Source organism: Giraffa tippelskirchi, chromosome 13 (genome assembly GCF_054371585.1).
Source record: "Giraffa tippelskirchi isolate mGirTip1 chromosome 13, T2T-mGirTip1v1.2.pri, whole genome shotgun sequence".
In the NCBI taxonomy this organism is placed as follows: domain Eukaryota; kingdom Metazoa; phylum Chordata; class Mammalia; order Artiodactyla; family Giraffidae; genus Giraffa; species Giraffa tippelskirchi.
The window spans coordinates 24,536,569-24,796,860 of record NC_137287.1 but is presented as its reverse complement, the minus strand read 5'-3'; the positions used below and the strand labels follow the sequence as shown (position 1 = coordinate 24,796,860).

At 43.9% G+C, this 260,292-nt stretch overlaps 4 protein-coding genes, 1 long non-coding RNA gene and 1 pseudogene across 22 annotated transcripts; 2 read left to right on the top strand and 4 right to left on the bottom strand.

The window, feature by feature from the left end:
- Nucleotides 1-41,594: 41,594 nt before the first annotated feature.
- ITPRIPL2 (ITPRIP like 2) lies at nt 41,595-48,784 on the bottom strand. The gene has a single exon (XM_081554011.1). The coding sequence runs from the start codon at nt 47,773-47,775 to the stop codon at nt 46,177-46,179; it is 1,599 nt and encodes a 532-aa protein (XP_081410137.1). The 5' UTR covers nt 47,776-48,784; the 3' UTR covers nt 41,595-46,176.
- A 20,598-nt stretch (nt 48,785-69,382) lies between these two features.
- LOC145533436 (uncharacterized) lies at nt 69,383-73,914 on the top strand. The gene is made up of 3 exons (XR_014074060.1): nt 69,383-70,382; nt 71,522-73,361; nt 73,522-73,914. It is a non-coding gene; the product is annotated as an uncharacterized LOC145533436 (long non-coding RNA).
- An 8,676-nt stretch (nt 73,915-82,590) lies between these two features.
- On the bottom strand, nt 82,591-102,046 carry COQ7 (coenzyme Q7, hydroxylase). 10 transcript variants are annotated; one of them, XM_081560835.1, is made up of 8 exons: nt 101,506-102,046; nt 97,920-100,553; nt 96,101-96,287; nt 88,787-88,965; nt 87,542-87,656; nt 86,548-86,687; nt 85,833-85,901; nt 82,591-82,793 (listed from the first exon to the last, which is right to left on the bottom strand). In XM_081560835.1, the coding sequence occupies exons 4-8, from the start codon at nt 88,922-88,924 to the stop codon at nt 82,716-82,718; spliced, it is 540 nt and encodes a 179-aa protein (XP_081416961.1). In that variant the 5' UTR covers nt 88,925-88,965; nt 96,101-96,287; nt 97,920-100,553; nt 101,506-102,046; the 3' UTR covers nt 82,591-82,715. The 10 variants fall into 10 exon arrangements, with proteins under 10 accessions (XP_081416961.1, XP_081416963.1, XP_081416964.1 ...); XM_081560837.1 differs by having other exon boundaries at nt 97,920-101,903; XM_081560838.1 differs by lacking the exon at nt 101,506-102,046 and having other exon boundaries at nt 96,101-96,199.
- Nucleotides 102,047-106,047: 4,001 nt separating this feature from the next.
- TMC7 (transmembrane channel like 7) lies at nt 106,048-161,785 on the bottom strand. 8 transcript variants are annotated; one of them, XM_081560820.1, is made up of 17 exons: nt 161,651-161,785; nt 161,231-161,499; nt 143,317-143,560; nt 142,307-142,455; nt 138,839-139,006; nt 135,088-135,170; nt 128,223-128,368; nt 124,954-125,101; nt 123,537-123,710; nt 122,290-122,447; nt 119,866-119,983; nt 119,466-119,563; nt 117,616-117,802; nt 115,362-115,492; nt 111,935-112,090; nt 108,988-109,066; nt 106,048-108,162 (listed from the first exon to the last, which is right to left on the bottom strand). In XM_081560820.1, exons 2-17 carry the CDS (start codon nt 161,280-161,282, stop codon nt 108,088-108,090), a joined length of 2,166 nt encoding a protein of 721 aa, XP_081416946.1. In that variant the 5' UTR covers nt 161,283-161,499; nt 161,651-161,785; the 3' UTR covers nt 106,048-108,087. The 8 variants fall into 8 exon arrangements, with proteins under 8 accessions (XP_081416946.1, XP_081416948.1, XP_081416953.1 ...); XM_081560822.1 differs by having other exon boundaries at nt 161,434-161,499; XM_081560827.1 differs by lacking the exon at nt 128,223-128,368.
- Nucleotides 160,019-258,262, top strand: TMC5 (transmembrane channel like 5). Of its 2 annotated transcripts, XM_081560817.1 has the most exons (24): nt 160,019-160,126; nt 166,984-167,151; nt 171,934-172,057; nt 198,930-199,154; nt 205,322-206,135; nt 209,550-209,710; nt 213,754-213,843; nt 218,960-219,059; nt 221,648-221,735; nt 222,503-222,751; nt 225,029-225,180; nt 227,031-227,175; nt 228,060-228,215; nt 231,277-231,428; nt 236,530-236,608; nt 237,855-237,952; nt 239,379-239,474; nt 241,383-241,458; nt 241,636-241,769; nt 247,030-247,203; nt 249,338-249,416; nt 255,954-256,058; nt 257,222-257,264; nt 258,031-258,262. In XM_081560817.1, the coding sequence occupies exons 5-24, from the start codon at nt 205,378-205,380 to the stop codon at nt 258,075-258,077; spliced, it is 2,982 nt and encodes a 993-aa protein (XP_081416943.1). In that variant the 5' UTR covers nt 160,019-160,126; nt 166,984-167,151; nt 171,934-172,057; nt 198,930-199,154; nt 205,322-205,377; the 3' UTR covers nt 258,078-258,262. The 2 variants fall into 2 exon arrangements, with proteins under 2 accessions (XP_081416943.1, XP_081416944.1); XM_081560818.1 differs by lacking the exons at nt 160,019-160,126; nt 166,984-167,151; nt 171,934-172,057; ... (2 more) ...; nt 209,550-209,710; nt 213,754-213,843 and adding an exon at nt 216,886-217,215.
- On the bottom strand, nt 223,734-223,832 carry LOC145533577 (U6 spliceosomal RNA; annotated as a pseudogene).
- Nucleotides 258,263-260,292: the final 2,030 nt, after the last annotated feature.

Genomic DNA, 260,292 nt, shown 5'->3' with positions numbered 1-260,292 from the left:
AGAGCTCGCACTGTCTACAGAGCCCTTGTCCTGTGTGAAGACTTGTAGGTGAACATCCAGAGCAGTGCTCTTCATAATTGCGCCAAAGTGGGAACAATCTGAATGTCTCTTAGTACCTGAATGGAGAAGCAAAGTGAGGGTTAGCCATACAATGGCTAACCTTACGGCAATAAAAAGAAAGGGCAAACTACAACATGGGCATTTTACTAACGGAAAGAAGCCAGACAAAAACGACCACGTATTGCCTGACTCCATTTATATGAGATGTCCAGAAAGGCCACACCTCCAGAGACAGGAGGGAGATTAGAGGCTGCCTGGGGCCGGTGGTGGGGATGGAGAATGAATGCAAACGAGGGGGGCGTGCGGGGCAGCAGTGATGGAAATGTCCTCAAACCATATTGTGGTGATAGTTACATGACTCAGTGAATTCCTAGAAATCATTGAATTTATCCTTAAAAATGAATGGATTTGAAAGAGACACATGTACCCCAATGTTCATCGCAGCACTGTTTATAATAGCCAGGACATGGAAGCAATCTAGATGTCCATCAGCAGACTAATGGATAAGGAAGCTGTGATACATATACACAATGGAATATTACTCAGCCATTAAAAAGAATACATTCGAATCAGTTCTAATGAAGTGGATGAAACTGGAGCCTATTATACAGAGTGAAGTTAGCCAGAAAGAAAAACACCAATACAGTATACTAACGCATATATATGGAATTTAGTAAATTGGTAAAGATAACCCTGTATGCGAGACAGCAAAAGAGACACAGATGTACAGAACTGTATTTCAGACTCTATGGGAGAGGGCGAGGGAGGGATGATATGGGAGAATGCCATGAAGCATGAAAATTATCATATGTGAAATGAATCACCAGTCCAGGTTCGATGCATGAGACAGGGTGCTCGTGGCTGGTGCACCAGGATGACCCAGAGGGATGGGATGGGGAGGGAAGTGGGAGGGGGGTTCTGGAAGGGGAACACATGTATACGCGTGGTGGATTCATGTCAATGTATGGCAAAACTAATACAATATTGTAAAGTAAAAAATAGATAAATAAATAAATTTTTTAAAAAAAGGATTTTATGGCATGTCCATCAACAAAGCTTTTTTTTTTTTTTGGCTGAATTGTATCTTCGCTATGGCACATGGTCTTAGCTGCTCCTTGGCATGTGGGATCTTCGTTCCCTGAGTGGGGATGGAACTCAAGTGCCCTGTATTGAAAGGTGGATTCTCAACCACTGGACCACCAGGGAAGTCTCAACAAAGCTATCTTTAAAAAGAAAATAAAATGAAAAGCCCTCAAGAAAAATATTTTTTTGGTTCAATCTCTAAAGGACCTCCTCTCAAATTCTCTTTGAGAATTACACTTCCCTCACTTTTTAGATGATTGTTTCTATGAAAGGTCAGTGAAAATCCCCCACTGGTGTCCTAAGTCATATAAATGAAAATAATAAATAATCAGGCCTTGTTTCTGCCCTAAGGCAATAAAAAGGTCGTAACATTCAGACCCTTTGAAGTGGCTTCATGTTGCAGACCCTTTGTCGGCTGACCCTGTCACTGGGTGAACTGTGCCAGCTCCGGGGATCTGTGCCCATCGACCAACTGAAGAATCACACTCATGTAGGAACAGGAACAGCACAGTAAAGTCTTGCATTGTGATTACAGGAGATTGATGAGAAAGAGTGAAATACTCTGATTAGTCTGTCTCGGTGACCTGCAATTTCCATCTCAATGCAATCAGAGGACAGAGGTACCTTCGACTTTGGCAGCAAGTGTAGATACAAGGGGGATGTAGCCCTAGGTCTGGCCCAGCCTGGGTCCAGTGCCCATGCCTGCCCTGAGGACAGCTCACCATGAATGCAGCCCACTGGAAACACAAGGAAAAATGAAGGACGTTCCCACAAAGGAAATGAAGATGATGAGAAGGTAGAAACGCCACATAGCCATTGTATTCCTCCCATGTGCAGAACAACTGTAATAGAGCAAGATGTCTTCTGGGCAGGGGAAGCCAGTGCTGACTTCAGAGAGCACAGGTCTCACAGCTGCTCACTGGAAAATGCCCTCCTGGTTATGTTCAGATCCACCTTGATCAGGGGCAGCTAGATTCTCCTTTCTTAGAGCCAGCCCCATATGTGTCCAGGTCCTCTCTCTCCATTCAAGGGACTTACAAGTGTTGAGGATTCTGGGATAGCCTGTGGTCCAGAGGCGGTGGTCACTGGATGATGCACACGGGCAGTGTGAAAACAAAAGCCCACATTAAAGCATATATATGGAATCTAGAAAAAACAGAATAGGGTGGGACAAGCTGAGAAAGTAGCCCTGACGTCTATACACTACCATGTGTAAAATAGACAGCTACAGAACACGGGGAGCCCAGCCCTAGTTATGACAGATTCATGATATTGTAAGGCAGAAACCAGCACAACATTGTAAAGCGATTATCCTCCGATTAAAAATTTAAAAAACAAATAGAGGAAACCAGAATTGAAAGAAACGCGTGTACCCCAATGTTCATCGCAGCACTGTTTACAATAGCCAGGACATGGAAGCAACCTAGATGTCCATCAGCAGACAAATGGATAAGGAAGCTGTGGTACATATACACAATGGAATATTACTCAGCCATTAAAAAAAAATACATTTGAATCGGTTCTACTGAGATGGATGAAACTGGAGCCCATTATACAGAGTGAAGTAAGCCAGAAAGAAAAACAACAATACAGTATACTAATGCATATATATGGAATTTGAAAGATGGTAACGATAACCCTATATGTGAGACAGAATAAGAGACACAGATGCATAGAACAATTTTATGGACTCTGAGGGAGAAGGTGAGGGTGGGACGTTCTGGGAGAATAGCATTGAAACATGTATATTATCATATGTGAAACAGAACACCATTCCATGTTCGATGCATGAGACAAGGGCTCAGGACCGGGGCAATGGGATGACCCAGAGGGATGGGATGGGGAGGGAGGTGGGAGGGGGGTCCAGGAAGGGGAACACATGTAAACCCATGGCTGATTCATGTCAATGTATGGCAAAAACTATTACAATATTGTAAAGTAATTAGCCCTCAACTAAAATAAATAAATTTATAAAAAAAATAAAAAAATAAAAGTAGTGATGGAGAGAAAAAAAAAAAAAACAAATAGAATCAAATCGAGAGGCCAGAAGGGGGCGCTCTCATGCCCTGCTGCTCCGTGTCAATTGCCTGCCCCACAGGAAGAAGGCACCTGGCTCCCTGCAACAGGAGACGTCAAGGAAGAATTTCTCCTTGCTCAGCAACAGCCCAGCCAGTGACAAGTGTTGAGGCTCAGCTAATGAAAAGCCGTCGCCTCCCTGAAGTCCTGAAAGTGAAAGTGTTAGTCGTGTCGAACTCTTTGCAACCCCATGGACTATGGCCCGCCAGGCTCCTCTGTCCATGGATTCTCCAGGCAAGAGTACTAGAGTGGGTTGCCAGAACTCCTACTTTTCCTCCAGTGAATTTTACTTAGAACAGCCCCTTCCAACTCCCCCTGGCCCCTTTCCCCTTGTTTTGATTTTTGGGCATGCTTATGGTTTACCGAAGATTGCACATCCCCAATCACAATTCTTTGCTGTTCCTAGATAAAGTCACTTTGCTGGTAAAATAACTTGCTGTTTTAATAATTTAATCTCAAAGATTTTTAAGGTCCACAGCAGGCAGCTTAGTGTCTACTGAGTCCCTTCCACCTTTACAGTTATGTAGGACTGGCTATGCATACTTTCCAGGGCTCAGTGCAAAAGGAAAATGAGGGGTCCTTTGACCAAAAATATTAACAATTTTAAGACAATGACCAGCAGAACATGAACGCAAGCACAGGGTCTTTCTGAGCATGGGATCTGTGCCACTGCCACTAAAGCTGGCCCTGTCCTTAAGGCATAAACGTCTTCTTCTTTGTCCTGCTTAGAAGACTCCAGTACTGCCCCACCCTACCAGTCCCACTCCTCCTAGTCACTTGTGACCCCCCTCCTCCTTTACCCCAGCCTCACTGTTATCTAGTATTGAAAACATATTAAAAAAAACAATAAAAACAAAACCAAAAACCAACCTCCCCAGCAAGTTTAAATCCAAGTATCTCTGATGCTAGAGAGCTCTGCCAAGAGAAAGAGTTTTGCATGTTGAGTACCTCTAAGTGTGTGTGTCTTACAGTATGTTTCTTCATCCTTGCCCAGAAACGGCCCTAGCATTTTTTGTGGGCCTCAGGTTGAAGATGAGTTGCCGCCTGAATGGAATCCCAATCAGCAGGGCCGTCACCACTTGGTGATGTTTAATAACTACTTCTGGGCTTCCCTGGTGGCTCAATGGTAAAGAATCCGCTTGCCAATGCAAGAGACACGGGTTCGATCCCTGATCCAGGAAGATCCCACATGTAGCAGAGCAATTAAGCCCATGCACCACAACTGTACACTGTCAGGGGGCCCACCTTTTGCATTCCTGACCACCAGAGCCACAGACCTCCCTGATGAAATCAGATGCCCCATCACAGTCTCAGAGTGGTTGATGTCTGACACACAAGCCTACGTACCCCTTGTCTGGGGGTATATGATCAGGCCACCCAAGATGGCCACTCTTCTGTTCTCCATACATCCCCTGCTCGATCAGTCCCTGCTTCACCTACGCCCCACTCACACAACTGACTTTCCCTCTTAACCATGGAGCTTAATCAGAAGATGCCAGCATCCTTGCTCTGACCCCAGCTTGTAATTGTTCTGATCTTCAGATGAGAGCTGTCTCCACTATGATAGTTCATCAAAGAGGTGTGCCCCTCTGCTGGTTTCCCTGGCAACTGATGAGCCAAGCTGATTCCAATTCCCTCTATAGTGGTAACCACCTCCCTCCCCTCCACTGCCCCCCACTGTGCACCACACATGGTGGGGTGTCACTCCAGGCCCTTGCTTCAGACCTGTATGATCCCCCATCCATTAAACCACTGAGGTCTCTGTCACTGACTCTGGGCTCTTTCTTCAGTCTTGAGGCTGGGCAAGAACAGTAATGTTTAGTCCGTAACCCTAGGCTTTTCCCTGGATCTGGCAAGAACCAGAGATTGTCCCTGACACTGAGGGCCCCTCCCTCTCCAAAGAAAATGCTGCTGACTGAGTGAGTAATCAAGTAGTTCCTGAGAGGGCTGGTCTGCTTAATCCCAAACCTGCTCTCATACTGTTGGTTCAGCCAGTTTCTCAGAGAGGCGCATTCACCCACCTATCACCCCACCTTGCTCAGGCATGTCTGAGCCTCCCAGCAAACCCCTTACCCAAGTCTTCTGAGAATCAAACGCTTTCTTGGCTCAGACAAATTTTCATTTGTCAAAGCCTTTTTTGCAATTATAAAACATTTTTTTAATTGAAGTGTCGTTGATTTGGGCTTCTCAGCTGGCACTAGTGGTAAAGAACCTGCCTGCCAATGCAGGAGAAGGTAAGAGACTCAGGTTCAATCCCTGGGTCAGGAAAATCTCCTGGAAGAGGGCATGGCAACCCACTCTAGTATTCTTGCCTGGAGAATCCCATGGACAGATGAGGCTGGCGGGCTACAGTCCATACCATCTCAAAGAATTGGACACGACTAAAGCAACTAAGCACGCACGCACGCATAATTGACTTACAATGCTGCAGCTGTGGGACCTCAGTTTAGAAGGGGTCTCACCCCGCCTTGTCTTTGTGTGGGGACTGGGGTTACAGTGAACGCTGACCCTGCACTTGAACTACCCTTGAACTTTGGATGCTAAAGTGCCTCCCTTGCTTGACTCTAGTCTTAGCCCTGCTTTGCTCATCAGCCTCTCTTCTTGCTGCTGTCCGCTGGGGAGTAGCCCATCTACACTGGCCTGGACTGTGTTGTTTCCTAGATTTTGTGCTGGAACCAATGACTGCGAGTTCTGCTTCTGTTTCCATCATCCTGTCCCTGTGATTGCATCTTTACTATCCCAAGCTTTGCCAACCACAGTGACCTTTGTACCCCCAAGGCTGGGGGGCAGGGGAGGGTGTTGTAAACCTTTGGAATAGAGGGAGTTTCTGCAGTGGTCAAGATCCTGGGAGGCCACCCTCAAGTTCACCTTCACCCCAGGTCCTCCTCAATCTTTGTCAATCTACCATTCCCGAGCCACCTTGAATTCGATGCCCCGTGCCAAAGCAGGTTTCTCTTTGGAGACTTATGATCTCTGTAGGCTATGTCATGGAAAGCTGGTTTCTCTCAGATCCCCCACAACCTTTCTGGAGACCTCAACAACTCACTGGCCTTTGCCACTTCCTCCAGGAAGTGAGGAGTGAGGACTCTTTAATCTCTTACCTCACTTCCTCTCTCTCTGTCCCTTCCTCCTCCCAGCCCATTCTACTTCCCCTTTATGTCTGGTAGGAATCTTCTTTCATCATTACCTCATAGTTGTTTTCTTCCTGTGGCCCCAGACCAGCAGCAGCAGCATTTAGGAACTTGTAAAAAACAAACAAACAAAAAAGCAAATGATTAGGACCCGATCCAAACCTTCTGAATCATAAACTCTGAGAGTGGGACCCAGCAATCTATATTTTAATAAGCCCTCCAGGGAATTCTGCTGCATGCTCAAGTCTGAGAACTACTACTTTAGGGTCTAAATCCATAGTTCTCCATCCTGGTTGCATTAGGATCTCTAAGCCCCATCTGCAAGCCAACTAAATCCCAGACCCATAAAAAGACCAGATCAAAATCAGCCCACCCAGGTGTAAATCAACAGAACTGCACAACTGACCCACAAACAACAATAACAGGTGTCAGCATTAATAATGGGTCTTGTTTTAGGCAACAAGGTTTGGGAGTATTTTGTTACGCAGCAATAGCTAACTGACACACAGAACACTGTGAACTTCTGGTGGAAAGGTGATTGATCTCCTTACTTCCCCTAATCCAGCCCTCATTTCTGTTCCACATCTATTTTCCTAGCTGCCCCAGTCACTGGGATGATACCCTATCCTAGACCCCAAGTCAGACCTCCCCACTGACCCTGCGCCAGTCTCAACAAGACAATCAATCAGGACCAGATGGAGGCTCCAAACCAATAAAAATATAACATAAGACACATTTAATTTTATATTTCCTACTAGCCACTTTCCTACTTTTAGTTTTTCTTTTTTTGGCTGTGCTGGGTCTTTGTTGTGGCCTGTGGGCTCTTCATCGTGGTGCACAGGGTTTTTCATTGTGGCACTCAGGCTTAGATGCGAGTGGGATCTCAGTTCCCCAACCAGAAACTGAACCTGTGTCCCTTGGATTGGAAGGCAGATTCTTCCCACTGGACCACCAGGGAAGTCCCTAGCCACATTTTCTAAGATGGTAAAAAGAAACAGTGAAATTAATGTTAATAATGTATCTTGTTACGTATTTTCTTATGTAGTTCCTTTAACCTAGGATATCCAAAATGTTGTCATTTCAACATGTGGCACTAGGCACATTGCAAATGTTGACTAGCCACATACAGCTAGTGTTTTGGACAGAGCAGCTCCATCCTGACCTCTACACATGTCCCTTCCAGAGCAACTGTAACAGCAGGAATGAGTAAGAAGCAGAGGGAGCAGAAAGAGCAGAGCCTCCACCAATCCCACATCACTCTGAATCTTGACCAAAGAACAATTGTGCCCAGCAAGTTACCACGTGTAAGACATCTGCTCATGCTATCCCCCTGCCCTATACTTCTTCCCATTCTGCCCAACAGCTCAAAGGTCCCCATCTCTGTGAAGCCTTCCTTCAATGCCCATAGCTCTAACTTCAGAATTATAAAACAGCTCTTAAAGACATACAAATGGCCAATAGGCCCATGAAAATACATTCAACATTGGTAATTATTAGAGAAATGCAAATCAAAACTACAATAAGGTACAACCTCACACTGGTCAGAATGGTTATCATTAAAAAAGTCTGGAGCTGGAGCAGAGCCCTCCTATACTGTTGGTGGGAATGCAAATTGGTGTAGCCACTATGGAGAACAGTATGGAGGCTCCTCAAAAAACTGAAAATAGAGTTGCCATATGATCCAGCAATCCCATTCCTGAGCATATATCCACTCAAAACTATAATTTAAAAAGATACATGCACCCACTTGTTCATAGTAGCACTATTCACAATAGCCAAGACCTGGAAACAACCTAAACATCCATCAACAGATGAGTAGATAAAGAAGATGTGATACAAATATATAATGGAATATTACTCAGCCATAAAAAAGAATGAAATAATGCTATTTGCAGCAACATGTATGGACCTAGACATTATCATACTAAGTGAAATAAGCCAGACAAAGACAAATACCATACAATGTTACATGTGGAATCTAAAATATGACACAAATTAACTTATCTATGAAACAGAAACAGACTCACAGACATAGAAAACAGACTTGTGGTTGCCAAGGGGAAGAGTGGTAGTAGAGGGATGGATTGGGAGTTTGGGATTAGCAGATGCAAACTGTTATATATAGAATGGATAAACGACAAGATCCTACTGTATAATACAAGGAACTATACTCACTATTCTGTCCTAAACCATAATGAAAAAGATTTATATATATATACATATATATATGTATAACTGAGTCACTTTGCTCTACAGCAGAAATTAATGCAACATAATAAATCAACTATGTTTCAATAAAATGACTTAAAAATTAAGAATTCTACAAAATGCACAGAAAATTAATTAATTAAAAATTCCTAATCGCCTTTCCCAATAACAGCTACAATTTAGCGAGTGCTTTATTGCTGTTGTTCAGTTGCTCAGTCATGTCTGACTCTTTGCGACCCCATAGACTGCAGCATGCCAGGCTTCCCTGTCCTTCACTATCACCCAGAGTTGGCCAAAACTCATGTCCATTGAGTCAATGATGCCATTCAACCATCTCATCCTCTGTCATTCCCTTCTCCTCCAGCCCTCAATCTTCCCCAGCATCAGGGTGTTTTCCAGTGAGTCAGCTCTTTGCATCAGGTGGCCAAAATATTGGAGCTTCAGCATCAGTCTTTCCAATGAATATTCAGGACTGATTTCCTTTAGGATTGACTAGTTTGATCTCCTTGCTGTCCAAGGGACTCTCAAGAGTCTTCTCCAGCACCACAGTTCAAAAGCATCAATTCTTCGCACTCAGCTTTCTTTATGGCCCAACTCTCACATCCATACATACTATTGGAAAAACCATAGCTTTGACTAGATGGGCCTTTGTTGGCAAAGTAATGTCTCTGTTTTGTAATATGCTAAGTTTGTCATAGCTCTTCTTACAAGGAGCAAACGTCATTTAATTTCATGGCTGCAGTCACTGTCCGCAGTGATTTTGGAGCAGTGATTTTGGAATCTGTCACTGTTTCTACTTTTCCCCATCTATTTACCATGAAGTGATGGGATTGGATGCCATGACCTTAATTTTTTGAGTGTTGAGTTTTAAGCCAACTTTTTCACTCTCCTCTTTCACCTTCATCAAAAGGCTCTTTTAGTCCCTCTTTGCTTTCTGTGCTTACTGTGTACTAGGTACTGGGCTGAGCACTTAACCTGAATTATATCATTTGATGCTGACACAACACCCTGAGTAGGAATTATCATCTTCATACAGAAGAGGAAACTGAGGCTCAGAGAGCTAAAACAACTTCCCCAAACTCACTCAGCTGGTAAGTGGAGGAGTCAGGATTTGAATCCATTTGACTCAAGCTCCAGACACCATGCTTCAAGCACCTGGCCCCTTGTTAATCAAAGTGTGGTCTTTAGATTGGCAGCAGCAGTAGCATCACCTGGGAGCATGTGAGAAATGCAGATCTCAGGCTCTTTCCCAAATCTACTTCTCAGAGTCTGCATTTTCTGAAGAACCCAGGTAGTTCAAGTGAATGTTAAATTATGAGAGGTGCTGGCCAAAGCTAGTCAGTATTTTAGTGACTTGTTTTTATGTCTGTTTCATCCCTAGGCCACCAGCCCTGCAAGGACAAATCTGTACCTCTTCCACTGCTCTGTTTGCTGAACACCTGTTACAGAAGTTGGCACAGTAAATCGCTGGGACCACCTACTGGAGCTTCTATCAAGTAGATAGTGCATGCTCAGTCATGTCCAACTCTTTGTGACCCCATGGATTAGCCTGCCAGGCCCCTCTGTCCATGGAATTTTTCAGGCAAGAATACTGGGAGTGGGTTGCCATTTCCTTCTCCAGGAGATCTTTCCCACCCAGGGATTGAACCCATATCTTCTGCCTTACAGGTGGATTCTTTACACTTGAGCCACCTGGGGTGGCTACTTCCTTCTTTTTTTTTTTTTTTTTTTTGCTTTAAATCCTGCCCAGAGAAAAAGAACAAGAATCCACATCACACGGCCAATTTACAACATCTACTTATGTCCTCAACAATAGCCTGTTCCACTTTAAAAAGCAAGACGATGCCCTGGGGTCCCTGGTTGCGGGGCTACCCCACCCCACTCCACACCCCCACCAAAGCTGTTGGAAGGCAAGACTCAGCTGTGTCACTTGGATGTTTGCTTTTGAGGAAAGTAGCTTTTCAGAATGGAGCCCATTCTGCTATTTTCGGAAGTGAAAATCTTTGGAGACTACTCAGCAGAGGTAGCCCCAGAATTTTTATGTAAGGAGAGGAGCTGGGACTCTGGTGGAAAGGAGTTTTGAAGATGAGGATGTTGAATAGCACATCAGATTAAGAAAATGTCAACTGCCCACGTTAGAGGGGCAGACTGGTGGAAACTGAAGGATGGGGAAAACTAAACTCCTCCCAATAAACACACACATGCACACACATATAATGCTGTCCCCTGGGAACCACCAATGGTATTTGGGTCTTAGGAATGGAAACCACAAACCATTGGAAGGATAGCTATTTGGGGTTCAGGGTTGATCTCAAATCAATCTAGTAGAATTTTAGGATCTTAACACATCAGAGCTGGCTGTGACACGGCACAAGATAAGTGTTTCAGAAATATTTTTTATAAGTTCAGCAGTGTTTGTGAAACTCGACCTCTGTTTACCAGTGCTGAATAGTAAGGCGGAGACAGGGTTTTGGATGAAGTAGAAAAGAACAACTTTATTGCTTTGCCAGGCAAAGGGGGCCACAGTGGGCTAATGCCCTCAAAACTGGGTGTCCCCTCCTGGAGGGAATAGTGAAGAGTGTTACAGTGTTCAAGGGGCAGGGTGTGATCAGTTCATGGACATTCTTCTGATTGGGTAGTGGTGAGCTCATCAGCAGTCAGCATTATCAACCTTCTGGTTCCAACCTTTCTGGAGTCTACGTGCTTGTGGGCAACATACAGTTAACTTATTGCATCTGGTGAGGGTTTCAGTATCTACAAAACAGCTCAAAGGACATGGCTCAGGATATTATCTGTTGCTCTTGAGGGAGAACTAAAGGTCCTTGACTTGGTTTAATGCTAAAGTATTATTATTTTGTCTTGCTTGACAGTTTTCCTTTCTTTCTGCATTTTCTCGCTCCTCTGATTAAAGTTTTTCTTTGACTCAAGTTTTCCTACAGACAAAACACAGGCAGTGGACATGGGTGGGGTATATCCTGGGAAGGCTTCATAGGGTCCTACTTGGTCACAGTAAGAATCAGCCTGAGTTGAGGTTTTGCTCATCTTTTAGGCTACAGAGCCCAGGGATCCAGGAAAGCCTAAATCTTCCCCCTGTCAATCTCCTTTCACCACCCCTCTTCTCCTCCCCGTCCCTCTCAAAGTTACTTAGGGAGCCACAGTGAAAGTGTTAGTCGCTCAGTCATGTTTGACTCTGCGACCCCATGAACTGTAGCCCACCAGGCTCCTCTGTCCATGGAATTCTCCAGCCAAGAATACTGGAGCGGGTAGCCATTCCCTTCTCCAGGGGATCTTCCCAACCTAGGGACTGAACCCGGGTCTCCTACATTGCAGGTAGATTCTTTAGTGTTTGAGCCTCCAGGGAAACCCAGCACTTCTTTAATATAAAGAGCCACAAGCACTTCTTTATTAATAGTTGAATGTAGACCTAATAATCATCAATGTAAAATTTCCTTTATATTTGGCACAAATAAACCTATCTACAAAGAGAAACAGACTCACAGACATAGAGAATAGACTTGTGATGGCCAAGGTGGGGAACAGTGGAGAGGAAGAGGGCTGGACTGAGAGTTTGAAGTTGGTAGATGCAAACTATTACATTTCCAATGGATAAGCAACAAAGTCCTACTGTGTAGCATAGGGAATTATATCCAATCACTTGGGATAAACCATAATGCAAAAGAATATTTAAAAGGATGTATATATGTGTATAACACCTTGCTGTACAGCAGAAATTAGCACAATGTTATAAATGAACTATGTACTTCTATTTTTAAAAAAGGAATAAAAAATTTCCTTCTAAAATTTAGATTAGAGCACACCGTTTAAGCTCTAGAATAAAACGAACTTTTTAATAGCCTACCCCCCTTCGTGAATATAAATCTTGGAGCTGGCTCAGCCTCAGGGAGCAGGAGTAGAGCAGAACTGCAGCCAATGCCCCACAGTGACCTCTCCCACCAGTGACACACGGCCCAGGGAGTCCTGGATTCTCGGGGAGCCGACTAGCATCTTCCCCTCATAGAGGGGCTAAAGGGTGATGATGGGCAGTAAGGCCAGGCATGAAGTCTGAAGGCTGCTCTCTGAAATGAAGTGAAGTGAAAGTTGCTCAGTCATGTCCGACTCTTTGCGACCCCGTGGGCTATACAGTCCATGGAATTCTCCAGGCCAGAATACTGGAGTGGGTAGCCTTTCCCTTCTCCAGGGGATTTTCCCAACCCAGGGATCAAACCCAGGGCTCCTTCATTGCAGGCGAATTCTTGACCAGCTGAGCCACAAGGGAAGCTTGTTCTCCGAAGACTTAAATAAATCAATAACCTCTTAGGCACCAACCCCCTTCGCTTTGCATGAGAAAACCGAGATCCCCAAAGGAAAAGTGGCTAGCCCAGGGTCACACAACAGGACCCCTGGCACAGCTGGAGTGAGAACTTGGGTTTCTGATTTCTGATTCAGAGCTTGGCAGATGGATTCTCTTCCCAGCTGGCCCCAGCCTCCGAGACCTATCAAGTCTGTGAAAGAATGAAAGGGGCTCAAGTGTCATCAAATCCCTTGGAAATGAACGCTGCCCTCTCCTCGGCCAAAACAGGATCACACAGATACCCCTGGGTGCAAAGGAGTCTGGGACAGTAGGAAGTAGCATTTCCTGATTGATTTAGTGATCCATAGTCTAAGGTGAGTCCACTCCTACCTGGAACAAACTCAGACTAGGCAAAAAAGTAGAGGGATGGATAACTTGTAGGTAATCTTGTCCATATTACAAATGAATAGCCTAATATTAGAGAAGTATTCATAATGGTGCCTAAGGTCACAGCTAATTAATGGTCAAATTACATTTCTCCCTTGATTCCTGAGTCTAAGCTCTTAGTTGCAATGGGATACTGACTTTCAGAAAGAAAACAAAAATAATGAGACTCTTTAAAAATTTGAGATCCTACTCACCTTTAAATCATGTCAGTTCAAAGATACCTGAAATTCATACATGTTTTTCATTCAAAGCGACAGGAGACCATTTTTTTCCTCACAACGGAAGGATGTAGGATGATGGAACCACACACCTTCAGGAGGCGCTACTCATGGGGCCTGCGTTATTACCACTCTAAGTTGTGCAGTGCACAGCCTGCCCAGCCACAGATAGTAAATGTTGCCGAGTTCAATCTGGGCTCCAATTTCCTCATCTGTAAATTAAGCTGGTCATTCTAGAATGATTCTGAGGCCCCTTGTGAGACCTTACAATACTCTGACAAACCATGTGCGGTCACACGGGAGAACAACAAATAAGCCAATACCGGAAGGGGTCTTATGCTTTCCTGGGAGGCCTTCCTGGTGCTTTGCCAAATGGTAGTGCAGAGATGCTTCTGACTTCCCCATATTGGCCATAATACAGCCCTTTTGGTTGTAAAACCCCCTCATCAACAGCCCAGAACTCTCTGGAGTTTAATTTATCAGAAAAAAAGTCCCTACAGTCACATTAGAGTGATGCCTCTTTCTCGTCAGACCAGCAGTGAGTAGGATGCTGATTCCTGAAGGTACGGTGCCCACTATGAATTGGCATGACCTTTCCCCCTCATTTCTGTCTAGTCCCCGGAGGGACAGGCCCTCTTACTACATTTTCTCAGCCTGGGGTTTAGCTCCACAGGCAACCTCCTGTGATTTGCTTGTCTGATGGGTATTGTTTCTTCTAAAAATCTAGCTGGAATCTTTTTAAAATGTTCAGCCTGGGTGTGAGGGACTCAAGTATGACTCAGAGTGTATGCTTTCCAAAGCCAGGTGAAAAGTTAGATAATCATTCATTTGATTTATTCATATATTTATTCAGTCCACAAGCCCTGACAATGTACCTTTCATTGTGCCAACCTCTGCTGGGAATTCAGGCAAGCGGATAAAAGTGAATAATTTGTCTCCACCTCAGCACTGTTTAGACACGTGTGACAAGTATACTCGGCTTAAAGGAAACTAATTTAAACACATGGCACATAATGACACGGATCCAAGTTGTCTTTTTGTTCCCTCTTCTTGGATGGATAAAGGAAGTTAACATTTCACAGCCTCTCTGCAGCTAAGAGAGGCAATATAATTATTTCTAGCCAAAACACATAATAGAAATGACCAGTGTCTTTAAGAAGCAGGGTGCAACCTTGCCTGGGGACCAAGAATGCAGAGATGGAGGTGTCTGAACATCGGTCAGCCTGAGCCTCTGTGAATGACAGAATGGAGCAGAGCTACAGCCCTGCTTCCTCTACCCTAATTCAGACATGAAGCAGGAGTGAGAAAGAAACATTCATTTTCTTAAGCTACTGAGATTCAGGGATTCACTTATTACCCCTACATAACTTAGCTTCACTTGACTAATTTAAAATCTAAACTTTAAAACCAGTTAAACTGGTGGTGAGGGACTTGGGGAGAACAATGATATACCTCCTTTATTTGGTAAATGTTTACAGATCACAGACTGTATGCCAAATACCGTGTCATGGTTCCAAAAACGAGTAAGGGATTGTCTCTGTCCTCATGGGGCTCGTGATTTGGTCATAATCATAACATCACAGTTGTTCAGTTGCTCAGTCATGTCCGACTCTTTGCGACCCCATGGACTGCAGCACGCCAGGCCTCCCTGTCCTTCACCAACTCCTGGAGCTTGTTCAAACTCATGTCCGTTGAGACAGTGATGCCATCCAACCATCTCATCCTCTGTCCTCCCCTGCTCCTCCTGCCTTCAATCTTTCCCAGCATCAGGGTCTTTTCCAATGAGTCAGTTCTTCACATCAGATGGCCAAAGTATTGAAGCTTCAGCTTCAGCATCAGTCTTCCAATGAATATTCAGATTGATTTCCTTTAGGATTGACTGGTTTGATCTCCTTGCTGTCCAAGGGACACTCAAGAGTCTTCTCCAACACCACAGTTGAAAAGTTTCAACTCTTCAGCACTCAGCCTTCTTAATGGTCCAACTCTCACATCTGTACATGACTACTGGAAAAACCATAGCTTGGACTAGATGGATCTTTGTTAGCATAGTAATGTTTCTGCTTTTTAATATGCTGTCTAGGTTTGCCATAGCTTTTCTTCCAAGGAGCACATAGTAATTGCTCAGTAAATAATATGATTACTATTAATATAATTGAAGCTCAGATATAAAGAGATTCACTCATGCAATGTACTCCCACCAGCATGCCCAGATTGTAACCAAATGAAAATGTATGAGGAAGTAATCTGTGCCTTAGATTATGTTCTTCCTTTAAAGAAAAAAAATATTTATTCATTTGGCTGAGCCAGGTCTTAGCTGCGGCATGCAGAATCTGTAGTTGCGATATGTTGGATCTAGTTTCCTGACCGGGGATCAAACCTGGACCCCAAGCATTGGGAGTGGGGGAGTCTTAGCCACTGGACCACCAGGGAAGTCCCCTATCCTTCTCTTTGCTGTGCTTTTCCTATACACATTTTGTCAGCCTGTGAAAACTTAATCATTTTTTTTAAATCATAGAGAGTTGCTCTTATGTAAGAAAACGTAGATAAACACACTCAACCTCACTTCCAAAAACATGCAACTTTAAAAGAAAATCAGAGTTGTTAAATATGATGTGTCACACTCGATTGGATCCTGGAACAGAAAAGGAACATCAGTGGAAAACTCGGTAAAATCTGAATAAAGTCTGGAGGTTAGTGAATACCACTGTGCCATTGTGAATTTTTCAGTTTTGACAAATGCACTATGGTTTTGGAAAATTTAATACTGGGGAACTAGGTGAAGGGTATACTGGAAATTTCTATGCTGTCTTTGCAGCTTTCCATAAATATAAAATTATTACAAAAGATTTTTTAAAACAAGTGATGTTTCCCCAGATTTGTATTTTACAGGCGATAAAAATGAGGTGAATCTGTGTGTAGGGTAGCCAGGAAAAAAAATGCAGCTAAACTTTAATTTCAGAAAAACACTGATTTTTAGTATAAATACATCCTAAACATTGCATGGGGCAATAAATACATTTTTTAAAGTATTCATTGTTCATCTGAAATTCAAATTCACCTGAATTTTTATTTGCTAAATCTGGCAACTATATCCAGATGTAACATTGATAAAGATGTAGAAATAAACCTTATTATTAAAATGTGCATGCATGCTCAGTTGGGTCTGACTCTTTGCGACCCCTCCATGGACTATAGCCCGCCAGGCTCCTCTGTCCATGGGCTTCTCCAGGCAAGAACACTGGAGTGGGTTACCATTTCCTTCTCTAATTATTTAAAATGATAGCACATAAACTCTAGACTCTAACACATGATTATTAATATGAAAAAGCATTATTCCTTGTTTCATTGTCGGATATTAATTATAACAGTGAGGCATTCTATGTGAATTGGTGATCAAAGGAGTTAGTGAAAGAAAGGCTGGAAGGAGGAAGGAAGGAAAGAGGCAAGAAGGAGACATGAATGGGTGAATAAATAAGTTAAATGAGTGAGTGAGTGGATTGACTAGGTAGTATGTGTCCCCAAATTCCAAAAGAAAAAAGTTTATAGATATAAAAAATACGGTGGGCTTTCTAAAATATTTAATACCTGCAATCCACTTTATAAATTGGGAGATATTGGGATGAATCGGGGGTCACAGTTCTATTTACAATGGCACCAATGTTCCAACAGTTTACTCAAGAAGGAAAAAGAAGGGCTTCCCTGGTGGTCCAGTGGTTTAGAATCCACCTGCCAATGCAGGGGACAAAGTTTCAATTCCTGGTCCAGGAAGATTCCAGAGGTCACAGAACAACTAAGCCCGTGTGCCACAACTACTGAAGCCCCTGCACCCTAGAGTCCATGCTTTGCAAAAAGAGAAGCCACTGCAATGAGAAGACTGCACACCGAAACTAGAGAAAGCCCGCATGCAGCAACCAAGACCCAGCACAGTCAAAAAAAGAGAAATAATTAAAAATACGAAAGGAAAATAAATCAGGAACTTGGTGAAAACATCTCTGAAAATGATACTTCAAGGAACCTGTGTACCCTTCTCCTCAGAAAAGGAGAGAGTGCCTTGCTTATGATTTTTACTCTCCAAAATTTAAAATACAAATTTCTGAACATACCAAGAAGCCTAAAGAATTTTACAGTGATCGCATAAACTCAACCTTTAGTATTTTATTCCATGTGCTTCATCTCGAATCTGTCCATCTCACTTTCCATCTCTTAATCCATCATGAGTGCTGTTGATGCATTTCAGAGGAAGTTGCAGATATCAGTTCACTTCTTCCTAAAGACTTTTCAGCAAGATTATCATTCCCCAGAATTCAGTATTTGTGTAGAATTCCAAATGGTAGTTTGCACAGATCTTAAGTACACCCCTTAATGGGTTTTGACAAAGGCACACAGCTGTGCAGCCCCAACCCCTATTGAGATACAGAACGTCTCTACCGCCCTAGAAAGTCCCTTTATGTGCCTGTTTTCTCATCCACGCTGAACTTCCACCTTTGTAAAAATATCTAAATGGGTCAAATTAAAAGCAAATGCATATAATTCTAGAAGAGCAGCTCAAAGTGCTGCAAACCATAGATGGCAAGCCAGGAGGATAAGGGGTGCAACTTATAGAACATCTTCTGTGAATAAGGCACTGTGAATGCAGCAGTGAACCAAACAGATCAAAAAATTCTCTGCCTTCATTATGTTTATATCTAAGTGTGTAGAGGGCGGATGTGGCAATAGAAACAAACAAATACATGAGTTTCCAGATAGTGGTAAGTGTTGCAGAGAACAATGAGCCAGAAAAGGGAACTGATGGGTGTGAAGCAAAGGGATGTGGAGCTGCAGGTTTAAAGAGGGTAGTCAGGAAACCTCGCTGAATGACAGCTAAGCAGAGATTTGCAAAGGGCAAGGTGTATAGGAAAGTATGATGAGGGAATATGTGAATGCATTACTCTGCTGGGGCCACTACAACAAAATCCCAGAGACTGGGGGACTTAAGCAACAAACGTTTTGTTCTGAAAGTTCCGGAAGTCCAAGATCATAGTGTCAGCAGGTTCCTCCTAAGGCCTCTCTCTTTAGCTTGCAGACGGCCACCTTCCCCCTGTGTCTTTGCGTGGTCCCCCTCCATCCGTGTGGTCCTCCTCTTCTTTCCATGTAAGGACACCAGTCATATTGTATTAGGCCCCCCCGCCCCACATCTGATCTCACTACACCTTCATTCTCTCTTTAAAGGTCCTCTCGCCAAATGGCAGACACATTCTGATGTACTGGGCATTAGGACTTCAACTCAGGAGTTTTGAGGGGAACACAGTTCAGTCATAACACTGAGTGAATGAATGAATGAACCAATGAACCAGTCTACTGTTTTGCTTCTGGGTAGGAGAATGAAGACATATAAAGACTGCAGGAACGGGGGACAAGGAACAAGCATCCACTTTAGGAGGAGAGCTGAGGATTGGACATGTGTTGTTTTTCAAATCCCTCTTGGCCAATTCAAAATGTGCTTTTTTCTGGCTCTGGCTCCTAACTATTTCCAGAAGTGGTTTTTATTAACTGCTGGCCTGCAGCAGGAAGTGGTTGAGGAAACCCCCGACCTTGGAACCAGAAGAACTGGGTTCTATATCCACTCTACTGAGTGACCTTGAAGAAGCCACTTAACCTCTCCTTTACTTCATCTATGCAATGGAGATGAGAACCTGGCCCCTTCACAGAACTGCCAGAGAAGTGAAGTGAGACAGTTGGAGGGCAGATGAGGGCGTGTAGCCGTAACGCTTAGTAAACAGGGAAATGTAATATAAATAAAAGCAGAGGTATTACTGCGAGGCTTGCAGTGAAAACCACTGCAGACAGCTCAGAGCTGGGGCCTCCTAGTCATTTCAAAGGGAGTTTATTAAACTGTAGTGCTTGTCCTGGTTGCTTCCACCTCAGTCCCCAGGGCAATTAGATAGCTGGGGGAGTGCAGGCCAGGGGAAAGGAAGGCTTATAAAGTTGAAAAGAGAGGTTGACCCCCTCTCAGGCCCGGAACTGGCCATTTCTGCCTCACCAAGGATTCTTTATACAGATGTATAAAGCTGTAGACATTTAATGTATACAACGTGATGTGTTTGGAGACAAGTATATACCCGTGAAACCATCATCATTGTCAATCCCATAAATGTATTCATCACCTACAAAAGTTCCTCCTGCCCCCTTTGTTTTTTTCTCTTTTATGGTTAAGAGCATTTAACATAAGATCTATCCTCTCAGTGAATTTTGAAGTCTATAATACAACACTGTTAGTCATCAGCCCTATGTTGTACAGTAGATCTCTGGAACTTTATTTTGCATAACTGAAACCCTTGGCCCACCACACACCCCCCTCCCAGGCCCTGGCAACCACCATTCTACTCTCTGCTTCGACGAATTTGACTACGTCTAAGTCCACTTATGAATGAGATCATGCTGTATTTGACTTTCTGTGGTCTGGCTTATTTCACTCAGCATAATATCCTCAAGTTTCACCCGTGTTGTTATATATGATAACCTTTCCTTGTTTTATATAAGGCTAAATAGTAGTCCATCATATGTGTATACCACATTTTCTTTATCATCAAGGACTCTTGGTATCAAAAGTTGATAATAATGAGCACCCTCCTTGCCACATTTAGTACTAAATCCTCCCCAGGCATCAATTCATGGGATCCGGACAATACCCCCTGAGGCTGGGGCTATTATTTACCCATTTTTTAGATGAAGAAACTGAGGTTCAATGGAGTTAAATAATTGCCCAGATCATGTGGCTATTTTTTAAAAATTTATTTATTTTTGGTTGCGATGGATTTTAGTTGCCACGCTAGGGCCCAGCTGCCCTGCACCATGTGGAATCTCAGATGCCAGACCAGAGATCAAACCCATGTCCCCCAAACGGGAGATGGACTCCCAACAACTGGACCACCAGGGAAGTCCCTTATGATGCTGTTAAGAGGCAGAACCGAACCCAAATCAACTTCCGCCTACATCCCATTACAATTACACAAAAGGTGCAAAAGATATTTAAGGCATCTCAATTCTGCTTGCATTCCAGCTCTGAAACTTCCCAGCCGTGTCACTTTGGACAAGTTATTTACCTTCCAGAGGACACCCTGCCCATGTGTCACGTCCAGGGCTGGCCAAATGCAAGTTGAGGGTTGTTCCTTAGCTTCTTGTAGCTTCAGTTCCTTTAGCTGTAAAATAGGGGCTATAACAGCATATCCCCAGTGAGAAGCACCTAGCCCTGGCAGCGATCATTTTGTAATAGCAACAATGGTGCATCTACACCAAATTGGGAGCAGGAAGAAGAGCAAAGATAGAAACACAAACAGGAAGAATAAATTTAAAATTTTCACATCCAGCCTGTTTAGAACTTAGGATCAAAAAATAATGATCTCAGCTAAAGATGTGTCATTTTCCTTTGATGCAGTTCCGTTCAATCGCTCAGTTGTGACCAACTCTTTGCAACCCCAGGGACTGCAGCACGCCAGGCTTCCCTGTCACCAAATCCCAGAGCTTGCTCAAACTCACCTGCATCTAGTCGGTGATGTCATTCAACCATCTCATCCTCTGTCGTCCCCTTCTCCTCCTGCCTTCAACCTTTCCCAGCATCAGAGTCTTTTCAAATGAGTCAGTTCTTTGCATCAGGTAGCCAACGTATTGTAGTTTCAGCTTCAGCATCAGTCCTTCCAATGAATATTCAGGACTGAATTCCTTTAGGATGGACTGGTTTGATCTCCTTGCAGTCCAAGGGACTCTGAAGAGTCTTCTCCAACACCACAGTTCAAAATCATCAATTCTTCAGAGCTCATCTTTCTTATGGTCCAGCTCTCACATCCATACATGACTACTGGAAAAACCGTAACTGACGAGATAGACCTTTGTTGACAAAGTAATGTCTCTGCTTTTTATTTTGCTGTCTAGGTTTGTCATAGCTTTTCTTCCAAGGAGCAAGTATCTTTTAATTTCATGGCTGCAGTCACCGTCTGCAGTGATTTTGGAGCCCAAGAAAATAAGATCTGTCACTGTTTCCATTGTCTCCCCATCTATTCGCCATGAAGTGATGGGACCAGATGCCATGATCTTAGTTTTTTGAATGTTGAGTTTTAAGCCAGCTTTTTCACTTTCCTCTTTCACTTTCATCAAGAGGCTCTTTAGTTCCTCTTGCTTTCTGCCATTAAGGGTGGTGTCATCTGCAAATCTGAGGTGACATTTCTCCCAGCAATCTTGATTCCAGCTTGTGCTTCATCCAACCTGGCATTTCACATGATATACTCTGCATATAAGTTAAATAAGCAGGGTGACAATATATAGACTTGATATATTCCTTTCTCAATTTAGAACCAGTCCATTGTTCCATGTCTGGTTCTAATTGTTGCTTCTTGACCTGCATACAGATTTCTCAGGAGGCAGGCCAGGTGGTCTGGTATTCCCATCTCTTTCAGAATTTTTCATAGTTTGTTGTGATCCACACAGTCAAAGGCTTTGGCATAGTCAATAAAGCAGAAGTAGATGCTTTTCTGGAACTCTCTTGCTTTTTTGATGATCCAGCGGATGTTGGCAATTTGATCTCTGGTTCCTCTGCTTTTTCTAAATCCAGCTTGAACATCTGGAAGTTCATGGTTCACGTACTGTTGAAGCCTGGCTTGGAGAATTTTGAGCATTACTTTGCTAGCATATAAGATGAGTACAATTGTGCGGTAGTTTGAACATTATTTTGTATTGCCTTTTTTGGGGATTGGAATGCAAACTGACCTTTTCCAGTCCTGGGACCACTGCTGAGTTTTCCAAATTTGTTGGCATATTGAGTGCAGCACTTTCACAGCATCATCTTTTAGGATTTGAAATAGTTCAACTGGAATTCCATCACCTCCACTAGCTTTGTTTGTAGTGATGCTTCCTAAGGGCCACTTGATTTTGCATTACAGGATGTCTGACTCTAGGTGAGTGATCACACCAATATGGTTATCTGGGTCATTAAGATCTTTTTTGTATAGTTCTTCTGTGTATTCTTGCCACCTCTTCTTAATATCTTCTGCTTCTGTTAGGTCCATACCATTTCTTTCCATTATTGCACCCATCTTTGCATGAAATGTTCCCTTGGTATCTCTAATTCTCCTGAAGAGATCTCTAGTCTTTCCCATTCTATTGTGGGTGTGACTAGTGATGGAAGTAAAGTCCAATGCTGTAAAGAGCAACATTGCAGAGGAACCTTGAATGTTAGGTCCATGAATCAAGGTAAATTGGAAGTGGTCAAACAGGAGATGGCAAGAGTGAACATTGACATTTTAGGCATCAGTGAACTAAAATTGACTGGAATGGGTGAATTTAACTCAGATGACCATTATATCTACTACTGTGGGCAAGAATTCCTTAGAAGAAATGGAGTAGACCTCATAGTCAACAAAAGAGTCGAATTACAGTATTTGGGTGCAGTCTCAAAACAACAGAATATCTCTGTTTTTCAAGGCAAACCATTCAGTATCACAGTAATCCAAGTCTATGCTCCAACCACTAATGCCAAAGAAGCTGAAGTTGAACAGTTCTATGATGACCTACAAGACCTTGTAGAATTAGTACCAAAAAAAGATGTCCTTTTCATCATAGGGGACTGGAATGCAAAAGTAGGAAGTCAAGTAGGAAGTCAATACCTGGAGTAACAGGCAAGTTTGGCCTTGGAGTACAAAACGAAGCAGGGCAAAGGCTAACAGAGTTTTGCCAAGAGAACTCACTGGTTATAGCAAACACCCTCTTCCAACAACACAAGAGATGACTCTACACATGGAGATCACCAGATGGTCAATACCAAAATTAGATTGATTATATTCTTTGCAGCCGAAGATGGAGAAGCTCTACACAGTCAGCAAAAACAAGACCGGACTCTGACTATAGCTCAGATCATGAACTCCTTATTGCAAAATTCCCTTGATAAGGAAACAAGAAATTGTGTGATGTGTTTGTTTCCCTTTTTGCTTTGGCTATCAGAAAATTCAGAGCTAAATTCCATTCTTATTAACAGTAAGCAGATAGAATAGAATCTAGGCTTAACTTCCTTTATGCTATATGCATTTAAAAATTTTTGTTCTATTAACTTTATTGTCCTATAACATTTAATGTCAAAAAAATTGTTAATCCAGTTGCTTGAAAAGTAGGTAAAAATAATCAAGACATTTAATATAGTTATTATGAAAATGAAATTCATATTATAAATGAAATCAGTCCAAATATTCATTGAAAGGACTGATGCTGAAGCTGAAACTCCAATACTTTAGCCACCTGATTCGAAGAGCTGACTCATTGGAAAAGACCCTGATGCTGGGAAAGATTGAGGGCAGGAGGAGAAGAGGACGACAGAGGATGAGATGGCTGGATGGCATCACCGACTCGATGGACATGGGTTTGGGTGGACTCCGGGAGTTAGTGATGGACAGGGAGGCCTGGCGGCGTACTGCGGTTCCTGGGGTCGCAAGTAGTCAGACCCGACTGAGCAACTGAACTGAACTGAAAAGATACTGAGAAGCTAGAGATTAATTTAGAAGTGGAATTAGTTCAGATTAAGCATTTATGGGAAAACAATTGGTAAACAATTCCCAGAGTAGGTCAATCCTATTTGCAGGCAGAGAAGAGGGTCAGTTCTCAGTCCCCTGGGCCACCCGGGCTGGCACTCAGCTTTTCCAGGTCCCACTTCTTGGAGGAGCAGAGGCCTGCCCTGGTTCCCACACCATCAGGGGTTTCCTGTTGATCTTTCCAGATCGTGGATCTACTTGCACAAAATGTGGACCCGTGGCAGAAGCCAAGATGACTTTCATTTCTGTGAGTTCAATGTCAAACATGCTGGGAGGAAGGAAATTTATATTTAGATGGGAGGAAGGAAATTTATATTTAAATTAAATTTTGGTTGTGTTCCCATTGTACAGTCTCCAGAAAAAGTAAATATGTGCGTGAGAAATATGTGTGTGAGAAAGAGTGGGTATTTCCATTCAAACATGATGTTCTCTCAAATTGACGAAGGGTTGTCATTTCTGGCGCTGGTGGTATATTGGCCAAAAGATTGGAAACAATGTAAAGTTAATCAGTGGGACCTTGTAAAACGACCTGCCCATGGGATGGAAGAGGAAGATGCATGTTTAATAAAGAATGAAGACACAGCCACTTTGAGACTAGTTTGGCAATGTCCGATTAAGATGAAGTCATAGCAACTCAGGATTTCTTCAACTTCAGTCACTATCAGAATACAATTCAAAGTTCCCAGCCGGGCCTACAACAGGTTTTCTCACTGTGGGCACCATTGGCCCTTTCGGCCAAATATTCTATGTGTGTGGTGGTGGAGGAGCTGTCTGGTGAGTGCTAGGATATTTATGGGCATTCCTGGGCCCCACCCAGAAATGCAGCATCACCCCCCGCCCCAAAAGTCGTGACAACCAAAAATATCTCCAGACACTGCCAAAATATTGCATGGATAAATCACACAAACAAACATACACACACACACACACACACATACAAAGAGTACAATGGGGAATTCCCTGGCGATTCAGTGATTAGGACTTCACGGTTCCATTGCAGGGTCACGAATTTAATCTCTGGTCCGGGATCTAAAATCCTGCATGCTGAGTGGTGGAGCCAAAAAAACAGAGAGAACATATTATTATAAACTATTTTGGTTGGGAGAAGGAAGACACAGGCAAGGGGCTTCTGGGATGAGGCTAAGTCTGTTTTTGGATTGAAGTACTGACTAGTCAGGTGTTTTAAACTCTGAAAAGTCATCATGTTGTGCACGTTTTCATTCTTATAATTCAATAAAAATGGTTTTTAAAACATGAGGCACATCTACATGTCTTGATACGGAAAAATCTCCAATATACATGGCAAATGGGGAAAAAAAGTTGACTGCGAATATTGTAATTCCATTTATAAACTATTTCCAGAAGCACAGGAAAGCACACACACTACTGACGGGAGTGTAAGTTGTTAACCACTTCAGAGCGCCCTCGCTAAAAACGCTGAAGCTGCCCCCACTCCACGACTCAGCACCTCTAGACCTTAGGGTGTGCTCTAGGGAAACTCCTGCGCATTGTCCAAGGAGACTTCAGACAAGGAACGTTCACCGTGTGATGACTGAGCCTCAGACGGTTAAGGAACTTGCTGAAGATCACACTGCTTGTGAATCAGAAAGCCAGGATCTGAGCCCAGGTGGTTGAGGGCCGCTTGGCGCTCCAACTCTCCAGCACTTCTGCTGGTCCTGCGCATGGATGAAGGGTCCTGCCATCCAGCGTCCTCGGGCAGACCTGCAGGTATTCACAGGATGCAGGCTTGGCAGTGAGGAGGTGAGGGCAGCATCACTACGCAGGCTGCCAGCCCATCCCCACCCCTCAGAAGTCTGTTTCCTTCCCAAGATGGGGTTCCACCACAAAATGCCCCCCTTTTATCGCCTCCTTCTTAGGAGTGCCAGCCTCCAGGAAAAGAGGACAGAAAGGAAAAGCCCCTCTCTCCTCCATGCTGTGGGTTAACCTGGAATGGCCTTCCCTCAAGGGGCCTGGCAGCCCTGCCCGCAGCCCCAGCCAACCCTGGAGTGACGGCGGATGGCCCCGGGCTGGCAGACCCCACCGCCTGGTGGCAGGAAGCCAAAGGTGGCTCTTGCCTTTGGGAAGGGAGAAGCTGTGAGCTGACTCAAGAGATCAAAGGTGGCTCCATTCTTTTCAGCTGAAATGAGCTGCTAACATTTTTAAAGAGAGAGCATAAGTAAACATGGGAAAATACCCCTGGGTGGAAAAGTAGTCACATTGGAGAAACTCTTGCTAAAATCTGAGGTATTCTCCTGCTTTCCCTTCTGCTGATATGGGATCATCCATAAAAATAATAGGCTTCCCAGGTGGTGGTGCTGCTGCTGCTGTTAATCTCTTCAGTCGTGTCCGACTCTGTGCGACCCCATAGACGGCAGCCCACCAGGCTCCGCCGTCCCTAGGATTCTCCAGGCAAGAACACTGGAGTGGGTTGCCATTTCCTTCTTCAGTGCATAAAAGTTGGTAAATAATCCACCTCCCAATGCAGGAGACGCAGGAGATGCAGGAGACCTGGGTTTGATCCCTGGGTCGGGAAGATCCTCTGGAGAAGGGACTGGCTACCCACTCCAGTATTCTTGCCTGGAGAATCCCATGGACAGAGGAGCCTGGTGGGCTACAGCTCAAAGGGTCACAAAGAGTCGGGCACAACTGAGTGCACACACAACACCAGAAAGTCAAATTCTTTCCCATACTGATGACGATGAAGATGGTAACTCATGAATGTAAGTGCTTTACATCTAGTGATTCGTCCAGTCCTCCCACTTCCCAAAAGTCTAAGAAGGAGGTTCAGTTGTTAGCTCAGATGTGCCACTGAGGAAACTACGGCCTTGATCAGAGAGGCAAGTCCCGGTTCCAGGCCAAACCATTGCCAACTCAGCTGATGTCAGAATTCTAAGTTGGAAGTCTGCTTCCCGCCATTGTCTCCGACACTTTGACCTCCAGGCAGGAGATGATGTCATGGGAACTGCTGTTTTGGTGGAAAGGGAAAGGCAAGGCTGGGGGAAGGGCCCCCTAGGGCAGCCCTTCACTCCCCTCCTGCTGGCTCATGGGAGTGTTCAAAGATCTTCCTCACATGCTTCTGTGTTATTTGAACTTTTTACAGTGAGCATATATTATTTCTATGATCAAAAGTAAACAAGAATTCTATTTTCATTTTGAAAAAACAACCCAGCGCCAGAGCACTTTTTTAGATCCCCAGGGTCAGTTTCCAACCTGTGTGGGTCACTTGCTCCTTGGCCTGGCTCTCTGTGAAAATAATCTAACAGACTGGGAGCCGCTCTCTGCTTCCTTCAACTGCAGACTGCTCTGAAGTGAGAACACTAGCTGCTTCGGAGACTCGAACGAGTGAGTCACAGACCAAGGACTATCTAGCACAGAGCCAAGTACCTAATGAGCACTCAATAAATGGCCCCTCCATTATTATTCATGAGTCTTAACTATGTTCCATGCCAAATACCTTGCTTGCATACTTGGTTGAGAAACAGGTTCTCATTTCACAGATGAGGAAACAGGTTCAGAGAGACAAAGGGACATTCCCAAAGTACTGAAATAAAAGCACATTGCACCTTCTGCCTGGCATGTCTTTCCGTCAAGTCTGAACTCTACCCAGTGTCACTTCCCTGAGTGGTCCCTCTGTGAGGGACTGATTCTCAATTACATGGCTGAGAGCTCTTTGCCCTTGGCTTCACATTTGAATCATCTGGTAAGCTTTCTAAAAATCCTGTTTCCTAGCTGTTTCTGTATCAATGACATCAGAATCTTCGAGGGTGTAAAAGTAACTTTGGGGGTATAATACTGGAGGCCTGGCAATAATATTTATTGACACCCCCACCCACTCCAGTATTCTGGCCTGGAGAACTCTATGGACTGTATAGTCCATGGGGTCACAAAGAGTCACACATGACTGAGCGACTTTCACTTTCACTTTTAGATGGTTTCAACATACAGATAAAATGACTTCCCTGGTGGCTCAGGTGGTAAAGAATCTGCCTACAATGCAAGAGACCTGGGTTCGATCCCGAGGTCGGGAAGATCCCCTGGAGAAGGGAATGGCAACCCACTCCAGTATTCTGGCCTAGAAAATCCAGGACAGAGGAGCCAACAGGCTACAGTCCATGGGGTCACAGAATTGGACATGACTGAGCAACTAACAAGATTGAGAACAGGCGTTTTAGAGGGATTCATTCACCTGTATTAACTTTCTTGTACAAAGGACCAAAGTAGGTTGAATAACTGTTCTGTTTGCCTGGGACCAAGGATGTTCCAGGGACATGGGACTTTCAGAGCTAAAACTTTGAAAGCCCTGGGCAAACTGAGATGTGTTGATTACTTTGGCCAAAGCCAGGTCCCACTGGTGGTAAAACCAAACGTCTCCAGGTATCAAGCCACCTAAATGCATGAAATTGCCTGTGATGGGCAGTCGGAGATGGTTACTTGAGAGCAGACAAATGAAGAGAGTGTGTCTGGCCCAGACCCTAACACATACCAAGCAATGCTGCACTATCAGACCAGACCCACTTGTTTTAAACTTTCAACAAGCAACCTTCAACTTCTACTCTGGAGCCACCAGAACCATCATGTATCTACAATAGAGTCTGGTGTGATCTCGGGTGGCCTTGGCCCTCAGTGGCTTGAAGCAGGGTTTTGGCTCCTGGCCAAGCATTGAAGTCTAGGCCGCAGTGAGAGTGCTGAATCCTAGCCACTAGACCACCAGGGACAGTGGCCAGTGACAAGGCCCTGGCCTGTCAACTATGTAGAAATGATTTTCCACATAGGGATGGAAAGTAGAAAAGAAAGAAGAAAGTGTTAGTTGCTCAGTTGTGTCTGACTCTTTGCAACCCCATGGACTGTAGCCCACCAGGCTCCTCTGTCCATGGGAATTCCCAGGCAAGAATACAGGAGTGGCTTGCCATTCCCTTCTCCAGGGGACTTTTCCCAACCCAAGGATGGAACCCAAGTCTCCCAAACTGCAGGCAGATTCTTTACCATCTGAGCTACAGGGAAGTTTATTAGAAGGAAAAAGAGTATGTGTGGATAGACACACTGGCAGGCTCAGAGAGAGTCATGCCCTTGTGGTAGTTTGAATCGCTTATATGGGGCATCTCTTCCGGGTTTCCTTTGGCCAATCATCTTGCTTTGCTTGGTTCTGAGTCTGTATTTGGTTTATTTCAGGGTCCTCCCCTGCGTGCACATGAATCTCTTAGCCAAGATGGATTCTAGCAAAGAAGCTTATCGGTAGCTGACATCGCTTACTGTGGGGTGGTGCCCCCTCCCTTTTTCACCTTGAAGGAGCCTTTCTGTGCATGTGTAATTAGGAAGCTCTCCTTGAGTTTTTGAAGAAGGAATATGCAGTCTTTTATCTCTTATCTTGGCAGGACTGAGCTTCCCCTCCCTCCTGTTATTTTGGAGCATCCGTCCACAGGGGCTAAACTCCAGCTGCTCAGCCTGGGGCCCATCTATCTCCTGCCTCAGGTGGGCCTGTAGGTCTCAAGCTTACATTGCACTAACCTGGGGCGGGGTGGGGGGGCTTTAACAAAATCCTGATGCTCAGACACCACCCCAGAATAATTGATTTATAGTCTCAATGGGTGGGACCCAGGCCTTGGTATATTTTTGAATCTCCCCAGGTCACTATAGTGTCTGGCTTGGGCTAAAGATGGATGCAGTGGGGACCGGATGAAGGCAGAAAGTGGAACATTTCTTCTTTACACCTGATGTGTCTCTAAAACATCCTTTGTGTCTGATTTATAAGCTTTGAAGAGCACTTCTATTCTACCTTCTCTGGACAACCACTAATAAAAATCAATTCTGAGGCAACAAAGATGTCCTGCAGTAGGTGAATCAGCTGCAGTACATCCAGGTGAAATATTTTTCCACACTAAAAGGAAATGAGCTATCAAGTCATGAAAAGACTTGGAGGAAACTTAGGTGCATATTATTAATATAATGTGGGAAAAGCCAATCAGAAAAGGCTACATACTGTATGATCCCAACTATATGACATTCTGGAAAAGGCAAAATATGGAGACAGTAAAAAGATCAGGTGTGAGGGAGGGGAGAGTGATGAACAGGTGGACCACAGAGGAACTTCAGGGCAATGGACATACTCTGTATGCGATAGAATGGTGGGGACACATCACTAGGCATTTGTCCAGATCCAAAGAATGTACAACCCAAGAGTGAACCCTGATGTAGACTTTGGGTGATAATGATGTGTCAGGGTAGGTTATGAAATGGAGTATTCTCTGCCATATAGATAAACAAGGATGTCAGCCATCTTTGATTCTGGCCCTCCAAATGTGAATTTCTGAGCCCAGGAAGAACAATAGCTGCTCCCTGGCAGCCATGGAGCTGCCACCACAAGCTGAGCCACTCCCTACGATGAACAAGGAACTAAGGATGTGAATAATCAAACCGCAGATGCTGGCCCCAGGTAGCTGTTCAGTTCAGTTCAGTCGTTCAGTCGTGTCTGACTTTTGCGACCCCATGGACTGCAGCACGCCAGGCCTCCCTGTCCATCACCAACTCCCGGAGTTTACTCAAACTCATGTCCATTGAGTCGGTGATGCCATCCAACCATCTCATCCTCTGTTGTCCTCTTCTCTTCCCACCTTCAATCTTTCCCAGCATCAGCGTCTTTTCAAATGAGTAGCTGAGATGCATATAAAAGGAATGATTTCAGTAAGCCCAGACTCTTGCATCTTCCCATGCACAGAAAAGTGCTAAATTCTTTGAGATATTTGGTTTTCCTTAACAATAATCTTCCGAAGTTCAGACTATCTGTCCCTTGCTGCAACTTCTGCATAACCTGACTCCTCCCCCCACCTCCTCGGAGCATTTCTCTCAGGGTCATTTGAGATGCTGTCTCCCGGGCTTGAAGTCCTGAAAATTCCCACCAAATAAAACATAACTCTCAATCTCTAGGTTGTGACTCTTTTTGAAATTGACAAAGTCCATCAATTGTAACAAATGTACCATCTGGTGAGGGATGTTGATGATGAGGGGGCAGTGGGTACATGGGAATATTTCTATACCATCCAGTCAATTTTGTTGTGTTCTAAAAGAAAAAAGTATTAAAAAAAAAAAAAACATCAACACTGAACAAGTGCTTCCAATGCATTCACTCATCAGGCACCACTGAACCCCAGTGTCTGACCCAGCTGCATGCTGGGAGGTCAGGGTGTGCTGCAGGGGGAAGGGGGTATGGCTTCTGCTGTGTGACCCTGGGCCTTGTACTTTGCTCTTCTGTTTCTCAGTGATTTCCTCTACATCGAACATCAGCTTGAGGCACCTGGGTCTCAAGTCCTATGACCACTGCAAGTGGGGCTGGGGACCAAAGGTCCCAGGCCCATAGGCCTTGCTGTGGTAGAGAGAGATTTTGCACAATGGTGGGAAGGCAGCGGGGCTTTCTGGCATTCGGACAATACCCTGAGCAGAAGCGGGGAGGAAAAAGTCCTCTGAATCACTGAAGGAAGTTGCTATGGTCAGTGGAGAGGGAGGAAACTGTGCGTGTGTGTGTACATGCATGTGGATAGGAGTGATTATGTAAGAGTGGGGGATGGAATCTGTGAGGGGGTGTGTGTGCCAGGAGCGTGTGTATATGAATGTCTGTGTGCAAATATGAATGTGTGTATATATGAATTTGCAGAAGAATTTGGTGTTGAGAATTAGAATGTTTCCTGCCATATCAATAAACATGGATGTCACAGTTGTCACAGTGGAATCAGTGATTCCGGCCCTCTGATGTGAGTTTCCAAATCCTAAGGGCGCTCAGGAAGGGGAAGAACACCTTCGATCCACTCCCTACAGTGAGCCCCAAGGGAGCTCAGGAAGTGAAAAACACAGGATACTGGCCCAGGATAGCTGAGATGCGTATGAAAGGAGTGATTTCCGTGAGCCCAGACTCATACCTCTTTCCATACATAGAAAAGCACTAAATTCCTTAACTTGTGATGTCTGGTTTTCTTAATTAACAATAATCTTTTGATGTTCAGACTACCTGCCCTTTGTTACAAAACTTCCATATAACCTGGCTCCTCCCCTTGCCTCCTCAGAGCAGTTCTCTCAGGGTTACTTGAGATACTGTCTCCCTGGCTTGAAGTTCTAACAATTCCCACCGAATAAAATGTAACTCTCAACTTATAGGTTGTGACTGCTTTTCAAGTCGACAGTGTCTATATGAGGATGTAATTGTGTGCATGTACGTGCATTGTGGATGTATGTGGTGGATATATGTATGATGTGTGACTATGTATGCACCTCCATATTTGTGTGAGTGGGCACGTATGACGGTGTGTTATGAGCTGGGTGTTGGTGGGCAAGTTATTAATCTATCTGTGCTTCAGTTTCCCTATGTCTAAAATGAAGATAAGTAATTACTGTGGTGAATAGAAGGTGGCCACAAACTCTTTACCACCCCTGCCACTGACAGGCGGAGTCCACGTCACTTCCCTTGAACTGGGCTGGACCTGTGGTTTGTTCTGACCAATAGAATCAGGGCTGTACGGGACCTGCCGTTCTGCATTTGCACACACGGAACTCTTCCGCTCGGAGTCCAGTGGCCTGGTCATGAGAAGCTAGAGCCAAACGGTCAAGCCACATGGAAGGAAACTGAGGCATGCCTGTCCAGTGGATGGGCCTGAATGGCCCAGTGGTCCCAGTTGACGTTACAAGGAGCAGAACTGAACCTGAGAAGTGATCTCGATGAGGCAGCAGTGAGCAGTGGCCTGAAGCAAGATCTTAATTCCCTGCCCAGGCATTGAACCTGGGTGGCCTGGATGAAAACCAGGAATCCTAACCTCCAGACCAGCAAGGGCTAGAGGCTTCAGAAGCTAATTTTCCCTGGATCTTTGCCCCTGTGAAAAACGCATCTATCACAGAGGCAGAAACTGTAAGTGCAGGTACAAAGTTTATTGTTAGACATAGTACAATAATGGGAGTACAACAAGTGGGAGAGCACATACAGAAACAGTTTAGTTGAGATAGAAGCAAGGCAGGGATGCACACCCATTGAGAAAAGGTGTAGATGTCCCTCCTAGTGAGGAGGAGTGCAGTAAAGAGGCGGTTAAGTCATTTATATAGGTCAGTCCTTCCCAGTCCTTGTCTCCTTTCAGGCCAATTATCTGGTTTCTTTTTCCACACCTGACCTACCCTAGGACCCTCTCCTAGGGTGTGCACACACCTCTCAGCCAAGATGGATTTCAAAGTGAAGGATTCTGGGAGGAGCAAGACTCATTATGGCCTGGAGCTATCCCCTGACTTGACTCCGAGAAGCCTTTCTGCGCCTGTGTAGTGTCTCCCTTATCCTTTACTCAGACAGGGCTTTTGCCTCTCTTTGTCCTTGCCATGATTATTCTCTTGAGATGGTTATAAGAGACAAAGACTGGCTATTTACCCTGTTTCTGTTACTACTTCCAACAGGGGTCTGGTTGTGAATTCTTCAACTAGAGTCCACCTATCACTTGCCTCAGGAAATGCAAAGAGGAAGCTGACTGATTGTAAATATCCAACCTGGAGCCCAGTCTATCTCCTACCTCAGAAGGACCCTGCGGGGACCTCCTGGGTACAACCCCTTCCACTTCTTGTTTGTAGAAAAAGCTTTAGTCTCTTAGGCTTTCCCTGGGTTCCAAAGAGAGGACTGGAACAGTTAATGATCAGAGAAGGGAGGACGATATGTTCACAGGATTCCTTGTTCCTCCTGAAGGGGTATAGATAACAGTCTGTTGCATACCTTTGACTTGTTTTACAGAAACTAAGATACCTCCCACCAGCCTGAAGGAGGATGGTGACTGCATGCTGACCACAAGCATGCACACCCCATACTGGTTTGAGGCAGAGGGTCCATGTTTGAGATTTCTAAAACACTTCCCTGTTACCTCACTACCAATCAATCAGAAGAAAGTCCACCAGCTGATCACACACCCTGAAAACTTCACTCCTAATGCTGTCTTTAAAAATCATCACCTGAAAGCTGTCGAGGAGCTTTGGTCTTTGAGCACAAACTGCCCATTCTCTTCACTTGATGTCTTGCAATAAACATTGCACTTTCCTTCACCACAGCCTAGTGTGGCTTTGCTGTGCTGTGGACCTGAGTTCAGTTCTGTAACAGAACTGCCAGCAGAGCTCAGTTAACAACAGACTCCTGAGAGATAATAATGCTGGTGGCTATTTTTAAACCAGTTAGTTTTAGGGTGGTTAGTTATGCAGCAGTATATAAATGATACTTCATAAAGTTTTCAAACACTTAGAACATGGGATCAGTAAACTTTTCCTGTGAGGAGCCAGGTAGTAAATATTTTAGATTTGGAGGCCATACAGTCACTGTCAAAACTACTCAGCACTGCTGCTGTGGTGCAAAAGCAACCAAGACAGTGCATTAATGACCAGGGTGGCTGTGTTCTGATAAAACTTTATTTATACAAATAAGCTGGATTTGGCCCACAGGTAATGGTTGGCCTAGACCCAGAAAACTGCCTAGACACAGTATATGATATAAAAGTGTCAGCTATGAGTACATGTGTGTAAGGTCAAGTGTGCATGTCTGTGTGTACATGTGAAGCATGATATAAAAGTATAAGATATAAAGGTATACTTTGTATGTCTGTGTACCCATATGTCTTCATGTGAAGCACGCATCTGGATGAGTGGAAATGTGTGTGGAATCTGTTTAGTCCTTCTGTAAAAACACATCAACAAGCTGTAACAGCCGATGTTTCAACGACTGCTCCCCACCCCTCCTTCCTGCTTCTATTCTGAGGAGAAAGGGGAGCATGGGAGAAAATCAAGAGAACAGAGAGAGCTGGCTGGTCCCATCATTTGCATCTGGGCTGAGTTTGGAGGGAAGCCATGGTGCCTGGGCTATTGTAGGGCGGAGCCCATGGCTTCCTGTTGGCGGAAAGGAAAATGAAGTCAGTCCTCTGGGGGGGCGGGGCGGAGGAGGAGGTGCCGTAAAAACGAAAAAGGAACTCTAGAGCTTTAAGGAGGGGCTTGAGGGTGGCTGTGGGGAGAAAGCTAGCCCCCTCCTGCAGCGGGTGGCTTTTCCAGGCAACTCGTAAACATCTGCCTGCTGGTTTTGTTTTGATCCCCCACTGTGGGATTCCACAGGGGCTGCTTCCTGCTCAGTTTGCCGGTGGCCAGAAATGCATCAAGTGTTAGCTTGGGAGCCAGTAGATGTGGATTCAAATCTCTGTCTGCATTTACTTACTAAGTGGCATCGGGGCATTCAGCCTTCCTTACCTGTATAATGGGGATGCTATTAGCACCACCTCCTAGGACTGTTGCAACAATCAAATGAGGATACTGTGCATCTAGCCTTTGACAAGGAGCTTCCCACACAGTAAACGCTCTGTAAGGTGACACTCTGAGACAGACCCCATGGGTTCCAGTGCTGGGCTCCAAGATTTCCAGTTTGTCTTCCCTAGTCCCCACCAGGGCTGCCTTAAACTCCTGATTTACAGAGTCATAGAAACCTGTTTCTTTCCTTCAAAATTCCTACCTCTATTAGTTATGCAGCACTCACTGGCAGGCTTCTTTGATAAGCGTCTTGTCTCCTCCAGCAGACTGAAAGCTGCAGCCAAATGAGATGGTGTCCGCTTTGCTAGCCACTCTGTCCCGAGGGCCAGTATGGGGCCTGGCACACAGTTGGGACGCGATAATTAGTTACTGAATGAGTGAATGGAGATGGAAAACTTCACAATTTGGAATTATCTGGGGCCTTAGGGAAGAACAGCTCATTTTAAATACACACATGAATTTGAGAGGCTTTCAATGGGGTCTCTTAAAACGGGGTTAGGATAGGACAGCCCCTTGTATTAGTTAAGTCAGGCTGGGCTATGCTACTAAAACAATGAACCCTGATGTTTCCTTTCAGAGGCCCAACATCACAAAGGTGGATTTCTCACTCAAAGCAAGAATCAGGTGTCTGGCAAGAGCAGTTGTTCTCAGTTCCGTCTTGTGCTTGTGCTGCTGGCATCTTCATGTGTGGCCTTCACTGCCTCTGCAGGATCACGACCAGTCCCTTCTGCTCCCTGCCCAATGGTCAGAACCAGCCACTCAGCCCAGTCAACCTGCCGGGGGCATTGGGAGATACTGGGCTGCTCAGGGATGCTCAGCCAGCAGCAGAAGAGTCTCCGCCACACATAGGAAAGGCTCAGAATTCCTGGCCGTTCTCACAGGTCTGGGTTTCCCGTGAGGATGTCTGAATGCATTTTGAAGGCTTGGAAAGTGGAGATTCCTACTGATTAGACTGCTTTTGAAAATCAGGTATTTATCAGAGGAAAAAAGTAACCAGTCATCACAAAGCCTTGGCTTAAAATATGGCGCAGTGCCTTCAGTGCAGTTTCTTGCCGTACAAAACCCTGAAGGCCCCTGTCTGCAAATGTCACAACCATTTTTCTCCATGGTTGAAATAATTTTTAAAAACATTTTCATTGGAGTATAGTTGTTTTACATTGTTGTGTTAATTTCTACTGTACAGCGAAGTGAATCCTCTGTCCGTGTACATATATCCCCTCTTTTTTGGATTCCCTCCCCATTTAGGTCACCACAGAGCACTGAGTACAGTTCCCTGTGCTATACTGAAATACGTTTTAATGGTTTCACTTTGATAAGGATCAACAGCCACCCGTCAGAGGCTTAGCTCTGAATTCGAGGAGACCAATAATTAAATAAACCATAAAGATAAACATCTTTTGATAAGGCCCTTAAAATCTTTTAGTTTGAATCTGGCACACAGTAGGACTCCTAACATATTTTTTTCCCCTCGCTTCATTGGAAGATGATTTGATGGACTGCAGTTTTTCTTAAGTGCTGGCTCAAAGTCCCTGCATCCAAGATGGCAGTGGGGGAGGGGAGACACGGAGACAAAGTACAGGCAAAACCACTGACTATTCAGGAAAAGAGCCAGCATTTTGTGAACACAGGCTGTGTATGATGTATGTTCTCTCCAGGCTAGAAGACAAAGAGGATGCGGGAACTATCCCTTCTATTAAAGAGGCTTTTCTTCGCGAGAAGTTTCAGGGTGACTCTGACGCCTTTTTAAAAAATGTTTCCATATCCCTGGGGTTGTAGATAAAGGGAACTGCTAGTGGCATTAAATCCTGTGCCTGTTTAGTGATATTCTGCCTTGTACACTCCAGCCATAGAGTTCTGTCCTTGGGTTTTATTCCCACACCACCATCTCCACCCTTTCAGCTGCCTATCTCTGTTACAAAGCAAACCTCACAGATACCAGCTGGTGGCTCCACAGTAGCTGGTGGGGAGATCCCAGTTTCTCTACTGAAAGGTTTCAGAGGAGCCATCTGACCTAAGTCAGTGGTTCACAACCCTGGCTGCATTCTAGAATCATCCGCAGAGCTGTATCCATGCCTGGGCTGCACCTGGGGGGTTTCTGACATCACTGGGCCAGGATGAAGTCCTGAGCGTGGATAATTTTACAAAGCCCCTTGTGTAGCCAGGGCCAGACCTGAGAACTACTAGCCAGAGCTTTACACCAGGACTCAAATTTCATTTAAGGAATGAAGTGGGGAGAAGGCTTAGAAGATGACACAATTCAGAAGAAAGAGATATAGGTATGTACGGATCTCTCACGGGATGTCCTTCTTTCTAGGAGCATGTGCAACAAATATTCACAAGTACACTCACTCACAGTCCTGCGTGAGAGGAAGCTTGATGATGGGGAGGCAAGAATTCTACCACCGAACCACCAGCGCAGAAGTTTGAAATTGGGGAGGCTCTGGGCAGATTGCTTCAGGGTGGCCCCCTCCCTTAAGACATGGATTAACCTTCCTGTTGTTCCAAAGATGTTGGGGTACCACTCCTAAGATACAGTAGCTAACACTTGGTAGTGCTTCTCAATCCCACATGCGTTACTCTTTGATTCTTCCAAAAAGCCAATAAAAGGAGGGATTATCAACCTCATTTTGCAAATGAGGAAATTGATGTTCAGACAAGTTGATGGACTTGCCTAAAAGATTATAGTCAGGGGATGGTAGAGCTGGGATTTCTATCCTAATTGGAGAAGGAAATGGCAACCCACTCCAGTATTCTTGCCTGGAGAATTCCATGGACAAAGGAGCCTGGCAGGCTACAGTCCATAAGGTCGCAAAGAGTCAGACACGACTGAGCAACTCGCACGCACTCAGTCAATTCTAATATTGGTGACATTTATTATATGCTAGGCCTCTAGATGGGTATAGATTATATAATTATGGAATTATAAGTTCCCCGACTACTTCTCATTTCATTGACACAATCTTCTGCTATTTGTTTCTAGCATTTCTGTGTCAGAATCTTATTTACTCACTAATACCCATCCTTCTTTCATATTTTGCTCAGGGCTGCTAAATGCCAGGTTCTCTTTCCAGCTTCCGTTGCAGCCAGGAGTGGTCATGTAACACCGTTCTGGCCAATGAGATGTCAGGGAAGTCTACTGCATTCCTTAATCCAGGCTCTCTTCTCCATGGCCGAAGTAGCCATTGTGGCAGCCTGACAGAACAGGAATGAGGATAAAAGTGAAAACATCCAGAATGGCAGAGCAAAGAGATGCCTGGGTCCCTGATTCAGCCCTGAACTCCTGGCTGCCTACCTCCATGCTTCTAGATGATGAGAAAAAATAATTTAAGTCACTATAGGTTAAGTTTTTATAGGTGGTGGCCAAATGTCTTCCTAAGTGATAGTTTCCTGTTTATCACTGTTGCTGTTTTTTCCTTTACAATTGAACATACCACCCAAAAGTTCAAAACCAGCCAGTCTTGAACTGGCTGAAGCTGAAGCTTAATTACGAGGGGACACTGAGTGAATGTCTCAGTTGCATTACTTTTGAGACCTATGGCATGTCGTCATTTTCATTTTCCAGCTTCCATTTGCTTTTACGAGTTGAGGGCAAATGCAGGAACACTAACAACTGTGTAAACATGCCCCCCCAAAAGATGGTAACACTGCCACAACTCAGCCCACCCTCACTGGGCTTCAGCAGATGAGGGAAACCTGGATTCACTGTGGGAAGGTGGTTTCTATCAAAGTCTGGCTGCCTTAAGGTCAAATGCATAGCAGTCAAGGCTGCCTGTTTACTCCACTGGCAGCCCCTCTCCCCCCTTTTTTTGAGCTTCCAAATCATTTAGCTATTGCTAAGCTACAAACTACCACTAACTCAGCAGCTTAAAACAATGTGTTCAGTTTTGCTTGGTGGCTATAGGCCAGCTGGGTGGTCTTGCTGATCTGGGCTGGCCTTGGCTGGGCTCGGCTAGACAAGTGCTTCAGTCATTCTGCTGTCTGCTTGGTTGTGGGGGGTAAGGGAAAGCTCATCTGGAATGGCCTCCGTCACATCTTGAAGGTGGCGGTCACCTCTGGTGACAGGGCCACATGGTCGCTCATTCCCCAGCAGGCCAGTCGTTCACATGTTCCAAGAGAACAATTGGAACCGGACAGGCCTAGGCTGGGAATTAGCAAAATGCCCCTTCTACCACATTCTACTGACTAAAGTCACAAAGCTGTTTCAGTTTCAAGGGGTGGGTGAAAAGGCTTCCTTCTTGATGGCAGAGAATGCAAAGTCACTTCACCAGGGGCAGAGGGATAGGGAGGTTTGGAGAACAGGGGCGACTTTTGTAAGCAGGCTACCGTGGTACCCAGAGTAAGAGCTTTCCCTAGAGAGGAACACCATGGGCATCAAGGAGCGGGAGGAACAAAATCTGGGTAGCAGAAATAAGGTCAGGTGGACCCTGTTGAGGAGGAAGAATGAGCCCAAAGGGAGCAGAGGAAGAGGTTGGAGACAGACTAAATGGAAATTCCATTCAACAATTAGTTCCACACTGACACACACTGGGTGCTGAATATGTGGCGAGTCCTTTACAGACACAATCAAGTTAACCTCACTCACTCCTATGAGGGAGGGTCTATTATTAATCCCATTTTACAGATGAGGGAATTGAGGTTCAGACAGGATTGGGTAACTTGCAGACACACAGATGAGAAGAACAGGATGCAAGACTTGAAGACAGGCCTCTTGAAGATAAAGCCCTGGCCCGAACATGACACTAGTCTGTCTTCAGAGTAACTTGTGTCTCTGTCCCCACCCTTCTGCCCGGTCTGGACCACTGCAGCATCGGATGACTTCCAGCCAGCATTTTTTGTAAGAGGCCAGAGAGTAATTCTTTTCAGTGCTGTGTTGAAATTACTCAACCCTGCTGATGGAAAATGGAAGCAGCCAGAGACAGTATGTACGTGAATGTGCATGGCCGTGTTCCCATAAAGCTTTATTTATAAAAATAGATGAATTGCCACCCCCTTCATTCTCCACCTTGAAATTCAGAGTGGGTCAAACTCAAATGTGACCCTGCCATTTGTTCCTAAGGTGGATTGCCAGTGTCTTGGGGGTCAGTCCAGACTTTCAGCGTGGTTTCCAACCTTGCAATCAAAGTGCAGTGCCTGCATCGGCAGCATAGCCATCATCCGTTAGGAAGGTGGGCTTTCGGGTTGCACCCAGACTTGTGGAATTAAGAACTTACATTCAAACAAGATGCCCAGGTGGTTTGCACACTGCAGTTTGAGAAGCTCAGGCTTCCAGAACCCTTGTGCCCTGGTGCCTTCCTACCTCTCCCACCTCATCCTTTGCCACTGGAGCCCCTTGCTCCCACCACCCTCACTTTCCAGCCATACTGGCTGCTCCCGTCACCTCTGTGTCTGAACCTTTCCGCTCCAGCTCAACTCCCTATAATCAGCGAATTCCTGTCTATCTTTGGATCTCAACTGCAAATCGCTCCTCTCAAGCAGCCCTCCCTGAAACTACTTCTGTGCGTCCAGGCCCTCCTCCCACCTAGTACCCACCAAACCGCATAGAAATGACTTCTTTAACTGACTGCCTCTCACAGCGTCTTGTGAATTCATGAGAGAGACCATATCTATTACCTCTGTGGGTCCTCACGCCCTGGGGTTAGGAGCCACCCAAGAACTAACTGCTGAAAACTAATCAAAACACACCCCTTTCCCTTAGGCAAGTGTTCTACACAACCCCTGTTTAGCTAGCCAACTTCCACCTGGCTCTGAAGCCTTTGAAGCGTTCTAGCAGCCTCTGAGATTCCATCTCTCACGAAGCCTCGTGGTTTTTCTTATTAGCTCATGTTTACCATTTGGAGTGGGCCTGGGGGGGGGCTAAGAAATTTCTGGGCAAAATTCTTAAGCTACAAATTAGCCACAGGCCAAGACTTGAGCTGTGTTTGGTGTGTGAGAGCTGAACTGAGGGTAGAGAGGGGTGGAGATGGGAGGCAGAGAGGAGGGGTAGGGCCAGAAGCTTCTTGCTAAGAAAAGACTTGAAGGTAGGACCCCAGGCTGCCCACAGGGCCATGAACTGGCATCCTTCCCCACCCATGCACAGTGTCAATTCTGTACAATGATCCCAGCTTTGCTGTGTGGAAAAGCATCCCATACATCCACTCGCTGAAAGCAGGTGGCCTGTGTAAGGAATCACAAGCCTGTATAGCCACACGCTGCCCTCTAGGAATATGAGAACTCTCTCGAAATCTGATGTTCAGTCCAGAGGTTTCTATAAGTTCCTTTATTAATAAAGCAAAGTATGAAAGAACAAGGTCCCCAATGACCCATACGATTAAAAGTGCAAATTTACTTCAACCTGAAATAGAAAACAAATGGCCGGCCTCGACTGTTTGGGCCACAAAAATTTGGTGTGATTAAAGCACCTTTTAATCACACAACTGTAGCAGCTGAACCATATTTGATCACCTCTTTGGTCTCTGTTATTGGAACAAAACATATGCTATGACCACAGCCAATAGACAGCATCATAATACACAGTTCAGGGTCAAAATCCACACTAAAAATGACAGTAAAATAAGAGGAATGTTTTAAAGTCAAGTGACTGAATCAAGGCACTTAAAAAAAAAAAAAGTAAACGGTGCTCAAAAATATTCCTGAATATCTGATACTTAAAAAACGAGATTACATGTAATTTAGCTGCACGTTTTCGTCCATTCTCTCTGTACAGATGATCACATGTATCTTCATCCTCTCCCAACGTATACTTGCTTTATTCCCACCAAATCATGTGCTATGAAAGTATTTAAAAAAATAAACTGTACTAAGAAACAGACAAGCAATTTTTTCAAAAAAATTAACAAATGCCACAATGACAACACTGAACTTTTTTCCCTCCCAAGGGATACTGGAAACGTCCATGAGGTTTATTTTTCCCACCACTGGGGAGGGATAATAATAATCTTCCTCCCTGTGTATATGATAATTTAAATCATCAAGGTCAAAAACCACATTTTATAGAAAAAGTGACTTACTTCTTGAGGTTAAAGGAAACACTTTGGAAGGCTATTAGTTTAATTCCTCCAGCTAGGATGTCAGTTTTGGTGGGAGCCATTGAGTCAGAAATGGATAGAAACATCTGATCAGAACAGTGCTCTTAACAGTGGGGCTGGTAACAAGCCTAAGAAGCTTGGCAGGGAGGCCCTGGCATGTTTTTCTGGTGTTCACGGACACCAACTATCATCCCAAAGGCTAGGAAACTACTAAAAAATAAAACTTAATTTAAAAATAAGAATAGCATACAAATAAAGAAGAAACAAGTTATTCTACAATCCTTCCTGATTACTCATCTGCAGACTCTGATAGAGCCAAGGAATTCAGGCCCAGTTCACCAGGAAGGAAATGCTAAGAGCTGGCCCCCAGGGGCCTGATGTCCAGTCTGACTCTTTCGGCTCCAGGATGGGAAATCCTCCTGGGAATTTTAAGTTAAGTGTTACCCGTGGCCATGTTAACTTGGGGGGTTTGTTTCTACAATAAAGCTTAGTTTTCAGAGAGAAAGCAGACTTGAAATGTAACACCCCCAACCACGTATTACAACATCATACCCATAACAATAAATATAATCTTATTCATACTTGAGGGGTTAACTGTGTAAGGCAGAGGTCGCAAACTGGTAGCCCCCAGGCTCATCCAAATGTATTTTTGGCCCACATGTGTTTTGGATATTTTTTAATTATGTTATTTAAAAATCAGAAAGTTTCATTTTTTGAAAAACAATCCTGACTTTTTTGATTTCCAGCCCCACCCTACCCTCTTCCCTGCATGGAACTGAGCAGTGTGCCCCCTGAAGATGGGCAGAGTACGCCCCCCACCCCTCCCCTATTTACCTACCTATCTTGCTTCTGCAGGCTGCTGAGTTTGCGACCCCTGGTTTGAAATAGCACATATCTAAACAACGTGTTTCCTAACCCAAACCTCTCTCACATCCTTATATGATTTCACCCCATGGAGTGAAATCTTCTGCCCAGCTCTTCCTTTCACATCCATCTTAAGTCCTCTTTCCTGAAATCTTCAGATTTCTCTTCGTTCGCTCACATTGTCCCTTCTTTCAGCTTCAGTTTCATTTTGCAAAAAAAAAAAAAACCATCTCTGTCTCTCAGCCCACAAGCATTTAGACATGGCTCCCAAGACTGGTCAGTGGGAGTTGCTGAAGTGTGTCTTACGGCAAAAAGGCTGAGTCATCTCCCCAAAACATTTTCTTCAGACACTGGCTGGACAGTTAATCTTTTTTTTTCAGAGCATGAACAATTTTGAGCCTTCTGGAATGAGAATATTTGCATATATGTATCTCCAGTACCAAGCATACACCAAAAATGTATATATTTAAGATCAAGGACATGATGGAGCCCTAATAAAATACAGAACTGAGCTTAAGTGCCACGGGCAACCATCACACCTGGCTAATATGCCATATTATTTCGTTTGTACACAGTACATGTTTTGGATTACTAAACATTGATCAAAACTGATCGAAATCTCAAAGTTTTTGGTTACCATGTACAGAGAACAATTGCTCAGCATGGCATTTAAATAAAACATTAATAGTTTAAAAATTCACAAACACAATGCCCCATTAATTAAAAAAAAAAATTTAAAAATCTTGAGGATGGATGAGGCTTTGGGTAATTAACCTGAAAAAAAAAATAACAAAGAAACTACAAGAACAGTAAGTATGTTACTAGATTCAAACATCAAAATGCTATTCAAAAAAGGAACCTATCAACTTAACTAGAAATATTTGGAAAATTCACCTTTTAAAGCTTTATAATCCCCCCCAATAGCCTCGCTTTCCCCTATTCCAACTACAGGGGAAATTGTAGCTGAGTATGGAAACATTATAAATATATATTTATATAAAGATCTACTTACTCTTGAAATTTATTTAAAAAGTAATTTAAAAAAAACACTGTGCAGTTTATATCTTTACAGGAAGTTGGTAGACTGATTCCTTTGCTAAATGCAGTACCTTACGACCTAACACTGACCTCAAAAACTAGGAATGACTTTGTGGTATTGAGGGGAAATGTCCCCAGCGCAACCCCAAAGAGACAGCACAACATCTGCAACTGTTTCTCTTGCAGTCCAAGGTTGCAAAGGACTAAGAATGAGGATTCCCTATAAATCACATATTCACAACCATTTCCCCACAGTGGCCAAGTAGGGCCCCTAAAAAGTTTTAAAAGTTCCCTCCAAATAGCTCAGAAATTAAACAATGGCCCAATTCATGTGACTACTTCTGTCTTCCAAGTTTTACCTTTAAAAGTCTCTGTTAAAAAAAAAAAAACAACCTAAAGTGTATCACTGGGACTGGCTGTATTTTCTATTCAGCAGATGATGGCCCATTCTAAACTTCAAGTGAGTTTTATGTTGACTGATGCAATTGAGAGCGATTAGAAAATCGGGAGGACACAGGGATTTCAGAATGGACAAGCTGCAAAATACACTCAGCCTGGTGATGTTTATGCCCAAAGAGAAGAAAGAGCATACAGCTGACAAGGGCTATCTCCCTCCATCTCCCCTTAACTCGCCCTCCTCTGCTGTCTTTCTCCTGTCTACAGACTGGGAAATAACTGATCTTTAAGCACAGAGCCTTGAGATGCTGAACTCTAAGCGAAATGCATCGCAAGACCTGTGCTGAACCAACTGCTTCTCAAACGTGGACTTCAGGCCGCTAAAAGGCTGCTTGGGCAATCAGAGCAAAACGTCCCAACCACGAAGGATCACTGATTGGCCGAGAGCAGGCGTTGCCTCTTCACTATCTCATTAAACTCATAAAGAAAAGGAATTTGCTAAAGACTAAAACAAAATGAACAAACAAAAAGGTTTCTCTCTCTAGCCAGCAGCAAGCCCTGGCGAGACACCTTGCTAGGCAAAGAGTGAGATTCATCTTTTTCGAGACTCAACATGTTTTCTGCCCTCACCAGTGTTGTCTGAAGCATTGTCACTCTGCACTGAGCGTGGCTCACAGCAGGTGCTGATGAGTGCTCAGCCCGGTGCCTGCCTGGAGGGGTGTTGAGCAAGCCTGCTCTTCAAGACTGCACCTCTCTTCCTAACAAATGTAACTGGCCTCCCTTTCAGATGCCACACGTGGCACTAGCAATTACCACAAAATGAAAGAACTGATCAATAAAGTGCTGTTTGCTCTGGAAGTTTCGCTAACCACCTCTTGACTGCAGCTCAACACCTGTGACTTAATTCTTCACAATCCTGTCAAACACCCTTGATGGGACCCTTTAAAAATACATTAATATTTATTTGAACAGTGGAAACTCTGCACCTTAGAACATGAGCCCCTGCAATAGAATTACAGTTCCAGTTGTAGAGAAAGGTTCAGATTTTTAAACAATCAGGAAACCAAGATCTACCAAGTAGTTATGTCAAAAAACATTAGCTTCTTTAAATGGGGCGGGGGGGGAGCAAGAGAGATCTTCTAAACAACTGGCAGAGGGAACTTTTTCTGCAGCTAGTTCTTGCTTTACTGAACCTCCCTAAAAGCTAAATCCTTCTACAGAATCATTCCACACAAACCAACATTTGGACCAACTCTCAGTTGCGGATGGTGGCTGTCTTTCCATAGCTCGTCCAGGACACTCTCGTGGGTGTGAAGATGCCATAATTATCTGGACGGTGGAGCCGGGGTGATGTTTAAGCCGCCAGATGCCACGCTCTGAATATTCCAACCCCTTCTGCAGGTCATCTTCCTTGCCTTAAACAGGCTTCATTGCCATCCCCGCCGCACCTGTGGAGTGAGGCTGCAGGAGCACTGGGCCAGGTGGGGGCTCTAAAAGGGTTTATGGTTCATCTTCAGGGAACACTTGGGCGCGCTGACTCCGGGGTGGGGGACACCTGACAAGGTAGCGGGGACCGCCATAGGCGCGGAGAAGCTGGGGCAGCCTTCGCCACGTGGACAGCAACCGCGCCGCCGCGAGTTCCCGAACCTGCCGGTCGAAAGCCGCCAGGAGGTCAACTGGGGCAGCTTCACGCAGTACCTTGGGTAGCGGGCCTACCTCGGTGGCCGCCCCTCCAGGGCCCAGGACGCAGTGGAAGAGCGTCCGGCGTCGCAGCAGGCAGTCCCTGAGGAACTGCACTAGCTCCTCCAGGCGGTCGCCCAGGTGAGCCTCGTCCCAGCCTGGTGCCGGAGCCCCCTCGCGCTGCAGCACCGCCAGCAGCGCCGACTTGAGCACGTACGAGGAGAGGATGCGTCCCCACTGCGCGGCGGCCGTCGGGTCCAGCCCGCGGGCGCCCAGGTCTCGCAGAGCTTTAAGCAACTGCAGGCACTTGAGGTAGCAGGCACCTGGAGGGGCCCTTTCCTGCAGCCAGCTCAGCAGCTTCTGCTCCTGGCGCGCTGTGTTCACCCCCCACAGGGCATCGGCACGCAGGCCTCCCGGGAGCTCCGACAGGGGCCCGGCAGGTGAGGGCGGCGGTGGTGGCGCCACCAGGAAGACGCTGTCGCCCAAATGGACGGCAGGGATGAGTCGCACGGCCATGGAAAGGCGGCAGCAGCCGTAATCGGTGCGGCAGGGCAAGATGTGTAGGGTGGGCGGCTGCTCCAGACCGCCCGGGGTCAGGCTGACCCGACAACGCCCCTCCAGGCTGTAGCGCACGGTGGCCAGGGAGCGCTGCAGGTGCGCCTGGAACCAGCGCAGTACCAGCGTGGCCGAGAGGAGGCGCCGCCCGCGGACATCCACGCAGAAGCCGTCGGAGAAGGGTTTGCAGTCCCGGAGCCAGTGGCCGCCGGAAGCCCCTGGCGGCGCCTTGAGTGCACACACGAAGCAGCCGTGGAAGGCTGGAGCCAGCTCGGGCTCCGAGCCCAGGCTCCGCGGCTCCAGCGCCAACAGAGGAGGGAGGCGCAGCGGCACAAGCACGTCGAAGCTGTCGGGCCGGCGGATTTTATGCTGCTCGTAGGCGCTCCCTACCTGGATGAAGTCTCCGCGGAAGGCCAAGGCCAGCGCTCCCCCGGGGATGGGGCCTGGGGACCCTCGGGCACGGCCAGCCCGCACCAGCTCGCCCACGATGCGGCTCACGTGTGCCTTGCTGTGGCCCAGCACGTGCGGCGACAGGCGCACCTCGTGCTCGTAGTAACTCTCCAGCAAGATGTCTAGGCTGGGCTCGGGGAAGTGTTTAGACGAGCAGGCAGAGTGGCCCCCCAGGCGGGGAGGCCCGGGCAGAAAGCGCTGCCGGACAGCGTGGCGACAGCGCAGGAGGATGTAGCCGAGGAGGAGGAGGACCGCCACCTTGAGCAGCGGGAAGCCGCCGTCCGCGCCGTCGGGGGGCTCGGTTCGGGCGCCTCCGTTTCCCCGCAGGACATGGTAGAGGCACACGAGGGCGGTGCACAGGCCGGTCACCAGGGGCCAGAAGACGCGCAGATTGAGAGTGTAGTGCACCGACATGCCGGGCGCCGGGGGCAGCGGCGGCGGAGCAGCCCAGGGCGCGAGCCCCGGCGGCGCCCCCGGCCCAGCATGCGCGCAGCGCCGGGGCAGACCCACTGTCCCGGTCTCCTTCGCCTCCGCGGCGGCTCCCCCGTCGCCGGGCCGGGGAAAGCCGCCCTCCAGCTCGGCCTCCTTTCCCAGCTCAAGCGCTCCTTCCAGCAGCGGCCGGCCCCTCCCGCCCCGGCTCCCGGCCGCGCCCTGTGCCGACTGCGCACGGCGTCCGGCCCGGCGGCCCTCCCCGCCCCGCGCCCCGGCACGCCGCCCGCGGCCAGCTTCTGGTCCCGCCGCGCTCGCCGCCTACCCGGGGCTGCCCTCCCGGAGCTGCGGAGCACCCCCCCGGAGGTCCGTCGCCGCTCCCCTCCGCCCCTGTTCCCGTTACACGGCCCCAGGAGTTTCCTCTTCCGAGGGGAGGCGAGACCGCGCCAGCTAGCGGGGAGGAAATGCCGGAGTCTGGAAGCCGCGCGCCCAGCCGGCGGGCGGGGTCGGCCCCCTCCCGGGCCTCCGCCTTCAAGCGACGCGGGGCGGCGGGAGGGACTTCAGGACGCGCTGGCAACTGGCCTCCCCGGTCCTCCCTCCCCGAAGGCAGATAGGAAGGCTCTGATTGCGGGGCGGTGGCCTGTCCAGGGAGCTTTCTGGAGTTGTGTTCACGCGGGGTTGCACTCAGACGTTTAAAGGAAGGAGGGCGAGAGGGCGCGGAGGAGCCCGTCCACCCCTCGCCCTCCCCCCGAAACCGCCCCCCTCACCCCAGCAAGCCGCGGCGGCGGGGTGTTGGTGGCGTGGCAGGTCCTGGAGCGGAAGCGGCCCCTGCCAGTCTGCCGCTGTCCTTTATTCAAACCGATACCTACTGAGCACCTACTGTGTGCCCGGCAGACCAGGGGCTGGTGAAACAGCAGTTGGCGAAATAGACCAGGCTAATGATGCCCTTCCTAAAGCTTAACGGCCTTTTAAAAAGAAGAAAGCAAAAACAAAAAAAAAGGAGGAGTCCCACAGCAGAAAAATGCTCTGAAAAGGAATAAAACTGTGTAAGAGAGTGAGAAGGTGAGGGATGCCCCGCGGAAGTTGGAGGCTCTCTATGGGGGTGACGGTGGGTTCCCGAGACCCGGAATTGAGGAGGAGCCAGCCTTGGAGTGACAATCACAGCCTTTACATAGGTCACACACACTGGCTCCTCACGTCCTCCTATGAAAGGGGCACAATTATTTTCCTCATTTTTCAGATGAGGAAACTAGGGCACAGCCAAGGTTCAGCCCTTGCCCAGGGTCACACAGCTTTTAGCAGAGCTGTGCTTTGAATATCAGCATCTGGTTCCAGGGAAGCAGGACCCGGGAGTCCATCCCTTCCTCAGCGGCTGAGAAGGGTCCTTTGTCAGGGCCTACACTGGGCCCCCAGCCCAGGAATCCTTGTTTTGTTTCATAACAGGGAGCACTCCCTGAAGTTATCAGCATTTATTTAATTATCTGAATTTATAATTTTTAAACAATTAACTTATTTACACTCATTGCACCTTCCTTGTTCCCACCACCAGTAAAGGAGAGCAAGGGTAAATATATTAAAAATGTCAGAACTCAAATGTCATCTGGGAATCAGGACTCAGAGGACAGCTCCTGACTTAAGCTCCAAGATTACTCCCAGGAAAGTCTCTCAGAGCTAAGCAGAACTGTACTCAGATACCTGTCTTCACCTCCTATTAACATTAACCAAGAGATCAAAGTCTGTTAAGTCAGGAGTCTTTGAGTTGCAAGTGACAGACATGCAGCTTTAAAAACATTTATTGTCAAGTTATTGTCGGGTTAATTGAGACATCCTTTAAGATCCTAGAATACTTCAGTATGGCTGGATCTAGGTTTGCTGAAACCATTTCTTAGCTCTGCTTTCTTCTAAGTGGGCTGCACTCTCTGCCAATCTGTCTCGAGAGGCCCCTGGCTGCTCTAGCCTGACCTTTTCCTCAATGCAAAGGAAAAGAAGGTTTTGACTGCCTGAAAGTTGCAGCAAATGTCATGCCTAGGGATAACCCTGAGTCCTATGCTAGAAGTGACCAAGTAAGAGAATGCAGTGGTAAAGAATCCGCCTGCCAAGGAGAGGCCAGAGATGCAGGTTCCATCTCTTGGATGGGAAGATCCCCTGGAGGAGGAAATGGCAACCCACTCCAGTATTCTTGCCTGGAAACTTACATGGACAGAGGAGCCTGGCAGGCTGCAGCCCATGAGGTTGCTTGAGTCAGACACCACCGAGTGACCGCACACACAGGAGAGAATGCAGTGATTAACCTGGACTGGGGTGGGGCCATGCACTGAAATGTGTCCCTCAAAATTCCCATGTTGAAGCCCCTTTTTCCCGAGATTAAGTTCACATTCACCGGTTTCAGGGTTAGGATGTGGACAAGTCTTTTGGGGGAGCCACCCTCAGTAAATGATGTACTGTATTACCGTTGTGTGTGTGTGTGTGTGTTAAGTCGCTTGGTTGTGTCTGACTCCTTGTGACCCTATAGACTGTAGCTCGCCGGGCTCCTCGGTCCATGGAATTTAACTGGCAAGAATACTGGAGTGGGTTGCCATTTCCTCCTCCAGGGGATCTTGCCACATACAGAGAATGTTTCCCTCATCGCCTGCACTGTAGGATATTACCATTACTATCATTTTTTCTGCCTATAATCAGTTTCCATAGCTCATTTCCTCCAGAGAGTTCAAGGTACAGACTGCGGAACTTTGCCCTTGGAAAAATCTACCGTATGTTTCAGATCAAGTACAAATTCATTTTTCCCTTAATTTATTACCCAACATACAATGTGCCAGGCAGAGGGGGATGTGTAGTAAACGAGTAGGGGCTCTCTACTTACGGACTAAAATGCCACATAGTGGGGATGGATTCAGAAAACTGCCACTGTTTCATCGACTTTTGACCGTTATTTCATGAAAAATCTTTAATGTTTAATATTTGACAAAGGCCGCTCTTTGGGTTTTTCTTTAATGCTCAGCAAATATATATATACACAGCCCTCCCAACATTTCTGATTCCCCAGAGGTGTGTGTTGTGAATAAAGAATGGCAGTGACTCACTCCCCAGGGAGGGCCCTGGGAAGGCGCCTGGAGTGGGGAGGAGGGTGACACCTGATCAGCCTTTGGTAGATGGGAAAGGACAGGGTGTTTGATAGTGTGTCTGGTGTTTCTGCTGCAGACATTTTCACTGCATAACTAATTGGCCTTCAGGCAATGTTGCTGTAAAAGATAAAATAATGAAAAGTAAAAAAGGGGCATTAAAAAGGAATAATGAAACATGAGAAATAAATAAGAAAATTAAAAAGACTTTATTGCAAAATACAAACGTATTTGGATGCGTTTCAAATGTGTGTCAATTTATGGCAATACTTCACAGATAATTGATTCTATTTTGTAGATTGTACCTAAAATCTCTGCAGCTGATGGCTGCAGCCATGAAATTAAAAGTCCAACTTTTAAAGTCTTGCTCTTTAGAAGAAAAGTTATGACCAACCTAGACAGCTTATTAAAAAGCAGAGACATTACTTTGCCAACAAAGGTCCATCTAGTCAAAGCTATGGTTTTTCCAGTAGTCATGTATGGATGTGAGAGTTGGACCATAAAGAAAGTTGAGCACCAAAGAATTGATGCTTTTGAATTGTGGTGTTGGAGAAGACTCTTGAGAGTCCCTTGGACTGCAAGGAGATCCAACCAGTCCATCCTAAAGGAGATCAGTCCTGGGTGTTCATTGGAAGGACTGATGTTGAAGCTGAAACTCTAATACTTTGGCTACCTGATGCGAAGAACTGACTCACTGGAAAAGACCTGATGCTGGGAAAGATTGAAGGCAGGAGGAGAAGGGGATGGCAGAGGATGAGATGGTTGGATGGCATCATCGACTCAATGGACATAAGTTTGAATAAACTCTGGGAGCTGGTGATGGACAGGGAAGCCTGGCGTGCTGCAGTCCATGGGGTCTCAAAGAGTCGGACACGACTGAGTGACTGAACTGAAGTACTTTTCCTCCAAGTCTTTTGTTCTTAGTATTTTAAAGGTTTCTTTTGCTTTTGTCTCATCTGCCTGTTCAGCTTTGCACTTTTTCTTTTTCTCTAAAATTTCTTCTATCTTTAAGAGAGGCATCAGCTTCCAAATACTAGAATGCATATTTGTACCTGAGCTTTGTGTTGTGTTGGGAAAGCTGTTTGTTCTTGGCAGGTTGTCACATGTCCCCTGATAGACGTTCCAAAGTTCTGTGGAAGGTGTGGGTTCAAGTCTGTGCCTTCAAATCACAAAAGGATTTGCAGCCTGACATGTTACCATGTTCTAGTACAGTATGGTGGTTTAGTTGCTAAGTTGTATCCAACTCTTGAGACCCCATGGACTGTAGCCTGCCAGGCTCCTCTGTCCATGAGATTTCCCAGACAAGATTATTAGAGTGGGTTGCCATTTCCTTCTCCAAGGGATCTTCCCAACCCAGGGATCGAACCTGGGTCTCCTACATTGCAGGCCAAGTCTTTACCAACTGAGCCATGCAGTATGTGCTCTGACTTACTCTCTTACTTCACATTTGCAGTAAATTTTATCACCATATTTTCTATCAAGTCCATATACATAGTTGTCATCATCCTCTATTTTAAGACCGCCACGCCTGCTCATCACGGTACAGATCATCCTGAGGGCTGAGATTGATGGGATGGAAGAACGAAAGTCCTATGTCAATGGAGAAATGAAACCAAACTGTCAACCAGTTGAAAGCCAACTGTCAAACCCAACTGTCAACCAGTTATTTTATCTTTTACAGCAAAATTGCCTCATGACCAATTAATTTTGCAGTGAAAATGCTTGTGGAAAGGATGTCTATGAAAAGATGCTTGAGGTACGAGTGCCCAGAGCCCTTTGATAAACACCACGTGCCTCCTGGACTCGACTCTTGCCCTGTGGTTTCTCCAGAGAAGCTCAGAACCAGCCCAGCTATCAATGCCATTTCACATATGCGCAAAGCGAGGCAGAGACAGGATGAGAAAGTCACACTGCTGTCAAGGCTGACTCTGGAGCTGGACTCTGAACCCCTCTGCTTCACTCCCTTTCACATTGTAAAAGGTTTTACAGGCACACACTTTATGGCACTTTGCTTTACTCTGCCTCATGGATATTGGGTCTTTTTTTTTTTTTTTAACAAATTGAATGTTTGTGGTCACCCTGTGAGCAAGTTTATCGGCGCCGTTTTTTTCAACAGCATTTTCTCGCTTGGTATCTCTGTCACATGTTGGTAATTATCATAATATCTCAAGCTGTATTATTACTGTTATAATTGTTATGGTGATCTGTGATCCGTTAACTGTGATGTTACTCCTTTGACTCACTGAAGGCTAGGATGATGATTAGCATTTCTTAGCAATAAAGTATTTTTAAGTTACGGTGTGTACATTGTTTATTTAGACATAATGTCATCGCATGCTTAATAGGCTACAGTATAGTGTGAACATAACTTTTATGTGCACTGGGAAAGCAAAAATAATTTGTGTGACTCACTTTATTGCGATATTTGCTTTATTGCAATGGGCTGGAACTGAACCTGCCATATCTCCTGGGTGTGTCTGTATAGAACAGCAAGGGCACATTCTGGGAAGGCAGGTTAATTTATGTTTGTCTTCAGCTGCCAAGTGATGAGATTCTTGGGGGCAGGGACTTTGCCATATTCATCTGGTATCCCATCACCCAACATCATGCCTGCTACTTTCTAGAGCTTTATAGAAGGAAGGAAGGAGGGAAGGAATGCTGGGAGGAAAGAAACAAGGAGGGAGAGAAGAAGGAGGGAAGGAAGGAGATTTTGACCAGCAGGAATTCAGGACGCCATTCCAGGTAGTGGAAACAAAATGCGCAAATGCTCAAGGAGCGTGTGGCAGCCAGGGGAACAGGACGTCAGATGTTGTCACGAAGTCTGGAGTTTGTTAATGGACGCTTGGACACTCCCTGTCCGGCCATGCCAACCTTCTTCCAACAAGCCTTCTTCCGCAGGCAGCAGTGGGGTCAGAGGCTGCAGCTCCCTTGGTGACCAGGTTCTGCTGTGTGGCTTAGAAACCTTTTCTGGAAGTTGAGCTCAGAGCCCTTTCCTGCAACTTTTCCAGTGATTCCCAGAGTATCTGTGATAAATGATCCGTTGTTGTTTTTCTAAAGCTCTCCTGTGGGTTCTCCCATGTACTACTACACAGCTCATGGCACGCAGCTCAGAATATCCACATGAGTCTGTCCTCTCTTCAGAGAGACACACCCATCAATCACTTTGGTGAGCATCACAGCAAAGTCAAGTTGATGCAAATGTGTCTGAACATTTACTCTCAAGTGACTGGGCCAGGGCAGCCTGTAACATGGGGGCCTGACACCCAGCTTTGCCATCAGTGCCACCCAGTACTTGATGGTGACCCAGGGACCCAAACCTATCTTCTCTCTTGGGGAGTCTGAATGGGACACAGGAGCCATGAGGAAGCAGAGTTCGGAATTAAGCTGAAGCCATGTATAAGTGGGCTTCCCTTGTGGCTCAGCTGGTAAAGAATCCGCCTGCAATATGGGAGACCTGGGTTCGATCCCTGGGTTGGGAAGATCCCCTGGAGAAGGCAAAGGCTACCCACTCCAGTATTCTGGCCTGGAGAATTCCATGGACTGTATAGTCCATGGGGTAGCAAAAAGTCGGACACGACTGAGCGACATTCACATCACTTCACTTCATGTGTAAGCAGAAGGATGGAACAGGCAGAGGCCTTGAGGAAACAGAAACCATTGCAGTTCAGGGGAGGGTAAGAAGAAGTCAGGAGAGCAAGCAGCTGACCCAAGGATGGTGGGTGTCAGAGTTGATACTGGGGCATTAGAGCTGCCCAGTTAAAATTCCAGGCCCCCTTCCTGTTTTAGGAGCAGCTGCCTCAGTTCCCACGAGTCTGATAATACTCCCCACTTGTGAAATACTTGCCTTTCCCCCTGGGCTCTGAGATCATATGAGTATGTCTTTCCCCTGCAACCCAGACTCAGGGGTGGAGCGGAGTTTTAGCCTGGTTCCCTGAAAAACAGAATCTAAGAGTATAGCTTGCATATGAATGTGTTACTGGGAGTGCAAAACCTAGGAAGCAAGAGTGAGGGCAGAGGGGGAGTGAAGCAGGGAAGGAAGGGGAACACACAGGACGAGGCGTACAGAGCTGCCCACAGCATGGCTGCAAACACAACAGGCTCCCAGCCACCAACGAGGCTGCACAGAGCCCCGTCACAATATCTTCAGTTCAGTTCAATCGCTCAGTCGTGTCTGACTCTTTGTGACCCCGTGGACCACAGCACGCCAGGCCTCCCTGTCCATCACCAACTCCCAAAGCTTGCTCAAACTCATGTCCATTGAGTCGGTGATGCCATCCAACCATCTCACCCTCTGTCGTCCCCTTTCTCCTCCTGCCTTCGATCTTTCCCAGCAACAGGGTCTTTTCAAATGAGTCAGTTCTTCGCATCAGGTGGCCAAAGTATTGGAGTTTCAGCTTCAGCATCAGTCCTTCCAACGAATATTCAGGACTGATTTCCTTCAGGATGGACTGGTTGGATCCCCTTGGGAGGAAAAAGGAATACAATTGAAGGGATGGCTCCTTCCCGTCACCTGCCCCTCATCCGTGAGAGTGTGCCCGCGGGGCACTAGCCACACTTCCCCGCCGTGTCATGGGGCTGTTAGAGCAGCCAGGGTCTCTGTGGGTCTTGCCCAGTCTGAGGACAGGTGGGCAGTCTCTCCTCAGTAGGCACCATGCAAAGGAAGCCCCTGGTCAGTGGCAGTGACAGGAACCAGTTCTTCCCAACAGTGAGGATGGAATGAGTCATGGCAAGGGCTGTTCTGGGCAAGAAGCGAGGCTGAGGCCCAGGTGTGCAGTCAGGGCTGAATGAATCTGGGGAAACTGGATCTAGTAAGAAGTCTCCCTGGGGGAAGCGTCTCCTAAGCTGATTCTGGAGGATGAATTGACCATTGCCTGATAAAGGGATGGAGGAAGCCAATGGTGCAGAAGTCCCTTCATGTATGGAATCCTGCAGAAATGAAAGCAGGATTTTGATTCCATTAAGTCTGAAGTTTGGGGCTGAGAAGAGAAATGTTGAGAGATGAGACTGGAGAGCTGGTCACAGCCTTGTGTACCAGGCTATTTGGTTAAAATGTCCTTGGTTACTGGTAACAGAAGACCCGAATTCAGTTGATTTATTCATAATTAGCTAGGGAGAAAAGGGGGCAGACAATTGCAGGGATGGCTCCTTCCCATCTCCTGCCCCTCATCTGTGAGAGTGTGCCCACGGGGCACTAACTGGCCACACTTCCCCACTGGCTGACAGAGCGGCCAGGGTCCCCACCGGTTGACAAGGACATGTTACAACCTCACAAACTGGAAGTCTGGAGGTGGAATGACTCTAGGCTTGCTTAATTTACTGACTTAGTCATGCCATAGATTCCTTCCATCTACAGACTAGCTCTCCTCCTGGTTACAACGTAACTGCCATAGATTCCGGAGAAGGCAATGGCACCCCACTCCAGTGCTCTTGCCTGGGAAACCCCATGGACGGAGGAGCCTGGTAGGCTGCAGCCCATGGGGTCGCGAAGAGTCTGACACGACTGAGCTACTTCACTTTCACTTTTCACTTTCATGTACTGGAGGAGGAAATGGCAACCCACTCCAGTATTCTTGCCTGGAGAATCCCAGGGACGGAGGAGATGGTGGGCTGCCGTCTATGGGGTCGCACAGAGTCGGACACGACTGACGCGACTTAGCAGCAGCAGCCATAGATTCAAGCATCACACCCAGACACAATAGCATCCATCAAAAGATGGACCTAACACCCTGCTTGGTACTTTATAGAGGTGCCCGTCTCCCTTGGATCTCTATTTTAGAACAAGGAAATTTTCACAGAAATTCCCCAGCAGAACGTCTGGCAATTTTCATGGCCTAGAATTGCATCTTGTCCAGGCCAAGAATTACATCTTGTCCAGGCCCATTGCCCTGATTAGTTTATATTAACAAGGATTTACCTCTGAGTTAGGGGTACAGTCACCTGTGTTAAGAGTTGATACTTGAATAAATTTGGGGCTCTCTTAATAAGGAAGAAGGTGACTGGGTGATAGATCGATGTATTAGGATGTAAGTTATGCTGTTGTTACAGAAAACCTGAAATGACAGTGCCTGAAGAAAAATAGCAGTTTGTCTCTCCTGAAACAGTCATGGGGTTGGGAGCCAGACAACCTCTGTCTCACTGACCCACCACACCAGGTGGTACCCTGACTGCTCTGTACACCACCGCCTGCATTCCAGCCCACGGGAAGGAGCAGAAGGACAAAGAGAGGGCATGCTCTTCCTTTTAAGAGCATGACATAAAATTGCACATGCTGCTTCTGCACATTACCTTGGCCAGGACTTAGACACATGTGTGATATTGTGACTTAGAATAAGAAATATATATTTGGGCTTCATCTCTGTTCCTGGCACAGAGCTCCTAAAACTCTTGGAATCTCCTAAGTGACGAAAGAGGCAAAGATGTCCTGTGTTGTTAGCGAGGTGACTTTTAGAAGCACCTGAGTGTGGGGGCTGGTTGCCAGAACCAACCACCTGATTAGAGCGTTGGAATGTTCAGTCCCACCCCGCTGACCTCCACGGAGAGGAGGGGGCCGGAGACTGAGCTCAACCAGTAGTGGTCAATGATTCAATCAATTGTGCCTATGTAATAGTTCAGCTCAGTTCAGTTGCTCAGTCGTGTCTGACTCTTTGCAACCCCATGGGACTGCAGCACACCAGGCCTCCCTGTCCATCACCAACTCCTGGAGTTTACTCAAACTCATGTCCATTGAGTCAGTGATGCCACCCAACCATCTCATCCTCTGTCGTCCCCTTCTTTTCCCGCCTTCAATCTTTTCCTTCAATCTTTCCCAGCATCAGGGCCTATGTAATAAGGTCTCCATAAAAACTCAAAAGGGTGGGGTTTAGAGTTTCCAGCTGAGGAACACACGGAGGTGCAGAGAGCGTGGTGTGCTGGGAGAGGGCATGGGAGCTCCGGCCCACACACCCTGCCCTGTGCTTCCCTTCCATCTGGCTGTCCCAGAGTTACAGCCTTTTAAATAAGGCGCTTCTAGTGAGTAAAAGCTTTCTCTGAGTTCTATGAATTGCTCTAGGAAGCTGACCAAACCCAAAACGGGGATGGGAGTTGTTGGAAAATCTGACCTATAGCCGGTCAGTCAGAAGCACAGGTGATAACCTGGACTTGCAACTGGCATCTGAATGGGGGAGAGGCAGGGGGAAACTGAGTCCTTAACCTGTGGGATCCAACACTATCTCCAGGCACATGTCAGAACTGAGTTGAATTGTAGGACATCCAACTGGTGTCTGAAAATTTCTTGCAAGTGTGTGTGGGGGGGAAATCCCTCCACACATTGAAATTGGTCCCAGGAAATTCACTGGTGGTCCAGTGGCTAAGACTCCGAGCTCCCAATGCAGGGGACCCAGGTTCGATCCCTGATCAGGGAACTAGATCCTGCATGCCGTAACTAAGACCTGGGGCAGCCAAATAAATAAATATTTTTTTAAAAATAAATTAGTCCCAGAATTGTACATGGCCACATATAGCAGCTGAGGAGGCTGGGAAATGTTGTTGTTATCATAGATAACAAGCATCTTGCTAGAAATAAATGCTTCATTACTATGGAAAAGAAAGAGAATAAATGCTCCGAGACAATCATCAGACTTTGCCATAGTAGGAAAGCAACAGTATCTGATCAATGGGCTCCATCCTAATTGTGATTCATTATTTGTGTGATTACTCATTAAATGTTTATATTTCTAAATATATCCTAAGGTTTTTTTGTGAGCAGGTACTACATCTGTCCAGGGCAGTGCTCAGTACTGCCACTGAAAAAAAGTCAATCTGTTTCAGAAGTGCAGCAAAATAATTCCATACCGATAAAAGAGATTTCACTAGAAAATGTTCTTTCCTGATCTCCATTTTCAAAGCCTCTGTTGATATAAGAGTCATGAATAATGAAACCAACATCCGTCAAAGGGAAGCTTCCGTCTTGCAGAGACGAAGGGTCAGGAGAGAGCGACTGAGTCTGTAATACAATTTGGTGCCAATAAAATGGTGCAATATTAAATTCAAGGTGGTGGGATTTACACTATAAATCCAACCCAATTAGAGAGTAAGCAACCTATCCCCACCTGCTCCAGTTCCTCTAGTTTGAGTCATTTTATGGACACAGACTTCCCACGGACATTGCCTGGTGATGTCATAGAGAGAATTTTGACCGTCATTACATTTCTGGCTGGAGGGCCAACGAGGCCAAGGAGACTCGGAGCTGAGTGGAACATAAAATGACTGGGTTCAGAAGGCACAAAGTCAATGTCTATGAAGTTAATGAGTTGGCTGCAGGCCTCTCATCCCTGCCGCCTGCTCTCAGGGCATTGATGAGGGTCAGCCTGTCCTGAGAGTTCACCCTTCTGCAGGAGACTTTCTCATTAGGACTCTGCGTGATTTAACCCCATTCAGCCCCAACCACACGGAACAACCTGATGAGAGATGGTCTATTTTTACCCACAGTCCCTGGGGAAACTGAGGCCTAGACTAGGATACATACTTTGCCCAAGGTCATAGAGCTAGACAGTGGTAGAGATGGGATTCAAACCCATGCTTCCTGGGCTGATATTTTTGCCCACCCTCCCACCCCTCATACGCAAACTGCCTCTTGTTTTTTTCAAATGGGCATGTTTTCCAGGGTCTGGGGCAACAGAGCAAAATAAGACATATGAAGGGAATTTTTCATTAAGCTCAATTCACAGTGGAGTCTCGACTCACAGGGTAGGGACCTTTGAAAATCAGCCACATGGCAAAAGAAAGTCAAATTTAGTTCAAAGTAGATTGGCATAGGGGCTCGGATCACACTTGCATCAAAATTCATTGAGTGATCCTCTTCAAGTTTGGGCATTTCACTGTATCTAAATTTTGCCTTAAAGAAATCACACATACACATCAGATTCTGGTAAGTGATACACATGCTGAAGTGTGCTGCCTCAGCAACTGCCTTTGAAATGTAACAAAAATAAGATGAGGACCTCCCTGGCAGTCCAGTGGTTGAGACTCTGAGCCTCCAAGGCAGGGGGCACGCCTTTGGTTTCTGATTGGGGGACTAAGGTCCCACATGCTGTGTGGTACAGCCAAAAATTTTTTTTCAAAATACTGAAAAAAATAAGATGGACATATAAGTAAGATAGATGGAGAGAGGGATGGATGAATATACAAATGTGAGAAAGCCGTCAAGCTAAACAGTAATGGTAGAACTTAAGAAGTGGGTATATCAGTGTTCTTTGTACAGTTCTTTCAATTTCTCTGTGCATTTGAAGATGTTTTTAATATAATGTTGAGAGAGAAAAGGAATATTTGAAAATCTGTTAGGAGGTTGCTATTGCAGAAACTGATATTCTGTCCCCTATCGGCCATCACAGTCAGAGTTTTACCCAGCGTTAAAACCAAATTTTAGTGGTTGAGCACCTGATGAAGGAGTTGGTTTGAGTTTATGGGCCAAGTTGTGGCAATAATACGTATCTTTGGGCACTCAGCTTGAAGTACAGTGATGAACAAGATAGTCCATGCTATTTAAAGATCTGTCTCCCACACCCCAACGCATTTTTATGTAGCTGTAACTAAAATTCATATTGTACTGCAAGACAAGAAAAATTTAAACATAAACAAGTTTTCTCTGCCCTTTGTCCTCCTCTCTGCCTGCACTGTGCGTTGTATATCTGCGTTATTCATCGACCAAACCTCCCCATTGGCAGAAACACCTACTCAGTTCTAAAGAGCAGTATTCTCCCAGCATCAACAGGGCAACTCCTAGGAGATAACTTCCCTTCTTGATCCTGTAAGGTGCCATGATGACCCAAGACCCACTACTGTACTGCTAAATTGTGAAACTGTTGTTATCATTGAAGGTACAGCCCTCTGTCTCAAAACCTTTTATAACCGTGCTTGACCTCTCACCAAGAGAACAATTCTTGGAGCTTTCTGAGAGGCTGTTCCCAGGTTATAATCCTCAGTTTGGCTCAAATAAAATTTTCCATTTCTTCCTTACAACAACTGATTGATTTTTTTGTCATAGCTGAATCCCAACAACTTAAATTTGCATATGATATGGCTCTAATATAGTCATTTCAAAAGTTTGTCCTTTAAGAGTATGTCCTTTCACTCTGTTGCAGGTTTAAGTAGTCATTTTCTTCTGAGGAGAAATGGATAGCAATGATATTCAGCGGAGGGAGTTTCTTTCTTGAAGTGCTAACAGCAAAATGAAACCTTGGCGATCCCAGGCCTCTCAAATGTGGGCAGGGCTTTTATCTGCTTCATTCCCCGTTATCTCCCCAGTGCCTGGCACAAAAATCACTCACTGAATAAATATTTGTCGAATGCATTTTACAGGCCTGTGAAATCTGAAGGGCTGGGGAGAATAAGAGCCTGCAGCAAGATACAAGAAGTCATTACTGAGCCCATGGACTGCTTGGTACCCGGCCCTGAACAGATGTCCTGTGATCATCTGCTCAGGACACGGTTGTCAAGGCATTCCAACCGACAGGAGCAGAGGGCAACCTGGCCGGGATGCCCTAGGGTAACTCCCGCTCTGTAAACTTCACTTGGGCCATCTTTCCCACAAGGAGGGAAAGCATGGCTCTGTGATGCACCTCGAAAGCCAAGAGGACCTGAGTGTTTTGAACCCCGAGGGAGGGTCACTGTGGATTTGCATCTCTGTTGGATGAGGAAAAAAAGAGACACCAGAAAGAAAGAAGGCAGAGAGGAACCCAGAACTGCCAAGGGTACAGGGACTTTCGGAAAATACACCAAGGATGTTGTAACTACTAACTTAATGATGAGCCAGTCTGGTGGAACCCTCTGACCTGGAAAAGATGCCTGGTTTGGAATACTGGTCACCTTTTGGTGGTATCTTAACCCCTCCATGGGCATCCAAATCCCTACTGTTTAGTTTTCTTATAAGAGTTGAACAGCAAAGCCCCATCCCTAAACTGAACCCCACAAAGCTTAGGATTTGGCCATTTGTACCTCTAAGATGGTTCAGGAGAATGTACTTGGAAATGAAGTTAGGATATATGGAAATAGGTGGAAACTGTTCAGGTCTGGAATACAGTTGGAGCGCTTTTAATTTATGTGAATTTTGCAGGTAACCTGCCCATCTATACTTGAGTCTGGAGCACACGCCCCCGTCTTGGTGCATATGAGATGGAAGCCGTAAATCTGCTGTCCCCTTCAACATGGTCCCAAGAAACAACTCCTTACAATGCTCTACCAGAGAACACAGTGGTGGGATCCAGCCTTAGAAAAAATAAGCTAGGTGTACAGAAAGCATACAGGCTTCCCAGGTGGCTCAGCGGTAAAGAATCCACCTGCAATGCAGGAGACACAGGAGATGCAGATTCGATCCCTGGGTGGGAAGATCCCCTGGAGGAGGAAATGACAACCCACTCCAGAATTCTTGCCTGGAGAATCCCATGGACAGAGGAACCCCAGAAGGCTACAGTCCATGGGCTCCCAAAGAGTCGGACACAACTTACTGACTGAGCACGTGGAGACAATACAGTGCTGTTTATTCCAGGAATTTAAGAAACTAGTTCAAGGGTATCTTTGTCAGTACATGGGTTTCATCATCCGTGCTGATGCTGGAATCTGCCCTGTCGCAACCCCACACAGAAGAGGATGGGGAGAATGAACATGCTGCCTACTTTCTGTGAAACCTGCAGCAACTCTCATCCTTTGGTCAATTACAGCTTAGGATGCTCTTGTTGGAGGGTCTGGTGGTCTTCGTCTTACCCTGTGAACCCACCATAGGCGTACGTGTGATTTCTGAGTCTTTGAAAGCTGGCATTGCCAATGACCTTGGGAGCAGCCTTCCCAAACACCTCCTTGGCTCAGTCTGCCAGTGCTGGGGGTGGGCCTGAAAGGATGCCCCCCTCACCTCCCGCTGTCAGGCCCTCTCCCGACCACACCGGGCTGCCCTGAGCCTGGGCAGCAGCTTGTTTGTGGCAGGGCGCTCTGGCCATCAGCTTCACAAAATGCCAAGCTGCTTTTGTGCTCCTTTCATAGAAACAGAGGCTCTTCACTTTCCTCCTTTGTTAAAGGCGCCTGGAGAGGAAAGCAGCAGTGAATTGAGCCGTCTTTTTATAGCCTCTCCAAAGGTCAGGCTTTCTTCTGTGGCTGAAAGTGGCCCATGATGCACTGCGGACATCAAAGGGATGGATTATCAGCCCGGCCTTCATGTCAGGGCCATGCTGAGCACATACTCTACCTTTTCTTCGACATTCAGGGCTTTTCTTCGACAAAGCCACCCAGGGCTCGATTTGATGTGTTTCATTTCTGCTCCTGCGTGACACAGCCCACCAACATCTGCAGCCTGTAGGAGGCCTTGAACAATTCTCACCCCCTTCCTCTGGGGCGAGCCATCCGGACCATGCCAGATGTGAAGTGGATGTTTCAGTCCCATGAACAAAGTCCCAAACCCAAACTGGGTCCAGCCTGTCACAGCACAGAGAGGGACCAAGAGCCTGGCATCCATGCGTGTCCAAAGTCATTTTACAGGACAATCCTTGTATTGTTGTGGGGTTTTTGTTCACTTGCAGGTGGATTACTGATGATGCACTTAACATCCATTGACTCAGAACAGACTTGTTGACCACCTACTATGTGCCGTGCTCTTCTGTAAATGCCTCAGATGCACTCAGTGGACAAAACACAGATCTCAGCCATCCTGGGCCGACATTAGGGAGAAGATCCTGGAATTTATTGACTCAGACACTCTTGAGGGAAAATGTTGCCACAGATAAGTAGGCAGGGCAACAGGCACTGACCAGGGCATCCTTGCAAACCACAGGGGAGATACGCTTGCTTGTAGTGGACACAGTCACGTGTTCCTATAGCAGGAAGAACAGGCATTCTGGAGGTAAGCCTTGCTGGGTTTCAGTCCCTGCTGAGCAACTTACTCACCGGGTCTCATCAACACTGTGTCTCTTGTGTTCTGGTCTGCAGGTTCCCTGGGTAGTGGGATTAAGTGAAGAAACATGTGGAGGGCACTTGGCACATGGGTTGGGGTTTAGAAACTGTTGGTTTCCCGTAACTCAACTCAATGCCAATCACCCCCCAAACACACACACAACACACCTACACACATTTATAAGTCTAATAAGTTACTCTTGAGTATCTAAAGTAGTTGACTTGGATTTGCATGAAACTTTGTTTCTGCTAGAGGAAAAGGAGGATAAGATCAGTGAGAAAATCATAATAATCACTGTATTTATTGAAAGTTTTCTATAAATGCTAAGTCATTTTTATGTTCATTGTGTTCCATAATCCTTACAATCTCTGTGCTCCTTACATGAAGCAAGTCATGGTTTTGTTGACCCATTTTAAGATAAGGAGAGTAAGGTCTACATCAGGTGTCAGCAAATGTTTTCTGTAAAGGGCCAGCCAGAGAATTAAATATTTGGGGTTTTGAGGGTCCAAGAATTCATTTTGCATGGTACCAAGAAAGCAGTCATGTTTAACTTATTAGCAGAATACATCATGAGAAACACTGGGCTGGATGAAGCATAAACTGGAATCAAGATTGCTGAGAGAAATATCAATAACCAGATGTGCAGATGACACCACACTTATGGCAGAAAGTGAAGAAGAACTAAAGAGCCTCTTGATGAAAGTGAAAGAGGAGAGTGAAAAAGTTGGCTTAAAACTCAACATTCAGAAAACTAAGATCATGGCATCTGGTCCCATCACTTCATGGCAAATAGATGGGGAAACAGTGGAAACAGTGCCTGACTTTATTTTGGGGGCTCCAAAATCACTGTTGATGGTGATTGCAGCCATGAAATTAAAAGACGCTTACTCCTTGGAAGGAAAGTTATGACCAATCTAGATAGCATATTTAAAAGCAGAGACATTACTTTGCTGACAAAGGTTCGTCTAGTCAAAGCTATGGTTTTTCCAGTAGTCATGTATGGATGTGAGAGTTGGACTATAAAGAAAGCTGAGCGCTGAAGAATTGATGCTTTTCAACTGTGGTGTTGGAGAAGACTCTTGAGAGTCCCTTGACTACAAGGAGATCCAACCAGTCCATCCTAAAGGAAATCAGTCCTGAATATTCATTGGAAGGACTGATGCTGAAGCTGAAACTCCAATACTTTGGTCACTTGATGCGAAGACCTGACTCATTTGAAAAGACCCTGATGCTGGAAAAGATTGAAGGTGGGAGGAGAAGGGGACGACAGAGGATGAGATGGCTGGATGGCATCACCGACTCAATGGACATGAGCTTGAGTAAACTCCGGGAGTTGGTGATGGACAGGGAAGCCTGGTGTGCTGCAGTCCATGAGGTCACAAAGAGTCAGACATGACTGATTGACTGAACTGAACTGAAGCAAAAGGTGTGGCCGGACTATGATCCATTTATAACAACAGCTACTCTGGCTCAAGGTGGTGGCATAGAAGGATGTGGGCTCATCTGCAAGAGCACAAAAATTGCAGCTTCCTATTGAACAGCCATCAATAGGAGGATGCTGGAACCCACCAGAAAAAGATACCCCATGTCCAAAGACAAAGGGGAAGCTACAGCAAGACTGTAGAGGGGCACAGTCACGAGAAAATCAAATCCTATACCCACCAGGTGGGTGACCTGCAGACTGGAGAACAATAATTCCATAGAAGTTCTCACACTGTTGTGAAGCTTCTGAACCCCACGTCAGGCTTCCCAGCCTAGGGATCCAACAAAGGGACTGAGAATCTCCAGGGAATCTGGCCTTGAGTGCCAGGGGGATTTGATTGTAGGACTTCCAGAGGACTGGGGGAAACAGAGACTCCTGTCTTGGAAGGCACAAACAAAATTTTGCATACAACAAGACCCAGAGGAGAAGAGCAGTGACCTCACAGAAGACTGAATCAAAACTACCTGCTAGTGTTGGAAGGCTTCCTGCTGAGGCATGGGTTGGCAGGGGCTCATCACAGAGACAGGCATTTGCATAAACTCTCTTAAAGTTCACCATTAACCCTACCATAGAGCCTGTAGACCCTAGGGCTGGGTTGCCTCAGGTCAATTAACTACCAGGGAAGGAGAGCAACCCCACTCATCAGCAGATAATTGGGTTAAAGCTTTACTGAGCAAGGACCTGCCCACCAGAGCAAGACCCAGTTTTCCCCAGTCACTCCCACTGGGCTTCCCCGGTGGCTCAGTGGTAAAGAACCCGCCTGCAGTGTAGGAGATGCAGTTGACTCAGGTTCGATCCCTGGGTTGGGAAAATCCCTAGAGAAGGGAATGGCAACCCACTCCAGTATTCTTACCTGGAGAATCCCATGGACAGAGGAGCTTGGTGGGCTACAGTCCGTAGGGTGGTGAAGAGTCGGACGCAACTGAAGCGACTTAGCATGCATGCATGCAGTCACTCCCATCAAGAAGCTTACACAAGCCTCTTAGCCTCAGCCATCAGAGGGCAGACAGAAGGAGCAAGGAGAAGCACAGTCTCACAGAGGCCAAAACAAAAACCATATTATAGAAAGTTAATCACAATGAAAAGCAGAAAGTTATATCCTAGATGAAAGGACAAGATAAAACCCCAGAAAAACAAACTAAATGAAGTGATAGGCAAACTTCCAGAAAAGGAATTCAGAATAATGATAGTGAAGATGATACAGGATCTCGGGAAAAGAATGGAGGCAAAGATTGAGAAGATGCAAGAAATGTTTACCAAAGACCTACAAGAACTAAAGAACAAACAAAGAGAGATGGATAATACACCAAAAGATATCAATAGCAGAATAACTGAGGCAGAGCAGCTAAATGACCTGGAGGACAGAATGGTGGGAATCACTGCTGCAGAACAGAATATAGAAACAAAGAATGAAAAGAAATGAAGACAGCCTAAGAGACCTCTGGGACAACATTAAATGCACCAACATTTGCATTATAGGTGTCCCAGAAGGAGAAGAGAGAGAGAGAACCTGAGAAAATATCCAAAGAGCTAACAGCCGAAAACTTCCCTAACATGGGAAAGGAAATAGTCAACCAAGTCCAGGAAGCACAGAGAGTCCCAGGCAGGATAAAGCCAAGGAGAAACATACCAAGACGCATAGCAATCAAACTGACAAAAATTAAAGACAAAGGTAAAATATGAAAAGCATCAGGGGGAGAAGGACAAATAACACAAGGGAACTCCCATTAGGCTCTTCAGAGGATTTCTCAGCAGAAGCCCTACAAGGCAGGAGGGAACGGCATGAAATATTTAAAGTGATGAAAGGGAAGAACCTACAACCAAGAACACTCTACCCAGCAAGACTCTCCTTCAGATGTGATAGAGAAATCAAAAGCTTTCCAGACAAGCAAAAGTTAAGAGAACTCAGCACCACCAAACTAGCTTTACAGAAAATGCTAAAGGGACTTCTCTAGGTGGGAACACAAGAGAAGGAAAAGACCTACAGAAAATAAACCCAAAAGAATTATGAAAACAAAGGATAATAGGATCATACATATCAATCATCACTTTAAATGTAATGGATTAAATGCACCAATCAAAATACACAGACTGCCTGGGTGGGTGAAAATGTGTGCATGTATGTGCTTCCGCTTACCGCATCACTCTGCCTGAACCCCCCAAACTGTATGTAATTATTTTACATCATTAAGTTAATCATGTTCCCATTATGGTTTGCAATTGTAATTATCTTTTTTTTAGTTTATATTTATATATTTATATTTTATTTTTCTATTTATATTTTATACTTTTGATTGTGAAAACTGATAAACATCTTTTACTATTGTGATTATATAGCTATTACTCACTTACTACCATTATATCATGATTGGCCAACAGAAAAATAATAGAATTCTATATCACCAAAACTAGGATCTGACAGAAAAACCTGTAATCATTTTTAAAAATCCAGATGTATATCATAACTATCCTGGAATCTTTTGAAAAATACAAATGCCCAGGTATTGTTTTTTTTCTCCAGAGCTCCAGATATGTTTCTAATGAACAGTCATGTTGAAAAACAACTGAACTATATGATGATCTTTTACTTTTATCTAGTTTGTTTCACTTTTTCTATTTCATATTCAGCGTTCCCATTTCATTTAGTTTATGTTCTCCGATTTCTCCATCTCTTCTTTTTTTTGATGTTCTTTCTCAAGGCTTTATCAAGTGTGGTAGAAAAGCTTTTGTATACATTTATATAAATATGTATATTTTAGAAAACATGAATTTTTGCCTAACTAAAAAAATTATGACATTTTGATTCTATTTTTTTGACAGTATGAATAGAATGCTAGATTTCTAATTAAAAATAGATATGCAACAAGCAACAATGGTTTGCTGTATAGCATAGGAAACTATATTCAATATCTTGTAATAACTTATGATGGAAAATAATTTCAAAAATAATATATGTGTATTTGTATAACTGAATTACCTTGCTGTGCACTTGAAACATTGTAAGTCATCTATACTTCAATAAAATACATATATTTAAAAAAAAACAGCTAGATCTGGCTTTTTGGCCATAGTTTGCGGACCTTTGACCTACAGATGTGAATTCCAGCTCAAGCTCGTCAGGCTGGTGAAGGATGAGCAACACTGATACACACTGTTTTGTGTCTTGGTTTTGCTTCACTACTGTGTTTCTTTGGAGATATTTCCATATTACAATAAACAGACATCTTATTCTTTTTAATTGCTGCAGAGCAATCCTTGGCAGTTAAATCATGGTTTGTTTAGTTGATCCTTGATCCTCTTCTGATCAACTGAACAATGGATGAAGTTCTCTCTTCTGGTCTGGAGGTAGGTTACATTCTTTTGCTAACACAAATATGATGACACAAATCTCCTTTCACAAAGTCATTTTGCTCCAGGGGAACTGTATCTTCAGAGTAGATTTCTAGGAGGGATATTGGGGCTTCCAGCATCTAAGACATGTTGCAGGAAACTAGACTTTTGTGAAGAAGCCATGTGAAGACAGGTGATTCAAGAACTGTAGAACCTTCCTTCATCCCGTGCTTAGCTTGCTGATCTCCCATGCCGGCAAGCACGGAACACCGTGGTTAGCCTCCAGATAAAGGTAACTCCAGGAGTTAATGAATGACTAAATTGCTATATTGGGACAGGCGAACTTTTATCAACCCTGCCTTCTTGATCTTGAACTAATTTCTTCACATCTATTCCATCTAAGGCAGAAATCTAAACTGTGAGCTTCCTGAGAAAAGAGACTGTTTTAGTTCACAGTGATTGCCTGATTCATCCATTCATTCACAGAAATGTATCAAGTTCCCACAACGGGTCCTATGCTGTGCTAGAGCTGGGACTCAGTGATAACAGGAGAGACAAGGTCCCTGGTCTTGGGAGGCTAACGCCTGGTGGGGCTTGGAGACAAGGCTACGATAAAGGCTTTGGTGTAGGACAGATAGAGCGTTACAGGAACCCATAGAAGGGAATTCAGATGGAGCGCTGGCAATCAGAGAAAGCCTCCTGGAAAAAGGGGGTCTAACCCTAAGATTTGAAGTCATTCACTAAAAGTGTCAGTTAGGGTTGATAACTTTTGGCTGCTATTAGCAGACACCAAAAATAACAATGCTTAAACATGGTAAGCAGAGAAGGAAATGGCAACCCACCCCAGAACTCTTGCCTGGAAAATCCCATGGACAGAGGAGCCTGGTGGGCTGCAGTCCATGGGGTCGCTAAGGGTTGAACATGACTGAGCGACTTCACTTTCACTTTTCACTTTCATGCATTAGAGAAGGAAATGGCAACCCACTCCAGTGTTCTTGCCTGGAGAATCCCAGGGACGGGGGAGCCTGGTGGGCTGCCGTCTATGGGGTCGCACAGAGTTGGACACGAATTAGCAGCAGCAGCAGCAAACATGGTAAGAGTTTCAGGTTAGAAGGTGGGCAGTCCAGAGATGGTGGTGGCAGTATTGTGGTCACTGGGGATCTAGAAGTCTTCTATCTTTTTGGGTTGTCATCCTTAGCCAGGGCTTTCATCCTCAACAATGTCTCACAGTTCACAGTAACTGCTGGAGTTAGCCATCATCCATATTCCAGGCTGGAAGCAAGAGTTAGCAGCAGGTAAAAAGGACCAGGTCCAGCTGTCTGCTCCATTCCTAAGGAGCTTTCTGAAAGTCTCACCTAAGCACTTGTGTTTATATTTCACTGACCTCAGCATAGTCCCTGGGCATATCCAGTTGCACTGTAGAGGGAGACAACATCCTTTGCATTGAGCCCAACGTAGAGACAGTGACATCAGATAAGAGATGATGGTGACCACTCCTTGAGAAGAGGTGATGGCAGTGTAGAGAAAATGGAATGGTTTTGCATTTTTTAAAACCTGATAAAACTTCCAGATAATCTCCAGCTTCGCTCAAGTCTACTTAGGAATCAATACCAATGGCAGAGTCTCCTTTTTAGAGTGATGAACTCCCTCCCTCATCTCTGTTTAGAACATAAAGAAGGAAATGGAGAAGAGGAAGACAAGACTTCCTGCCATTGGAGAATGGACGACCCCCACCCCCTGACCCAAGGTGATTTAACAGTCTGAGTGCCCCCCTGGGCTCCTAGGCATGGGTAAACATGATGCTCTATGGAACTGCAAGCAGGCGACCGTGGCCCATGCTGTCCCTTCTTCATGTGGCTTTCTTAAGATCCCCTTCCCTCAGGTGGGAATAAAGCACGAGGTAAGGAGTGACCCTTAGGAGGCAGGACTCAGCCTTAGCTGCTCCCAGGATGGGGGTCTTTTTTCTCCCTGTCTGAGCAGGCTCTCTCTCCCATTCCCATCTTTTCTATACTTTAGGCCCTGCTTTGCTTAATGGCATTATATTGTAAAATGCAGGTAATTTTCCTTTGAACACTATCTCATCCTCCCCAACAAACATGTAACACTTATCACATAACACCCTTATCACCATGAGTTGCTTGGGACTGCAAAAATACTTTATGTTGGTAGACTTTGATCAATACCAATAACTTTCTATTTTTTAATTTCATATACAGTAACTCTTCAAATACCTCAAATATTTCCATGGTCCTCCTGAACCTTAAATGAAATTGTTATTAAAAGTCGTGGATTTTAAAAAAAGTGGGTGAAAGTGAAGTTGAAAGTGTTAGTTGCTCAGCCGTGTCCAGCTCTTTGTGACCCCATGGACTGTAGCATGCCAGGCTCCTCTGTCCATATAATCCTCCAGGCAAGAATACTGGAGCAGGGTGCCATGCCCTTCTCCAGGGAACCTCCCTGATCCAGGGATTGAACCTATGTCTCCTGTGGTTCCCGCATTGGCAGGCAGGTTCTTTACCATCTGAGCCACCAGGGGATGGTGATTCCAATGAGAGCCCTCTCCACCTGCTAAGGAAATGGAGCAACTCTAGGAGGTTAAATTATAGATCTTGAGATTCATTCTATCTTGAGGCTGAGACTGAAGACAGAGGCAAGGACAGATTTGGCCTCTGGTTTTGGCAACTGGTGGAGCTTTTAATTTCCAACAACCAGCACTTTATCTGGCACAGGGAAGATGCTGAATTAGTATTTGTGAATGAAAGAAAACTCCACAAACCAGTCACTTCCTTGATTTGATTTCCTTATTTTTGTCCTATATTCTGATTGTTTTCCTAGTCATCCAGCCTGAAACTCCCCACTGACTCATCTTTCTTTTCGGTTCTGTGTTAGTCAAGGTTCTCCAGAGAAGCAGAACCAAGAGGACACAGAGAGAGAAAGGAAGAGACTCACGTGATTGGGGAGGCTGACAAGGGCCAGGATCTGCAGATAACAAGTCAGAGACCTGGGAGAGAGCCAACGGCGTGCTTCTCTGTCAAGTCTGGTGACTCCAGACCCAAGAAGGGCCAGTGTTTCCATCTGAGTCCGAAGGCAGGAGAAGGTTGCTGTCCCAGCTTGGCAGCCAGGCAGGAGGAGTTTCCTCCTTCATTCGGGAGGGTCAGCCTGTTGTTCTAATCAGGCCTTCAGCCGATTGGATGAGGCCCACACACAGGAGGGGGGCACCTGCTTCACTCAATCAAGTGCTAACCTCAACCAAAAGCCCCCTCATAGACACACCCAGAATCACGTCTGACCAAATGTCTGGGCACCCCGAGACCCAGTCAAGTGGGCACATAAAATTGACCGTCACGAATCCTTTCTGATTAGCCAACAAGTCCTGCCCTCCTTTCTATGCCGTCAGTATCCTGCCAGGAAAGAGAGGCATGTGCCTCAGTGGAGTAACGGAAGGGACTGAATGATGGAACTGTTCAGGAAAGTGAGGACCAGACGAAGAGAATTCAAAATGATGATGCGCCAGGGACCTGGGAGGGTCAGAGTTGCCATGACCTCTGGGCCTGATCGTGCTGGTAGAGTGGGTGTGACCGGCACTGCTCAAAACACGTGACGCGTATTATCTTTAAAAACCTCCATGGTTGCTTTTATTCACATACCATACAATTCACAGACAAAAGATGTACAACTCACTGACTTTTGGTATATTCACAGTTGTACAACCATCACCACGATCAATTTTAGAATATTTTCATTATCCCCACTCCCCTCAGCCCCACGAATCTACTTTCTGTCTCTATAGATACGCCTATTCTGGACATTTCGTGTGAGTGGATCACATATTATGTGGCCTTTGCGATTGGTTCCTTCCACTAGGCATACTATTTTTGTATTTATCCATGACACCCCCAGTGCTATCTTTTACAAGGAGGAAATTAAGGCCCAGAGAAGTTAGGTAACACCTGGTAAGTGGCAGAGCCAGAATTCAGACCCAGGTGGTGTAGACCATCTTTCTAGGCTGCCTGGTACCCCAGAGCCCTGACCCAGGTCCTCGTTCACCATCATGGGGAGGCTATAGTAATGTCCCCTGGGTCTCAGCCTTCCACCACATCTGGAACCCTCTGCCCCACTTGCATCCACTCAAATCCTGTCTCCATCACAACTTCCTGGGCTCAGGAGACACCAGGCCTTTTTATTTGCCCAATATCTGTTCTCCCTTCTGGTGAGGGGACTCTAGCTTTCTTTGAGGGAGCCACCTTACCCATTCTTGACCCACATGGCTTGGGTGGAATTGTCCCCACTCCACTTACTTCAGGAGCAACCATGTCACCAGGCATGGCCAATGAGATTAGCCACAATCCCTCAGGCCAGGTTGAGGGCCAATAATGCGATCTGATTAGAGAGAAATGAAGCTAGAGGTGGAGGAGGGCTGTGTTTTGGATTCCAGGAAAACAAACATTTCTCCCTCTTCTGCAGAAGCTAGAGGAAGAGACCCTCATCCTTCTTTTGGATCGACGAGTGTTAGGAGGTGATGTATGAAAGTGCTGCGTAATAACAATGTTCTCATACTTGAAGAGGACCTCGGGGGCCACTTGGAGCCTAATGTCAGCACTGTGGAAGCAGAGAGAGGGGAGAGTGAAGACAAGTACTTGGTCTGAGCTCCTGGATCAAACCATACCTGAACACAACACCCTATGGATTTTTCTTTCAGCAGAACTAACAACTTCCTATTAAAGCAAAGGTGAGATGTTTTGTGTCTCTTCTAAATAACATAAAAAAGGAGTATGAATTTCATATCCTAAAATTCCTTTATTTCACAGCACTTAGAATAATACGCTACCTTAAAGCATCCAGATAACTGAGATAATTATTCTTTTTAATGCCTGTGTTGTCTTATTTAGACACATATACAAAGAGCATCAGGAAGTCCGTGTAACACGTGGCATCTCCATGCAATTTTTTCAAGCTGTTTCAATAAAGCCAGCTGTAAGTTAGGCATGGAAAATACCACACAAAGGCCACTCACCCAGCAGAACAGGGAGCACGGCTGTTCAGCATTGTTCTCACCTGATGAAGACAACTTGATCTGGAATATGTTTCCAACTGTCACGGCACTGAATGGGTTGGTGAATACTGCAATTACAAGTCACACCTTCACAGAGGGCAGTGCAGGAGAAGTGGGACAGAGTGGAAATCCTGAAGCAGCCCAGAAAAGTAGGATGGAAAACAGAGGGAAAGCCTTCGGAGGCAGGTTTAAAATAAAGTCCTGGTGGAATCAAACCACTGATCCTTAACCACGGCTGCGTATCAGAGCCCCTGTATGAGTTTTTATATTATACTTATCCCTTAGGCCCTTGGAGTAGAAAATGGCAACCCACTCTGGTATTATTGCCTAGAAAATCCCATGGACAGAGGAGCCTGGTAGACTCTAGTCCATGGAGTCACAAACAGTCAGACATGACTGAGCACACACACACTTAAGCCCAGCCCAGAAGTTTCTGCTTCAGTAGTACTGGGCAGAGCAGGAACATCTGTAGATGTTTTTCTTTAATCTCAAGAGTTTATTCTGATGCACATGCTCAGTTAAATATTCCAGGTTTAAGAAGTAGGAAATTCTGTACAACCTTGGAAATATTGAAGTTGAACCAAAAAAGGAAAAATGTATCATGAAAAGGAATCCTCAAAAAACAACAAAAAAAAAGCCAAATAGCCAGAATGAATAAAAGGCATTTCAAAAGAGTAGAGACATGGTCATGCAGTAAATGTTTGCCAGGTTTTGGGATGCAGATGGACAAGAATACTGACTGAAGGGCACTCACTCACAAGGTTGGCCTTCCCTCCCCGTTTCACATTTTCATCCAGAAGTTTCTAGGTGTGTGCATCGTGAGATCAGGAGGCTCATTTGTCATTACTTGTAATTACTTTTGTTCCATTCCATATGCTTTTTAAAGTTTAGATTAGGTTATCAAAAACAATGACTGAGGGCAAGCTAGACTCCAGGTGTTGGGGTAGCCCTTGACTTTGGGGAGCTCGTACCATCTGGGAGAGACAGTAGGGAAGCATTAAGGCTGGGATGCAAGAAGCTGAGGGACTGGGATGGGAGAGGCCCCGAGGGACGACTTCACCTACGAGATGCGGGTTTAGAAGGGCAACCGGCCTTCATCAGGGGAAACGCTGAGCATGCGGACGCGAGGGAGGCTTGCGTCCAGGGAGCAGCGCGAATCAACAGTCCTGAGACCCCTCGGACACTGCTTGACGCCTGAAGCCGGTTTCATCGTGTGTTTCCCGTAGAGAGAGGATAATCGACCTCCCCTGTTTTCCTCTCTCTCTTTTCTGAAAAAGAAATTGCATCCTCCGGTTAAGAACGCTCGTCAGTGGGTTCGAGCAGACCGCAGCGGCCAGGTGCATCAGCCTGCACCTCGCAAAGTGTGCAAGAGACCTGCCACTCCCGTCCGACAGCGGAGTTCAGGAGGCCGGATTATCACCACCCATAGCAATGACCTGGGAAAGATTGAAGGCAAGAGGAGAAGGGGAGGACAAAGGATGAGATGGTTGGATGGCATCACCGACTGGATGGACATGGGTTTGAGCAAGCTCCGGGAGATGGTGATGGACAGGGAGGCCTGGCGTGCTGCAGTCCATGGGGTCGCAAAGAGTCGGACACGACTGAGCGACTGAGCTATAGCAATGACCTGGCCTTGCCCGCCGGGCGTGTCCTGGAGATTTCAGGCAGGGCCGGATCGCCGGGGCGAGGGCGCCCTCTGGCGGCGGCGGGCTGCGCGCGCCCTTGCTCGCCCTTGGCGCGCCCAGCGGATCGTCCTCCGTGATCCGCATCAAAGCACCCGCGGCTCAGGCACAGCCCTGCAGGGCTGCCATTTCGGGAACCAGAGTGGGAGGGAGCACGTCCTCGAAGGCAAAAGGAGCCTTTTAAACCTTTGGAAACATATTCGGTATAACAGTGCTTTGTGTTCCCGTAGAGCCAGAAAGAACGATTTTTTTTTTTAGGGAAGGTTTTTTTGTTCCTCGCGGTGGGGAAAGGTCACGTTTTCTTCTTAAATCAGCCGGATCGACAGGCCTAAAGGAGGCCCAGTGGTGAGGGTCCAGAGCGTTTATCATATTGGCAAAGAAGTCTGGGGTCTCCAGAAGGGTTAAGGACCCCAAGGGGGTCCCTCCTCCGGAAATTCCATAGAGACTTGTGTTCAAGGGTGGTCTCCGAAGCATGAGAAGTCCCCCGACTCTGTTAATTAATAACCCAGATGCCCCCCGCTGGCGGAAGAGGAGGATCTAAGAGACCTGGGGAAAGAAGAGGACAGAAGAGAGCCAAGCGGTTAAGTTCCAGCCTCCCCTGCATTGCCTCCTCTGCTGAGCCGGGATGCAGAGCGTAGTGCAGGCTGCGGGGCTCGTGGTGGCGGTGGCCCTGCTGGGAACTAGCAGCCAGCTGGAGGGATGAGGTGGACCCATAGGCTGGATCCACAGATTGGAAAGGTGGCCGATATTCCTCACGAAGTCAAAAATATACACATCAGATCAGGATGCACAGTTTTATTATTCCGTTTGAGGAGCAACACAAACTCCAAGCTGTACAGATATGGATAGAAGATTTTTTAAGGCTGGCAGTGAAGGCAGTGAACTACTAACAGGGGTTCCTTTTAGGTAATGGAGCACTTCCCTGGTGGCTCAGACGGTGAAGAATCTGCCTGCAATGCAGGACATGTGGGTTCGATCCCTGGGTCAGGAAAATCACCTGGAGAAGGAAATGGCTACCCACTCCAGGATTCTTGCCTGGAGAACTCCACGGACAGATGAGACTGGTGGGCTATATAGTCCATGGGGTTGCAGAGATTCGGACATGACTGAGCCCCTGTTATCCTTTATAGTTGCTGAGAGTCAGGAGTGACTCAGCCTGGTGGTTCTGGCTTTCAGCCTCTCATGAGGTTGCAGTCAGGATGTTGGCTTGACTGAGACTGATGATTCCCTTTAGGGATGTTTCACAACATGACTGTTGGCGGGGGGTGGGGGGGGTGTCTCAGTTCTTGGCCATGTGACCACTCCACCGGTTAACTGTTCTCACCACAAGGCAGCTGGCTTCCTGGAGAAGGGGAGGGAGATCCTGGAGAGAAACATGGAGATTGCAAGGTCTTTTATGACTTAGCAGCCTTGCAGGTCACACGCCACCATTTCTGCCATGTTGTTTGTTATAAACAAGTCACTAAGGACAGCCCATTCTCAAGATATGGGGAATTAGGCTCCACTGAACGAGAAATGGGCTTTCCTGGTAGTTCAGCTAGTAAAGAACCCACCTGCAATGCAGGAGACCCTGGTTCGATTCCTGGGTCAGGATGATCCGCTAGAGAAGGGATAGGCTAACCCACTCCAGTATTCTTGGGCTTCCCTTGTGGCTCAGCTGGTAAAGAATCTGCCTGCAATGCGGGAGACCTGGGTGTGATCTCTGGGTTGGGAAGATCCCCTGAAGAAAAGAATGGCTACCCACTCTAGTATTCTGGCCTGGAGAATTCCATGGACTGTATCTAGTCCATGGGGTCACAAAGAGCAGACAGGACCGAGTGACTTTCACTCTCACTTTTCAAATGAACACTTGGACTTCCCAGGTGGCTCAGTGGTAAAGAATCTGCCTGCCAATATGGGAGCCAAGGGTTTGATCCCTGAGTCAGGAAGATCCCCTGGAGAGGGAAATGGCAACCCACGCCAGTATTCTTGCCTAGAAAATCCCATAGACAGAGGAGCCTGATGGGCTACAGTCCAAGGGGTTGCAAAGAGTTGGATACAACTTAGTGACTAAAACAACAAACAACAAAACAGAGAAATATCAAGGAATCTGCAGACATACTTTAAAACCACCAAGTCTTGTTAAAATGCAGATTCTGATTAGGTAGGTCTGGGGAGGATCCCCAAATTCTGCATTTCTAACATGTTCCTAGGTGATACCACTGCTACTGGTCTGTGGACCACTTCTGAGTAGAGAAGGAATCAAAAACATGCAAATAACGATAGCTCAGATCACATCTTTGGAACTGGACTGCTTGCAAGAATAATATCCTTCGTCATCCTGGCATCATCTTTGGATGGTGTCCAAATCTAAAATCACATTTCCCCTGAAAGGTCAGAGCAGTAAAGTTAAGAGAAAGACAAGATTACCTTGTTAATACAGAGGACAAGCTGTAATGGAATTAAAACAATCAAAGGGGGATTCAGAAAATCTCTCTAGCCTTATATTCAAGAAGCTCTCAGAAAGCACGGAACATCAGCCATCAATTCTGAAGGGGATGCTAAGCAAACAGTAGCAAATCTGGGTTTCCAATAAGGATCGTACAAAATGCCTTCATAGGACTAAGACTACTGACCGCAATACTTAACAAAATTCACTTTGATACATGAAGGCAAGAAACAGCACCAGCATCTCAGAAGATCAAGACTTCCACATGCTCTGCTGGCTTGAAGGATTGTACATTAAATAAATTGTTTCCCATTCAATTGCCTGGACTGAAATTTGCTTTCAAATATAGCATAAAATTGCTATGTGACTCAGACATAAAGAATCTGCCTGCAAAACAGAAGACCTGGGTTCGATCCCTGGGTCAGGAAGATCCCCTGGAGAAGGGAATGGCTACCCACTCCAGTATTTTTGCCTGGAGAATTCCATGGACAGAGAAGCCTGATGGGCTACAGTCCGTGGGGTCACAAATAGGACACAACTGAGCAACTAACACACACTTACAGCATAAAACTACAAATTTTGTATTTTTTTTAATTGCTATGATTCATACCATAAAATTCACGTTTTTAAAGCCTACATTTCAGTGGTTTTTAGTATATTCATAGGTTATGCAACCATCACCACCATCTAATTCTAGAACATTCATCACCCCAAAAAGAAAGCCTAAATGCATTAGCAGTAACTCCCCATTCCCTCTGTCTCTTGCAGTCCTAGGCAATTAGCAGTCTATTCTTTGTCTCTGGATTTGCCTGCTCTGCACATTTCATATAAATAGGCTCAAAAATTATTGCTGTAAAATATATGTAACCATTTCCACGTGCAGAGTTCAGTGGTATTAAGCACTTTCATATTGTTGTGCAACTATTGCCACCATTCCTCCTCTCCAGATCTATTTTCATCTTCCCATATTGAAACTCTGTAACCAAACATCATGTTTTTAAGGTTCTTCAGTGTTACAACATGCATCAGTACTTCCTTTTTACAGGTGAATAACATTCCATTGTATAGATATACCACATTTAGTTTATCCATTCATTGGGTGATAGACATTTGGGTTGTTTCTACTTTCTGGCTATCACAAACAATGTTATTAATACTATGAATACAATATTATTAATACTATGAATATTCACATCCAATTACTTATTTGAATACATTTTCCCTTAAGTTTATACCTAGAAGAGGAGTTACTGCAGCACGGTAATTCTATGTATAACTGTCTGAGGAAATGTCACTGTTTTCCAAAGAGCCTGCACCATTTTACAGTCCCACCAGGAGTGTAAGAGGGTTACAATTTCTCCACATCCTCACCAACACTTGTAATTCTCCATCTTTTTTATTGTAGCCATCCTAGTGGGTGTGAAGGGGTATCTCATTGTGGTTTTCTGTAATGACAAATGATGTGGGGCATTTCTTTTTCCCAAATGCTTATTGGCAATTTGTATATCTTCTTTGGAGACATGTTTGCCTATTTTTAATTAATTTGTCTTACTGTTGAGTTTTAAGAGTTCTTCATATTCTAGATACAAATCCCTTATCAGATACATGATTTACAAATATTTTCTCCTGTTCTGCTGGCTGTCTTCTCACTTTCATGAGAGTGTTCTTCCAAGAACAAAAGTTTTTATTTTGATAAAGTTCAGTTTATCTATTTTTTTCTTTCATTGCTTGTGCTTTTGGTGTCATATCTAGACAACTGTTGCCTAATCCAAGGTCACACAGACTTACTCTTATGTTTTCTTCTAAGAGCTTTAGAAATTTAGCAGTGTGTTTTGAGTTAATTTTTTTATGTGCTGTTAAGTACAGATCTAAATTCATTCTTTTGCATGTGGATTCATATGCAAAACTCCAGTCTGTATTTTTTTAAATCATCACAAGAAACATACAGAAGGGCCTTCCTTTGGTTTCCTGGTACCATCTCCCTACCCCCACCCTCTCCCCATCCACTGGCTAAAAGATAATGAGTTTTACAGCAAAACAATTTGTACAGACCAGGGCCAGGGGCCCAGCTCAGCTTGGTAGTATCTTTTCAATAAATCTCCACTGAATTTTGCTGGGACGCAAACAGGAGTAGCTCTGATTTACCAGTTATCTGGAAATGACTTCTAATAAGGGAGAACAATTTCTTCATCCAATCCCATCAACTAGTTATGTGTCAGTGATTGAAACAAAGATTTCTACCCTATAGAGCTTATATTCTTGCAGGGAGAAAACAGACAAGAAACACAAGAAGTAAGTACCTTATATAATATGCTAGAAGGTAGTAGTGCTCTGGGGGAAAAGTGCAGAACAGAGCAAGGGGCATGGGGTTATATGGTGGGGTGGGCTTTGCAATCTTTTTGAAAAAGGTGTTCCGAGTGGGTGTCCTTTCAAAACTGACATTTGAACAAAACCTTAGGAGTCGGTGTGGGATTTGACCATGGAGATATCCGGGGGAAAGGATTCCGGGCAGAGGAAATGGCCACTGCAAAGGCCACAAGGCAGAAATATGCCTCAGCATTTCAAGGAATAGGAAGGGGCCAGTGTGACTAGAGACAGAGTGAGGAAAGGGAAGCTGTCACAGAGGCCAGATTATGTAGGTCTCATAAGTCAGCTTAGGGACCGTGATCTTTACCCTGTGATAACTGGGAAAAGCCACAGCGAGGTTCTGAGCTGAGCAGTATTGTGATCTGACTGACAGCTCAAAGTACACTTCTGGCTGCTGGGTTGAGAATGGATCGTGGGAGGACAAGGGTAAGGCAGGAAGAACAGTTAGAAGGCTTCTAAAGTAGCCTAGGTGAGAGATGGGGGGGAAGGGGTGAGAGACTTGAGTGATGGCAGTTGAGACAGTGAAGAGGATCTGGTAGAGCCCAAAGGATGTCCTGGTTGATGGGAGTGTACCAGAGGCAGGTGTCAAAGGGGACTGCAGAGCTTTTGGCCTGAGGACCAGAAAGAAGCAGTTGCCATTCCCTGTGATGGGGAGGCCACTGGGGAAGCAAGACTAGGGGTGGGAGGGCAGGGAGCTCAGCTTGGGGTGTGTGGAACTTGGGACTTTCTTGACTTCCAAGTGGAGGATCTTGTAGGCAGATGGCTATTTGAAAATGAGAAATCTGGGCTGGAGATATAAATGTGAAGGAGTCAGCCTCAAGGCAGGATGAGGTACCAAGAAAAAAACAACGGACAGAACAGGGCCAGGGACGGCACCCTGGGCGCCTCTGGCACCGAGATCCAGAGGAGATGAACACCCACCGAGGCCGTTTTCCTAGCAGTTTGGTAGCTACTTAAGTACATTTGAGGGCTTTCCTCATAGCTCAGTTGGTAAAGAATCCGCCTGCAGTGCAGGAGACCCTGGTTTGATTCCTGGGTTGGGAAGATCTGCTGGAGAAGGGATAGACTACCCACTCCAGTATTCTTGGGCTTCCCTCATGGCTCAGCTGGTAAAGAATCTGCCTGCAATGCGGGAGACCTGGGTTCGATCCCTGGGTTGGGAAGATCCCCTGGAGAAGGGAAAGGCTACCCACTCTAGTATTCTGGCCTGGAGAATTCCATGGGCTGTGTAGTCCATGGGGTCGCAAAGAGTCCACACAACTGAGCGACTTTCACTTCACTTTAGTACATTTTGCCCCTCCCTTCCTTTTTTTCCCCTCCTTTCCTCCCCTCCCTTTTAATGGGCACCTACTGTGTACTAGGAACTAAAAAGATGTTTAGCCCTCAATAAACTCATTGTCTTTACAGGAAAGACATAAAATGCATATTTATAAAATAATGGAGACAGGCAACAACTGAGTAGAAACTTGGCCTTTCAACAGATATCTGTTTGTAACCTAGTGCAAGAATTTAGAATTCACTTGTCTTCAACCCTTCCCTCCCATGTTTAATTTATTGCAACTATTACCAGAAGACTGATTCACTTGCTCATGTAAGATTAAATGCATGTTTGGTTCAGGAAAAGAAAGAGGTTATAGAGGACTAATCCAAACTATCCCAGTGTTGCTGTCTTTCAAAACAGGATGCCCTGAGGCAAGGTGGTGATTAAACACAGGGTGCTAGGCAGGAGGCAAAGAGGCAAGGATATGATTCTTCACGACAAGAAGCTGACAGTCTAGCCCAGGGGTTCCCAGCCCTGACTCAGCCTAGAATCACCTGGGAGCTTTCGAAACCATTGTGATCCTGGGCTCCCCCCTAATTAAGTCAGAATTTTGGGTTCACAATCTGAAAAATTCTAAAAGGCTCTTCAGGAACCCTGATGTGCAGCCAGAGAAGAGAACCACTGATCTAGGTTTTTTTCCCACAAATTATTTTAAAATTTGCAAATCATAAAGGATTTCAACAAAGTATAAAAATTATAGTTCATTTTGGTCCATTCTTTAGGGAACAGACCTAAAGGAAATGATTATAATTCAACTTCACAAATAATCCACAATTTAGTATACTCTCTGATGGAAGTAATCTGCCCTCAACCCACATTTCACAATAAAAACGATATCAGTCTTCTGCTTACCTGATGGGTTAGACAGTCTTGCTTTGTCAATTTTAAACATCACTGTTTTAAATTACTTTGTGATACCGGTAAACTCATTTTTTTTTCTCTCGAAGATATGTTACTTTCTTAATGATTCATACTTGTTGCTTTAGAAAAAAATTTATAGACCAAATGAGAACCAGCTTCATTTGCTGTAATCTGAACACACCTGGTAAACTGTCAGCCTTATGGCCACAAAGCAGCACAGAGAACAATCAACACTGGAGAGTTTAATTAATGAAAAAACCTCTCATAATTTATTAACAAATTCACAGAACAATAACTGTACATTTCCTTTTCTGCCACTGTCACCTGTTAAATTACTATTATCCCTATACACAAGGAAAAGTGGACATATTTTAAAGCCTTTCTGATAAATATATCGCCACTCTGCACCCAGCCTGGATAATGCTCTTCAGAACGACATATGCTGGAGCCTGTTAAAAAAAACAACAGTAAGCAAACCAAAGAAATCCATTCTATGTTCACCTTCCATTGTAACGTGCAAGTCTAGCATGGCAGGGTTGGGACTTCTCTGGGTAAGTAATAAGATCTAAGAAATGATTTGTTTTAACTGCGGGGAAAAAAATCCTTTTCAAAAGATTGGAATGCCTTTGCTGCAGCCAAAACATCTGACCCAACCAGCTTCTCACCAGAAAGAGGGAATGTGCTGGGGAAAAGGATAAGGAAGCGAGAAATGATTCCCAGTTGGGAGCAAGGCATTTGCTTGCTTTCTGTCAAGCAGTTCTGTTAATGCCCAGTTGTGGATGTGACTGGTGATGGAACTAATAATGTCCAATGCTATAAAGAACAATATTGTATAGGAACCTGGAATGTTAGGTCCACGAATCAAGGTAAATTGGAAGTGGTCAATCAGGAGATGGCAAGAGTGAACATTGACATTTTAGGAATCAGTGAACTAAGATGGACTGGAATGGGTGAATTTAACTCAGATGACCATTATATCTACTACTGTGGGCAAGAATCCCTTAGAAGAAATGGAGTAGCTCTCATAGTCAACAAAAGAGTCTGAAATGTAGTACCTGGGTGCAATCTCAAAAACGATAGAATGATCTCTGTTCATTTCCAAGGCAAACCATTCAATATCACAGTAATACAAGCCTATGCCCCAATCACTAACGCTGAAGAAGCTGAAGTTGAATGGTTCTATGAAGACCTACAAGACCTTGTAGTACTAAACCAAAAAAAGATGTCCTTTTCATCATAGGAGACTGGAATGCAAAAGTAGGAAGTCAAGAGATACCTAGAGTAACAGGCAAATTTGGCCTTGGAGTACAAAATGAAGCAAGGCAAAGGCTAACAGAGTTTTGCCAAGAGAATGCACTGGTCATAGCAAATACTCTCTTCCAACAACACAAGAGAAGACTCTACACATGGACATCACCAGATGGTCAATACTAAAATCAGACTGATTATATTTTTTGCCGCTGAAGATGGAGAAGCTCTACACAGTCAGCAAAAATAAGACCAGTAGCTGACTGTGGCTCAGATCATGAACTCCTTATTGCAGAATTCAGACTTAAATTGAAGAAAGTAGGGAAAACCACTAGACCATTCAGGTATGACCTAAATCAGTGATCAGTGCAAAGAAACAGAGGAAAACAATAGAATAGGAAAGTCTAGAGATCTCTTCAAGAAAATTAGAGATACAAAGGGAACATTTCATGCAAAGATGGGCACAATAAAGGACAGAAATGGTATGGACCTAACAGAAGCAGAAGAGGTCAAGAAGAGGTGGCAAGAATACACACAAGAACTATACAAAAAAGATCTTCACAACCCAGATAATCACGATGGTGGGATCACTCACCTAGAGCCAGACATCCTGGAATGTGAAGTCAAGTGGGCCTTAGGAAGCATCACTATAAACAAAGCTAGTGGAGGTGATGGAATTCCAGTTGAGCTATTTCAAATCCTCAAAGATGATGCAGCTGAAGTGCTGCACTCAATATGCCAGCAAATTTGGAAAACTCAGCAGTGGCCACAGGACTGGAAAAGGTCAGTTTTCATTCCAATCCCAAAGAAAGGCAATGCCAAAGAATGCTCAAACTACCACACAATTGCACTTATATCACACAGTAGCAAAGTAATGCTCAAAATTCACCAAGCCAGGCTTCAACAGTACATGAACCAAGAACTTCCAGATATTTAAGCTGGATTAAGAAAAGGCAGAGGAACCAGAAATCAAATTGCCAACATCCTTTGGATCATAGAAAAAGCAAGAAAGTTCCAGAAAAAATCTACTTCTGCTTTACTGACTTATGCCAAAGCCTTTGGCTAGGTGGATCACAACAAACTGTGGAAGATTCTTCAAGAGATAGGAATACCAGACCACTTTACCTGCCTCCTAAGAAATCCGTATGCAGGTCAGGAAGCAACAGTTAGAACCAGACATGGAACATGGACTGGTTCCAATATGGGAAAGGAGTACGTCAAGGCTGTATACTGTCACCCTTATTATTTAACTTATATGCAAAGTACATCATGAGAAATGACCAGCTGGATGAAGCACAAGCTGAAATCAAGATTGCTGGGAGAAACATCAAAAACCTCAGATACAAAGATGACACCACCCATATGGCAGAAAGTGAAGAACTAAAGAGCCTCTTGATGAAAGTGAAAGAGAAGAGTGAAAAAGTTGGCTTAAAATTCAACATTCAGAAAACTAAGATCGTAGCATCTGGTCCCATCACTTCATGGCAAACAGATGGGGAAACAGTGAAAACAGTGGCTGACTTTATTTTTGGGGGGCTCCAAAATCACTGCAGATGGCAAGTGCAGCCATGAAATTAAAAGATGCTTGCTCCCTGGAAGAAAAGCTATGACCAACCTAGACAGCATATTAAAAAGCAGAGACATTACTTTGCCAACAAAGGTCCATCTAGTCAAAGCTATGGTTTTTTCCAGTAGTCATGTATGGATGTGAGAGTTGGACTATAAAGAAAGCTGAGCACCAAAGAATTGATGCTTTTGAACTGTGGTGTTGGAGAAGACTCTCGAGAGTCCCTTGGACTGCAAAGAGATCCAACCAGTCAATCCTAAAGAAATCAGTCCTGAATATTCATTGTAAGGACTGATACTGAAGCTGAAACTCTAATACTTTGGCCACGTGGTGTGAAGAACGACTCCTTGGAAAAGACCCTGATGCTGGGAAAGATTGAAGGCAGGAGGAGAAGAGGACGACAGAGGATGAGATGGTTGGATGGCATCACCGACTCGATGGACAAGAGTTTGAGCAAGCTTCAGGAGTTGGTGATGGACAGGGAAGCCTGGCGTGCTGCAGTTCAAGGGGTCGTAAAGAGTGGGACACAACTGGGCAACTGAACTGAACTGACTGATATGGGTTCTCTTTCTCTGGTGGTCGTTTTATAACTTTTTGGAAACAGAAACGTTCCTGTCCCTCAACCTTCCAAATAAAGTACCACCACAAGCAAACAGTAAAGATGGGTCCCCACCAGTTCTGCGTCATGTTCGAGGCCTATGTCATGGTGCTCAAGCTCTTCATCCCGAAATTTCCTTATCACCTGGTTAAATAAAAAGAAATTGAAACAAGTTAGCCTTCCAACTCCCCACTGTTCTGACTGACTTTGGTGGCCAAAGCCTCATATTACTGTCTAAGACACAGGTAGGCAGACTTTTCCTGCAAAGGGCCAGAGGCAGTACTTGAGGTTTCTCGGGCTGTAAGGTCCCTGTCATGATGATTCAACTCTGCCACCCTAGAGGGGACAACAGCCATGGACACGCAGACAAATGAGTGCGGCAGGTGTTCCAGAAAAACTTATTTACAGAGACAGGTGGGTGGCCACTGACTTAGACTTGAAAAACAAAAATTAAACAGTTCCCTTATTTTCTGAAGAAAATTTCTGAGGATATTCATTTATTGAATCTGAAGGATCTGTGCTCATGGCCTTTGCTCAGGATCTAACAATGACGCAGAGGCAGAGAGAATACAGGTGTGCGCTCAGAAAACACGGGTTTCAGTCCCAGCTCCGCCCGAGCACGTGACATGGCCCACAGCTTCAGCTGCCTCAGCCCGCACGCCTTTCAAATGAGGTGCTGCCCTAGGTTTCGAAGGCAGTGCTAGTCCCTAACACTCTATTTTGTTCCTCTTACCAAACTGCGTATCTGCCCTTCCCCCCCGGCAGTCCCTTCCAGAGCGGAGTCAGATACCTGCAGAAGCTCCTCGTATTTTTCGGGCTCCTTCTCCATCAGCGTCCTGATCTGGTTGTTGTAGTGGTGTGCGATGGACTCTTCCACGGCCACCGTGCAGGCCATGGCGCCCTCCTTCCCAAGCAGGGCAGTTCCAGCGCCTGGAATGGTCAGATCCAGAAGGTAAAGGATGGGGCTGACACCACCGGGGATGGAGACCAGGTCAGGGTTTGTCACCTGGCACCCTGGGGCTGGGTAATTGCTTGTTGTGGGGGAGTGTCCCGAACGTGGTAGGAGGTTTAGCGGGATCCCTGGCCTTTACCCACTAGGGGCCCGTGGCATCCCCAGCTGCAACAACCAAAACTGTCTCTAGATGTTGCCACGTGTCCTCAGGAGCAACCTGCCATCCTTGAAAACCACAGTACCAGATGACAGTGTGGTGATTCAAACCCTGAATCACACAGTAAGAATGTTCTTTCAGTGCTTTTTCTCACCTTCTGATTATGGCAGGAGCGAGTCTTCACTGGGGTTCTTTGGTTCTTCTGTATCACTGTCTCTCCCCTTTTTTGTCTTTTTCTTTCTTTTGGCTGTGCCTCAGGGCTTGTGGGATCTTCGTTCCCCAACTAGGGATAGAACCTGGGCTCTCAGCAATGAAAGTGCTGAGTCCTAACCACTGAACTTCCAGGGAATTCCCTGACTCTCTTTTTAAGAGTGAGCAGATCCCAAGTTTAGAACCTTCATCAGGGAACTTCATCTGGCCACAGTCAAATTACTCTAGCCTTTTCCCTCTCTGTTGTAGTTATTTTCAATGTATCTTCTATTGATAAAAGTACTGATTTTAAGGGTTCTATCTTAAATACTTTTAAGCAAAAAAATAATCAATTTAACTTTAGAAAAATATTAAGTAAATGAAAAGGCTGTAAGAGGACACAGCAAGAATTGTAGAGGGGTTATTTAGTGATTCAATCATCCCAGATCCCTAAGCTCACACGGGCTCTCTGAGATAGACACGTACCCAGTGCAAAGCCCACCACGTTCCAAAAGGGCATCAGAATGGTCGGCCGCACCCTGAATGCAACCATCAACTCACTGAACTTTTTCAAGTGGTCCTTTTCTTGATCCCACATTTTCTGTAAGAAACATAAAAACAAAGACATTTCAGAGAGACCACCTGCTACATAATAAGGAAGCCACATGCTCTGTTCATGTGAGTAAAGGAAGCACAATGGGGAGAATGATGAGAACTGCTACTTCCCCCAGTCCCCTTGAATCATCGAAGGAAAAGCCCTAAACATCAGATTACGGGGAAGAGAGACAGCAAACCAAGAGAAGTGTCTGTTATCTCCATTCCAGACAAGCAGACTGAACCGCAGAACTGGCAGAAGTTGCTCAGATCCACAGTGCACCTATTCAAGGACAAGGGTCCACACCCGCAAAGACATGAGATATGTAGCCCATTTCAAACTTAGGAGGGCAGAATATTACCTTTTATATGATTTCCTTTCAGACAGCCAAAAATATATCATTTACATCAAAGGAAAAAGGAAGAATGATCATAAGAGCTAACACTTAAAAGAGTATGTCCCATAGCCAGGTACTGTCAAATAGCTTTGTGAAGGACAAACGATTACTACCCTCACTATACAGATGAAGGAAGTGAGGCACAGAGAGGTTAAGTAACTTGCCCAAGTACTCAGAGCAGGCAATTGAACTTGTGCTAAGTGTCTACTACATGCCAGGCATGGTATTAGCTGTTCTACATGAGCTCATTTCTTCTTCACCAAAACTGAATGACGTTTTCTCAGCTCATTTCGCAGACACGGACCAGGCCATGTGACTTCCTCAAGCTCACACAGGTAGGAGGGGGGAGAGAGCTGGAATGTGAACTTTGGTCTGTGTGACTATGAAGCCCAGGCCTGTCTAATCTGCCTCTCGGTATAAAATATAAAATATCTCCACTGGGCTCCACTAGGGGTGGGACCACAAGGTCTTACAACTGGTGCTTTGAGTTAATGCAATGACTCTTAATCCTTTTTTATTGCTCCCTGCCATGAAATTTTAATACTACAGCTAGACTGTGTTTGTTTATGTACTATAAATCTGTTTATGTCTGTCTGCACTTTATAAAAAAGAATAATATGCTTTTTACTCCTCCACCCCCAACCCACAACCAATTTTTCCTCTCTTGGGGACAACAGTACCTCCCTTGACAATGCATGACCCAACGTGATTCATTACTGAGAGATCAAGAGGTGCCCACCTGAATGACCGGCCCGACGCTCGTCCGACCCAGGACGGCCATCTGCCCTGCATAGATGCGGTTCGCTCCATATTCACCTGCATGATCCACCCGGATTATTCGATCCACAGCTTCCCTATCGATATTGTCTAAGGTCATTCCCGAACTGCAAAATCTGACACTGATTCTTCTTCCATAAGCTGCAATGCAAGTGTTTATTCTCCATTACTCTCAGGTAAACTTGAGATGATTCCTTTCATAGAAGAAAGAGGCATCTTACAGCAAAGGTTACAAATAAGCTCCCCATAGGTTGGGGATGCCTACAAGTGTACTCTCTTTAACTTGCAGTGATTTGTGGCTTTGTTTTTTAAACTTCTTATTTTGTATTGGGGTATAGCTGATTATTAAAACATGTGATAGTTTCAGGTGAACAGGGAAGGGACTCAGCCATATAGATACATGTACCCATTCTCCCCCAAATGGCCCTCCCATCCAGGCTGCCACATAACGTTGAGCAGAATTCCATGTGCTATACAGTAGGTCCTTGTGAGTTATCCATTTTAAATACAGCAGTGTGTAGTTTTTAAGTAAATTAATTACCAGTATTTAAAACATAGAAGATTTAACTAAAGATCTGGAGCCTGGCTTCACTTGAAGTGTATGACAATCTAGAAATACTGATGGCATCTTCTCACCAGGCAGCTAACATGGCAGCTGCCTCTGGATGGGCATGGTTCCCCAGTTCACACACCTGCTTCTTTTCCAACTCTGGCTGCACACAACCCCTAGGAACTCTCAGAATCATGGATGCTCCTCCCCAGTTGATCCCTGGGAGATGATGCTTTTAAAAAGTTCTATGCACAAATGTTCTCTGCAACCAAGGTTAAGAACTGTAGATTTAATTTCTCTTATTAAAAATATCTGTGCCAGTGAGCATCTGACTTTGAGAATTTAGCCTAGAGCTTACGTTTCATCTCATTCTTGTATTTAATTCAACTGAATTCTTCTTGCTTTCAAAACGTAAATTCTTTAGGATAGATTAGATTTTGTCTTTTAAAAAAATCTCCAAATAGTTAACACCTTGGCTATAATCTCTGAGACTTGTATTAGAGCATTCCCAAAGTTCTCTCCCCTAAGAGAAGAGTTTTATAACATGTTTAGATGTATAAGGTGTTAATTCATTTGGCAGATATGGAAGTAAAGACTCAGACCATTTAGTTGGTAATGAGAGCTCTGATTGTATTGATATCATCTTGAGATGTGTTTCAAGGCTCTTATGTATGACTACCACCTGTTTAATAGATACCTTTCATTTAGGCTAAGGAACACCCACAAAATGCGATGAAAAGTTTCATTCTGATACATCTATAGCCTTTTTTTTTTTTCTCCCATTAAAAAAGGCTTGAGTGCTTTGGACACAAAGTGATGGAGTAGGCCTGATAAAATCTGAGATAGTTCTGCATTTGAACTTTTGAGGCTGAGGATTTTAAATGCCTCACTCTAGACAAAGGAGCAGTGGATATGGCGGTCTGAAGCATGGTGTCCCAGCTTTGAGCCGTTCTTCCACAGAACCTGCTCCATCTCACTAAGCATGCCTGACTTAACTGGATGGATTCCAAGTTCTGCCACATGTAAGGTACCACTCAGATCTGTGCTGTCAGACAGCAGGTCATTGTGGTCCATGGCCTTTTGTTTTGGCCATGCTGCATGCAGGATCTTAGTTCCCCTACTGGGCATCGAACCTGCGCCCCCTGCAGTGGAAGTGCAGAGTCTTAACTGCAGGACTGCCACGGAAGTCCCTCCATGACCGTGTTTCCATGTGGAGAACAATTTGAGACATTTGACAAAGTCAAGGTAGCCTGTCCCAAGTTTTTCCTCCAAGTCCAAGGCCTGGCCTCCTTGTAGAAAGATGTGGTCCAAAAGTTAAAATTAAAAATGATGAGATGGGACTTTCCCTGGTGATCCAGTGGTTAAGAATCCGTCTGCCAATGCAGGGGACATGGGTTTGCTCCCTGGTTCTGGAAAATCTCACATACCACAGGGCAACTAAGCCTGTGCATCACAACTACTGAGCCCATGCTCTAGAGCCTACAAGTCACAACTACTGAAGCCCACTCGCCTACAGCTTGTGTTCCACAACAAGAGAAGCCACTGCAATGAGAAGCCCTCAAACTGCAATGAAGAGTAGCCCCCCCCTTGTTGCAGTTAGAGGAAGCCTGTGCAAAGCAACAGAGACCCAGTGCAGCCATAAATAAATAATGAGATGACTATTTCTTAAAATAATCTTGTTTGCTTGTTCTTTCATTTTGTTACTCCCACCACAAAATGTGTTACTAAGAAAGAACTTTTAAAAACAATGCAATACTCCTTTCTTTTTTTTGGCCAAGCTGAGTGGCTTGTGGGATCTTAATTCCTGGACCAGGGACTGAACCATTGAACTGGGCCCTCAGTACTGAAAGTGCAAAGTTCTAACCATTGAACCATTGGGAAATTCCTCAATATTAATTTTTTTAAGAAATCATTTGCTGAGAAATAGCAAGGGGTTGAGTGCATAAGATGAGCCTGAGTTCAAACACACAGCTGACTTTTGATGGGTAGAGTTATAATTCTATTAAAAACATATTTGACTTTTCCCTAACACTGCAACACGTTTCCAGATTCAGGCACCTAATAAACGCTTTTTTGAGGTATGTGTGGAGGGTGAGGTATCCTAATATTTGCCATCTCTATCTTGTCACAATCTCTGCAAGGTGACTTTAAAAAGTATCGGATGGATGAGTTTTAGATTGCAAAAATATTGTTTAAACAGTCATACTATCCAGAGTAATCTTCAGACTTAATGTAACCCCTATCGGATTACACACGACATTTTTCACAAAACTAGAACAAATAATCCTAAAATTTGTATGGAACCATGAAGACTCAGAATTGCCAAAGCAAGCCTGAGAAAAAAGAACAAAGCTGGAAGAATAATCCTCCCTGATTTCAGACAATACTCCAAAGCTACAGTAATCAAAACAGTGTAGCACTGGCACAAAAACAGACAAATGGATCAACTGAACAGAACAGAGAGCCCAGAAATAAATCCACACACCTAGCAAGTTAATCTCTGATAAAGGAGGCAAGACTATACGATGAGAAAAAAACAGTCTCTTCAGCAAGTGGTGCTGGGAAAGCTGGACAGCCACATATAAATCAATGATGTTACAACATGTCCTCATACCATACACAAAAAAACCTCAAAATGTAAGTTATGACATAAATAAATAAGACATGACACCACAAAACTCCTAAAAGAGAAAATAGGCAAAACGTTCTCTGACATAAACAGTACCAATGTTTTCTTAGGTCAGTCTCCCCAGGCAATAGAAATAAAAGCAAAAATAAATAGGACCTAATCAAACTTATAAGCTTTTGCATACCAAACAATTCACTAAAAAAAACAGGCAGAAGATCTAAATAGACATTTCTCCGAAGAAGATATACAAATGGCTGATAGACACATGAAAAGATGCTCAACACTTCTAATTAGAAAAATGCAAATCAAAACTACAGTGAGGTACTACCTCACACCAGTCAGTCATAATGGCCGTCATTAAAGAGTCTACAAATAACAAATGCTGGAGAGGGTGTGGAGAAAACGGAACGCTTGTACACTGTTGGTGAGAATGTAAACTGGTGCAGCCACCATGGAGAACAGTATGCAGGTTCCTCAAAAAACTAAAAACAGAGTTGCCATATGATCCAGTAATACCAGTCCTGGGCATATACCTGGAAGAAACTATAATTGGAAAAGACATGTGCACCCCAATGTTCACAGCAGACTATTCACAACAGCCAAGAGACGGAAGCAACCTAAACATCCACTGACAGATAAATGGACAGAGAAGATGTGGTCTATCTACACACACACCCACAGTGGAATACTGCTCACCCATAAAGAGTGAAATAATGCTATTTGCAGCAATATGCATGGGTCTAGAGATTATCATACTAAATGAAGGCAGAGAAATACAAATGCCAGGTGATACCACTTATGTGTGGAATCTAGAATGAGAGCTAAGAAGTTTACAAAAGAACTTATTTAAGAAACAGACTCACAGACATAGGAAACAAACTTTTGGTTACCAAAGGGGAAATGGGGTGGGGGGAGGGATAAATAGGGAATTTGGAATTAACAGATACAAACTACTATATATAAAATAGAGACGGGACTTCCTTGGCGGTCCAGTGGTTGAAACTCTGCCTTCCGATGCAGGTGGTGTGGATTTGAACTCTGGTCAGGGAGCTAAGATCTCACATTGCTAAGCTGCTTCAATCATGTCCGACTCTGTGTGACCCCACAGACAGTAGCTCACCAGGCTCCGCCATCCCTAGGATTCTCCAGGCAAGAATACTCCTCGCAGCCAAAAACCAAAACATAAAACAGAAACAATATTGCAACAAATTCAATAGACATAAAAAATGGTCCACATCAAAAATGTTTTTACAAAGAATAAACAAGGTCCTACCGTATAGCACAGGAAACTATATTCAATATCTAGTAATAAACTATATTGGAAAAGAAAAAAAAGTATGAGATGGACCATAGACAGGGCACAGAACTAGAATCAGAAAATACCTATCTTGTCTCTAACACAGACTTTTGACAATTCCTAATTGCCATTTCTTACATATAAAATTGGGAAAGATCTGGTTATTTCCTTTTTTGGGGAAACATAGTAATAAAATCTTTCTTACTGAGTTAATCATGAAGATAAAATGAGATACAGGACACAAAGTAACAATAAATGAAAAAGAATGAAGGAGCATTAAAATTCCCCTTCAACAATCTTGAGTTTTGCCCACACTGTCACACACTTTAAAACTGAGAAATAATAAAATTGAGGCCCAATGTTAAAAGCTCTCAAGCACATCATTTTATATTCATGATTTCCTTAAATGTGAAACCCATACCAGTGATGGCATCTAGGAGATTTTAGTCGTACACGAAAAGATCTTAAGTGGCTATGATGTTTTTTAGTAACAGTTATTCTTTTCCACACACACATATAGAAACCTGTATGCAGGTCAAAAAGCAACAGTTAGAACTGGACATGGAACAACAGACTGGTTCCAAATTGGGAAAGGAGTACGTCAAGGCTATATATTGTCACCCTGCTCATTTAACTTAAACGCAGAGTACATCATGCGAAATGCTGGGCTGGATGAAGCACAAGCTGGAATCAAGATTGCCAGGAGAAATATCAATAAGCTCAGATATGCAGATGACACCACCTTTATGGCAGAAAGTGAAGAACTAGAGAGCCTCTTAATCAAAGTGAAAGAGAAGGGTGAAAAAGTAGGCTTAAAACTCAACACTCAGAAAACTAAGCTCATGGCATCTTGTCCCATCACTTCATGGCAAACAGATGGGGAAACAATGCAAACAGTGTAAGACTTTATTTTGGGGGGGCTCCAAAATCACTGCAGATGGTGACTGCAGCCACGAAATTAAAAGACGCTTGCTCCTTGGAAGAAAAGTTATGAGTAACTTAGACAGCGTATTAAAAAGCACAGACATTACTCTGCCAACAAAGGTCCATCTAGTCAAAGCTATGGTTTTTTCAGTAGTCTCGTATGGATGTGAGTTGGACTATAAAGAAAGCTGAGAGCAGAAGAATCAATGCTTTTGAACTGTGGTGTTGGAAAGAGTCTTGTGAGTCCCTTGGACTGCAAGGAGATCCAACCAGTCCATCCTAAAGGAAACCAGTCCTTAATATTCATTGGATAGACTGATGTTGAAGCTGAAACTCCAATACTTTGGCCACCTGATGGGAAGAGCTGACTCATTTGAAAAGACCCTGATGCTGGAGAAGACTGAAGGTGGGAGGAGAAGGGGACGACAGAGGATGAGATGGCTGGATGGCATCACCAACTCAATGGGCATGAGTTTGGGTAAACTCCGGGAGTTGGTGATGGACAGAGAGGCCTGGCGTGCTGCAGTCCATGGGGTCACAAAGAGTTGGACATGACTGAGCAACTGAACACTTGTTAATTTTCCTTTCTTGAGGAAAAAAAGATGGTCTTGAGTTCAAACCAAGGTAGACAACAGTATCTAATACAATAATTTCTTGTTTTCAGCGTACTTTTATGATTGTTTTTCTTGGGACAAGAGATACTGGTTTTCCCTTTACCTAAGGATCTAGTTTCCCAATGTTCTAATTTTAAACAGGAACACGGTTTAGAGAAATTAAAAAAAAACAACAAAAAACTCTAGTAATATCAGTGGCAAAGTATCTGTGGTATTGCTATAAAGCAAAAATCGTGAAGGTGGTACACGAATGGTTTAACTTTGAGAAAATGACCTCAAAATTTTCTGAGGCAGCTCAGATAAATGAAGAAAAGACGAGTCAGAATCCAAGCCCAAGTCTCCCTACTCCCAATTCGACGCCCCTTCCAACATTCCGGTGCTTCTCTAACTTGCAAATGCACACGAGTCATTCCAAGGGCTTGTTAAGATCCAGAAGGTTAGGGGAGGGATCTGAGAATCTGCGTTTCTAACAGGCTCCGGAGTGGGGCGGACGGATGGGAGGAAGCCCACGCTGCCGGTCGTAGGGCCACCTACAAGGCCATAAGCGAAAGCGCCGAGGACCGCCCCAAGACACTAAAATTTCAAGGTGGCCAACTCTCCTCAGTCCGGAACGCCTACCACACCTGCCGTGACGTCACAGAACAGGCGCGAAATCACGTCATTCCCCCAAACTCACGGACGCTGAATGGGCACGCCAGAACGCCAATGCGGAAAACCCACTCCCTTTCCGCCCGGCGGGCCCCAGCGACCGACTACAGGCCCAGCGCCGCTTTTCCAGCCGCGCAGTCGCCCTCCGTCGCAGCCCTGTGACGTATGAACGTCTACCCTCCGTGACCTCCCCGACCTATGCCTAAGAAAAAAATTCCTGGGCTCCTCAGCCCCGCGCGCGGTCGCGCTCAGGTTTCTCCTTTACCTGAGAGGGGCTGCAGGGACCCTGTGCGCAGCCGCCACAGGCAGCAAGCCGCCGCCGCCCGGGCACAACTCATTGCCGCGGCAACAGCGCTACTACTTCTTGAACGGAAGGGGCCAACCGTGCCCTTGGCGCAGATTGATGACGCACGGCCGACGTAAGTCAGATGCAGTTGGCTCTCGCACCGGTGGAAACGCCCCTAATCCCTCTCTTCCACTCGATTGGTTGGAAATGTCAAATGAAAAGACTCTAGTGGATGCGGTCGCTATCAATCACTACGTAAAGAGTTGCCATGGAGATGAGAATGCTAAATTGCTCTTTCAAAAATCATAACAGGTAAAAGATTACTCACCTCAATTCCTGAGGAAAAGGACCATGCTGCTGCTGCTGCTAAGTCGCTTCAGTCGTGTCCGACTCTGTGCGACCCTATGGACAGCAGCCCACGAGGCTCCTCCGAAAAGGACCACGAGAGAATTGTTTACCGGCATAGCCATTGTATTTTGTGCTTTGCCAATACAGGAAATTTCTATCTGTAGGCTCTTTAAAATAGTAGAAATTACAGTCTGAAATTCAATTCATCACGTGCAAATCGTGTTGACTCTAGGTATTGGGGTTGACAGACTAAATTTCTTCCTACTCCTTTTCTCTATTTTTAGATTTTCTACAAAGAACATTTATTGTTGCTATCCTTATTTCCCCTTTACTGTTAGTGAGAGCGTGTTAGGTAGTCCCTCAGTCGTTCGGGACACTTTGTGACCCCCATGGGCTGTACTCTGCCAGGCTGCTCTGTCCATAGAATTCTCCAGGCAAGAATATTGGAGTGGGTAGCGATTCACTTCTCCGGGGGATCCTCCCCACCCAGGGATCCAATTTGGGTCTCCTGGACTGCAGGCAGATTCTTTACCATGGGAGTCACTAGGAAATTAGTGCAAATTCGTTTCTTGAAGAGAAGGTTGAGATGAGTAGATTTAGCAACATATTTCATACTTTTGAGTCTGTATCCAATCTGTCAGGGTAGACTCATTAATTGTAACAAATCACTTGTGGGGGAGGCTGTGCATGTGTGGAGGCATGTTTAATAATGGTAACTTCAGAATTGAAATTGTGAGAGGGTGACTTTCATTTTCTACTTTACATTCTTGGATTATATATCTTTTATCCATCACTATAAAATATTTAAGATAGACTGCTATTGTAAAATAATGTTGCTAATTGTTTTAAAAATTAACACACTTTTTTGCTGAAAGTTTTACTTTCCTTTCATGTTTAAAGGACTCATTAACACAAGAAACCACATGGTATTATATACATAAACTATTTTTATGGAAGATTATTTGACTTAATTTCAACATACAGTAATTAAAAGAAGAGAAACAGAAACAATAGAGAGAATTAACAACACATGCATCACCAAATTGGGCACCCTACATCTAGACTTGAACAGGCTGGAAATCCCTTGTTAACAGCAATCTGGAATCTCTACTGGGAAAGGGTCCTGGGCTGTGCATCCACCCCAAGGGTGAGATTTCATATTGCAGTTTCATGGGCTCTTGCTTATAATCCTAGACTGCAGACTGGTATCATCAACAGTTAGCATGCAGAAATGCAGCTCTGTTTTTACTTTAACTTTTTACAATGCTGTTTGTTTCACCTTGTGAGCCATAGGATTTCGTTAGACCCCGCGGGGTTGGCCAGATCTCCAGGGGCTCAAGAATTCTAAGACCCACTCCTTTTCTTATCTAAAGTGCTGCCTGACCTGCTGTGCTTGCACACACGGAGTCTGGGTAGTGTCAGGGCTGGTCCAAAGCAGATCAGAGGCCTGCTTCCTGCTTCTGAAGCCTGAACAAGACTTCCTCCGTTTACTTTCCCTAAAAGTCGGGCTCAAGATTGTTTAGGCTAACGTGCATAGGAATAAGGCAAAATAACACAAGTAGGTGTCTTCATTCTATAAGTAACATAACAATTCCAGATAGTCAATAGAAATAAAGTGATCAAAGAAACAAGTAATGGGTTAAGCAATGCAGAAAACACTTTTTCAGCAGTAGGGGACTTAGTAAAGAAAAAGTCCCACCATGAATGAGAAGTATATTTTGGTACATCAACTCCTACCTCCATTAACTTATTGGCAGCAATAGTACTAACAACAGAATGTTCTATCAAGGCCTGATTACCTGTATCTATGAAATTTTGTAACTTGTTCAGTTCAGTCACTCAGTTGTGTCCGACTCTTTGTGATCCCACGGACTGCAGCGCACCAGGCCTCCCTGTCCATCGCCAATTCCTGGAGTTTATTCAAACTCATGTCCATTGAGTTGGTGATGCCATCCAACCATGTCATCCTCTGTCATCCCCTTCTCCTCCTGCCGTCAATCTTTCCCAGCATCAGGGTCTTTTCAAATGAATCAGTTGTTCCCATCAAGTGGCCAAAGTATTGGAGTTTCAGCTTCAGCATCAGTCCTTCCAATGAGTATTCCAATGATTTCCTTTAGGATGGACTGGTTGGATCTCGTTGCAGTCTGAGAGACGTTCAAGAGTCTTCTCCAACACCACAGTTCAAAAGTGTCAATTCTTCTGTGCTCAGCTTTCTTTATAGTCCAACTCTCACATCCGTACATGACTCCTGGGAAAACCATAGCTTTGACTAGATGGACCTTTTTTGGCAAAGTAATGTCTCTGCTTTTTAATATGCTGTCTAGGTTGGTCATAACTTTCTTTCAAGGAGCAAGAATCTTTTAATTTCATGGCTGAAACCCTGTGGACTATATGTACAGTCCATGGAATTCTCCAGGCCAGAATACTGAAGTGGATAGCTTTCCCCTTCTCCAGGAGATCTTCCCAACCCAGGGATCAAACCCAGGACTCCCGCATTGCAGGCGGATTCTTTACCGGCTGAGCCACAAGGGAAGCCCTGTAACTCTTTGGTTCTTGCAAAATCTTATGTAAGGGTTCTAAGGGAAAGCCAATATTGGAAACAGAAAGAATAGGGAATAACATTTGAGCCCGCAATACCTGAGTTCTCATGGGGGAAAGTAATAGGTGGTCCCCTTCCAATATAAATGATTAACATGTGTTACGCATCTGGAAAAAGGGGTTCCTAACTGATACATGGAAATTGTTTCTACATAATTGGTTACACTACGTACAAATTGAGGGGCAATCTCAAAAATATACTACAGTATTTAGGGAAGATAGTCATTCACAATAGTTAATAGAGTTCTCCAATAAGCAGGATTCCCAAATGCCAGATGTTGGTCCACATAGCAATACTTTGGTAGCCTTTCCACAGTCTTATCAGTAAGTGGGTATGATTATTAAAGTCCAAATAATTTCCAGTAAAATGTGGTAACCAATACTCTTCCCCAAATACAATGGATAACACATGAAGCTGGTATAATCTAGCAGACAGATAAATTTTATCCATACAAACTCAAAGTTAAGAAAGGATGGAACTTGTTTGCAGGGCAGGCGAAATTATCTTGAGTTCAGATCTGGTTCACGTTTCTCTAGCTGAAGGCTCTCTTATGATTTCCTTTATGTTATCTTAGCACAATGGCCAGGGGTTGAGGCATGGATGACGATCCACATTAAGGTCAGACTTCCAAGAAAAATCTATTCACAAGAATGACAGTGGGTTAATGGCACATATTTCCATTTTTCCTGTCTGGGGATCATCACTAATATGGTATTATCCTTCCCCTGCACAGTGACATCAGCAGGTATGGGAGGACTGTTAGCCTCCTTCACCCAGACTTTAGCTCCAATTGCATGTTTTTCATGCAATTACCATGTAGTTCAATGATAGATACATGGAATTTTATGGTCCCTGGTTATAGCTAATGGGGTATCTAATCTCTATCCAAATATAGATTACTGAAATAAGCTTTAGAATAATTCAGTTAACTTGTTAGCAATAAACATAATAGCAAGGAACTATCTGGGAAGTTCAGTTCAGTTCAGTTCAGTTCAGTCACTCAGTTGGTTCCGACTCTTTGAGACCCCATGGACTGCAGCACACCAGGCCTCCCTGTCCATCACCAACTCCTGGAGTTTACTCCAGCTCATGCCCATTGAGTCAGTGATGCCATCCACCATCTGTCATCCCCTTCTCCTCCCGCCTTCAACCTTTTCCAGCATCAGGGTCTTTTCAAAGGAGTCAGCTCTTCACATCAGGTGGCCGAAGTATTGGAGTTTCAACTTCAACATCAATCCTTCCAATGAGTATTCAGGACTGATTTCCTTTAGGATGGACTGGTTGGATCTCCTTGCAGTCCAATGGACTCTCAAGAGTCTTCTCCAACACCACAGTTCAAAAGCATCAATTCTTTGGGGCTCAACTTTCTTTATAGTCCAACTCTCACATCCATACATGACTACTGGAAAAACCATAGCCTTGACTAGATGAACCTTTGTTGGCAAAGTAACATCTCTGCTCTTTAATATGCTGTCTAGGTTGATCATAACTTTTCTCCCAAGGAGTAAGCATCTTTTAATTTCATGGCTGCAGTCACCATCTGCAGTGATTTTGGAGCCCCCCAAAATAAAATCTGCCACTGTTTCCACTGTTTCCCCATCTATTTGCCATGAAGTGATGGGACAAGATGCCATGATCTTTGTTTTCTGAATGTTGAGCTTTAAGCCAACTTTTTCACTCTCCTCTTTCACTTTCATCAAGAGGCTCTTTAGTTCTTCTTCACTTTCTGCCATAAGAGGGGTGTCATCTGCATATCTGAGGTTATTGATATTTCTCCCGGCAATCTTGATTCCAGCTTGTGCTTCATCCAGCCCAGAGTTTCTCATGATGTACTCTGCATAGAAGTTAGTCTTGGTCAACATGTCAATTGACAAAACCAGAATTTAACATTCAGTGAAACATAAAATTTGTGTGTGTATGTGTGTGTAAGGGTATTAACCCTGCAGCCAGGGAAGACTTTATCCCATCAAATAAAAAGTGAGGTTTGTAAGGGAACTGGGAAAAGCCAAGTGGCCATCTTGAATGTCCCATAGCCCAGACTGTTTGATTTATAGCTATTTTAAATAGCTGTTTTACATTCCTTGATTGAGAAGTAGACTGTGCCTTGTCCTAAGGATATCAGGATAGCAAAAGTCTGACAATGAGGGGTTAATTTTTTTGTAGAAGCAGAATGAGTTTTATTTATGTGCCACAATCTTCACAGATGACTGTGAAATAATATTTATTTACTTTACCAAAGTAACAAAAACTTTTATAAACAAATATAAATCACTTAAAGGCAAAGAAATTCACATAGTCTGTTATCAGAAGCCACATTCCAAGAAAACTTCGTTATCTTAACAGAGAAAGCCAACCTCTAGTCGGATAATAGCTTACTGTTAATAACAAAATTGGTTTATCTAGTTAAGTTTAAAGTACTCTTAGGTCCTTTCTGTAAATCTTGACCAGGTGATAGTATCTTTTTTCACAAAGGCATCAGAGTGGAAGCATGAGCTATCCTTATGACAAAATGGCTTAAGAAGAAAACTTTAAAATCTGATTATATTGCAGTTGACAAAGTAACTTGCTCACTGCTGTGATATGTAACACTTTAATACAATAACTAGAATTATGACTGATAACATTTTACCCGGACATATGGATTTTTATGATACGAAAGGTTTGTAGAAAGTGGACCCTGAGAAAAGAATTTTACGCATGGTAGAAGTTTCCCTGGGATGCTGAAGTGCCTTTGATAATAGACTTTTAAGTTTATTTACCCCTTAAGTGATCTGTTCTGTATTTACCTTTGAATACTTTGTGTATCCATAACTTTATTTTCCCATTCAGAAACAAGACACCTGTAAGTCAGACCTACTTTCCTTTCTCTTAACAAACTGCAATTCCATTCCTCATACTTCACTAAAAACACACATCCTACTTTACTTAAGCAACCATGAACGCTCCTTTACATTAGCATTCTGTACATCGGTGAACCTAAATACCAGTGATAATTTGTAAAAATACTTGCTTTCTTATAGAGAATATCTCAGGATGGTACCAAACATATTCACTAATGCTGCTGCTAAGTCGCTTCAGTCGTGTCTGACTCTGTGCGACCCCATAGACGGCAGCCCACCAGGCTCCGCCGTCCCTGGGATTCTCCAGGCAAGAATACTGGAGTGGATTGCCATTTCCTTCTCCAGTGCATGAAAGGGAAAAGTGAAAGTGAAGTCGCTCAGTCGTGTCCGACTCTTAGTGACCCCATGGACTATAGCCTACCAGGCTCCTCCGTCCATGGGATTTCCCAGGCAAGAGTACTGGAGTGGGGTGCCATTGCCTTCTCCGATATTCACTAATAGTTCTCAACTTTTTGTTTCTCTATAAATGGAAGCCAGTGTTTAGTAATTATTTTAGCATCTTATTTTATTTGGAAATGAAACTTCCATCATTTAACGTGATTTAGCACAACCCTAGACATTCAAGGTACCAAATCTGGAGAAACTATTTTAGGTACACACTGCCCAAGCATAATTATTCCTAATAGAGTTTATCTAAAAGCTCTTACCTCATTTACATTTTCTTTCCTTAAATGTTTCTTCACATCGAGTTACTCTGTAAAGTGACTCAGTATTCTAGCCCAAATGTGGAATATGCTGTCACCAGAAGCCAAATATCCTTATACATTTTTGTGCCTTCTTTTTGTCTTAGAAGTTTGAAATTCCATTATCTTTTGTTTAGCCTTAGGTAAAATCTCTTTATGTCCTTTAGCCCATTGTTTTCCCCAAAAGTTTAGAGTCTGGGCAGGTCCCTGAATTTTGGAGGGATTAATCTTCCATCTCAAGCATTGAGGTCCCAGACTACTGCTGTTTTAGCTATTGCCAGATAACCTTTCTTTTTGTTAACCTGGGTGTACCACTTTCAATGTTTAGCTTGTGCAAACTTTACAGCGGCTTTTTTGGCTACTGACTGGAAAGTGGAGACTTGGTTAGCTAAACTGTAATTTTGACATTGTAACATGGATAATCATCCTTGCAAATTGCATAACTCTTTCGCCAATTTTAATTTCTCTTCATTAATTTTAATTTAGTTTCATGCACCTTATGGTAGGCAGAGAGAAGGATTCAGCTTCTTCTACCAGTGTGGTATATTCTTGTCCTTTCTCAGCACGAGCCACAAATGTTCAGTAACTACTAAAGGTTCAGCTCGCTTTAATTTGAGGTCCCATTTTTCACACAATCCAGTGCATATGCTCCATTCAGTAGCTAATGAGTATTAAGGCAAATCTTCCCATCCAGGAATAAAAACTTGATTAGTTTTAACCTCTTTCTTCTTAAGAGTGGCATTTTGTTTCACAAATCCTGCTCACAGCACCAATTTGTTTTGCTGAAAGTTTTACTTTCATCTTAGTTTTGAAGGATTCATTTACACAAGAAACCAGTTGTTACACACATAAACAATTTCCATTTTTAATAGATTATTTGACTTAATTTCAATATAGTCATTAAAAGAAAAAAAATGGAAACAATAGAGAGAAGTAACAGCACATACATCATCAAATTGGGCCGGCCTACATCCAGACTTGAACAGTGCGGGGAAGTTTCTTGTTAACAGCAATCTGGAGTCTCGATTGGGAAAAGATACCGGGCTGTGCATCCATCCCAAGGGTGAGACTTCAGATTGCAGTTTCAGGGGCTCCTGCTTATAATCCCAGGCTGCAAATTGGTATAATTATCTGTTTGCATGCAAAAATGCAGCTCTGGTTTTACTTTCACCTTTTTACAATGCTGTTTGTTTCACCTTGTGAGCCATAGGATTTCGTTAGACCCTGAAGGGTTGGCCAGACCTCCGGGGGCTCAAGAATTCTAAGACCCACTCCTTTTCTAATCTAAAGTGCTGCGTGACTTGCTGTGCTTGCAGGCAGGCACAGAATCTGGGCGGTGTCCAGGCAGGTCAGAAGCAGGTCAGAGGCCCGCTCTCCTGCTTCTGAAGCCTGAACAAAACTTCCTCTATTTTAATTTCCCTAACAACACTGCAATGATTTAAAATTATAATTGACTGTTACATAACTATTTCTATTTTTGACTGCACTGGGTCTTCATTGCTGCTCATGTGCTTTCTCTAGTTGCAGCAAGAGGGGGCTATTCTCCAGCTGCAGTGGCTTCTCTTGTGGAGCATAGGCTCAGTAATTGCAGTGCATGGGCTTAGTTGCTCTGAGCGTGGCATGTGGGATCCTCCTAGACTAGGGATTGAACCTGAATCCCCTGCATTGGCAGGCAGACTCTTAACCACTGGACCATTAGGATAGTCCAACTTTTTAATTCCTAATACTTGGTGAAAGTGAAAGTGTGTAACATTCTCATGTAAAGCTCCTGAATGTAAATCTTGCTCTCAAAAGCCTTGAAATGTTCTGAACCTTCGCTGTAATCCCATTTCCAGGTCTCTGTTTAAAAAAAAAAAGGAAAAAATGTTGACAAGGTTTTTTGTGTCTTCATTATTTGTTATCAGGGACATTTGGAAACAAAATGAATGTTGAGCTGCAAGGGAATGTTAAAAAAAAAAGTTGTGATCCATCTGTATGATGCTACGTAGCCCACTGAAATGCTTATAAAGAACTTCAGATAAAATGAAAAAACACTTATGAAAAAGAAACGAGAATTTTTATTTTTCTTCTTTTTGTTCTTGCCATCCTCCCTCCCTCTGTTCCTTCTACCGTAAGAGGAATTTTGCCAAGATTAACAGTGGATGTCCATAAATGTTGATTATACACAATTCACTTCTTTTTTCTCTATAGCTTTAAGTGTTCTCTATATTTTCTATAATAAACAAGTATTTTTGTAATGAATAAACAAAATTTCATAATGAAAAGGCTTATTATTCCCCAACTCAATCCTCAAAAATAAAAGTGAATTCAGTATTTTTTCATTTTAAAAATGAGGGTACTTTATCTCAGAAAGGTAAAGAAACCTGTAAAAAATTATGCAACTAAGCAAGTTACAAAGCCACTCGGTGTCCCAAGCACATCCCATATATCGGAAAGAAAATATAACAAATGGAATTTACTAATAAAGCAACACCCTATAAAGAAGACACATTAAGAAATTCTATCTTCCTAGGGATCAGACCTTGCTGTGCCATCCCTTTAATTCCTTTCTTCTGCTCTGCTCTACTTAGAGTCTCAGTCGTATCCAACTCTGCAACCCCATGAACTGTAGCCCGCCAGGCTCCTCTGTCTATGGGGATTCTCCAGGCAAGACTACTGGAGTGGATTGCCATGCCCCCCTCCAGGGGATCTTCCCAACCCAGGTATCCAACCCAGGTCTCCCACATTGCAGGCAGATACTTTACTGACTGAGCCACCAGGGAAGCCCTCTCTAATACTTACTCAAGTGAGTATCTGCAATCAGACATGTAGCTGCAGAAATTTACTTTGCTAACTTAAAGAGTTAATACAAATTAAAGACCTGTGTAACTGGATCCTTCTCTGTTGGGATGAGAATATTTTGTGATTGCAAGAAAGTGCAAGGCTGTCTTGATAAAGAACAAGAACCTGAAGCTGGGGTGGGGGGTTGGAAGGGAGGTTTTAAGGTGGGGGATATATGTATACTTCCGGCTGATTCACGTTGTTTTATGGCAGAAACTTACACAATAGTGTAAAGCAACTATCCTCCAATTAAGAATTAAAAAAAGAAAATAATAATATCGAACTCTTAATAAATAAATACATTATATGTAAAAAGAAAAGAAAAAAAAAAGAACCTGAAGCCGAATGGGGTAGAACAGAGAAAAGAGAAATGTTTGCATGGACTTTCAAAATTCCAACTCCCAGGGTTAATAATGAGGTGTTGTGGGGTCAAGGAGGGGGCAGTGAATGAGAACTAAGTATCCAGCACTGATAAATGATTATGAAAGTATACACTGACATAATGGAAGAATGCCATATACTCATAAAAAAGAATGGGTAGCTACTATTCAAGATCTTCAAGATATTATTAAGGAGGAAAAAAGGAGAAGCTCAGAAATAAATAAATATCATGCATACAACTACAGATACATATCTGCTTGAATATATATTATAATTTTCTGGGAGAATAAAATCCCTCTGGGAGGTGGGATAGGGAATGCTTGAAATAACTATGTCTTTTAAGTTTAAAACACATACACACATCCCTCCTTGGCTTAAAAGAGTCTTTAAGGCACTCATTTGATGACTTTTTAAAATTAAATATTTCTTTCTTCTCTCTGATTCTAGAAAAAGGCAAAGAGCAACCTTACAAACTGTTATAGTTTTCTATGGTCACTAGATTGCTGACAAGACCCCTCCAAGAATTTAAATACACACAATCACATTTTAAAACCTGCAAGATACAGTTTAATCAGTAGTTTTAATGCACATTTGTTAGAGCTGCACTTTAACAATTATACAGACATCACCTGCAGTTATTAAAATTATCAAAATACATAAAAATATTCAAGTAAGAAGTATGCAAATTAGCAGCATTTACCTAAAATGAATATATTAGCATATTTCAGTATAATAACAGGGAAAGAAAACAGAGCTACCAACACACACACACACACACACACACACACACACACACACACACACACACTGCACAGAACACTTGACTGTTCTCAGAAGCATGGTGAAGGCAAGAATGCGCTACATATAAATTCTTTAGGCAAAAATGCCAACAATATAGCATTTTTTAAGTAAGGATGGAATGAACTTTCATTTGTTCAAAATTCCATACTAGTTATTAAGACTTAAATATTCATAAACCTTAAAAAGGTAAGAAAAGCTTGAAAAGCTCATCAGTTTCATAGTTTTTAAAAATACCCTGTGTTAATACTAACTGTAGAAGAGCAAAAGAAAAGAGTCTGGCAAAGGGACAAGTAGATAGACTTGTGTTAACTATGGTGAGATTGCTTTGTTTCTAAGGGTAAGGAGTCAATCATTTACGAGTAATGGGGGAGTCCTGGGGGTGGGAAATAGTCTTCATAGCAGCAGCTTTCTAAAACCTGCACCCACCATTAAATGCCAGGTTATCCCAAGGATAGGTTTAGAGCTGGTGAAAGGAAGGAAAACAAGAGAAGGAGGGCACAGACTGTCCATTACAAAACTACAGTACTTTGGAAAAGATTCTGAAGGTATTAGAATGAAAACTGATTAAACTATAATCAAGGCTTATGTGAAAAGGTTTAAAGCTATCAATTTCAGGTAAGCTTATGCTGAGGTATTTATTGCATAAGGTTTTTATGGTAACAGAAGTCTTAAGAGATATCTACATGTTTTGTAAAATGAAATTAAAAATTTTAAGCACAAGAAAAACAAGAGCCCTTAAAACTATGAATATGTACATTTAAAAGCTCCAGCATTCCGTCTAGTTGGGTACACCGCCATAGGCTGGCCTGATGCTGCAGCCGATATGCCCCCAACATGCACTCAACAGCTCCTTCCAGCCTAGCTCTGAACGGTGAAGTGCCAATCAGAGACCTCAGTGCAGGAAGGGACACGGCCTTTGGAAGAGCGAGACACACTCTGCCTCTTAATCTTGATGGCACAGGGCCCTCTACCAAGTCTCCAAATCCAGGACTAGAAGGGAATGGAAAGTTGTGAATATCCAGGCCCTTAAAGCAGCTTCCCCTGAGTAACGAGGCTGTAGCAACATGCCCAGGAAGCTACGAAATCCAGGCTGCCAAGCTGCAGCTGCTCCCCCCATCACAGGCTCAATCCAAGGCCCTTGGGGCCTTCCTTATTCACACGGCAGGAAGGGCTTTTCTCTGTCATACAGTATTACTCTCATATTACATATTACCACATAGCTGAAATTACATAACCATCCTCTCCATGCTCCACCATCTGTTTCAAACATCATGATTCCAGGGTTTCTGCATTTTAAGTCTACAGAACCATTCACAGAGTCACTGCTTCTTAAGGGAACACCTCTCAGCCTAAACCCCCAGAACCTGGTTCAAAAGAACGAACCCAGGCTCATGGACTGATGACCTGCACAGTAAACTTTAAAAGTTGATACAAGTAAGCTTGTAAAAACATGAGTGGTCTCTCCTCAATTGCAGTTGAAAAGTTTCAGTGGCTCTCCTCAATTTTGGTTGAAAAGCTTCAAAGTCAGTGTTTTGGTCAAGTCGCCCCTGGGTTACAGGCAAAGACGTGGTTTTGAACCTGCTTTTCTAAGTTTCTAATGCCCTAAACAGGGACCTGGTAATGTAAACACGGCCACTGGAGCTGCATGTATGGAGCCACTTTCAGGAAAGGCCCAAACTCCAGAAAAATATATTTTAAAATTTCTGCTAAAATCCCCGATGGATATCGTAGGCTGGAAGGTCACCAGGCCAGCCTGTAAGCCACAGGCAGCAGCATCTCCCTGTCAGTCTAGCCGGTTCCTCAGATCCCTCTGGGCTTCTGTGAGTTTCTGGATTAGGTAACGCTTGTCACGACTTTCCTAAAAACAGAAATAGGTTCAACAGCACAGTCAATATATTTGGAAACAAATATTATTCAACCCAAGAAATTACCTATCAGATTCGAGGCCAAGGATCCAAACTACTGGACTTCCAATGACCTCCAAACTGTCTCTTTCACTCTTGTCCCCTGGACCCCCAGCAGCCCCCAGTCCACAAAGCAGCCTTGTAAAACTGTTCTTTTAAAAATGAACATCAGACTTGGACAACACCCTCCAGTGGCTTCTTATCACACTCAATTAAACCCAGCCTTCTCACCAGCGCCCTCAGGCAGTACTGTGACTCAAGCTTGCCTTGCCTTTCCCATCATCTTGCATCCTCTGTGCAGACTGCCCTTCCTCCTGGGCCCAGACCTCACTGTTGTCTCTGCCTGTTACTCTCATACCCAAGACCTCCCATAACTGGCTCCTTCTCATCATTCAAGTCTTGGCTCCATTGTCACTTCCTGCTGAGATGGCCGCTATCTCAGCAGCAGATGGTCCACCAGGCACCCTCTAACTAGCTCATCTATACCATCTTTACAGCAGTTCTTGCAATCGGAATGCATCTTTTTCCTTTAGCCACTGAGCAGTCCTGTCTCCCTTCTTCCCCTCTGCATCCCAGCACAGTATGAGGATGCACATGTTGAAGGCACGGATGACTCAAGGACCTGAATGGAGCTGCAGGAGGCTGAGCCTGAAGGCAGAGTTCTGGGGGAGTGGTGATGGAAGTGTTCCACTCTCTCTCCCCGGGAGAAGCTCCCCATTCCTTTCTGTGTCCTGCCTAAATGTCCCTGGCCCTGACCCCCGGGACCGGAGCTTTCTTACCAGGTTCAGTTGCTCTCGGAGCTGGACGACCACCCGCTTGTGAGCTCCGGCTAGGGCGATGAAGTAAAACATAATGAGGCTGCAACATAAGGCAAGAGGTCACTAGGGAGTTTGTACCATCTGAAGGCCACTGGAAAACAACCCTACCCACTTGTCCTGGAGCAGTTTTACTTTGTTCAAACAGAAGAAAAAAAGAAAATCCTCACCTCTCCCAAGCAGAGAGCATCAGAAACAGCCAGAAAGGCTTTATTTGGCAGCGGCAGCAGAGACTGATTCCTGCCTGGCTTTCTAGGTTAATACTAAAGCTCTTGAATCTCCGCTGGCACACACATGAGAGGGGAGAGAGGAGGAGATGGGCCAGAAGCTCAGCTCAACACAGAATAAAATGACTGTGGATGTTCACTGTGAAGCCTCTCTGGCCTCAGCCCCCTCACCTGTAAAATGGGGATAACAGAGTAAAACCTAGTATTAACAAGCCTGCTGCTGCTGCTGCTGCTAAGTCGCTTCAGTCATGTCCAACTCTGTGCGACCCCATAGACGGCAGCCCAGCAGGCTCCTCCGTCCCTGGGATTCTCCAGGCAAGAACACTGGAGTGGGTTGCCATTTCCTTCTCCAACGCATGAAAGTGAAAAGTGAAAGTGAAGTTGCTCAGTCGTGTCTGACTCTTAGTGACCCCATGGACTGTAGCCTACCAGGCTCCTCCGTCCATGGGATTTCCCAGGCAAGAGTACTGGAGTGGGTTGCCATTTCCTTCTCCAATTAACAAGCCTAACACATAATACAACTCTGAATAAAAGCAACTGGCAATTGCTCCTGTTTTCTGTGCAGCCCCAGACCTCAATTGTGGGTGGTTGAAGTTATTATCTTTGAGAAGACAGACAAGTGAAGTGAAGGGCAAGTGCCCAAGAAAACAGCATGCAACATCATCCACGAAGGGGAGGTGGCTGCCTGTTCAGTCTCCCCAGAGAAGGCTAAGGAAATGAGGGCCACCGGAATCAGGGATGTCAGTCTTCTCTTCTGGAAGTCCCCATGGCCAAGGTCAAGAATGACCCCGAAAGATGTGGAAGCCAGATCAGGTAACCACCGCCAGATGGTGGCAGCCAAACCACAGCTGGAGTGAACCAACAACGATGGAGCCGCTGGATTCCAGGATCTGCTGAATTCCAGGCTAATTGGCTACAACTCCCACATCATTTTATTAATATCAACGGTATCTTACCTTTAACAAATAAATTTTTTAACCCTTTTCTTGCATCATGGTGGGATTTTACTGTGGTAGTATCTGTATCATAGGATAATTGATGACTGCAGGAGTTAGTACAGGTAAGCTATAATCAACTCAGTGATTTGTGGTAGTTCTATAGTTTCCAGGCACACTGAACCAGTGAATTCTGAAACAATGGTCCCAAAGGAAATACAGAGTAGGTTCCTTTGTGCCTCTGGTCACAACATTTTTGTCAGTTGATCAGTACTTTCTTTTGTTTTTTGAGAGAGAGAGTTATTAATACATAATCCTGTTTCTATTTAAAGACACCTTATTTAATATCACTGAACTCACAGCCAACAGTACCATGATGTGTGCCCGAATGAAGCTTATCTAACAAGCATAGTCTCTGCATAAAACACATCCCAGCCTTTGTGCACTTAGAAAACCTTAGACAATACTTCATGTCTCTGCACGAACAGCGAAATGACCCACCACCAAAAGCATGAAATGCAAGAAACTATGGCACTATAAACAGATCATAAAAATGTAGGATACTTAGTTACAGTCTGAGCTATGGTTTGAATACTGTGCTCTCCCAAAGTTCATATAAGTCCTACTCCCAAGGTGATGGTATTAGAAGGTAGGCCTGTGGGAGGTGATTAGGTCATGAGGATGAAGCCCTCACAAACGGGATTAGTGCCCCTATTAAAGAGACATCAGAGAGTTCCCTAGCCCCTTCTGCCATTACAGAATACAAGAAGTCTGTAAGCTGGAAGAAGATCTTCACCTGACCGTGTTGGCATCTTGACCCCAGACTTCCAGGCTCCAGAACCATGAGAAATAATATTTAGTGACCCAGTCTGTGATATTCCACTACAGCAGTGGAATAATAAATGCACTGAGACACTGTATGTCAAAGCAACTCATTTTTTGTTACTCAACACATGTCCATAAACAACCACAAAAAAGCATCACTAGTATTGATTTTTTGGTTACAAAAATATTTTAGCTAGTAAGCATATTTACAATACAGAAAAAATATGGAATTTATGAATAATGAGAATGCACAGTAATTAGAACAATGCCTAGTACAAAGTAAGCCCTCAACACACATTTATGATTAAAATTACTTTAACACGCAAAATGAATCGCTGCACAAAAGCCCTCATCGCCTCAGCACCCAACCCTTGTCATTTACTGAGCCTTCACTAAGGGCCAGGTCCTCTGCTAAACACTTCATACATGTCACCCCGTGTCCTTCTTCTCACAGCCCTACAAGGTATGTGCCGTTTTTATTTCCATTTCCTAGGTGAGGAAATCAAGACTCAGAGAGGATATGTGATGACCTGAGGTCACACAGCTTGTAAATGGTAGAGCCAGGGTTCAACTGCATGCTCCTACGCTGGTACTCTTCTCTCAGCCCAGTTATCAATTCCTTTTCCAAAGAGCAACTAATTTTTGTGAATAATCAGTAATACTAATAATATGCAGTGTTTATTGGGTTATATTTTATAAGTCAGCCATCTGGCTAAGTGCCTTACATTTGGGGTCTCCCTGAACCTGTTCAATGATATTCTGAAAGAATTACTATTATTATAATATTTTAGAGATTAGATAAAGTACAGCTCAGAGAGGTTCAGGACCATAACAAGTGTCTCAGGTGAGCTCCATTTCCCCGTGGAGAGCGGCCCACCAGTCTCAATGGAAAATACTTGCAGAGCCCAGGTGGTTCTCACTTACCAGATGATCATGAAAAAAGGCACTGCGAAGGCTTCCGAAGTGATGCCATAAACCAGCGTCTGCAGCGAGTTGGGGAAGGTGCTCACTGTCTTGGGGACCACCTCCCAGGTGGTGTTGAAGTTGGTGAACGGCCCACAGGCTTTAGAGGAAGGGATGCTGCCACGACACAAAGCACGGGGCTCAGGGCCAGGCCTGCAGCACAGGCTGAGCACCCCTCCTCTGCACGCCCACAAAGCTTCATTAACAGTGACCCACAAGGAACTGCCTGACCTCATGGGCCTTCTGGAATATTCCAGTCAAAAATGCTTACCCTGAAATCTCAAGTCCCTAGACTTGATTTCCAGTTTACAAGAAATTGAGGACAGAAGGTCGAGTTAAAAACCAGAATTACCATATATGATCCTGTGCTCTTACTCCCGGGCATATATCCAGAGAAAACTCTAATTTGAATAGATACATGCAGCCCAATGTTCACTGCATGGAAGCAACCTAAGTATCCATCTATAGATGAATGAATAGGAAGATGTGGTACACACACACATACACACACACAATGGAATATTACTCAGCCAGAAAAAAGAATGAAATTATACCATTTGCTGCAAATGGATGGACCTAAAGATTATCATATTAAGTGAAGTAAGCCAGACAGAGAAGTGGTATGTGTAATCTAAAAAAAAAAAAAAAAAAGAATCAAATTAACTTTTTTACAAAACAGAAATAAACCCACAGACATAGAAAACAAACTTATGGTTACCAAGGAGAAGGTGATGAGCGCGTAGGGATAAATTAGAAGTTTGGGATTAACATACACACACTACTAGATATAAAACAGATTATCAACAAGGACCTACTGTACAGCACAGAGAACTATATTCAGTATTTTATAATAACCTATAAAGGAAAAGAATCTGAAAATATATTTATATAACTAAATCATTTTGCTGTACACCTGAAACTAACATAACACTGAAAATCAACTATACTTCAGTTAAAAAAAAAAAAAGAACCTGTTACTCGAAGATAGATACTCTGGTGATATTCTAGAACAGCAATAAATTGAGCACCAGAAATTAAAAAAAAAATCAAATTAAATGACACTGTGAGAAAATAGACAGCTCTAGAATGTGGCGAGACCACTCTTCAGCCTATTAATTTAGAGGTGGGGAAACTGGCCTCGACTTTTTGAAGAATTAAAGGTTAAAAAAGACTAAGGAAACATGGTAACCAAAAGTAATGAGTAAAACCTGAAAGATCCTCATTTAAAACATAAAGCTCTAAAAGACTATTTGGGGACAACTGGAGAAACTTGGCAATGGCAGGAATATGATACTGGCATTAATTTTCTTAGGTGTGATAATGTTATTGTGGATATATAGGAATAAAGTCCTTACTTTTAGGAACTGAAGGTTTAGGTATTTAGGAATGAAATGTTATGATGCCAACAACCATGGTGTGGTTCATCAGCACACACACAAAAGGTATGATGCGTAGAGAGAGAGAAGACAGATGTAGCAGAATGCAACAACTGGGACATCTAGGTAAAGGATATATAAGTTGTCGTTGTTGCCATTTTTTTCAGCTTTCTATAGATTTGAAAATTTTTTAAATAAAAAGGGAAAAATAAAATTACAATGGGAAAAATTAAGGCTTACAAGAATTGCCTATAGTCACATCACAAAGTTCTGTGTAACAGGAAATTTTCCACTGCAGCCTTATTTTAGGGATAAAAATAGACTTCTGGAAACAACCTAAATGTTGTTTAAGAAAATGGATGAACAATTTATAATCCATTCATACAATGGAATAAATAACCACTGAGAGGGACACACAAATATATAGATATGATTGTCTTAGACAGAAACTAAGTAGCAGGAAACAGAATTGGAGGATGAATTTCCACCACATACTCTTCTATACTTTTCCAATTCTATGCCATGTGAATGCATTTCTTATTTAAAAATTCAGAGTTAAAAAAATATTTTAAAAGAACAAGAGTTTTGTATATGATGGCCTGGAAAAGGACATAATATAAAAGTGAAAAAAATCAAGTTGCCAAAACAGTATTATTCCATATGTATTAAAAAATACATTTTTCATAACAAATCTCTTTAATTTATACTATTTTCTGTACTACTTGAATTTTTCAATATATAACATACTACCACTACAATAAACATACATAGACTTTGGCCACCTGATGCAAAGAACTGACTCACTGGAAAAGACCCTGATGCTGGGAAAGACGGAAAGCAGGAGGAGAAGGGGACGACAGAGGATGAGATGGTTGGGTGGCATCGCCAACTCGATGGACACGAGTTTGAGTAAGCTCCAGGAGTTGGTGATAGACAGGGAAGCTGTGCTGCAGTCCATGGGGTTGCAAAGAGTCAGACATGACTGAGTGACTGAACTGAACTGAACTGACACAGACTCAAATTAGTTTAAAAAATAGTAAAACCTGAGAGAGGAATTCAAAGTTCTAGGCTATTCAATTAAAGATGAAGAAATGAGGCACAGTGGTAAAGAAACCACCTGCCAACACAGGAGGTGCAAGAGACATGGGTTCGATCCCTGGGTCGGGAAGATCCCCTGGAGTAGGAAATGGCAACCCGCTCCAGTGTAAGACAAAAACAATGAAGAAATGGATAAGATAAATAAAATAAAATAAATAAATGGAATTCCATAAGACTAAGTCAAGGGGTGGCAAACTACAGCCCACAGACCAAATCTGGCCCACAGTCTATTTTTTATAAAGTTTTGTTGGAACACAGTCTTGCCCGCTGGCTTATATACATAGATGAAACATGGGCTGCATAAGTTGCAACATAGATGATATATAATCAGTTGAGCCGAACAAGTGCTACAGAAACCATATAGCTTGCAAAGGCTAAGTCGTTTACTCTCTTTCCAGTATCTGGTATAAATGATTATAACAGAAGAAGTGGCATCACCGGGTCTGGAACCCTCAATTTCTCATCCTCAGGACTGAGCATTTCCCCTCTTTCAAAATTCCACACTAGATGATACACTCCCTGTGCCATGTCTGAGTTGTCTTTATACCCCCAGCACTTAGCACAGTGCCTGGTACACAGAAGACACTCCAAGTCTTCTCAGTGACTATGCATTATCTTTACAATCAGAAACAAACAATTCCAAAGGCGACCAGAAGAGAGGTCCCAGGAAAACGGATCGGGTGGAACAGACCCAAACGACACTCTCAAAACCAATGGGAAACCTGCAAGTCCAAGTTCAGAAGTGAACTGAGATATTTCAGCATCCAGAGGGTGATTCCAAAACCAAGGTGGACCTGACGGCCAGGAGTGACTTATTGACCTCTGCTGGTGCCAATAAAGAATGCAAAGAAGGCTTCAACACAAAAGAGGGACAAGTCAAGAAGGGAATGTTCTAGAAAGAAAGTCATATTTACCGTGCCATGCTGATTGTCAGAGGTATAATTGCCAAGCACAGTCCAATCAGCAACACCAACAGGAAGAAGAAATTAGAATTGGATGCTCTGAACTGCCTCGGAGAGGGTCTGCAGGTATAAAGAAGACTTATCTAAGGAGAGAAAGGAAGAAAGAGTAAAAATGAAGAGCACTGCTTCTTTGAGGATAAATGAGCACAGTCATGTATTACAGTGGGAATATAAATTGGCTATAACCTTTCTAGAGGATAGTCAGCAATATAGACCAAAATGAAAAAATGGCCAAAACACATGTATATGGTATTTATTGCTACAGTTGTTGATAACAGGGAATAACTGAAAGCAACCAAAGCAGCTATCAATGTAGTTCCTTGCAGGTTAAAGTGAGTCATACGATGGAAAACCACCTAGCCCTTCGAAAAAACAAGAGAGCTTTACATCGTATATGTCAAATGAAAAGCCAGGATGTCTAAACTTTGTACTGTATAATCTCATTTTTTTTTAATGTATTTTTAAACATTTTACTGTAAATTTCTTTTTTCAGCTTTACTGAGGTATAACTGACAAATAAAATTGTAAGGTAGAGTATACAACGTGATATATTTACAGTATACAACATGAAGATTTGAAAGGATTCAAAAAGTATTCTCCTTAAGGGCTTAAATATGTATTAAATATCCACACACCAGAATAGGAGATACTTTGCTTGCATTTTTACAGGCACATGGGTTTTTCCTATATATTAAGCCTTTACTGAATTTGTTCCAATACTGTTCCTGTTTTTATGTTTTTGGTTTTTTTGGCCATGAGGTATGTGGGATTTCAGGCTCTTTGACCGGGGAATGAAACACTACACTGGACTCCCAGTGCTTAAGTTCCTTTCCTATATATTAAAAATAAACATTTCCACTGAGGGAAAGACTTGAAGGGGAGATCAGGTGGGGAGGGGGAGAGAAAGAGGCATATACTTCCTCCTGAGTATTGCAGAAAGCTACAGTCTCAGGAGCCTCAAGCTCCTGTGACCGCAGCAGTCAGAACATCTTGTAAGCTGAGGGACCCTGGTAGACATCTTGTCAGGGTGTCTGGGGGCAGCTGGCCGGTCAAGCTGGGGTGTCAGAACTCAGTCCAGTCTCTGTGACCCATTCTATTACCCCCACGCTGTCCTTACCGAGCTACACGCTGGGAAGCCACTGCCTAACTGATATTTTCTGGAAGAAGAAAAGTTCCTACAAGCTTTCTGGCATCCATTTCTCCTGTGGTGACTTCAGCCAACTGACGTTTTCAAAGGAAAGCACTGGAACATTCTTCGAAGACCAAAACAGCCGGGTAGAAAGTATGACCCAATGAAAGGCCCTGCCTACTGGATTAAGAGCATAGGCTCTGGAGTGAGGTAAACTTGGGTTCTCATCTCAGGAGTCACTGATAAGCTGTGTGATCTTGGATCAGTTACTTAACCTCTCTGAACTTCAGCTTCCTAATTTATAAAATATGGTTACTAGCAGTACTTACTTTAAAGTATTACATGATCATCTATATAGTGGTCAGCAGATTGGGAGGACACAGTATTATTATCACCTGTTAGTACTATTGTACTTATTAATAATACTATTATTACTTCCATTTTTTTAATCCCCAGGGCCTAGTATATTAGGTGCACAATTATGTTGGGCTTATTAACAGAGCGTACCTCTAGAAGAAGGGATGGAATACATATCTGCACTGTTTGTATGTGTAACAGTGAGCATATATTGCATCTATAATTTTAAAAAGTTTGATTAACAAGCCAAGATAAATTAGTCATCTGTAGGGCTACTTCACCCATTGAGCCCTTAGTTCAGGTACAACGCCTACAATCTGTGAGCTGTTTGAGGAGTTACATAAATAATTGAGAACTGAAAATAAATGCACCAGCTCCAAAAGCCAAGCAGAAAATTAAATAATTTTAAGTAATAAACCTTTTCTTAAATATCACCAAAACGAACCACTGTCAACTGATTGATCAATTGCAACTCAACTCTTAGCTACATACAAAAACATTTAAACCACAGGAGCAAGACCATTCTTCAACTCTCAAAATGATAAAAATGTGAAAATCCATTCAAAGTTTTTTCAGAATAAAAAAAATAATACCAAATAAGGGATGCAATTCTGATACATCTGATGGGATCTAGGTGAGCTCCAGGCATGTGTGTGCTGAATGTCCTGCAAGATCAACAATGGCCCGGGTTATCGTCCCCTCAACCCCACCTCTCCTTACCTCTTTCACGTAAAAGATAATAATGAACTTCAAGGTTGCAACTGCAGGAAGAAGGGGTGAGAAAAAGGCTCCAATCCAGCAAATGGTTTGCCCGTAAACGATCCCCAGAACATTATCAGGGATGGCAAACTCCTGCTCTCCCCAGCACTGAAAAAGCTTCCAGGAGGAACAGTAGGTCACCAGGATCCTGCAAACAAACAGGATAGTTTACCACCTGGACTACAGCGTCAGCCAAGGCACAGAACCCCATCCACACAATTAGGGCTGTTTCCATGCATAGTTCTCATGCAACCTGTCAGTCATGTGTCTAGAAGATGCAAAGTACAGTGAACTCTGGAGTCATTAAGACTAGGGTCCAAGTCTCAGATCTATAGTTTACCAGCCAAATAACATTAGACAAGGCTCATTTTTCTCATCTGAAATGCAGGGGGATTATAACACAGCCTACTGCACAGCACTGTATTGACAGTAAATGACCTGGGCAGTCTGTGTGTGCTGGGTGCCCCTCAATCCAAAAAGTACAGAGCTATTGTGCATCCACACAGATAATGGCTTATGAGGGACCTATCACCCTGTATGCCACTCCTGGAATCCTAGGAGCTTTCTACAGAAATCCTAGGATCAGGGGCCTGAGATAAATACACACAGCTATTCACTGTAGCATTACCACATATTAGCAAAAATACTGGTAACAACCTAAGTGCCCATCAGTGGGGGCTTCATCAACAAATTAGAAGTCATGCGTACAGTGGACTGTTACACAGTCTTTAAAACATATGAGGAAAATCAGTGTGTCTTGACATGTAAAGTCATGGTATTTTGCTTGTGTGGGGGAAAAAGCAAGCTGTGGACCCACGTAGATGTACCATGATCCCATTTGTGGGTGAGAAAAGGACACTTCCAGCAAGACTGTGTGTTTACTTATATATGTATTTATGCAAATATGTTTTTCTTTTAAAGATGGCTGGATCTACCCCCAGGGGTTAACGGCCACCTCCGAGGAGTGGGGTGGGTCTGGGGGACTAGGGGTAAGATAACAAGAGGGCTCTCACTACTCTCAGAATTTCTATTATTTAAATATTAAAAAATTTTAATATAAAAATTCACATCATATTTGTGTAATTTTTTTAAAAGGAGAGTTTCTTTTTTAATGTTTACTTTTACAGGTTTATTGAACTTCTGGCATATGCCAGGAGAATCTGTACATGTGAGTAAAAAAGAATTTGTACAAGCGATTAAATGAACAGTTTCACTCAAGGCTCAAGAAGATGCTGAGAAAAAAATTTTTTTAATGAAGGCATAGTAATGATAATCCTGATGGTGACAGTTAATGTTTTGTTGAGTTTTGTGGCATGGAGTGTTCTTAGTACTTTCGTCTGCATTTTGTCATTTAATCTTCACCAAAGGGGTCTGAGGTGGGTACTGCCAGTATTCCCATTTCACAGGTAGGAAAACGGGCACAGAGCTTAAATAACTCGCCCAAGGTCACATGATAAGGAAATGGCAGTGCTGGGCTTGAACACAGATTAGGAAATGCAGTGCCCACTGCAGCCTGGAGGGCCTCCACTAACAGGGCCCGTGGCTGGGACATGGCAAGAAGTCACCCCGAGGGCATCCCCCCAGAGAGCCGCATCATTTCTGCTCTTTCTGCTGCCTTTCAATGGGGCGCATAATGGACTGGGGGTGATGGCCTGGAGCTGTCTCAAAGGCACCAGTGGTTGTCAAGTGGTTTCCAGGATGTGGTTTCCAGGATGTGGAATCATCCAGCACTTTGTGAAGAGCAGCTGTGATGGGAGCCTGTGGGGGGATGAGGGGTGGGGGGAGGTAAGAGGGGTACCCCTCACACTTACTTTCTAGGAAAATCCACAAAAAGTGTCACAGCCAGGATGATGATGAGGTCAAAGATCATCAGCTTGTACATTTCCTGCCCAACTTGGGTCTCCCAGCACTGAAACCAAGAAAGAAACGAGCCTGACTTGCTTGGAGCAGAAAAAGTCAAGTTCTACCAAGGTCATTTCCAGCCCCAATCCTATGCTCCTGGAGGCCACCAGCCAACACTCCTCTGAGCTCCAGCACAGACTTGGGTTTTCAAGCCCTTAGGAGTTCCTGGTGTGACGGACTCAGCTACAGAGCAAGAAAGAGGATCACCTGGGATTCACACCCTTGGCTCCATGGGCTGTTCTCTAGACCTTAATGCTACTGCCCCCCTAAATGACCCACCTCGCAGGTCGCCCTTCCCCCCAGCCTCACCGGGTAGAGTTTCTGGTTGTAGCCACAGAGCTCACACAAGTAGTTGTCACAGGATGTAATCTTGGAGCCCAGGGTGAATACCAGCACACAGATGGTGGCCAGCCGCATGAAGACACACCTGCGGGGAAGAGGGGAGGCAGGGAACGTGTGATGAGAAGGGCTCGGGGCAAGCTGGCCCCCCGGAACAGGGCTGGGTGCAGAGAAGTTGCCTTTCTTAACAGCAAACCCACAAAAGGGCACCGAGTTTCAGTTTCGGATGATGAGCAAGTTCTGGAAATGACTGTAGTGATGGTGGCACAACATTGAGTATGTGCTTTGTGCCACTGAATTACACACTTAAAAGTGGCTAAGATGGTAAATTTCATGTTATATATATTTTAACACATTTTTTTAAATGCAAAAGAAAAAAAAAATATATCAGAAAGCTGGGAAGTCCTGAGTCCATGATGATGTAGCCATGCTCAGAACAACTCCTGAAAAGAACTAATTGCATTTTCTAAAAATCAGTTTTGAGAGCTGGCTTAGGATATATTGAGAAGTGGGGGAAAAAATACATTGCAGAGTCTCAGGTAGAAACAATCCTATTTTTAAAAGAGAAAACGTGTGAATGTCGGCATGAACAATACGAACCATGTAGATAAGGGCTGCTGGGGAGGAAGTGGATTCAAGACAGGAGGGCAGAGGGCCTGTTTTCTTTAAAGATGATTCTTTTATTGTTTGGTTTATAATTTTAAAAAAATTAAATGAAATAGAAACATTAAAAAGTATGTGAGTTGGGGAGCAAACCTATACCATCCACCTGATATTCTGTCCTCCTGGGAGATGTGAGTACCCAGCATTGTCAGGGAGGCTTCCGTAACTCAAAACTGAATTGGAATCTAATTAAAAAGTCTGAATCCACAGTCATTATTGGTGACAAGGGGATATAGAAAAACAAAAGACACAAAGCAACAATGATCTAAACCCCAAATAAAGAACATTATATAAGACAAATGCCCCAGCTTCTCTCACAAACGAATGGCCTAACACAAGAGGAGGGAGATTTTTGAAAGGACAAAAGGGATTTAAGAAGCATTAACAACCCATCACAGCAGGTGGCCTTTCTCTGGATCTTGATTTGAACAAACCGAGACCAACCAATCACAGAAAGTCCTCTGCAACTCCATCAGGGACCTGACAACTCTATGAGGTATGATGATGGTGATGTTTAAAAAGAAAAGTCCTGGGGGTTCTGGAAGGGGAAAACATGTACACCCATGGTGGATTCATGTCAGTGTATGGCAAAACAAATACAATATTGTAAAGTTAAAAATAGAAAATAAACTAATTAAAAAATAAATAAATAAACCTTAAAAAAAAGAAAAAGAAAAGTCCTTGTCACTTTAGAGATACCCTGAAGCTTTTGTAGGTGAAACATGTTGCCTGAGATTAGCTTAAAATATGCCAGCTGAGTGGGGGAACTGCATGAAGGAAGACTAGCAAAATGTTGGTAAATAGTTGAAACTAAGTGATGGACACACATAGGGGGTCATCATACTGTCCTATTTGAAAATTTCCAAGATAACAAGTTTTCTTTTAAAATGCAAATACCATGTGAGGCATTTGAGAAGCAGAAAGAAAACGTTCCAGTTTCACACAGTCCCCACCTTCCTTAACTCATGTGTTAGCTCCCTGGGCCTAGCTTTACACTTGGCACTTATTTATTTTTTTTTTAATGAAACTTGAGTATTTTTTAGTATGAGAAGAGATATTACAACAAATTATAAAAAGGCAACAGTAGCACACACAGTCGGTGTCTGGGCCACAGTTTTGTCAGCATTCACTCCAGCAAAAGCCTCAGGTTCCTACTCCACGTTTCCAGCGTAACTCTCTTCCCAAGGCCCAGGCACTGGGGCCGTGGGATGGAACTTGTGGGGGAGTTAATGCCCTTGGAACTCAACCACCCTTAGGCAGGGGACGGTGAACATTTGTTGAAGGACAAACACTCTACTGAGTAGGAAAACCCTAAGATATTTTCCATGCAAACTCCCTGAGTTGTCCCGCAGAATGGAGCCCCAGTTGCAACTTCCCAAACAGCATACCCTTTATTAGCTGCCTTCCCTTCTATCTCTCACTTCCTCACTCTCCTGCTGGTATACACTTCTCGCTCTAACATCTTCAGAGCAACATTCCTCCAAGGACACACCCTATGCCCTCAGCTGTCAGTGTGCTAATACATGAATCAAAAATACACTGCAGCTGAGTAGACGCTTAAGTCAAAGAGATTTCTCTGCATGTGAAAACTCAGATTCATTTGTGGAGACTATCTGAAGGCTGAAGAGGATTTTTGACCCAGCAGGGAAAGGTACCACAATTGATTAGCAATGTCTGCTGTGGGCAGGGGAGGTGACAAGTGGTTATCTGTTTGGCGTGCCTAGGCATTACCTGAGGATTGTCAGCCGGATCTCAAAGCCTGGGGAATAATCCTCATAGTGGATGATCTTGGCAAAGATTATCGGGGTGATAAAATTGGCCAGCGTGATCACAATAGAAGGCAGGTACAGAATCAAGAGGTTCTCTCCAAAAACCATCTTGTCAATTTCCTATGAAGATAAAACCGGTCAGGAGTATAATAAATTGCATCACAAATGAACTGACCTTAAGAGAACACAACTATACATATGTCAAGTCATTATGCTCAACATCTTAAACTTACACAGTGTTGAATGTTAATCATATCTCATTAAACTGTATGGAGAAAAACACCCAAACACATTTAGCAAATGAAACAAAACATTTTTTCATTCAACATGGCACCTAAAACTAAGCAATCTTCTTCCTTGGGTGTTCAAACAGAGGAACCATGATCTAGTACCATACTGAAAGAAAAACAAGCTCTACTGGGTTTATTAAGGGGAAATAAATTCTGGATCAAGAGGTAATTTACAGCATTTTCAAGGCTGTAATTTTATTTTTATCCCAGATAACCATATATGTCACCAAAATTCTATTATTATGAAAGGAGAGAATGGCTATTCCAGGTCAATTAGTACTACAGCCTTGAAAATGCTGTAAATTACCCATTGATGGAATCTATCTCCCTAGGTAAATGGCTATCTATCTGACTAAATTTTGGCCAAAGGGATATAAGTAGAAGTTTTAAGTGCAACCTCCATGTGTGGCCCCCCATCTCCTTCACTTCCTCCCCACTGGCTGGAATGTGAACATGGTGGGCTACCCTGTGCCATACGGGAGAAGGCCACATCCTAAGGACGGCAGAGCTACAAGATGGAAGGAACCTGGGCCCCTGATGGCTGATTTCATGAAGCAGAGCCATTAGGCCAACTAGGATTTTTAAAACCACTGTTATTTTAGGTAAACTGAGGCCCCTTTACCTACTTACTACAGTAGTACAGTTGGGGCTTAAATCCAGGCAGTCCAGCCTAGACTTGAATACTGTAAATTACAGGAGGAGTAGGTACCCCAAACACTCTATTTTGGATGCTTTTTTCCCTACTGAAAATAAAAAATTGGTCAGTCTGATTTTACTTTTTTTGTCATATCAGCCAAATGTATATTCCCATATGTAAAACAGAATGATGCTAGTATCTCCCTTGCAGGTTTGCAATACACTTAGCATACATAATGTCCAACCGGAGTAAAAGTTAAATTGACTTTCATGGAGCGCTTACTTTTTTCATGTGTTCTTGAGAGAATATAGTCGCTTTGTAGATTGCATAAAAGCATGCTGCTAAAACGGCCAGCACAATACAATTCAAAAATAGTCTCAAAGAGTAAATTCGTATCGTTTCTTCCGAGGTCCTTTCTGCTATTTTTTGCCGTATTCTTTCCTCCTCCAGATCTGCCTGAGAACCAAAGAAAACTCATTTGTGAGCACTGGGATGAAGGGATATTTAGGGGTGGAAACTGTGACTCATCTCATACCCTCCCTCTCGATCTTTACCGTTTCCTTAAATACTCATCTCCCCCAGGATACCCTCTCAGACCAAGCCCAACCAGTTTCCAAGTCTACTAAAAGCCTAAGTAAAGGCAGAACCTCCTATTTAAGATTGCAATTAAACTTTGCAATATATGTGAAAACTGAACTATAACCCATTCAGGACATTACCTAATATAGCAATTATTTAGGAGGCATTGTGGGGCTTCCCTGGTAGCTCAGCTGGTAAAGAATTCACCTGCAATGCAGGAGACCTCGGTTCAATTCCTGGGTCAGGAGGATCCCCTAGAGGAGGGCATGGCAACCCACTCCAGTATTCTTGCCTGGAACATCCCCATGGACAGAGAAGCCTGGTGGGCTACAGGTCATGGGGTCACAAAGAGTCGGACACAACTGAGCGACTGAACAGGACAGCAGGCATTATTTCTTTAAACAAATAATACACCTGATTTAATTCCTTCCATCTCATGTTGTTAATCTTTTGATATCACCTGTCTCTCCTCCTTTTTGGGCAGGTTTGATAAAGATGATATTTGTTACTCCTTTTATCCTGATTAATTTGGAAATTCTGCATTTTCATATTCTCCACATCCACCTTATCATCATAGCATTCTTAGTTCTATTTGTCCTGTTTTATGTTCTATTTCTCCTGGTTTATGACAGATTCTCATCAAGCAGAAAAATAACAGTACAAACCAACAAGGACCTACTGTATAACACACAGAAGTCTACTCAGTACTCTGTGATAATCTATATTAGAAAGGAATCTAAAAGAGAATGAACATATGTATATGTAATAACTGACTCACATTGCTGTACATCTGAAACTAACACAACTTTGTAAATCAACTATACTCCAACAACATTTTTAAAAAAAGAATCAGTTTTCTTCAACTAGGATTAAAATAAGTTTCCTAAATTAAAAAAATTCAAGGTGGTAGGTGAGAAGGGAAGATACCATCTGTTTCCCCAGCTTCAGTTCACCAGCTTTATGTTTGGAGCTAAAGTGATCAACCTCAGGAAGTGGTTCTTCAAAGAGCTCTTGAAAACTACACAGGGGAAGGTACCTAAGCAGGACAGCCCAGCCCCAACTAGCTCCTCTGCAGGCTGCAACCCCAGCTCCCACCAAGAAAAAACTGAGCAGCACTCACCCGGAGCTCATAACGCAGGCTGCTGTGCTTCAGGTCCGCCATGCTGCGGTTGGTGATGCAGAAGTCCCAGCCTGCAAAGATCTTGTTGCAGTAACTCTGGAAGTGCTCCTCACTCCGGATCAGGTTGATTTTGAACCCTTCCACCGACCTGACCCCAAAACACGATTATCCATTTTATAAGAACAACAAAACACAGGCCTATGGATTGGCTTCGTCTAAAATTAAAAGGATATACACTTGACTGCACCTTCCACTGATTTTGACATGCATGGCCCAGCTATGGACCATTCTAAATATGTGGCAGACAACCAGGCATCTCATTGTTGAAAATCGGTCCCTTTATCCATTCAGCGACCTTTTCCCACAGCTGGAATATAATCTGAACTCAACACACCCTAGAGTCCCACATGATCCTGCATGGCACCATCTTTCCTCCTATAGAGCCACTTTGTTATAATGACAATAGCTTTTTTTCCTTTCCATAAACACCCAAACTTCTCCTGCAGCCTCAGGGCTTTTGCACTTGCAGTTCTTTCTGTCCTCCCCTCTTCCCATGGCTGCCTTCTTCTTATCCCCTGAGGTTTCGCTCAAATATCCCTTCCTTCTATAGATTCCCCCACTATCCCATCTAAAGTTGTGGTTTCCTACTTTAAGTCAGTCTCTTTACTTTCCTTGACGGCAATTACCTAACCTACAATCATGTTACTTAATGTGTTCACTGTTTGTAAGTCCTTATCCTGACTAAATTTTAAATTCCTTGATGACAAGTACCCTGGCTGTCTTGCTAACTTTATATCCAGAGTGCCTGGATATAAATATAGCCACTATCCATCTGATGAATAAATGCATGAATAAATGACTTAAACAGTAAAATAACCAAATATTTAGTGAGCACCTGCTTAAGTCAGACACAACTCTGTTGCACAAGTTCATAATCAATACTCATTCAAATGCTTTTCTGGAAAACATACTCTGGCACTTGACATAGCAATAAAAACATCAAATGCCACACACTCTGTAGACAAACCAGGGTATTTTTAGGATTTGCTACTGAGTTGTGAACACAAATAGAAGTGGAAGGAATTATAGTCATCAGTCATTTTGCCAAAGGTTCATAGCAAGGCATTTATGTCAGAACCAGCTGGGCTGCTTTTCCAAAATGTAGACTCTCATGGGGGGGGGAGTGCATCTAGAAATATGCTATTTATAAAGCTCCATGGTGATGCTGAGGTCCCACTCCAGTTGAATGGTCTGATTTAGACCAAACCTACATTTTACAGATGAGAAAACTAAGATCTAGAGAAGGAAAAAATTATTTCCTAGGTCCAGAGAGCTAGAGGCAGAACGGGGTCTAGTTCAATGGTGATGATGATGGTGATAATGATTTTAATTTAATAAATGTCTACAGGGCGCCAGGCCCAGTGCTAAGTCCTTTACCTACCTTGGTTCAGTTAATCCTCCCAGCAATCCTTCTAGATGTGTGCATTTCACAGACAAAGAAAATGAGGTAAAAAGAGGTGGAGTGACATTTGAACCTTGGTCTCTGGACCCCAAGTCCACCCTCTTTGCTACCCTGTAGCACTTCTCCCCGGGGAGGCCGCTCCCCATTACATCACAGCCACCCTCCCTGCAGGCTTTACCATGAAACAATCAAGGCTATTAGATGAAAGAGCTCAAGCAAGACCCGCGGGTGCATTCACTGTTCAGCTGATAAAGCTTCTTCTTCAGGGCCCTTTCCAAGGCCCTGGAAGCGCCTCTAGCAATGTGTTCATGAGGTCTTGTTTTTATTTTTTATAATATGCAAAAGGTATTTCCATGCTCTATGTCTTACAGAGGTCCCCTCCATACTGTCTACACAGAAGGTCCATAAAACTTGGATCTGCCCCTGCCTTGAGCACAAACAGCAAAGCCAGAGCCCCAATCAACCAATATTTCTTTACCAAGCATCTTTCTGCCCTCAAGATGAGCAGAATGACTGCTCCTTCTCGTCAGTATGCTCTCTGGTGGGGGACAGACACACATCAGTTCATTTTCATCTCATAGATTCTGACTCAGGATACGAGTGCCTAGCTGGGCTCTGGGATTTTCCTGTGGTGGTGAACCCTGGTCTCCATGGAGGACAAACTCAGACACTGCCTGGCTCTTATAGGGACAATGAAAAGGGTAAGAGAGGTGTTCATCCAAGCTTCCTACTTGGGTTGGAGACAATAAGCCGTCCATCAGGAATGTGTGGTTCTCCTTCCATAGTGTAACACAAGTGCTGGGAAGTGGCTGCCAGCCTCCCCTGCAGTGAGCTGGGGTCATGTGACTCAGCTATATTGATGGAATGTGAGTGAAGTCCATCACTCTCAGACTGAGCCCAGAAACACCTTCCATGTGATTCTCCTCCAAGGTCATTTTCCCTTCCAGCCCTCAAGAGGAACAGCAAAGCCACACATGCAGATGATGGCTAAGCTTCGGTCAGCCTGAGCTCTGGCAGGACTGAGGAGGAGTCTTCTACACTAACCTGTGCCCACTAAGAGCTTCATGTAAGGAACCTCACAAACAACTTTCATCGTGTCGGGCCACTGTACTTTCGGGGACAGTTGTTTGTTAAAGTAACTTAAAGTAATTAATATTCTGCATTTTTCTTGAAATTGACATTTCCCACTAAAATGTCTGTCCACCATGGGAAATGCCACATTCTCATATGACCCTAACCCACTGGCCACAACTGTAGGGTCAGGATTGGGTGGCTGAATGAAGCAGAGCCAACGAGTCCCTTCAAAGTATTTCTGAGCTTGTGACCCTGGGACTCCACACAAGGAAGCTGCCACCAGCAGAATCAGAGATGCAGGAGCCCGTGCTTTGGGTTGTTTTGAATCCATTCTTACATCCCTGTCCTTCCTGTAATCTGGAGTTTCCTCTTTTCCTTGGTTCTCTCAGCCACTTAATTCCCCTTTATCCCAGTTAGTCAGAATTGGGATTCTGCCTCTTGCAACCCAATAGAGACCTGTTAGCATAAACACCAGATCACAGATAATGCTGGGGGAATGTGTTCAATAGTGACTGACTGAAAACTCCAGGCTGCTACTCCAGCTCCCAAATGCTGCCTCCATTTCCTCCAGGTCTCCACAGCCTCCAGCACATTCACAAATCTTTTTTCCATAAAGCCCACCCGTGGATTCTTCTCATCCTTTGGGCAATGGCTCCCAGAGTCCACAGACCTCCAAGAGACTCCAACCATCAAGAGTAATTCAAAGAGAACACAATGACAAGATAAACTGTACCTTTTCACTATCCAAACAAGGCTCAGAGCCAGGTAGGCAATTGTGCTTAACAAATAAGCCAGAGGCAGATCATAGATGAAATTCTGAAATTTCACCCCATCAATGGTGTAATGTCCATAAAAGAGGTAGGTATCCTCCAGGAAACCCTGAAATAAAGCCAAGGGCATGAGGTCAGATTGGTGAACTGACTGCAGGAAACCAGTCTCCACCTCAAGGAACTCACATTCCAGTGTCATTGTTCATCCCTGAATTTCCAGAGAGTGGAAAAATTCCAGATCTGCAGCAACATGGTTACAACTAGAGATTATCAAACTAAGTGAAGTCAGAAAGTCAAATACCATATGATATCACTTATATGTGGGAGTCTAAAATATGACACAAATAAAAACAGAATCATGAATATAGAGAACAAACTGGTAGTCAAAGGGGAGGACGTTGGGGCTAGCATATGTAAGCTTTTATATAAAGAATGGATAAACAAGCTCTGTGCTGTACAGTAGGAGTATATTATAAAAAAAAATAATGTACTGGACTTCCCTGGTGGTCCAGTTCTTAAGATTCTGCACTTTCAACACAGGAGGCGTGGGTTCAATCCCTGGTCAGGGAACTAAGATCTCACATGCCACACAATGCAATAAAAAAAGATATATATGCACACATATACACATATATACAAATATACATATAACTGAATCACTTTGTTGCACAGCAGTAATTAACAACATTGTAAATCAACTAATACTTCAATTTTTAAAAATTAATTAAAAAATTTAGACCAATTAAAAAAAAATTCCAGAGGTATATAGATACTCAGTTAGGGTTTGGGAAATAAAGCACAAATAAAGTCTGAGCATTAAAAATTCTAGGAGGAGGGTCAGTTACATTGTAAGAGCCTGTGGGATTGGATATGTATGAATATTGTGTGTGTGTGTGTGTGTGTGTGTGTGTGTGTGTGTGTGTGTGTGTGTGTGTGTGTGTGTGTGTGTGTGTATGGCCAGCCAAAGGTGGACTGTGGATTTAGGGTATGTGGTTAAGCCAAACTTCACCATGAGATGGATTTCCACTGCCAGCCTTGTGGGATTCAAGTTTTTATTTTCAAGAGATGCAATAGGTTTTATTTGTGGGTATTGATATAAAGTGTGCTGTGTTCAAGGTGTCAAGAATTGTTTGCTATTTATAGTTCAGAGATACTTCAAAGCTATTACTAAGGTAAAACCATTTCATCAAAATTCAATTAAAATGGCCACTTAAAATGTGAATTTCCACTTTATATTTTAAAATTGATTCATGCTGAAAATAAATATTCTAATAAGAAAATTTTAATAACATTGTTTTCTCACATTTAGTTTTAATAAAACTTGAGTTTCACAAAATAGAACCCAGTGGAATGAGTATATATGATTATAGTTTAACTGAATTATAAGAAAGTCTGATTTTTGCTGAATTATACTTGTGGCTCAGCTGGTAAAGAATCTGCCTGCAATGCGGGAGACCTGGGTTCGATCCCTGGGTTGGGAAGATCCCCTGGAGAAGAGAAAGGCTATCCACTCCAGTATTCTGGCCTGGAGAATTCCAACGACTATATGGTCCATGGGGTCACAAAGAGTCAGACATGACTGAGTGACTTTCACTATTAAAAATACATAGGGATACAATCCAAAAATGAAATTAAGGAAACAATCCCATATGCAATAACAGCAAAAATAATAAAATACTTAGGAACAGATTTAACAAGTCAAGTATAAATCTTATATTCTTAAAACCATAAAATATTGTTTTAAAAATTAAACAAGAACTAAGTAAATGGGAAAACATCCCCTGTTTATGGATCATGAGATCTATGGCAACACTCCCCAAACTGTCTACAGAATCAACACATCCCTATCAGAATCCTAGCTGGCTTCTATGAGAAACTGCTAAAATAATCCTAAAATTCATATAGAATTGCAAGGGTCTCAGAATAACCAAAATAATCTTGAATAAGAGAAACAGAGTCGTAAGACTAACATATCCCAATTTCAAAACTTAACAACAAAACAGCACTAATCAAAACAGTGTGATACTAGGGTAAGAACAGATGTATAGGTAAATGGAATAGAATTGAAACCCATACATCCATGGTCAACTGATTTTTGATAAGGGGAAAAAGAAATAGTGCTGAGACAACTAGATGCGCATGCGTGCTTGGTCGCTCAGTTGTGTCCAGCTCTTTGCAATCTGCCAGGTTCCTCTCTGGACAGCCATGCAAAAAATAAAATAAAGCTGAGCCCCTACCTTACCCCATATATAAATTTTAACTTAAAAAGTTAACTTTTTATAAAGTTTTAAGTTAAATAAGATTTAACTTAAAAAAAAAACAAAAACAAACCAAAGGCCTAAATGTGAAAGCTAAAGCTATAAAACTCTTAGAAGAGGATAGAGAGCTAAATCCGCATGATTTGGGATTTGGCAAGGGATTATTAGATACGACACCAAAAGCACATGCAATAACAGAAAAAAGAAACTGGACTTCATAAAAAATAAAAATTTTTGTGCTTCTAAGGATACCACCAAGAAAGAAGACAATCCAAGGAAGGGGAGAAAATATTTATAAATCATACACATGATAAAGTATTTGTATCTGTAACATTTGGAGAAGGAAATGGCAACCCACTCCAGTATTCTTGCCTGGAAAATTCTATGGACAGAGGAGCCTGGAGGGCTACAGTCCATGGGGTCGCAAAGAGTTGGCCATGACGGAGTGACTGAGCACAGCACATTTAGAATATTTTAAAAAAACTCATAACTCAACAATAAAAACGTAGATAATCCAATTAAAACTAAAAAGAGAATCCAAATAGACATTTATTCTAAGAAGATACACAAAAGACCAATAAGCACGTGAAAAGATGATCAACATTATTCATTAGAGAAATGCAAATCAAACCACAAAGAAATTCCACTGCACACAAACTAGGGTGACTATAATCAAAAGGCCGGGTAACAGCGAGTGCTGGCAAGGATGTAGCAGACACATCACAAGACTTATTCAGTGCTAGTGAGGATGTAAAGCATATAGCCACTGTGGAAAAGTTTGGCAGTCCCTCAAAAAGTTAAACATCTGACCCGGTGATTTCCACTCCTCAAAGAAGTGAAAAGATACGTGCACACAAAATCTCGAACGTGAATATTTTTATCATCGTTATTCATAATAGACAAAAAGTGAAAACCCTCCAAATGTCCATCGTGACTGTATAAACAAAATGTAGTATTTCCACACAATGTAATCTTGGCCACAACAATGAACAAAGCCTGACAGATGCTCCAACATGCATGAACCTTAAAAATATGCTAAGAAGCTAGAGACAAAAGATCTTGTATTATATGATTACACTTATAAGAAATGTCATGAATAAGCATTTCATAGAGACAAAGTAGATTAACGGTTGCTTAGCACTGATTAGCGGAACTGGTAGGTGATAACAGGTATAGGTTTCTTTTTGAGGTGATAAAAATATTCTGAAATTGATTGTGGCAATGGCTGCATAACCCTATGAATATACTAAAAACCACTGAATTGTACACTTTAAATGGGTGAATTGTACGATATGTGAATTGTACCTCAATAAAGCTATTAGCAGAAAAAATATAACAAAACAACCCACGCCCCCCTCCCGGCCCAAGACCTGTGTGAAAATACAGCAGAGAAAAGTCCATGACTCTTTTAGCGGGAAAAACTGCATTCACCTCAGACTCCTCCTTAAATAGCAAGGACAGAACATTCTAGGAGAGTGAGGAAGGAAATATACAGAGAACAGAAATAATATAAGTAGCATCTAGATGTTCACTACAGTATTGTTTAGAAAGGGGAAAATGGAAGCAATCTGAATGTTCATCAACCAGGGACTGGCTAGATCATGAAAAATCCATATTGTAAAATATTAAGAAGCCCACATAAGTGCATGAGAAAGGTCAAGAAAGCAATGAACCATGGTGTGAAAGGATTGGTGGTCTCTGGAAAGAAGTAATTTTATTTTTCACTCATTAAGTCTTATATTTTTTATGAAAACCATGTATTCTTATACTGAATAGTTAAGTAAATTTTTAACAGGATAATAAAAGATGTAGAAACACAAGACTCCGTCTTTTCTTTTTTTAACTCTGGGGCACAAAGGCCATAAAAACAAAGGCCTACACAAAACCTGTCTTTATTGCCCTGGGTTGGTATCAGGACTGTCATCAATCAAATAGCATAACAGGACAAAGGTCCACTGAGCCCAGAAAATAACTTCTCTGGTGTGATCATGAGCATGGCTCAACTGTTTTCAGCAAAGACAAGCCACTGCTGAATCTCTGTGGCCAGCTCCCTCCTGGGCCTATTTAAATTTAAATTTACATGTGACATGATACAGGTTATTAGCTAAAACTACTGTAGTCATCATATCATAATATATAAATGTATCAAGAGGTACATCCTCTAATGTATATTAACCCTGTATGTCAATCAGATCTCAATTAAAAAAAAAACACACGCAAAAGATGTAAGAATGGTACTTATTTGCTATGTTGAAAACTGTGTTTTTTAGTGACTAAATGTGACAGGCATACTGTAATACACTAGTGAAGATTTTAAACACATGGGACAAAAGATGGTTGTCAAAGTGCTTCGTGCTCAATATGTTCAGAATACTTTTATTCTAGTCAATGCATGGGTTGTCAGTTCTGTAATGTGTGTAGAAAAGTTTTTAAAAGTCAGTCGAGAGAAGTGTGTAAGACTGCTACAGCCTTGCAAACACACATGGAGAAAAGAATCCTGGTATTTCCATGAATGGACGTGACAGGCATTTTGTTACACATATAGAAATGCTAAAAAACACTTGTAAGAAATATGGTCAAGTAGCATTTGCTTTACTACATAAGAAAATCCTGTAGCGTGAGTGGATGCTCTGCTCATTCCATAAACAGGAACAGAAGTGTTTAAAAACACATGAAAACCATGTGTAAGTCTGCTACTTGCTTGCACAGGTGAGGACAGTGACATTACAGGGAATGGACGTGATGGCCATTCTGTAATGTGTGTAGAATGGTTTTTAAAACACCTAGTGAACACAAATAAATTGAAATGGAAATGAACAACAATAAAATTAAATTAAAATTCAATTTCTTGGTCACATTAGCCACATACCTCAAGTGCTTAAGAGTTCGTGGCTGTCGAATCTCACAGCATAGATTCAGAGCATTCTCATCACCATAGAAACTTCACTCTTTGGGGCAGGGCTATTTTTTATCATGTGTAATTTATTGAATATTTATGATCGAGTACATCTAAGTCTCCCATAAAATCTTTTCTATAATGAAGATGATCATGGTGGGTGGAGCTCCACAAGAAGAAATTTCTCTTGTGGGATATGACCAAACAAAATGGGGCTAACCGCAGTTCTGAGATGTGCTCTCACCAGCATTTACCTCAGGTGAGTCACTGACTTGCCTCTCTCCTTGTATAGTTTGCAAGTTTCAGTTTTCCAATTTGCATAGTGGACGTTTTAACACCCACCTGACAATTCCTCTCAGTTGTTTTAAGGAGAACATGAAAGCAGAAATGTAAGAACCACTTTTTCAAAATTGAACGCAGTGGGCAAATTCAAAGCTTTCTATTTGTTAATTTAGAAATGTTCGATGACATGGCATTTTAATACCAGTAACCTTCAGAAAGATATTTTAATATAGTCGTGTTTTCCATGGGGTCGCAAAGGGCAAGACATTTATATATTGTCCACTTGGTGACTAAACAACAATTTTTAAAAACATGTAAAGGAGTGGTTCTCAACTTGGGGCAATTCTGTCCCCCAGGAAACATCTGGCAATGTCTGGAGACGTGTTTGGTTGTCATAACTGTGGGCCTGCTACTGGCACTGCGTGGATGAAGGCAGGATGCTACAAATGCCCACAGGGCACAGGACAGGCCTGTAGTACAGGAGTATCGTTCCAAGGTTGAGAAACCCTAGTATAGAAGGCAGAGACGGCCACTTTTCATGGGCACTCTTATTTGCTGAAAAAAAGCGGGATTAAAAAAAATGAAAGCACACACAAAAAATCATTTTTTAGAGTAAAGAATAAAAAAAAAAAGAAAACCTTTGGAACTATCATAGGAAGGATGACATTAATTCCATTTCAGAGCATCAGAGTTAACAAGGGATTAATAGTCTTTCAGGGCTTCCCTAGTAGTTCAAATGGTAAAGAATCTGCCTGCACTGTAGGAGACCTGGGTTCAATCCCTGGATTGGGAGGAGGGCATGGCAACCCACTCCAGTGTTCTTGCCTGGAGAATCTCCATGGACAGACAAGCCTGGCGGGCTACAGTTCATGGGGTCACAAAGAGTCGGACACAATTGAGCGACTACACACACAACACAATCGTCTTTTAAGAGATTTCCTGGAATGTGTATGTGTGTGCACAGGCGTGGTGTCCACATGTGCACCACACATGCTTGTGTGTATAATTTCTGGGGAGAAGAGTCATAGCTTTCATCCAGGTGGTCCAGGACTACAACATGTTATGGTTTTTCAATGTCAGAGAAGTTGAATACATTCTATCTGGGTTTATAGTCACTGAAGCTTCTGTCTATGGGGTATCTCAGATTTTGTCACAGGTCAATAAGAAGTTGACAGGCATTAGGCAAAAGCCAAGGGCGGAAAGTGACAAAGCACATTTCCTGTATGTCTAAGCAGGGGTGGATGAATATTATCCTTTCCCATAAGGTCACTGCAAATACTGGTTTTTTTTACTAGTACTTGTGTCAACACTCATGTTTGACTCTCACTGCAGACATTCAGGAACCTATTTCAGTATTGAGGATCCAAATCCAGAATTATGTTAAATACTTACAGTGCCAGAAAGCAAGTCTATCACATAAGTGTAAAAGTAAATGAGTCCAGAACTACTTATTGGATACACTGTGCATTGAATATCTGTAAAAAACAAAAACAAGAACATCAGTGAAACAGCTTCAGTCTCTAGAACTTCATCATAATTTGTATATATATGCACGTATATGTAGTCATATACAGTTAGGTATGGATGTGTTTATGAATCTATTTGCAACCCAAACCCAAGTGCACCAAGTACAGTACCATTTTCCCTTTGCACTATTCTAAGTATCTAGGGATATAAGTTTTTCTATACATTTTGTATAAGGGTCTACTACAGTACAAGTTTTCTGACGGTATTGATATTTTATGTTTTAGAGTTCATGTTTGCATGTGCTTTAGAAGATGTGGCTGATATAATAATTATTGCATTTTAAGCATATCCAATGTTAAAAAATCTATACGTGTGTAAATTAACAAGCAGTTTCACTCTAAAAAAACACATATTTACCTATGTAAAATTGATTGAAAAAATTTCTGAACACCAATTTTAGTGATACTACGTTATGCTTGAACAACTAATTCACTTCCTTTGTATCAGTCAGCTATTGCTGTGTAATAAATAGCCCAAGTCTCAATGACTTAACCTCCAAATATTTATTTTCTCCTTCATGGTCTGCAGTTTGAGAACATGAAGCTCATTCAGGATAAGCCAGGATGGATACCAGGCTCCCAGTTAGGTGGAGGTCTTCTCTGTATGACTTCATTCAGGGCACAGACTGGAGATGCAATGGCTATCTGGGGGGTGCTCTCCTCATGACTCTTATAAGGCAGGCCAACCACACAAAGCCATTTCAAGCTAAAATTCCACTGGACAAAACAAGTCACATAGCCAACTGCATTATCAATGGGGTCAGAAAGTATTCTCGGTCCACAGTGGGAGGCTCTGCAAGTCACAGTTACAGGGGAATGACAAACTGGGGAAAATAATCCAATCTACTACCCCTTCTCTGGGCCTTAGTTTTTCCCCTTTGTTAAAATAAGAGAGTTGAACCAGTTTCTCCAAGGCCAATCCCAGCTTTTCTATTTTATAATTCTAATGTGAGTGCTTGCTTATTCATTCAACAAACATTTCTTAGTTACTATGCATCAGGTAGATGTTGGAGATAAAATGATGAGTAAGTAGTAGTTACTGCCTTTGAAAAGCTTACCATCTAGTGGTAGAAAAGACAAGTAGGAGTCAGGTATGTGTAAGGTGCTCAAATGGTTTATGAACACAGTATTAGAGGTAAAGAGGAGGGAGACAGTCACTCTGTTTGGGAGCAGAGTCAGGAAGATGGAATGAGATGGCTGCTTCTCTGCTCATCAGCCTGTCCTCAAGCCTAGACATCAGCAAACTATGGCCCTAGGGCCAAATCTGGCCAGCTGCCTCTTTTTGTCAGTACCGTGTTATCAGAACACAGCCAAGCTCATTCAGGACATCTGTGTCACTTTTGTGCCATCATGGCAGCACTGAATAGTTGCAACAGAGACCGTATGGCCTGCTGCTGCTGCTGCTAAGTCGCTTCAGTCGTGTCCGACTCTGTGCGACCCCATAGACGGCAGCCCACCAGGCTCCGCCGTCCCTGGGATTCTCCAGGCAAGAACACTGGAGTGGGTTGCCATTTCCTTCTCCAGTGCATGAAAGGGAAAAGTGAAAGTGAATTCGCTCAGTCGTGTCCGACTCTTAGCGACCCCATGGACTGTAGCCTACCAGGCTCCTCTGTCCATGGGATTTTCCAGGCAAGAGTACTGGAGTGGGGTGCCATTGCCTTCTCCGCCGTATGGCCTACCAAGCCTAAAATATTGACTATCTGGCCCTTCCCAGGAAGTGTGCCCACCAGCCACGCTAGGCTTCTCATGTCTCCAATACACTGAGTTATTCTCATCTCTGAACCTTTGCAGATGCTGTTCATGTGCATGAAGATGCTTCCCCAGGTTCTCCGATGGCTGCCTTCTCCCTGTCCTGCTGGGCTCACCTGTCTTCACAGAGGGCTCAGGGGACCCCTCCAGTGTCCCGACGTCCGACCTCTCAGCACCTTATCCTTTCCCCTCCCCACAGGCAAATTCACCCTTTGTATACCTCTTCATGTGATCCCTCCTGAACTCCCATCCTTTGTTAGAGGGCACTACCATGGACTCAGGTGTGGTGGCCCCTGTCATAGACCCAGGACCTGACTCAGGGGCTGGCACACAGCAAGTACTCAATAAACACTTACTGGAAGAATGAAAAAGGGAAAGAAGGTAAGGAAAGGAAGAGAAGGACTTCTGATCCTTTCCTGAAGGGACAAAGTCTAATAGGTAAGTTAAAAAAAAAAAAAAAAAGCATGCGTGGGAGGAGGATGTAGTCAAAGGAAATAATGAGAAAGCAGAGACTCGTGGTGTCCACGCTCAGAGTCTAGCTCCATTTCCTCCAAAAGGGTGGCCTCCCTCTGCCCAAGGCCCTGCTCACAGCTAAAGGGACCACTGAACAGGCAGTGGTGCCCAGTGAGACAGAATGGTATTCAGTTCTTCTAGAAAGAAATAATACTAAAAAATAAAAAAATGCCATTTATTGAGCACTTTCCATGGACATAGGACTGTATTATCTTATTTAATACTCATTTACAAATTGAGTATTGCTTAAATAATCATTACTTATACTTTAAAATTTTTCCATATTAAATAATACACTTTATACTATTGTTTTTAATTATAATTTAAACAGTAAACATTTTTTAATGACCAAGAATTAAATAGTGTAGTAGTATCTGAATAATGAAACAACTGTCTCACTATTTATATCATCACTTTCTACAAATAAGGAAAATGAGGCTCAGACAGTCTAACCAACTAGCGGAGGTGGGCCTTGAAACTGAACCCAGGGTTTTCGCACAGCAGCAGGTGATATTTATCTGTGAAATGGACATATTAGGAAATGAGAATTCAGCATCAGGCATACAGTAGGCACTCAAAACGTCAGGATTTCCACATTATTCTCATTTGATTTTAAGTGCAATAGAATTAAAACAAAAACAAATGTGATGAAAAGGAATGCTGAGGGTCACAGAAGTGACTATAGAGGGAGTTCTTCTGTGGAAGGAGTCGTGCTAGAAGCAAAAAATGTTGAGCATTCAGTAAGAAAACACAGGCCCATTACTGCCAGAGAGTCTGGCAAATTACTAATGTCTAATGAATGGCATCCTGAGCATCACCATTATGGGAGATAAAAGCCTTGAAATAAAAGCCTGAAATAAAGTCACTGGAGTAGATTGTATTGTGTTTACTAAATATTCCACTTTCTACCCTTCACTGCTTCTCCCAAATGCCTTGCCGAACCCAGGAGTGGCGAGTGACTTGCACTGGCTAATAAGATGCAGTAAAAAGGATGTGTGTCATCTCCAGGCAGAAGCTTCAGGAGCCAGCACATGTTTGCCACGACTGTGTTTTCTCTGGACGCGTGACTGGCAGTGGTCCAAAGAGAGGCTGCTCCCTCAGCTTGGGCTCCAGAGAGAAGACAACACGGAACAAAGGCACCACCAGACAGTGATGGACATATAGTGTGAATAAGAAAGAAACTTTGTGGTTATTAGGCACTGTGCTATGGGGTCATTTGTTTCTGCAAACAGCCTAGCCTATCCTAATACAGTCACCCAAGACTTAGATTATAAAGACCGCTAGAGAAAGAAGCACTGTAACTGGGTACACAATGAAAAGAACACTCTTCATGGCAAGCCAGGCCTTACACTCACCCACGTCTTTAGATGGAATGAGAATAAAGCTGCTGTTGGTGATCTTGTATCTGGTGAGCAAGACTGGAAGCAAAACCACCATAAAGATGATCAGAAATATCACCAAATTCAGCAACACCAGAAATCGTAAGAAGGAGAAGTAGGACTGAATCCCGGTGCCAAATTTCCCTGGAAAAAAGAAATTCAGACATCACTGACCAGGAGTATTGACCCAGCACCCACTGCAGCTTCAGTCAGCCACGGAGGACTGAACTGAAATTGGAGGATCTTGGTGGGGGAAGGAAGAATCCTTTTATATTCTCCACTGTTGGCGTCAAGGCTCTATTTCCTAGTGATTTAAACTTTCACATGTAAACCTACAATCAATTATAAATTAATAATTTGAAATGGTGTGTGTGGGGGTCAATATTTACATTTTCTCATAGGAATATCTAATTAACTCAGTACCATTTATTGAAAAGGTGATCTTTTCCCTAGTGAACTGCAGTAGTGCTTTTGTAATTGACTATATACTTATGAAGGCTTCCCAAGTGGCTCAGTGATAAACAATCCACCTGTCAAACAGATGACATGGGTTCGATCCCTGGGTTGGGAAGATCCCCTGGAGAAAGAAATGGCAACCCACTCTAGTATTCTTGCCTGGGAAATCCACGGACAGAGGGGCCTGGTGGGCTATAGTAATGGGGTCGCAAGAGAGTCAGACAAGAATTAGTGACTAAACAACAACAAATATATTCATGGACCTGTTTCTGAATTCTCTCTTCTGTTCAGTTGGTCTGTTTGTCTATCCTTGCACCATACCAGGCTGTCTCATCACTGCAGACTTATAATAATACTTGATACATGGTGCTCTAAGTCTTAAAGCTTTCTTCTTCCTCAGGCATCCTTGGTTCTCTGCATTTCTATATAAATATTAAAATCAGCATATTCATTTTCACACAAACACACATACATATGTGTGCAAAATGTGCTGAGATTCTGAGATTACATAGAATATATAGGTCAGTTTGAGAACAAGCGACATCTTTACAATATTGAGGCTTTGAGCCATGAACATGGTATAAATAGAGGTTAATTTCTCTCAACATTTTATAGTTTTCTGTGCAGAATTATTTCACACAGTTCTTTAGATGTATTCCTAGGTATAATGATACTATTGCGTAACTTATTTTTTAAATGTTTGTTGCTCGTATATAGGGAAGCCCTGGTGGGTCCGTAGTAAAGAATCCACCTGCTGATGTAGGAGATGCATGTTCTATCCCTGGGTTGGGAAGATCCTCTGGAGGAGGAAATGGAAACCCACTCCAGTATTTTCCTGCCTGGAGAATCCCATGGACAGAAGAGCCTGATGGGCTACAATCCATGGGGTCACAAAGAGTCCAACACAACTTAGTGACCAAGGACACACGCTGGTATATAGAAATACAATCAGTTTTATGTACAGCTCTTACAATCAGCAACATTGCTAAATTCACATCAGTTCTAATAATTTGTCTTTTTTGTTTTCTACAAATAAATCATGTCATCTGAAAAAAAAAAAGACAAGTTATTTTTTCCTTTCTGGTCATTGTGCCTTTTTTATTTTTTCCCCATCATTGTACATTGCCTAGGACTTCTTGGATGATGATGAATAGAATCTGTGATAATTAGCAAACTGTTCCTCATTCTCAGTCTTAAGAGAACAGCTTTCAATATTTCACCATTAAGTATGATGTATGTGTGCTGCAGAATTTTTACAGATTTTTTTTTTTGCCAGATTAAGAAAGCTCCCAGGAATTCCTTGGTAGTCCCAGTGGTTAGGATTTGGCCCTTTTAACTGCTATGGCCTGGGTTCAATCCCTGGTCAGGGAACTAAGACCCTGCAACCCATGTGACATGGGAGGGGGAAAAAAAGAAAAAAGAAACCTCCAATCTATTTTGAATTTTATCAATCCTTTTCCTGCATATGTTGGGTTTACCATATAATTTTTCTCCTTTATTCTAAGATGACAAATTACATTCATTGATTTTCAAATAGAAAACAAACCTCCTAACAAATAATGATTAAATTACCAAAGACAGGCAGGAAACACTTAGGGAGTCTGCTTGTTCTTGGTGTGCAAAGAACTTATATTCGGAGACTGAAGATACAAGTCCCGCTTTGCTTCTCTCCTTGCCAAAGGTAAGGAGCTTGACTATCAAATCTTCATTTCCTGTCAAATGAATACAGAGTCAGCCAAGAAATCACGGGAGTGGAGTCACTGAAGAGAAAATCAAGGCGCCAGTTCCACAGGGAGAAACTACCCTCCCACACACAAACCACTTTACGAACGAAAATCTCCAGAAAGGTGGCCTCATAACAGGAAAGGAAGCTGAGCATGGTGGCTAAAACCTTGGGCTCTGAAGCTTCACTGCCTAGGCTCAAACTCTGGATTTGCTTTATCTTAGTGAATGAACTTGGGCAAGTATTTTAACCTGAGACATACAAATGATAAATGCCGAGTACTTTTTAATTAAGACATATATAATATTTTTTAGATGTAATGCTATTGTACCATAACAGACTACAGTATAGTATAAACACAACTTTTATATGCACTGGGAAACTGACAAATTGTGTGACTCACTTGATTATCACATTCACTTTATTGAGGTAGTCTGGAACCAAACCCACAATATCTCCTAGGTCTGCCTGTGCTGTGCTGTGCTTAGTTCCTCAGTCATATCCAATTCTTTCTGACTTCCTGGACTGTAGCCCGCCAGGTTCCTCTGTCCATGGGCTTCTCCAGACAAGAATACTGGAGTGTGTTGCCATTTCCTTCTCCAGGGATCTTCCTGACCTAGGGATCAAACCTGAGTCTCTTGCACTGCAGGCAGATTCTTTACCAGCTGAGCTACCAGGGAGGCCTGGTCTATCTGTACTTCATCCCAATTCTCACCATTATGGGAAAGTAAGATTCTTAAGTGTGTTCAGGGCCACGGCTGCCTCTGCAATCTGATAAGGCCTATGGCACCCCATCCTGCAATAATACATTTAATGCCCAAAATACAAATGGTTATTTGTCCATGTGATATCGCAATATTACAAACTAAATTGGCAATAGATTAATAAATGAACATCTTCATTAGCATTCAAAAATAAGACCTAGAGGCAGATCTAATCATTGCTATAATTTCAAAGTCATGATGAACACACGTGCTATTCCCGGACAATGACAACATGTGGAAGGAACAGGAAGACAATTTGTGATTTTCCCAGTGAGGAAGACGCAAGCTCTATTAACCCTAACTGTGGTATTCACCATGTAAGGAAAGACGACATTTCAGCTGGAGGTAGGTGAGAACATAGCCATACTTTCTCCAAGGAGACTTCTGCAGTCTCTTCTCCAAGAGACTTCTGCAGAGGAGCACGTGCAGCGTGGGGGAACGTGTGCAGCGTGGAAGAACGTGGGCAGCGTGGGGCAACGTGGGCATCGTGGGGTGTGGTACCTTCTATGCTGCGAATGTCCTCCCGCCACAGCTCCAGGTGGGTCGTCATCTCGCGAGCCTTCTCTATGAACCTCTTCCAAGACTTGCTGCTATATCGTTTCCACTGGTCCCACTCAGATAGGTACTTCATTTGGGTCTCCTGAATGTCCCTGCATTAATAAACAAGCATGACAACGGCAGGGTCCCCAACCTCACCACCAGATAAAGCCCCAACCGAGAGGATGTGGAAAACCTGGAGCCCTCATACACTGCTGGTGGAAATGCAAAGCAGTGCAACCACACTGCAAAAGTTTGGCAGTTCCTCAAAAAGTTAAAGAACTGCCATATGACTCAGCAATTCCACTTCTAGGTAGATACTCCAGAAGAACTGAAAACAGGTCTCAAACAAAAACTTGTACACAAATACTCAGTGCAGCACTAATCACAGTAGCCAAAAGATGCTAACAACCCAAATCTCTATCAATGGATAAATGAATAAACAAACTGACATAGCCACATAATAGAATATTATCCAGCCATAAAAAGGAAGTACCGATATATGCTACAACTTCGATGAACCTTAAAAACATGCAGCTAGTGAAAGAAGTCAGACACGAAAGGTCATGTATTATATGATTCCATTTACATGAAATATCTAGAATGGCAAATCTACAGAGACAGAGAGTAGAATAACGGTTGGTGGGGCCGGGGGTTAGGAGGAACAGAGTGACTGCAGAAAGCATTGTGGCTTTGGAGGTTGCAGAGCCATAAGACAGAAGGAGCCTGGGTCCCTGAGTGACTGCAAAGTCCCCCCTTGACCTCAACCCAGGACTTTTAGGTGAGCAAGAAATAAACTTCTAATACACTGAGATTTTATGTGTGTGGGTATCTTTGTCACAGCAGCTTAGCTTATCCCAAGTAATCAAGTTAATTATGTGAACTTGTCAGGAAATGCATTCTATGCCTAAAAATAAAAAGCCCCTTTTGCCAAAACATACATCATATGCCCTCAAGATGGCTACTGGACAAACCTTAGTCTCCGCTTCTCAGAAATGTTCAGTGCATATTTTCGAATGGATTGGTTATCGAGATCTTCAGTGATTTCTCCCTCCAGCTGGAAACTGTAAGAGTCTGTTGGCTTCAGCAAAGTGCCACTTTGCTTGTCCCGGGAAAGGATGGTCGTCCTCTTACGAGCAATGGACCGGTAACTTGGCAGTTCTTGAAGGAAATTCACAGGTGGAGAAGAAAAGCAACTGGAGTCCAAAGAGAGGCTCTCTGGGTAAGAAAGAAGAAAACCATCATTTACCCCAGTGAACCTGGGAGCCAAAAATCAAAACTTACACAGGACACTCAGATCTCAGAGATCCTAACTAAATCTCACAGATAGTCAGGAGCCTGGGGTGCTGATCAAAGGACATCATAATTATTTTATTTACCAGGATGAAACTCAAGCTCAGGACAATAAAATCATATGCAAAAGGGTTCACTTTAAGCAGATGTGTTTGCAAACATGCTTTACATTACATGATACTTGAGTTCTAGTGTTTGGCTGCAGCCACTTGCTAAGTGTGAGGTTTGGAGTAATCCAACCTGCTTTTCATTTGTCAAATGGGATGCATAGTGATAACAACATCATCGTCAACAACAACAATAATAGTATCAGTGTGTATGGAGCATTTCCTATGCAACAGGCACTGTGTTAAGAGATTCACGTGCACTCATGGGATGTGGGCTGGCCTTATGATCTGCCTGGACCAACAGAATGCAACAGAAGTGATGCTGTGCCAGTTCTAAGTCCAGCCTCAGGAGGCCTTGCTGGCGTCAGCTGCTCTCTGGACCAGCTGCTGCTTTGTGAACAAGCCGGAGCTAACCTGCTGGAGGAGGAGACCAGGCGGAGAGGGGATGATTGCCCCAGGCCAGCCTACAGCCTATAGTTGCTCAACTGACCACCGATCCCTCACACGTAGGAAGGCAGGTACTATTATCATCCCCATTTTACAGACGAGAAAATAAAGTCACTCATGGTTCCCCAGAGAAGGCAATGGCACCCCACTCCAGTACTCTTGCCTGGAAAATCCCATGGACGGAGGAGCCTGGTAGGCCGCAGTCCATGGGGTCGCTAAGAGTCAGACACGACTGAGCAACTTCACTTTCACTTTTCATTTTCATGCATTGGAGAAGGAAATGGCAACCCACTCCAGTATTCTTGCCTGGAGAATCCCAGGGACGGGGGAGCCTGGTGGGCTGCCGTCTGTGGGGTCGCACAGAGTCGGACACGACTGAAGCGACTTAGCAGCAGCAGCAGCAGCATGGTTCCCCAACCCCCTGCCCAAGCCCTCAGTGCCCTGCACGATCTGACTCATGCCTGCCTGTCCAGCTCCTCAGGCCCTCTGCCCTCCAAATTACATTTCTTAGGATCCTTCATACACTAAAATGGGCCTGATGCCTCCTCCTCAGGGCCTTTGCACATGCTGTCCCCTCTGCCTGGACGGAATCTGTCCTACCTCTTAGCTCCTACTTAGCTCCTAGCTCTTCCTCGAGGAAACCATCCCTGCCTCACTGTACTACTACTGTTACATATTTCCCCATACACAGTAAGCCCTTGACAGCACTTACCACAATCTATAACCTTATATTTGTATGGCTATGTGAGCACGTCCGTCTTGCCCCATGGACTCTAAGTTCTTGGAGGGCAGGGACTGTGAGGATTTCCTCACCACTGCGACCTGGGACCCAGCATAGTAGTTCAATAAAATACTTGGCTCAGAGTAGTTCAACAAACACTCACTGATGGATGGATGAGAGGATGACATCTGTACTTTCCCTGTGCTTAGCAAGCGTGTTGGTGGGGAGCGGGGCTGGAAACAGAACTGGTCTGCCTACTCAAGAATCTCTATTCACGCTGCTCCATCAGGCCACGGCTAGAGGCCAAGTTTCGCTGCACCCTGTACAGCAGTCCATGGAGGGAGAGCTTTCCTTTTGGAGGTGCGGAATGAATGCCACCATCAGGGTGGATTTTATGCCTGATCTGATCCTAATCAGGGAAGACCGCCCTGAGTGGAGACAGGACTTGGAAGGAGGAGGTAGGAGGCAGCTGTAATAATAAGCAATTCCCCCGACAGGCAGCAAAGCTTCCTTGGATTCGAATCCAGGCTCTGTCAGTTACTAGCTGCGTCTCTGGGAAAGTTCCTTAAAACTCTCTGAGCTTTGGTTGCCTCACCTCAAAAATGAATTCATTCACCAAGTATACCTATCATGTGTCAGATGTGGAGCAGGGGATACTGAAGTGAACAAAGTAAACATCTGACTCACATGACACTTATTTTCTAAGGAGGGGGCATAGCAAGATCAGACAATACACATGCAATAAATATGCCAGGAAGTGTGTGCGTGCTCAGTCACTCAGTTGTGTCTGACTCTTTGCAACCCCATGGACTGTAGCCCGCCAGGTTCCTCTGTCCGTGGGATTTCCCAGGCAAGAATAACTGGAGTGGGTGGTCATTTCCTCCTCCAGGGGACCTTCCTGACCCAGGGATAGAACCCGTGTCTCTTGTGCTTCCTACATTGGCAGGCAGGTTCTTTACCACTAGTGCCAGCTGGGAAGCCCATGCCAGGAAATAAAGAGTGCAAAAAAAGAAAAAAAAAAAGAGTCGGGTAAGGGCACAGAGGTAACAGGCAGGGTACATTGTTTTTAATAAGATGGAGTCAGGTATGGTTTCTTGACTAAGGTAGCATTTAAGCTGAGGCTAAATGGAGGGGTGGTATGTGTACCCTGTGGATAATGGGTGAAGGGCATTCTGGGAGAGGGAAACAAGTGCAAAGGCCCTGAGGCAGGGGTGTGCGTGGGGTGTTTGAAGAAGAGGAAAGGGGCCTGGGTGGCTGGGGAAGAGTGAATGAATGAATGGGAGCCTCATAGGGTCTTTTGTTGGTGGCCCCCGAAGAGTCACACCAGCCCTTTTGGGTCCCCTCCCCTTGAATCTGGGCTGGATCTGTGACTTGCTTTCACCAAAAGCTGCAACAGAGGTGACGCTCTGCCAGTTCCAGACTCAAGCCTTAAAAGGCCTGGAAGCTTCTACCTTTCCCTGCTAGCTCAGATGGTAAAGAATCCGCATGCAATGCAGGAGACTCTGTTCGATCCTTGGGTCAGGTAGATCCCCTGGAGAAAGGAATGGCTACCCACTCCAGTATTCTTGCCTGGAGAATTCCAAGGACAGAGGAGCCTGATGGGCTATAAACCATGGGGTCACAGAATTGGACACGACTGAGCGGCTAACATTTTCACTTGTGCTGTTGGGAGCCTGGGGCTGCTGTGTAAGAAGTTCACCTGTGCTGCGGGCACAACCATGTGGAGAAAAAGAAGCCGCAAGCCTCCAAAGAGGACGACCAAGGAATTGGATGACAGCGAGAACCAAGGTCCTGGCTTATGAACCCAGTGAGCCGGGGTCCCCAGCCCTCCGGGTCATCCCTGCCATGGGCATGAAAAGGCCACTGGATGCTCAGACCCAGCAGACATGACACACAGCTGAGCCAACTGTCTCCAGCCTGTTCAGTTCTGGATGCACAGGATCAGCAGAAACATTACAGTGGCTTAAGCTATCACGTGTGGAGCAATCTATTAAGCAACAATAGGGAGCTGGGACAGAAAGAGGAGAAAGCAGGGGTCAGAGGTGGCCGGGCCAGACCATCAGACTCCGTGGGCTGGGCTATGACCTTTCGATGTGGCAGATGGGCAGTCACCCAGGGTTCTGGGCCAAAGCATGTTGTGATCTGACCACATTTCAAAGGGTCACTCTGTAGGCTTTGGGGCTAAGGACGAGACCCATCACAGGAGCGCCAGCTTACAAGAATCAAAGGTGATCATGCAGATAGAAACACTGAGCGCAGCCCAGCACGCAGCAGACTCCGTAAATGTACTTATAACAGGGCTCTGGGAGGAGGGGTCCGGCCAAGGCCTCGATCCAAGCTGGAGTCTGATGGGGTAGAGCTGTAATCGTCACCTCTCTGATGGTCATGTTCACACGGTAGAGCAGCTGTCCCATTGATGATGACACACACACACGCGTCTGGAGCCCTGCCAGTTGCCGAGTATAAGCCTGCGAATCCCACTCAACCTTTCACTCCCAGGCCCCCACGCTCCCTGAGGATATGACAGACTTCCACAAACTTCCATTGGTAATGTGGTCCCTAAGCAAACATGAGGGGTGGGGTGGGAGTGGGCTGAAGGCTATGGAGTCCAAACCCAGCTGGAGGCTGCTTCTCCCTCTGGCCAGCAACAAAGGGCTGTTATTAACCAGAACAAAGGCCTTTGCATATGGAGGGGCATCACTGAATATTCAGCGACCACGAGGTCAGGGACCCAGGGTTGGAGCTGGAAGCTGGCACCCCAGTGGAGACAAAGACCATCTCTGAGTCACTTGTTTCTCGTCTCAGGAACGGGGAATACCATGATCTCATCAACGTGATCATGAGGACACATTTACCAACAGCATAAATAATACTGGCTCGGAATATCTGAACTATTTGAAGTATACAACATGCATCACCACACTCAATTCTCTGAGCTACTCTTTGAACAGAATTGTCCTATTTTACAGACGAAGAAACTGAGGCTCAGCAGGCTAGGTGTTTTGCCACTCACACATCTAGGAAGTGCTGAAACTAGGAACCTATCACGTGGCACAGCTATAGGCTTTACTATAATTTGAAAATACTTCATAGATACTACAATGCCATACAAATTAACTATTGGATTATTCTTGCATCCACACTGCAGGAAAGATACCACCTGTCCACATTTCCCAACAACAGTCTCTTGTGGAAAATTATATTTTCAAAATGGCCAGTGGTTCCCTGGTGGTCCTCGGAGGAGGACTCCGAGCTTCTACTGCAGGGGGCACAGGTTTGATCCCTGGATAGGGAACTAAGATCCCACATGCCAAAATGTGACCCTTCCCCTCCAAAAAGAATCCAAAATGGCCATCATTGAAGAGGAATGCTATTTTCTTTTCAGACATCCCTGGAAGTTCTCTATCTTCAAGTTAAAAAAAATTAAATTTCACAACCTTTGGACACAGGCATTATTTTTATAGCTGATCTTCCTCCAATTCTATGTATGCATCTAGAACCACACACTTTCTACAGCATGATGTCACTGAATTTCTCATGCCAACCTGTGGAAGGGCTTCGCTGCCTTGGCTTTCAACAGGGAACCTGAGGCCCAGAGAGATGGCAGCTTGCCCAAGGCTTTGATGCCAAGACAGACTCCTGGTTCTACCACTTTTAGAAAGGCAGGTGGCATCACTTCTCCTAGCCTTGGCTTTTTCATCCTGGGAGGACAAGAATGTCTCATTAATGACAGATGTTCTCTTGAGTTGATCGTTTAAGCCTGTGGTGTGTGGGCTCCTTGATGATTATTTGCCTGGGAGGAGGGGGCATGTCTCAGATACTGAGGTGCCCCCATCTAGGAAGGTCTAGAATCTGTTGGCCACTGGAGCCAGATTTCAGCAAGTAGGTGGTTACTTAGGTGGGAGGACGGCCAGATAATTACAGGAGATATGGAGGCAGGAGCAGGTATAACAATGCTGTCCTTCCAGGTTAAGAACAAAGTTAGTTTCTTTGAAGCTTAGAGCAGTGTCCTGGTCACAGAAAGCCCTCCATCTGAAGAATGAATGAATGGGCAGAGGCAGGCACATCGAGAGAGCATCTTAAGGCCCCAACTTCCCTGGCAGCTCTTTCCACAGGAAACCAACTCCTACCAAAGGGCAGAAATGTTCCCAGAATGTGGGCACAGGCCAAATGGCACTAAAACCAGTACCACCTCCTCATGAGTTTGCCAAAAACCTAGCCTGACTGTAAGGATGCTGGCCTCCCTTCAGGGTTTTTCTTCCCTCTCACAGAATCACGGGAACTCTGGGGAAGAAGGGACCTTCTGGGTCATCTGATCCAGGCAACCTGCCAGTTGCTGTGGGAATCAGTTCTGTTTGATACCTTGCATGGGGTCCCTCTCTGGGTGGGGCCCTGGGCTGGGGCCTGGGGCTCTGGAGACGATGAAGGTTTGCAGACTAGCTTCCTGCCTCGAAGAGCTTTCCCTCCCTCCTCCAACCAGCACGTGTCTCCTAAGTGCCCAGCCTACTACATCCCTGTCATTATCCCATCCTCCTCCCTAAGGGTTTACCTGCATAGTCTCTGACCCTTTCCCTCCACCATTAGACTGTGAACTCCATGAGCAAAGGGATCTCATCTCTCTCCTTCACCACTGAGTCCCCAGGTTCTAGCACAGAGCCTGACTCATAGTGGATGCTTAATAAAAATCTGTTAAATTAATGAACGTAAGCATGCAAGCATCCATTGTGAATAAACGAATTTGGTGCTGAGGATACAGGCAACACTGGCTCACCCACCAGGCAGATCAAAGTAAATATTTACCATACCAGCAACACGGGGGCACCAAAATTGAGAAAAAGATCTAAGGAATTTAAGCATTTAATATTATTTTCTTTAGAGATGATTTTTTTTCACAACTGAAAAAGCTAGCAAAAAGTATTGAGTTGTTGACCACACACCACTGGCTGCTGTTGTCTAGTCACTAAATCATGTCTGACTCTTTGCAATCCCGTGGACTGTAACCCGCCCAGCTCCTCTGTCCATGAGATTTCCCAGGCAAGAATACTGGAGTGGGTTACCCAGTGATCAAACTTGCGTCTCCTGCATTGGCAGGCAGATTCTTTACCACTGAGGCACCTGGGGAGCCCCTGACCATATATTACATCTTTTTCTATTTCAGGTACTTTACATATGTTCAGTCGTTCAGTCGTGTCCAACTCTTTGCGACCCCATGAACTGCAGCACGCCAGGCCTCCCTGTCCATCACCAACTCCTGGAGTCCACCCAAACCCATGTCCATCGAGTCAGTGATCCCATCCAACCATCTCATCCTCTGTCGTCCCCTTTGCCTCCTGCCCCCAATCCTTCCCAGCATTAGGGTCTTTTCCAATGAGTCAACTCTTCGCCTGAGGTAGCCAAAGTATTGGAGTTTCAGCTTCAACATCAGTCCTTCCAATGAACACCCAGGACTGAACTCCTTTAGGATGGACTGGTTGGATCTTCTTGCAGTCCAAGGGACTCTCAAGAGTCTTCTCCAACACCACAGCTCAAAAGCATCAATTCTTCAGTGCTCAGCTTTCTTCACCGTCCAACTCTCACATCCATACATGACCACTGGAAAAACCATAGCCTTGACTAGATGGACCTTTGTTGGAAAAGTAATGTCTCTGCTTTCAAATATGCTATCTAGGTTGGTCATAACCTTTCTTCCAAGGAGTAAGCGTCTTTTAATTTCATGGCTGCAATCACCATCAGCAGTGATTTTGGAGCCAAAAAAAATAAAGTCTGACACTGTTTCCACTGTTTCCCCATCTATTTCCCATGAAGTGATGGGACCAGATGCCATGATCTTAGTTTTCTGAACATTGAGCTTTAAGCCAACTTTTTCACTCTCCTCTTTCACTTTCATCAAGAGGCTCTTTAGTTCTTCTTCACTTTCTGCCATAAGGGTGATGTCATCTGCGTATCTGAGGTTATTGATATTTCTCCCGGCAATCTTGATTCCAGCTTGTGTTTCTTCTAGCCCAGCGTTTCTCATGATGTACTCTGCATAGAAGTTAAATAAGTAGGGTGACAATATACAGCCTTGACGTGCTCCTTTTCCTATTTGGAACCAGTCTGTTGTTCCATGTCCAGTTCTGTTACTTCCTGACCTGCACACAGGTTTCTCAAGAGACAGGTCAGATGGTCTGGATTCCCATCTCTTTCAGAATTTTCCACAGTTTATTGTGATCCACACAGTCAAAGGCTTTGGCATAGTCAATAAAATAGAAATAGATGTTTTTCTGGAACTCTCTTGCTTTTTTGATGATCCAGCGGATGTTGGCAATTTGATCTCTGGTTCCTCTGCCTTTTCTAAAATCAGCTTGAACATTCGGAAGTTCACGGTTCACGTATTGATGAAGCCTGGCTTGGAGAATTTTGAGCATTACTTTACTAGCGTGTGAGATGAATGCAATTATGCGGTAGTTTGAGCATTCTTTGGCATTGCCTTTCTTTGGGATTGGGATGAAAACGGACCTTTTCCAGTCCTGTGGCCACTGCTGAGTTTTCCAGATTTGCTGGCATATCGAGTGCAGCACTTTCACAGCATCATCTTTGAGGATTTGAAATAGCTCAACTGGAATTTCATCACCTCCACTAGCTTTGTTCGTAGTGATGCTTTCTAAGGCCCACTTGACTTCACATTCCAGGATGTCTGGCTCTAGGTGAGTGATCACACCATCGTGATTATCTGGGTCGTGAAGATGTTTTTTGTACAGTTTTTCTGTGTATTCTTGACACCTCATCTTAGACACGTGCATATACACTCAGTTTGACGTTACCAATAAGACAATGCAGACAACAATTTCAGGGTTTCTTAGACTTATTTCCACTCATGTCTATGTGTGTGACATTGTTTTTATTTTGGATGCTAACTGGAGCTAGGCATCTGGATAATCTGCCCAATAACTGGCCAGCTGTTAAAGGTTCTTAATGAAGGGGCTCACAATCCAGGGGACCTGGACGAAGCTGCTATGACATCTCCACCAATTGCTCAAAAACCCCCGAGGCCAGGGACTCATCATGGCCCTACTTCTGGCAAGGCCACCCACGCACCCATCCATCCATCCATTCACTCACTCAAAAAGATTTACTTGGCAATTGCTATGTGCCATGCACTGTTCAAGGACTAGGACGCAGCCTTGAGGATGACTTTAAAAACTCTCCGTGCCTCTGGAGGAAACAGACAATAAAATTTATTAAGTCCATTTCAAATGGTGATAGATGCATAGAGAAAAATAAAGATGAGCAAGGTAGAGATAGACAGGGAAGAGCAAGTACAAAGGCCCTGGGACTCCCCTGGTGGTCCAGTGGTTAAGAATCCACCTTTCAATGCAAGTGGACACAGGTTTGATCCTGGTCAGAGAAATAAGATCCCATATGCCATTGGGCAACCAAGTCTGTGTGCTGCAATGAAAGATCTTGCATGATGCAATGAAGATCCCACATGCTGCCAGCACAGCCAAATACATACATAAATGTTTAAAAAAAAAAAAAGTTTACAAAGGCCCTGGGGCAGGACTGTGGCTAGTAATTTCAAGGAACAAGAAAGGAGGCCAAGGTAGCTGAAGGAGTGTCAGCAAGGAAGAGAGGAATGGGGTAGGAGGTTGGGGAAAAACAAGCTTGGCCACTTGGGGCCAGTGGGGAATGGTGTTACCGTACTTGGGTTAAGGTGGGAACTGAGGGGGATGCTGAGCAGACGAATGACATCATCTGACTCAGATTTAACAGGATCTCTCTGGGCAGCCCTGTGGCTATTTTTGTCCTTGAGCTACACAGGTCAGTCTGGCTATATCCCATGGCAGAACATCACATATCAGGTCACGTTGTCCTGCAGCGATGGAAATGTTCTATAATTGTACTGTTTGATATGGTAACCATGAGTGGCCACTGCGTAACTGAAATGTGGCTAGTGAGACTAAGGAAATGAATTTTTAATTTTATCAGACTTTATTCAATTTACACTTTACAGCCACATATAGCTAGTATCTGGGCTTCCCTTGTGGCTCAGCTGGTAAAGAATCTGCCCTCAATGCGGGAGACCTAGATTCCATCCCTGGGTTGGGAAGATCCCCTGCAGAAGGGAACGGCTACCCACTCCAGTATTCTGGCCTGGAGAATTTCATGGACTGTATAGTCCATGGGGTTGCAAAGAGTCAGACACGACTGAGAGACTTTCACTTCACTTCACTTCATAGCTAGTAGCTACCGTATTGGACAACACAGAGGGGCCTCATTGCTAGAAGCCCAGAGTCTAGTCTGAGAGGGGAGGAGCCAGGGCCTTGAGAGCTTCCTCCGTCTGCCAGACTTGAGAACTGCGGGGCAGGGAGGACCTGCATGAGTCACACCACTGGGCACCTCTGGGTGGGGCACCTGAGGAATGACTGGGTGCAAGGCTTTATGACCAGACAAGCAAGCAGCCTTCAGGAGCAGTGACTAACTACTCAGGGCAATCGGAGTCACGCAGGCACCAGAACCCAGGTCTCCTGGTTTCCACGCCGGTAGAGCATCCAGTGGGCTGTCCACAGAGCAGTTACTGTGATCCTCTATCTAAGGAGGCGGCAAGACCACCCGGTGGTTATGTGCACTGGCTCCACAGCCTGCTGCCTGGATTCTAACCCCAGCTCCACTTGCCACTTGTGTGACCTGGCAAGTTTCTTGACCATTCTGTGCCTCAGTTTTTCCACCTGTAAAATAGGGGCAGCAGTTCCCACCTCACATAGCCATCTTAAGGATTAGATGGCTATTTTATGTCAAGTGCTTAGAAAAGAGGACAGCCAACCTTTTCTGTAAAGAACCAGATAGTAAATACTATTTACTACACAGTCTCTGTCACAACTATTCAACCTGCTACTGCAGCAGCAAAGCACCCATAATCCATAAATGAATGTGCATGACTGTTTTCTAATGAAACTTCATAAAAACAGGTGGTAGTTCAGACTAGGCCCATGGGTTGTAGGAGACTCAGGTTCAATTCCTGGGTTGGGAAGATCCTCTGGAGATGGAAATAGCAACCCACTCCAGTCTTCTTGTCTGGGAAATCCCATGGACAGAGGACCTCGACGGGCTACAGTCCATGGGGTCGCAAAGAGTCAGAAATCACTTAGCAACTAAACACAACGACGTTAGTTTGCAGACACCTAGCTGAAAGCAGTGCCCAGCACACTGTGCTATGTACTCGAAGCCAGAACTCTGGTTATTTACTGATGAACTTAATGTAATCTGCAGTGGGGGGAGGAGGTCTTCTTCCTAAGGATTCCCTATGTGGAATTTATCTTCCTTGCCTAGGACCTCTCCAAAAATGATTTCCAACATTCCTGGAAGTGACAATAACCATTCACCTTTACTGAGCATTTACCATGTGCCACGATTATGTCAAACCCTTTACATAGTTATCTCCTGTGACCGTCAGGATGGGCCTTTCTTGTATTTTACTCCCATTGTGCAATACAGAAAGTTCAGAGAAGACAGGAGCTTTGTCCAAGGCCGACTTAAGGTCTGAACCATGAGGACAAAGACCTCAGCATGTCTTACTCACCCTTATATCCCTGGTGATTAGCCTGGCGTTGGCACATAACATGTCACAGATACACACACGCAGATATAGTAGCTCTAGATTCACAACATTAACATCCTTCTGCTTCAGTACCTTGCCAAGTAACTTCTCAGGGCCTCAGTTTCCAGGAAGGTAAAATGGGCAAGTAATACCAACTACTCAATGGCATCAACTACTCGATGGCATCACCAACTCGATGGACATGAGTTTGAGGAAGCACTGGGAGTTGGTGATGGACAGGGAAGCCTGGCGTGCTGCGGTCCATGGGGTTGTAAAGAGTCGGACACACCTGGGCGACTCAACTGAAACTGAATACCACCTACGTTGAGCGGCTGTAAGGAATTCCGGAAAGTTACACATGCAAGTCCCAAATCCAACTGCTAAGGGAGTCTGCCAGACCTTCAGGAACTGGCTTGGGCTTGCTGCCCCCATCCCATCTCCTCTCCAAGCTCCAGCCCAAGGCCTCCTCAGATGCATGCAGGTCTTCCCCACCTCTGCCCTCTGCTCCTCTCACCGCCCCTCTGAACGCTCTTCCCACCTGTTCTTCCCACTCACCTGCACTGGCTCCTCCGCATCCCTGGGCCTCGGCTCAGTGGTCCCTCCTGGAGAGCCAGCAGGCAGCCACTCTCCTCTCTATATACCATCACCTGCTTATCTCCTTCTCAGCAGCTATGCTTAGCTCTCTCTGGCCCTATTTCCCTCTGTTTAGGGTCTACCCTGTTGGATTAGAAGCTTCGTGAAAGCACGTCCCTCGCCCACCTCTTTCATCACTGGGCCCACGCCTGGAACACGCTCTTGGCTCAGAGTCAGTTTTGGGCCTCCTCCTGGGAGGAGGGTGGGGGCAGCCCTACAGAAGAACTGGGTGGTCCCACAGCCAAACAATGCTCCTTTTAAAAGCAGTCAGACTGCAACCAAGTTTACAGCACAGAAAAGTCATTTCCCCCCTTTATCCCTTAAATTCTTTACTTCCTGAAAAAAACAAACCAAAAAAAAGCCACTGAGGGCCTTTGGGCCTAATCTGGGCCTGAACTGCTGGGCAGACGGAGCTTGGCCTCTTCTAGACAGAAGGGGAAAAAAATCACTCAGGTCAGATGGCTGGCTCACCAGAGAACCACTGCCATCTGTGTCCAGACCTGAACAAGAGTCCTCCCACCCAGGACACCTTTGAGGAGTAACCTGGATGAACAGACCTAGCAGATAAAGTAAAAACATAAAACCAGAAAAACCACTACAGGTCAAATGGTTACTTGTCTTCAAATTTCGAACAATCTGTCAGACTAAAATAGCCCACAAAATAGCTGTTTAACTATATAAGTGTCTATCAGATAACGCTAGCACATGCAGTCATCAAACCTTATAATACTGGGCTAGAAAAGGCCCTAATAAGCATAATGATAATATGCTAATAACCAAACCAAGAGCTACCACTCAACCCCATTTGACATGCTTATCTCATTAAATCCTTTCAGTGACACTAGCAGACCAGGGTATGAAGATATTTTGGAATTAGAGGTGATGGTTGTTTCATATTTTAAACCCACTACAAGATACTGAATTGCACACTTCAAAATGGGTGATTTTGTTACGTGAATTATACCTGGATCCTCCCCTAAAAAGGCACTGCATGCATGACAGCTGAAGGACTCCTGACTGGAACAAGCATGTAGTTACACTACACATACTGCACACATCATTTACTGACTGGTATGCAGTACTGATGGACTGGAACAGTCTCTCTGGGCACATGTAGTTACAGTAATTCTGAGTCATGAGAGAGGAAAGGGGAAGGAGCCTTTATGGGTTATTATAATTTAGAGGGTCTAAAATATGTGGGAAAACTTTTGAGATAGACTTTATGGGACACAGTCTAAACTTCACAGAACAGAGGGAATTTCATAACATTGCCTAAGGCTCTCCAGGCCAACCATCCTTTTTCGTTTCGATTATCCCCAAATCATAGCGTCCACTAAAATAAGGGACGCCCAAATAAACCACTATACATAAAACTGACTACCAACAGGGATGCAAAATGTGAAGACTCTGTGGACGTTTGTCATCTTGTAGGAACACAAAGGGACTTCCCAGGTGACCCTAGTGGTAAAGAATCCACCTGCAATGCAGATGTGGGTTTGATCCCTGAGTCGGGAAGATCCCCTGGAGGAGGAAATGGCAACCCAGTCCGCTATTCTTGCCTGGGAAATCCCATGGACAGAGGAGCCTGGCAGGTTACAGTCCACGGGATTGCAAAGAGTCAGACACAACTGAGCGACTGAACACAGGGAAACAGAGACATCATAACAACCGTTAACGCTTACATGGTCCACAGCAGTCAGTCCCCAGGATGCACTCCCTCCCCCCAAGAGGTTCTCCTCCCAATATTCATGCCTTTAAACAGGCCCCACTCACACTGAACAGGGCTGACCCATGGGAACAAAACAAGTAACAGAGTGATTTCTAAGACCAGCTCATATAAGACACCACAGCTTCCGCCTTGCTCTCTCTTGGATCATCTGCTCTGGAAGAAGCCAGCCACTGTGTCTCGAGGACACTTAGACAGCCCACTGTGAGGTCCACATGGAGAGGAACTGAGGCCTCCTGTCAACAGCCAGTGTCAGCCCATCCATGTGAGCAAGTCATCTTGGAAGGGATCCGCCAGCCCCAGGGAAGTGTTCGGATGACTGCATGGCTACGCTGGCTGACCCCACGACTGCAACTTCACAAGAGACTCTGGGCCAGGAAAGCTGAGACAGCTCATTTCCCAATTCCTGACCCACAGAAACTGGGAGATACGTGATTATTATTGTTCTAAGCTTCTAAACGTGGGGATAATTTGTTACACAGTGTAGATAGCTGATATTAGCACTTATTTATGTAAATTATCTGAATCCTTGAAATGACCCCTGAAGTAGGTTTTATCATTATTTAATCCATAAGGAAACTGAGGCACCAAGCACTTAGGTGCCTTTCTCAAGGACAAAACCAGTAAATGGGAAAAAAAGGATGGGCATCTGGGAGTCCAGAGTCTAGACTCAAAACCAACTCCTCTACAGCTCCCACTGTGGCTGTGGGTATGAGGCAGGAGATGGGCCCTAGGCTGGGCATTTACAACTGGTCTCCTGTTCAACCTCCTGGCATGAGAAGATGAGCTCCAGCCCCCTGTTTATATCTCCCGAAGGAAGAGTCAATCAGGCTCCAGGACTACCTATTTATGACCGGACTCCTGTCTATATTTCAAGATCTACACCTTGATATAGAAAGCAGCAACACGAATAGTGTTAACAACCGGACATTAGTCATTTTTATGGCAGGGACAGAGTGGGACTAAACCCTTTAAAGGGTCATATATTTCCCATCCCTGGGGCAAGGGAGACACTGGGAGTCAAAAAGGAGGAGGCATCACCCCATAATATGTGATGCTAAGGGTTCACATAGGCCTCTGGGCTGAAATTCATCTTGGCAAAAAGTTGCGCACCTATGTAGGGGAGGTCTATATAAATGACTTAACCACCTCTTTTCTGCATTTCTCCTCACTAGGGGGGATGTCCAAACCCTTTCTCTATGGGTATGCATCTACTGCTTTTCTTCCATCTTAACTAAACCATTTCTCTCTGTTCTCTCCCTCTTGTGGTTGTGCTATATATCTAATATTAAACATTGTACCTGCATTTACAGTTTTTTCCTCTGTGAGAAAAGAATTTCCCCTAAGGACAAAGATCCAGGGAAAAACAGCTTTTAGCCTCTAGCCCTTGCAGGTCTGGTGGTGGCTAGGATTCTTGGTGTTCATCCAGGCTACCCAGGTTCAATTCCTGGGCAGAGAATTAAGATCTTGCTTCATGCTACCACTCACTGCTGCCTCAGTGAAATCAGGTACAGTTCATCATTCATTTATTCAATGAATGTTTAGCAGCCACCATGTGCCAGACAGTGTTTTACATCCCAGAGGAACAAGAAAAAGCCTCTGCTTTTCATGGCACCCACAGTCTAGAAGGGGAAAGAGCTAAATAAATGAGGAAATGTTCAAACCAGATGACTTCAGATGGTGCTAAGTGCTTTTGAAGGAATAAGCAAGGTAACTGGTCAGGGTAAGAGAGATGGGGCCACTTCTGCAGACAACAAGACTCCAGAGGTCTGTCTCTCCGATGTGACAAGTGAGCAGAGACCTGACAGAAGCAGAAAGAGGCGCCTTATGAAGATGAAAGAGAAATGTACTCCAGGCAAAGAGCAGCAGAAGTAAATGTCCTGAGGCAGAAATGACATCGATATGCTGGAGGAATGACAAGGCAGTCAGTGTAACTGGAGTGAGATGGGCTAAGGTAAGGCTGGAGGTGATGAGAGCCTCCAAAGGTGGGCTGGGAGGTTTATTCCAGTTTATTTAACCAGTTTATTGTTGGAGGCTGTAGGTTTATTCTCAGAGCAGTGGGAAGCCACTGTAAAGTTTTAATTAAGAAAGGAAGTATTGTTGTTTAGTCACTAAGTCAAAGTTAAGTGAAAGTGTTAATCGCTCAGTCATGTCTGACTCTTTGGCCCCATGGACAGTAGCCCATTAGGCTCCTCTGCCAATGGAATTCTCCAGAAGAAGAATACTGGAGTGGGGAGCCATTGCCTTCTCCAGGGGATCTGCCAGACCCGGGGATCAAAACCAGGTCTCCTGCATTGCAGGCAGATTCTTTACTGTCCGAGCCACTAGGGAAGCCCTGTTTAGCTACCAAGTCGTATTCAGCTCTTTTGCAACCCCATGGACTATAGCCCAACAGGCTCCTCCATCTGGGATTTCCCAGGCAGGAATACTGGAGTGAGTTGCCATTCCCTTCTCCAGGGTATCTTCAAGACCCAGGGATCAAACCCTGGTCTCGTGCATTGGCAGGGGAATTCTTTACCACTGAGCCGACCAAGTATATTGTTTATTCATCTATAAGAAAGAAAGATATAATGCCATTTGCAGCAACACATATGGACCTAGAGATTATCATACTAAATGAGGTAAGTCAGAAAAAGAAAGACAAATACCATATGATATAACTTATATGTAGAATCTAAAATACGACACAAATGAGCTTACCTACGAAACAGAAACAGATTCATAGACACTGAAAACAGACTTGGGGCTCCAAAGGGAAAGAGGTTGGGGAAGGATGGATTGGGAGTTTGGGATTAGGAGATGCAAACTATTATATACACAATGGATGAACAACAGGATCCTACTGTATACTGCAGGAAACTATATTCAATGTAATAAACCATGAGAAAAAAATTAAGGCAAGCATTGTGATCTGTTTTATCATTAACAAGGATACACACCTCCCATTTCTATAAACCAGATGCCCCTTTGTCTCCTGCCTCCCTCCAGATGTCCTCCCATGACGCTCATACAGTGCGTCATGGTTTACAGAGTGCAACAAAGTTATAAACACAGTCCCTTCTGAGTCCCCCACTCATGACAAGGTCATAAAATATCATCTGTCCAAGGAAAGGGAAAGTGAAAGTTGCTCAGTCATGTCTGACTCTTTGTGACCCCTTGGACTACACAGTCCATGGAATTCTCTAGGCCAGAATACTGGAGTGGGTAAGCCGTTCCCTTCTCCAGGGGAATCTTGGACTACACAGTCCATGGAATTCTTCAGGCCAGAACGCTGGAGTGGGTAAGCCGTTCCCTTCTCCAGGGGATCTTTCCGACCCAGGAATCGAACCATGGTCTCCTGCATTGCAGGCAGAGGGAGGAACCTTTTAATTAGAGGTGCTAGTAATAATACTCATGAAAAGATGCTTAGAGATCCCCGTGAACACCCAGCAAAGATCTAAAAAAGATGAATCTCACGCCTTCTGTATGGGAAACCAGTGTTGGCATCTTAAACGTGATGAATTGTGACAAAACAGGAGCAATAAAAAATCAGGTGGAAAGTACTTGAATAGCTGTTACTGAAAGGCTGAAATTGAGCTGATAACAACACTATTAATAATGCATTATGTTATACATATATGCCTCAGTCGTGTCCGACTCTTTGCAACCCCATGGACTGTAGCCCGTCAGGCTTCTCTGTCCATGGGATTCTCCAGGCAAGAATACCAGAGTGGATTGCTGTTCCCTTCTCCAAAGGATCTTCCCGACCCAGGGATCAAACACTGATCTCCTTCATTTCAGGCAGATTCTTAACCATTTGAGCTACAGGGAAGTCCTTATAATGCGTTAGAAAATTATTAACATCAATCCTAGGCTGACTTCTTTATTCTGATTCCTGAGCAAGTTCCCAGAGTTTGGTTCTCTCGAGGTGTTTTTCTCTTTTTTTTCTTCTAAATGTTGAGATCAATCCAATTAGAAGGGTCCAATGCCCAAACCTACACGTATATTTTACTATAAATCCTTGTAACAAAATCTCTGTTCTCAAACCAAAAGAGAAAAAATGCTGCAGATAAAACTTCACAGTGGGGTCTTGCATTTTGTTAAGGGCAAATATAAAATACAAATGCTGGAAGGAAGCCTGCTGGGTGCTGAAAACTTCACTGTCTTGGCTGAGTAGCAGTTCTACACATTTATGTAAAAATTCACAGAGCTATACACTTGCTTAACTTTTCCTTAAGGGAAAAGGGAAAAGCAAATAATACTTGGCTGGCTACCACTGATAGTGTCTTTCTTGTATTAAGCACTGCGCTAGGCAAGTCACACATTTTTCTCTCAATTAATCCTATCAACAGCTTATTCCCATTTTACTGAAGAAGCCGAGGTTCAGAGAAGGTAAGTCACTTACCGAAGATCACACAGCAATCAACAGCCCAGGCAGAATTCGGTTCTAAGTCCATCTAATTGTAAAACCTCATGTGTTTGGGAGGCAGTCATCTCGTATTAGAATGTGAGGACTAGCTGGGCTCTCATAATCTTTTCATTTAACTTACAGGATGATTTTGAGGCTAGCCGGGGACTCCTCGACCAGCTCTGGGAAGACAAACTCACCGCGATCGGGACTCCCACTCCAGTGCTCCTTTTGGTAGAGAGGTCTCTAAATGGGCTGAGAATGGGCTGGAGGAGCGAGAGCAGGAATAAGAAAGATCCGCTTTCCCCTAAGCCGGGAGGTGGGAGGGGGCCCGGCCAGCGCCGAGCTCTCCGGAATCGCGCGCCCGGCTGCCCGCGTGCCCGCCGGCCGCCTGAAGCCCCGTCCCCGCCGCCCTACCTTGGTGGATGAAGGGCTGCCTGCTGGGCCTGCCGGGCGGGAGCGCACTGATACTGGACTCGCTCATGACTGCGCCCCGCGCCCCCGAGAGGCCGCCGCCGTCGCCGCCGCCTCCCGGCCTTCCCTCCCGGCGCCGGGATTCCAGGTTCCGGCGCCGACGTCACAGAGGCGGGGGCGGGGCGCCGGCGCCCTTCCCACGCCCGCTGCGCGGGACCCCCCGAGCCGCGCCGAGCCGGGACGCTAGGTAGCGGCCGGGATGCGAGGGGGGCGTGCAGCCCCGCGGCGTCCGGGACCTGGGATGGGAGACGCGGGTGGAGAGCCAGAGGGACCGGGGACGGGCTCCATCCAGCGGCCGCGATAAGGGGCCACCTCCTGGATTTTTTTAAGTGTAATAAAAATAACCAGGACGCAGAACAAGTGTATCTAGTAAGTTACTGTTTGGGTACAAGACAAAAAAAAAGGAAGGAATATATTTGTACCTATTTGTAAACACATAAGATAACTGTCGAGTGGGGAGCTGGGAGGCTGGGTGAGAAAGGTTCAAGGAAGGATTTTTCAGTTTGTCGCGTTTATCTTTGCACCTTATCCACGTTTCCTCTCTGCCTCTATCCGTGTACAGTTTAAAAGATAGAATGAAAAGGAATTACCAAATATAGATGCCAAATAAAGAAATGTAATCGTATATGCAGAGTTCCAAAGAATAGCAAGGAGAGATAAGAAGCCTTCCTCAGTGATCAATGCAAAGAAATAGAGGAAAACAGTAGAATGGGAAAGACTAGAGATCGCTTCAAGATAATTAGAGATACCAAGGGAACATTTCACGGAAAGATGGGCACAATAAAGGAAAGAAGTGGTATGGACCTAACAGAAGCAGAAGATATTAAGAAGAGGTAGCAAGACTACGCAGAGGAACTAGACAAAAAATATCTTCACGACCCAGATAATCATGATGGTGTGATCACTCATCTAGAGCCAGACATCCTGGAATGCAAAGTCAAGTAGGCCTTAGGAAGCATCACTAGGAACAAAGCTAGTGGAGGTGATGGAATTCCAGTTGAGCTATTTCAAATCCTGAAAGATGAGGCTGTGAAAGTGCTGCACTCAATATGCCAGCAAATGTAGAAAACTCAGCAGTGGCCACAGGACTGGAAAAGTCAGTTTTCATTCCAATTCCAAAGAATGTTCAAAGTACCGCACAATTGCACTCATCTCACACGCTAGCAAAGTAATGCTCAAAATTCTCCAAGCCAGGCTTCAACAGTACGTGAATCATGAACTTCCAGATGTTCAAGCTGGATTTGGAAAAGGCGGAGGAACCAGAGATCAAATTGCCAACAACCGCTGGATCATAGAAAAAGCAAGAGAGTTCCAGAAAAACATCTGCTGCTGCTGCTGCTGCTGCTAAGTCGCTTCAGTTGTGTCCGACTCTGTGCGACCCCATAGACAGCAGCCCACCAGGCTCCGCCGTCCCTGGGATTCTCCAGGCAAGAACACTGGAGTGGGTTGCCATTTCCTTCTCCAATGCATGAAAGTGAAAAGTGAAAGTGAAGTCGCTCAGTCGTCTCCGACTCCTAGCGACCCCATGGACTGCAGCCCACCAGGCTCCTCCGTCCATGGGATTCTCCAGGCAAGAGTACTGGAGTGGGATGCCATTGCCTTCTCCGAGAAAAACATCTACATCTGCTTTATTGACTACGCCAAAGCCTTTGGCTGTGGATCAGAACAAACTGTGGAAAATTCTTCAAGAGATGGGAATACCACATCACCTGACCTGCCTCCTGAGAAATCTGGATGCAGGTCAAGAAGCAACAATTAGAACTGGACATGGAACAACAGACTGGTTCCAAATCCGGAAAGGAGTACATCAAGACTGTATATTGTCACCTTGCTTATTTAACTTATATACAGAGTACATCATGTGAAATGCTGAGCTGGATGAAGCAGAAGCTGGAATTAAGATTGCCAGGAGAAATATCAATAACCTCAGATATGCAAATGACACCACCCTTATGGTAGAAAAAGAACTAAATAAAGAGCCTCTTGATGAAAGTGAAAGAAGAGAGTGAAAAAGTTAACTTAAAACTCAACATTCAGACAACTAAGATCATGGCATACAATACCATCACTTCATGGAAAATAGATGGGGAAACAATGGAAACAGTGACAGACTTTATTTTCTTGGGCTCCAAAATCACTGCAGATGGTGACAGCAGCCATGAAATTAAAAGACGCTTGCTCCTTGGAAGAAAAGCTGTGACCAACCTAGACAGCATATTAAAAAGCAGAGACGTACTTTGCTGACAAAGTTCTGTCTAGTCAAAGCTATGGTTTTTCCAGGAGTCATGTATGGATGTGAGAGTTGGACTATAAAGAAAGCTGAGCACCGAAGAATTGATGCTTTTGAACTGTGGTGTTGGAGAAGACTCTTGAGAGTCCCTTGGACTGCAAGGAGATCCAACCAGTCCATCCTAAAGGAAATCAGTCCTGAATATTCATTGGAAAGACTAATGCTGAAGCTGAAACTTCAATGCTTTGGCCACCTGATGTGAAGAATTGACTCCTTGGAAAAGACCCTGATGCTGGGAAAGATTGAAGGCGGGAGGAGAAGGGGACGACAGAGGAGGAGATGGTTGGATGGCATCACCAACTTGATGGACATGGGTTTGAGCAAGCTCGGGGAGATGGTGAAGGACAGGGAAGCCTGGTGTGCTGCAGTCCATGGGGTCGCAAAGAGTCAGACACAGCTGAGCGACTGAACAATAACAACAATCCTGAAGGAGACTTATTCCTTTCAGGAGGTCACTGATTTTACAGGAACAGAAATAGGGTGGTTCATTGGGAAAAGGTCACAGAAATCTCCTGTTGGAAGGAAGTAGAAGGGGGAGAAAGGCTGGTTGGTAGCTGGAAAAACAGAAATTCAGACGGAAGGATGGCAAGCAGGACAGAAAGGAGAATCAAACATGGAATTCTTGACTCCCTTTCAGTTTAGTTCAGTCACTCAGTCGTGTCCAACTCTTTGCGATCCCATGGACTACAGCACGCCAGGCTTCCTTATCACCAACTACCAGAGCTTGCTCAAACTCATGTCCATCAAGTCCAAATCTCACATCCATACATGACTACTGGAAAAACCATAGCTTTGACTAGATGGACCTTTGTCGGCAAAGCAATGTGTCTGCTTTTTAATATGCTGTCTAGGTTGGTCATAACTTTTCTTCCAAGGAGAAAGCATCTTTTAATTCCCCTTTATCTCTTGGAGGAGGAAATGGCAACGCACTCCGGTACTCTTGCCTGGAAAATACCATGGACGGAGAAGCCTGGTAGGCTACAGTCCATGGGGTCTCAAAGAATCGGACACGACTGAGCTACTTGACTTTACCTCTTGCTTCATTTCAAGGGGAGGCACACATCTTTCCACAGCGCCCCCTATGGGCTTTATCAGTCCTAGCACTTTATTTTTACTGAGTGAAGGAGTGAATGAATGAGTGAAGCCGCTCAGTCGTTTCCGACTCTTTGCGACCCCATGGACTGTAGCCTACTACACTCCTCTGTCCATGGAATTCTCCAGGCAAGAGTACTGGAGTGGGTTGCCATTTCCTTCTCCAGAGGATCTTCCCGACCCAGGAATTGAACCTGAGTCCTCCCGCATTGGAAAATCCCATGGATGGAGGAGCCTGGCAGGCTCCTCCATGGGGTCGCGAAGAGTCGGACACGACTGAGCGACTTCACTTTCACTTTTCACTTTCATGCATTGGAGAAGGAAATGGCAACCCACTCCAGTGTTCTTGCCTGGAGAATCCCGGGGACGGTGGAGCCTGGTGGGCTGCCGTCTATGGGGTCGCACAGAGTCGGACACAACTGAAGTGACGCAGCAGCCTCCCGCATTGTAGGCAGATGCTTTACCATCTGAGCCACTAGGGAAGTCTTATTTTTACTACTTGTTTTGTTTCTTACACTAGAATACAATGTGAGGAAAACTATGGTGAGGTCTCTCTTTTATTATTAGAATAATAGTAATTAAGTGTTGCTTATTGGGGACTTGCTCTGTATTAAATTCTTATCATGCATTACCTCATTTAACTTTCATTTTCCTTAAGAAGACAGGAGGAATCTTCAGTCTCCCTTTTTAGAAAAAAGAACCATGGGGTAGAGAGGCAGAGTGGAATCGGCCCCGCCCTCCTTCTGACCCAGTGATCACCTAACCCAAAGCACCCCCCCCCCAAGTCAAGGACCGCCTCTCGACTGTCTTCCTGCCTTGTCCAAGCCTTAGCCACCCAGCAGTCAGAGCCAGCTTCTCAGAAAGGAACTTGATCTTGTCATTTTACTGCATAAACATCCCCTCCTCCTCTGCTTTCCTCTTGCGTTTTAGAACCCACACTCTCCTTATCATGTGTGGAGCAGGCTTTTCAGGACCTCTCCAGCCCCACCTCCTACCATCACTACTGTGGCTGACTTGTGTTCTACTGTCTGTTCCTGCCTACAAGTTTATTTGCTGTTTCCCTCTTCCAGGAGCCTGCATCTCACACTTGCCCCTGATTTTGTCTGCTTCTGCCTTCACATGGCGAAAGATGGCCACATCGCAGCCCCAGGTTGACATAAACACGGAAAAGATTGGTTAGAGGTCTCTGAGTCACCAAATTCTGGCAAGGACAGTCTGATGTATTTGACTTGAATAAAGAGTAAATTCCTAGCCTCGCTGATCATGTTCTTAGTGTAGGTTGTCTTGGTGCATCCTATTGCCTTTCCCCTTCTTTCCATCCCCAACGACTGTCATTCCACAAATGATCTATTAATACAGCAGTAATGCTTTGTAAACTGCAAATCTCTAAATAAATGTTACTATGGTACTGTGGCTGTGTAAGACCTAACTGTGGAGTTGCAAAATGGGACCAAAAGGAGGGCATTTTGTATATCATAGATGCATGCAAATAAAGCTTTTTGAGTTCATTTATAGCAAAAGAATTAGCCAATACCTTTGCTACTCTGAATTTTCATGGAGAATTTGAGTTTGCTATTTGTTTGTTTGCTTTTTTTTTTCACTCATTTGGATGATTTGTCTAAACAAAGGCTTTAGCAAAATATTTTCCTCAGCTTCTAATATGTTCCCTGTCTTGCACCAAAGTTATGGCACCTGCTGATTAATGAAAGGTTATTGTAAAGATCACAGCTCCTGTATTTGCCAGTGATGATAACCCAGTCTGTTCCGTTAAGGGATAGTGAGAATTTATTAGAAGAATACTGGGCAGGATGTGATTGAACCTCAGAAGAGGATAGGGACCAAGAACTGAAGAGGACCCAGAAAGACAATTCTCTCTCCTCTTTTCTCATTTCAGCTCCTCTCTGAGGCTGCTTGTTCCCTCTCGCACTATGTCCCAGCTTTCCACCAGTAGAATGAGTGAGTGAGTGAAATCACTCAGTCGTGTCCGACTCTTTGCGACCCCATGGACTGCCTACAATGGTAGGACAGCCTACTAGACTCCTCCGCCCATGGAATTTTCCAGGCAAGAGTACTGGAGTGGGTTGCTATTTCCTTCTCCAGGGGATCTTCCCAACCCAGGGATCAAATCCGGGTCTCCCACATTGTAGGCAGATGCTTCACCGTCTGAGCCACCAGGGAAGTCCACCAGCAGAGGTGGCAGAAGCTGTGGGAGCCAGCAGATCTTTGTCGTTGCTCTGTCTCTGTCTCTCTACTTTTCTGATTAATTTCCAAATCAGGAATTAAATGTGACACCAGCCTCATTTTAAATCAAGTTTGGGAGGTACTTTCATGGAGGACTGTAGAATTTTCCCACATGTATCACCTCATGAGGAGAAGTCAGCTGTGGGTACAGGTGTCCATGACCGTGACAGAAGAGGGAAGCATTTGTTGTAAGCCTGTAGAGCTTGCTAAGCCTACGAGCTTGTTTTTGCTAAGCCTTGGCGCTGCTGGGGATCTTCCTCTGAGAGAGGCTGGAACAGAGCAGTAAATGTTGAAGTGTTGTGGCATAGATTTGAGTTCAGGATTTGTTTTTTCTTCTTTGTAAGAAGAGTGTTCAGTAATTGCAAAACATGTAAAAATAAAAATAACAAAAATACGTATAAATTATTCTAAGGAGACTGTATTAAGAATGCTTTCATTTGCAAGTAACAGAACGCCCATCTTAACCTTTAAGGGCATTTTTACTTATTTAATAAGATATCTCAAGATGAGTTTGGTAGATCATCAATGCCATCAGAACTTAGATTCTATTTTTCTGCTTTGCCATCCATAGCATGTTTGCTTTTTGTCTTCATGGTTGCAAGATGGCTGCCATAACTCCAAACATCACATCAATGTTGAAGGTGGTAAAGAGGGACAAAAGACAAAGCCAGCATAGTTTGGCATTATGACCAACCTTAGTTGCTAGGAGGGTTGGGGAAGTGAGGATCTGGTTTTTTAGCTTCTAGAATGGGGTTAGGAATGGCTATTGGGTGGTCCAGCCAACATTATCTTCTCTAGCTCTTCTTCAATAACAAGTACTACAAATGTTCAGAAGAGGGGTGATTGCATTAAACCAGCTCTGCCCTGACTCCTCTTTTCAATCCCCTCACTTCCTGCCCCTAGAGGAGATGGGAAATCTCGGCATGAAGCAGTTTAAAAGGTTGCCTGGGCTGCAGGTCCTCTCACACTGACTGTGTTTTCTCTGAGGTCACTCTTTCTGGGACGTGCTAGGAATAGCGCTTCCAAAATCTCACTGCCACTTGCATTGCTCCTTCTTTGCCTTCCTGTAGGATCTTGAAGATGTTCTAGGGTGGTGAATGTAGAACTCCAGAGTGAAACAGTCTTGGTACTGTTCATGAACATTCATGTCTAGCAGAACAGAAGCCAGGCTAATGTGGTAGAACATGAGCTCAAAAATACATCTCCAGAAACACAGATCACTCACAGGGGTCCTGGCAGGAAAAATCAACTCTCCTGCTTGTAATAATTACAATAAATCTCAAATGCTGATCAGATTACCAGAGAATATAAAAAGTCCTGTTAGCCTGTTCACTTTATTTTTAGAAATTTACCTTAGGAAAAACATAATGCATGTTCACAAAGAGTTACAAGGAGGAGGATGTTGGCAATGACGACCGTGAAGCCACACTGAGTGACTCCATTCTGAAGGCTAGACATCATTGTATGTACTTTGTGTGACTAATCCATTTAATCCTTAAAATAGTCCAGTGAGGTAGGGACTTCCATAATCCCATTTCCAGATGAGAAAAAGGAGCTCCCATAAGTTAAATATCCTCTCCAAATTTCTGTAAGGAAGTGACAGAATTGAGCTTGGATCCCAAGAAGTCTGAACCCAGAGTTCACATAGTCAACCACTGTGTTTTTTATGACGATCCTATTTAAAACAGAGAATTCTCTGGCAGTCCAGTGGTTAGGACTCTGTGTTTTCACTGCTGAGGGTCCAGGTTCAATCCTTTGTTGGAGAACTAAGATCCCAAAGCCACAAGATTCAGCCATTATCAGTTCAGTTCAGTCACTCAGTCGTGTCCGACTCTTTGCAACCCCAAGGACTACAGCACGCCAGGCTTCCCTGTCCATCACCAGCTCCCAGAGCTTGTTCAAACTCATGTCCATCTAGTCAGTGATGCTATCCAACCATCTCATCCTCTGTCATCCCCTTCTCCTCCTGCCTTCAGTCTTTCCCGGCATCAGGGTCTTTTCCAGGGAGTCAGTTCTTTGCATCAGGTGGCCAAAGTGTTGGAGCTTCAGCATCAGTCCTTCCAATGAACATTCAGGACTGATTTCCTTTAGAATTGACTGGCTCAATCTCCTTGCAGTCCAAGGGACTCTCAAGAGTCTTCTCCAAAACCACAGTTCAAAAGCGTCAATTCTTCGGCACTCAGCTTTCTTTATGGTCTAACTCTCATGTCCATACATGACTACTGGAAAAATCATAGCTTTAACTAGACAGATCTTTGTCAGCAAACTAACGTCTCTGCTTTTTAATATGCTGTCTATTTTGATCACAGCTTTTCTTCTAAGGAGCAAGCGTCTTTTGATTTCATGGCTGCTGTCACCATCTGCAGTGATTTTGGAGCCCAAGAAAATAAAGTCTGTCATGGTTTCCATTGTTTCCCCATCTAAGGCTTCCCAGGTGGTGTTAGAACCTGCCTGCCAATGCAAGAGACGTAAGAGACATGGGTTCAATCCCTGGGTCGGGAAGAACCCCTGGAGGAGGGCATGGCAACCCACTCCAGTATTCATGCCTGGAGAATCCCATGGACAGAGGAGCATGGCAGGTTACTGTACATAGTGTCACAAAGAGTCAGACAGGACTGAAGCAACTTAGTACGCACACATGCGTATACATACATGTATAACAAAAAAGAATGTCCAACAGTAAGAGATCAGTTGGATCATTATCCTTTGAAAGGGATACTAACCAATCTTTCACAAATGATATTTTAAAAGAATTCACATAACGAGGTGAAAAAATTTTCACAGTATTTAAGTGAAAAAAAGGGAAACCAAATATAAAAAAAATAAAGAATATAAAAGATATAATCCTGTTTTAGTAAAAATGTGTGTGTGCACATGCTTGTATATAAATTAGAACAACCACGCCAATACATTGGCAGTTATTTTTAGTAAAAGTCATTTTTTCTTATTGTTTTTCTGTATTTTCTAACTTTCCTACCAAATTGCATTCATAGTCAAGAAATGAAAGTTATTTTGAAACATATTATTGAACACCTGTGCTTTAGCCCTGTGTTTCATCTTGGGTCAAACTCGTAATAGAAAAACATGAAAATACTGAATTTATCGTTTTTTTCCTCCCAGTTTTATTGAGATAAATTGACATACAGCACTGTATAAGTTCAAAGTGTACAACATAAGGGTTTGACTTACATACTTCATAAAATGATTACAATAGGTTTAGGGCACATCCATCATCTCATATAGTTACAAAATTTTTAAAATAGGACAAAAAATTTTCCTTCTGATGAGACTACTTGGAACTTACTCTCTTAACGACTTGCATTTATAGTATGTACTTGTGTGCTTGCTAAGTCGCTTCTGTCGTGTCAGACTCTGCGACCCTATGGACTTTAGCCAGCCAGGTTCCTCTGTCCATGGGATTCTCCAGGCAAGAATACTGGAGTGGGTAGCCTTTCCCTTCTCCAGGGGATCTGCCCAACCCAGGGATTGAACTGGTGTCTCCTGCATTGCAGACAGATTCTTTGCCAGCTGAGCTACCAGAGAAGCCCCATACTGACTAAATTATTGTTTTGTCCTGTTTGACAGCTTTTCTTTGTTTCTGCATTTCTTACTTCTCTGATTAAACTTATTCTTTGGTTAAAGTTTTTCCATAGACAAAATGTGGGCTGAGAACATAGGGGCGAGAACCGTAAGGTCCTGTTCCTTTTCATTGCCGTTTGTAAGATAATAATCTTTCAATCTTTAACCTAGGATGCCCCTCAGAATCATCTGAATTTTCAGCTTAATATTTCCTTTTAAAATAAACTGTCTTTTGAATTTATAAAAATAATAATGCTTTGTTCATGGACTACCCTGGTGGTCCAGTGGTTAAGACTCTGTACTTTCAAAGCAGAGGACATGGGTTCAATCTCTGGTCGGGGAACTAAGATCCCACATGCAGTGTGGAGCAGCCAAAAAAAAGAGAAAATAATGCTTGTTCAACTTTTCAGAAATACGTATAAACATACTTGTTTCCAATGACACAGAAACAAGAATAAAAACTAACATCCCTGTTCATACTCTATCCTGTTTCCCTTTCCAGAAGTAACCACTTTGAAGCTTATGTTCTTCTGACCACTGTATCATCTTAACTTATAGCCATGTTATTGTGTTGTTGTTTAGTTGCTAAGTCCTGTCCAACTCTTTTGCAACCCCATGGACTGTAGCCTGCTGGGCTCCTCCGTCTATGAGATTTTCCAGGCAAGAATACTGGAGTGGGTTGCCATTTCCTTCCCCAGGGGATCTTCCAAACCCAGGGACTGAACTCTCGTCTCCCGCTTGGCAGGCAGATTCCTTACCACTGAGCCACCAAGCTGGTTTTGAATAGATGGGATTCTAGTGTATATAAGTCAGTGGTTTAGAAATTGGTGGAGCAGTTTATCTTGGAAATCATGCATATTATGTTAGTGCATTTAGATATCTGTCAGCCTTCTGTCTCATTCTATTCCCCAATGTCTGACCACTAGGGGAATTTTTTTTTTCTAGGGATTGGGGGGATGTTTTCATAATTTGTGATTCCGTGTGGGAAATAATGGAATTGTGACAAAGTTTGATGCCAAAACAGATCACTTGGCTTGACTCCATTTCAAGGCGTTGATGTGATATTGGGGAAAATCTGCAAGTTCCAAGCTCAAGACAAGCCTGGATTTGAACACTAGCTCTGATGTTTCGTAGTGATGTGTCTTTGGGCAAGTTTCATTTTTCTTTGTTTGTATTCCTTTTCTATCCCTCAATTTCCATCTATTTAAAGCTACCTCATGGAGATGTTAAATAAGGTCATGAGGTCATGAGTGCTAAGTCACTTCAGTCATATCCGACTCTTTGTAACTCTATGGACTGTAGCTTGCCAGGCTTCCCGGTCCATGGGATTCTCCAGGCAAGAATACTGGAGTGGGTTTTCAGCTCCTCCTCCAGGGAATCTTCCCTACCCAGGGATCAAACCTGGGTCTCCTGCATTGGCAGGCAGACGCTTTACCACTAGCGCCACCTGGGAAGCCCAGATGAAGTCACACATGACCCCAAGTGCCTGATGGGCTCTCAGCCTGAGAAAAGCAGTCTAGGTTGGTTCCCTTTCCGTCACAGCACCTTCCGGACAGACTGCCAGGACTGCCCACAAGGGGGCACAGGTGAGCGAGAGGGAGCGGATTGCAGCCTTTGGACTGAGCACAGACCTGCTTCTGGAGGCTCCCCTGCTACCTGTGTATTCATTGCAAACATCCCTGCAGTGTGTAAACACCTTCCTCTCTGGAGACGGCAGAATAAATTCATGTCTTGGACATAATGAGTGCTCTGGGGGTGGGGGGGACGGTTGGCAGGCAACAGCTCTGCTTTGACCCCAGGGAGCCTGCCCTCTGGTTCCTATGGGAGTTTCACAGCCACTCTTCCCAAAGCACTGAATCAAGTCCCTTTTGTGACCAGGAGGCTTAGTTTCACCACTTTTAAAATAGATGGTGTCATACATTCCAGTCCCTCTCTATCAAATTAGCTGAAGAAATCTGGGCACAGCTGGGGGCAACTCAAAAAAGTACTTGAAGGGACACAAAGTAACATGCTTACATTAAAAAAAAAAAAAAAAAAACTAGCTAATCATAACATTCCAGATCTCATCCTATTCAACCCACAGAACAACCCTATGAGGCAGGTACTATTATTAGCCCATTTGATGATTGATAAAATGGAGACACAGAGAGGGTTAGAGACTTTCCCGATGTCATACAGCTAGAGAGTTTTGGAGGCAAGTTTCAAAGTCTTTTCTGTCCAGACTCCACAGCTTGCAGGTCTAACTCCTGCACACATAGCCTTTCTGCTTGAGATGAAGATGCCTTTATCAGAATTAGAAGACATAGCTGAATCACAGTTCTTTTCTACTGAGTAAATTGGTCCTGAGCAAATCTCCTGGTTTTATCTATTTCTCCATCAGAAATTGGGGTGGGGACAATTTCCACTCCTGGATATATATCTGAAAAACAAAAACGTTAATTTGAAAAGATACATGTGCTCCAGTGTTATAGCAGCATTATTTATAATTGCCAAGATACAGAAGCAAACTAACTGTCCATCAATAGATGAATGGATAAAGAAGATGTGAAATACCCACACACACACACACACACACACACATACCACACACAATGGAATACTACTTAGCCATAAAAAAAAAATGAAATTTTGCCATTTGTAGCAACATAGATGGACCTGGAGGGCATTATGCTAAGTGAAATAAGTCAGACAGAGAAAGACAAATACTGTATGATATCTAAAAAAAACACAACAAACCTAAAAAACACAACAAACCAGTGACTATAAAATGAAAGAAACAGACTCATAGATATAGAGAACAAACTGGTGGTTATCAGTGGGGAGCAGGAAAGGGGAGGAGCAAGATAGGGGCAAAGGAGTAAGAGGTACAAACTATTAGGTATAAAATAAGCTACAAGGTTGTGTTGTATAGCATGGGGAATATAGCCAAAATTGTATAATACAAATGAAGTATAACCTTTAAAAATTGTGAATCGCTGTATTGTACAGCAACTATACTTCAATTAAAAATATAAAGAAAAACAAAAGGAAATCGGGGCCTGGGGGTCGTGTGACTCTTCAGTCCACTAATATCCCTCTCATGGGATTGTGTAGGTATCAAATGTGATAAAGGGTGTGAAAGTGCTTTGCAGACTGTAAAGCGATGTACACATATGTAAGGGGCATGCTGACAAAGATGATGATGGTGAGAGAAGGCAATGGCACCCCATTCCAGTACTCTTGCTTGGAAAATCCCATGGACGGAGGAGCCTGGTAGGCTGCAGTCCATGGGGTCGAGAAGAGTCGAACACAACTGAGCAACTTCACTTTCACTTTTCACTTTCATGCATTGGAGAAGGAAAGGGCAATCCACTCCAGTGTTCTTGCCTGGAGAATCTCAGGGACAGAGGAGCCTGTTGGGCTGCCGTCTATGGGGTCGCACAGAGTCGGACACGACTGACGCAACTCAGCAACAGCAGCAGCAGCAGGGTCCTTATTGCATTTGGGGGCTGGTTTATTTCCATCTGCAAGATGCAGATATAACTAGAGGAACAAAGAAGACAGATTTTTGAGTCTGTCGTGAGAGTTGAGGGTGTTGGTTATGTAGATCTCTGCGGAAATGTTGCTCCAGGCAAGGAAACAATGAGTGCAACAGCCCTGTGGCAGTCTGGTGCTGGAATGATGGAGAGCAAGGAGGTTGCTGGACAGCACTCTCCAACAGGAAAGGCCAGTGTGATGGAGTTGATGAGCCAGGTGGGGAACAGTAGGGGATGAGGTGAGAAGGGTGATGGGTCAGAGCACCGAGGGCCTCACAGGCCATTGTAGGGACTTTGGCTTTCGCTCTGGGTCAGGTGGGAGCCACTGCAGGAGTGAGCAGAGAGGAAGGGCAGGATCTAACTGTGCCTTCACAGCATCACTCTGACTGCTGGCTGGAGAACAGACTGTGGAGGATGAGGACGGTCACAGGGAGACCATGGAGAGGCCGGTGCGGTGATCAAGAGATGATGGGGAGTGGACCAAGGAGGCAGCAGTATGGAAACAGTGGGAAGTGGTCAGATTCTGACACAACTTAAAGCTGGGCCACCAGGATTTGCTGACAGAGCAGATGGTTTTGGTGCTTTAGTTGCTCAGTCGAGTCTGTCTTGCAACCCCATGGACTATAGCCCACCAGGCTCCTCTGTCCATGGGATTTCCAGGGCAAGAATACTGGAGTGGGTTGCCATTTCCTTCTCCAAACAGAGCAGATGTGGGGAGCAAAAATTGGAAAGACATAGATGGAGGGGTGATTGAGGAAAGAACAGGCTAGAGGAGAGAACTACAGGGATCAATGTTTGCTTTGTTAAGCTTGGGATGCACCCTACTTTTCTAATTTTTAAAATTAATTAATTTATTTTAATTAGAGGCAAATTACTTTACAATATTATGGTGGTTTTTGCCATACATTGACATGAATCAGCCACAGATGTACATGTGTCCCCCATCCTGAACCCCCCTCCCACTCATTTGAATCAGTTCTAATGAGGTGGATGAAACTGGAGCCTATTATACAGAGTGAAGGAAGTCAGAAGGAAAAACACCAATACAGCATATTAATGCATATATATGGAATTTAGAAAGATGGTAACGATGACCCTATATTCGAGACAGCAAAAGAGACACAGATGTAAAGAACAGACTTTTGGACTCTGTGGGAGAAAGCAAGGGTGGGATGATTTGAGAAAATAGCATTGAAACATGTATAATACCATATGTGAAATAGATCACCAGTCCAAGTTTGATGCACCCTACTTTTGATTCTGATTCTGAAAGGTCACATTGCAAAAGACTATGCTTATAGGGATGGGAGGAATTAGTGACCACTTTTTTTGCAATGTATCACAGCATGTAAATAAATTTTATTTAACAAGCACTTATATAGCTCTTACTTAGGATACAGTGGGCACCGTATATATACCGTAACTTATTATATATGCTCCCTCATTAGATCCTCACACCAGCCCTAGGTAGTAGGTCCTGATATTATCCCCATTTTACAGATGAGGAAACTGAGGCACTTGGATACCCAGGTGGATCAGTGGTAAAGAATCTGCCTGCCAATGCAGGAGATGCAGGAGATGTGGATTTGATCCCTGGGTTGGGATGATCCTCCGGAGTAGGAAATGGCAACACGCTCCTGTATTCTTGCCTGGAAAATTCCATGGACAGAGGAATCTGGTAGGCTACAGTCAGTCCATGGGGTTGCAAAGAGTCAGACATGATTGAGCATGGCACAGCAACAGCAGCAAAACTGAGACACAGGGATTTAGTAACTTGCTCGAGATTATGAAGCTAGTAAGGATACAGCAGAACTGGAATATGAACCCAAGTAGTCGGGTTCAGAATATCTGCACTTTACATTTACTTTAGTTAATTATTACTAAGTGAATTAATTTTCAACACATCTTGACTGTGACTGTTTTCATTATCATAGATTCTTTCTTTGAGCAGTAAAGTTCAACAGAACTGCACTATGTAAAATAAATTCAGACTCATTATGTGACCCGTCGCCTTGGGTTTTTACATGCGCTACTCCCTCTGCACATGCTCTCCCACCCCGTTTAACTGACTCCAAGGTTAACTAAGTGAACCATCACTTTCTTACAGAAGTCTTCCCTGACACCCACTAAATCCCTCCAAATACAAATTCTTACAGCACCTACCTCTTTTGTGATAATCACAGTTGCATTTACATCATCACACAGCTTTTTAAATTGTGGTAAAATACTTACTGGTCTTCCCTGCTGGCTAGTGATAAAGAACTCACCTGCCAATGCAGGAGACTCGGGTTCAATCCCTGGGTTGGGAAGATACCCTGGAGAAGGAAATGGCAAACCACTTTAGTATTCTTGCCTGGGAAATACCATGGACAGAAGGAGCCTGGTGAGCTACAGTCATGGGGTGGCAAAAGAGTTGGACATGACTTAGCAGCTAAAATAAGAACAAAAAACTTACTAAATTAGCCATCTTAACCATTTAAAAGTTTATAGTTCAGCAGAGTTAAGTATATTCATACTGTTTAGCAACAGATTTCTGGAACTTTTTCATCTAGTGAAACTGAAAGTCTATATCTGCCAAACTCTATAATTTTCCCTCTCCCCTCCTCTGTCTTCCCAGCACTTTCTACTTTGTTTCTATGATTTGGACTACTTTAGATACTTCATGTGAGTGGAATGATACACTATTTGTCCTTTTGTAACTGGTTTATTTCAATCAGAATAATGTCCTTGAGGTTCATCAATGTTGTAGCATGTACTAGACTTTCCTTTTTTTTTCCTCATATTTTTTTTAATCTATAGATAACTGATTTACAATGCTCCAGATATAGAGCAAAATGATTCATTTTTATGTATGTGTGTGTGTGCACATGTATTCTTTTTCAGATTCTTTTTCCATTATAGATTATTAAAGATATTGAATATCATTTCCTCCTTTTTAAGGTTGCATAATACTTCATTGTGAGTATATAACACATTTTCTTTATCCATTCATCTGTTAGTGGACATTTGGTTTGCTTCTACCTCTTGGTTATTATGAATAAGTGAACACGGGTATGCAAATATCTCTTTGAAATCCTGCCTTGAATTCTTTTAGATGTGTACCCAGAAGTGAGATTGCTGGATCATATGGTAGTTCTACTTTTAATTTTTTAAGGGACTTCCATGCATGCGTGCTGTGTGCTAAGTCGCTTCAGTCATCTCTGACTCTTTGCAACCCTATGGACTATAGCACCCCAGGCTCCTCTGTCCTTAGGATTATTCAGGGAAGAATACTGGAGTGGGTTGCCATGCCCTCCTTCAGGGGATCTTCTCGACCCAGGGATTGAACCCACATCGCTTACGTCTCCTGCATTGGAAGGCAGGTTCTTTACCACTAGCACCACCTGGGAATCCAAGGAGCTTCCATACAGGTTTCCAAATGGCTGTATCATTTTACATTCTCAGTAACAGTGCACAAGGGCTTTGATTTCCCCATATCTGACTCAATGGACGTAAGTTTGAGCAAGCTCCGGGAGATGGTGAAGGAAAGGGAAGCCTGGCATGCTGCAGTTGTACATGCATGAGTCGGACACGACTGAGCAACTGAACAACAACATCCTCACCAACACTTTCAATTTTCATTCTTTTTTTTTTTTTACAGTGGCTGTCCTAATAGATACAAGGTGATATCTCATTGTGGTTTTGATTTGCATTTCTTAATGATTAGTGATGTTGAACATATGACAATTGGCCATTTGTATATCTTCTTTGAACAAATGTGTATTCAAGCTTCTGTCCATTTTTAAATCTGGTTATTTGTTTTTTGTTGTGATAGTGGTAGTGGTGGTTGAGTTGTAGGACTTCTTTATATGTTCTTAATGTTAACTCTTTATCAGAGAGATGATTTGCAAATATTTCCCCCACTACTTAGCTTGTCCTTTCCAGTCACTGTGAATTTTATTTACCAGCCCTCTCTCATCTGACTTGGCAGTCAGCTCTATGAGGCCATTGGTAGCATCTGTTTTGTTCATTACTCTGTTCCTCCAGTGTCTGGCTGTTGGAGGAGGCCACGGAGAGGACGTGATGACTAGATGACCAGAGAGCTGGACTGGACAGTTGGAAGCTTCTCACTTCCCCAGGCCCTTCCACCCTCACTGCCATCCTTGGAATGAACATTCTGCCTGCCCTTCCCATGGTGGGAGCCAGTTTCAAGAAGGCAGCACTGATAGAGTAAGGTGCTGTTGAGACCATCTGGACAGTGTACCTGACTGAAGCTGGTTGGGGTCTTTCTATAAACCATTAAGATTCTGGCAGGTGGAGATCTTGCAGCAGCCAAGACGATCCTCTGTCGACTAAAAAGATAGTCACAACCTAAAATTTGAGAGTTATGTTCTATTTGGTGGGAAATTTTAGGACTTCAAGCTTGGGGACAACATCTCAAGTGACCCCAAAAGAAGTGCTCTGAGGAGGCTGGGGATAGGGGGAGAGGGGTCAGTTCATGTAGAAGTTTGCAACAAAGGGCAGGTAGTCCGAACGTCAAAAGTGTTTTTGTGTATTAAAGAAAACCAGATATCCCAAGTTAAGGAATTTAGCAGTTTCCTGTGTTTGGGAAGATGTGAGTGTCTGGGGTTACTGAAATCACTCCTTTCACATGTATCTCAGCTATCTGGGGCCAGTACCCTGCTTAGCCTGCATTTTTCCTCAGTGCTCACCACAGGGAGTGGCTGCAGCCCAGTGACCTCTGGATTACAGGTATTCTTCTCCAGCCGTGGAGGGCTGGAATCACTGATGACTGTGACAGCCTTATTTATTGGCATGGCGGGAAATACTCCATTTCTCACCTCCATAAGTAGGTTCTCCAGCTTGTTAGACTTGCCACCTGCCAGTCTGGAGTGACCTGCCTGTTTCTCTGGCCTTCTCTTGCCTCTTTGTACCAGGACCAGTTTCAGATTTCACCCTGGACACTCCTGAGTTTGCGAATCAACACAAGCTTCATGCTTGGTACACACTAGATTTCCCCCCAGGTGTTTCCTGGAGGAAATAAAGAAAGGCTGAATAAATTCTAGAAGGGAGAATTGTGACAGGTTATTTGGGAACATGCTGTGGATTCTTGCCCCAGATCAGCCTTATCCAATAGAAGCATAATAGGAGACACAGAATTCTAAATGTTCAAGCAGCTGTAGTTTAGAAAAGGGGAAACAGGTGAGATTAGTAATAATTTCATTTAAAAAAAAACTATATCCAAAACATTATCATTTTAACATTGAATTTAATACTTGTTAATGAGTTTTTTAAAAAACTTTTTTTTCGGTCCTACGTCTTAAACACGTCTCAGTCTTTGGAGCCACAATTTCAAGTGCTCTATAACCACATGTGGCAAATGGCAACATTCTGGAGAGCGCAGCCTAGCCAACACACCCTCCGTGTCCCCTGGGTGCCCGAAGCACCCAAGCCGGCGCGCGGCATCTGATGGGCGCTCCGTAAGGTTTGCTCAATGGAAGCGAAGAATAAATGCAGACTCGGGGCAGTGAATAGAGGTTTCAGATGCCAACAGGTGTGCTAACCCAGCGCTCAGAAGAACCTGGCTCGATTCCAGGAAAAAAAGTAGTCGGCCCTCCAGGAGGAAGTTTGGCGTGGGTGCAGGGACGCACACCCTATCCGCTGCCCGCGGGTCACCCACGCTCCTCGCGGCTAAGCTAACCCGGCGGCGGCGGCAGTGCCGGGCCAGGGGACGCGAGCGCCAGTGGAAGTGAGGCCAGCTCTCCAGGACGCGGGGCAGACGCTGGGGCTGTCTTCCCAGGTATCTGCAGAGTCGGGCGGCGTGGAGGAGCCTTCTCCCCGGCTCCGAGAGGAGGTAGATGGGAAGAAGCAGGCGCCCCAGTGGGGCGTGTGCCTAACGCGGGGCTGCAGCGGCTGCGCCCGCCAGTGCAGCTGCGGCTGGGAGAGGGGAGAGAGCGGGGTCGGATACGAGAAATGGGGAGAAACCATCCGGGGGCGGGAACTGGGAGGTAAGGGCTCAGGACAGTGGCTCTAGCTCCAGGCAGCCGCGCGCGGACCTCCGCGGTAGGAAAGTTTCCCAGGGATCACACTGTTTATGCACTTTGTGCCTTTAGTTAAATCACTTATTGTCTCTGCGCACATGTTTCCACCTTCGTTTAAACAAAAAAAAAGGACGGCCTTCTGCGTGTTGAGAACCCCATGAACAGTTATGAGAAGGCTTCCTAGATAGACTTCATTATTTCCCCTCGGATAATCTCGCAAGTTAGTGTCTCCTGGCCCCATTTTTCCCAGAAGATTTGGGCTCTGACAGATTTAGAAGCTTGCCCACAGCCATTAGATGGAAATAGCAGAATTTGAAGCCAGGAAATCAAACTCCAGAGGCTGGACTTGAAGGTCTAATCCAGGTCCCACTATTTCCTAGAAGGAAGAAGTGGAGGTGGGGATGAACTGCTTCTGAGACCCCTTCTCACTATCTGTGAAATGGGTACAATAGTACCTAACCTATGGGGTTATTGTGAGCTAACATGTAAGTGCCTCCCTGCTAAAGTGTGCGTGTCACAGGGATAGAACTTTCTCCCCTCTGTTTTGTTTGCAGGTACATCCCTAGTGCCCGGCACACAGTAGATGCTAAATAAATATTTGTCCAGTGAGTAAGGAACACATATTACATTTTATCCTTTACCATAATCCTTGCTGTCCCCATATTCCTGATGAGGAGACCGAGGTTCAGGGAGGTTAGGCAACTTAGGGGATGTCATGTGGGTGGCTGGTAGAGGAGTCAACATTTCAACCCAGGTCTGTTTGATCATAAAGTCTGTGTAGTTCTGATGCCCAGTCCAGGTTCCATCACTTTCTACTAGGGTGAGTGTGGCAAGTTGTTTAATTCTTCTGTGCCTTAGTTTCCTTATTCACAAAATACGGACAATGATGGTACCTTTCCCGTATCATTTTTGTCTGGATTAAATAAAGATAAAACTCTTCAGAATAATGCTTGGCACTTAGCAGGGACTCAATAAACATCTGCCACAGTACATGCTATGTTTGCCCACTAGAGAGTGGAGGGGATGGCACAGCGCAGGCGTTTAAGGAGAGGGGAAGGGGGCTTGTGGGGAGGAGCTTGCCAAGGATCTTTCCTGCCTTCTGTGTGATCCACAGAACTAGGCTTCTGTTTGCCCTCTGGAATATTCCTGAGAAGCCCCCATGCTCAGTGCAGAGGGAAAGGTGTCACCTGGCATCCCGCTCCCCATCTAGTATACAAAGAGACAAAGGCAGGATCTGTTACCATTTTTGTTATACAAAGGGGGTGCTGAGTCCTCTCTGCTTCAGTTGATTCCCGTGGCAGCAGATGGGCTTTGGGGAGGAGGATTTCAGATAGCAAGAACAGTTATGTGGTGGTTGTTCTAGCTAGAGCCGCTTTCAAATATCATCTCGAAGTGATTCCCAGCTCTGGAACTTTGGCAAGTCGCTTTGTGGGCCTCGGTTCCATCATCTGTAGAATGGGCACAATAATAGGACCTCATAGGGTTGTTGAAAGGATACTCTGAACTGTCTCAAAAGCATTTTGCGCGAGCAGTGTCTGGCACATGATAACAGCAGCTGTTGCTCCTATTATTGGATGTGTGGTGCTCTTTTCTATTCCTAATTTTAGGATCTGTTGATGTGCAGGTAAAACTCTTCAAGGAGGACTAAATGAAGTGCCCTTTCCTTGACCCCTTCTCATCTTGAGAGTCTCCTAGGATCTTCACCCGTCAAATCCTTGAAGAGCTTTGTATTCTGATAGATCAGGTGCTTCCCTTAAGTGTTCCAGGGCAGTTTCTGGGGACAGGAAAGTTGCATATCATGGGAAGACCACTGTGCTCTCTGCTTGGGGAACTCCATCCTTTGATGTGGGCACTTGGTGGGGGTTAGGATCCTAGCCTTTTGTTTTAATCAGTCATCAGTTTATAATCAGAGTCATTAATTTGTTCTGTGCTAGACACTGTGCTAAACCCCAGCTCTAGTCATCGATGGAACCTGGGCTCCAAAGCCAGCCTGTCTGGGTTCCAGTCCTGCTTCTGACATTTTCTAGCTCTGTGACCTCTGGCCAAGCTCCTTAAACATTCTACTTTGGCCACCTGTTGCGAAGAGCCAACTCATTGGAAAAGACCCTGATGCTGGAAAAAATTGAGGGCAGGGGGGGAAGGGGGCGACAGAGGATGAGATGGTTGGATGGTATCATTGACTCAATGGATGTGAGTATGAACAAACTCCAGGAGATAGGGAAGGACAGGGAAACCTGGTGTGCCTCGGTCCATGGAGTTGCAAAGAGTTGGACATGACTGAACAACAACAACTTCAAATGATTCATCTGTAAAATGGGATGACTTTAATATACATAAATCACGGGGCTGCCATGAGGATTAAATATAATTAACATATGTAGGATAAGACCAATGTGATAATAAATGTTAGTCCCTTATATAGTTATAATTATCTCATTTTATAGCAAAAGAAACTGAGGGAAATTAGTAAACAACTAATAAACAATAGCACAGAGCTATCCTTTCCTTTCAAAATGATTTTTTCCATTTCCACTGTTATCATCTTAATTCATGCCTCCTTCTTTCCATGTCCAGTTCCCTCATCTGCCCCTTTCTGGAATCCCTGCTTCCTGTGTCTGAGGTCCCAGTATCTGCTCCTTCCAGAATGTTCTCCCTCTCTCTCTTCCAAAACTCTAGGTGTTTTCCAGAAGCTTTGGAAATAGTTCTTTTTCTTTTACTCTTCCTGTTGTTTTACCTGATTATAAAAGTAATTTGTAATACAAGTTATTTTTAAAATATCTGCCTCCTAAAAGTATTTGCATGAGAGGTGAGAAGCTCTCTGTGATTTCATCCCCTGGTGATAATCATTATTTAGTTTCATGTATGTTTCTCTGGGCTTCCCACGCGGCGCTAGTGGTAAAGAACCCGCCTGCCAATGCAGGAAACCTAACAGAAGAGAGTATGATCTCTGGGTCAGGAAGATCCCCTGGAGGAGGGCATGGCAACCCACTCCAGTATTCTTGTCAGGAGATCTCATGGACAGAGGAGCCTGGTGGGCTACAGTCCATAGGGTCACAAAGAGTCGGACAAGACTGAAGGGACTGAGCATGACTTACAAAAAGAATTACTGATTTATCCTTCTGTTACCTAGTCCAAACTCTCTCTGCTTGCTGCCCAACAGGCCAATGAATCCGAGAGATGAGAAGTTGAGGCAAGGAATACGACTTTATTCAGAAAGTCAGCTGACAGAGAAGATGGCAGACTAATGTCTCATAATAGCCATCTTGCTGGGGTCTGAATACCAAGTTCTTTTGTAGAAGCAGAGAGAGAAGTGGTGAAGAACAGAAGTCAAAAGGCAGAATAGAGAGGGAGAGATAGCAAGGAAGTAAAAAGGGCCATCAGTCTTGCAGAGCATCTCCAGGAACAGCCAGCCTTTGGAAGGCATGTGTTAATCTCTTCTTTATTTCATCCTGTGAGCCGAACAAGGCACTTTAGTCCGACAGTCAGGCAGAGGGGCATGGTCCTCAGAGGCAGGCCATTATGTATGATTATAATAACAACAGCAGGGAAGAGTGAGTCAAAGAAACAGTTCCATAATGGAGTCAAAATAGGCTCTTCTCTGCAATACTTTTGCCCCGGATTCCAGTTTGCTTCAGCTCTTCAGCTCCTGGCAGGAGCCTGCTGTCCAGTTCTTCCTTGAGTCACATGCTGCCAGGTATTGTCACCTACCCTAGGAATGAGGGTTCTGGAACAAATAAAGCCCTCTTCCTGGAGATCACCACCTAGCGCCTCTCATTTTTAGTCCTTTCCTCAATCAGACAATTTGTAAAGCCTGTCTCTGTCTAAACAGGAGAAAATTCTCCTTGTCTTTGGAGAGCCATTATTTTGTATTTTTTTGGAGGTGGGGGGTTTAATAACATATCAAAAGTTTGAACCAGTAGCTATGGCCCTCTGCTTCTCTTTGTGAATTATAAAAACAGAACTTTCTTTCTTTTTTTTTTTCTTTTAAATGATTCAGATTCAGATGGCATAGGAAATTTGTTATGGCATTTGTGAAAATATGGAGATCTTACCCAGCCCTGGATCATTTACTTCTTTCTTTCTTTCCATATGAATAAAGAGTCTCCCTTCTAGACCTGGGGCTTCCCTTGTGGCTCAGCTGGTAAAGAATCTGCCCGAAATGCGGGAGACCTGGGTTCAATCCCTGGGTTGAGAAGATCCCCTGGAGAAGAAAAGGCTACCCACTCCAGTATTCTGGCCTGGAAAATTCCATGGACTGACTGTATAGTCCATGGGGTCCCAAAGAGTCCGACACAACTGAGCGACTTTCATTTTCACTTTCACTTTCTAGACCTGATTGTTTCTGGAGGATTAGCATTTCTTTGGTGGGGGTTTCTTTGTGGGAACTTGAACCTTCAGTGGCTGTTGGTAACTTGACCATTAAAATGGTCTGGCCTTTCTCAGAGATTAACCCATTTGTGAAATTTTGTCACTCAATTGTGTCCGACTCTTTCATACATTGTAGCCCACCGGGCTCCAGGCAAGAATACTGGAGCGGGTAGCCATTTCTTTCTCCAAGGAATCTTCCTGACTCAGGGATTGAACCTGGGTCTCCTGCATTGCAGGCAGATTCTTTACTATGTGAACCACCAGGGAAGCTCTTAACCCTTTAGGTCTTACTACACTTTCAGGGGGTAGATTATATTGTCCCCATTCTGCAGATAAAACGGGGGAAATTGAGTTTCAGAAGGATACACTTGGTTCAGAGGGGGTAGACTCATAAAGTGCTGGAGTCAAGATTTGATTCAAGTCAGCCTTGAGTGTGAGCTGGTTCCACACTACCCTGTGTCCCTGAAAGTCAGGCCATCATAATTACGAAATTAAACCTGTAAGGTCTGAATATATTGCCCCAGGGGCTGAATCTGCAGGACAGAGTGGCCAGTGCCTGAGGGTGCCTAGTGGAGCAGTCTGTTCCAGAATGACCTTCTTGTAAAAATGAAAAGCTAAGCTTTCTGGGAAAAAAAACAAAAAGAAAAAGAAACGAACTTCCTTATAGTGTCCAAGAAATCAAATAACCTGTAGGAAGAACTTTGATCTTTTACTGCCCTGATGCTGAAAGAACATTGATGAGAGGGTGAGGCTGGCATTCAGGAAGAAATAAATACACAAAGGCCCCGAGTTAGGGCTTTACCCACCTTCTCCTCAAACCCAGCACACAGAGGCCATGGTGCAGCCATGAAGTTGGAAGTCAAGGACTGATCTGTGTATAATGAGTGAGACCCAGTTATCCATTGACTGACAAGGGGGGAGAAAATAACCAGGGTGGCATAAAACTCCCATAAGCTGGTAGGACATCCTCTCCCTGGGAGCTCAGAGGCATGACCAAGAGAGCAAGCAGGGCTGTGTTTAAGGCAGAAAAGATAGGTCTTATGAGTTAGTAAGAAAAGAGGACCCTCACTGTCTCTGCAGATTAGAGAGGAAATGCCTGCGTATTCCTGAAAGATGGGGCGCAGGTAAGAGAGGGCACTTTGAAGAAGGGTTGGGGGTGGGTCACAGAAATGATGTGGAATGCTTGGGAACGAGTCTTGGGAGGGGCCAAAACTGGGGCTGTTCTGTTGCTTAGCACCAGATGCTATGTACAAAATAAATGCACAATAAATATTTGTTAGAGGAAAGAATGACTATGGGGAAGTGGGAGGCAAAGCAGTGTGCTGGCTAAAGAGAAAGCTCCAGAGCTGTCTGCCTGCACTGGAATCTCGGCTTCCCGGGTCCTCGCTGGGAGACGCTGGGGGAGGTGGACCTTTCTGGCTTCAGGTTGGTTGTCTGTAGGATGAGTAGTGTGTTAAGAGCTCCCACTCCTATGTGGGGCTGTCAGGGCTAATCGGAACATACGGTGCACTGTCAGTACTCAGTAAATGTTACCTCTGACTCTTCTTTCTCATCCTTCCCTTCTTCCTCTGATAACAATGATGATGATGATGATTAAAGTTCAGGCAGAAAGGAAAGAATTTTAATTTCATTCTATCTGTAAATGTGTGACCTTGAGTGAATTACTTAACCTCTCTGGGCCTCAATGTAATCATCATAAAATAGAGATAATAGTACCTCTCCATAAGGTTGCTTGAGAATTCAGTTACTAATGCATAGCATGGTGCCTGGTGAAGGACATAGCATGGTGCCTGGCGCTGAGTTAAGCTCTCAACAAATGGTGCTGTCTTGATGCTTATTATTAGTTATTATTGCTATTTTACTAGATTCCTTCTGCACAGATCAGGAAACGGACCTCCAATGGAGTTGGATGTCAAGGGTAGGGTTTAGAGTCCTGTTTTACCAGGAAGGGTTCTCTCCTCAGAGGCAGGGTCAGGTTGAACTTTCTGAAAGTTCAGTGAATCATATGATAGATCACGTTTGACAAGAGGTTTCAGAATGAAGTAAAAGGAGACTGGACTGTATTACTGCTCAGGTTATTTCCAGCCACCGAAGGTTCAATGTTCCCAGAGACAAACCTACACGCTGATGGAATGCTAATTATTAGGCAAGGTCATTTCTAGGAAACACACCCTTTATTCGTAGGGGAAGAAGAGACTGGGTAAGTTTTCTGGATTTTTACAAGCCCAAACAAACAAGTTCTGCTTTCTCCGGTATTTGAATCAGGGTGGGTGGTTTTTAAAAGAAGGAAAGAACGTCCTATTTCTATAATTCAGCAGAAGAACTGGGAGCCATAGTTACTGCTTCCAATAATTCTTGTATTTGCATTCCCAATAAATGCAAAATAGTGACAGGAAGACTTTTCTCCTTTGGTGGAAGCTTGACAATACTTTGGCCACCTCATGCGAAGAGTTGACTCATTGGAAAAGACCCTAATGCTGGGAAGGATTGGGGGCAGGAGGAGAAGGGGACGACAGAAGATGAGATGGCTGGATGGCATCACCGACTCGATGGACATGGGTTTGGGTAAACTCCGGGAGTTGGTGATGGGCAGGGAAGCCTGGCGTGCTGCGATTCATGGGGTCGCAAAGAGTCGGACACGACTAAGCGACTGAACTGAACTGAACTGAACTGACTTAGAATTGTCTGATCAGGGGAAAGACCTTAAAAAGAGAGGAACTAGGTGGTGATCTCCAGTAAGTTGACTTTCTTTTTCCCCAGAACCTCCATTCCTGGGGTGAGATGACGGTATGTGGGAGTGTGACTCAGGGATTGTGGGTTCCTGCCTGCCAGGCAGTCCATACTCAGCCAAACGGGAGCCAGAGGACAATTTAGTAATCCTGACCTGTCTTTATTGAAAATGTTGATATTTAGTTCATCATGGATTTTTGCATTTTTCCTACTTTAAAAAATATTGCATTAAAATGTTATTGATCCTGATTACTGGAATTTTTGGCACCCCTTGAATGTGTACCCCAGGCCAGGATCTTACTCCCTCACCCTGCTCCTGGCCCTGCTGCAAATAGCACTGAATCTAGAAACTTCCCATGCCTAACTTCATAATTACTCAGCACAGGCAAAAAGATGACCATATTCAAAATGTGAATGCTGGACAAGCAAGTTGAAAAAGAGAGGATTCTCTTCCCTAAGAGAAAGGGCCATTTATGATACTGCACTTCATTCTGTATTGGCTGTGTTTCTTGGCCAAGTTACTTAGCCTCTCTGTGCTTTTGTGTCCTTCTCAGTAGAATAAGGATAATAATAGGATCTATTACTAGGGGATTTAATGGGTTAACACCTGTGAAGTTCTCATAACATGTCTGGCATATACGTATTTGTTGTTTTGTTATCATTGGTTTCAGTTTCTCTTTTCCTGTCTGCAAATCTGGAATAATACTTAGATTGTGTTATATAATGTTTGTTTAATAATAGGACCGTTATATTATACAAATCTGAATTAGCCTAAGAACTAAGCTTCTAGTCCCAAAGGTGGATTTAGAAAGGAGTTGTTTTTCTTCTGAACGAGGGAGGCTTGACACAGACCCAGAAGCACAGTATGGATGAAGCTCAACCTTTACTGGCCCCTCCTGCCTTTCTGACACCCAGTGGTAGAGAAGAGGAAGATCTCCAGCCCCAGGGTAGGGGAGAGGCATCAAGTGTTATTTGAAGGAGAGTCTGGAGACCCTTCCTGCTGTGGGCCTCAGTTCTTGGTAAGGGGCAAAGCAGAATATAAGGTCTTACCCACTGCAAGAAGGTTTATTAATAATGACCGAAAAAAGAACAGGTCAGAAAGGATCGGACACGACTGAGCGACTGAGCTGCACAAAAAGAAAGAACAGAGAGAACACCTCAAGAGAAGTGGGAGGCAAATGGCCCTGGAGGACTGGGGTACCTAGTTTTTAAGGCAGGGTCGTTTGCATAATCCAGAGGGGTCATTGATTGACAGCCTTGAATGACAGCTGCAGGTTATGTAACAAGATCCTCTACGGTGCCTGGCCTTGCCATAGTTCTGTCTGTTATAATTACATGTATGTATTCATGGAATATTTATGAGCAGTTAATGAGTCCAATAGCCACCAAAGGTTACTTTTGCACTGGATTAGTGGGAGGTGCGCACATGTGCTAGAGTAGGGAAAGTCTCCACAGTCCGCTGGTAGGGGGTTTTTACAGCCCCCTGACTATTTTTGGAGTAGTGGTGGGGGCCTGTGAGGACTGGGCTCATACATTGCCTGGTGGGATTGGGTGGCTATTGGGCGTTTAGCTGAAGGGGTGGCCACTCATTGCTTTCAGCCAGCTTCCTTGCTGTCACTTAGGTTTATCATTTTTCCCTGCTCTGGGCAGGATTCCGAGCACATTGACTGTCGGGGAGGGGAAGAGGTGGGGTCTCCAAGAAGTGGGGTCCCTCCTTGGGCAGCAGAATCATCCACTCCTCCCAGCGAGTCTTTGCAGGTATAGGAGCCATTGTGGCTCCTTGTATTGGGTCCAGCTCTCCCAGAAAGGGATCCTTGTTCTTCTGGGAGGGGCTGGGGCAGTCAGCCAGGCAGGAAGGCATGCACATCTCTTCTTCCACCTCTCTGCCTGCTCCTTGCTGATCCATTCCCTGGCTAATTCGCAGTGATTCTCAAACCTTTGTGCACGGAACCTGGTAAAAAGTCAGCTTCTCAGGTCCCACGCCAGACCCACTGAATCAAAACTTCTGGGGATGGGACTTGAACTAGGGTGGTTTTTCTGGGACTGGCAGGTTTCCAGGACATGGACCTTTCAGTGCTAAAACTGAGAATGTCCTGGGGAAACTGGGACAAGTTGGTCACCTGATGGTCCACGGGTCCCCATCTCCCTTAGACTCCTGGGTGACTCTCCTGGGCATATCCAGCTTGATGGTCCCCAAAACACACAGATCAGTGATGCTTTAAATGTTGAAGTTCCTTTAGGCTCTATGCTTCACTCTCTTTTCCTTCCCTAGACTTGCACTGGTGGTCCCATAATCACTCATGGTTATCTACATTAAAGTTAATGAAGTGTTAGTTGCTCAGTCATGTCTCTTTTCGACCCCATGGATGGTAGCCTGCCAGGCTCCTCAGTCCATGGAATTCTCCAGGCAAGAATACTGGAGTGGGTTGCCATTCCCTTCTCCAGAGGATCTTCCCGACCCAGGGATTGAACCCAGGTCTCCTGCATTGCAGGCATATTCTTTACCATCTGAATAAAATTCAAAATTCAGTCCCTCAGTTGCACAGTTGCACTAGCCACATTTTAAGTACTTGCTAGATACATGTGGTCAGTCATTGCTGTATTTGACGGTGTGATATAGAACTATTCCATCATCATAAAAAGTTCTACAGGCACACCTCAATTTACATTGTGTTTTTTTACAGATTGAAGGTTTGTGACCACGCAGTACCAAGCAAGTCTATTGGTGCTGTTTTTCCAACAGCATTTGCTGACTTTGTGTCTCTGTGTCACATTTTGGTAATTATTGCATATTTTAAACTTTTTCACTGTTTTTTTTTTAATTTAATTTTATTTTATTTTTATTTATTTTTTTTAATTTTTTTATTTTTTTATTTTTTATTTTTTTTATTTTTTTATTTTTTTATTTTATTTTATTTTTTTTTACAACCTTCACTGTTATTTTGTTATGGTGATCTGTGAACCGTGATCTTTGATGTTACTATTGCAAAAAGATTGACTCCTTGGAGGTTCAGGTAACAGTTCCCATTTTTAGCAATCAAATGTTTTTAAATTAAGGTATATCCATTGTTTTTTAAAGATGTAATACTATTGCATACTTAATAGACCACAATGTATATAAACATAAATTTTATATGCGCTGGAAAACAAAAAAATTCACATGACTCACTTTGCTGTAATATTCACTTGGTTGCAATGGTCTGGAACTGAACTCAGAAAGTGTTAGTCTCTCGGTTGTGTTGGACTCTTTGCAACCCCATGGACTGTAGCCCACCAGGCTCCTCTGTCCATGGGATTCTCCAGGCAAGAATACTGGAGTGGATTGCTATTCCTTTCTCCAAGGCTACCTCAGTACTAAATTCTTTGGATAGATTTTTGCCATGTCAAGGTGATGTCCTTCATAGGATGAAAATTCATATTCATTTTCTAGTCTTATGTGCTTAACAAGCTAAAAATCTTACATTCTTTTGGCATTCATAAAATAACAACTACTGTTCCTTGGGAATTAAGTAAATCTCTTAAAATTTAGTAAATTCCTTGTCGAAAACTTGAAAAAAGACAAGATGTTTTGTTATGTTTTGTTGTTTTTTCCCCTTCTATTCATAGCAAACCAAACCTTATTTTCTGAGGGCTCCAATGTGTGGTCTTGAATGTACCTGAGGCAAAGGCAGAAACAGTTTCTAAAACAATTTAGTTCCCGGAGAAGTCTCTCATGGGGTGCGAGCTAACAAATGTTTAGTTCTGGGATGAATTAGTTAAATGGGTGATTGAAGGATTTTCTCTCACATGCTTTAAAGAGATTGATTTCCTTGGTTTTATTTCCTTGTTCTGCACTTTCCCCCCAGATAAAGGATTCTAAGGTATTTGTTTACAGTGCCTTCAATGATGACAGCCAAAGTAATCATTAAGCTAACATGACCAGCCCAGAAGAACAACAAGGCACTTGTGACCAAATAAAATCTACGTCTCCGGTGATACATGGATGTGTTTGAGCGTGTGGCCTCATGCCTGGGCAACCGCTCTCAGACATGTGGTGGTCTTTGTTCTTTGTGTGGGAATTGTCTTTCCAAGATCAGGTGCCTGAAAGGAATTGAAGCTTCTAGAACTGTGATTATGAGGGTTTGGCTCAAATGAGATGCGTGGGAACGAGTAATGTCTTCTTTTTAAATTCCTTTTCCTTCCCTTTCAGGAATTCTTAGAATTACAACTGGTATTTCAAATGTATGTGGAGGGGAAGGGAAGAGTATGTAATTATATTATTGTATCATGTCCATTGCTTCCCCAAATATTGTCATTTGCATTCCACCTTCATACTTGTTATCCCCCTTTTGTACTATGAGTGCTATTATTTATCTTTTTTAACCTAATCAACAACACAAGAGAAGACTGTACACATGGACATCACCAGATGGTCAACACCGAAATCACATTGATTATATTCTTTGCAGCCAAAGATGGAGAAGCTCTATACAGTCAGCAAAAATAAGACCAGGAGCGGACTGTGGCTCAGACCATGAACTCCTTGTTGCCAAATTCAGACTTAAATTGAAGAAAGTAGGGAAAACCACTAGACCATTCAGGTATGACCTAAGTCAAATCCCTTATGATTATACAGTGGAAGTGACAAATAGATTTAAGGGACTAGATCTGATAGACAGAGTGCTTGATGAACTATGGACAGAGGTTCATGACATTGTACAGGAGATAGGGATCAAGACCATACCAATGGAAAACAAATGCAAAAAAGCAAAATGCCTGTCTGAGGAGGCCTTACAAATAGCTGTGAAAAGAAGAGAAGCGAAAAGCAAAGGAGAAAAGGAAAGATATTCCCATCTGAATGCAGAGTTCCAAAGAATAGCAAGGAGAGATAAGAAAGCCTTCCTCAGCGATCAATGCAAAGAAATAGAGGAAAACAACAGAATGGGAAAGACTAGAGATCTCTTCAAGAAAATTAGAGATACCAAGGGAACATATCATGCAAAGATGGGCTCGATAAAGGACAGAAATGGTAGGAACCTAACAGAAGCAGAAGATATTAAGAAGAGGTGGCAAGAATACACAGAAGAACTGTACAAAAAAGATCTTCTCGACCCAGATAATCACGATGGTGTGATCACTCACCCAGAGACAGACATCCTGGAATGTGAAGTCAAGTGGGCCTTAGAAAGCATCACTACAAACAAAGTTAGTGGAGGTGATGGAATTCCAGTTGAGCTATTTCAAATCCTCAAAGATGATGCTGTGAAAGTGCTGCACTCAATATGTCAGCAAATCTGGAAAACTCAGCAGTGGCCACAGGACTGGAAAAGGTCCGTTTTCCTTCCAATCCCAAAGAAAGGCAATGCCAAAGAATGCTCAAACTACCGCACAATTGCACTCATCTCACATGCTAGTAAAGTAATGCTCAAAATTCTCCAAGCCAGGCTTCAGCAATACATGAACCGTGAACTTCCAGATGTTCAAGCTGGTTTTAGAAAAGGCAGAGGTACCAAAGATCAAATTGCCAACATCCGATAGATCATCAAAAAAGCAAGAGAGTTCCAGAAGAACATCTATTTCTATTTTATTGACTATGCCAAAGCCTTTGACTGTGTGGATCACAATAAACTGTGGAAAATTCTGAAAGAGATGGGAATACCAGACCATCTGACCTGTCTCTTGAGAAACCTGTATACAGGTCAGCAAGCAACAGTTAGAACTGGACATGGAACAACAGACTGGTTCCAAATAGGAAAAGGAGTACGTCAAGGCTGTATATTGTCACCTTGCTTATTTAACTTATATGCAGAGTACATCATGAGAAATGCTGGGCTGGAAGAAACACAAGCTGGAATCAAGATTGCCAGGAGAAATATCAATAACCTTAGATATGCAGATGACAGCACCCTTATGGCAGAAAGTGAAGAAGAACTAAAGAGCCTCTTGATGAAAGTGAAAGAGGAGAGTGAAAAAGTTGGCTTAAAGCTCAACGTTCAGAAAACTAAGATCATGGCATCTGGTCCCATCACTTCATGGGAAATAGATGGGGAAACAGTGGAAACAGTGTCAAACTTTATTTTTTTGGGCTCCAAAATCACTGCTGATGGTGACTGCAGCCATGAAATTAAAAGACGCTTACTCCTTGGAAGGAAGGTTATGACCAACCTAAGATAGCATATTGAAAAGCAGAGACATCACTTTGCCAACAAAGGTCCGTCTAGTCAAGGCTGTGGTTTTTCCAGTGGTCATGTATGGATGTGCGAGTTGGACGGTGAAGAAAGCTGAGTGCTGAGGAATTGATGCTTTTGAACTGTGGTGTTGGAGAAGACTCTTGAGAGTCCCTTGGACTGCAAGAAGATCCAACCAGTCCATCCTAAAGGAGTTCAGTCCTGGGTGTTCATTGGAAGGACTGAAGTTGAAGATGAAACTCTAATACTTTGGCTACCTCATGCGAAGAGTTGACTCATTGGAAAAGACCCTAAAGCTGGGAAGGATTGGGGGCAGGAGGAGAAGGAGACGACAGAGGAGGAGATGGTTGGATGGGATCACCGACTCGATGGACATGGGTTTGGGTAAACACCGGAAGTTGGTGATGGACAGGGAGGCCTGGCGTGCTGTGATTCATGAGGTCGCAAAGAGTCGGACATGACTGAGAGGTTGAACAGAACTGAACTGAAGTATGCAATAGTATTATGTCTTTAAAAAACAATGGATATACCTTAGTTTAAAAACATTTAATTGCTAAAAATGGGAACTGTTACCTGAACCTCCAAGGAGCCAATCTTTTAGCAATAGTAACATCAAAGATCACGGTTCACAGATCACCATAACAAAATAACAGCGAAAAAGTTTAAAATATGCAATAATTACCAAAATGTGACACAGAGACACAAAGTCAGCAAATGCTGTTGGAAAAACAGCACCAATAGACTTGCTTGGTACTGCGTGGTCACAAACCTTCAATCTGTAAAAAAACACAATGTAAATTGAGGTGTGCCTGTAGAACTTTTTATGATGATGGAATAGTTCTATATCACACCGTCAAATACAGCAATGACTGACCACATGTATCTAGCAAGTACTTAAAATGTGGCTAGTGCAACTGTGCAACTGAGGGACTGAATTTTGAATTTTATTCAGATGGTAAAGAATATGCCTGCAATGCAGGAGACCTGGGTTCAATCCCTGGGTCGGGAAGATCCTCTGGAGAAGGGAATGGCAACTCACTCCAGTATTCTTGCCTGGAGAATTCCATGGACTGAGGAGCCTGGCAGGCTACCATCCATGGGGTCGAAAAGAGACATGACTGAGCAACTAACACTTCATTAACTTTAATGTAGATAACCATGAGTGATTATGGGACCACCAGTGCAAGTCTAGGGAAGGAAAAGAGAGTGAAGCATAGAGCCTAAAGGAACTTCAACATTTAAAGCATCACTGATCTGTGTGTTTTGGGGACCATCAAGCTGGATATGCCCAGGAGAGTCACCCAGGAGTCTAAGGGAGATGGGGACCCGTGGACCATCAGGTGACCAACTTGTCCCAGTTTCCCCAGGACATTCTCAGTTTTAGCACTGAAAGGTCCATGTCCTGGAAACCTGCCAGTCCCAGAAAAACCACCCTAGTTCAAGTCCCATCCCCAGAAGTTTTGATTCAGTGGGTCTGGCGTGGGACCTGAGAAGCTGACTTTTTACCAGGTTCCGTGCACAAAGGTTTGAGAATCACTGCGAATTAGCCAGGGAATGGATCAGCAAGGAGCAGGCAGAGAGGTGGAAGGAGAAGAGATGTGCATGCCTTCCTGCCTGGCTGACTGCCCCAGCCCCTCCCAGAAGAACAAGGATCCCTTTCTGGGAGAGCTGGACCCAATACAAGGAGCCACAATGGCTCCTATACCTGCAAAGACTCGCTGGGAGGAGTGGATGATTCTGCTGCCCAAGGAGGGACCCCACTTCTTGGAGACCCCACCTCTTCCCCTCCCCGACAGTCAATGTGCTCGGAATCCTGCCCAGAGCAGGGAAAAATGATAAACCTAAGTGACAGCAAGGAAGCTGGCTGAAAGCAATGAGTGGCCACCCCTTCAGCTAAACGCCCAATAGCCACCCAATCCCACCAGGCAATGTATGAGCCCAGTCCTCACAGGCCCCCACCACTACTCCAAAAATAGTCAGGGGGCTGTAAAAACCCCCTACCAGCGGACTGTGGAGACTTTCCCTACTCTAGCACATGCGCACACCTCCCATTAATCCAGTACAAAAGTACTAGAGATTTATTTTAAAAGGAAACATGTCATTATTGTAAATGGAAAATTTGTATCAGTTGCTTATAGATATAGGTGACTATATAGTCATATTTGTTTTATAAACATTATTTTTATATTTATTTATCTTTATATATATTTATAGACATATATGAAAAAAGTGAAAAGTGTTAGTCACTCAGTCGTGTCCAACTCTTTGCAACCCCATGGACTGTAGCCTGCCAGGCTCCTTTGTCCATAGAATTCTCCAGGCAAGAGTACTAGAGGGGGAAGTCATTCCCTTCTCCAGTGAATCTTTCTGACCCAGGGATCAAACCCAGGTCTCCTGCATTACAAGCTGATTCTTTACTGTCTGAGCCACCAGGGAAGCCCATAGACATACATACCCACAGGGAAAACCAAACCATGTTATTAAATTCCAGCTAGATTGTGAAAGAAGCATCTCAAGGGCTACATTCTGTATGATTTCATTTATATGACATTTTGAAAAATGCAAAGCTATTGGGATGGAAAACAGATCCTTCTTGGGCTAAGGATGGGAGGGGGGTGATTTCAGGGAATGGCAGAGGGGAGTTTAAGGTGATGAAACTGTGTCCTGATTGTGGTAGTGGTTGTACGTGTGCTCACAGAACTATATATCCCAAATATTTTGTTGCATGTTAATTTAAAAGTGAAATTGTTAGAGTCTAGTCATGAGTTGTGGCCTCATGAAGGTTCTCAACTTGAATTTTGCTCTCTCCTCATTGAAAAAGAGACAGTGGCCCATTGAGAGAGTTGTTGAAGAACCATTAGCACTAATGGAGATGATGTAGTTATTAACTTGAATCATTGAACAAGAAATAAAAAGGAAGGAGCTATCGCTGGGAGATTTCTTATTATTTTCCGTGAGGAAATTTCTCCTTCCAAGGATCCCTGTGATGATCTGAAACCCTCAGTTTATAAATGGGATGTGTTTGTGGCCACAGTGGACCCAGGCCTGAGAAGGTCTGAGTGAACCTTTCCCCATCCCCCACTCTCCCAGGATGGTCCAGCAGACCCCAGTTAGATTGGTTTGCCCTCCCACTGGCTGCCAACAAGATAGGCTCCAGGCGATGCATGTGATGAATGAGAACTTTGTGAGACAACATTCCTTCATTCCTTCAACAAATATTGAGTGTCTCCTTTGTTTCCTATGTGTCAAGCATGGTGCCAGATCCTGGGGAGATACTGAGCAAAATAGAAGGACTCCTACCCTCACAGAGCTCTCAGTCAATGGAAGACACATTTTGAACAATAAGTGCACAAAATTGATATATAATTACAAATTGGTAAGTCCTGTGGAAAAGGGGGCAGGATGCTATGAGAGAAACGCAAGGAGAATTGTTTGGATGTGGACGAATAAGGGAGGCCTCTCTGTGAAGGCGGAGTTGAAGCTGACTCCTTAAGGATGAGGAGTTAACCAGACCAGGAGTAGAGGGAAAAGCATTCTAGGTGGAAGGAACAGCATGTACAAAGGTCATGACCCAGGGAAACAGACCAGTGTGTTTATACAAGTTTTGGCAAACTTCCCTCCATAAATGCAACTCCTGTAACTGAGGAAGGTTTTAAATTATTGAAAAAAAAGGAAGTTTGAGCACTGAAGAATTGATGCTTTTGAACTGTGGTGCTGGAGAAGACTCTCGAGAGTCCCTTGGACAGCAAGGAGATCAAACCAGTCAATCCTAAAGGAAATCATCCTGAGTGTTCATGGGAAGGACTGATGCTGAAGCTGAAGCTCCGGTACTTTGGCCACCTGATGTGAAGAGCTGACTCACTGGAAAAGACTCTGAAGCTGGGCAAGACTGAGGGCAAGAGGAAAAAGGGGGCAAGAGAGGATGAGATGGTTGGATGGCATCGCTGACTAACAGACATGAGTTTGAACAAACTCAGGGAGATAGTGAAAGACAGGGAAGCCTGGTGTGCTGTAGTTCATGGGGTCGCAAAGAGTCTGACACGACTTAGTGTGAACAACGACAAAATCAGGGCATGAAGCGTACTCCCGCCAAAACGAGTGGAGACTGAGCGAGCGTGTGCCCCTGCTGCCTGGTTCTGAGTAGGCAGGCGGCATTATGCCTCAGAAGTATTGATACATCCCTTTCACTTCCTAATCATACAAAATGTCCACTTCTTTCTCTTTAATGAAAAGATTTCACCTCTGTTTCCCTTTCCGTTCCTTTTTTCTTGCAAATGTTTCTTTTTATCATGAACTTAGAGAGCTGGAAAAGCCCTTTTTTAGATCTCTTGTGTTAATCTCAGTTTAACTCAGCCAGTGTCAAAGGCAGGGGTAAGGAGGGGCGGGGGAATGGCTGATTTATTTCCCAGTGGACTTTGACAATGCCTGACAAGGTACCACAGACTGGGTGGCTTACAAGAAATGTATTGTCTCACAGCTCTGTGGGCTGGAAGTCTGAAATCAAGGTGTTGGGAGGGTAATGGTCCCTCCAATGCTTGTAGTGGAAGGATCCTTGCTTGCCTCTTCAAACTTCTAGTGATCCTTGGCCCGAGGCAGGAGAACGTCAGTCTTCATGGTATTCTCCCAGAGTCTCTTCACACACTCCTCCCTGTGTGCACGGCTGTGTCCAAAGTTCCCCTGCTAACAAGGACAACAGTCATACTGGACCTTAATGACCTCATTCTAACTTGATTACCTGTTGGAAGATCCTATGTCCTAATAAGGTCACAAACTGGGATACCAGAGGTTAAGTACTTCCATATATCTTTTAACTGGGGACATAATTCAACCCCTAACAGTGGTCAACATATAAACAATACGCAGTGGAAAATCACCAACCAAATTCAGAATCGTGCTGGCTTCTGGACAGAGAAGGGGGACAGGCAGTGGTGGAAAACTGGGTTGAGGGCAAGCTTGAGAGTTTCCATTTTACCAGTCATGTTTTATTTCCTTGAGAAAATAAGCACAAATCTGGAATTAACATCAAAAAGATTAGTATTTGGTAATATTTATTCTTTTTACCCTCTGTACTTGATTGTTGTCCATTTTTTAAAAATCTTAAGAGGGAAGAAAATAAGAAGGCATTGAACTAGCGTGTCCCTCCTTCATAGTCACCGGTAAGGGGTGTGGTGTGACACCATCTCTTATAGAAATCAAAGTCCTCTGTCATCTGATTTTCAGGATGTGTGGCCCACAATCAGCAGCTGGGAATTTTCAGACTTCAGATCCACGTTAAGGACTAGAACCTTCTGGAAATCGTCCCTGATCCAGCTTCTATCAACAGCCAGTGGGAGAGAAAACACACATCAGTCCGACTCTGTAGTTCCAACAGCATCTGCCGGCCAAGTCAGTTTGTGTGAAGTTTGCATTTGTTTGGGACAAAGTGAGAAAAACGAGGATAGAGATGTAAGTTTTTCTTCAATTAAATGGACTGTTCTTCCTTTTTAGATTGGGAATTTTTCCTTTTAAAAAATGTCTATAAAATGTTTTATGAAATAACAGTGATAGTAGGTCATGGTAGCTGTTGTTGCTTTTAATGTCTTTACATAGCAAAATAAAATGTAGCACCCCCTCCCCCCAAATAACACCTAAAAAATTTGGTTGGTCTAAATCAAAATGATGGTGGCTCTTTGGAACTAATTAAAAATTTCTATAGAGTCACTTTGATAATTTTGACTGTGGATCTTAAATATGTATGTACTGTATACCATTTATAAACACGTTGGTTTCATTTAGGTTGAAAGGTTGTCTTGTGTTGAAACAACAAAGCTCACCCCATTAGAAGATAAAATATAACAGCTGAAATTAGAACCTGTGGCCTCATTTTGGCTCTTATGGGGTGATGTCCTGCATTTGGCGGTGGTCAGGTTAGCTTTTACAAGGCTCTGGCTTCTCTTCCCTTGTCTTTCAGGTAATAACTGGCCTTGATTAGCAAAATTAACCTTTGTGCAGTTTACAGCTGCCTCGTGATTCTAACGTGGGATTGGGCAGGAGATAGGAAAAGGAGATTAGAAAGAAGAGCCATACAAAGCTGGCCGTCTTCTGCTGGAACATGGAGATTTAGAGCGTTCTTTTTTAGCTCCATGATATTCCATTATGCAGGTGTGCTATCACTGATTTGATCCATCCCTTGTTGATAGGTTTTTGGATTGTTTCCGTTTTTTCTCATTACACATAAAGCTTGGCCTTAATGACTCCATGTCGCTGTTTTGTGAGGTGATTTTGGTGACTGCAGAGCAAAGATCGTGAGTGGCTTGCTTTGGCTTATGCTGGCTTAAGTCTAGGAAACCTAAGAGGCAGTAGAGATCCAGATAAATAGCCTGACTGTGACCTTATTGAGATTCTAGGATGTAATTTATCCCTTGAACATTATTGGGCTAGCTAAATGCAAGGTTGTTATGATCACCCATTCAAACCAGGAGACTTGCAAGATCAAATAGGGAGCCTGCAATTAACAGATTCAAAAGACATATAATTGTGTGGGAATGTGACTGAAAAACAATGAAACAGTGAAGTAGGAAACCTTGAATGGATGTCAAAAGGAGGACTCAGAATAGATGATTCAATGGCCCTATTGGGAAGATACTAGAGCAACAAAATTTAGAGGCAAAAAAATATATAATACACTCTATAAAATATAGAACCCATATTTTATAATAACTATAAATGAAGTATAACTTTTAAAAATTGTTAATCACTATATTGTACACCTGTAACTTATATAATATTGTACATCAACTATGTTTCGATAAAAAGGAAAATATATATGTATTTGAGCTTCTTCCAAGGCACAAAGAGAAATTTTTCCTTGGAAAGGACAGGATATTTGTACCTCTAATAGTTAGTAGGAAACTATGAGTAAATTTCTCAGAACACCACTCCCATTTAATTTCCCTGTCAGCTCAAGACTATTTCCTTGTAGCTGTTTCCTCCTCTTTCAGTCATTTTCTGTGGGCTTATCTCTTTGGTTACTTAGGAATTTGTCCCACTAGATGGTAGTGGTTGGAGCACATTTGTGCCTGGTCTGTGAAAAAGATAAGTGCACTATACAAACTCCTGTCAGATGACATCAGTAGAACAGAGAATTGTGCCAGCAGATTGAAACTCACTGTTGGCTGATCACATATAGCATCTATCTATCCATATTTGTGTTATGTGAATATATTCATGAACATATATATTCATAAATATGTTCATGAATACGTATATTATATGTGTGTGTTCTGTGAATAGGTATGTTCATACAATACACACACATAAACACACATAGATAAACAGGTAAATAAGTAGATGATTGATAGATAAGTAGACAGATGTTATATGTGATCAGCCAACAGTTCATTCACTCATGAATATATTCACAAATACATATATTCATATAATACCCAAAGATATATTTGTCAAAGATTCTAAATGATCTTGTAATGTCAGGCTAGGCTAGATTCTGCTGCATTAAGAAACAAACTCAAAATCTCAATGGCTTAACTCCTGAAAGTTTATTTCTTGCTCATGAAATGCTATTATGTGTTATCAGGGGTGGGTTGTGCTCCATTGAGTCGTGCGGTCTATGGGTGAAGAATGGGTCTCCATCTGAAATGTCACTGGTTGCCATGGCAGGGGAAAGGCACTAGAAGGTTGTGTTTTTGACTCTTAAATTCTTTTGCTTGGAAGTAACACACGCTCACAGCCCACTGGCCAAAAATAGCCCAATGCCACTGCCTTTATGGAAGGGGGTTGCTCATCTCACAATGACCTGCAGGGACTCCAGAGCTCCCCCCAACACTCTCCACCCCCAGCCTCAACAGCTTGTCCTGGAGTTGCTGGAGGGTCTGAGCTCTTTGCTGGTGACCCTGAGCTGTATTATGTGGTCATCTGATCCCTTTAGAAGGTCCTCGTGACCCATTTTTTTTTTTTCAGAAATTCATCCTGGGGAGAAGCATGGACTTCTTGAAAAACTGATATACTTCCGTTTTTTCACAAGAAATGAGTATCACGTAACTTGTATGATTCTCTTTCAGTCTGGACTAAGAAGACGCTCACAGCAAAATTTACTTCTCATTTACACTCACTATGTCAGCTGAGGAATTTGGTAGAGTTTCTTTTCCTTCTACTTTATTATAAAGGATTTCTATTTTTTAGAGTTATGTCCTAGTTGAGTGCCTGATTTTTTAAAAATTGACGTATAAGTTGCTTTACAACGTTGTATTAGTTTCTATATATGAATTTACACACACACACATACACACATCAGTTCAGTTCAGTTCAGTTGCTCAGTCATGTCCAACTCTTTGCAACCCCGTGGACTGCAGCACGCCAAGCCTCCCTGTCCATCACCAACTCCCAGAGTTGACTCAAACTCCATTGTCCATTGAGTCAGTGATGCAACCCAACCATCTCATCCTCTGTCGTCCCCTTCTCCTCTCGCCTTCAATTTTTCCAGCATCAGGGTCTTTTCAGATGAGTCAGTTCTTTGCATCAGGTGGCTCAGGTATTGAGCCTTTATAGAGAGGTACACAGTTCTTACTACAGTCCATGATGTAGTAGGGTAGGGCACAACTGAGCAACTGAGCACGTACCCACACAATTCTTAAGTGTACTTGATGTGTACACACATGCCACCATGTAACCACCACCCAGATCAAGAGGAGAACATTTCTAGAATCCCAGAGGCTTGCTCGCTCATATTGTTTCCCATCTCCTCCCTTCCCCAAGGTAATCCCTATTCTGACTTCTAGCTCCATTATTTAGTTTGCGTGTTCTTGAACTTTGTATAAATATTATACAGTCTGTAGTCTTTTGTATCTGAATTTCAATCATCACTGCCTCTGTGAGATGAATCCATGTCATTGCACGTCACAGAATTTTGGTCTTTGTTACTGCTGTGTAGTATTTCATTGTATGAATATGCCACAATTTATTTACTTATTCTACTGTTAGCTTGTTTCCAATTTCTGGCTCTTATGTAAGAAAAGCATCTATGAGCACTCTTATTGCCTTTTGGTAGACATACTTTTTTCTCTTAGGCTGGTATTGTACCAGGTTTTATTTTCCTAGACTTAGTAGGCATCGCTTAGTTTGTTAGATGTAATAGTAATAGCTAAGGTTTTAGTAGGCCGTGGAAATCCTAAACCTTAAATATATATTAATTTCTAGTCTTACAATATAAGTAAATGAATGAGTTCATTTTCCATGTTACGAAAAATAAGTTGCCATAAAGCCCAGCATTTAGTCTTTCTAGCACTCAGTTTGTGTGGATGTTTCTGTTTGTAAAACTCAGCATATTAGTTGAAATTCTCTTTCATTTGTGTATGACAAAAACTCAACTCAAACAACTGTAAGTCAAAAGGGGAATGTAATGACTCAAGCATCCAGTGGCTGGCTGCCTTCAGGCATGGCTGGATTCAGGTGCTTAAACAACATCATAGCATTTGATCCTTCTTTCTGTTTATCTCTTGGTTCCATTCTCTTTGCTGTTGGCACTACTCTCAGGCAGGCCTCCTTCCTTGGTGACCTCTGGCATCTTCAGGCTTATAACTTCCTAAGTCCCAAGTCCGACCAAAAGAGAGAGCTTCTCTTTTTCAACATTTCTGATAAAACTCCCAGAATTGAGTCTCACTGGCTCTGACTCAATCACTGTGGCCAGGAAGTAAATAATTCTGATTGGGTCACACATTTACACCTGGCTGACATGAATTGAGAGGAAAAATGCTACTACAAAAGAGAGAAGTGGATGCTGGACAGGGACACAAATAATGAAAAACTTTCTGCTATGCTGAAAAGGTTGTAGATGACAGTGGCAGAAGATTAATTCTTTAGCTCTGATTACTCAACAAAAAGCCTAACCCTTTTTGTTTACATAGATATAAATCTGTAAACATTGGCTCAACTTTAAAAGTGGTCTACTTGATTCTTTCAAAAGCACCATCATTTATCTAATCATACTGGCTCAAACTGTGGAGCTATTTCTGACTTTTCTTTTCTTTAGCTCTCACCCTTCCCATATCATGTCAGTCCACAAATCCTGTTAATTCTTTCTTTAAATTTTGTCCCCTCCTTATATTCTTCTCTGTTCTGACTGATACTACACCAGAAGTTCCAGGCATAAGCCTGGAACTAGCCTATTGCTGTAGTAAACTAGTGAAATAAGAGCATAACTTTCCCGCTTAGTCCCGTCAAGGTCCTGGAAGACTGACCTGGGTTATGTGCCCATTCCTGAACTAAACCCTGTGGCAAAGGGTATGGTGGACACTGATTGGCCAGAGTTGGTCATGTGACCATCTTTGCAGTCAAGAATGCAATTAGCCTTTCCTTAGACCATGAGTGTGGCAGGGGAAGGTGCTCAGAGGGAAATCAGGGCCTTGATGCCAAAAGAAGGAGAAACAAGTTAAAGGCAAGTAAAAGCAATAGACAGCTCACTTAGAGGGAGAAGGCAATGGCAACCCACTCCAGTACTCTTGCCTGGAAAATCCCATGGATGGAGGAGCCTGGTAGGCTACAGTCCATGGGGTCACTAAGAGTCAGACACGACTGAGCGACTTCACTTTCCCTTTTCCCTTTCATGCACTGGAGAAGGAAATGGCAACCCACTCCAGTATTCTTACCTGGAGACTCCCAGGGATGGCAGAGCCTGGTGGGCTGCTGTCTATGGGGTTGCACAGAGTTGGACACGACTGAAGCGACTTAGCAGCAGCAGCAGCATGTCCATTGAGACAGTGATGCTATCTAACCATCTCATCGTCTGCTGCCCTCTTCTCCTTTTACCTTCACTCTTTCCCAACATCAGGGTCTTTTCCAATGAGTCATTTCTTCTCATCAGGTGGCCAAAATATTGGAGCTTCAGCTTCAGCATCAGTCCTTCCAATGAATATTCAGGGTTGATTTCCTTTAGGATTGACTGACTTGACCTCCTTGCCATCCAAGGGACTCTCAAGAGTCTTCTCCAACACCACAATTTGAAAGCATCAATTCTTTGGCACTCAGGCTTCACATCCATACATGACTACTGGAAAAAAACCACAGCTTTGACTAGATGGACCTTTGTCGGCAAAGTGATGTCTCTGTTTTTAATACGCTGTCTAGGTTTGTCATAGCTTTCCTTTCAAGGAGCAACCATCTTTTAATTTCATGGCTGCAGTCACCATCCACAGATGGCCCAGATGGCACCCCATCATTTCCACATTCCAGTCCACGGATGTGAGAAGACTGAGAAAGGGAGGAGTACCTCTTCCCTTTAACAGCACAGCCTAGAAGTAGTATATACCGATTCTGCCCGCATCTCATTGCCCACTCTCATGGCTGCACTTAGAGGCACAGGAGGCTGGGAGATATAGTCTCTATTTTGGACAGTTGTGCAACCCACTCCACTGTTCTTGCCTGGAGAATCCCAGGGATGACGGAGCCTGCTGGTCTGCCATCTATGGGGTCGCACAGAGTCGGACACGACTGAGGTGACTTAGCAGCAGCAGCAGTACATATTTAGGAAGGAAGAAAGAACAGATACTGCAAGGTAACTATCAATTATTGCAGGGAAGAAAGGGGAAAAAATCTGATGTTTCCTTCCTTTTGTTTTTCAGATAAAGAAAGAGATCACCGAATAACTGCAGATGCATTTTAACACTCCAGAGTAAACATGTCTGCCTACAGGAATGGTGCTTATAAGGAGGACCCAGATTATCCTGACTCTTCTGCGTCTCGGAATCATGCTCAGGGGTATTTGAAAACTCCAGGTCCTCTGAACAACTCAGATGACCCCAGCACCAGGAGCAACCCATACCCAGCAGGATCCAGAACAAGTCCAGACTATCTTGGGTCTCTAGCAGAACCAGATTATCCTAGATCTTGGAGTAATCCAGACTACCCTGGCACCAAGAGTCATCCATACTCTGCAGGGACAGACTATCCCAAACCTTTGGCAGAACCAGAGAATATTGGATCTCAGAGGAATCCATACCAGCCAGGCTCATCTGGAGAGCCAGACTACTCTCAGTCTCAACGAAATCCTGATTTTCCTGGTTCCCAAGGCAGTGGAAACTACACAAGCTCCAGAACAAATCCAGATTATCTTGACTCCTTGGGAGAACCAGACTACCCTGGAGCTCAGGAAAACTTGAACTCTTCTGGTCCCAGAGCCAGTTCAAACCATCCAGGCTCCAGAAGGAATCCAGAACATGCTAGCCCCAGAGTCAAGGCATACATAGACTCTCTGGGAGAACCTGATTATCCAGGTGCTGAGAGTCAATCTAACCGTCCACACTTTTTTGGAGAACCAGACTATCTGGGTGCTGAGGACTATCGGAACTCTACAAACTTTTGGGGAGAGCCTGATTATCCAGGTGCTGAGAATGGTCATGATTATGGCTCTTCAGAGGACCCGGAAATGGCCAGGAAGTAAGTGCTGGAATCTCCCTCCAGTGGGGATGGGAGATGAAGGTTAGATCATTAAGTCAATTAATGTTTAACTTAATTTGGATAAGGACACATATGATGATTTTCATGACCTGGATTTATGGTGAAACTTTCACGCCTACCTGTATACCTCACCTGGGTCTTGGATTCTCAGCCTGAGGCTTCATGCTCTTAACTGATTATAATCTTTCATCACTTCTTGCTTGAATAACATCCTTCCCATTCTCTTATCTCTTCCTGCCTAGTCCCTGCAAGACATTTAGATCACACTGTTTTGACCCTGCTACGTCCAATGAGATTAAGGTTAAGATGATAATTATGAACCCAAACCTTTTAACCAGAACTATATCAACAGGAATGCACTTTAATCAAGAAAATCTTTTGAAGACCTAACACCATGGAATCCATTTAATTCCTCAATTACTTTTATACAAGGTGATTGAGCCACTCCTGACTTTTTCCACTTTCATCTTTATTTTGCTGAAATTACTGCCAGAATTGACCACTTTTCATGTTTAGAGCAGATCTGACTCATTGATCTTCTCCATTGTTGTTGTTTTCATCAAGTTTTATTGATTATAGTTTTTGCCATTGTTGGGATTCCTCTAAAGAGGTTTTTTTAAGTCTATTTTTTCCTGATTCAGATCCTATAGATCTAAATTTTGTCAAAAAGATTTTAATCTTCTATCAGTTTTAGTCATTGACAAATTTTATTAGGTACAGTTTGGGTCATTGACAGTGTTAACCTTGGGTGACAGTTCTACCAAATCTAATTTTTCCTGTGTTAAGTTTCTCAGTGTTCATGTTGCCAACAGCAAGTGATTATTTATTTATTTTTCAGGCTATTTTTAACCTGTAACAAATTTACTATGTGAAATTCTAACCAATGTGAGTTTTATTTTGTATGTACTATTTCTACTAGTAATATTTATGAATTCAGCATAAATCCTTCAGGGTAGGCTTCAACAGTATGTAACTGAGAGCTTCCAGATATACAAGCTGGATTTAGAAAAGGCAGAAGTGCCAGAGATCAAATTGCCAACATCCATTGAATCATAGAAAAAGCAAGGGAATTCCAGAAGAACATCTACTTCTGCTTCATTGACTATGCTAAAGCCTTTGACTGCGTGCATCACAGCACACTGTAGAAAATTCTTAAAGAGATGGGAATACCAGACCACCTTCTCCTGAGAAACCTGTATCAGGTCAAGAAGCAACAGTTAGAACCGGACATGGAACAAGGGACTGGTTCCAAATCAGGAAAGGAGCACGTCATGGCTGTATACTGTCACCCTGCTTATTTAACTTATATTCAGAGTACATCATGCAAAATGCTGGGCTGGATGAAGCACAAGCTGGAATCAAGATTGCCAGGAGAAATATCAATAACCTCAGATATGCAGATGACACCACTCTTATGGCAGAAAGCAAAGAGGAACTAATGAGCTTCTTGATGAAGAGGCCCAAAAACCAAAACATAAAAAAAAAAAACAGAAGCAATATTGTAACAAATTCAATAAATACTTTAAAAAGATATTCAACATTCAAAAAACTAAGACCATGGCATCTGGTCCCATCACTTTCTGGCAAATAGAAGGGGAAAAAGTGAAAATAGTGACAGATTTTATTTTCTTGGACTCCAAAATCACTGCAGATGGTGGCTGCAGCTACGAAATTAAAAGACACTTGCTCCTTGGAAGGAAAGCTATGACAAATCTAGACAGAATATTAAAAAGCAAAGACATCACTTTGCTGACAAAGGTCCATCTAGTCAAAGCTATGGTTTTTCCAGTACTCATGTATGGATGTGAGAGTTGGACCATAAAGAAGGATGAGCACCAAAGAATTGATGCTTTTGAATTGTGGTGTTGGAGAAGACTCATGAGAGTCCCTTGGACTGCAGGGAGATCTAACCAGTCGATCCTAAAGAAAATCAACCCTAAATAGTCATTGGAAGAACTGATGCTGAAGCTGAAGCTCCAATACTTTGGCCACCTGATGTGAAGAGCCGACTCATTGGAAAAGACCCTTATGCTGGGATATATTGAGGACAGGAGGAGAAGGGATGACAGAGGATGAGATGGTTGGATGGCATGACTGTCTCAATGGACATGAATTTGAGCAAACTCTGGGAGATAATAAAGGATAGGAAAGCCTGTAATGCTGCACTCCATAAGGTTGCAAACAGTTGGACACAACTTAGTGACTGAACAACAAGAAAAAAAATGTGGGATTTGGGTGTGTAGTGGGATCAAATGTCTTCGGAACCTAAATAGGAGGATTAAAAGGACCAGGTCAAAATGTCCTCCTTGGTCTTATTCCTCACTGCTTGATTCATCATTGAAAATATACCTTTGACCTTGTCACTCCCTTGTTTGTTATCTTCCATGGTTCTCCATAACCTTTGGGAGAAAGACCCCACCACTTCACTTATGATACCTTAAGAATGAGGATGTGCTGGGCTAATGTAAGATGCCAGCCAAAGCCCAGACTGACTGACCTTCTCCCACTTCTGCTATCCCCTCCCTGTTGTTGTTTAGTTGCTAAGTCATGTCTGACTCTTTTGCGACCCCATGGACTCTAGCCTGCCAGACTCCTCTATCTATGGGATTTCCCAGGCAAGAATACTGGAGTGGGTTGCCATATCTTGTCCAGGGAATCTCCCCAACCCAGGGATCGAACCCACATCTCCTGCATTGGTAGGTGGGTTCTTTACCACTGAGCCACCTGGGAAGCCCATCTTCTCCCTACCCCAACCCTATACTATAGGTCAGTGGTTCTTAACCTTGGCCGATGCTTATAATTACCTAAATACCTGGGGGGCCTTAAAAATCATACAAATACCTGGGCCCAACTTTCAGAGCTTCTATTTAGTTGTTTGGGGTGAGGCCTGGGAATTGATATGTACATAAAATTGAGAATCTTTGCTCCAAGTTAATTGATTTTCATAGCATTCCTTTTATATATTCAGCACTTTCTGGTCCCACAGGTTTACCTGTTCTGTTCTTCATCCTTGGATGCCCTACTCCTAACTCTTAATGGATGGATTTATCCTTCCAATCCCAGCTCATATGTCTCTTTTTCATGTAGATTTCCCTTCAAACTCCCAGCCCAAATTTTCTCTTTCCTGTGAACTCATTGGATCTGTCTTCTAATATTCACCAGTTACTACTTGTATTATAATTGCTTATGGTTGTGTTTAAGAAGCTTGACCAGACTGTATGGAAAGTTCCTTGAGGGTCAACAACCCATGTCTTTGTCTTTGTGTTCGCTTCCCCTTGCCCATGCATGATTGGCATTCAGTGGAATGAATGAATGGATGAGTGGATTGATGGAGGGATGACTGTCCTTACTGTGCTACCAGATGAATACTGATTCATCATTTTGGGATTGCAGAATGCTCGGCAGAACATCTTCAGTCCAGCCCTCGTTTCACTATGAGGGTGTCAGCCTGTTGGGCACCCTTGGGAGAGAGGATGTTGATTATCCTGAAAGCATTGAAATGAAATCTGTGGGGATGGCAAATCCACATCCAGATGCTCCTGGCAATGGCTATGGTAAGCATTTGTTAAGAAGAGGATCATTTCCTGGGAAGAAAATAAAATTCAGTGGGCTTGGGACCAGTCATTAAAGATCAGCAAGAGAAGTGATTTACCCCTCCTCCTTCAAACACCCACTTTACAAGGGCTGAACCCTGAGAGTGTAGAGAAGAGAAGCTGTGTCATCATTTATCTGAGCAAATTTGGCAGGAGTGGTGCCTGTGTGTGGAGGCTGATGGTCAGGTTCAAACCCATGGTGGTTATGTGAGAAAGAGGGTCTTAGTGTGGCCAGATCCTCAGATTTTTCTAGAGAAGCCAGAAGTCTGGGTTTTTACATGTTCCAAAATAATTTTTAAAATAAATAAAATCCCTGTGCTGGGCAAACAAAACAACTGGTAGACTAGATTAAGTTCGCGTGGCTGCCAGTGGCCAGCTTTAGTTAAGCACCTCCTAAAGGTGTTCAGACGGTCAGCATTTGTATATTTGGAACCTACTGGGGACGCAGGGAGTTAGAAGCAGCTCTGTCCTCGTGGTACTTAGAGCCTAGGTGAGGAGGTGACAGGAGCACATGAAGACTAAAGAAAACGAGCAAACAGATGGATAATATGTGAAAAATCACATCATTCTCAGAATCTGCTGTGTGTAAAGGTTTAGCTCTGGGAGGTGAAGAAGAGTCTACCAGTTCTCATCTTCTGAGAAAGAAACAGGGGGACTTTTCTGATAGAGAAAGCCAGCTCGTGGCACAAGTCGATGTTATAGGAATTCAGAGCTGGGGAAGGGAGTGTTCAGCCTTGAGCAGAGCAAGGGGCTGAAGTGCTGGTTGGTGCAGATGAAAGACTGCTCAGCCCTGAGGAGACTGGTAGGGAAGAGATTGAAGAAGACAGGGAGGAGGAGATGGGGTGCATTGCCACACACTCAGGAAAAATGCGGACTGTTTCACATTTGCAGAGAAAACATTGAGTTGGGCTATTCCAAACCTTTATGCCAGGCATTCTCAGTGGGGCATATGTAGCTCAAGGGGTGAAAATTTATTGAAAAGGACTGGAAAAAATTTCCTCTTTTTATGTATAAAGAAGATACACAAACACGTAGTTATACAGTACAACTGTGATCTTAAAATGTCATGGGGAGACTTCCTTGTTGGTCCAGTGTTTAAGAATCCACCTGCCAGTACATTAGACACGGGTTCAATCCCTGGCCCGTGAAGATCCCACATTCCACTGGGCAACTAAGCCCAGGTGCCACGATACTGAAACACGTGCACCGAGAGCCCATGCTCTGCCACAAAAGAAGCCACTGCAATGAGAAGCCTATATATTGCAACTAGAGTAGCCCCCACTTGCCACAGCTATAGAAAGCCAACTATAGCAGCAACGAAGACCCAGTGCAGCCAAAAATAAAGAAATAAATAATGTCGTGAGGGAGGGCAATGAGGAAGAAATATCTTAAAAGACTCCTTAGGTGGCTGGTAATGAAAAAAAAAATATTAGATTGAGAAACACTGCCCCACTCCAATGCAAGCAGAGCTAATAACTGTTTTGGAGTGTTTCCCATGCCCTGGAGACTCTGCTAAGCACTTTTTTACTTTTACAGTCTTGTTTCGTCTGCAGCAGACACTACTGTTCTCCCTGTTTACAGAGGGAAAAACTGAGGTTCAGAGAGAAACGTGCTCAAGGTCACCTAGCTAATAAATCAAAAGAACCTGTATCAGCCACTCTCCCTGACTCCACTTTACTGCTGGGTAGAAGCAGGGAAAATATGGATTGCCGACCACCAAGCTCCACAGAACACAGGAATTAAAAAGCTATTTTAAAAAGTGGCCACATAAAGTGTGGCTTCCTTCTCTGGGCTCCTTTTAGGCCCAAAGTTGTAGCCCAGCATTCTCTTGTCCAGTGCTAGACCATCTTGTTAGACTATGCACTTCTTAAGGAGAACCCATTTCATCTATATATCTTCCAAGGCTCCATGTGGTTTTCCTAATGGTTGGCACACAGTAGGTGCTTGAGCAATGCTAACTGAATTAAAAGCAACAGCTGTAAGGGATGTGCCAGTTAGCTGTTGCCACAGGAATGCTGCGTAACAAACAACTCTAAAACCCAGTGCTACACAATAACCATCATTTATTTCTCACCCACACATCTGTGGGTTTGCTTGGAGTCTGACTGAACCAGATTGGGTTTGGTTGTGTCTGATTTGAGTTCACAGATTCTGTTTAGGTATAGTGTCCTTCTTGACCCAGTGAACTAACCTGGGCCACTTTCATCCCGTGGCATAAGCTGGAAGCACACAGAGAGGCGAGCAGAAACATATGATGTCTCTGAGTCCTTGGTTTGGAACTAGCAAACTGTCATTTCTGCTATGTTCCACTGGCAAAGGCAAGTCACATGACCAAGTCCAACCTCAATGGAAGTGTCCCAAGTGGAAGAAGTATAATATTTGCTGAAAAACAACTCATTTACCACAATAGTAAATATGAGGAATTTGTGGTGTTCTGGGATTTTTTTCAAGCACTTTTATACATAGTTACATCAGTTACACATATTAACTGCTTCAGTTTCCCCAACAAAAATTAACTGCTTCAGTTTCCCCAACAATCCTATGTGAAGGCCTGTTATTATCCCTGATTTACAGACTAAGATATTGAAACTTAGACTATTAAGTAACATACACCAGAGAGCACACAGTTAATAAAGCAGCAAAGCTGGGAACTGATCCTTGGCAAGAAGTTCCAGAACCTCCCGCAGTATAATTTCGTACGTCTCTGTCAAAATGTGCTCCATTTTTTTCTATTGAGGTGTTTAGACTTCATTGTTTATCATGAGTTGAATAAAAATATATCAAAATGTGACGCTTGTCATGTAGATATTGAAAGTGGACTCTATCCCTATGAAAATCATACCAAATTTCACATTCACGTGTCATCATAAAAGGCTACAACTAGAAGGAAGCTTTGTAATCATCTCAACAAACTTTCTTTTGTTTAATTTTTAAAAGTAGGACATTTTTTTTAACATTAGTTTTAGGTTCACAGTAAAATCGAGGGAAAGGTGACAGATTTCTCCAAAACCCTGTGCCCCACAGATGCATACGTGTGTGCTCAGCCACTCAGTTGTGTCTGACGCCCTGAGACTCCTTGGATCATAGCCCGCCAGGCCCCTCCGTCCATGGAACCCTCCAGGCAAGAACACTGGAATGGGTTGCTATTTCCTACTCCAGGGAACACGTGCATGGCCTCTCTCATTATCAGGGTCCCCCACCACTGTGGGACATTTGTTACAACTGAACCTACATTGACATATCATTATCACCCAAAGTGCTTGGTTTACATTGTCACCTTGGGTGGTACAGTCTATGGGTTTCAATAAATATATAATGACTTGTATCCATCATAATGGTATCCTACAGAGTATTTTTACTGTCCTAAACCAGTACTCTTGCCTGGAAAATCCCATGGACGGAGGAGCCTGGTAGGCTATAGTCCATGGGGTCGCTAAGAGTCAGACACGACTGAGCGACTTCACTTTCACTTTTCCCTTTCATGCACTGGAGAAGGAAATGGCAACCCACTCCAGTATTCTTGCCTGGAGAATCCCAGGGACGGCGGAGCCTGGTGGGCTGCTGTCTATGGGGTCGCACAGAGTCGGACACGACTGAAGCGACTTAGCAGCAGCAGCAGCAGCAGCAAACCTTGCTGAAGCTTCCCAGGTGGCGCTAGTGGTAAAGAACCTGTCTACTAATGCTGGAGATATAAGACGTGGGTTTGATCCCTGGGTCAGGAAGATTCCCTGTAGGAGGAAATGGCAACCCACTCCAGTATCTTTGCCTGGAGAATCCTATAGACAGAGGAGCCTAGTGGGCTACAGTCCGTGGGGTCACAAAGAGTGGGACATAACTGAAGCAACTTAGCACACAAACCCCTCTGAGCTCCATCTATTCATCCCTTCCTCTCCAGACAAGTATTTTTCAAACTCTGAGTTATGGCCCATTAACAAGGTCCTGCTGACCACTGTGTGCTCAGTAGTAACAAGTGTGGGATTAATTGTTTTGTCTCTTCATTCCAGTGAATCCTGCTTATGTGGGTGATGATGGTCCTGGCCCAGCTTATGGAGACCCACCCTTGTCTGGACATGATTGGCTCAGGTCACCCCAAGGTAAGGCTTCAATGGACAGTGACCGAAAGCATCTGTCCTGCAGAGGGAGCCTGTTCAAGGCAATGCAGGTGTTGCCACTGCCTCTTGGCCTCTGGTATAGTAACTGATGCAGCACTTCCTTAATTTATCACAACAGGTTTTATTCTAAACATGGAGAGTTTTTTTCTCCTTTGGATATCAAGGTGTCTTCGCTAGGACTCTTCTGGTTGCAAATGAAAGAAACCCAGCTCACCCAGGCCCAAGGCCTGCACTGTGGGAAGGATGTGGGTAAACAAAGAACAGAAGATAGAATTACCTTCCAGAACTTTAGTACAGAGCCTGACATGGCACATAGTAGGTGCTCAGAGATATTTGTTGGATGAGTTACAGGAACCAGGGCCTCTGAGTCTGAAGCCAGGAGCTCAGACTCTCTTTTTCTCCATCTATTTCACAGGAAGCTTCTCTTTAAGCTTCACCTCATTCATCTCAACTAGTCAGGCCTTCTCTGCAGGCCAGAGAGCTTGACAGCAGACACACACACAGCTCAGCAATCTCATGGCAAATCTTCCTTTCTTTCTAGGCCTGTTGGTCATTACTGAGGAACCTCTCTCCAGCCCCATGTGGGACACATGCCTACACATGAACCAGTCATTTTTACATAGGAAAGAAGGCTGGGCCACATGTCCATCCCATGGCTATTACATGTGTTGGTGAGGTGGCATTGCCTTGATCAAAATTTTTCTGAATAATCATAGAATTATGATGATAGTGGAGGATACGAGCAATCAGTTTGAAGAAGGCTTTGAAATCAGTTAGGAAGCTCTGTAAGGATCGGTGTGTGCTGTGAGGAAGGTCTGATCAGAAGCAGAAGCCGAGGAAATAAAAAAGCATCAGAGGAGAGAGGCTGGGGAATGCTGGAAGCTAGAGGCAAACCTGTGAATACCAAGGAATAAATCGAAGATATCCTCTGTGTAACAGCACATATTGTGGGGCCCCGTGACTTGAAACTATCTCTCACCTTCTGACATCCGACCCTGTAGCTTTACTCTTTAAGAGCTTTCTTAGAGGCTTGTATCTTTCAAGAAATAGCTGTTGCCACTGGGGAGAGAAAACCGTGGGGATGTAAACAATCATGCTCTCTGTCTGTCTTCCACAAGAGCAGGGAATGGCTTTAACTACTGGGGAAAAGAAATGCCTTCAAACCTCTTAAGATGCTCAGTGGCCAATATGAAGATTAGGGCCTCTAGGTGGAAGAGGAGTCCCCAGAAGGCAGAGAGAAGTAAAGAAATAGAGGACCCAGAGATGAACCTGGCTTTCTCTACCATTTTGCTTTACTAGTTCTGATTCTCAAATCATTTACAATTAATTGATGGACAGTCTTCTGATAGAGTGTCACTTTGGTGGATCATGCTAGCAGCTAGGAAGTGCCTGGCACATAGTAGGTACTCATAAATATTCATTTATGAATGAAGGAAGTAGTGAATGATACATCAGCATCTGCTTACAGTAAAGGACCAGGGTAAAGTAATTAAGGCACCGTGCTTTGGGACCAGACAGACTTCGGTTTGATCCTGAGCTCTTGTACTTGCTGGTTTTGTGGCCTTAAGCAAATTACCTTTTTGGGCCTCAGTTTTCTTAGTTACAAAATGGGGTTTCTTACAGTACTTACTTCATAGGGTGGTTGTGAAAATCAAACAATACATTTTATTTAAAGTAGTTGGCCTTCAGGTCTTGTTACTGATAGTTATCATTTATTGTTTTTTACATGAACCTTTTTTTTCGGCTGGGCTGGGTCTTTGTTGCTGTGTGCAGGCTTTCTCTAGTTGCGGCCAGCGAGGCACGACTCTCTAGTTGTGGTGCACAGGCTTAGTTGCTCTATGGCATGTGGAATCTTCCTAGACTAGGGATTGAACCTATGTCCCCTGCATTAGCAGGCAGATTCCCAATACTAGTAATTATCGTTGGTGTGGGGAGAAGTAAAGAGTTCTATTATTAGTCCAGTCCTGACATTTAATGAGAGTATGATTCAGAGGGTGTTTAGTTCATTCCTCTGCACCTCAGTTTCTCCAACTATTAAATAAACAGCACAGCCAAGGTGATTTCCAGATCAGGTCTGCTGGGTAGGGACTGTGTCCAGGTGCCCAGCATTGACACAAGACAGTGGTTTAGCGATAAAGGGATTTATTTTCCTCTTGTGACAAGAAGTAGGCCAGGAGTGAGTCCAGAGTTTTTATGGCACCTCTTCCCATGATACTCTCAACACCCGAGGCTCCTTCTGAAGCGTCTTTTCCCACCACCCTCGGCTGGTGAACATTTTACCCTCTTGTTTTCCAAATGGCTGTATCTGGTCAGGAACAATGTGAAATGGTGAAATGCAAAGGGTTAAATCAGGCAAACTTTCACCCACTGAAGAGCATTAATGGAAGCCACAATCTCGTTGGCTAGAATGGGGTCACAAGTCCATCCTAGGCTGCAAAAGGAGCCACGCTTTGCCACGAAGGAAGCTGGGAGAGTTTTAACTGAGCACCGTGGCTGCACAGGAAAGGAGGCATCTGCTGATGTGAGAGAAAGAGAGAATGGGTGTGGGAAGCAGACAGACAGCAGAGGGGCCACCCAGGCAGTCAGGAGATGGCAACTGTTTCACTGTAAACCCATCTGGACTTACACAGGCACATAAAACTACCAATAAAACATAAGTCTTAGACCAGAGGCACCAATTAAAAAGAAGACCATGCCCTTTGATGATCAGTCATTTAGAAGAATCTCTGCCTTCTATTTCTAGAATCCTATCGCTTTAATAAAGAATTCTGTTTCTGGCCTTTTACCTAGCTACTGGGACAGAATCGCCACAGGAAAACACTCCTCTTCTCAGGGATCCCCCTCTGGCGTAGATGTGAGGAGCTGTACTGTGATTTGTGGGGGACTGGTTTTGTCCACCTCATCTTGGCATTAAAAACTGTGAATGGGGCAGGTCTCTGTGACTCATCACTTTTCTGGGCGGTTCCCAACAATGCCAGTGTGACTGCTATATGAGGTCTTGGGAAGCTCACCTTGGTGGGACCTAAGGCTTGGGGGAACGAGAGATGCTTTCTGGTGGTCAAGTGAATGAAATCATTGTCGAGGTTGAGCATGACCCATCTGGGGTCCAAAGCCGTCCATCTTCAAGTCAGATTGTTCCAGAAAAGACACCGGTGAACTCAAACTCCATCCTGGTCTCCTCCATTTCTGAGAGCGATGTGACAGACTCTCAGATTTCCAGCAATCAGAATGACAAAAAGGGCAAGCAGTTATTACGGTTTGTAACACCTTTGAAGGAATCGTTTTCTCTGACCCTTCATAACTCAGAAAACACAGGCTTAGACACCCCTCGTACTTCACACGAGAACATCCAAGGTGAGACCCTGGGGCAGAGGAGTTAGAATGGGAGCAACCGCTTCCGAGTTGCCCACAGGGCTGTGGTTTTAAAACATCGAATAGGGTGAAGGCTTGAGGATGCTTGGGACTTGGAAGGGGTCCCTTTGAGAGGATCTGACAGCTAATAAGGAGTTTTACCTTGATCAAGCTCATTTCACATACCTGGTGTTCTGCCTTTTTGTTATCCATCGAATTTAGTTTTACTTACCTGCCACTCTCTGCACGTGTAATACAGGCACGCCTGTCATTTCCATTTGCTGAGAAACTGAGGCTCAAGGAAATTAAATGACATAGCAGTTCTGGGATCAAATGCAGGTCTGCCTGATTCCCAAGCCTGACACCTTAACCACCGTCCCGAAGTGCTTTGGACCCAATTCCTAGGTTCGAGTATCATGGGATGCCTCCATTTGTCAAGTCCTCCGTGAAACCAGGTCTTAACTGAGACCCTCCCTTGCCTCGCAGCTCCTGTCATCAAACACTGATTTCTCCAATGTTGTTTCTCTTTCACTCCTTAATACTCCAGGCATGAAGTCCAGCCATTCTCAGTGACTTCTAAGGGGGGAGGGGGAGGGGGATCTATTCACACCAAAGCATTTTATGAGTTTAGCTCCTTTGTTGAAAGATGGGGCGTCTCTTGTCACATTGCTGTCTCCCCGAATTTCTGGGCTTTTTTTCCTCCTTCACCTTTATTCCTCTGTCTGTCCCCACTTCTCTCTTAGGAGATGCTCAAATTCCTCATCTTCAGCCAAGTGATTTGGAGGCCCTGTTCTGGGAATTCTCGCTCTGCCTCAGCTGTGTCGCTGAGAGGAGGGGTTCCATGCAGCTTGACAACAGGGCTGGGAGCCAGCCACACCTGCCATGGGCCCAGTGGTCCCCACTGCTCCCCCCATTATGGATGGGGCCACAGTGCCATGCAGACACAACCCACCCAGAGGAAGAAGGCACTGCCTTTTCCTTGTTTTTTTTTTTTGAGTCCTGCTTTTTTGAGAAGGAAGAAACTTTTTTCGTGCAACCCCTCAGCAGACCACCTCTCACGTTAGCCAGTGTATCACATGCCTGGAGCTAAAGAGGTCACCTGCTGGGTGTGGGGCCATCGAGATAGGCTCAGACTCACAGGGACCTGCCCGCTGGAGATGGGCTCTGGAGATGAGAATCTGGAGATGGACGCCACCTTGCAGAAGCCCAGGACCTTGGGAAGGAGGCGGGTAGATGCCTAAACTGAATTGGGATCTTATTAAAAAGGAGAGATGACTGTGGGGTAGGTGATCACAGCATCTGCCACGCGGACCCGAAGTGTGAATCTGAGTTCTCGGGAGAAGGGAGGGGGAGTCATTCCAGGGGTGGAAGAGCAGAAGACGACAGTCAAGAAAAGTAAAGAAGATGCCTGGGCCTGGAGCTCAGAGGGTCGAGAGAAAGCCATGCAGAAAATTACAGAGAGAAAAGAACCAGGCTGACCACACGTTCTGGCTTTGTTGTATGTGCTGTGTCATAGAAAAAGGAAAACATGGAGTTGGAATTGCATACAAACTGTCACATGCTTTGGCTTTGAGATGTTACATGTGTATGCACCATCTTTTTGTTTTTATTTGTGACTTTTCGGCTCACTGAATCTGCATATTCTTTCCTGTGCACTCATAAAAACATGCTCTAGATCTTTAGCACCATATTTTCAAATGCTATTATTATGTTAAAATAAAAAATTAATCTCCTTTTTTTTCTGCAGGACAAAAGTTAATCGAGTCTCTGATACCCATGACATCTAGAGACAGAATTAAAGCCATCAGGAATCAGCCAAGGACTATGGAAGAGAAAAGGAACCTTAGGTATGGACTGAAAGGTTTTTTTCTTGCACACATTTCCTAGAAACCTCAGTCTTCTACTTTTGTCTCGTGTCAGAAAGATAAGAAATAAATGCAAGGGAAGAAGCCATCTTTCTGCTGAAGAATTCCACATAATATGTGTTGGTCACCAGGACTGTGGGCAGTGCTTAGTGACCTGCTTCCAGAGAGTGGAGCATGGAAAGAGGGGGACATCGCTTCCTGGGGTGAAGTCTGGCTAATCCTGCCTGGGCCAGGTGCTCAAGGCTAATATCTCCAGAGATAAGTTGTGTGATCACAGAGTCCCCTCTGTGTGTGTGTGTGCACGCATGCTTAGTCATGTCTGACTCTTTGCAACCCCATGGACTATAGCCCACCAGGCTCCTCTGTCCATGAAATTCCCCAGGCAAGAATACTGGAGTGGGTTGCCATTTCCTTCTCCAGAGGATCTTTCCAACCCAGGGACTGAGCCTGTGTCTCTTGCATCTCCTGAATTGGCAGGCATGTTCTTTACCAGCTGAGCCATCTGGGAAGCCCCTCACCCCTGTGTACTCTCTCCTAAAACCCACAACCCTAGTCTAACCAGAGAAAAAAAGCAGAGAAACCATAATCAAGGGACGGTTTTCATCATACCCGAGTGGTATTCTTCAAAACTGTCAAGATCATCAAAAAGAAGGAAAGTTTGGGACATGGGGTTCTAAAGAGACATGACTAGTGATGCGATGTGGTGTCCTGGATGGGTCCTGGAATAGAAAATGAGCATCTATGGAAAAACTGGTCAAGTCAGGATAGTCTGGAGTTTAGGTAAAAGTTACACACCGATGTTGGTTCCTTAGTTGCAACTAACCTACCATGGAAATGTAAGATGTTAGTAGAGGAAATGGTGAGTGGGAGATGGGGATTTTCTGTATTGTTTTTGTAACTTCTCTATAAATTTTAAACTCCTCTTAGAAAAAAGGTGTGTGTAAGGGGAGAGTTCCCTGGTGATCCAGTAGTTAGGACTTGGCACTTTCACTGCTGTGACCTGGGTTCAGTGCCTGGTAGGGGAACTAAGATCCTGCAAGCCATGCTGTACCAGGCAGGGGCGGTGGCAGGGGGCAGGGACACAAAACCAAAACAAACAAAACCTCAGAGGCTTTCTAAGCCCAGGAATTCAAAAACAAGAGTGAGGGCTGTTTAACCCTTCAGCCCTTCTTGCATTAATCATTCCTCAGCATTTTTCTTTTTGTAATTTGTAGGAGTTGACAGGGCTTCCCAGGTGGCACAGTAGTAAAGAATTCGCCGGCCAATACAAGACACACAAGAGATGAAAATTTCATTCCCTGGATTGGGAAGATCCTTTGGAGAAGGAAATGGCAACCCACTCCAGTATTCTTGCCTGGAAAATTTCATGGATAGAGGAGGCTGGCGGGCTACAGTCTATGGGGTCGCAAAGAGTTGGACATGACGGAGCACAAGTGCAAGGAGCTGGTAGTAGAGTAGACGCAATTGCTAATAGATAATTGTATGTATGTAAATAAATGATGTAATTGTTCTGAGGTTCAGAGTCTGGCAGTAGAAGTAGATTGGTCAACAAGTAACTTATAAATGATAGAATATCAAGCCAAATCAAGGTAGAAGGAGATTGCGGGGGAGGACTAGAAGATAACAGGGCTAGAGATAACAGTCCACTTGGGCAAAGTAGAAGACGTCTGTGAACTGAGCTTTGGAAGATGGTGTTGTGGGGGTGGGCCTTTGGCTGGGCCAAAGGAAAGAGCCCACAGCAAAGGAGATGTAATGAGTTCATGGAAAAGTAAAGAGAACAACTGCAGCTGGATCTTCTTGAAAACACTCTCCCGTTTCAAACTCTGCTTGGCTCTGTCTGTCACACAGTGAGGGCCTTGTGGTGACCCAAAAGACTTTACAGCAGGATTTTCAATCTGACATTTGAGTCTGGATTATTCTATGTCTGGGGGGCTGTCCTGTTCACTGTAGGGTATGCAAGCAGCATCCCTGGTTTCTAGATGTCAGTGGCCCTCCCAACCCCCAGTCTGACAGCCAAAAAAAGTCTCCAGATATACCCAAATATCCCTCGAGGCCAAAAATCTTCCTGGTTGAGAACCACTGTCTTCTAAGACCCCAGCCACCTACCCACGGTTATCACTCACACTCTCCACCCTTCCGCTGCTCATTCCTGCCCATCCTGGCCTCCCCGGGGCTTCGAGTTGGCTCTTTCCTGTGCTCGGATAGTCCCTTATCTACAGACTAACCCCCTCTTCTCCTTCCAGACTTTGTGCAAATAAGAAGCTATTCAAACCATAACAGGGTCTTCAGCCCAGTGTTTCCCACCTCCTTCCTCTGCTCTGGTTCCCCTTCTTTTTCCCATAGTACCACTCACCTTCTATCATCTTATATTGTTTACCTACTTTATGATTACATTTCTTATTTATTTTTCTTTCTCTTCCAGCTAAGGTGTCTGCTCCATGAGCTGGGGAGATCTGTCTGTGTCTCACCAGCTGGGACTGTGCCTGGCACGTGGCAGGCACTCAGGAAATGTCAAGGGGATGAATGCATTACCGCAGAGGTGTCTCACTTTCTCCTGCCCTTTCCCACAGGAAAATGGTTGACAAAGAGAAAAGTAAGCAGTGCCGTCGTATCCTGGAGCTCAACTGCTGCGCTCAATGTCTGAACTCCATTTCACTGGTAAGTTGGTCTTTACTGAGGTCAGTAAATGGGCACGGAGTAGGGTGAAACCAGGGGGCGGGAGAGCAGGGAGGAGGGAGGACCCACAGGAAGGAGAAACCAAAATTCACGGCCGTTTCCTTGAAAGACGTAGAAATTGGGTCAGTTTAGGTGTGGGGAAAACATGTGGGCATAGGAAGGTCTAAGGAGCTGCAGAGTTATTTAGTTATTGTTTGGGCATCCTAGCTACTGTGAGTGTCACCTTCAACAGCAAACCTAGGAAGGTAATAAATAATAGTGATACAGACCCGGGTTCTTGGTCTTCCTTAATCAATAGAAACTGATAAGAGGCCAGACAAGAAATTCAGGCAAGTCTTTACTAAGGTCCTGCAAAAACAAGTAGCAGATTCTCTTGCTTGCTCCCCAAGGTAAGGACAGGCTGGTTCCTAATATGGGGTGAGATTAGGGGTATGTCCAGGGGAAAGACGGTGATGGTGATGCCATCCAATCATCTCATCCTGTCGCCCCCTCTTCTCCTCCTGCCTTCAGTCTTTCCCAGCATCAGGGTCTTTTCCAATGAGTTGGCTCTTTCCATCAGGTGGTCAAAGAACTGGAGCTTCAGCATCAGCATCTGTCCTTCCAATGAATATTCAGGGTTGATTTCCTTTAGGATTGATGGGCTTGATGTCCAAGGGACTTAGAAGCACTGGCCTGTTGCTATTGTCAGGCCTGCTCAGTAGGTATTTGTTGAGGAGCCGTCCAGCCGTGCACTTTGTGTCTGCCCCCAGGCATACCGGAGGTTCAGGAACAACCTGTCGGAACTGCTCAGTTCCATCAGCCTGTGGCAGAAGACGCTCAAGGTCATCGGAGGCAAGTTCGGCACCAGTGTGCTCTCCTATTTCAACTTTCTGAGGTGGCTTTTGAAGTTCAACATTTTCTCCTTCATTGTGACCTTCAGTTTCATCATAATCCCTCAGCTAACTGTGATGGAGAAGAACCACCTCCAGTTCACTGGACTGGAATTTTTAACCGGGGCGGTAAGTGCTCCCCCACACCTGGAATTCATACTTGGAAACCCAGGACATGCCTGCTGGCGCCCTTCCAGGCCTCTCATTTGCCTGAGAGTCAACTGATGCAAAAGTGGGTGTTTAAAATGTTTTCTCTTTTTCTCCAAAGTAACACACACACAATTTCGGGAGAATTTCTGTCTCCCGAGGTGACCATGTTAACAGTTTCTGTTGTGCGGAATCCTCTTCTCTGCACACCTATGGGCATGTTATGCATGGACATACACATCTTTCTTTTTAAACAAAAGATGAATTATTCATATAGACTTCCTGTGACTTGCTTCCTTCCACCATCTCATATTGGTGTTCAGAGATCTACCTTTTCTTTCTTTTTTTATTTTCTTTCTACAAATACAGTGCTTCTTTAAAAAAAAAAAATTCCTAGTATAGAAGAGAACAAATTAAGAAAAAGTCTATTTTACCCTCGCTCTTTTGTCTACCTCTCTAGTTTGGAGTGTATCTTTATCCACCGTTTTTCTTCCTATACAGTCATAGATACATAGATACACAAGTCAATAACACTAAAATATTTTTTTAAATAAAAAGAGGGTGAGATAATCCAAGTTTTGCTTTGCAACTTTTTTTGCTTTACTGCATATGTTGAGCATGGATATACATCCATGTTATTCTCTTTATTAACAACCACAGTGTATATACCCAGCTCTCTATTGGAGCACATAGCTCCCACCTTGTGAGTTTACCTTCAACAAGAGGTTTCTGCCACTGAGGCTGTATGGATAGACAAATAGCTCAAGAGCCAAATCTGGCTCACCACCTGTTTCTATATAGCCTGCAAAATAAGATTGATTTCCACATTTTTTAATGGTCAGAAAAAAAATAAAAATGATAACATTTTTTTTTTGTAACCAAAACTTTAATCCCAAGGATTCTCACAAAACATATTACAAATGACAGCATGAAAAAAGAATCTTGCCCAGTAACTCAGTTCAGCAAAAATACGGAATGCTTCACGAATTTGCGTGTCATCCTTGCGCAGGGGCCATGCTGGTCAAAGGATAACATTTTTAATTGGAATATAGTTGCTTTACAATGTGTTAGTTTCTGCTATACAGTGAAGTGACTCAGTTATATATATACATATATCCCCTTCCCCGTGGACTTCCCGCTCACCCCCATCCATCCTCCTCATCTAGGTTATCACAGAGCACTGAGGTGAGCTCCCTGGGCTATATAGCAGGTCCCCACTAGCGATCTGTTTTATATATCGTAGTGTATACCTGTCAATTGTACTCTCCCATTTCATCTCACCTTCCTCTCCTCTACCCTCATGTCCGCATGTCTGTTCTGTATATCTGCATCTGTATTCCTATGCTACTAATAAGTTCATCTCTACCATTTTTTCTAGATTCCACATATATGCATTAGTATACAATATTTGTTTTTCTCTTTCTGACGTACTTCACTCTGTATGACAGACTATACTAATCCACATCTGTACAAGTGACCCAATTTTGTTCCTTTTTCTGGCTGAGTAATATGCCATTGTATATATGTACTACATCTTTATCATTCATCTGTTGATGGACATTCAGGTTATTTCCATGTTCTGGTTATTGTAAATAGTGCTGCACTGAACAATGGGGTACATGTATCTTTTTGAATTATTGTTTTCATAGGTTATGCGCCCAGTAGTGGGATTGCTAGGTCATATGGTAGTTCTATTTTTAGTTTTTTAAGGAAATAAGGGGCCTGTGTAAATTGGAGGAACAAATTAGAGAGACCCGGAGGAAACAGTTAGATAATTGTGGAAGGCAGAACATTGGAATGCACATGTAATTGTAGACTTGTTTCCTCCAGGTCTCTCTAATTTGTTTCTCTGATTTATACAAGCCCCTTATTTCCTATAAACTGAAGTTTAGACCTAAAGACTTGGTTTGTTTCATTTTAAGCATGTTTGACCATAATACTTAATAGATGACAGAGGCACGTAACAGCTGGCTGTCCTGCTTTTAGTCATGCTTGGCTTGGTCATCGGGTCCAGGTGCTGATTACTGGGTCCCTCCGGTGTAAAGTTGTGTTGCTTTGCGATCCTTTCCACCTCTAAGCACCTAGTGATAAGACGTGTAGGTTCTCAGTGTCCTTGTTTTGCCTCTTTCCTGGCAAACAAAATGTCTAAACTGACCAGTGCAGGCTTCTTGTATATGGAAGAAGTCAACTCTGCTGACGATAGTCCTTCATTGTTTTCTCGAGAGATCCACCTGACCTGGGGTTTACTGTCCTTTTCAGGGTTATTTTACTGACACAGTGATGTACTATGGCTTTTACACCAATTCTACCATCCAGCATGGCAACGGCGGGGCCTCCTACAACATGCAGCTGGCCTACATCTTCACAGTCGGAGGGTGTTTGGTTGTCTGCTTTTTCAGTTTGCTCTTCAGGTATGGAATGTTTGCATTTTCAGATTCTAAGCTCTTTATGGTTTTAGGAAAAATTTTAAAGGCTCAAAAGTTACTGGGGAAACAGTTGCTCTGCAATTTCAACTTTCTACTCCTATCTAATCCTTTCTTGTCCTAGAACATAAAGTATAAGTTTGGACAGAGGAAGAGAAGTTTTCATGTGCTTTTAAAGAAATTGGTCAGTCTGAAAATAAGCATGCAATCACTCAGGTAGTTTTGATGAACTGTTGTCAGTTGACAGTTGTCAAATGTTCAATCTGTTAAACCTGTTAGTTTGCTAGGTCTTTGTAACAAAGTAACACAGACTGGGGGGCTTAATCAACAACATTTTTTTTTCTCAAATTCAGGATGCTAGAAGTCCAGGTTCAAGATGTTTCAGCAGGGTTGGCTTCTCCTGAGGCTTCTCTCGTCAGCTTGCTGACAGCCACCTTCCCACTCTGTCCTCATATGATCTACCCTGCATGCATATCTGAATCCTAATATCCCCTTCTTATAAGGACACCAGCCAAGTTGGATTGGGCCCACTTAAATGATCTCACTTTAATTTAATTACCTCTGTACAGACCCTATCTCAAACACAGTCAATTTCTCAGGTGCTAGGGGTTGTATATATGTGTGTGTTAGTCTCTCAGTCATGTCTGACTCTTTGCGAACCCATGGACTTTAGCCCACCAGGCTCCTCTGTCCATGGGATTTTCCAGGCAAGAATATTGTAGTGGGTAGCCATTCCCTTCTCCAGGGGGATCTTCATGACCCGAGGATCAAACCTTGGTCTCTAGCATTGTAGTCATAGGACTTCAAAATATTAATTTTTAAGGAGTACAGTTCAGCCCATAACAACCTCACTGCCAGCATGATAATACAAAATAAAACAAGGTTTTGTTTTGTCCTATCGAACTAGGAAATGTTTCTGTTTCTTAAGCTGTTATTACTTGATGGTGGCAAACTTTAGAAAGGTAGTGTCCATTTTGCTCCGCATGTTTTCATATGCCAGGCTTAGCGCTAAGTGCTTCCTTGACCCAATTTCAATGAATCCTAGACATCTCCATGATAATTACAGCTGCCTTTATTGAGTGCTTACTCTGCTAAGGGCTACACTGACTCTTGCTGTGGGCTGAATAATGCCCCCCTCTTCAAAGATGTCCATGACCTAATCCCCAGAAACTGTGACTATGGTACCTTATCTGTCAAAAGGGATTTTCCAGAAGTGATTAATTTAAATATCTTAAAATGGGCCGATGCAATCACAAGTGTCCTTTAAAGAGGGAGGCAGGAGAGTCAAAGTCAGGGAAAGAGCGAAAGATGCTACTCTTCCGGCTTTGAAGATGAAGGGGCCACAAGCCAGGGAATGCAGGCAAGGTCTAGAATCTGGAAAAGGCAGGGAAAGAGATTCTCCTCTAAAGCTTCCAGAAGTAATACAACTCTGCCAATACCTTGATTGTTGACCCATTTTCTGATTTCTGACCTCTAGTAAGAATACAGGTTGTTTTAAGCCAGTAAGAAATTTAGGGCAATTTGTTATAGCAGCAAGAGGAAACTAATACAACTCTCATAGTGAACTAGTATTATCCCCATTATACAGATGTGGAAACTGAGGGTTAGGACCCTTAAAATGACAAAATCCCCCAGCTGGCAATCAAAGATTACAAAGTCAGATTCCAAAGCCAATGCTCCTGACTATTATGTTTGCTGTTGCCCTGTTCCAGAACTTCAGGCTAACTCTTTCATGTTGCCTTTCACCACTAATGATGTAACTGTTCTTTGTTATAATCCCTGCACCCTCAATGTCTGTCCTAGTAATGCTTGGGTATTTTGGTTTATGCCTTTCCTAGTATGGCCAGGTATTTCCGGAACAACTTCATTAATCCCCACATTTACTCCAGAGGGATTGCTAAGCTCATTTTTTGCTGGGACTTCACCGTCACTCATGAAAGTGCAGTAAAGCTGAAACAGAAGAATCTGAGCACTGAGATAAGGGTAAGGAGAGCTAGCTTTACACCCCTTCCCATGGCCAGTCCTCTTTCCTCCTTCAACATGCCTGTGACTTTTCTTAAAGTAATAATGTATTATTTTTTATTCTCCATGATACTGGCAGGAAAAAAAAAAACAACCCTAAAACTATTTTAAATGCCCAGTGCTGGTGATGGTGTAGGGAAATGAACATTTTCACACAACGTGGTGACTTTGTTATTGATATAAGCTTGCTGGAGGGCAGTTTCACAATTTACAAAAAGATGTTAAATGCTTCTCAACCTCACAGTTTCAGGTTTAAAATTTTATTCAGTGGTTTTTGACTTGGAGCAGATTTGCCCCGGAGACACAGGGCAATGTCTGGAGGCTTTTTTGATTGTTGCAGTGGAGGAGTATGTATTACCAGCATCTAGTGGGTAGTGGCCAAGATGCTGCTCAACATCCCACAATGCACAGAACAAGCCCTCAACACAGATTTATCAACTCTGAATTACAATAGAGCTAAGGTTGACAAACCATGATCTATAGAAAAATATTTAAGAGCAAAAAAGAGCAAGCGGAATTTGTAAACTAAGGGCCTTTGACAAGAGGGTTGCAGAGGGTTCCTCAGCCTTATTCTTCAAGAAGGCCCTATGGCCTCAGTGTATTCTCCCAAGATCATGATCCCAATCTCTTTCCCTCTGAGATGGAAAAGGTATTCAGTGAAGAGATGGGGGGTTCTTGCCCATTAGAGATTTCCCCACAGGTCTCCTAATCCAAGTTCATGGTACATTTTCCCACTCTCTCGCCGGTGGGTCTGTGTCTCTGAGAGCACCAAACCCTGGGGGGTGGGGATCTTTTCTGACAGTGTAGGGGTTCTGCGAGTGAACTTGACTTCCTTGTGTTTACAGGAGAACCTGTCAGAAATCCGTCAGGAGAATGTCAAGTTAACATTCAATCAGCAGTTTATCCGCTTCTCTGCCCATGTGGCAGCCTGGGTTGTCTCTTCCGGAGTGGCCATCATCTGCTGTATAGCCGTTTATTACCTGGCTGAGAACAATTTACAGGTAACCAGAGAGGCAGGAGATCCAGGGTCCAGAGCACAGAGAAGCAGGTGAAGGGACAGGATGCAGGAGGGGGAGGGTGGGGTCCTGGTCACCACTCAAAACGAGGTTGTGGCCAGCAGCATCGACACCAGGAGGAAGTTTGTTTAAAAGTGCAAAACCTGGATCCCTCTCTTGGCTCACAGACCCAGAATCTGCATCATAAGAACATCCCCAGGGGATGTGTGTGCACACCTCAGGGTGGAAGCTCTGGGCTAGTGGAGAGATGGGAACTTTGGCCACAGACCTGGGATCAGGTTTTGGTGTCCTCCTTTATTATATATTATATTCCTAATGCCTCTTGGGCACCAAGTAGACACTTAATAAGTATTATGAACCAATGGAATTTGGCTTGTGATTTACTCTTCCCATGGGCTTCCCTGGTGGCTCAGATGGTGAAGAATCTGCCGGCAACGCAGGAGACTGAGGTTCGATCCGTGGGTCTGAAAGATCCCCTGGAGAAGGGAATGGCAACCCACTCCAGTATTCTTGCCTGGAGAATCCCATGGACAGAGGAGCCTGGTGGGCTACAGTCCACAGGGTTGCAAAGAGTTGAACACGACTGAGTAACTAACACTTTCACTTGCCAAGCCCCTAATTCCTTACCTATAAACTGCAATACCTGCTTTGTAGATGTGTGGTCTGGACTAGAGAAAAGTTATGTGAAGAGTCTACTTAGTACCTGGTACTGTGGGTGATAAAGGAATGTTAACTTTTTTTTTTTAATGATATGAACTCTGAGACTAATTAGCTGGGTGGACAAAGTACTGTTTCTCTGTGTGTTTCAGCTTCTCTTCTGGAAATGGGGCTAATTGTAGCTGATTTTGTGGACCCCTAGAATTGTGGTACAGGTTGGTCTGATTGTGTCTCTTTCTTTATTGTCTTCCCAGTACTCTAAATATAAAACGTATCCTCCATGGCACAATTGATAGATCTTTTGTGATGTGGCCCCTGCACACATCTTTAGTCTCAATACCCCACAACCACTTACATACCACACCAGCAACACTAAATGATGTGCCCCTAGTTCACTGAACACACCATGTTTTCCCTTATCTCTAGATGGGAAACATGCAGTTCGTTCTACACTGCCACCCTTCCCCTTCATCTGGCAAACCCCTCCTTTTCTCCCTCTAGACCTCAGCATGAGTGACACATCCTCCAGGAAATCTTTTCTCCCCATCACCTCCCTTACTAGATTGAGTTAGGTGTGCCTGACTCTGCAGTCTTTCCCTGTGTGCTTGTCACATGCAGCATTGAAGATGCTTGTTTACTCATTTATTTCTTCAAAAGAATAGCCAAGCACCTGGCCCAACACCTCGTACATAGCAGGTGCTTAACCCAGTGGAGAAGGAGCCATCAAGAAATGGGTGTGAAATGATACAAACCTAAGGGTTCATATTAAGGCTTGCCCTGAAAGAGATGAAACTGAGTCCCAGTCCTCCAGGGTCTGGCACTGCCTCCCTGAGTTGGAAGCTGTGGCAGGGCAGCTGTAAGTATAAAGAAGATTTCTGAGTTTCTCCTTGACTCCGAAGGTTTTCTTCACACTCACGTGAAGTGAAGGAGGTAGTGAAGGAGGAGAAGAATAATCATTTCCATTGTTTGAACATCTGTGCCAGGCAGGATCAACCCTCTGGACAACTCGAGGAGGCACATTCATCGGCAGCTACAATTTCACATGAATGATGCCCCCAGCTGTGTCATTTAGCAGCTCTGCAGCTGGACCTTTTCTTATTCGAAAGTGAAAGTAAAGTGAAAGTGACTCAGTCATGTCCACCCGACTCTTTGCAACCCCACGGACTATGCAGTCCATGGAATTTTCTAGGCCAGAATATTGGAGTGGATAGCCTTTCCCTTCTCCAGGGGATCTTCCCAACCCAGGGATTGAACCCAGGTCTCCCGCATTGCAGGCAGATTCTTTATCAGCTGAGCCACCAGAGAAACCAAGAATACTGGAGTGGGTAGCCTATCTCTTCTCCAGCGGATCTTCCCAACCCAGGAATCGAACTGGGGTCTCCTGCATTGCAAGAGGATTCTTTTCCAACTGAGCTACCAGGGAAGCCCCTTATGTGGTCTCACTTAATTCTTACAGTGTTTCTGTGGGTTATATGATAATCTCCCCATCAGGCAGACTAGGAAAGAGGCTCAGAGACGCTATGCTTGTGGTTCCAAAGCTTCAGCTTATAAGCACAGGAAGGGGTGCAGCATTTGACCCTAAGTTACTCTGGCTCCAAAGATACTGTGGAAGTGCAAGTGGTGTTTTCAAAGCTATCCAGAGGTAAATACAGGCAGAGTCAGGCTGCAGGGTGGGAGGGAAATGGGGGAACTTTCAGACATCAGATAAATCCACTAGAATCTCTTAGTGGGATTCTAGGGTGCCTGGCAGAGGGGGCAGCAAAGGCTTCACTCCAGCCAAATGCCAGGGTGGTGTCCACACAAAGGCAGAGGTGCCCCTGTGACCCTCATAGAAAAGAGCAGCATGGGCTAACAGAGGCTCCCCTTGCCTTAATTCAGCCCCCGAGGACAGGCCAAGCCTGGTGAAATGAGCAAGGGCACGCAGGAGAGCAGAGGAGAAATTCCCTTGTAGCGTAGCTTTGGTACGACAAGGTATGTCAAGCTTTTCTTCCAGCAGCCCGGAGCACATTCTCATTTTTCCAAACCTCTTGGTAAGGAAAGTAAAGTCACAGAATGGCTGTTGGGCCATAGGTCACTGAGTCTGATAGACCTGGGTTCAAATCTGCCAATTCCTAGCTGGGAAACCCTGGGCAAGCATCTTTGCCTCTCTGAGCCTCAGGTTGTCCATCAGTTAAGTCTATTAACACCCACCTGTTGGGCTATAGTGGAAATTAAAGCATCATGTGAGTAATTCTCGGGCAAGGACAAGTGTTTGGTAAGTGGTACTTTAATAGCTTATCTCAGAGGAGCTACTTCTGAGGTTTTCCCACTTTGGGGGATCTTCTGAGTCAGGCAGAGAGGGGTCCAGTGTACGGTCAGCAACTTGATTCTCTCCCTCCATCCCCTGCAGTTCCTGGAGAACCACAGTAATCCTGGGGCAGTGCTTTTACTGCCTTTCGTTGTGTCCTGCATCAATCTGGTCATGCCTCGCTTCTACTCCATGTTCAGGCTGGTGGAGCACTACGAGATGCCAAGGCACGAAGTCTATACCCTCCTGATCCGGTAGGTGTGGCTGTCACTCCTTACTCCAGCCTCCATTTTCATGGAGGGAAATGGGATGGAAACTAGAAAGGGTTACACACAAGTATCAAAGTTCTGTTTTCCAGAAAGAATTTCAAGAGTAGATTATGTTTTAATGGTGTGAGTTACTAGCCATAAAATCTAAAGAGCCCTGAAGAAATACAGTATTTGGGTACATCTGCCCTTTGCTTAAACTAATGGCTTATCTTTTCCAGTTGCTGCCAGCTTGAGGAGCATGGTTCTCAGTTATGAGATGTATGGGTGGGTAGGTTGTGCACTGCACAAATGTTCTTGGCTAAGAAGTCATGTGGGAACTGATCATCCAAAGTTTCCATGAGTCCGACTGTGGGGCTGAGTACCCACTGAATTAGCCAGGAGGAACAGGTTCATTTCTGTCATTTAACCATCCAAATGGTTGGTTGGAGGGGGAGGTTGAAGTTGAGGGGATGCTTTTGGCAATTCATTGGCTGGGAAAGGATCCTTTTTTGTGATTCCCAGAAAGGCATTGTATGTGCTAGAGGTGACCCCACAGTCTTGATAAAGTATAAGGCTACCCAAATTGTTTTCTTTATTGCTTCTTCCTGGCTAGTACCCTGACCATTTCCTGGTTATGGTGGTGTTTATAGTGATGAGGCTGAACTATCAGATTGACTTTTTTTTTACTGATCAATTTCAGAGTCCTTACTTTACTATTGCCTCTGAGATCTGGCTCCTGGTCAGTTCTTCAGTTGTATTTTCTACTTTTTCCCCTTCCTCAGTGACCCCAGCCTCACTCGCCTTCTCATTGTTCACAAACTGTATGCCCACCTCAGCACTTTTGCACTGGCCATTTCTTCTTCCTGGAACAGCAAATTTATACTTATGTTTATGTTTATAGTTTCTTCATACAAATCTTAAACATTTCCATTACCCTTAAATTTGTAACAAGCATATTTTAAAACACATACACACACAGATATATACTTATTATTTTAGATCAGGAGTCGGCAAACAACAGCCTGCAGGCCCAGCTTGCCTCTCATTTTCATAAATAAAGTCTCACTGGAATGCAACCATGTCCACTGGTGACATATCATCTATGACTCCTTTCCTGCTATAACTGCAGAGTTGGGACACAAAATGTATGGTTTGCAAGGCCAAAAATATTTGCTGCCTGGACCTTCACAGAAAATGTTGACTGACTTCAGGCTAATGTTTAGAGTTATCTGTATATGTATTAGATAGATAGGTCCGGAGTTCACTTTTATTTGAACACAAGGAATAGATTAAATATTAAATATTATGATTAAATAGATTAAATATTAAATATTATGATTAAATAGATTAAATATTAGACGTAAGGAATCGAAGATGATGTGCATGTGCTAAGTCACCATATTCATGTCTGACTCTTTGCAACCCTATGGATTGTAGCCCATCAGGCTTCTCTGTCCATGAGATTCTCCAGGCAAGAATACCGGAGTAGGTTGCCTCGCCTTTCCTCAAGGGCATGTAGGAAATGGCACTCCATTCCAGTATATTCTTGCCTGGAAAATTCCATGGATGGAGGAGCCTGATGGACTACAGCCCTTAGGGTTGCAGAGTCGAACATGACAGGGCCACTGAGCACATATAGATACAAGTATTATTTTCCTGAAGAAAAAAATTTTAGAAAGCCTTCCTTTCTACCCCCACTACATCTCTGGGTGCCTCCTGTCAATGGTTAGAAACAATTGGGATTTTTTTTATTCTGGTTTAAAAAAAACATTTAAACCATTTTCAGTGTACAGTTCAGAAGCACACTGGCTCCTTTGCTCACCAGTGTCTGTTAAACGTATCCTACTTACAATGTCCTCCTTTTGTGAGAGAAGATAAGACGTTATTTTAGAGTAGATCTTGGGGTGGTCAACTTTTTAAGTACTTCCAGGTTCCCACATGTTTTTTATTTTGCCTTTCTATTTGAATGTGGATTTGCATGGGCCAAAGACTCTGTACTCTAACTACCTCTTCTGAGGCCTACAGGTATGGTTTTGAGGGTTTCTGACATCTGGCATCACCAAACAATCACCCTGTTGTTCTTTTCAGACCCTTTGTATCTGCTGTCTCTAAGTTCCAGGCATCTTCAGAGCTATCACCACCTCTGAGGCAATCTTCTCCCAAATATGTTTTAAGTTGAGTTTTCTCCAGTCTTCTTCACTGGCCCCTTTTCATATTTTAATCTTTGTGTCCTTTATTTCTGCTTTCTATTTTCCATAAATTCCTCTGTATTTCTGGTCTGTTCATGATGACTTTTTTGTTTCCCACTGCTTTTTGGAGAAGGCAATGGCACCCCACGCCAGTACTCTTGCCTGGAAAATCCCATGGACAGAGGAGCCTGGTGGGCTGCCATCTATGGGGTCGCACAGAGTCAGACACGACTGAAGCGACTTAGCAGCAGCAGCAGCTTTATGGATCTTTTAGCTTTTGACTTTTTTTTTTATCATTTCAATACAATTTGGATGTAGAGGTGATAGGTTCAGTATGATAGGTAATAGGCTCCAATGCTCAGTATGTCATTTTGATCTAATCACTTTATTTAATTTGAATTTTTCTGATCCCAAGAGAGATTCATTATCTTTTAATATATATTAGCCCTATGTATTGTTCCACAAAATATTCAAAATCTTCTCTATATGCAGAGAAAATAAGAAAGCTCAGAAATAGGTTTAACCTGGAGTTACACTGTAGTTAATCTATTTAAGTTCTGACACCAGTTCTGACATGTGGGGCTTTCCCACACCACCAAGCCATTCTCCAATACACACAGATGGGTGTCCTACAATTTAATTCAACTCTGACACTATGTACCTGAAAATAGTGTCAGAATCCCACAGGGTAAGGGCTTAGCCCCACAGGACTGCCCCCACCCCTGCTTCTGATACCAGTCGCAAATCCACATTGTCATCGGGGCTTCTGACCGACCAACTATAGATCGGAGGTTCCAGTGACACCCTTCTCAGGTTTGAGAATTTGCTAGAACAGCTTACATGACTCAGAGAAACATTTTACTTATGAGATTACTGCTTTATTATAAAAAGCTATAATTCAAGAACAGTCAGGTAGAAGAGATGTGTAGGGCAAACTCGGTGGAATGTGGAGCTTCCTTGCCCTTTCTGAGATTTTTCAGTCTCCCAAATACCATCCTGTCACCAAGCCAGAAGCTCACCAAACCCCCTCCTTTTGAGTTTCTGTGGAGGCTTCATCAGGTATGCGTGGCTGATTAAATGGCCACTGGTTCTGTTCTGTGCTTAGTAGCTCAGTCGTGTCTGACTCTTTGCAACCCCATGGACTGTAGCCTGCCAGGCTTCTCTGTCTATGGGGATTCTCCAGGCAAGAATACTGGAGTGGGTTGCCCTGCCCTCCTCCAGGGCATCTTCCCAACCCAGGGATCGAACCCAGGTCTCCTGCATTGCAGGCAGATTCTTTACCCACTGAGCTGTCAGAGAAACCCAATAAATTCAATCTCCAGCCCCTCTCTCCTCCCTGGAGTCTGCAATAGGTACGCTGAGTTCAGATCCTCTAAATCACAGGATTGGTTGTCACGCAACCAGCCCCTAACCTTAGTAGACCTAGGGGCTTCCCAACAGTCACATTAATATAACAAAAGACACCTTGATAGCTCTCCTCACTTAGGAAATTCCAAAGGTTTTAGGAGCTTAGTGCCAGAAAAGGACAAGAAGACAAAATGCATATTTCTTATCATAAATGACAATGTAAATGCATATTTCTTATCATAAATGACAATGTCACTGTACCGTAAGGCATTAATCCAGTAGATATTAAGAGTCTACTATAGGCTAGGCGCTGGATAAGAGATTTGGGATCTAGTGTTGAAAAACGCAAATCCTGTCCCTTCCTTCACTGTGTTGTTTTGTCTAATGGTTCTCAACCTTTAACCTGCACCAGAATTACCTGGAGGGATTTCTGGGCCCTATACCAGAGTGTCTGATTCAGAAGGTCTGGGATAGGGCTAGAAAATTTGCCTTTCTAAGAAGATTACAGATGCTTCTGCTGGTCTGCAGACCATACTTTGAAAACGACTGGTGTAGTGGTACATGGTTCTTGACACATCGATGCTGAAGACCTCTTAAAACCAGCAGTTATTGATTTAGGCAAAGTGACTAGGTTTAAGAACTTGCTGTTAAATCAGGCGGTGCTTGTTTTCAACCTTTGTCGTGCCCCTAAGCAATCCGTGTGATCTTGGACAAGTTATTTCGTCTCTCTGTGCTTCAGTTTCCTCATCAATAAGATAGGCATAAAATACTATCTACCTGATGATAGAGCTGGAATGATTAAGAGAGATGATTCGATAAAGTGTGAAGCATGTTTACTGTCTCTGGTGGCACCTGATGAATAGTATGTATGTGTACTACTATTACAGTGAGAAGTGAAATCAGATAGTTTGGATATGTCCAAAAGAGAATGTATCAGTCAGAATAAATGAGGTTAAACTGTGGTAACAAATATCCCTGCAACCCCCCGCCCCCACTCCAAGCTCACAGTGGTTTAGAACACAAGTATTTATCTCTTGTTTATGTTGCATGCCCTTGTGGATTGTCAGGGAAATTCTGCTTATGTTAGTTACTCAGGGATTCAGGCTGATTGTCATTCCAGAGGGAAGATGGTGAATCTCACTGGTATTTAAATACTCTAATCTAGAAATGACACAAGGTGACACACATTGTTTATGCTCACAGCTCATTTGTCAGAACTAGCCATATGTGCCCCCGTCATACACAGGGGGCTTCCCTGGTGGCTCAGAGAGTAAAGAATCTGCCTGCAACATGGGATACCTGGGTTCAATCCCTGGGTTGGTAAGATCCCCTGGAGGAGAAAATGGCAACCCATTCCAGTATTCTTGCCTGGAGAATCCCCATGGACAGAGGAGCCTGGTGGGCTGCAGTTCATGGGGTCGCAAAGAGTTGGGCACAACCAAGCAACTAAAAGCACATAACCACAGGGGGCAGGAATTTTCATCCTACCATGTGCCCCAAATGAAATATTAGCAAACATCTTCCATGACTGCCATGGAAGTAATGATAGTTGTTTTCTCTTCATTTTTTAGAAATATCTTTCTGAAAATATCAATCATTGGAATTCTGTGTTACTATTGGCTCAACAGTGTGGCCCTGGATAGTGAAGAGGTAAGATTTCTATGCCGTTTTGCTTTAAGCTTGGCTTTGACCATCAGGGAGGAAGTGAGTTTCTCAACGGTTTATGCCAATGATATTAGAGTAGATACCATGTTATTTTTCCCATCCATCTGTCCATCTACTTATCCATCGATTCATCTGTCCATCCATCCATCCATTCACCCTTCCATCCTTCCGTCCATCCTTGGGCTTCCTACAGAAGTCACTAATTTCAAAAACTACCCATTTCGACCTTTCTGTTTGTGCCAGTCTGCTAAACCTCTAAGTCACTTTCTTAATCAAGAAGATATAAATTATTTTAAAATTATTGAAAGACACAAAACCATAGAAACAGGAAGCTCAAAGAACACTGAGCAAGAAAACACCCAAAGAAAGAAAGAAAGAAATTAAATTAAAAATTTTTAAAAACTCCAACTTGGCATGTCATATATCATTACAGAAAACTATAAACAAAGAGTAAACCTTAAAAAAACTAGAATATTTTTTAAAACTTTACCTATAGAGGATAAAGAATAGGAAAATGCAGGGGGTTACTTTTCATAGTACTCAAAAATTATTTTTTGAGAGTCAAGGACAATTCTTAAGTGTTGAAATAAAAATTCACCAGCCAAGATTTCCATATCTGGTTAAATTATCCCTTAAAAGTGAAAGATAAATAAAGACTTTCTCAGAAAAAACAAACACTGTGGGAAATCATTTCCAGCAGAATTTCCATACAAGAAAGGTTTAAAGAAGTCCTTTAGACAGAGAAAAAATGATATAAATCAGAAGCTTCAATATAAATAAAGAAAAGAAACATGTCAGAGAAAGTATAAATAAAAGTAAAATAAAATTTAAAAAAATTTTAAAAGATATTGATTTTTCACAAGGTTAATAAGCAAAAGGAATGGAGGCATTATTAGCTGTTGACACCTCCTGCTCTTCCTGGCTAAAAAAACAGGATCCAGAAGGCGTAGAACAAAGATGAAAAGTGTTAAAGAGGAGAGGTAGTGAGATGGGAAAGTCAGGGTACATGAGAAGGGAAGCCTTAATGGAGGAAGAAGGCACACAGAAAGAGAATAAACACTCAAAAATAAACTCAGCCTAGAGATGCATTTCTGATGAGAGTGGGTCTGCTTTTCTGGGCACTCCAAGGCTCAATCAAACTAACCTGCCAACTCCATTCTTATGAGACCAGGGAGGCAGGAACAGATGGCAACATCTTCCTCCCATATCCTAACTCTTCTTTGTCTTCCAGTGTTGGGAAACCCTCATTGGCCAAGAAATCTACCGGCTCCTTCTGATGGATTTTGTGTTCTCTTTAGCTGATTCCTTCCTGGGGGAGTTCCTGAGGAGGTAAATATTTGTCTGTCTTGAGTCATTAGTACCTGCTGTTGTAACTGGAGCCATAGCATTGGCTGAGCAGGAAGTATGGCTCCCTTCTGTACTCATAAGTGTACATTGTCTTAAGTCTGCCTATTGTCCTTAGGAATATTGTTTTCTTCTGAATTAAATGAAATTCACCTTGACAGTTCTGTTGTCAAAGTTCATTTAGTTCAGTTGGCCCTTTATAACCTCCTGAGAAAGCAAGCTCTATAAATGAAACACAGAAACTGAGTCGTTTGAAATCGTATCCACCATAGATCATTTTAATCCTCTAGTGTTTGTATATTCTTCTAGATTTTCTGTGCAATCCTGCTTTGTGTGTGTGTGCGTGTGTGCATGCTAAGTTGCAAAACTGCCATGGAGTTTGCAGAGTGAGAATGCCTTGTCATCTTTCCATGCTTGTACCTATAGATTTATCTCATTGTTTTCACTGAATTTAATTAATGCATTAATTTTTAATTTAGACCCCAAGTGTGCAGGATTGGGGCAATATCATCATTGGCCCATGTATGGTCCTCTTTTATTTGTTTACTCATTTATTTTATAATAATATTATGAGCATCTCATTCCTAATAGACATTTACTTATTTCACAAGCTGCCTTAGTAATAAGATGGCATGACGTAATGCTGATTCTTTCCTCAGTGGGTGAGTGCAAAATTTCCTCACTCAGTCCACCCTAACTCACTTTTAGTTCAGCCTCTGTCCAGAGTCTGGACATAAAGGTGAGAAAGTTTTTGTTGTTGTTATTTTGTTTGTTTGTCTTTTATAGCATTTTTTTTTTTGGCAATTCTTCTGTATGAAAAAAAATCAAAATGGTCTCAACTTTCTTAAGAATAAATGGGGAGCTAGGTTTCCTCCTTGTGGATTTATAAAACAGGGAAACACCATTAACTCAATAGCAGTAGTAACTGAAAGTTGAGAATTTTTCAGTTTATTTGGGTTGAGTGGTGCTGAGTTTAAATATAGATTTAAACTATATTAAAATAAAGGTTTAAAAGAAATAAAGATTTAAAAGCAAAAAAGTGATATAAAGAAGATAATAGGTGGGGTAATTTAAATAATCTCATTTAAATAATACCTATTTTAGTAAACCTATTAATAATTAGTTATTTGTCTAAGTAGCAGGTGGGATAATTTAAATAATGTTCTCTAGAAATTTTTTAACCATTTAGCAGTATCTCCATTTGAGTCCTTTGTGTTAATTCCATTTTCCCTTGATTGCCTCAATTATTTCTTCTAAAACATGCTTATACTTGGAACTTTTCAAAAACTTGCAAGGGTAGTCATAACTTTATTCCAAACTGGTGAAAGTTTGCCCTGCTTTGTTGATTGTGGGGAATCTTTTGAAGGAGGGAATTGATGGTTTGTGTACTAACCTTATCATATTTTCACAGAATCATTGGGATGCGGCTTATCACAAGTCTTGGCTTACAGGAGTTTGACATTGCCAGAAATGTGTTAGAACTCATCTATGCACAAACTCTGGTGTGGTAAGCTTTGAAACCTTTGGTTTGCTCAGTGGTTCTCACCTGCCTGTGAACTTGGAGTGTTGGTGGCAATGCCCAGAATCTGTTGTTTTTTCAAAGTTGCGCAGGTGATACCAAATCCAACCATGCATTCATGTCCCAGATTATTCTCTTCCTTTATGAGGACTTCAGCCAAGAATTGACATGGAGTAGGGACCCCAGGCTGAAGGGCAACCTGGATAAACTTGGATTGTGGGGCTGACTCTTCTACTCATTGGGGTCACTGAACTTCTCTGAGCCTCAGTCTCCTCACCTGTCAAATGCAGATAATAAGAGCTGCCTTTGACTTAGCTGACGATTAAGTCAGATGATATAAGAAATCTGCTCTGCAATCTCAAATAGGCCATTCAACTGTAAAGCACTTTATTTCCCAACTCTTTAAAGTTCTCCTGGGTGATTTGGCTATCTGCAAATAACTCAGTAATGTCAATGAATTTATTTTCGGAGGTGGTGAAGACTTTTTCTTTATGTAGTTTAGGTGGTGCATTTGCTTACTGCCGGTACACCACTGGCAACTGGACAGTTTATAAAGTCCTTTTACCCAGTGAACAGGATGCCACTGGGCAAGTTATATATAAACTCTCTCTAAACTTTAGTTTTCTAATCTGTTAATGGGGGAAATGGTAGCACCTACTTTATAGAATTTTGGTGAGGATTAAATGAGAAAATGTGTGCATTAAGTGCTTGGCGAGTAACTGACTCAGAAAAGTTTATAAGTAGGGATATTATATGACTGTTGTTATCCTTTTAAGGGCTCTATTTTAAAATCTGTGGTACAAAACACATAACCTAAAATTTACCATCTTAACCAGCCTTCCTATTTTGTTTGGCTTGTCTATCACTGGACTATTTTTGACTTCATATTCTCTTTTATGTTGTTCACTTTTTATAAACTTAAATACATTTTAATGAGTCTTTATTTTATCATCATCAATGGAAAATCATATCATTTGACTTAAATTGCAAGTAATTTGAAAAATAAAATCAAACCCATCATAAAAAGGAAAATTCTAGCTAGATGCTTCTGTCAAGGCTCTCAATCTAAAGACTGCCTCCTTTATTTTTTTTAAGGAGGTTGGCAAGTGTTAGGACTTAAAGCACTAGCACCCAAGCTGAGATTTTCTTCCTTTGGCCTCAGCAGCATTGGGGAGAGTTAAAGAGGGAGGGCCCTTCTCATTTGCAACAATGCAGTTTAATGCCTGTCCTGGCAGGACTTCAGCCCTTCTTGAATGCCATAGGAGGAGGCAGAGTTCATGTCCCGCATTTGGGACACCTGGGCGAGGGCTGCCCGAAGGCCATCTGGTGGTTTAACTAATGGCCATGTGGGTAGGGTAACGTTCTCTGCAGAATCTCTTTCCTAGAACTGTGGATTCTGGATATGGTGGGGATTTGCCGGGTTTGCCCTGTTGGAAGCAGTCCCCCTCTGTATGAGTTTTCTAGGGCTTTGTAATAAAGTGCCACAGATACTTTACATGGTGGCTATCTATTAAATAATAAACCACACAAATTTATTTTCTCACAATTCCGGAGGCTTGAAATCCAAGATCAAGGTGTTGACATTATTGACTTCGCCTGAGGTCTCCATCCTTGGCCTGTAGATGGCGCCTTCTCTCTGTACCCTCACATGGTCTTCTTCCCTCTGTGTGTCTGTTAGGGCCCGCATGAGGTTAGTGATCTCATTTTACCTTAATTACCTCTTTCAAGGCCCTATCTCCAAACACATTCTCAGGTATTGGGGTTATGACTTCAACATATGGATTTGGAGGGGACAAAATGCAGCCCGTAACACCCTCGCCCTTTCCCCCACACCCGTCATTAACCCATTCCCTGTGCCTTCCCTGATCTCTGATGTTCATCCCCACTCTCTCATAGGATTGGAACCTTCTTCTGTCCTCTGCTGCCCTTTATCCAAATGGTTACTCTTTTCATCATGTTTTACGTCAAAAATGTGAGTCAATCTGAAGTTGGAGCCAATTGGCTTTGCAGTCCCATATGACCCAGTGGTGGTTGGAATTGGGTGGGGGGTGGGTACTGGGAAGGGTGTCAGGGAACTGGTGTTTAGCTGGAGTCCCCTTGGCCTGCTCCTCTGACCACACAAGGGAGGTGACTGCATCTCTTTCTTCAGATCAGCCTGATGATGAATTTCCAGCCTCCGAGCAAAGCATGGCGGGCCTCACAGATGATGACTTTCTTCATCTTTCTGCTCTTCTTCCCATCCTTCACTGGGGTCCTGTGCACCCTGGCCATCACCATCTGGAGGTAGGAGATGGCAGCCTTGGAGGAGGGGGTGTTTTAAAATGTAGGTTTTATCATTCTTCAGGTATAGTGAGAGCAACAGGTCAGAAGACGACTGCCACTGAAAAAGTAATTGGTCAAGAAGCAACAGTTAGAACCAGACATGGAACAACAAACTGGTTCAAAATTGGGAAATGAGTCCATCAAGGCTGTATATTGTCACCTTGCTTATTTAACTTATGTGCAGAGTACATCATGTGAAATGCCGGACTGGATGAAACAAGCTGGAATCAAGATTGCCGGGAGAAATATCAATAACCTCAGATATGCAGATGACACCACCCTTATGGCAGAAAGCGGAGAGGAACTAAAGAGCCTCTTGATGAAGGTGAAAGCGGAAAGTGAAAAAGTTGGCTTAAAACTCAGCATTCAAAAAACTAAGATCATGGCATCTGGTCCCATCACTTCATGGCAAATAATGGGGAAACAATGGAAACAGTGACAGACTTTATTTTCTTGGGCTCCAACATCACTGCAGATGGTGACTGCAGCCATGAAATTAAAAGACAGTTGCTCCTTGGAAGAAAAGCTATGACAAACCTAGACAGCATATTAAAAAGCAGAGATATCACTTTGCGACAAAAGTCCATATAATCAAAGCTATAGTTTTTCCAGTAGTCATGTATAGATGTGGGAGTTGGACCATAAAGAGGGTTGAACACTGAAGAATTGATGATTTTGAACTGTGGTGCTGAAGAAGACTCTTGAGAGTCCCTTGGACAGCCTCTTTTTCTGCCACTAGGGTGGTGTCATCTGCATACCAAGTTCCCTTGGTAACCAACAGATGCTATGACCTGGGGATTAATACAGCTGAGTTTGGTCACCACCTGACAGGTGCCCAGTCTTGACTGGCACAGCCCCCTCACTTCCTCTAGGTCGTGCAGTTTCCCAGTTAGGGAGAAGCCAGGTCTCCATACAGAGAACAGAACGTCCTCTAAAGAACTGAAAAGTCCGTCTTGTCAGGCTCCCTCTTACCCCTCCAACCTCACTTTCACTTTCTTGATGAGAGCTATAACCAACCTCAGTTCAGTCCAGTTCAGTCACTCAGTCATGTCCAACTCTTTGCGACCCCATGGACTGCATGCAGCACGCCAGGCTTCTCTGTCCATCACCAACTTTCAGAGCTTGCTCACACTCATGTTCATCGGGTCGGTGATGCCATCCAACCGTTTCATCCTCTGTCGTCCCTTTCTCCTCCTGCCTCCAATCTTTCCTAGTATCAAGGTCTTTACCGATGAGTCAGTTCTTCACATCAGGTGGCCAGAGTATTGGAGTTTCAGCTTCAGCATCAGTCCTTCCAATGAATATTCAGGACTGATTTCCTTTAGGATTGACTGGTTTGATCTCCTTGATATCCAAGGGACTCTCAAGAGTCTTCTTCAACACCACAGTTCAAAAGCATCAGTTCTTCAGTGTTCAGCTTTCTTTATAATCCAACTCTCACATTCATACATGACTACTGGAAAACCCAAAGCTTTGACTAGACCGACCTTTGTCGGCAAAGTAATGTCTCTGCTTTTTAATATGCTTTCTAGTTTTGTTATAGTTTTTCTTCCAAAGAGCAAGCATCTTTTAATTTCATGGCTGCAGTCACCATCTGCAGTGATTTTGGAGCCCCCCCAAAATAAAGTCTTTCACTGTTTCCATTGTTTAGACAGCAAACAATGAGTCTCTTGGACTGGAAGGAGATCAAACCAGTCAATCCTAAAGGAGATCAGTCCTGAATATTCATTGGAAGGACTGATGCTGAAGCTGAAACTCCAATACTTTGGCCACCTGATGTGAAGAACTGACTCATCGGTAAAGACCTTGATGCTAGGAAAGATTGGAGGCAGGGGGAGAAAGGGACGACAGAGGATGAGACGGTTGGATGGCATTACCGACCTGATGGACATGAGTGTGAGCATGCTCTGGGAGCTAGTGAAGGACAGGGAAGCCTGGCGTGCTGCAGTCCATGGGGTTGTAAAGAGTCGGACATGACTGAGTGACTGAACTGACTGACTGGACAGCAAAGAGTCAAACCAGTCAATCCTAAAGGAAATCAACTCTGAATATTCATTGGAAGGACTGATGCTTAAGCAGAAGCTCCAATACTTTGGCCATCTGATGTGAAGAGCTGACTCTTTGGAAAAGACCCTGATGCTGAGAAAGATTGACAGCAGTAGGAGAAGGGGATGACAGAGGATGAAACGGTTGGATGGCATCACTGACTTAATGGACATGAGTTTGAGCAAACTCCAGGAGATAATGAAGGACAGGGAAGCCTGGCATGCTGCAGTCCATGGGGTTGCAAAGAATCGGATGTGGCCAAGTCGCTGAACAACAGCAACAATAAATACAGACCCCGAAAGGAGGGCACCTGTCTCACCATGGGGGCCATGTGGGGAGGAGGCACTGGCATCTGTCAGAGGCAGAGAGAGAGAGTAGTAAATGTGGGCAGAAGTCTTTACTGTGGTTTCAGTGGGAGGAGAGGGCAAGGCAGAGTCAGCAGGCTTGGGAGGGGCATATGTGAATAATCTCATCGGGCTCTGGGGTGTAGGGGCCATCTGGGGTTGTCTGGTACCTGGCGCTGGGGTGGTGGGGGCAGAGGAACAATGGCCCAGAGTGTGAGAGCTTGAGAGAGGAGGTGGGGTGGGATGTGGGCTCTGGACTCATTGGTTTGCATATGAAAGACGTGCTTTGTAGGCTAGCCCTGGGAAAGGCAGTCTCTCTAGCATTAGTAAGGCCCCAGATGGTACAGATCAGAATAAAAAGACATGCTTCATTCAGTGTTTAGCCCAAGTTCCCTTGGTAACCAACAGATGCTATGACCAAGGGAAGAATACATCCAAGTTTGGTCGCCACCTGTCAGGTGCCCCGTCTTGAATGGCACAGACCCCTCGCTTCCTCCAAGTCCTGTAGGTTCCCAGCTGGGGAGAAGCCTGGTCTCCACAAAGAGAACAGAACGTCCTCTAATGAACTGAAAGGCCCCGTCTGGTCAGGCTCCCTCTTACCCCTCCAACCTCACTTCCCATGGCTCCATCCTTCCCCAACCTCTCAGTCTGTTCAGGGTCATCTCTTTGAAGCACTCTCCCTGCTCTCTTTGCTTGACCTTCTTTCCTCTCTCAGCTCAAAAGTCCTGTTGAAGATCTGACCTTCATGACCATCCCCATCTTCTGTGCGTTCCCTCCTCCTCCCTTTCTCTCAAGGCGGTTTCCTTTCTTCATTTCCTAGTTCACGCCAGAAATGCCTTTGAATCTTTGTTTAATTGTACCCTCACTGCTTGACCATCTTTCCCATTAGAACCTGGGAGGGCAGATATCATGTCTGTCCTGTTTACTGTGGCCTCGCCAGGGCTTAGTATCTAGCACAGTGCCTGCTACTGATCTCAAGGAGACAGCAGTGAGTGGTGGCTTGAAGCAGGATCGTAGTTCCCTGCCCAGGAATTGAACCTGGGTAGCCTGGGTGAAGGCTTCCCTGGTGGCTCAGAGGTTAAAGCGTCTGCCTGCAATGCGAGAGACCTGGGTTCGATCCCTGGGTCAGGAAGATCCCCTGGAGAAGGGAATGGCAACCCACTCCAGTATTCTTGCCTGGAGAATCCCATGGACAGAGGAGCCTGGTGAGTTACAGTCCACGGGGTTGCAAAGAGTCGGACATGACTGAGCAACTTCACTCAGCCTGGGTGAAAAGCAGGAATCTGGGTGAAAAGCAGGAATCCTAGCTGCTAGACCAGCAAGGGCTAGAGGCTAGAAGCAAAGTTCCCCTGGCTCTTGCCGTGCTTGAAAGCAAGAATGGTTTAAGGAGGCAAAAACTGTAAAAACACAGTTTTTTTCTACAAAAACAAACTGTACAAAGTTTATTATAAGAGATGCAGTACAGTAAGTGGGAAAGCACACAGAGAAACGGTTTTTTCAATTTAAGAGAAAGGCAAGGCAGAGATATACACACGGAGAGAAAGGGTGCGAGCTTCCTCTGGTAAAGAGGAGGTTAAATCATTTATCTAGGGCATTTTTTCTGGGTCTTTGTTTATCTTTGGCCAATTATCTTGTTTTTCCACACCTTACCTGCCCTGGGAACTTTCTCCAACCTGCGTGCACACCTTTTAGCCAAGATGGATTCTAGCACAAAGGCCTGTGGGAGGCTTGGCATCACCTATTATGGGGTGGTACCCCCTCCTTTTTAACCCCAAGGAGCCTTCTGCAGATGTATAGTTGGGGAGGTCTCCTTGACCTCAAGAATGAGAAAATATGATCTCTTTATTTTTCATCTGGGCAAAACTCAGCTCCTCTCTGCCTTTTCCATTGCGTGAGTGCTAAGTCGCTTCAGTCATGTCCAACTCTTTTGGGACCCCATGGACTCTGTAGCCTGCCAGGCTCCTCCATCCGTGGGGATTCTCCAGGTGAGAGGACTGGAGTTGGGTTGCCATTTTCTTTTCCAGCCCTTACCATTATTGTTCTCTTAAAGTGTCCACTGGAGACAAAGTCCAGCTATTTATCCTGTTCCTGTTGTTATTTCTATCTGGATGTGTAAACAGAAGGCTGAGTGTAAATGACTCACCTGGAGTCTATCTATGTCTTGCCTCGAGAAATATAAACAGGAGGCTAGTTGTAAATGTCTAGCCTGGAGCCCATCTATCTTCTGCCTCAGTTACAAGTGCAGTGGGCCTTTGTCAAATGAATGAGCAAATGAATGCACAAGGGAGTTGATTTTTTAGGACATTTGTAGAACGGGAACTTGGCAGCTTCAGGGCACGCCCCTCTGTTACGTGATGTTCTCAGTTGTCTCACCGTGTTGGCTCTCTCTTCTCTCTTCCTAACCAGTTCTTGGTGCCTTCTAGTCTCTGCTTGTTCACAACTGACTTCATGTGGCCATTATTACAGCTCTAGCTGCCCTAGATTACAGCCTCCCCTCTTCGTATTTCTTAGTTCAAGTTCCTAAGGAAGAGAGTCCTATTGCCCCAGTTCATTTCTTTGTGCCAGGACATGGCTGAGGTCACAGCCCGGTCTTTGGATTGGTGACAGTCGGATCAAGTGACACTGCTGTCCAAAAGCTGGTCCTCAGAATACAGGTCATGAGTACGAAACACACCGGCCGGGCCTGTGAGCGAGAGGGTTTCCTTTGGAAGGGGGTATGGGTGGAGCAGGTGAGGATCACTGGTTAAGAGCCCAGGAAGGACCGGGCTATTCTAGAAAAGCTATACCTGAGCCTGGCACTAGATACGCTTCCCTGTCCCTTGTTTTATCAGATTGAAACCTTCCGCTGACTGCGGTCCGTTTCGAGGTCTGCCCTTCTTCATCGAGTCCATCTACAGCTGGATCGACACCCTGGGTAACAGGCCCAGCTACCTGTGGGTCGTTTGGATCTACCAGAACCTCATCGGGAGCGTGCACTTCTTCTTCATCCTCACCCTCATTGTCTTGTAAGCCGGGTTCTTTGGAAAACTCGAGGGAGAAACACCCTATCAACTCAGCATGCGGGCAGCTAGGCTTGGGCAGGGCCCGTGTTTGGTGGGAAGGCGAAGACTGCAGCGTGGCATATGGCGTTTTTCTAGAAGTTATTTAATATCTTGTCCTTTTTTGAGGTCCATTTTATGAAGAAAGGAACAGCTGCTCTGGCTCCCTCTTAAGAATTAACATGAAAACAAAAAGAAAAAAACTGGGTGTGAGAATGCTTAGGGAAATCACTATGTGATTCTTTCTGAGGCTGTGACTATCTTAAAGTGGGTTGGGCGTTATTGATATATGGGTTAGTGTACTTTCATTTTCAAATTTTAAAATGATTTCTAACTTCTTGTGGAAAAGCGGAAGGTCTGCCAAGACTGGACTCATTTTCCTGCAGGAACAGTTGGTCTGCTGACGGCTGCTCCTCTTTGGAAGCCAAATTCTGATGGCTGAACTTGTCTGTCTTCATATAGAGACACAATTCAGCAGCACAGACTAGCGGAGCCAGCTGATGCCAATTGTTGAGTGACCCCTGGATTTTACAGTGGAAGTGATAAGACTTGCAGAGACAGGGATAATTCTGAGGCTGTAGAGTCTATTTATTGTAGAGGAGGCTGGAACCTGGGTCTCCTAGCTCTTGGTCATGCTCTCCCTCCCAACACTGGTTTGGCTTTGGCCTCCTTGCTCAAAATCGGAAGTTCTGTCTTGCTCTTCCAAACTTCTAATTACCTGGGAAGCTTGTGAGAAATGCAAACTCTCAGACCCTACCCTGACCTATAGCATCTGCATTTTTAAAAAAATCCCAGGAAATCTGTATCACAGGGAAATTTGAATAGCACTGTCCAGATTCACAAACTCTGGCTACACATTAGAATCATATACACTGAAAAAATACTGCTTGGGAGTTCCCTGGTGGCCTAGTGGTATGAATTCTGGGCTTTCACTGCTATGCCCAGGTTCAATCCCTGGTCTGAGAACTGAAATCCCACAAGCCAAGCGATGCGGCCAAAAAATAAATAAATAAAATAAGTTACAAATACTGTTAAAGACTTCCCTGGTGGTCCAGTGGTTGGGAATCTGCCTGCCAATTCAGGGGACACACGTTTGATCCCTGGTGTGGGAACATTCCAAATGCCTTGGGGCAACTAAGCCTATGGACTACAACTACTGAAATCTGTACTCTGCAATGAGAAGCCATTGCAATGAGAAGCTCGTGCACTGCAACTAGAGAGAAAGGCTTTGTGCAGCAACCAAGACCTAACACAGCCAAAAATAAATAAATTTGTTGTTGTTTGTTGTTGTTTAGTCTCTAAGTTGTGTCTGACTCTTTTGTGACCCCAGGGATGGTAGCCCATCAGGCTTCTCTGTCCATGGGTTTCCCAGACAAGAATACTGGAGTGGGTTGCAATTTCCTTCCCCAGGGGATTGTCTGGATCCAGGGATTGAACCCAGGTCTCCTGCTTGACCAGCGGACTCTTTACCACTGAGCCACCAGGGAAGCCCCCAAATAAATAAATAATAATAAAAATACTGTTAAATGTTTTCACCACAGAAAAAGAAATAATAATCATGTGACATGAGGGAGTGTTAGCTAACACTATGGTGGTAATCATATTGCAATATATAAATGTGTCAAATCAACACCTGGAGCTTACTCAATGTTATATGTCATTTCTATCTCAATTAAAAAAGTTAAAGTAAAACTAGATTGGGGTAAAGTTTGCATAACTATATGAATTACCTAAAACTCATTGAATTACACTCAAAATGAGTACATTTTATAGTATGTCAACCATGCCTCAATAAAGATATAAAAAGAAAATATACTGATGCCTGCCCTCGTGCTCAAAAAAGCTCAATTAATTAATCTGAGGAGGGCCCATGGCAGGAGTCTTTTCTCCACCTCTCAGGTGATTTATGTGTAGAATCCTGAGAACTATTGCTATAATGAAGTTAACCTCTAAGTCACCCAGATATAACTTTGCAGGAACACTGGCTGGGCCAACATCCATCTGTAAGCAAATATATGAGTTCCTATGTACCCAGTTGAAATTAGGAGCCTGCAAAGCATTGAAGATAGCATCTGCCATTCTTTCTTTGCTTCTCTTCCAGAATCATCACTTACCTTTACTGGCAGATCACAGAGGGAAGGAAGATTATGATAAGACTGCTCCATGAACAGATCATTAATGTAAGTCCCATTGGACCCCTTTGTTACCCTCCCCACCTTTAACATTCTGTAATGAAAATTTTCAAACATCATCCAATATAGAGGATATTAGAATGAACCTTCCCACCACCCAGCCCTGACCACCATCAACATTTGTGTACTCTTATGTCCTCTACACTGTCCCTTTGCTGTAAATCTCTGGATTATTTTCAAGCAAATCCTGGCCTTTATATCACTTTATCTATAGACTCTTCCATATACTTTTAAAAAACATAACCACAGTACCAATCATCACACCTAAAAAAATTAATAATTCCTTACTATCATCTTATAGTCAGTCAAAGGCCAAATTTCCCCAGTTGTCCAGTTAATGTCTTTTTACAGCAGGATTACTCAAGTAAAAAATCTGGAAAAGTGTCACATGTTGCATTTGGTTGATGTGTCTTTAACGTTTCTTTCAAGCTCTAACTGTTCTCGCCTCCCTCTTCTCTTGCCACTTATTGTTGAAGAAACCAGGTCATTTGTCATGCAGTAGTTCCCTCATTCTGGATATATCTGATTTTCAACCCTGCAGTGGTGTTTAATAGGTTTTTTTTTTTTTTCCTGTAAACTAACGGTGAAATTTAGAGACCTGACTAAGTCCGGACTAAACTTTTTAGCCAGAATAATTCATAGGTGATACTTTAAGTAAATATTTCTCATAGCATTACCTCATAACATAAAATGTCTGATTGTCTCCTTTTTTGTTATGTTAAGAATGATCAGTGGGTCCATGCTTGGTCAGCTAACCCATCCATATCATAAAGCTTCCCAGCAGTCTTTCACCTAATGGATTTAGCAGCCTATGATGAGTATAGTCCATAGGGTCGAAAAGAGTCAGACACGACCGAAGTGACTCAGCATGCTCACACACCTTTTTATTCAGTGTCCATTTATTTCATTGCTGCTGCTAAGTCACCTCAGTCATGTCCGACTCTGTGCAACCCCATAGATGGCAGCCTACCAGGCTCCCCCACCCCTGGGATTCTCCAGGCAAGAACACTGGAGTGGATTGCCATTTCCTTCTCCAATTTTATTTCATTAGGGATTGCAAAATAGTGGTACTCTAATTCTAGAATGTCTTCTGCAATTTATTAGCTGGAATTCTTCTATAAAAGAAGAATTTTTACTCATCAACTGTTAGAGCACCTTCAAATACCTTCAGGAGAGGAAAGATGAGATTAAATACATGACTCCCTTTATTCACCTGTTTTCAAAATGATGATTTGGTCCTCCAGTGTATTCGTTTGCTAGGGCTGCAAAGCAAAGTACCACAAATGTGGCAGCTTAAAATGACAGAGATGTATTGCCTCACAGTTCTGGAGGCTGGAAGTCCAAAGCCAAGTTGTCAGCAGGGTTGCTTCCTTCTGAAGCTCAGAGCAAGAGTTTCCTCCCTACCTCTCGCATTTTTTCTGGTGGCTGCTGACTAACCTTTGTTTTTCTTGGCTTGGAACTTAGTAACTCCCATCTCTGTGTTCATCTTCACAGGGTCTTTTTCTCTCTTTGTCTGTTTCTCTTCCTTGTCTAAGGACTTCTCATTGAATTTAAGGTTCATCCTCATCCATGATGATCTCATATGAAAAAAAAAAAACCTTTATATTAATTATATCTGCAAAGACTCTATTTCCAATAAAGCTATATTCACAGGTGGTGGGGTTAGAATGAAATAACTTAAACATATCTTTTAAAAAGGGAGACATTATTCGACTCACTAAACCTAGAACCTCCAAATGTGGCCAATGAGAATTTATCATTATGAGTTCATAGATTTAAGTGTATGTTGGCATCTTTCAACTGTAATCATTTGTTTGTGCTTAAAATAGTCTCATCCTTTGCTAGAGGAAATCCTTTTGAATTAGCTCCTCAGTTCTTTTGACATGATCCCGGGAGCCTTTGGTTGCTTCCTTGTTCTCTGGAAAGATAAGATGGTCTGGACTCAGATTGTTCATTTCCTGTCTCAGAATAGGAATTAGGCATTTCTTCAAGGAGTCCTGATCAAATGGTATTTAGAGATCAAAGTCTGGACACAGAGAGATGGTCATTGCTACTGGGCTAGTTCCCCTTTCTTCTAAATACCAACGTAACTGTGACATGAGCACTTATGTCTGAAAACATGAGGAAGAAGCAGGACACTATTGGAGTCTATCTGCTTGAACCTTTGGGGCTTCAGATCACTTGAGTTGGCACATTTTGTATCGTAAAGAAAGAGCATTAGTTAGTTGTTGATGTTGGCCAGTCAATAAGTTGTGTCCTACTCCTTGCAACCCCATGAACTGCAGCACACTAGGCTTCCCTGCCTTTCACTATCTCCTGGGGTTTGCTCAGATTCTTGTCTATTGACTCACTGATGCTCTCTAACCATCTCATCTTCTGCTGCTCTCTTCTCCTTTTGCCTTCAATCTTTCCCAGCATCAGGGTCTTTTCCAATGAGTTGGCTTTTCATACCAGGTGGCCAAAGTATTGGAGCTTAAACTTCAGCATCAGTCCTTCCAATGAATATTCAGGGTTGATTTTCCTTTAGGACTGGCTGGTTTGCAAGAAGACTTGTGATCCAAGGGACTCTCAAGAGTCTTCTCCAGCACCACAATTTGAAAGCATCAGTTCTTAGGGGCTCAGCCTTCTTCATGGTCCAACTCTCACATCTCACATCTATACATGATTACTAGAAAAACCATAACTTTGACTATGTGGACCTTTGTTGGCAAAATGATGTCTCTGCTTTTTAATATGCTGTCTAAGTTTGTCTTGGGGCTTCCCAGCTGGCTGTAGTGGTAAAGAACCTGCCTGCCAATGCAGGAGAGACATAAGAGATCGAGGTTCAATCCCTGGGTCAGGAAGATCCCCTGGAGGAGGGAATGGCAACCCACTCCAGTAGTCTTGCCTGGAGAATCCCATGGACAGAGGAGCCTGGTGGGCTATGGTCCATAGGATTACACAGAGTCAGTCACAACTGAGCCTGCACACATGCTAGATTTGTCATAGCTTTCCTTCCAAGGAGCAAGCATCTTTTAATTTCATGGCTGCAGCCAACATCCACAGTCATTTTGGAGCCCAAGAAAATGAAATCTGTCACTGTTTCCACTTTTTCACCTTCTATTTGCTATGAAGTGATGGGACCAGATGCAAGGATCTTAGTATTTTTGATGGGTTAGTTAGCTATCCCACCTATCCCCAGAAGCATTACCCATAGTTTTCTGATGCAACATTGAATGTTTGGGGCAAGTCTTATGAAGATTTCAACGTGGGAGGGATTTGATGTTAAAGCTTTCTGTTGTAAGAGTAGTGTCAGGTAAACTCAGGAGTTACTGGGCTGACATCATTTCAGGAAGGCACCATAAGCATCATGCAGACCTGCCTGCTTGGGAGTCTTGCCTGGAATGTGGGCCACAAAGATGGGGTTGCTGTCTCTAAAAGAACTCAAAGAGACAGGGAATAGGCTCAGGAACTGTCCTTCTCAAAGTATGATATTCTGTGCCAAAACCCCCTGGTTCCTTGTTAAAAATGCAAATTCTTATTACCCTTCCCTCCTCCAGGCAATAGTGGCAACAGATAACATTTTGTTGAGCGCTTATTGATGCGTGCCATTGTGCTAAGTGGTGAACAAAGATTCTTATTTAATTTTTACTACTCACTCTATAGCACATTCATTTCTTTACCTCTATTTTAAAATTAAGGAAATGGATTCTTATAGAGTGAAGCAACCTACCCAAAGTCACAGGGCTAGTAATAGTGGGATTTGAATCAGGCAGCTCCAAAGTTTATGCTCTCAGCTACAGTGCAGCATTGACTCCTGAGTCAAAATTCTGTTGGGCAAAGCCTGTGCGTTTGTAGTCTTGCAATCTCTCCAGGTAATTCTAATTCACACTGGTATATGCAAACAGTTGCTACAGACCAGAGATTTTCAAACAAGTTGGCCACATCCAAGACAGCTGGGGAACTTGTTAAAAATACCAATTACCATGGACAGCTCTTTCTTACGGAAGAATTTCAGTTACTAAATGTAGAAGGAATGAGGGAACTAGAAGGTCATTATGAACCAAATACCATAGCAATAATTGTTGCAAGCAAGATCTACTGGTGGATGCTAAAATTAGTGGGTGAAAGTTTAGGAAGAAACAAGAGCATGGAAAATAGGATTGACCTAGACTGGACAGACCATGAGTGGTGCTTGCTAGCTCACCTCAGCACTCTCTTATCTGTAATAGACTCCAGGAAAGTGATTCCCCCTCCTGAGGAAGACATACCCCATTCCTTTGTTCTCTTTCCCAATTCAGGAATTATTTGTCAGGGTCTACTTCATTAACACAGACAAATTTAAAAAATTTTTATATATTTATTTATTTATGGCTGTGCTGGGTCATCATTGATGTGTGGAATTTTCTCTAGTTGCAGCAAGCAGGGGCTATCCTCTTGCGTATGGGCTTCTCATTGCGGTGGGTTCTCTTTTTGTGATTCCCAGTGAAAGGTTGTTGCTGAACCACAAAAGATGCTAGGATTTTTGGCCTCCAGAGGAGAATTCAATCCGGGGCCAGAGATAAGGCTTGATCACTCAGAGCTTTTGTGTAATAGAGTTTTATTAAAGTATAAAAGGGATATAAAAAGCTTCTGACATAGACATCAGAAGGGGGCAGAAAGAGTGCCCCCCCGCTAGTGTTAGCAATGGAGTTATATACTTTTTATAATTACTTATTACAGTGAATCAAAAGAATGTCTGGAGGTTGTAAAGACCTTACTAGACCCACTCCCATAATTTACATTTTAAGAAAACAGGATTAGCCAGAAGGTTTTTTCCAGAGACTGCCTTCAAGCAGGATACATTATTGTTATATGGCAAATAGATGGGGAAACAGTGGAAACAGTGGCTGACTTTATTTTTAGGGGCTCCAAAATCACTGCATATGGTAATTGCAGCCATGAAATTAAAAGACGCTTACTCCTTGGAAGGAAAGTTATGACCAACCTAGATAGCATATTAAAAAGCAGAGACATTACTTTGTCAACAAAGGTCCATCTAGTCAAGGCTATGGTTTTTCCATTGGTCATGTATGGGTGTGAGAGTTGGACTATAAAGAAAGCTGAGTGCCGAAGAATTGATGCTTTTGAACTGTGGTGTTGGAGAAGACTCTTGAGAGTCCCTTGGACTGCAAGGAGATCCAACCAGTCCATCCTAAAGGAGATCAGTCCTGGGTGTTCACTGGAAGGACTGATGTTGAAGCTGAAACTCCAATGCTTTGGCCACCTGATGCGAAGAGCTGACTCACTGGAAAAGACCCTGATGCTGGGAAAGATTGGGGGTAGGAGGAGAAGGGGACCACAGAGGATGAAATGGTTGGATGGCATCACCGACTCGATGGACATGAGTTTGGGTAGACTCCAGGAGTTGGTGATGGACAGGGAGGCCTGGGGTCACAAAGAGTCGGACACAACTGAGCAACTGAACTGAACTGAACTGAAGGAATGTAGAGGAAAAAAGTTTGTCCTTTCTTCCTCCTTGACCCCTCTCTCCTTGGGGACCCCTGGACTTCTTATCAACCTTCCTAGGAATTGACTCTCTCACCAGGCTCTAGAGCACAGGCTCAGTAGTTGTGGCGCGTGGGCTTAGTTACTCCATGGCATGTGGGATATTCCCAGATCGAGGATTGAACCTGCATCTCCTGCATTGGCAGGTGAATTCTTTATCACTGAGCCACCAGGGACACCCTAACACAGATAACTTTAACAAATGAAATATATTTGATGTTCAATGCAGAGCTATAAGCTTTGACATTCTCAGCGGAAGGACAGGGCAGATCCAGGCAATGCTGGGCGCCCAGAGGGTGCTCCAGGGCAAAGGGCATGCCAAGAGGAGGGATACTATAAACCATTTGTCCTGGGCCCTCTGACAATGATGTGTAGGTTGCTTCTCACAGCAGACTAGAGAAAGCTACTACTCAGCCTGCTAGGATATTGCTTTAGAGGAGACTATAACAGTTTAGGAAGGCTATGGGGGTTAATTTGGTTTTGCTGTGAGATGTTACTTTTCTCTCATCAGTAGTAAACATGACAGCGGTTTCCAGCCTCCACAGGGTCCAGGACCCTGTGCTGTGCTGTGCTTAGTCGCTCAGTTGCATCCGACTCCTTGCGACCCCATTGATTGTAGCCTGCCAGGCTCCTCTGTCCATGGGAATTCTCCAGGCAAGAATACTGGAGTGGGTTGCCGTGTCTCCTCAAGGGGATCTTCCCAACTCAGGGATCAAACCCATGTCTCCCACATTGCAGGTGGATTCTTGACTGTCTGAGCCACCAGGGAAGCCCAAGAATACTGGAGTGGGTAGCCTATCCCTTCTCCGGGGAATCTTCCCAGTCCAGGAACCAAACTGGGGTCTCCTGCATTGCAGGTGGATTCTTTACCAGCTGATCTACCAGGGAAGCCCATCCAGGACCCTACCTGCCTAAAAATCAACCTTTCTATCATTTGCTTCTCAACCCCACACCATCATTCACTCACCATATTTTTGGTTTTGTTTTCCTTCTTGGCAGGAGGGCAAAGACAAAATGTTCCTGATAGATAAGTTGATCAAGCTGCAAGGTATGGAGAAGAGAGCAAACCCCACTTTATTTACGCTGGAAAGGAGAGATTTGGAGGTGAGGCTGCAGGCTGCCTTGGGATCCCTGTGACATGGGTGTGCCCTCCTGTGAAAAGTGCATCAGGAGCTAGAATCACATCTGGGCCCTTCACTTTCTGTGTTTTAACATTTCTTTATTTTTATTTTAAAATATAGTATGCATTCACCATATTCTATGCCTACCCATGTTCTAGGTAATGTAATATCATGGTAATATCATGGTAACACAATAAGGCCCTTCCCTCCTGGACCTTGCACGCATCCTTCCATTACCCAACCATACAGAAGTGTGTCCCACTGGGATGAAAAATGCCTTGAAATCTCACCCCACTAGGTTAATGCTTCAGTGTATAGTCTTTCAGATCTTTCCCCCAGGCATCTGTGCACATCCACACATCTACTAACGTTCTTGTTTATTTATTCATTACAAAAATGGGCTATATTTTACACATAATTTCCCCTCTCCCTTCTTAATACTGTATCTCAGACATTCTTTTGGTTTGTACATACTTGGACATTTGGGTTGTTCCCAGTTTTTTTTAATACTAAAGACAATGTGTAATGAAACATTTATGTTATAGTGTTTGTATGTGAGTGTTTTATTTTCCTCAGGCATATGCATGATAATGTTAACATATATTGCCATATCATGTTCTTAAAAAGGTTTTGCGAATTTTATTCTTACCAAAAAGGTTTGAGAGATCTCTAGAACCCTGCTCCAGTACCAAAGCCTGCACTGACTTCACTGGTATCCTAGAAAATGTGGATAAACAGTAAACCCATGTTAATTCAAATGCTACTACTTTTAGAAGTTATGATCTTGTCTGAAGAGACTGCCATGTTGTTTATTGTCTGTACAAATTAATACCATCAGCATGATATGGGTAAGGGACTTAGAGGCCCAGCTCAAAATCCTATCAAGGCAGGGACCATGACTGTACCTTTGCAGCCACAGGTCCTAATATATTACCTGGCGTGTTGTAAATGTTCAATAAATATCTGTGAAATGAAAGATTAAATGAAAACAGAACATGTGTGATATTTCTGTGACTGAATCTTGACCTTAATCTGTTACTTCTTAAATTTAAAATGGTGGGGCTTGCAAGTCTTATCATCTATGCAAAGGATCTGAGGTCTACACAATTTTCTAGTGATGAGATTTCTTGTTTTCTTCTTTTTTAGCAATGGGGCCCTCTGCGTGTCAGGCAACATGATGCTGCTCTAGGTGAGTACCTGACCGGCACCGAAGAAGGTCTGATTCATCCAGATGATAGATCCCAAGACAGAGGGTCAAAACTGCTCCTAGATTCAGTCATTCAGTTATAAGAACTGGCCCAAGCTGGCTTCAGCAAAAACTTGAGAATACTTCTTGCCTTAGGCATGCCCAGAAGCACGGACTCACAGGATGTCACAAGACCTGGTTTCTTTCTGTTCAATTCTTCTCCATGTTATCTCCTTTCTCAAATGACCTCTTGATAATTACAAGACAACTTTATTAGCTTCCTGTATCTTCTCAGATTCAAGTCTAGTGGTCAGGAGACCCAGAATTCTCTTTATGTTTCATTTGATCTGATTGGGTGATGTACTCATCCATGAATCAGTTGCTGTGACCAAGAGACTGTGATGACTTCATTGGCCAGATCTGAGTCACAGGCCTCATCTTTAGATATAGGCGGTACAACATAGAGACCACAGGGACTGAGAGACTGGAGAAAGGTAGTTTTCCAAAGAAAACCTGTGACTGATGCCAGAAGGGGAATGAATATTGGGGAGGAAACAGACAAACAAATAAACCCACTCATCTTTTTGGAATAGCATTTCTGATACCTCCAATGGTGGGAATTCAAGGGGGAAAGTTGAAGAAACTTAGAAGGTGGAGGCAGGGAAAGCCTGAGAAGCTGTGGGATCCTGAAAGCCACTTTGGTCTTTCCCTTGGAGATATGGGGCAGTGTGCATCTGTGCTAACATCTCTTCTCTTGTATCAAACCCAGACCTGCGATTCAGGCGACCATTTCAAGAAGATAATCCAAAGGCCTGATAATTATCATGGCACCCAGACGCCAACCAAAGAAGGAAAGAAGATAAAGATGGAGCATCTTCCTCCATGCCACCTGGGCCTTTAGGAGCTTCCCAGATGGGAAATTCAAACCTTTAGCCAGAAGTGGAAACTGACTACAATGTAAATACTGAAATAAAATTGGGCTTTCCCTGTTGGGTTATTTATACCTGAATTGCTGATTTTTCCAGACAGAATATTGGAGATTTTCCAATAAAGACGGTTGTAGTATTTGAACTAGTTCACTAAAACCTGGGAAGAGTTATAGTTTATCTTTAAGAGCTATGTAATGAATTATTGGTCCTTAGAAATCTCCCCTCCTGGTACTCTCAGACTTGGTTTGGAGACTGGTGCTAAGACTGAATAAAAATGGTCCAGCCTGAATAAAAATGTGATCCTCAATCAAGGATGTGAAGCCTCTGAATTGTGGAACCTGCATTTTTTCATGACTTAGAACTCAAAATAACCCCATGTTACCCCAAAGTGAAAGACAACCAGAAGTCTCATCTATGAATCTTGTTGCGTATTGAGTACATGAGTCTTTCAGATTGGACTGGGGGGGGATGTGTGGACTGGGACTCTGCCCCGTGAGGTTTTATCATCAGAGTCTTAGGTTGAACCAAACATGAAATCAGTGGTGATGTGTGGAATATATATGTGTATGTATATGTGTTATACATCTGAATGCATATTCATTGGAAGGACTGATGCTGAAGCTGAAACTCCAATACTTTGGCCACCTGATGCGAAGAACTGACTCATTGGAAAAGACCCTGATGCTGGGAAAGATTGAAGGCAGGAGGAGACGGGGATGACAGAGGATGAGACGGTTGGATGGCATCACTGACCTGATGGACATGAGTTTGAGCAAGCTCTAGGAGTTGGTGATGGACAGGGAAGCCTGATGTGCTGCAGTCCATGGGGTAGCAAAGAGTCAGACACGACTGAGCGACTGAACTGAACTGAACTGAATGAATGCATATTCTTTTGCATATTTGCCAAATGATTCACAAGCCATCTGACTTTACCTAAAACTGAAGAGTCCAGGAGAAAAGAGCAATTACCAAATTACTCCAGAAGAGTGATCTCCTCCTGAGTGATCACTGTCATGAAATCTAATTGGAACTGAATTTAGAAATCATTTAAGATGAATTTGAGACAAAACATCCAGTGAATGCTCAATTATTGGTTCACGTCATTGACTTATTTGTTCATTAAGTCATTCATCAGCTTAATTAAGCTCTTTTAGTATCATCTTTGCTAGTGGTTGCTGAAAGTGTTCATTCATTTGATCCACAAGGATGTGCCAAGTGGTGGTGAACAAGATGCTGCACAAGTCAAGACACAGTCTCCACCCTCATGTGCTTATTCTCTAGCAGATCACTTTAGGCAGGAACTTAATTAAACAATAATTATAGCAGGTATCATGAAGGAGAAGACCAGGGAATTATGGGAGACAATTTTCCGTGGGGTCAGTGAAGGCAGTCTGTGGAATTGATATTTAAAGGGATTTTCCCTCTGTGTGTTATTTCTAATGCTGTTTGTGCCTCTTTGGCTTCTACAGTGAAATGTGAACTCCCTCGGAAGCATCATTTTTGCTCACTTCCCATATGCTCGGGGCTTGTATCGGGATTGCTTCTCCATCCACCTCTTGTCTCCACTTCAGTGCAGCCCCACTTCTCCTGGAGATACAAGCCCAGGAGTGTTGTGTATGCAGGTCTCACACACGGAGTTGAGTGTGCAACATCCTCACACGCATGGTCTCAAGATACATAGCAGGGATACATTAGTTTGCTAGGGCTGCCATCACCTGCACCACAGACTGGAGGCTTCAACAACACACATACATTTTTTTCACAGTTCCAGAGGCTGGAAGTCTAAGATCAAGGTGTCCATAGTTGGTGTCCACAGCTTGGGTTTCCCTCTGAGGCCTCTCTCCTTGGCCTGTAGATGGCCGCCTTCTTGCTCTGTCCTCACATGGTCTTTCCTCTGTGCACACATATCCTAGTGTAACTTTGTGTCCCAATTTCCTCCTCTTATAAGGACACCAGTCAGATGGGATGAGGACCCACTCTAATGGCTTCATTTTAATTAACTCACACATTTAAAGGACTTCTCTCCAAATGCAGTTCCATTCTGAGGCACTGGAGGTTAGGTCTTCACCATTTGAATCTTTCATTAACACAATTCAGCCCTC

Excerpts from the sequence above, each read along its gene's own strand:
- TMC5 (XM_081560817.1), top strand. The coding sequence starts at position 205,378 with ATGTCTGCCTACAGGAATGGTGCTTATAAGGAGGACCCAGATTATCCT. Across the intron at positions 209,711-213,753 it reads TGCTCCTGGCAATGGCTATG|TGAATCCTGCTTATGTGGGT; the intron begins GTAAGCATTTGT and ends TCTTCATTCCAG. Across the intron at positions 219,060-221,647 it reads GAAGAGAAAAGGAACCTTAG|GAAAATGGTTGACAAAGAGA; the intron begins GTATGGACTGAA and ends CCTTTCCCACAG.
- COQ7 (XM_081560828.1), bottom strand. The coding sequence starts at position 95,824 with ATGAGTTGTGCCCGGGCGGCGGCGGCTTGCTGCCTGTGGCGGCTGCGC. Across the intron at positions 88,966-95,751 it reads GTCCCTGCAGCCCCTCTCAG|CTTATGGAAGAAGAATCAGT; the intron begins GTAAAGGAGAAA and ends CTTGCATTGCAG. Across the intron at positions 85,902-86,547 it reads AATACGAGGAGCTTCTGCAG|GTGATAAGGAAATTTCGGGA; the intron begins GTATCTGACTCC and ends TTATTTAACCAG.
- TMC7 (XM_081560819.1), bottom strand. The coding sequence starts at position 161,717 with ATGAGCGAGTCCAGTATCAGTGCGCTCCCGCCCGGCAGGCCCAGCAGG. Across the intron at positions 142,456-143,316 it reads TCTGAGAAGCGGAGACTAAG|GGACATTCAGGAGACCCAAA; the intron begins GTTTGTCCAGTA and ends TTATTAATGCAG. Across the intron at positions 128,369-135,087 it reads TAGACTTGCTTTCTGGCACT|GGTTTCCTGGAGGATACCTA; the intron begins GTAAGTATTTAA and ends GCTTTATTTCAG.
- ITPRIPL2 (XM_081554011.1), bottom strand. The coding sequence starts at position 47,775 with ATGTCGGTGCACTACACTCTCAATCTGCGCGTCTTCTGGCCCCTGGTG.